The following is a 259835-nucleotide window of genomic DNA, read 5'->3' as shown; positions in this document are numbered from 1 at the left end:
TGAGGCCTAGTTTCATTACTAATTTTGGGAAATGTTTTGGTCCGAATATCCAATGAGGTTCTCACACCCAATTCTGTTTATTTTGTTTTGAAAATTTATTCCGATTAACACAGAAATTGAAAACTGGAGAGTCCAGACTAATTGTAATACCGATTTCCATAACATTTTAAAGTGCTAATTTTCCTTGATATATACTATCAACAATAAATTATGACAATTATTATTCCCAAGAGAGTTGGTGATTCAAGGGAATTGGACCACATATTTTCCACCTGCAAAAGCCTCATTAAAGAAAAATATAAATACGGTTAAGATCCATGAAACTGATAATTTTAGAATAATACTTGAGATCGTGAAACTAGGGATACCCAGGTTTTGCACATTTTAGTCCACTTTCTAAAGGTTTAAAGTACAATAATAAAAAACTTGATAACTTGGGATCAACCAAATTTTTTAATCTCTAAACGCTGTTAAACTAGATAATAAACTATGTTACTCCACAAATAACACACCGTTATGCTTGAAAAATCATTACTAAATTCTGGATAGTCTTGTTAAATTATGATTTGAAATATTAAATTTCATCCTACTATCCTGTGCCAAAATTTGTCCATGGAGCGACGCAAGAAGAATACTGACTTTGCCATTCAGGTTTTGAAAATGATTTAATTCGGGAATACAAACCTAATGTCTTAATAAAGGATCCTGAAAATTTTAGATCTCGAGGGTCGAACGGGATTATAACTTATTAACCAGATATCAAATAGAGAACTTCTTTTCCCTGGTAATAATGTGTCCTGAAATAGTTAAATCGATCAATTCTTCCCAGTTCACATACCTACAATAAGATTTTCTAAACTTCCAGTTAGTTGCCCTTCTTTTTTTTAGGAAATACCGTAAATAAGAAAATCGAATTGATACAGGGTATACCCATCAAATATAAGATACCTGAGAACATTTAGGTAAAACGTTTAATACTGATAGGCATTACCTGGGACATAAAGCTCTGGTGAATCGTCACCGACTACTTCCTGAAACAATTTATATATTTAACATAAAGAAATTTTTATATCTCCGTCTCATGCTATCATCAATGTGTATACATAAATTAGATCCATATACTTTCGCTGCCAATCTATTACTGACGATCGAAATTGTCCTGACCTTCTTTATTGGCATGGCTACCACGCGGTTATAGCTGAGTTTACAACAGACGCCGCCGTTTTTTTGCCTATTTACAGCCAATTGAGATCTCTGGCAGGCCAGACTTTCTTTTCCGTTTCTTCTAATTTTTTAACGGAAGTTCTTCCTTTCCTCTGCCTTCCTCCCGTGGTAATGCGTCGAAGAAAACATGACCAGCTGCATCTTACACGCTGTCTTTGATTCGCTGACCACCAGCAAAGCACCGCACTTCGCAGAACTTTCTCTCGAAAACCGGCACCGGATCATCCGATTGACATCGTACACGTCTCTGTACCATAAAGATGGAAATGGGCACTTCCGAGGAGTTTATCTTGGTTCGAGAGAACTTCATCTTCGAATTGCCTACCACTTTCGAAGTAACCTGTGGGTAAGCGTTATTCTGAGTTGACGAAGAGGTGGGGTTTGAGGCCTTTACGGTCTTTTTCCAAGGATTTTGCGTCGAATAGAACATCTGGTCAATAATTATCTGCGCTCGTATCAGTTTGTTGATCGTGAGTTTTAATCTTCGTCACGGTAACGTTCCATGCTAAAGCCTGCGAAGTTCGGGATGAAACCATGGAATGGCGATGTGCCAACTACATTGAGATATTAGGCGGCCCTTGTCTTCGCACCTGTTACATAAATTCCGTTACAGTTCATAACCGCAAGAGAGTACTGGAAGCTCAATAAAGACAAGCTCCAGCTTAAATTAGATCTGTCTCCTGTCACAGGAACACTTTCAACGAAAAAGTGATTTGAAAGTTGGAAGCAAAGGGTGAGATTTCTTGGTTTGAACTGGCGATTAACACCGGGCCCAGCGATCGATAAAGCGGAGATCGGATACTTCAGCAATCAAACAACAGGAAAACATCAGCAAAACGCCGCCTTCAATCCAAACAATTATGGCCAATATGACAGTGGTGAAACCAATGACTGGCCAGCATAGGTCAGCGCGATGGCGAATAATAGCCACCGCTAACAGGGCACTGGCCATTGGGGAACATGCGTATCCAAATGGTATTTTCGCCCTCAACGACATCTGCCGTGGCTGTGAGAGCAGGAATACAGTTACCTTCCATTTCTTCGCGAAATGTCGTGCCTAGCGCATGGATCCGACATTAAAAACACCGGAATCCACCCGCTATTCAAACCTGAATGATTTCCACCAAAAGCATAGTCGGAGTTGATGTGGTATAGGTTTCATCGGAAACCTTCAAATGGTTTTGAGAGAAGGCAGTTCAAGGAAGATTACAGAGGTTCTACGAATAAGTGTATCAAATGGCACATTCAGAAAGTGCTAATGAGTCGATAGGGTTACCCCATCTACCACCATGCCCATGCATCCGTGTGGATATGCTTTGTTCGACCATATTCATGCGTAAGAGCGGTACCGCTTTTTCGCCTCCGCATGATTTGTTCAGCTCGGCTGGCAATCATTCGCCCCTGCCGCCGCATTGTTGTTCTTCTTTCGATTGATTATTGCTTATTCGAACTCTTCATTGTTGGGCAATGGGACATCTACTTCACTCGTCATTCACAGGTATTTAGTATGCATGGCATCAGTCAAAGCTCAGGATCACCTCTGGAGGTTCCCACGAAAAGTATGTTACAGGCCCTGGAACCTTTTAAGTCGCCGTCATGGCTTCGTAGAATTTCGAGTATTACCTTGCTTTGTCCGCCAGCTTTATCAAGTTTTCGTACGCATTTTAAGCATTCTTTTTATTGTCTGCAAAACGTATGCAACGTTATGACAGTATTTGTATGTTTTCTCTCCATACGACACTGCACTTCGTCGTGCCAGCCAAGTTTTGCCTTTTTCCGAAAACCAATGATGTAAAGCGAGCTGGAAATGCAGTGCTCACCTTTACTCTTTATACCGAGTTAAAGATGAGTGCCTCAGAGTACAGAGTGGCAAGTCGGAGTGAAATTCATTCGGCTGTCTCGATGTGATTGCAGTTTTCGACATCAAACCTCTTTCTGCTTTGGTTGACGCCATTGTTTTACATGCACAGAGGCGTAATATGCGTATTCTTGCCCGCAGGACAAGCAGTTAAATAAAATATGGTCTCGAGTCATCATGGGACCTCAGAGAGAACACACGTTTAAACACTGGAAACTTTCTTCCGTCTATCACAACATGAGCGATCTGGTTGGTGGTTTTTCGATCCGGAGACAGCCAGGTAGATTGATGAGTTTTTCATGCGCTGGAATTTAAGTACTGCAGTTGTGTCGATGGCTTTCTGGCCCCGGCGAAGATCGATTTAAATTTCAACCCATTTGGGGATGTTTCTGTGGAGATGCTGAATTTTACCGGATTGTTACGCCAAAGATAGGCCTCGTGCGCCCAAGCTCCTATATAGAAGACATCTTGGTCACATCGTCTCTTCTGTTCTGTCAGGGCGTGAAAAGCAAATCCAGCGATATGTAGAAGAATTTCTGCTTGATGTGGATTGTAGCTAGACGTTAATCTCACCGGGTGAATGTTAGGACACTCTCCCCACCACTTAACTAAATATCTAATTTGGTCTTCATTTAGTATAGCCACTGTAGGCACCTATCTTGATAGGTCCGGTTGTTTTGTGTAAAAGGAGTAGAAGATTGGGTGCATGTAATTGCAGAATGCCCATGAGTGTACTTCAGACATTAAGGATTTGGGAGGTAATGGGATTAGCTGGACGAATGGGCACTTAGATGTTAGTAAGTGTGTGTGATTCCACTGGAAATGGAATACCGGAATTGTTAGGGCTAGAAGCACGTGAGTTGTTTGCATACATAGCGGCGTTTAACTGTGAATTGGGTTAGCTTTTTAGTATGAGTGTTGTGTGTTGTGTTTGTGTGTCAGTGGGGTCCAACCGCATCCTTCTATATTGGCCACCAGGTCCAGAACATGTAAGCTCAACTGGTAGTAAATTTCTGGCTACGAGGTCTGACCGAAGACACTAATTCCAGCTCATTGGCGAGTACAGATGCCCTTTGGAGGTAACTCCAAATCCCTGTCTCATGCAGACTGGAATTTCTGGGAGTATTGTGGTGGTTGGTGGTTTTGTACTCAATGTGCGGGGTAGAATTGACTTTTGTCAGTTCGGATGTGGAGTTGCATCTCAGGACGCCAGAGGTTTTAGATGGGCCCTCGAACCCTACCAAGGTGGTTAGTGTGCGTTCATTCCACATTGTTACTAGGTACTGAAAATGCTTTCTGGTATTTTCAGGCGCTGATCAACGCATTGATTTGATCCGTTGGGGCCGGGTTGAGTACTGCAGGATAAGGCTGTCGTCGCAGCAGGTACCTACGTTAAACATTCTCGGTTGGTTGTTGTAGTAAATGCCACAAGGGCCTCATTCGTATCAGTCCTTTTTCCGTCCATTGCACGGGCAAAGGTGCACCGGTCCCACCATGTGATTCAGTTTAGTTCGAGATGTTTTGTTCTAACGCGTTTTGCTGGGGTGTCATTAGTATGCAGACTATCACAAATGCAGTGGGACGAATGATTCGCTCATTTCATTTTGGCTATTCGCCTTCTCAACCATGGATGTTTTTCGGCTACCCAGGAGGTTTCTTCTAATCTTAGATGGAAGTCGTGGGCCAGTTTGAGCCATATGTAAAAAGAATCGTTCTAATTACTGACAATTCCAAATTAACTTCCATCTGATTTTTATATATAACGGAATAAACATTGTGCTATGGTCATGATTGCTTCCAGTCCAACAAAAACGTTTTCTAAACCCCTAGTTACGAAATATTTAAACCTCAGTACGTATAGTTCGAATTTTTACCGAAATATATACCCATCATTGTTCGATGAATATCATAATTCAGAGAAAAATTTCCTGTGTAATTAGTAAGTCTTGGGATGTAAAAAATGGGTTGAATCGAGAATTTGACAGTTCTTTTTAGCCCCATATACCGCATTATCGTCATCAATATTTTAGTTATTAGTGTTTTACTCTTTTGGGTATATCTAATTCTAAAATAGATAAAATTAAGGAACACTTTGGCCTCATCCCACATATCACTATTATCGATTACTACGACACTCAACCATTTACTTCCATATAGAATGGTAAATGTATGTGAGAGCCTTGATGAAACATTATTGGATCAGCTTTATTAGTCTGGAGGCCTTTTAATTGCATGTAGTTTTAGCTAAAAAAAAGATATCAATACTATTCTATAGTAATTATTATAAGATCTTCAAACTTTCGTCAAAATGCGCCTTTTCTTTCTAATTAATACATATAATGCTTTTAAGGCAACACCTAGAAAGTATTTTTCCTTTTGATTTTTTCAAATTGGTGAGAGTATGTAAAGCCTCGGTTACAAATTCGAATTTGATTATAATGGTTATACAGGCGTTAGTGTTTATAAAATAAAATTACTACTTTTGGTAAATATAATTTTGTTTATTTGAAAAGAATTTTAATATTGTCTAGTTCAACGCTCATGGTAAACAACATATTTTAGTTTTTTTTATTTGTTCTGGTATAAATAATAAACGCTGCTGGCTTCTTTCCAAACTGGAAGCGAGCAAGCAAAGATAAAGTTAGGCTGCCAGAATTCCAGAAATTCGATAGGATAATCTCACCTACATATTTCTTCATTCGTCATTGGTAAACCAAAGATTTATATTTTGAAAGCATATCACCTTAGCATATATTATGTTGTATGGCTGTATTGACAACAATGTGGAGAATATGCGAACCAGATCCAACGATTGTCTACTTCCAATAGCTTGATTCCTTACTTAATCAGTGTTGATCTACCATTATCTTCAGTTGATTTATGACGATGTACGGATAACCGTCATTCCTGCAAGTAACAGTATCCGGAAACCAAAGCTGTTGGATATTGCTTCCTGTTACTTCCCATCAACCATGCATGGCGAATGGAATAAATATTAAACTTCCACTAATAAACCATGGGATCATGTGTTTAACAACGATATTAAGCATTTCTGGTTCTGGCTTCAAGCTCGTATCTGCTTGTAATTCATCTATCAATTCAATCCCTTTATTTTATTCGCCACCAACCAAATCACCAAAACATGAATTTAGATGTAAACGTAATAATGTCGTCCGTAAAGTCATTGCTTCCTGTGCATATTTTGTGCATATACATTGACTGCCACAGTGTATGAAGATAAGCAAAGTAATCATTCTTTCAAGATCGTTAAAATTTCCATCGTTGTTAAATGGCATCACGCAACCTATGTCATATTTCCTCGGTACGTAATTTGCAGATTAAACTCAATAAACCCCTTAATCGTTTTTTTTTACCCCTTTGCATACATATCTACAACATACATCGATGGGAAAAGTCATCGAGAAACGTAAAGTATACACGAAGGAAACTGTTAGTCTTCGGCTGCACTTAAGCTACATATACCCTTCACAGGTGTATTTCTTTTGAGTAACTATGTGTTCTGTTTATATGCAAGCCATAAGCCATAGCAATCTGATCTGAACAATTTTTCGGAGACGATGCATTATTACTCTTAAGCAGTAATCCGCCGCAAATCTCGTGAAGATACCACGACAAATGCGAAAGTTTTCAATACAAGCCCTTGATTCCTGAGTAGTTCGGTTTGAAGCGACAGCCATATGCTTAAGAAGAACCGATCTGTTCAAATCTATCTGGAGGATTACATTGTTGCTGCAGAAAATACCCTATACCAAATTTCAGTAGAATTATATCTTGTCAATGTAAAAGTTCTTTTTCCATACAAGCCCTCTGATTCCGACTCGTTCAGTTTGTATGGCAGCCATATGCCAGAAGAACTTTGATCTGATTTTTTTGAGGATGGCATTGCTGCCTGAAAATTAGCCTTAAGTACCAAATTTTAAATTATATTCCTGTCAATGAAAAGTTTTCTCAGTACAAGGAACTGATTCTGACTGTTCAGGTTTGTGGCGCGGCAGCCTATCTATAGTGTCCGACATTGGCAGTCTTGACAAATGTGCAGCTCTTGAGGAGAAATGACGTTTCTATAAAGTTCAGAAAACATATTCTAAAACTGAGGGATTTAGTCTGGCACATAAGATTTGACATAGACAGATTTCCATGGCTTAAAACCGGATTCCAGCTCAAGATGCTGATCACCATTATATATCTTTTATAGGTTCTCGATGCTTCCTTCAGGTGTTGGCTAAACTTCTGTAATCTAACCCAACATAATCTCTGTTCAGTGCATAATGATATCGATCCTCCTTGCCACAAAATAGAATCTTAACTATTTTTGGCACATTTCATTATTTCAACATTCTGTTCATCTTTTGAGTGGTCCTTACTTCTTGGTGTGTTTATTAAGACTAACAACAATAAACAATCTCCAGTAATTTACATAGAGTTCATTCTTATTATTCATTATCAGAGCAACTAAAATCAGTCAGCATCATTATTAGACGATTCAAGTAGAATGACGGCAATTCTCTAGTCGGTTTCTATTAAAAAGTACATTTGTGCGGCGATAGTGTACCAAACTATTAAATAATTGTAAATTCTATATATGCTATAAAAGGTCTATAGCTTAATAAATTCCGTGTAAAACAAGAATGCCCGTAAGCGTCCTAGTTTTTCCCCACCTGTCATCATGGGATATAATATTGATTATAATTTCTACTCCCATGTGACCCGTTTCCTCGTGTAAGTTTATCTTGATTGAAATTGAGTGATCTCTACAATGAGTAATTGCAATGACTTTTATGATTAGGATAAGAAAGAATTTGGACAAATATGGATTGCGACTTCAACTTGAAGTAGGTTTGTTTGACAAACAGATGACGCCATGAAGGTAGTAGGGCTTGACTTCCCAATTACTTCTTATTTCACAAACCTGAAATTTGGAACTCTTATTGTAATTCAATTGTAGTCTCTAACCAAATTTTAGTGTTAACTTAGCTCTTAGAGCAGCAAGCTGAGGATGCCATTTATACATTGTGCGTAAGGCCTTTATTTTGAAACTGATCAAATCTTTCATTTGTAATGATACCATTGTTACAGTGCACTTTAAGTGTACCTACAGGCAGATCATGACGAGATCGGCCCTGTTCTAGGCCTCACATGAGAATTAATCTCCAACTATGTATGATCCTTTTGGTTATGCCATGAAATGGAGCTTCTGGTATCCTACCTTATGAATCGGACAAAAGCGACTCTGAGGCCAAAATAAATCTGCTTTAAGACTATAATTTATTCCTAACAGCTCTGAAAGTAATATCTAAATTGTGGGTATTTCAGTCTTTATCTGGCAAAAGTGGATAAAGTCCTAAGTATAATCTCATTGAGATGTTACTCTCGTGTTCCAAATTAGGTACATGATCGTAAGATTTCCACCTTAAAGCGTAGATACCAAATGAGGGCAAAGAAGATCTTATAGGAACTGACAGAAGGTTAATTCTGGTCAAGTTCACCCGCGAAGTTCAATCTATTCGCTTAGCAGAAAGCCATGAAGAAGAAACGGGCAGTCACTCCTGCCGCTATTAAGCCACAGAAAACACCGCCACAGTTGGGCTTTATGACCTCATTGAATCTCAAATATCCTGGTATTGTCAAAGCGAAACACGCCATTGACGCAATTTACTCTAGGGCTGAGCACCTTGCAACAACTTATTCCTGGATATTGTAGTTTTACCACATTCAATGATCTGGATACATTTGCAGACCACGTGTGGCCATGCATGTATGTGGCATATTGTAATAATAGTATTAACTTGTCACGAAGCAAATATCCATGACGAATACACTGCAGCATGGGTGGATGATCTCCTACTTAAAAAGTACCTGGAGAACTTCGTGGTGGTAATTGCTCTGCGGGTGATTTGGCACGGAAACATCGGCTGAATAGTCGGCACCTCTCGACTCTGAGCCACATTTGATGCAGGATCTTTAGAGTAAATCAGAATTCTGAACTGGAATTCACTGCATATCATTTGTTAATTAATTGAAGAGCGGATACACAACCTGACCACTGGAATTATATAATGAGCCAAGGTGAATGAAAACCTGTTTAAAACTACCACGTGACAACTTGACAGTTGTTTACCATAACATACAATATATACAAAAATGCGTACATATGAACATATGAATATGTTTTGTTGTAGAAATATTAGCGATCTCAAATTCATCACGAATACTCTTTGAGATCCCAAAGCTCTTTAGAAGCCTAATGCAATAAAATGCTATCTTTGGTTTCTGTGACAGGCTTTAAAAAGGCTTTTAAAGTATGATTACCAATGTAAGAAGTTAAGTGGCAAGAGTTAAGTAGGCTTATCACTTTGGTATACTAGAAATTATAGAAATCAAAACCAACGTTGAAGAAATACGAGTTATATAGGCATGTATTTTGGTGATCCCATCCAAACATTGTTTAAATACATATACAAATGAGCTAAACAAGTGAAACAAGTGGTGAAGGGCCAAGTCTGGGCACGAAACATTTTGATGACTTCAAAGTGATGAATCGGAGATTTCATGATCCGTCACTATTATATTTTCAAATAACGTATTTGTGTAAAGTTTGGTCTCACAATTTGAATACTTGGTTCCACGTTTATAATTTGCATGATAGTTGAGGAAGGCATCAGATGGAATTCAAAATAGCTTGACATTGGAAGAAGGCGGTTGCGAAACTGATTTCATCTGGCATTTAAAATACATGTCACTCAGGTGTTAAGACATTATTAGATACCGAATTCTCACGAAACTTGGGTTCCAGGCTCCTGAGGATGCTTCTGGTCCATATGTATGGCGCCACGCCCATTTAATTTCTCTTAAAAGCCTGGGGCAGCCTTCTGCCACTTCTTCCTCGTAAAATTTAGGTGCTTTTGACGTTTTATGTTAGTCGTTATCGCCACTTTTAGTGATTTTCAACATGTTCCTTTGTATGGGAGGTGGGCGTGGTTATTATCCGATTTCCTTTCCATTTTCAACCTGTATAAGGAAACGCCTGAAGGAAACGACCTTGTAGAGTCAGTTTGGTGATGACATGGCTAGTAGCCTCTGAGATATGTATGAAAAAACTTAGTAGGGGCGGGGCCACGCCTCCACTTTTTCCGAAAAACAATTGGTGTCCAAATTATGCCCCTCTCCCCATCGCGATCCTTTAGCCAATTCTCACTTTTGAATATCTGCATGGCGAATTGCATATGACACTTTATAGGTTTTCGGTTTCCGGCCATTTTGTGGCGTGGTGAAGTTGGCCTGATTCTTGCCCATCTTCGAACTTGAACCTCTTGGTGGAGCCAAGGAATACGTGTACCAAAGTCATGACTTATATCTCTAATTTACCGTTGCAGCCAAAATTTACTACTATTGGGACGGACGGAATATGATTTAATGGACAGGATTAGACATCCGATTTCTGACTCTATCGCTCACCCTGATCACTTTGGTATATGGAGAACTTTACATCTGACTCCTTTTAGTTTTAGACCAAACAACCGTTATAGAATAAACGATATTATTTCCTTACAACATTGTTGGAGGAGGTATAATAAAGTTACAAAACAGTGCTACCCAGTAATGGTGGAGTTTAATGGAGAAGTCAGAAGTGAGGTATGGAAAGTTTCACAATTTGGAAACAATAAATTCAAATTGAGGTGAAGGCCTCAAGATTGTTAAATAAAAACCTTCGCAAAGATTTTAATTTTTTACATGAACACGCAAAAGTATATTTTTGATTTTATTTTGAATATTTTGGAATGAAATTATTTTATGATTGGTACCATGAAGGTTTACATTAAAAATGAGTTGATATTGTGATTAATGTGAATTTGGTTTGAAATAAAATTTGGGTGATATGCCTAATTAAATATACATTAGAATAATAAATGAAATTTAGTATTTTAATGATTTATAGGAAAGTTACACATATTGTATTATTTGTCGGTCCCTTTCTTCCTACATGTCCAAAACATCATTGGTCATTGTAGTATTGAAGTAGGTATTTTCCGATTCAATTTGAAAGTGTTTAAGCAAAACATTGCAGCATGCGCACAAGCAAATTCACAATTGTGTTTTCAGAGGAATAAACTCTGCAAGATAAAAGACATCGAAATTCATCGGCCTTTCTCTCTTGATGTACTACTTAGAAAGGTGCTTGGTGAAGAAGCTTCCTGCCAAGCGATAAGGCGTCATTAAAAATTTGCAGAGGATACTTGGCTGCCGCCCAAGAAATTACATTATCTCGGAAATGATAATAATACAAGTCTTTACCCAAGATCCAAGCGTTATTCTATGTTGTTCTGTAAATGCACTTCAAATCAAGCATTGAAAACAAAGAGTCATAGAGGCCTGCATGCCTAGCATCAACATACCTGAACAGACATTTTATGAATTCAAAGAAAAATTTTAAGAAATTATACCATTTTGTTTCTAATATAATCCAGATTTTATACATTAATCATCGTTTAAACTGTAGGAGCCCTTTCTACAGGATAAAGATGTTTGCACTCTTTTCGGAAGAAATTATGGGGCACTATGAGTCCTGCCTGACAAACCCAACCACCCGGAAAAGCACTTTTGAATGAAATGAAACTTTTTAAAGGCTTGCCCTCCCTCAGCCACGAATTTTGATCTGAAGTTGTATTGTCTTTAACTTCAATTCGACCAAGCCGGGTTGAAAACCGCAAATAGGCACACAAAGTTATGTATTTTTACATTTATTTCAACTTGAAATTTCGGTATGGTGAATCATTATAATGCAACGGAAAAGCCTTTACGGTGCTCATTTACTCATGAACACAACGAGTGGTAATGAAGCCTTCAAAGGTGGAAAGACGTTTATAGATATAATTCTCGTTCTGAATGACCCTGATCTTCTAAATGGTGCTGGTAAAATCGTCACAGTAAGTATGAGATGGTAAGAGCCGACATCTCTCATGAGTCCGTTCTGAATGATTTTATGGATATTTAGGTATGTATAAATTGCATTATTGCCTAATACATTCTGATAAAGCTTTAATTTTTTAAAAAATAGTAAACAGGTCTTTTGGATATGCGTGATCGTACTGAAATTCTGATCCCACATTCATGGAGAGATGAGAATTGCCGATGAGACATGGTTATGGAATGGAACCATTTTTGCCCTAGAGCTAACATCTCTGTAAGTGGCTTGAGGGCTGAAAATTGTTGCCATAAATGTACTTGGCATTTTAGAGTATTATGAAGGTGACAAACAAGTATTGTTGAATAATTAAATATACAAAGGATTGGTACTTTTCATCGCCAATACCTTCCCACCAATGAGATTCCTTTCAATAATCTGATTCCTGTTCCTGACGAAGAGATGGCATTTTATGACAGCCAACGACCTAGTTCACTGCCAAATATATACACATATATACTTAGGTTGACGTTTCCTTTATGCATTACATAAAATACAAACAAGTGAGAGATTATGTCTAAAACTATTAGATTGGCAATAAAAATATATCATATAGTCCTAGCACCAATTAACTTTTTATGGTTTGACAAAATATGAAAATGATGAACTACCTCCCTTCTGAATTTTCTGAATAACTGATTTCTAAGATGGGAACATTAGATTGAAAGAAACATCAACATATACTAATTTTTACATAAAATGATGCCTAAAGCCTACCAGATAATTCTGAATGATCTCAAAGCAAAAGAGGCACTCATGTATTTTATTGTGTAGTATCCAGAATTGGCCTCATTCTTACGAGTTTGTAATTTTGTCTTAAAATAAACCCTCATTTACCTAGGTATCTCTGGCGATCTTATTAGAGGTTCTTCTAGGTGGTTTATTTCAGAGGCCTTCGGCCTCTGAAATCTTCTATCTGTAAACTCTGGTGATGGCTTTCTATTTTTAAAGCGTAAAATGTCTTTAATTCAGTTGTGAGTGGTGAATCGAACAAACTGGTGCTTGCAAGCACACAAGAACCTAATTGAGTCAAAGAGAGGTATAACAGCATGCTTATACCTTTTAATATCCACGTACCTGCTTTGCAGAGCACTTAAATGGAAATGGAAAACGTGGCACATTTTGCTTCTGTGATCCATCCTTAAGACTATAAGCTATCTTTTTATCCTAAACCTGAATTGGCCCTTCCAAACCTGATGAAAACTCAATGCATTAAAACTATTTTAGAGTCTTGCGCAAGATAAAGAATGAAGTTATTCATTTACATGGAGCAAATTTATCACAAGTCCACATCTTCAAATTTACATTTATGAAATTAATCGTGGTAAATTATTATTTTAGTTATATTACAAGTGTATATACATATAATAATAGCATATGCACACATGTTAATTAAATCCGAAAGCACTGATAATTTAAAAAATATTTGTATTATCTTTTGTACGCAATTTACTCCAAGTAATACACATTCCCTCCTCCTATTTACATGTATGAGTGGGTGAGGGTACATTTGTTGTGGTCCCATATTCTTTAAATGATTCACTAACTGATTGACTATTTAATCTGAACATCACCTGCCTGAATTTGAAACTTTAATCTGGCATGGTACTCATATGAAAGTCGCCTTAAATACCGAGTAAGGACCTTAATTCTATGACTAAATATTAAATGACGACCTTATGTTGAATACAACCTGATATATTTTCATATATGCGTTAGGTGGGGTCAAAACCTGAATTTCTTTTCGTTACAATGAAAATTGTCTTTACCCGAAAATTCCAGTGAGAATCATTCTCTGTGTGGAGTTAGTTTAATTTCTACTATTATTTTTCATAGTTGAAAGGAGTTATGAATTTTTCTCGATCTTGATAAAAAGAAGGAAGAAAACCTGTTGAAGTGATTTTCCATGTTACAATTTGGGATCCATACTTGGAGAACGTTTCAGAGGTGTTTATCAACTCATTATTTCAGGATCATTTAAGAAAAAAAAGAAAAATTTTTTCACACAACTTATATTACTAAATTACAATGTACATTATATAAAAATATAATTGTTTTCAAGTGATTTCTCAGGGTGAATTTGATGGTAATTTCCTCTTTTTAGATTCAAATAAATAAACGGTCTAAATGATACAAACAAAAGGTCTGATAATATTAATGATAATAAATTTGATAATTTAAAGATTCCTTATATATGCGAGGCTACTTGCTAAGGCTGTCTCAGCTTTATTTATCAGTCCAGGCTAAATGTGATGAATAAACCTGCATGAACAGAGCTGTATGTAAAGATGCCAGATAAATGACTGTTAAAATTACGAGTCACAAATTGTTAGCGAATTTAGAACAACCTGGCCAACATCACTGGAAGCGACTCCAGCTAATTTTTCCCGTAATGAATGTGCATAGGGTCCCTATTAAATATTGCTAGACTTGTTCAGAAAACAGAATTAAGTGCTGAACACAATGCTCGCGACAGAATTGACAAACGACATCTCGTCAAAATATTGGTGGCTACATACGTTCTTATGGCGACAGAAGAGTTTTTACAGTTGTTTCGCACGACCATTGCTGTCGTTCTCGCCAACTTCAATATATCCTTATATTTCGCCAACGACAGTAGGGACGACAGTAGAGCTGGATAGTAGAATGGAAGATAGAGAGATTATGTAGAGTGGTGATGCTAATTAATATGTAAAATGTAAAATTTATTCACAGCTCTAATAACCTTTGCGTGTTTATTCTACAAAATGGAAAGCATAAAATAGCTCTATTTATATTATTTCGTAATAACAATTTATACTTTTAAAACACAATAAATTTACCTATTTACCCCATTTTTGCAATGAAAAAAATTTTACTTTAAAGAAAATATTTAAGATTTCATTGAAGTGAAAGGTATTTAGGTGTGGCCAATAAACTGAAATTGTATACATGGCAAAATGGACGGCTGTAATGAGTTCGTGTATAATGTCAGCCATTATTGTCAAGGTTTCTTACAAATTGTTTGTTCATGTGAGAAGGAATTCACGACGCCATTTCTTGACAGTTCTTGTCGTGATTACGTCATGTCGCGCTCTATGTTCTAGCACTCTAAATCAGTATCTAGAACCTGAAGCTGAGTGAACCAGCATCATCTTGCGTGTTCTTCTTTCGCTTTTTATACGTAATTCCCCAAAACAGGAAGCGAATTTCTTCTATTATTTTCTATTCATTTCTTTACTTAAGTTATTTTACTTCGTCGAAAAGCACCTTTTTTTCGTGAAATCTTTTTCAGAAAAATTATTGCTGTAGGCTTTATTTTACTTATTATTATATGAAAGTACAATGATTTGGAAGGATAATTTTAAAAAAAAGTTTTATCGAAAATATAGTGAGGAATAACGGATTTTATCGTCGATCTCTGCAGGCACCTCGAAAAAGTTATTGTGCGGTGATCCAGCCTTACAGCATCACTGGACTCATGGAAACCAAAAACTTAAAATGCTTTCTTTAGGTTTATGAGTTTATTCTTTCAATTGACGTCGAGTTTTTTAATTTTTCAATTTTTTTTACCATTTAATCAGCCAGTTTCCAAAATGACGATTTTGGACGAAAAAAAATCGACCTATTTTGTCAGTTGTAAATTCTAAGAAATTTAAAATTTTTGGAAAACTCCCACTCTCACCTCGAGAGTTCATATATATAGTAGTAATATTTGGCACAAAATTTCCAAAACACCGATGCAGAAGTTCTGTAGGTTGGCTCACCGACTTTAAAATTGATATATTTGGGAAAATCGATTCAAAAGTTTTGGTACACTCAGCGCAGGTACATAGTTGTGGAGGTAAAACGTTTATTCGAACCTGCTGTAACTTCGTTAGTTTTCTCCGAATGACCTCAAAATCCCACTAATACAATATTCCTGAGATGTTGATGGTTCAGAAAAAAAGTAAAAATGGAAATAAAAAAGTTATTTCGGTCACTGCTTTTTATTTTCGGCTATTCTAAAGAAAGATTATTGAAAATTATTCAGTGAAAACTTTATGTGTGTGCCACGAAGAGGTCGCGCTAATATCGGTCGGCGTTCTTTTTGCCATCAACGTATTTCAGTTCAAGAAACATGAACGAGTACTCCCAGGATGAGATGACATGGGCGTGGAATTATGGATCGCGGTCAATCAGCAAAGCGATCGTCACGATGTCACAGCATGACTTTTCAAACAACAGTTACGATGTTTGATGGACTTTATCTTGAAGCAACGTATATTTGGTGCCAAGCCAGATGATGAGATGTACTCTGTTGAGTGGCAAAAGCCAAGGCTTTGCCGCTCGCACATGTTATTCTTTGTAGATGGGTGGATGGTGGTTACACCAGATCAAATTCTGATGAAATCATTTCGCGGAAATTCTTTGATGGTGCATAAAGATCCAGTATTATTCGAAGTGGTAAAAACCAGTATGGTCTTGCGGATCGCCAGGAACACTCATAACTTCCCTTTCGGTTCTTCGTATGTCTGATTAATAAATGCACCTGAATTTTAAATCTCGAATCTTTCTAGTTTAAGCCACAATATCAAAAATTGCGCGTGAAAAACTCAAGCAATGTGGTTTTATTGATAATTTTTGGGCCAATGTTCGGATAAACATTCGTGATGAAAGTCCCATCTTCGTTGAAGTGAACTTGACAAAAAGCAGCTGAGATTGATATCAAACCTAGAAGTAAAGCATCAACCGAACGGTGTCCTTTTCCAATTCTTAGCTAATAATAATGTGAAATGTCATCCACGTGAATTGGGAAACTTATGGATATTCACTTCATCGGTGTCGCTCACATGACGACAATGGCAGCAAGAACATTTAGCTTCAATTTATGAGGACATCGAAGTTTCGACATGGATTCAAAATGGCACCGCGACGCCACCTGGTTGGTCTCCAACCACATCTCAAAACTTATGTTTAATCGTTGGAGGATTGTAGTTTGTTTAAATTGATCAAATACGTTTGCAGATACGTCTCCAAAGAAAGTAACATGGCTGATTATTGGCCTTAAACTGAGATGAGATCAGCATGTATCAAACACCGGTCGATACGTGAACTGCAATAAAAGCGCTTTTAGGGGATATCTCACTTTGCAATTCATGAAGGAAGTTTTCCGACTGTTGCGCGTCTCGCAGTTCAAATTCATTTAAGTCATTGCGTATTGTGAATGGTAAAGGTGTGCAACTTTTTGAGATGCATGCCAGCAATTGCAATTGCTGGAACATGGATAACTCAATGGAAGCAACGATGGACAATGCGTTAGCTACTTCGCATGCCACGGAAGACTCAGTTTCGATTATATCAGCCTTCCAAATTGAAGCGCCAATTGATGGACATACGGAAAAATTAAGTGATATCAGCCGGATGACATTTCAGATTAGTATTAGCTAAGAATTGAAAAAGGACAATTTGCGGTTGATACTTCCAGTGGTTTGATATCAATTGTCAGCCACTTTTGTCAATTTAAATTTCAACGAAAGATGAACTCGCCATCACGAATGCTTTATCCGAATATTGGCCAAATTGATTTCGTAACCCGCAATCTGCTTTTGAGTGCACGCGCGGGCTCTTAGCTGAAGTACCTGGATGTTAATGACTTTAAACTGAAAGGATTCCAAAGTTAAATTCCGGAGGTTTCGGTGTCATACAAATCACGACTCGATCGTATTAATAACGGGAAAACGAAAGCAGTGAATTATCCGGTGAAATTCTAAATTCTTGGAGGAGCTTTGGTATGCCGCAGCATTATTTGTAGTTTCAAAGTTGGATCTGTCAATTATTGAGGTTTCGCACAATCTTCATGCACCGAAACTGTGTAATGGAACTTTGACTGATTGTGATACAGTTATCGATGCAAGTGTACAAAACTTATTTGAAGTTTAGGGAAAAATTGTAATTTGCGATTACAATCAACAGGACATGTTGATGGTCATAGATGAGATCCAAATCGCATGTTAGTGGTAAGCAGACGTGTTTTTAGTGGTCCAAAAACATCAGAAACAATTGGTGATTTTTGAAGTGGTAGCAGACTTGTTTTGTGTAAGCTTTTTGCTTTGAGACTTACCGGGAGACTGAAACTGGACCCTCTGATTTAGTGGGATGTTAGTACCAAAAATTAGATAAGTAATCTGATTTGGTTTCAATAGAATAGAATTTGCACTTTACCTGCCTCCTTTTTGATAATTTTATATACATAAAACAAAAAAAATAAATAGGAATTTCCCTCAACATCAGTGCATCAAAAACGTAAAATTCAATTCCTTTTTGCCGTTTTGACTTAGTCTATCAGCTGTTTTTTTGTTTTGTTTCTCCTTTTCTCCTTTCTCTTTTGTTTTGCTTTGGGTTACGGGCATTGCTAACCATCAAAATATAAGTAAGGTTTATTAGGGCAAAGACTCAGAAATTGCACTCCACTGACAGGTGTCTCTAACTCATTCTCTGGCAGAATTATGTGCTCTTGAGAACAGTTTGGGGATGCACACTCAGAGAATCCTTTTCTGGAGGAACTCAAAATTTTGAGAACGCCTCCAAAAGGCAAAACCTGAAGGGGCCACCGCTGCTGGATCAGCAAAATATGCGAAAATCCTGGACCAAGCAGGCAAAGTGGCAAAATGTGAGCAGTTCCAAAAATAATGGAAGGACCGAAAACTGCAGTAATTTCTGGTATACTGAAAAAAAAATCAAAAGAGCTCTGAAAGCTAATGATGTCTGGTCAGAGACATATTAACCAAGCTTATGCGGTGATCTGGATTAAGTCTGTATCACAAGCTTGTATGACAAAGCAGAAAAGCAAGAGCGCCTGTCGAAAGAGTGCTTATGGTAGGAAAAGCATCGCAGGTATCTCCTATCAAAGTGGATAAAATGCCCCAAAGATATTCTCGCGAGGTATTAGAATATTTTGCCACCAACAAAGAAGCCGAAAACATGAGTCATAAAGTGCAAGCAACATATAAAGAGGTCAATGAACGGCATGCACAAAGACAGTGTGGGAGACAAAGCGCGCTGGCGAGAAATGGGTAGACGTCGTCGTAAGAAAGAAGAAACCCGATCGTGAAAAAATCAGGACTCGAAACCAGACGTACTATAATCTTTAACAAAAAGGGAGGGAGCGTCAGCGTGGATATTTTGAAAAAATAAAATGCGACAGAGGCCTTGAAGAACTGGTCTCAAACGTGAGGTACATTAGGAAAAACCCTCAAAGGAGACCTACTAATTGAACTAAAAAATCAAGCAGAAAAAAGAGAGCCGATACGCCTCGAAAGTGCCCCTAGAAGGAGCATGATAGATGGCCGTAATACAGCCGTGTACTCCATAATATTACTATTATGCGTAAAGATCTTACGATGATAACCACCCCTGAAGAAATCTGGTGAGGCATTGGCACAAGGAGGTGGGATCCAGGAACCTGGGGAAGCAAAATATAAAAATTTGAGTGAAAACTTGAAGTGGCACCAAATAGCTCTTATATGCTTCACAGAGCTGAGGATGCCAAAACTTTACTTTAAGTGTGGTAAAGTAAAAAGATCTGGGTGGTCTATTTGTCGTCTCCGGAATTTTCTACCTATTACTCGTTGTTTGAGGGTGTCTAACTAGTACATAGTAGCACCCAAATGAAGAAGCCCCATTGATAGGTCATCCCTTTGTACTCTGTTGTGGAACCCCAGGTCTACATGGCAAAGACATGCACGAATTCTCCGAGTTGCATGCTCTTGCAAAGGGGAACACTCTGGTTCTGAGTAATACCTGTCCTAAATACGCAGGATATGTTAAAGTCAACGAAAAAATGAAGATACTGCAACTTAATCTCAACTCATTGCGCTGCAGCACAAGACCTTCTGAAAACAGATTTGGTGCTAGGAAGGAAAGCATAGATGTCGCCATATTAAGCGAAATTCAATATTCTCAAATGTTCGGAAAGCACTTGGTGTAAAGATGTAAGTGGCAAAGCAGTAATATGGGCCTGCAAAGGACAAGTTTTCACATCTCGCCCAATGGAAACCCATAATGGCTTTTACATGGGCTAATATATAAGGAATATTTTTTGTAAGCTGCTATGCCTCGTCCTAGTGCGCAACAATTAGCGAATTTGAAGATTTTCTCCTGGAGTTAGTTCTAGTAAATCAGAAGCAAAACCCCAATAATAATAGTGGGAGATTTCAACGCATGGTCTACTGCTTTGGGGTAGCAGAATTGCCAAACCATATCGTGGTCGCCTCTATTCTAGAATTTTGAGTCAAACAAACCTTTATGATTTTAAACAGTGGCACATACAAAATAATTTTCAAAAGGGAAATAAAGGATCAGGGCAGGACTTAATGTTTGCCAACGACGCGCTTAGCAGGCATAATTGGAAATGGAAGGTGTCAGGACTTGTATACAAATAGCGACCATATGGCTATAATTGGGCGAAGCTTCGTCTCTCACAGGAAACGGAACTCTGTCGTAGAAATACTTCGAAAACGAAGTTGGCGGCAAAAGACTTTGATACTAACGTTTTTGAAAGCGTCTTAGTGCGGCAAAGCGCATCAGGCGAAGATGCTGCCCACTTAGTGATCCAAGGTAAAAGGAGCTAGTTGCAGCATGCGATGCAACTCATGCGCAGGATGATGACACAATAGCAAAATAGGGAAGCGGTGTACTGGTGGAACGACGAAATCGCTAGGCTGGAGGAAGCTCTATTACAATTAAGCCAGACGCTGCCTACAGCGTAACCATATTAGGAGGTGATAACGAACTCAGATCAGAGGAATCATTTAAATATCAAAAAGCTCCTGAAGTCAGCCATTATCCGTAGTAAGCAGATCCGTTTCTGAAAAGCTCTGTGTATTAGAAGCGAAACATAGACCCCTGGGGAACGGCATACAAAATTTGTATGTCTAAGTTTAAAAAATAAGTCTCAGCAACCTAAGAACGCATCCTTTATGAAAAAATGTTGTTGAAGCTGTTATTCCCAACACATGCCCAATTTCCCTATAAGGAAACGAAACGAAGCTATGGAGCCACCCCCTCATTAGTCAAGCAGAAGACGAATTATTAATATTGCGAAAAAAATCAAAACTCTGGAAGTGCCCAGCGAATAGATGGGTATACCAAACAGAGCTCTTAAAGGAAGCCATAACTCTAAGGCCCAGCCTATTTGTTAATATGTACAATGCGTGTATATTAGAAGAGGTGTTCCCCTGATCCGTGGAAAATACAAAGCGTCTGGTTCTACTCCAAAAGCCAAAAAGCCACCAGAAGAACCTTCATCTTATCGACTCCTTTTGTGCATGCTCGACAGTTAATTGGGAAAGTGTACGAAAAGCATTTGTAAGCGAAACCGCTTGAGTTAGTAATCCAAAAAGTCGGCGGATTATCAGGAGAGATAATACGGCTTTTGCTAGTAAAAAGAAGTCCACTATTGACGGCATTAAGAGAAGAAGCTGATATACTGCCACAAACGTGTGCAATAGCGTGTGGAAAAAGATGGAAAGGTGGCAGGAAAAAATGAACTGCGCGCTAATAACCCTGGATGTGGAAGAAATGCGTTCAACCTCGCAAAATAAACAAATATAATAGTGCTCTACTGACGATATGGATGCTCCTCATTATCTGATAAATAATATACCGTATTATTTCCAAAATAGGATATTGCTATACTGAGACGGACGAGGGCACTCAGAGCTACTCTATCTCCAGTGGAGTACTGGCAAGGCTCGGTTTTAAAGGCCCGTTGTTATGGAACCTAATGTAACGATCGGGTGCGGCGAACACCGCAACCAAAAAAAATGTGGAAAACAATCGCTTATGCGGTGTGGATGACCCTCGTAGCGGTAGCTGTGAAATAAACATCTGGATGACCTCCGGATCAAAATGCAATGACAGTATAAATATTCATCTGCGCCGATGGTTTACTACTAAGAGTTCAGAGCTGGCTGAGCAGAAACAGAAGTCCTACTCAGCAAGCCTCAAGGAAAAATTCGAGGAGAAAATATCGCTGACGCCATAGGAGAATGTGATTTCCACAGCCGCAGTTGAAGTATCTTGGGGTAAATAGTGAACTGGGAGACTAAGTTCCAAAGAACACTTAGAAAATGCGGACAAGTAAAGTTTACTGCGTTATTTTAACGCGTTATTCGGTAGAATGATGGCAAATAAAGGCTGTGTGCGTTCCAGCCGACGATGTTTAATAGCTAAGGCAATAAGTTCAGTGATCCTATATGCGGCTCCAATATGGATACAGGCGCTAGAAACAAAATCATATGCTTGACCAATTAACACAGTGCATAGGCTTTCAGCAATACGAGTGATAAAAACTTTCCGAACCATTTGTATTGACACTGCTGAGGTACTAGCCAGTATGGCACCGATTGACATCCAGGGAGACGAATTCGGGAGAATATATAACTTATCAGAGACGTCTACCACAGCAAAAAGAGAAGAGAGAAGTAAAAGCATTGCAATGTAGCAGCAACGCTTGCAAACTTCATGCAAAGCACGGTGGACCTACTGATTTTGGACATACATTCGTGGATAGGTAGAACACATGGGGACCTGAATTTCCACCTTATCCAAATACTCAGTTGGTTGCTTCAGAAGCTACGTTTTCAAATATCGTCATGACTTTGCCTCAATACTGTCCGACGTGGGTACAGAGTGTATAGAAGAAGACCTGAACACGTGTTCTTTCATTGCCCCTCGGTTTCTATAGTGGGTATAAGGGAAAAAGCTGAAAAACCACCACTGGAGTAGTATCACGGTGGAAAAATTTGACAGCCACTCTATGTGCGAGTCCTCTGGTAAAGTGGAATGCTGTCAGCGAAGCGGCAACCTAAATAATGACAAAATTGAGACATTTAGAACAGATTTCAGGGCGTTTAGGCGTCAGTCAGTCCAATGTACAATAGAGGAGACTTAAAAAGTCTTCTTCTCCCATGAAGTAATACTTTGTCTAGTGGTCCCGTGCGAGAGACGAGGTGGGAGTAGGTTAGGTTTAGCGGATTAAAGTCCCGCACTCCGCTGGTTTCGATGCTTGCTCTACTATAAAAAAAAAAAAAAAGGGATGGTCGCTAGAAGAGTGTGGCATAAATCTGGAAATGCTTTGTTTTTCACACGGCCAGATATACGTGGCGTGTTCACGAGGTGGAAAACTATCTTCTCTGTACATTTACGCACCAGAACAGAAACCAAAAAATGTTGTTTATCATTGAAAAAAATGTAGAAAAATCGCAAATAAATGATTTTCAACACAATATAAATTCAACTTTCTTTTCATTTCAAAACACATAATTTCACGCAGGACAACGGCTGCGGGGTCAGCTAGTTTATATGTAGAATCGTTTCAGAAATTGTTCTCTAGTATGTCAAAACCGTCCCTTTCTCTACCCCAATATACCCCATAAAATCTCCCTTTTGAGAATAAAGAAGCAAAACTCACGTGAAATTTCCACTTAATTCCGATAGCTTACAATTTTTTTTTCGATTTGCCAACCGTTAAAGAAAAGCGAGTCGAACAAACTATACTTGGTGTTCAAACAAGCGGGCAGCTCTTTGGAAGCCACGTGTCTTTTGACGCATGTACAATCCTGTCTTTTGGTGAAGCCATACTTTTTCCTTGTCAAGAATCATTTTTATCATTTCTTAGTTTCGTCCGAAGACAGTTACAATTTAGTCGTACTCGTTTTGCTTTTGAATATTTGAATAGCAAAACACTACTGATCAAACTAATTGTTCATAAAGATGTCGCTATTTGTTTTCCAACGAACCCGAACAATTTCAATAGGATGTCATTGGCAGTATAGAAGCTGATTTTTAACTCCCTGAATTATGGTAAGTCCTCATGAAGCTTTTAAGAAGTGCTGCTCCATCTTATCACCATTCCTCAGAATCCTTTTCATTTCACAATTGAAAAAATTATCTACAAGTTAACACTGTAACCCACAAGTATTGAGACGTTATTCATCTATTATTCAAAATGCTTTAGGAATATTTGAAGATTAACAGGTAAGGAAGGGCTAAGTTCGAGTGCAACCGAACATCAGATACTCTTGCAACTTGCAAGAATCAAAGTCAGGGAAATAATTTAAGGTGTAAAACCAATCATATAGAGTAAAGTCAGCCGGATGTTCGAAAATCCTGATATTAATTATATAGGGTCTAGACCAAGTTTTCGCTCAAATTTATCTTAATGGCAAAAAGATACACTGTTTTCAGTAAAGCACGCTCTCTAATTTTCGTTCGTAGATAACTCACATATTGACCGATATATGCGGTACAAAGTCATCCAAAAGTTCAAAAATCTTTATATTAGATATATGGAGCTAAGGGAAGTATTGGCTCGATTCAAACCATTTTTGACATACAGACATAACATTATAAGAGAAGGATTATCCTTTCATTTCAATTATATATGTCACACATTGACTGACATTTTCGTTCAAAAGTGAAATAAAGGAACCGGGGTTCAAATATTCGCAACCCAGGGTCTTGAACAGTTTTTGTTGGATTTGAACAAGTTTTCATTCGTATGAAGAAGTGGAATTCAAAATTGTGCTATGTGGGAAGTAGGCGTGGTTGAAGTCCGATTTCACCCATTTTCCCACGGTGACATAAAAATGTAAGAACACCCCAGCTCTCATAAAGCCTACTCATACCATCTCGGTGGTAAATTTATTATCTCTTATTTAGTAATTGATTTAATGCGCTTTTAGTAGTACCGTTATATGAGGAGTGAGCGGGGTAGAGTTCTTATAATTATTGTACTCAGTATTGGTTGTTGTAGCTTAAGTGGTTTAGGTGATATGTATATTAAACTTGTTAGAGGGCGGGACCACGCTTACTTTTTCAAAAATGTTTGCCCGCTGGTCCCCTTTGTTATTGTGATCGCTTGTTTGAATTACAGTTTTATATCTTAATTCAGAGCTTAGTTGTGACACTTTATAGGTTTTCGGTTAACGGCGTTTTGTGACCGTGAAAGTGGTCCAATTACGCCCATATACGAGCTCGCATTTTTTTTTGTATTAAGAAAGCTGCATACCAAGCTTCACGAACGAACAGACAGACAGTCAACCGGAATTCAACTTTTCTCGTCATCCTGATCATTTATATATACATACATATGTATATAACCCTATATGGATGGAGTCATGTGTAGAAGTTCACGCAAGTGAGGAAAGTTCTCCGATCGCCATTAACTTGGGAGTGGCTAGAAGCGATTCTTTTACAAATGGCTCAAGCAGCTCACGACTTCCGGTCTTTGACCAAGTATCCTCTGGGTAGCCTAAGAACATCCGTTTGAATGCGAGCTAAAGTGAGAAGACGAAATATCCCCTGCATAGGGTTATGCGCTGGGTTTGGGACCCGCCACGTAAAAAACGCACCCAAAGAAAAAAAAAACAACAAGCCTCGGATGAGAGACCCCCTTTTGATGACGACCACGGCAAACGAAGAAGGCCTACGAATTGAGGGCATGCACCTGGACGGCATTTCAAACTCCTTACGTACAGCTGCTACCGAAACCATTGGTCTTCGGAAAATGCAAAAGAACAGCTGGTACGGCGAGGAGTGCGGTGTCGCAGCGGAGAGGTAACAGGTTGCCTACCTCTCAACGTTACGATAGACCACAACACGTGCGGGATGGGATAGATACCGAGAGTTGAAGAGGGAAGCGAGACGCATTTGCAGACAGAAAAAGAAAGAGGCCGAAATGCGTGAGAACGAAGAGCTTGATAAGCTGGCCGACAGGGGTAATGCTCGAAAATTCTACGAAAAAATGCGGCGGCTTACACAAGGTTTCAAGACCGGAGCATACTCTTGTAGAACCCCAATGGTGATCTAGTCACCGATGCCCAGAGTATACTTAAATTATGGAGGGAACACTTCTCCAGCCTGCTGAATGGCAGTGGACGCACAACGCCAGAAGAAGGCGAACCCGATTCCCCAATCGATTACGAAAGAATACCCAACGATTGGAATTTAAGTGTGCTCTGCCCAATCCACAAAAAGGGAGACCCCACAATCTGTGCCAACTACCGTGGGATAAGCCTCCTCAACATCGCGTATAAAGTACTATCGAGCGTATTGTGCGAAGGATTTAAGCCCACCGTCAACAAACTGATTGGACCTTATCAGTGTGACCTTAGACCTGGCAAATCACCAACCGACCAGATATTCACCATGCGCCAAATCTTGGAAAAGACCCGTGAAAGGAGAATCGACACACACCACCTCTTCGTCGAATTCAAAGCTGCTTTCGACAGCACGAAAAGGAGCTGCTTTTTTGCCGCGATGTCTGAATTTGGTATCCCCGCAACACTAATACGGCTGTGTAAACTGACGTTGAGCAACACCAAAAGCTCCGTCAGGACCGGGAAGAACCTCTCTGAGCAGTTCGATACCAAACGAGGTTTCAGGCAAGGCGACTCCCTATCGTGCAACTTCTTCAATGTGCTGCTGAAGAAATTGATTCGAGCTGCAGAACTTAATCGAACAGGTACAATCTTTTATAAGAGGGCCTCAACACCCGCGCCGTTAGTTCTGCTTTCTCCAGACTGGACAAGGAAGCAAAGCAAATGGGTCTGGCAGTGAACGAGAGCTCTCACGTCACTGCTGACAGTCATAACTTTGAAGTTGTAGATAGTTTCGTATATTTGGGAACCAGCATAAACACCACCAATAATGTCAGCCTGAAAATCCAACGCAGGATAACTCTTGCCAGTGAACGAGGGCTCTCACGCCACTGTTGACAGATTTATGGATTTATTCGATGGAACGACGAGCTGTATGAGATATATGACGACATTGACATAGTTCAGCGAATTAAAAGACAGCGGCTACGCTGGCTAGGTCATGTTGTCCGAATGGATGGAAAAACTCCAGCTCTGAAAGTATTCGACGCTGTAACCGCCGGGTGAAGCAGAGGAAGAGAAGGACCTCCACTCCATTGGAAGGACCAAGTGGAGAAAGACCTGGCTTCCCTTGGAATATCCAATTGGCGCCACGTAGCGAAAAGAAGAAACGACTGGCGCGCTATTATTAACTCGGCTATAATCACGTAAGCGGTGTCTACGCTAGTAAAGAAGCAGAAGATATAACCCTATATCTATCTCGCTTCGTTTTAGGTGATACGTAAAACCGTTAGGTGAACAAAACTATAATGCTCTGTAGCAACTGGTCGCAAGAGTACTCGTATAAAAATAGTGCCTAAAGTTTTAGAAACCAAAACAGAAAGCTGAAATTTCATGCTCAGCAAAACTATCAACAGCATTGTATAATAAGAAGACATTCGACACTCACTGTTCGATCACTTGTGACTATCGACAATGGAGAAAAGCTCTATATTAGATCCGTTTATTTTCGGTATTTTCCGGTATTTGGCTCATAAGGATTCATCAGCTTTTTGATGGGGTTCGTCCATATGTAAATCGAAACGTTCAAGAGAACCCCATATTTTATTGTTTCGCATATGTAAGTGGAACCAAAGTGCCATGCACCAATTCTAGAGATTTTTCAAAGTTTCAATAGCATCTTTACAGTAGGATTGGTCTTTGCGATTACGAATATGTACGTCACACAAAATCTGTCGAACAAACTTCCGAATGCTGAAAATTCATACAAGTATCTTTCGAAAAAAGTTGGCCTAACCACAAAGCATATGGATTACATTCTATTGACACCCTTATAGAAGCGATACGAACTTCTAAGTAGTCCTGGCATGATTACCACGAGATATCCGTGATATTTTTCAAGAGCAAATGCAAATCGCACTTCTTTAATCAACATCTCTAAGCCTGATACTCCCATTATTAGCTTATCAAAGAAGCAGACTGTCACTTTTGTATCCCCTTAATTCGCTTAGACAGCTATTCACTACGTCTCTGCCTTTCGTTCAAGAATATGTTATTTAAAAGTTATTTTTAGAACATTTTAAAAATATAAATGTGGAGAGAATTAAATTCATTCCAACACACACACACAATCACAGGCCTAAATATGAAATTTGCATATCAATATAAACTATATACCAATGGAAATGTGTGTGTATATAAATGAATAAATATTTTTAGTAATGATAACTACATACATATCCATATGTAGATAGTACATACAAATACACATATACCATATATACATACATACATACATATGTATAGATTGATATGAAAAACAGTGTTATACATTACACACTATGTACATAAATGTCAGTATGTCTCTTCATTGCCAGGGAATTGAACCTTCAAGCTATCTGACTTAATGGCCTGCAATCACTGCTCTTGAGTGTGTCATCAAAACAGCGACGCAAAGTGCAAATGCCACAGTGATAAAGAGGAACAGAAACAACTTAAATGTTCTAGGCACAAAATATAAAAAAAAGCAAATAGCGCGTGCTCGCACTAATGTCTCCGTCCCCACCGATCGACATTGATTGGCACTCCATAGATTTGATCTGTTTTCGTTTTTTTACTTATTTATTTGCGATTTCTTAATGCTTGGCAGTGTCGCCACCCAAGAACTGCCGCATACTACCAACGCCATCGAATGTTTGACTATTTCCCCGCGCGCATGCATCGCGACAATCCGCGTCTTCATCGTTTATCTCACCACTTGAGTTCACTTGAGCAATTCTCGTTCCAGTACTTCCCTGCCTCTGATTGCGGGTCGTTTCTTCGCCTTCGGCACGTCTGTTGTTCGTCTTTGTTTGTTTTGATTGGAATTCTTTTTGATTTTGTTGCTCTCATTTATATATGTCGCCACACACACACGCACACACACACTAATGTCAACATGTATGTATGTACGCGTACCTCTCAGCCGACGTAGCTGCCCGCCGTTCATCTGAATAAAATAAAATTAATACTTAAGTTGGCTGGTTGAATTCGCTAGCGACACAGTTAATTGTTGCAAACATTATAGGCAAACGAGTGAGCGAGCGCACTTCTCTTTCACGTTAGCCGCACGATTTATTTTCCTTTCCATCTATTCTTTGCATATTCAACGCGCTGGTCGCCGCAATTTCATCGAACATCCTCCCAATCGGTAGGTGAACAGTGTTCCGCGCTAGATCGGATGCGTTTGATTCGCGATCTCCATGGAACCACGGGCCAAAAAATTAACCGTCTGCCGTCGTCGCCATCTCAGTTCATACTAACAAAAATTGTAATTGTGATTGCCGCTGTTAGTCCGTTTCCTTGCTTTGCGCTGCTGACAGTTGTTTGTTGTGTTAAAGTTTCGCGCGCGCTAAACAAGTTTGGAAGCATTCAGATGTCTTGTCGTCGAGCGGAGCACGTGACGTGGACCTTAACGCGGGCGTAAGACGCCGGAAGGGGGTCGATCCCTGCGGTGCGCGTATTTTGTTTTGATTTCTCCGCGTTTGTAGCTTTGTATTCGTTTTATGTTGTGTTGTTTCGCTTGTGTTGTGAATTTGTGAGAAGCCTCTGGGTTGTTTACGAAAATCAACTATAAAAATAAACGCAAAAGTTGACACTTTTTGCTTTTCAAATAACAGCCAACAAATCGTGTGTTGTAACCAGGCAAAGTGCTTATTGCTTGACAACTAAGACCCACAAAGGCTAAAAAGTGTTACACGAAAGACCTCATAATTGATCCGCATTAAATTTATCAAATAAATTTCAGACTAAAGCCCTAAAAAATTATATAAAAAATGTCTGAGAGCAAGAGTGAGTCACCGGAAATCCCCGAAATTATGAATTAGTACAAGTGTTAAAAATTAAGTTATTTACGTTTATATGTATATATATGTACATATACATATGTATATATACATAACATAATATAATATAGTCGTATATACAGCGGTTGACAGCTGATTAGAAACGCTCCTTTTATTGTAGATGGCTGATGAGTATAATGATAAAAATTTTTGATGTACCGTTATTTATATTTCTAAAAGTCTTTCATTGTTCGTGTTACTCTATTTACTAGTAAATTCACTCTGTTTTGTAGTTGTGAAGTTAAAGTTCTTTTAATTTTTTGCCAAATAGTAAATGCGTCACGATATACAGTGTGCGACAAAACAAAAGCACATAATCTACCTTGTCGGTATTTAACTGTATAAAATCATAAATTAGGCATTACATGATGTTTTATGGATTTGTATTATTAGTTCATGTATTCTTCTTTTAAAATTAGTAAAAATTAAACAAATTAACTCATTAAAATAATAAATAAAATTCCATATATGAAGAAGCACATAACTAAAATTCACATTAATTGTTTGTCTAACGGTTTATAATGATCAAAAATGTGGGATTTTCATGCTACAGGAGTGCAAAAAAGCCGTATATTTCTTTAAAGAACAGACTGGCGCGACTGGAATTTGTGAGGATGCAAATAAATAGGAAGATTACCAAATGGCAAACTGTACTTTTTTCTGGCGAACAAAGCTTAATATCAAAGATTCAGATGGTAGGCAGACCGAAGGAGACAATGTACTAGTGTGGGGTTGTTTTTCAGGGATTGCAATAGGGCCATCATATAAACAGTATAATGGACAAATATAAGCATAAAAATATTTTTCAGAATATTATGCTGCCACATGCTGCAGATGAAATAGCTTTAAAATGGTGTTATCAACATGACAACGACCAGAAACACACTGCTATTTGTGTAAAACAGTGGATTGTCGATAACAGAATTGAGGTTTTGAATTGACTCGCACAATCACCAGATCTCAATCCCATAAAGAACCAATGAGAAATTGTAGATCGAAAAATCAGACTTGAGAATTGTAAAAATAAGGACGTTTTATTCATATTGAAAAACATAAATTTTTCAAACATAAAACCATTTCGTGCTTAATTTTTTGTCGCACCAAATTTTTGGAGTTTTTCATATATGGTATTTTACATATTTTTTTAATAAGTTAATTTGTTTAATTTTTACTAATTTTAAAAGAAGAATACATGAACTAATAATACAAATCAATAAAACATCATGTAATGCCTAATTTATGATTTTATTCAGTTAAATACCGACATGGTAGATTCCGTGCTTTAGTTTTTCGCACTCTGTATGTAGAAAGTGAATTAAGTGCGACAGCTAATTAGAAACAGTTCTTTGAAGAATTATAATTCCTCAAGGTGTTAATTTTTATTAATAATATTACTGATTTATAGTAAGCCTGTGTTTCAAAGTTGTTGTGAGGTTTAAAATATACATTATTATTCAAATTTTTTAATGAGAAAAAGCTGCAGATGTACATCTGCCCTACTTAGTTACATTTTTGACCTTCGTCAGTCTGGAAAGATGTGCAAATAAATTGTGAATTTTAAAACTATTTCCAATGTTGCGCGCAAAGAAAAAACCCGAAAAATTGTAGAAATAGACCACAGAATTACCCAAAAAAGAGTTCCATTGACATTCTACATGAAATTCAAGGCGAATACAATGTCCAAATATCCAAGAGAACAATTTCCCGGCATTTGGTCGAATGTGGACTGCACGGCAGGGCAGCACGCAGGAACCCACTTCTGACCAAAATTTGTAGAAACGACGAGTAGACTTTGTCAACTCTTATTGGTCTAAGACAACAAATCAACGGAGGTATGTCATTTGCAACGATGTAACAAAAATTACTCGCTTAGGTCCTGATGGTCGATGGTATGTTCGCCGTCCATTAATTCAAGAATTTGATCCACGCTATGTTCCACGCGTAGTTGAGTATGGTGGAGGATTAATGGTGTTGGTCCACTCCATAGGATAAGTGGAATTTTAAACAAGGAGAAATACGTCGACATCCTAAAAAATGTCATGTTGCCATGGGCTGAGAAAATTTTGTCCGTTATAAGGAAGATAACAATTCAAGGCATACGTCTAAGTTGACCCAAAAGTTTTTTAATGAAAATTCTATCAACGTTTTGGAGTGGGAATCGTTCAGCCCAGACTTAAACCCTATAGAATATCTCTGGGTGATGTTAAAAGAGCCATATGCACCAAACATATTCCAAATATGGATGTTCTTTGTGATGGAATTTGAACGGCATGGCAAGCTACACCATTGGTGCGCTGTCGGAGTCTTATAACGTAAATTCGGAATCGATGTGAAGCAATATTAAAGTAAAAGAGATAACCAACAAAAAACTACTGAAAGTTAGCAAGTTTTTGTAATATCATTATTTTTGTTGATAAAATATTTTCGTTTCTAATTAGTTGTCGCACTCAAATCGTTGATTCCACATGTTTTTGTTAAAATCTTCAAAACAAAAACAAATGTTTAACTAAATTTTTACTATTAGAGTTTAAGTTTCACATAGGTTTCAATAAAATAAGTGAAAATACAATAAATATACGTGATTTATTGGAAAATAACATCATTTGCTTCAAAATAGGTGTCGTTTCTAATTAGCTGTCTACAGCTGTATGTGTGTACATACATACATACATATATGGATATTTGCCTTTCGCATATGTTGGGGACGTGTATCCAGTTGGACAATAGCGCCGAACAGTGTTGAGAAGCTTATGAAATTTACAAGTAATTATACTACTTGTATATCCACATTTAACTCGAAATTCCTTCGATTCTCATCAATGAAATGCGTTAACATTAATTTATCTTGACAACTGTCGCATGAGAGATCTTTGATACAACCGTAGTCAAGAGCTTCAGCTTTGTGAGCTTTGTTTAACAAAAACCCGTTAATAGTGTTAATTTACAAGGGTGCTTAACCACAAACGCTTTTATTCTTCAACTAATTAATGAAATTTTGTTTTGCAAATACGGCGGTCGCTAAGAAAAAATATTTCGACCTATACGAGTCAGTTTTTAGAGATTAAGATTTGTCTCAGTGCGTACGATTGAAATTTAGTAGGAAGCTTGACTATTTTGGTAATCAAGAATAGACAAATATACTCACAGTTCTTAAACAACGCTTTTTAAAGCTTCGAATACAGTGTTCAAACGTGGACTCTTTTGCCGAGACGAAGGCAAAGAAAAGAAGGTATGATGGTGCCATTGCCTTTTCATATCAAAAAGTCTTTTCCATCGTAGCAATTGCGCTCGAAAATGCAATGAATATTCACAAAAGATTTGAATTTTAATATATTTTTTTGGTTTGTAATATGCAAATAAGCATATATGTATAATAGAAATAATTTAAAAAAGGATGTATACAGATGAAAATTAACTAATACTACGACTGGAGTTGTCGGACGCATATCGCTCGTGTAAACGCAATGAGCGATAAAGAAAGAGAATTTTATACATGATATTCGAAAACTTGTTAAAGCAAAAATTTCGAATCATGCGTGACCACTCTGTGTTACTAGGTGCGGAAATTGATTGACAACCGTGAAGGAAACACTAATAATTTAATTATTACCACACTTGTTTGTTTATTTAAATCTTTTATTAAAGCTTTAAACTATTCCTTAACGGATGGCTGATATATTTATGCATATAAATTAAGAAAGTTTGTAATTTCTTTAAGGCAATCTTTAGTTGAAGAACAGATTTTTATAGATAAATTCACGTTGCGAAGTAAATACGAGTACTGACGTATTATATTATGCTAGATGAATGTAAGCATTCCGAAATACTCAAATAATAATGGTTACAGTAATTCAGAAAATTTATAACTCAGTTCTCCTCACAAATTCTTTTTTTATTTTGTTTTTTGAACTCTCAAACATTCATAGCAATATTATAGAAAGCCTTCTCGTTAAGATATTGTGATCTTATGTATTTTTCTATCAAAAGTATAAACAACGAGACGAGAGTTTCAAAATTGCATTTGTAAAATTCACTGCGACACTTCAGAGATATTACGCCTGACCGTGTGGAAGGTAATCTTCATTTTAAGTTTCATACAAATCAGCTCATCTAAATGAGCGCAAGTGATATCCCTCAAGAGTAATTATATAATATTTCTTTTATTACTTCTTTTTCATAGTTTAACTGTGTATTGTTGCTGTTTTGAAGGCATAAAATAATTAGTGCCATGACAGTCTTAGGACGAATACATTTGAATGTCGCCTACGTAATCTAAAAAAATCTATCGAGCTGATTTTCGCTTTCGTGAAATGTACGCGACGATGCACTCGATAATGGCTCCATATTCAGGCACCCTTTTATCCAGTATTTCTCATTTCCATTTTCAATTAGCACGGTAAACCAAAATATACTAAATAAAGAATGCACAAAAAGAAAATTGCAACGAAGAAATAATCTGAAATAATCAAAATTTGGATTAATGGTAAACACATTAAGTCATGAGAAATTAAGAAATGTAAACAAATAGCTAATATATTAGATAAGCCACATTCAGTTGTGTGTGTGAGTGTGTAAACAACCGCTGTGTAAATTTCTTTTGGATTTCGACTGCGTACAACGAGCTCTGTTTCACGCATACATACTTGTACACAAATATATTTCCATAAATTTGCAAATTTTAGCACATTTCTTAACCAAAATCTGGTTTAATAACAACACAAAAGTTTGCCAAACGACCTTGGAATTTTGGTGAATGTAGTAGAGGGCATAATTTTTTCTTGTATCAGTTAACAATTAGTTTAACATGAAAGAAAGCTGGGAAGTGAAGCCATCATTAACCCGAACCAAACGATATATGTATGTACATACATATGTAATCGCTGTTAATATCCACTATCTGCTTGATGAGTGTTTCTCATGTTCAGCGTCAGGCAAAACCACCATCCGTTTAATCCCGCCTACGTAATTTGAAGAAACCCCGAACAGGGCACCAAAGCGAACAAACCCAGAAGATGCCCCAAAGGGCAAGTTATGTACGAAAATATAAACCAATAAAATGATTTTGCATGACCGTAAAATGAAGTTCATCCAAATACCTGACATTCTATAGTTTTCAAAAGAACATATTGGTCAGGTCGTTCATATAAATTTGTATGTACTGAAGCTCGGTGGTTCCGACCAAAGCAATATCGAATCGATGATCATGAGCAGTGTTTGGAATCCAATTTATTATATCGATTCAAGAGAATGTTATATTCTCTCACACAGGAGAGAATCACCCAAGCGGACTGTATGCGATGGACCGAGTTTAAAAATCAACTATGTGAAAAAGTATTTCCATCAAAAGAGACTTTCATAGAGCATTATTAGAACCTTTTACGGACACAATCGAAAAATCTATTCCATTTTAATATGATGCAAAACTGCGGTTTCATCCAAATAATGATCAGCGCCCCAAATCTGTAAAAGAATTTTTCTATTTTCAGACCCCACAAAAATGCTCGCTGAAAAGAAGTTTAGCAACAATGAAAAGGTAATTAAGACGTAAAGGCGTTGTGAAGTAAAAGACAAATATTAACACAAAAGTGGTATGCACATGAACGATCCAAAACCAGTCCCAGTGGTGCCCTCTCATAAAACCGATGCGAACTTACCAAGATGATGCTACGAATATCTTCGGTTGTGTAATCTCTCTTTGAGGTCGGAAAAGCCGAACTTTGTTTTCAAGTGCAGTTAAATAGCTGAATCCAGTCTAACCACCAACCCAAAGTTCACCTTAAAAAGGAACTGTTTTACCACGCCCAATATCCTGCATATTATTATATTTAGTAGAGTAGAAGAAAATTTCCAAACCTAAAAACTCATGAGCACCCTCAATACTTGTATATTTATTGCTCTAATATTCATTAATAGCGAAATGGTAAAAGATAAAAGTATGAATCCAAATGGCTTTGTAAACATTAGGCGTGTTATATCTGACCAGCAAATTAAGCTATTAGCTCCTTTTGTATGGAAGACTTACCTAAAATAATTATGCTGGCTTGTCATAAGCTATCATAGCTTGTACATTGAACTAGAGGCATTGCCAGTTCATCTCTTTTATTTCATTCGAAATAGCTGGGTTTTTTTCAAAAAGAACGTAGTTGGCAATAGCGAGAAACCTCATATTGACAGATGAAAATGTAAACAAATCAAAATTTCAGATTTTTTGGATAAGTATTGAGTTAAAATTAAGACAAATATGAAAACTTGTTTTCGGTTTTTTGTGTTCTAGACCTAAAATGAATAATATGTACATATATGTACATATATTGTATTGTATATTAATATTCCGTTCACAAATTTGAAACTTTAAACTAAATTGAATATCAGCTGATTGTTTTTGTCCGCTTTGCCAACACAATTAATTTTTAAGCGAAAATATGAATTAAGCTAACCGTGCGATTCTATTCTGTGATACAGTCTCAAGTCTCTAAATTTGAGATTATAAGTTAGAGACAATTTTGGTGACTTGAGACGATTTTGCTATTCAGTAAGTGACAGTCACAAAATCTATTACATTTCATTATTCAGAGATGTTTTTACACTTGAATGAAAATAAATATGTCGATAACAAATATTAAATTTTCTATAACATAGTCAAATAACATAATTTCCAATAAAAATAAAAATATATTTTTACTTTGTTTCATAATAATGTATTTACGAAATTTATGTAAAGTTGATTTATTTTTAACCTTTTTGTGTTTGAGTATAATATCTATGATGATCTCTATTCTCTCTATTCAGTATATTCAAAATGACAAACAAAAGTTCTTTTTAGTATTGTGACCTGCTAACTATCAGGTATCAAATTTGAAACAATATTTTGAGACTAACGCTAAAGACTGTTTAGTGAATAGTAACTAGTCACAAATTGAGACTTTACCTCAAAGTTAGTGACTAAAGACTGCTTACAGAATTCCACTTTAAGAGCGTTTTATTTGTCAACGATTTAGCTATTAGCTTGTGTTGGTCAAATAAAACACGGTATTATTGCATTGTTCCGAATTTTCGTTCCATTTTCTTTACGACTTAGCAATCCATCTGTTGAGTAAATCGCGATAAACATCGAAAGTAAACAGCATAAATATATTTGGATTGTTATCAATATTCCGTGTGAATTAAAGATTATGGTAATCAAAACAAACAAACTCGTATAGCAAGGTATTCCACACAAATTTTGCTGAAAAATGGAACTAGTCGAACAACTTGAAAACTATAAATTGTAAATATACATATGTATATATATATATATATATGTAAACAATAGCTATTTTTAAACATTTTAAAAACTTTATCCAAAAACCGCTCGAAAAATCTCAAATGTTCTTAGATGTGTTAAAAGGACAGTAAGAAGTGAAGGCGGATCCGGTTGACTGTGTCGCATATGATATAGCCAATCTCATCCGTTTTTTCTCTCATAATCTCTATCAAAACTTTAATGATCCGAATGACGGGACGAGCTGAAATCCGAATGACTGTCTGTTCGTCCATCCGCCTCTCCGTACACGCTGTAACTTTAGTAAAAATTAACATGTCTGAATGAAACTTGGTACACATGTTCCTTGCCAAAAAAGTATGAACGTGCTCGCAGTTGAGCGTAATCGGACCGAAAACCTATAAAATGCCATAACCAAGCACTAAATTAAGATATAAATCTGTAATTTAACACAGGGGATCAATAGCAAAAAAATTTTGAAAAAGTGTACGTGGCCCCGCCCCAATAAGTTGAGTGTACATATCTCCTAAATTACTAAAGCTATAAAAAACATATTTACCTGCCGCAATATTATAAAAACTCCTGCCAACAATGTGAAAATGAATGAAATCTCCCCGAATAAGGGGACTGTTGAAAACTAGTAAAACCTCAATAAATCAATAACCAACTACGCCAGAAACGTTAAATTTTAACTTCGAGATGGAATGAGAGGACTTTATGAGAGCTGATGTAAAAAGTGGATTATGGGCGTGGCACCGCCCACTTTTTGGCACAATTTTAAATTCCATGTGATTCTTTCACTTTCCAGTACACAAATCAAGAAGTAATGAACACAACGAGATACAATTTTGCACTAATAATTCCTTTAAAGTACTAAATGCCACCTTATGATAACCATCAATATTTGAGTTATCTCAATGATAATTACAGAACTGGTTTACTCATAACAGTAAAACGTTGTGCCTAAAATAGACACAATTATATCTGCATCCGGCTGATTGCTAACTACCGAATACTACATACATATGTATGTATGTATGTATAACGATTTTCGTTTTTCTAACAAAACTTGTGTCGAATATGTCGGTCAGTGGATAAGTTGTAATAAGATATAATAGTAACTATATGTATGTAGAAAATTGCTTAAATTTCGATCCTCTGCTTGACGTTTTACACCTTTATATAGCCTTGGCTTTGATTCTTACAAGTTACAAGAGAATAAGATGTTTGGTTACACCCGAACTTAACCCTTCTTTACTTGCTTATTCTATTCCTGTGTAAAACATGGACCATTTATATAATGTTGCCATAAGGGATTATGTACAGTTAAAAGGCCGAAAAAAGGGAATTTTCCAGATTTTTTTTGAGATAAATTTATATTTTTGGTTCCAAAAATGTTTACGCATATTATGGTATCTTTTTACTATATTTTAAGACTTAGTATTAGTAAAAATATTGATTTGAAGAGGAACTACAGCTGATCTCCGGGAGCTACCTCAAAACAGACGTATTGCCTTGACCACTATATCTCTGAACTGGATCCTCTGCAAAAGCCAAACAGAATTCGTTAATGTAATGTGAAATCTAGTAATTCATCGAAGGAATAAGCAAAATAAAATTTTTCGACAAAATGACGGTTTCTCAAAAAAGTAATTGATTTTTGAACAAAATTGTTTATAACAAAAAGATTAACCGGTAAGAAAAAATCTTCATTCAATTAATAAAACATATATTTAAGAATCTCGTTTTAAAATTTGAGACTAATCGGCTTTGAAAACATCATTTTAAGAAAAAACGCCTTTAAAGTTTGACCTTGTACTTCCAAGCACTCTAAAACGCCTTTTCAAATTTGCGTAGAACTTTTAAAATATTCACCCGAACGATATGAAATTTTCTGCATGTATCCCTAAATATATGTACATTACGAAAATAAAATAAAAAATATCGATGTTTTAAAAATTTTAACTGTATATACCCCATAAATGACGCAACATTTTCATCGAAAAAAGGAAACGCTATCGAACTCTGAATACTGCCTACTCAAAAAAGAGTAACAAAGAACTTGAACATAGACCACTCCCTGACAAAATTTAACAAACTAAAATAACTAATACTTTGTGACTGCTCTCTAAAATTAGATGAAATTGAAATATAAGGAATCTACGAGTACTAACTCCCGTCTGTTCGATTGACTTTATAATGGATTTATTAGTTAAGTGAATCTCGCTCAAGGATGAGAGAAATAGATTAAGATAGTTTCATTCCGTTTCTTTTTCGGAGAAAGGTTAGCAGAAAATACTTTAATTCGATAGATCGAAACGGGAGACTTTGTTTACAATTATACCCAAAATTTGACAGTTCGTTGCATTTACATATGTATGTCATAGCGTTTTGCATTGTGGTCTTTATCATTCTTGCATATCCTAGAATTATTGTCATGTCTTGATATTCTTTGACCTGCTAACACGAAAAAGTGAACTAAAACTTTTCGAGTAACTTTTCCCATTATTGGTTAGTAAATCTAGAAATGTATGTGAGCTGTAGACATTATCATTTAACACTCCATTTTTATAAAATGCCTAAGTAATGCTATTTAGTACAATAAATATGTACTTTCGGAAGCTTACAAAGATAAATTGGTCTAAAATTAAGCACTAAATGCAAAATACATATCGAGTTGCCGAAAACGTCATTAATCAAACAGCGCGCTCCTCCAACCTTCTACTGAGATGAGAATGCCATCGACAATGTGTAAAGAAGGCTGTAAAAAGGTATTTCTAGCATATGTGTTGCGCTAACCACTGTTCATATTTCCATTATAAACAAATATAAAATAGTTTTATTTGTTTTTATGCTCGCATCGGCCTCTTAGTAACACCCTTTTATCGATTGAGAGACTTACTATAACAAAGCCGTACTTTGTTGGAATTTTGCTGGGTACAAATACTATGGGCAAAAATGCGAACAAATATTTTTAGAGCAAATAAACTTGAATATATTCATACATACAAATATGCATTGAAATATTCATATGTACATATGTACATAACGACACAAACACACAGAGATTTACACAAATCAACGCTTTGAAGAGCATATTATTTGTAAGCGTCTTCGCAGGGCAGCTAGCAAAAGAGCATACATATGTCATTCACTTATACATTTATAATTATACAAATATATATACGGATGTATGTATGCCTGTGCTCTAGAGTATATCGCAGCACATACACGCCGCTAGGGAAGCTCTTAGAATTGTTTTGATTTAAAATTATTAACCGAAATTATTAACATAAAAGTGTTAATAAAAATTTGAACGGAACACTTGCAAATTCGCGAGTGCGCACGCGTTCCCGCGCTTTCTCAGCGAATCGTCGAACGCGCCACACAGCGACGCATGCTGTGACGGAAACAGCGCTAATCACAAGGCAGATCAATGGCGGAGGCAAAAACTTTCAAAACTCTGTTAAAATTTTGCCATTTTTTCAGTTGCGACATGAAGCTGCGCGTATAAAGTCGATAAACCGTTAAGAGCACTTTGCAAAATAATCCTATCCAAAAACAATTAATGGAACTTAGTGATAATATTTACAATACAACAACTTAAATAAAGCGTATTCAAAAATCAAAAACCAACAGCTTCTCTGAGCTACTGTGAACATCTGAACTACATAAATATATACATACATACCCACCTTATGTACACACGTATGTAAATAAGTAAATAAGAAAGCAACACAGAAGACAAAAGCATGTCCGAGCTGCAAGTTATCTCCACAAATTACACAACCACCTCCAAAGACACACTGGAGCTGTTCGAACTGCCACAGAATTATTCCGTACTCATTAATAAGTTAGAACGTCTGGCGCTAGGTCTGGACTCAGCCTTAGGCAATTTCTCGTTGGATCGGAAAGAAATTGAAGTGGCTGTGGGCGGTTCAAACGAATTTCTGGACCCGTTTAGTGGTCCAGCGGCGGGCGGTCATATACAGCCGCCCCGCAGCGCATACAGCCATCATGAGACCGAAATACCGTTGGTCGTGAGTGACATTTGGATCGGAGTCATACTGACGCTGCTCATTGTATCGGTTATTTTCTTCATTTGTTCCTGCTTTCTTTACCACAAATTCCAAGAGTGGAAGAATTCATGTAAGTATGAATGCAAATCGTTTTTGAATGTTATTTAATCGGTTCAAAGCTGGTTTCACTCCTTGGCTATTAGAGACCTAAGCTAGTAACTTCTAGTTTATTATATGTATTTCTCGCAAAATGTCGCAATAGAGTATAATAAGTTTAATGATCCGGTGATAGTGATATATGAATTGGCTTCAACTCGTAATTTGACATTTGAGACAATCTCAATAGCAAACCGTGTCCAAAATCTATACCACATTTGGTAGCATTATGGTAAAACTTACTGAGATATCCACAAAATCTTTTCTATTTGAGATGATTGGTTCAATTTCTGTTTCGGATACTGATACATAGAAATATACACATACATATTCATATGTAGGTATTGCTCTTTATATCTCAATGTTTATAGTCTTGAAACATGTTGCTACAGAGTAAAATAGTTTTGTTCACGAAGCGTGATAGAGAGAAACAAGTTGAAATCCGGGTGACTGTCTTTTCGTCCGTTTGTTCAATCCAGCTGTAACTTGAGTAAAAATTAAGATATCTTGATGAAACTTGGTACAATGTTGCCTGGCAACAAATTTAGGAGTTTGTAGATGGGCGTTATCGGACCACTGCAACGCCCACAAAATGCCATTAAACGAAACCCTGTAAAGTTCCATAAGTAAGCACTAAATTAAGATACAGAACTGCAACTTGGAGCAAAGTATCGCAGTAGCAAAAGGCACTTGTGGGCTAAAAGATTTTAAAAAGTGGGTGTAGCCCCACCACTAAAGCTACAACAACCAAATTCGCCTAACGCAAAATTATAAGAACTTCTTCCGACAGTGTGAAAATTAAAATGATAATCCCGCCCACTCCCCGTATAACGATACTCTTAGAAACTACTCAACTATAACTAAAGAGACATTTAATTTAACCGCCGAGGTGGTACGATAGGGCTTTATGCGAGCCGGTTACAAAATCAGACAATGGCACCGCCCACTTACAGGTAAAGTCATATAAGTATCTCAGGAACTGCTGATAACTTAGTTTTATATATCATTTGATCTCTTCACTTTATAGTATATATGTACATAAATAAAGGGGCAGTTAATATAGCGAGATAAACCCCTGAATAGTGCCTTTAAAGTATATCTTCTTATGACCAAATCTGACAAAAATTGTTCAAGCCACTAGGGCCCCAATATCTATAGTAGACTTTTAACCGAAAATACATATATAATTGAAATTCGTAAAGAATCCTTTCCTGATAATAGTATATCAGTGTATCAAAAATGTGTGGAATCGGGTTAACACTTCCCTTGAGCTCCATATACCTAATATAAAGATTTTCGAACTTCCGGGTGACTTCACATCGCATATATCGGTATTTTATTCCCAATAGTGTAACTTTGTGTCTATAATCGATAAAATTGGGCGAAAACTTGACCTAGCCCTCTTAAGGGGATATTCTGTTCTAGAAGCATGAATTTCAGGTAATTTTTAAAGTGTTGTAAAAAAAGGCACTTACTATTTTTACTATCCATTTTTTTATTAGTTATTTGTTAATTTTAGAAGAGTACAGAAAAAGATTAAAAACTAAAAAAAGTAAAAAATTTCAAAAATTATGAGCTGGCAAGTGGGGGATCTCTAAACAATTCCACCTAGTTACCTGAAACCAAAAAAAAAAAAGATTATTAATCTAGAATAATGTCGCAATGGCCGGAACTACGGAAAAGTGGGAAAAATTTTTTTCACAAAATGGCGACTGCCTAAAAAAAAAGTTTTTTTGGATCACTTTTTCTGACTATTTCGAATTATTTAAAAATAATAAAAATAAAAATTTGGGGATGGGGCTAGTTCCAACCATAGACAAGCCTATAAAGAAGACTCTATGAAAATTTCAAGTAAATCGGTCCAGTAAAACCTGAGAAATCGTGGGTATCGTTCCGAAAAAAACAGTTTTGAGAAAAACGCATTTAAAGTTTCGTGTAAAGTCTTTTGTTCGATTAGTTCCGGCCGAACCAGTCCGAAAATAATTTGAATTTTGCAAAATCCTCTTTAGTCTTTGCAAGTTGCAAGAGTATAATATGGTCGGATACACCCGAAATTACCCCTTCTTTTTACTTAATTTAACTCCGGTAAAAAATTTAGTTTTTCGTCACAAATATGAAAACTCTGAAATATGGAAGAGCAACACATGGAGACTTCCGCTAACCATGAAAAGATTTTAAATTCCGCTTCTTTTGACGGAGTTCAGAGACGTTATTGAAATACCTTCGAATAAATTTAAGCCAGATAAACTTGGCTGTCACCTATAAATATATGTATAACATTATATAGCTGCAACAATTATCATTGGTGTTGAAGACCTTTGACAAATAGCGTTCAAATTTGACATCTCGCCAATTCTAAAGGAGTCTTATGGTCTCACGGACAGAATATCTGAAAACTATACTTTTATAGTTTGAATTCATGTAAGCACGATTCGGTTTTTATATCTGCCTATATAAGTACTTAGCTAAAGATTTATTGCTTTATTATAATATGAGGCTAGTAATGTATGTAAATCTTAACAAATATATGTACACCTCTATACAAAACGAGGCTATAATCTGAAATTATCAGATATGTTATAACAATATTTAAATATACTTACATATATACATATGTATATGGTTATATGGATATAGCTTTAAAAATGCAAATAAATCTCGATATTGTCATATCATTACTCCTACTACTTGAACATTCACTCTTAATTTGACACACCCACGGAGCTTAAGCATTATTTAGTAGTGCAAATATATTAAATTTACTTACAGTGTCGCACACATAAAATGTCTAATGGGGTTAAATTTTGCAGTCACCAAGGTTTGAATTCACATGGAGTTTTCAAATGTTATATGTATGTAGTTCCCACTATCTCTAGGAGAAAATAAAACGAATTTGACAAAAAGCTGATTCATAAATACATATATATACATATAAGTATAATATTCGTTTAAAAAATGTATGAATAGGAACTAAAAAATAATGTATCAAAGGCATTATATTTTTGATCTTTCCTGAGAAACTACATACTATGTAAATAAATTTTTGGCTGGAGAGAGGAACAAATTTTCAAAATTTCAATTATTTGATCGACGCATAAATTTTGACTTGTTTCTAAGATATTTTTAAAGAAACACAGGTTAATGTTTTTACTGAATTATCCACTTTATGGAGGGGGGGTAGGGTTTTCAAGGTAAAAAAAGACTTTTTTTGTGAATTTATTTCTCAAATATGGATTGATTAATTTTATTCGGACCTTTTGTACATTATAGAGCACACTTCTGACAATGTAAGGTAATTTTTTTATGTAGAAATATTGAGGCATAAGCCGGTAACAGATATTCTCCCAGAAACACTTGAGAAAAAAGGCCTTTGCGGTGTTCACCATAACTCGGCTGGAAATTATGCGAAAATAAAAAATAAACGACAATTAGTTTAACTATAATCAAATCTTCCCCCCAACGTTCTCTGAAAACTTTTTTTTGCATTCAAAATTTTTGGCGGCCATCTAAAGTGTAAAACTGTTATTTTCCACTAAAAATTCCGCCATTTTGTGGGTGGAAAACACCCTTAATGGAAAAAAAAAATTATTTAATAAACGTTGGGGGCAGTATTTTATAGAAAATGTGTTCAAAGTTTGAAATGAATCGATCAAGTAGTTTTGAAATGACAGTGAACACGGACTTTGGAGAAGTAGTTTTGAGAAAAACACGCCTAAAGCTGCACTTCTATCCCGACCGCCCTCAGCTGTTAGAGTTAGAGCGTTAAAGGCCAGGAGACTAATAAGACGATAACTTTAAGAATATTACTTCCATCGACTTAAAATTTTAAGGACATATTCTTGAAATGTTAAACACTAAGATAAGACAAAAAAAAACGATTTTACGAAAGTGAAAACCCCTACCCTTATAAAAGTTTAGGCTGTGATTGCTGTTCGATTTGGATTATTTGTGACGTTAGTCAATTTGTTATCGATTTTCCAATTCCATATATTTTGTAATATAAATTCTTTATCTACCTAGTGTGCAGTAATACATTGAGCTCTGAGGGGTTCGGAGTGAACGCACATAATTTAACTTTGAAGGAACACAGTCTCTAGGTCGTCGGTAGCGTTCTTGAAATTTTGTAAAAATTTCCATATCGCGGCTTGAGCCCCCAAAGTCTAGTCGTAAAATGTTATTTACCGAATATACAATTTACATGTCTCTGTGCATATATTTGTCTACAGATACTTAAGTATGTGTATACGTTGTAAATTAGTAACGCATATTGTCACGTTGTTGTTTATCGTTCATTAGACTCAGCTCGTAGTGGCTGGCGACCCATCATAATTGCCGTTTTAATAACTCGATAAATAAACAGGCGTCGAACACAGATCGTGATAGTAATAATACGCTTAACTTACAAGCGGAACGTTGTAGTATTTCACTCTGTTTGCTAATGTGTATAGTTGTTGTACAAATGTGCATATGTATGCGCTTGCTATTATCATCATGGCATCGTAAAAGCTGTAAATTCAAATTGGAGCAGCGATCCGCGAGTGCTTTACGAAATGGGTGGAGAGATACCGCAAGTAACAGTACACTTGTCTAAAAATCAATGTTACACTGACAAACAGAGACGTAAGAGTGTCTATAATTTTCTAGGCGAAAGATGATTGTAAACAGACAATGCACTGCAAACAGCCGCAAGTAGAACCTCAAGCCTGGCAATGCTCAGTGTGTCGATGCAATCATACTTGCATGAGTGCACACACATCCCTGTGCTCGGAAGGCTATTGGGAGCGCTCGGATTTGTTTTGATTGCTGCAGTGGCACTTGAAAGTTTCTACAAATCTAAGTAAAGGGTGAGAGTGAGGTAATTTCACTTGAGCACCCATAAACATAAACAACTGTATGGGTGTATATGAATGCGTAGGTATTTGTAGTTTTATCAGAGCAATCACTTTTGCGTCAATATTGCAATAAAAATACTTTACCTAACTAAGCTGAAGTGAATTGTCTGTCTGTCAGTGCGTCTGCCGGTCTGCCGGTCTCCAGCACTTGGCACTTGACGAATTGTCATGCATGTGCGCCTTTATCAATGTGCGAATTAAGCCAGTCAGCGCGGCAACGAAGCATACATTCATTCTCGTATACGTGCATATGTATGTATGTATGTATGTATGTGAGTGCGAATCTCAGCGTACTCTTGGTGTACGAAATTAAACAAACGCAAATGGAATTTCTTTTCGTACTCGTACATTAAATCAAAGTGTACACTTTTAATAAAAGTGTTGATTACCAACAATACCGCTGCACACACACATCTACGTTCGCCTATACATTTGCCTAGATTGAAGTACTTTTCCATGATAAACACAATTAGCTGCTTATTTCTATTTTAGTCGCAATTCGAAAACATTCCTTTATCAAATTTTCTCCATACTTACAAAACTACCGGAAGACTTTGAAATATATATAAAATATCATTTTAGTACGTGCCAATTTTTTCACATTCCTTGTGACAGTGCGAAAATGGGCGAAATCGGACTGCAGCCACGCACAATTTTAAATTCCATTTGATTCTATCACTTTCCAGTACACAAATCAAGAAGCAATTAATATAACGGAATAAAACCTGCCACGTACAATGCCTTTAGAGTATGCCACTTTGTGACCAAAAATTGTCCAAGTCTCACAGAAACTGTTCAAGCCCCTAGGAATATATGGACCCCAGTATTTATAGTTGAATTTTGACCGAAACTGTCGATCAAAGTATGGCATATACAATTGAAATTCAGATAGAATCCTTTCCTGATAATACAATGTGCGTTCCAAAGTGAACATAAATTTTTGAATCTAGCGCTCCCTGGTGGCGCCATCTACATATATTTCGATTGGTGCGTTAGAATCTGCTATTTTTATCGATTGTCCAGTGAGAATTTCATGAAATTTCATTGATTGGAAATGAAGTTATTGCGTTTTAAGTGTCAGTATGTTTGTGTTATCGGTGCGAAAATGAGCTTCGAACAAAGAGCCAACATTCCGAAGTCATAAAAATCAGCCGAAATCATCATTGAAATTCATGGAAATCGAATTGAGCATCTCCAAAACATCGATTTATCGCATTTTGACCGAACATTTGGGCTTACGAAAGGTGTGTGCACGGTTTGTTCCGCACAAATTGACTGACGACCAAAAATTAATCAGAACCCAACATTCGAAGGACGATTTGACCAAAAATCACATTTTAACCATTAATCAATCCCCGTATTCACCTGATATGGCACCGCGACTTCTTCCTTTCCGGAAAAATGCATTTGCTCATGAAAGGAAAGCGTTATACAGACGTAGAGGCCATTCAAAAGGCTTGCACCGGCATACTGGCGACCATACCGGCCCACAAGCTAAAACGCTCGTTCGATATGCTGTTGGACCGTGCAAAAAACTGTATTGAAGCAGAAAGTGACTATTTTGTATCAAATAAATAGATTTGGCGAAAAAACCATTTATTCTGTTTTTTTAAAGTCCTGTTTATTTTGGAAAGATCCTTGCAGTATCTCTGTGTGGGTTGAATCGTGTCAATACTTTCCTGAGCCCCCTTATACCTCATATACAAATTTTTGAACTTCAGGATGACCATATGCCGCATATAGCGACCAAGTTTTACTCATAACAGTTTATCTTTGTGCCTGAAATAGATACAATTGGGTGAGAACTTGACATAGCCCCCATAGAACTATTAACAGGATTTTCGAACAGCCAGCTGAATTTGCTCCATATGATTGTATGTAACGTTACTTAGTGAAACCTAGGGAACATTTTTTGGTAGGCTTCCCAATTACAGTTAATAGCTAAAATCGATTCGATACTACCCCAACTCCCACATACTACATACGAGGTGTGTTCAAAAAGTATCGCGAATTTTGTGTTTTTTCAAAAATTATTTATTTATTCATGAATATCTATTTTGTCCCCTTCAAAGTAATTCCCATGAGATATTCTGCATTTGTGCCAACGGTTTTCCAATCTTCGAAGCACTTCAAAAAATCTTTTTTTTTTATCTTCTTCAACTCCTCCCTTGATGCCGTCTTTATCTCGTCAAGAGCAGCGTAACGTCGTCCTTTCATGGGCCTCTTCAGTTTAGGGAACAAGAAAAAGTCACAGGGGGCCAGATCTGGGGAATACGGCGGCTGCGGCATCATTAGTGTGTTGTTTTTGGCCAAAAAGTCGCGCACAAGCAACGAAGTGTGAGCAGGGGCGTTATCGTGGTGCAAAAGCCAATTTTTGTTCTTCCACAAATCCGGGCGTTTCTGGCGGATTGCTTCGCGCAAATTGCGAATAACTTGCAGGTAATGTTTCTTATTGACCGTTCTTCCCTGTGGCAAGAACTCATGATGCACCACGCCCCTGCAATCGAAGAAAACTGTCAGCAAACTGTCGCGATACTTTTTGAACACACCTCGTAAATATAATGATTTTCGTTTTTCAACAAACCTTATGCCTAATATGTCAGTCAATGAGTAATATATACATATGTACATTATATATTACATATACTATGTATATACAATTGCTTGGATTCTGATCGTCTGATTGACGTTTCACACCTTAAAGTATTGCCCTGGCTTTGATTCCTTGAAGATGTAAGAGTATAAAAGGTTCGGTTGCACCCGAGCTTACTTATCTTATTTCACTTCATAATCGGTGCACTTCCTTTTTAATTTCTTTCTCGCTGTGAGTTGAAAAACATACTGATATTCATTTAACTTATATATAAGTGAGCAATTAATTTCAAATTAGTTAATTTTAGCACGATACTCGTATCGAATTCTAACACTTTATTGTACTATCATCTCAATTAATCTTGTTAAGAACACTTTAATTTACTTCACGTCTTGCCCCCTTAATGAATTATTTTGTTTACAAGCATGTGAGTTTAATTCAAAATTTATTAGCATGTGATTTATTATTAGCGATTTTAGCACGTACGAAATTCTGAGAGGCGCTCGAAGCGTGGCAATCGCATTTCCTTTTCAGTTGTATATTCATATGAATGCGGGTTCCCAAGTTCTTATTTACGAAAGTTTCCGATTTACCATGCCATAATTGGAGCAGTTCAAGCAATTCATGCAATTCAAGCAATTTAGCATTGGTAGTAGAGAAAATACAATCAAAGAGTCAAACTTTTAAGCGTACTCTAGAATTTTCGTCGTATTTATCAACATCGTATATTTTTTGGCTCATAAATCTTTGCACATTAAAGTTTCTTTTAATGTTGATTTGATTGTTGGAGAAAATTGTGGCCTTTAAACCCATGGTAAATCAAATACTCTCCAGCTCTATATAATAGACGCCAACGCCATAAATCACTGATATCGCTTGAATTCTGATTTCCTTCGATAATCTATTTGAAGATGATTGACATACATATTATGGAACAGCTTGATAAAAATGAGCATGTTTGATACGAAAGTTGTTTTTTTTTCATTTTGACTTATTACGAAAGAGCTAATTTATAACGATTAATTAAATTAATTAAAAAGTAAACAATTACAAAAGCAAGAACAAGAATAATAGAAACTCCACAGATAAAAGCTCCTTCCATAGAAATTAAAAATTGTAAAAGATAATTTGAATTAAATATCCTCTGTGTTTTATAAGGTAGGAATATTGTTATGTAAAATAGAAATGATATGATATCTAACAAAAATTTGGTTAATAGCTTGAGGGTCTCAAATTTTATACACATATGAGCCAGAAGCGAATATGAATACCATTATATTCTTAGATAATTTACTAAGATGCGTATGATATATACGGTAAAAATACTAAAAAACAGAGGCCGAACCTTTCTTTTTTCACATGATTAAATGAAATTTATTTGCCGAACTGGCAACAATTAACATATTAGTATATACCCTTGTAGTGAGGTAGTATCGAAATCTCTAACGTGTTATTCGTTTTTTTGTTTTATTTTCAATCTTAGATTCGATTTTCACATTTTATTAGTAATCATATTAGGATGGAATACCTGTGATAATAGGTGTCTTTGCATAATTCACTTAATATTTATATAATATTAATGTTTATAAGTAAGAGCAACAAGAACACTTTTTTACTTGGAATAATGTTGAACTCAAAATCGCAAAGAATGCTTCGTTATTTTCGGAATCTTTATCAACTGCAGACTTAAATCTTCAAAGGTTCTATTTGAAGATTTAAATGGTTATCGATGTATAAATTAAAACTACTTTAGGAAAACTACTGAATGATTCGTCATTTTGTACATTCTGTACCGATGCAAATTGTTACGTATACGCCATGTATACAAACAGAAATACTAACACGAATAACATCTAACGGCTTGAATTACGAATATTTTAAATGCAATATCATTGTACCAGGAGTGTTCAGAAAATAATGAATTCTAAAATTTAAAATTTCGCGGGTTTGTCAGTTTTTTTATTATGTTGATGTATGGTATATATGTATGTAGTAGTGTCGGATTCGGAAGAGGAAATTTATTCAGACACGAAAAAAATAGTGGCAGAACTGAAAGTTGACCAAGAAAAACCAAGAATCTGCGGCCAGAAAAAAGCGCGAAAATTTTTGCGTGAGAACTTGCGAAGAATACTACAGGGTCTCAGTGTACATTCCTCTGTTGGATACAAGCGGCTAAGATTTGAAAACGCACTTTTCAAAAGAAATATTGGATGGATTTCAATTAAGTTTGCTGCTGCGACCAGAAAAAGAAATGGAAAATCTTGTTGACTGCTTGATAGATAAATTCAAAGGACAAGACAAAGGACTCAAGGATAATGACAATGTCGTGCATCGTTTGAAGCCCAAAGGTAAACTTGATCACTGACACAGCCATTGAGGGTAGAAGGCAACAAGTTACCGACTACTGCATTGGAAACGTTGAAGGAATGCGATATAGAACTAAGTACATCCCAGGGCTTCAAAACAGATTGATCGGCCTGGCATTGCTGCACACGCATCATGACATTGACGTCATTGCAGAAGAAGTTCTCGGAAGATTCTCAAAACCAGGCACACTTCGTTTTGTTTTGTGAAATTTTTCTATTCAATACACGAACTGACTATAGTACGAGTATTATACATTGCATTAAAATATGTCACTGTCAATTTGGTAGAATTTGATATTAAAAGGTTGATTTGAAATTTTTCCAGCCTCTAAGCTTAGACGTGAATTTATGAGCCAATAAATAAAATAATCGTTATAAATAAGCCCCAGCCTCCATATTCGCCAGACATGGCTCCATGTTACCTTTTCCTACTTTCAAAAATAAAGCGAAGTAAATGAAATCATAATAATCGAGTTTGAGAAGTGTAGCAATGATTGAAGGAAGCACTAACACAAAAGCATAGGTGCTCTCTTTGCTCTTCAATACAATTCTTAGTTTCGCATACTATCCAATTTCATGGAAAAGTCGCAGATTATCTTGATAGATAAACCTGGAAAAGACTTAACACAGCCGTCTTCATACAGACCAATCAGTCTTCTACCCTGTCTTTCAAAAGTATTTGAAAAAGTATTACTATCAAAGATGTCTCCTTTCCTCCACGAAAATAATACAATACCAATGCATCAATTCGGATTTCGTGCGAAACATGGCACAATAGAGCAAGTAAATAGAATTACTAACGAGATAAGGAAAGCATTTGAGCACAGAGAGTACTATTCAGCAATATTTGTAGATGTAGCTCAGGCGTTTGATAAGGTGTGGCACGAAGGATAAAAGATAAGATTAAAAAATTTCTACCTTTAGAATTGTATAAAACATTGGAGTCTTATTTAAAAAATAGAAAATTTATGATAAAAGTGGGAGATTTTATATCTGATGAACGACAGATAAGGGCTGGTGTACCCCAGGGCAGTGTTTTAGGCCCAACACTATACATCATATATACAGCAAATCTCCCAACAGCTAATAATGTATTAACTTCCACTTTTGCGAACGACACAGCTATAGTGAGCCATAACAAATGCCACATTTTAGCATCAAGAATATTAGTGGAGCATTTAAGTTCTGTCGAAGAATGGCCAGCGAACTGGCGTATAAATGTAAATGAACAGAAGTGTAAGCATATTACATTTTCGCTAAGACCAAAGATGTGCCCGGCAGTAAAAATAAACAATATTTTAGTACCCCAAGCGAATGAAGTAACATATCTTGGTATTCACCTAGATAGAAGGCTGACGTGGAGAAAACACATCTCTAGTAAAATAACATGCATGAAGATTAGAGCTGCAAATTTAAATTGGCTTTTAAATAAAAACTCCAAACTTAGCCTAGACAATAAAGTGCTTTTATATAATGCGGTCATAAAGCCGATTTGGATGTATGGCATTCAACTGTGGGGTACGACCTGTGCAACTAATATTAATATAATACAAAGGTTCCAATCAAAAATTCTTAGAACAATCACGTGTTCACCATGGTACATGCGTAACGAAAATATCCATAAAGACCTTGCGATTCCTATGGTACAGAAAGAAGGAGAAGATAGCAGAATTAAATATATATCTAAACTCCGAGATCACCCAAACCCTTTGGCTAATGCTTTGGTACATTCCTGCGATCAAACACGACTTAAAAGAAGAGATATGCCTGCGTATTAAAGAGCAGAGCCTGTTTAGTTTTTTAATAGATTTAAGATTTTATAACTTATTGTTAGGTTTTAAGAAAAATCAGACCCAATAAATAAAATAATTTTGAAAAAAAAAATAAATGCATTATATCGAATGGGGACTATTTGAAGCCCAAAGCATTAATGTTCACAAATGAATCGAAAATACCCATTATTTTTTAACACACCTCGTATGAATTGTTACTTCTTTAATTTTATAATTCTTATTAAGCTTTCATTTATTATTTTCTTTTTCTCCCTCCAAAATAAGCATTGCAACACAACTATGGAATATTTACCGTAATACTTAGTCTCTCCAAATGTTTTAAGATTGAAAAAAACAGTCTTCCTTGAAGTAACCGATATATAAAATATAATTAATTTTATTTGTACACTCAGTCCTTTTTTTACGCGATTATTGGTTCTTCCACTAATCGCGTAAAAAAAAATCGCGTATAAATGGTTAATTTTCCAATATTAACTGACGAATTGGTTCCGAATATAAAAAATATCGCGTATAACAAAATATTCGCGCAAAAAAAATATTCAAAAACAATACAATAAGTTTCAAATTTCAGACATATGAAGAGAGAAGAAAAGAGAAAATAGGTAGATTTAATGAAAAAACCGTTGAATGCTGTTTAATCACTGTCATTATCCGTAGTGGAAATTATTCTTAGCCGCTTATTTTGATGGCCGGCACTGATATCACTAGAATTTGTATCAGAATCAATAGTAAGAACTATGGATTGATGTTCTGATTGACTTAGCATCTCCGACTGAGTTTGCACCATAAATTCAGTTAATTTTGTTTGAAAGCTTCTTTTTGGACCCAATAAATTCCGATCTAGTTCTTTATATCTTAACATGCAGACACTCAATTTTTTTTGAAAAATTCGTGCACGTTCGTACCATCAGCATCATTTGCTACAAAATAATTTTCTAATTCTGCTGCAAGTTTAAGACCAAGCAAAAAACGAAAAAAGCAATCGCGTTAAAGTGAGAAATTCGCGTAAAAAAGGAATTTGCGCTGCAAAAATAACCGCGTTAAAGTGAAATAGCGTAAAAAGAGATCGCGTAAAAAAAGGACTGAGTGTATTATCAAGTACGATTTGTATATTTTCATAAGTTCCTTTAAGTCCTTAAAATACTCTCGTAGTATTTTAAATCAGTGAAAGAAGTCTTTACACAGATTTGTGCTGTCACTTCAGTGATTTTAAATTATTTTGTTTTTGGTTATGTGGAAAATAATTATAAAACCTCAAAGTCCTTAGCGACCTATACCAAACAATAGTAAGAGCTTTGTTAACTTTTTATAGGTCTCCAGCATTAATTCTGATTCCCGTTAATGCCTGAGAAATTGTAGAGCAAAATATAATATTTAAAGAATCCATAAGAATATATTTTACCACAAAAATTTCACTGAGAATTGTCGTACGGAAAATTTGTAGATAATTCAAAAATTCCGAAAATCCTTAGACTGAAGTCTGTTACGAAGCGAAATATGTCTATGAAATAAAAAGACGTAGATGAGAAGTATCCATAATAGGAGAATATTCCCTCCCGTTTGAAATCAGAAGAGTGTATCTTGAAAAAGATAGAGAACTTCTTTTGTTAAGAAAATGATTTCAATAGTTAGGCCGACGAAACTCAAACTCGTTTAGTGTTCCACAATCTTGCGAAAATATACTTATTTACATATTATATATACTACTATTACTCTGAAGCTATGACAATGCAATTTTTACACTTATAATTTTGTGTTTCATGTAGTATAATAAAGTTATGAGTTATAACGAATCGAAAACATTTCGGTGAGAATTGTAATTTCGTAAACTCATTTTTGTATGTAAGCCAACAAAAAATGTTTCAAACAATCATTTTACGATGGGTTATGACAAGTTGTGAGTCCTGTAAATATATTATACACAGCTATATGTATGTACACATTTGTAACGAAACAGCACGTCCAATCTCACTCCGCAGTAGTTGTAATTAATTTAATTAGCTGCGTCATTAAAATAGCCGCTCAGCCAAGCGTTGGTTTGACTGATTAAATCACTGAGCATTCATGTTCCTATGAATTCGGCGCAATCGGTGCATTCGAGTGCACAGTTTATCATTGGCAGGAATAAATCCGACGCATTACACTGACGATTCCGTGGAGGATTGACTGGTTCAATAAAGTGAGCAATATTCGCTGGCCATCATCTCCACTATCGCCAGCCAATTTTTTTATTCAACTTAAATTCCCAATGCATCCAGTGTGTGCACCATGTGTTGCATGCGTCAAAAAGTATCTGTAATTTTCAATTCTTTACAATTGAGTGCACTGCTGTTTACCCCGTACCGCGTTGGACCAGAAGGCGCCATGATCATTATGGATTTCAATTAATTCATGCTTTCCGCAGTTCTCGCCTTTGTCTCGTTCATTACATTTATGGATGCATTTTATATACATACAGACACACCGTTGTGTATGCATAGTATTGTACGGCAAATTAATCTTAATATATTTATGTTCGAATACAAATTGGTAGCTGTTAGCAATTATGAATGTCTAGTCCATTTATTGATGATTCTACAAGGTCTCGAATCGATTATGAAATCAGGTTGAAGCTCAAAACGGAAGGTATTTAACTGATTGCAATGAGCTTGACTTGCTTGCATGAACAAAAAAAAATAATTAATTATGGATTTGAATTCCACTCTTTCCCTAGAGGAATGCCCTAAATAAAGCCTAACTAAGAGCAACTAATAACTGATAAGATAACAAGGCCTTAACTTTTGATCATTTTAAGAGGGGCCGACCTGTCAAAAAAAACTAAGAAAGTAACTATGCAGCAAACGTTTAATAGTTGGATCAATTAATTAAGACATTGTTGTAAAGCTACCACCCCGTTCTTATAAAATAGTATCCCCCACAGCTGTTCTTCCCAAGCTTTAACAATTTTTTGGACGCCTCTAAATTAACTGGATCTGCTTCCAAACGAGAAAATTGACCATAACCTCTATAAGATGAGAATGTGGGCGGCTTATGGCCGACTTATATAAGAAAACCTTATTGTCGAGGTGACGTTTTGCATTTTAATTTCGAAGCTGGTTTACATTTGTTGCTCTCTTCACTTATGGAGAGTTTAACATTTTACACTTTTTTTGTTCAATCAGTTTTATACATCTTTTGGCTAAACATTCTTTAACGAAAAATGCCTTGATGTGGCATTTGTCACGATTAATAAAGGCTAGCGTCCGCATGTATGGATATACAAAATACGAAAAGACTTTTTCGACTAATGTTACTTTATATAGAATTTTTTAGACCAATACTAGCAGACCTGGCCACGCGTTCCTGTGCAGCAAATAGATTCGACGGTTTTCCTACACGTGAAGAAGCAACATACAGTTGTCCATGAGAAAGACATGGATTTTCGAAATCCAAACCACAAATGGGCATTGTTTGGCCTTGTGATTTATTTATCGTCATTGCAAATGCTAAACAAACTGGAAACTGTAGCCTCCTGGAGGGTATCGTAGGATCCGATAGTATCATTGGAATAAGTGGCAACACGATCACTTCTCTTTTCAACTTTTCGGTTAAAATTGTTCCATTAAGAATATTTCCAGTGATCTTTTTGGTAACCAAACGCGCACCATTGCTTAATCGAGGTTAATTCAAATTACGCGGGAGAATAATAGGTAAACCAATATTTAATCAAAGGTTTTGTGGTGGCATTCCAGGTACATATATCTATTGAATTTAAAAGTTCAATTTACCCTTTTATTTTCATTAAGAACAGTATCGATTGAATTAAAAGTCATCAAACGCCTGGTAACGATTGTTGTACCTGGAAGATAATTTCGTCAACATATTTTTGGCTGCCAAAATAGCCCGCTCACTGAGCGAGTTATGATTCATTTAATTACTCTGTATATTCGGAAAAATATTCTGAATCAGTTCATTTTTCCCTTGAAGAACCTTGCATAAGTTGTCTGGCAATTTACAGCATTGCGTATTTGGTTGCATTTCTTTTTTACCGTTTCCAATATCTGGTAATTTTCGGAAAATATTTTGTGGATGGATCAGTCGAAGTGTTTCAACACTTCGCCATAAGAATGATTGTTTCAAACCTGCATTAATCTCATCCGCGAAAACAGAGCGAGGCATAGGCTGTAACCGAAAAGTTTATCATTGTCGTTTTGCATAGTTCTATGCAATCCTTTGAGTGAATATTCATGTGCCATTGTGCACTCATCCCAAATTATAATTGAACTCTTCCACAAAACTGCAGCTATTCCAATTTTTTTTTTTAATTTCGTAGTTTGAATGTTGAATGTGCCGTTCGGCCACCATCTAACCAAGTAGCCGTAATGTCTGACGATGCAACTGCCAATGTGATTTTCTGTTGCGGACATATTATAGCAAGAATCAACGATATTAAAAATGTCTTACCGGTCCCACCTGGTGCGACCATGAAAAAAAAAACGCCTTGTTCAGCAGCAAATAATTTTCAATAAAATAATATTGTGATTATAAATTATGATGTAAGCTTTTTCAATTTGGATCAAATTGCAAACGATGTGCAAATCAAATTTGAAATTGACTCAGTAGTTTAGGGATTTTTAAATATAAAAATTGTGATATTAAATTTTTTGCTGTCTTTAATTCTTCATTTTACTATAATGTATATTTGGGCGCTACTCTCTTTTAAAAAAAGGTTTGATGTGAGCAACAATAAACTCGATTAAAGAGAATAGTTTTATTTCACTAATTTATTTTAACAGTATAATAGCCAATTCGTAGCGATCTGTTTTGTACCATTTTTCGTTTTTAATTGGGCGATTAGGGCAGCCATATTTTCCAGTGAGCTCACGGCTTAGTTTGTACACTTCACTTAAGTTGGTCTTACGAGCGGCATGTTTTGCTATTGGAAAAGTTTCGCTTATCAGCGCAGCAGACTGCTTATGAAGTAATCTGTATTGCTGTATCTGAGGTGGCTCGTGAACTTTGACTTTTACTCTGCGATCTATGATATTGATAATAGTTTCACTTTTCCAGGAATGCTTCTTTTTTTTGGTCCAGTTTCAGCCTTGATTCGCACGTATCGAAGAAAGGTGACTTGACGTTGCGCCATCTTGAGTCGTGCTATTATTTAGTTGCATATGATTTTTGAGAAACTTAACATGTCTAGAATGGGTAGCCAAATATTTTAACTCGTCGGTATTAAAGCGCTGCCTATTTATTATATTTCATTTTTGGCAAATACTATAACTTGTATTCTTATTTTTAATATAGTCCAGAAATGATCAAATCCAACGAAGGGACTTCTAAAAGTGCGGACATCGAAGCTTCGGCGCCAAGTTTCACTGGTACATAGATCTGTCAATTCGATTTTCTGTGCTTAAACACCTTTACAATGGCATAAGCTAAGTTGTACCTAGTCTAAATGAAGTTTAAAACCCCAATTACGGTTTTTAACCCAACTGCATTTTGGTTGAAGTTCGAAGTTTTTTAGTTGGTCAAGTCGGTTTTAGTCAATATCAACTGAACCAATCAAAAAGAATTTTGATTTATGTGCTGTCAAGTTAAGATATTAAGTTAGGTTCCTCTGACTAACTGTCACGCCGTACATACAACTTGTCCTTAGTAATGTCAGATGGACGTGTATTGATGCGAGCTGAAGATTACATGGTGCAGGTCGTCAACAATTGTTACGAAGTTTAAATAGTTTTAATATCTAATTCTGATTCTTTATTCAGTCACTTGAACTGTGAAGCTCCTTAGATATCTTAGCCTAGTTCTAGATAAGGACATAAGCAGAGGAGATGCTCGAGTGTCTATCTCATACCTACTTCTCTGCACTTTCTACATGTCATCGTTAGTCATTCCCATACTGCTCGATTGTGCTGCCAGTAGGTTGTGACCTGTGACTAGACCAAGACCGTCTAACAGTTTTTTCGAGATGGCACATGATTTTGGCGATTCTATATTCTCTCCTAAAGCATTCCATCTTACCTTGATCCATCCTTCCAGAAGCTTCCGTCGGCACATCAAGATTTTGCCTTTGAAAAAGCCGCAGTGCGAGGTATAAGCACCTTTACTTTCGGAATGGTCTGGATACAGCTCCGGTCCACTAACGCGAGGACGGCCCCCTCCTTACCTTGAAGCTTTATCACAGAGAGGGGTTGTCCTTACACTTGAGGATTTTGACTCCGTTCAGCCAGCCCTCACCATCAAGGAACACATATAACAACTTCTCCTGTGTGATTTGCCCAGGGTGTTGAGCATCTTGATCAAGTGTATCTTACCTTAATGACCGATGCTGCCGCCCTGAAGGTTGACAGTGCCTCCCAGCGTTTTATACGTACCGCCAAATACTTCATTAGCAATGGCAGAAATAGCTAAACATATTTTCGTGGCGTTTCCTCCTGTTCAGTCATTTGTGTTTTGTTGACTGCCCAGAAATATGGTGTTCATAATATTCTAAAGCAGATTTTCTGACAGTTATTAACATTGTGGATTGCTTCAGTCCAAATTTAAAACTTCTTGATAACTAGCGTAAGCAAGGAACGAGAGTGTTCGCGGTAATGTTTTTTCAACTCATTTAGTATAAAATAAAAACAAAATTTAAACGAAAATAACTTATGAATAAGCAATAAACATTTTAATTGCCAATTAAACTGGAAGTTCCAATGGATTTGAGTAATCACGAAGACTTAATATAAATCAAAACTAAAGTCCATTTTAATTATTATTCACCTTTTCATCAGCAAAAACTGAATTGAATTCTTTTGGTTTTTCGTTTACAAGTTTTCAGCAGTTTGATTATCTGTCAAATCTTAATTATTTAAGTTGGCAACACCAAAGAAACCTCAACTAAAAGTTGTTTATGTTCGTGATACCAAAAAGGAGTTGGTTTGGTCTGAAGATGAATTGTTTCAGGGGTATAATTAAGGTACACAACTAATTAATAATATTGCTATTATTTAGTTAGTAAATTGATTGCAAAATCTAAAGTTAGAAAATCAACTTCATTCCCATTTAAAATGCTAAATTGATGACCACGTTTAAGTTGCTGGACTCCAGCTCTTTTAAATGCTATTTTGAATTCCGCATAGTTCCCGCCAAACGAGCAGCAAACAAAGCGAGGCTAGCCAATATGGCAAGAAACAAGGCAAAACAAAGACCACTGGAATTTGGCTGGGAGATGAATGTGTGAAAAAGAGCGCAAACCTGTCTGAGGGCCATTTGAATTTTCAAAAGAATGAATGAGCGCGCAAATACGTTCCACAAACGAATAAGGCTAGGGAGTAATGCGAATAACACAAGCGACGACGCAAGCAATCGACGCAAGAAGAAGCACAAAAGCAGATTAAACAAAACCAATGGTCAAAGTTAACGACCGCAAAGAATGTACAATAATAAAAAAACACGGTAAATGAAAGAAGCAGTTGAGGCACAAATTCGCGCATACACACATACATATGTACATACAAACATATATACTCTATATGCAAACACGTATGTCTAGAATAAATGTATGTATGTTTGTTTGCATGTGTGCTTGTTAAGAACGCGACTTATGGCTCAAGCTGGTTTTTGAGAATTCTACGAGAAAAGTCAGCGAAGTGAGCTAATTTTGAGGCCACTGATGAAATGGCAGCGGAGATTGCGTTGCTTTCACAAATACATACAGACACAAAGGCATGTTGTATTTGCAAAAAAAAACATGTTGACTTGTCTTCAAAGCGCACCTGATCAGAAGCACATCTCTATCTTTTATGTCCACATTCAAACACACATGTATGTATATAAAGTGGATAAGGCAACAACGCAAGCCGCGACTCGTCGCCAACGCGCTGACGAACGGCACTGTCGTCAGGGCGTATACGCGATGTTTTTCTTCAAACACACTCACGCGCGTATACCTATACATTTGCCGTTATTTGCGCGTTCCACTTCATTTCACAGTTGTTTGTGACTTTCGCCGTTGCCTCTCCACCTCATTCGCTTTCAATTAGCCTACTGCTTTTCGTTTTTCTCACTCTCATAAGCTCGTTTGCATTAATTGCGTTTTAGTTTCGCAACACAACAAGCAAATACAACAATGAACATGTATGTATGTATACATTTCAAGCGCGAGTCCATTACCAAACACACACACGCAAACGACAAGTGAAAACAAACAGCGACACCTTGGAGTAGCCTCTAGCCAATTGGCAGCCGCACAACACGACGTATGCGCAACTTGAACTATACAAGTAAGATGTACTGTGCTTTGGGTACCCCTGAGGTCTGGTGAAGAAGAAGCGCTGCTTGAGTGGCATTTGAGTTCTAAGTGTCACTATCTTGCACTGTGCGCTTTGTTTACTCATTTCGTTGCTTTCTTTCGTTTTTGGAGTATTTTTCATACTTTGTTGTTTTTGTTCAAAATCAAAAATTTAATGTGCAATGATTTGTATACATATGTACATAGATGTGTGAGTTTATGAGTGCGTGGAAATGATGTCATTTAATGCCTACGCAATTATAAGCACCCAAACTGCCAAATGTCGCATAGCCTGGCAGAAAGCTGTACATATGTACATACAAGTATATAAATACATACATTTATAATTATGTAATAGATTCACATATGTACATCTCATACGAGTATATAAGCCGTCTGCTGTTGTTTTTATATATTTGTATATGTAACTCGGTGATACCAAAGAATAATTTTGTTTGCTTATAAATTGCTCAGCACAGCAGTTTTCGTATGAGCAACGCTTGCATAATTTTCGCGAAATATAGAAAATATGCTTTAAGAATTGTTATTTTGCAACTGCTTAGCGAAAAGGTAGGGAAATGAAAGCGAAATTAATGCATGCATACACATACATACATACATACATACATACATATGTATATTCTTGGTTAATTTGGATATTCATTTATGGCAACTCAAATGTTTTAATGTAAAATATTTATTAATTTACAAATTCATTTAAATGCTTAAATTTAATTATTGAATCATTTAATAAATTTAACTAATTTATTATTACAAAAAATGCCAATTTTGTATGTACATACATACATACGAACATAAAATTCCCCATTACTGACAGTACTTATTAACGGACACGTCCCATAACCGGACATCAGTACGTTCCAATGATCGAACATGAACACTATTTAGGTTCGATTAAATTGTCTCTGATAACCGAACAAGATTTCATAAAATATGTAAAGAAAATTGTGTACAATTTGTGCAAATTTGTTGTAATTCGCGTTTTTTTTAATTGTTATTAATTTTGTGCAGGCTTATTAATTGTTATTGATGTTGTTGTCGTGTGGCTGGGGTCTAAAATTTTTCGTCACCTCTCTTGAAAAAATTGGGAAGAGTTCAGTTATTTTTGAATTTGGGAAATCTTTTCGAGGATATTTATTTAAAATACATTTGTATGTTTGTTCATAAGTTAAAAAAAAAAATTTGTCTTAGTAAACTGACTTTTTTCTATTTTTTAAATACATAGTTTCGATGCTTAAAACAAATCTTTATCATTTTGTTTTTCCAAATAAGGCCCTTTAGGAAAATAGAATCATACCAAAGATTAATCCAACGACTTCATTTCATCCACTTCGGCTTCAAAAGGCTTTCCAGGACGTGGTGCATTCACAAGATCGAAATTGCCGGAACTTCTCCGCATACATCACACAATTTTCGTCTTGCTTGAACGGAATGTTTACCCTTTTTATAGAAAAACAGTAAAATATACCGAAAATTTTTATGAAATTTGACTTCTATTGTCAAATCAAGAGTTCGAGTTATGGAAGTCCAACTGTAGTTCGCTGTTAACTGCGACCTCTTGAGTTCTCTACATAATGCTAATTTACATAAAGATGAGATGCTTTTCTATATTTTTGGCGTCGACTTGCTTCAGACCCAGACACACAACCCAAATTTGTTGAGTCAATTCACAAGTTATTTGAAACTATGTCAACTGCTGACATGACTAATTTCGTGACCCACATCGTCCACTTCTTCGTTGCATTAACGAAATTATCCTCATATACTCGTAATAAACTGAGGGGTGCCCACTCCTATGAGGCATGTTGTCGACAAACTCACGACAAATTAATTAATCTCTAATAGAAAGCCCATCACAGCAATCTCAAAGCTTTAAATACAGTAAAAGAGCAAAAACATTATTTTGTACAAAAAAACATTGTAGAAAAAATGTAATAATCTATTGAATTAGGACAATTGCTTAAACTTAACTAAATATCAACATACTATAACAATATAATCACTATTTAATTTCACACTTCTCCCCATATTTATTATATTTATTTATTTATTATTACTTTTGCGCCCACTGGGGTCCAACAGTATAAAGTTATGTATATTTTAGAACATTTGCTTATTGTCTTGAATACAGACAGATTGTAAATAAAGAATTTGAGAAAAAAAAAAATTATTTATTATTGTATATCATAAAAGTTATTTCATTTTGTTTTTCTTTTCAATCCGGTACCGAAGACTTATGATTTGAATTTAGCTGTCAGATAAATAATACTCAAAAATACTCACTTGTCTTATACGTCAGATATAGTCGTTGTAGCGAGGGAAACTCCTTCTCAAATAATTTTTTAAAGGGTGAAAATGAAAATTTATAGATTTGAGTCTTTAGTAGTATAAAAAACCGGTCGTTTCGTGATATCAGCGTGCCAAACCTATTAAGCGAATCCTTCTAATTTCATTTAGACGAAGCTGAGGATATTTTTAGTATAAGTACATATGTATGTATGTAATTTTTAATAAAATAAATTAAATTATTAATTTAGGAAGTTAATGACCATAAATTATACATGCATGTCGAAACTCGCAAGATAAATTATAACATCAGATATTGGTTTGTTGTTGTCGCTGTAATGATCCAATTGGTTTTTTATTTATTTTTTGACAGTACCGGCGAGATCTTCCAGTTATTTTGAAGTAAAACCCACAATTCAAGGTACCTACCCCTTTTAAGAGCGAAAGCATACATAAATGAAAAACACGGCTCATTACAAATCATGAGTTTATTAAATTTTAAATTACTGATAGCTACAAACTAAACATGTATGTATGTATGTATTAAGCATTGAAAAAATTGTATATCATATGTAATATACATACAACTGGCATACATACAAGTATATAAGTGTGTGTGTGTGTAGGTATATGCTGGGGGTTGAAGAGAGCACTTCCTTTCAAACAGCTGTGTCGTGGATTGGGCGAATTTTATCCCTTCCTCCACTACAACTGTGACCTTTGCATCTGCCAACAAGGAATCGGACATTTGCAAAGTACCACACACACTCAAACACATTGTCATATTTCGCAGCAAGCCGATATTCTCAACTAACCGCGGATGTAGTGCATTCATTTTGTCTTTTAAGTATTCTCTTTTCGTTTTAACTACGATGAACTTAATTTAAGTCTACCAAGAATGCATTGAAATGGTTTAATTATAGTTTTTAAGAAAAAAAAATGTATAAATTGAGCGTTTAATTATACTCTCTATTTAAAAAATTAAAACTATTTTTGCATTATAGTTAAGCTGCGCCAGTCTACAGCGCTTGAGTGTATAAAGTAACTTAAAATTAAGACGAACTTAGGAATATCATTTTAGTTTAATGAGTATAATATACATAAATGGTATGTATCGTGTGTGTGATAGTATTCATGCGCAGTGTAGCGCTCATCATTGACTTTTTTGCTTTGAAATAACTCAAAAGAAGTGAGTTGCAACATAAAATGAAGTAATTTTAATAAATTGTTGTATGCATTTATGAATTTGTTCATGGAATATCGTGGGCACTGTGACAAATTTAAATTTTGTGTAAACTCAATTAATATCAAAAGGTGGTTTGTGATTGAAATAAATTATGAAGTAATCAGTAGTATCAGTCACCCTAAGTATTGGATTAAATTTAAATGTGTATATGCTCAACAACAGTTTCAACAGCTTAGAAATGTACTAAATAATTTGTTTTTCCGTTAACAACTCAGGCGAGGTCCTTTAGTTGAAATATTTTTGTGTTTTGGACGAAACTACACACATATATTCGTACTTTATATTTGAAGACAGTGCCTTGCTTACGATATGATATTTGTCACTATTTTATATATAAATATATTATTTGAGAAATCTACATATCTAACGATGTCTTAGCTAATTACGTGTATGGTTATCTCCTGCTCCCAGATAACCGTTATAAAATTGTAAAATAATATTCTGCGTTTTTAGCTCCATTTGAAATGTGAAATGTGCAAGTCTTAAATTTCTGTTTTTTGTCCCAACACAGAGAAATAGCTCGATATTTTACGCTCACTCTTTGTGTTTTTGCCTAGTGGTGCTGAGACCGCACCAACTAACGTCGTCGCATTTTCCTTTTCAGGCATTGGCTCATCTGCCATACCCACATCGTCCTGCATTTGCATTGACACAGTGACGGATACCTGTTGCACACCCCTCGCTTGTGCGTGCTGCTGGACCTGATGGGGTAAATCGATGTCAACACCGTTCTTCAAAGCAGGCGATGTCCTGGGTGTTGATTTTCCACGTCGCTGTTTTTTTATTTCAGCAGGTTTCACAATAGTTGTAGTAGTTGCTGTAGGTGTGGGTGACAAATCTTCTTCATCTAAATCGTCGGTTTTTAAGCATTGCAATATTTGTTCTTGTATTTCATCAATTAACTGTTGTTCCTTTACAATTTCGTCCACTGCAGCTGGTTTGGACTTTCGTTCGTTCTTCTTACGCTCAGGTTTTGTGTCGCTTCCATTTTCGACATGTTCACGTTGTATGTGAGTGCGCACATGGGCGCGGGAAGAGTAGCAACGTCCACAAATTTCGCATTTAAATGGTCTTTCACCTGAAAGAGCAAGCAAGAGAAATCAATACGATATTAAATTAACTTTGTTTGGTAAATATGAGAATTAGCGAGAATTACCTGTATGTGTACGATGGTGAACCTTGCGGTCAATATTACGCATGAAGCGTTTGTCACAATAATCACATTTATAATTCTTTTCGCCCATGTGTGAACGACGATGTACAAGGAGATTCTGATTTGCTCGAAATGTTTTCTGACAGATTTCACATACGAACGGCTTCTCTCCCGTGTGGACACGCTTATGTATTTTTAAATCGGTGCTGCGCACAAAGGCTTTCGAACACTCGGTGCAAGGATAGCGTCGATCATTAGTGTGATGGCGTTGATGTAGCCTGAGGTCTTGTTTGGTAGCCACTGGTAACCCACATGTTTCACATTTGTATGTTTTCACTTTGAGATGTCGCATTTTATGCTCAATTAGACGTCTTTTAATGCGGAATGTTTTCCCACATTCTTCACAACTGAACGGCTTCTCTCCTGTATGCAAACGCTTATGTTCAGCCAACCGTGTTGACTTACTAAACGATTTTGGGCACTGATTGCAAGCAAAGCGCAACTTTTGTGTCTCGGAGTAGCAAGTAGTACGCATGACATGTGCAATGGGTTTACTGGTTCCCACCCTTGCATCTATTGTCGATTCGAGGTCAAGAGTAGATTTAATTGAGCATTCAGGAGACGAAGATTTAGATTTGGTACCAGTTTTACACACTAAGACTGATTCTTCCTCTACAACAGCAGGAGCTTTCTTTTTACGAGTTCTCTTGGCAGTCGGCTTTGGAGGGATTTTTATTTTTTCTGCTGTTTTTCCTTTTTGTTTTTTAATTTCAGGAGCACTTAGAGAGGTATTCGCCTCTGACACTACCTCTTCTATGCTAGCGGTGAAATTCGTGATTGCAGCATCCTCTCCTATACCAGTCAAAGTTTTGACATCTGATTCGGTTATATCTGTTTCCATCGATGATACTTTGCTAACGGGAACCAAATTGACTTCACTTGGCGTTGTATCAACTCGCTCTGCTGCAGGGTCATCTGCGGAATGCAATTTAATTGCGTCATCGGCGTTACCTTCATCTTTATTATCATTTTGATGTGAACTGACATCTTTTGTTGCAGCAGAACGTTTCTTTGGCGGCGATCGTTTCGAAAATACCTGCAATTACAAATTATTTAATTTATCTAAGAATGCCTAGTAAATTATTTTATTTTCCATTTTTAAATGACATTTTTGTATTACGAGTTCAAATTTCATAATACATATGTACAAATTTATATAAGAAAAGAAATCCTGATTATGTTTACTTACCGACCGGCGTTTTCTTTTACGCTTTACAACAGGTTTCTGTTCTTGACTGTTCCCATCTTCAACCGTTTCTGCACAAGTTTTATGTGCATTTTCGTTATTACCACTCTCGGTAGCTTGCACCTGTTGCCCCGCTTCCGACTGCGCATGCTCCTCAACCCTTAGTTGCTTTTCATTATCATCCACTACTTCCTTTGCATTATCTGCTTCGCAAATTGTTTCATTCAAAAATGTTTTTTCAATAACCACTTTTTGCTTGTTGGCCGTATTTAATGTTGACTCTTCCACTGTCTTGTCTTCCTCTGGGGGTGGCGTTTCTGGTACTTGCACTGAAACTGTCGCCGGCAATATGTCATTATTGTCTACGTTTTGTGACACAGGTAGTACTACCATTACAGGCGAAGCTATCATTGCTTCTATGCTCGCTTTTCGCTGTCTCTCAATGGCTATAGCGGCTGCACTGATTTTTGGAAGCTGCTCTCCTTCACCGCGCAGCTCAACCTTTATTTCGGTCTTCGGCAACACATCTATTTCTTTTACCGGGCCAGAAAATAGTTGATGTTGTTGTCGCAAATGTTTATGGAATAAATCCAGTGTGGCATATTTGCACTCACAGTGGCCACAAATCAAGAAAAGCTTTTTGCCATTTAGAATAAAAACATTCCCACATGATTCTAGTGTTGCATCAACAGGAATTGGTGACATTATGTGTGCACTTGAATTATCATCACAACACTCTTCATGGTTTGGCTTCATTTCCGTCTTAACTACCACCTTTAGCTTGTTGTCCTGCGCTTGCGCTTTGCTTTCAGCCTGTTGCTTCGTCTGTGTGCGTGGACTTTTACGCGCCGTTATTGTTGAGGTCACATCTTCTTCCTCCTGAAACAGTTTATGTGCATTATGCAAATGTTTTGCGAACGACGCCATATCGCCATAACGTAAGTCGCAAAAACTGCAATTAAATATAAGTTTTTGCTGCTCCTCGTACACATAAATATTACCGCAAGATTCGGTTTGACAGGAAGGCGTTACCAGCGATGATGCTACGGAGCAAGTAGAGGGAACCCGATTTCGTAGGGGTCGTTTATATGTTGCAATAATATCATCATGTTCGGCTTCGGATTCCGTACTCGCACCACCTTTTTCTATATTTCTACAAGCAATTGTCTTTTTAATCGTTGAATCTGACTTTTGTTTTTGCTTTGGTACATCACTCTGATTCGAATATTTGCTATCTGCAATTGATGAGGCAGATGAACAAGATGCTATTGAAGCTTTACTGCTTACACTAGCACAACTTGAAACACTGCGTTCACGCAATTTTTTCGTGGATTTAGTATTTTTCCCATCTTTCGGAAGAGCTGTTAAATGTAAGTTTTTCCCTATTAATTCAGGGAAACGTATACGTTGCGCTTCCAACTCCGCTTCTTCATCGCTACTAATCGGTACTAATGTCGCATCATCATCATCTTCCTCCAGAAGATCCGTTTCAGAATCATCCTCATCAGTGTCTTCATCGTCCTCCTCATCATCATCACCGCTACCATCTTCCTCAACGACTACATTCTTACCATTCATTTTCACAATTTTGTTTTTCTGTTTGCTATTGTTTTCTGCGTCTTCCTCGTCGCCATTATCCGGTGCTTCCAGTTTTATGGGTACATGCTCTAGCAGTGTGTTGATCATCATGTTAGCGCTTATTTAACACCTTCACCTACGGTTGCTCCACTCTACTTTACTCCGTATCTTTTATATTATCATTAAACACAAATTTTATATATTTTTATAAATCTTATATATGTTTTATTAACGATTTTATTAACAACTTTAGCGCTACACACTAATTTCTCGCACACAGCAATATATTCTACTGACGCCGCTTCTTTTCCACAAAGCTGTCAACTTTTTGCCTCAATTGCTCGTTTGTTGTTGCTTCTCTTATCCACTTTGCTTTGCCCAATATTCGCTGGCGCGCAGCTCATTTGTACAAACAGTACAACTCTCTGTTATTAAAATTTTTTTGCAAACCTTTGTTAGGCTCGTTTGCGCAATGCAAGGGTGAGTGAGATGGCTGCTGAATATACAAACAACCGTTGAGTAATAAAAATGACTTTGTGGAACGTAAATTGTCGAAAGATTTTGACAAATGGAATGAATGATCTCAATGGAATGAACGGACATAGAGGGCGCATTTGGTGAATATTTGGAAAAGATAACTGAAAATTAACTGAAAGTGAACAAGCAAGTAAATAAGAATTTATGAAGAAATTAAATAAATTGTCTCAAGCAGTTCATACTTGAAACACTATAAAATGTTTCATACAGAAATATCTAAAATTATGCATGTACATATGTGTAATGATGTAGACTATCCCTTTATTTCACCACTTCATTCTACCTGTCAGTTTGCAAAAAATGAGAATGGATTGCAAACTAAACCGGTACATAGCAAATACAAAGTACATTTGAATATGCAAGTGTACATATGCATGTGGATCACACGAGCTTTTGCTGAAATTCTGTACACCATACGCATAGTAGAACTGAGGAATGTGTGTTTTGTAGGATTTTGGTTAGCATGGTAATGCAAATCATATGGACTAAGTAAATTTATTGTCTACGCTGTTAGCATGCGTAACCTGTGGCTCAGGTATTTTAGTATGGACTCGTGTAGTTTGATAATGCAATACTCGTATCTATAGCGTTTAATACGTAAGTCGTTAACTAGCACAAATGCACATAATAACATAGTATTGACTCATAAAATTCAGGCGAACCTACATTACGCATACGCCCGGTACTACTATATTAAAAATATACTGTGTAGTAAATTATCAATAAATAAACAAATTTCAAGCTAAACAATATCCAACAATTTTCTTGTTTAGAAACATTATTATTTCTCCAAAAATTCTCATGATAAAGAGTAACTATTTCTCAATTGCGCTTTCGATTATTTTGAATTGCATTAATTATTTAAAGCACCATGTCCTATAACCAGTCGCTCTAAACTATCTATCAATAACAGACAAGAACTCATAAAGCGTGTAAAGAAAGTTGTGTACAATTAATAGTCCGATTCTTTTTTAAATTCCTATTATTTTGCGGAGTTTTACAACAGTTTTTTTTAAGAAAAATAAGGAAATTTATTGACTGGCTCTGGCGCCCTCTGGATCAACGAAAACTATTGGGATATTCATTCATTCATATAAATAATTTTGTTATATATGAAATATTTAATAAATTACAACTTCCTAGTATTTATAATTGCATAACCCCAATATAAGTACATATGTACATACATACATACAAATAAATATGTACATTTAGATCATACTTACCGACCTTAGATATATTATATGTTATTTGCATCACTACTTTTTAACAATTTTGTCAATTGTTGAAAAATGATTGATGAATAATTAATAATAATTATTTCAGTTTGCATTTGATTATATCTAATCTTATGGTCATTAAACGAGATCTTAAAAATTGCTCTATCGGAAATCATTACAATTTACTGTATCTGTTGTTGTGCTTTTACAGTTTTCTGAACAAGTAATTAAATAACTTTAGTTGCTTTAGACCTTTTTATGATTTTTGTTAATTAAATGAAATCTTAAGAAAATGCTTCTGTAATTATTAGAATTAAGAGGCATTATTTAGCAATACTCGTACTGCATATGACAGTTTTAAATTATAATTTTACGAAAAACATAGTCAGACTCAATACATAACCATAATTGAAGAAAAGAACGATTGTTAAACATCAAATGGAAAAGAGTGAATTCTAAACACATCGCTTCACAAAAACCCGTTGTAATTCTGACAAAATATCTCTATGTACATATGTACTTCACAACATTATAAAAGTGACAACAGGAATATGAAAAAATGAAAAGGAACAGGAAAGTGACACAAGGAAATTAAAATATCGCAACAAATTCAAAATTTTATGTACATTTAAACATATGTATGTATGTATATACTGAATATACATATGTATACGGAATTTATGTAGGAAGAAAAAGCTATTCTTCATAAAAATATGAAACATAGTCATATGATAAATTAACTTTCAGGAAATTAGAATGGAATATTTTATACCACCACCCATACCCCATTGAGGTACATATATAATATCTTCGCCGACGGACCAAATGCAATGTATACAAGTTCACAAAATTGAGAACGAACGTTTGAATTAATTATGAGGACGAGAAAAAACATAGTGAAGAAAATAGAGTCTCCTCGAGCCTTTTTTAAGTAATAGGGCTTTATAGATCATTAGTCGTTTCACCTATATGATGTCTCAGAAATGCATCGATAATAATAATACCTAGATACAGGAAATTCTTATACAAATCATACCAAAGTAAAATAGAGAAATCACTAAAAGCCATGAATTAGCTTCCATTTACTATGCGCCTTCCCAGGAAGTAGGTGTGAAAGTACAAAAAAAAAACCCCGCTGGTATTATACATAAGTACATATGTATATAAGAATAGCTATTGACAGCCAATTTACTGTCACTTTTCTCATCGACAATATACCAATTAAAGCAAGAAAACTGTTGGTGTGCACATACGTATGTATGTATATGTTAGTTAACCTTCACTTAAAGAGACTTCGTGCCCTTCAAAATGCCCAAGACATTTTCCAAAGCTGTACGTAGTTACGTATGTAATGTTACATAAACACGCTTGCTAACACTTGTCGGCGTGGGGAGTTCTACTCTGTCGAGCTTCAAAAGTACGTTTGGGGCCAATTTTCACCGCATTCGCTAACAGCGAATATGTTTATTTACAGTTGATTGTATATATTTACATATACATATATGTATGTGCATATGTGCGTTTTCTTCCAAGGTCGTTCGAGAGTTTTAGCTTTGTCAATGCTTGCTGCATATCTTATATTGGGGAGCATGACCAAACCTCCACAAATTCTCTGTGTGTATGTGTGTTGTTATTGCTGTAAAAGTATAAATACATACAAATGTATCCTTAGTCTCCTTCAGAGTTAATCCGCAAAACTTCAATGGTTTCGGAGAAATTTCCCTAAAAACTCGTAACCTTGGTATTGTGTTTTTTTCTTTTCATTTTTTTTTCTTTTTGCAAAGTTATTGTGTGTGTTGGGGACGGTTTCAGTCTTCCATAAATAAATTTTCCTTTGCGAATAGAACATTGAGTATTGACTTGTAGCCAAGCTTAACAGCTTATCGCAAGTAACACGTGCTTACAATCACATACACCTGTATTACTTAAATAATCAAATATTCGAACTGTTTACTTTATTGGCAATAAGGGGTGTACCAAAATTAACGCAAAGATATAGTTTTTAGGCTTTCGATTGTAATTTTTTTATTGAATCACAAAATACACATCGGACAAATGACCTCCACGTGTTTACACTTGTGTGTGGGCTTGTTGCAATAGACCTGTGATTTTATATAACCTCAGCTTATTTTCAACAAAATATTGTCCAATTATCCCTCCAGCCTAAGTTCCGCATCAAACAGTAACCCGCTGAGGATGCTTTTAAAACCGCGGCTGCCAAACTTTCATTATTTTTGAAATATTGTTCAATAAGGAAGACACATTGTCCTATCGTACAGCGCTCCATTCTTACCAAGCTTAAAGTGTCAGCTGTCGCCTTTTTTGTTTTTTGGATTATCAAAATATTACTACACAAATCTTAGAAGCGAACTTTAATGTGGATGCAGTGGATTTTGGTTTATGAAATCATTTCCAACGTCTCAATATTTTACGTATCGCTTTATTTCTCCTTCTTATCACATTTGCCGCTCTCCATTACATTTCTTACATACAAACATACTTATGTGTACCCCTACACATAACATTTATTGGTAAATACCGCTGCTTTAAAGACCTTTGTATTTGACCTCAGCTCCAAATCAGTACGGTTATCAGTAAATCCATTGTAGCTAATTTTTCGATTTGCTACGAATTTCCCAGTCAGGTCCCACATATTCATTTAAAAGAATGAATTGTAATCGGCACTTCATAGCATCTCTATTAAGCTTTTACTAACACATCGACATATTTACAGAAATTCAAAAATAAAAGTAATAAAGTTTTTGAATAGAATATTCATCGACAGTTTACTTCAGAGATAAAGAGATGTTTAACTCCTCTCTCACTGAAAGTGAGAGAACAATTACTAAACGTCAAAACCACCTAAACTTTTGACAGTTGATCGAGTTCAGGAGGTTTTGACGTTTAGCAATTGGAAACGAGCGATAATGGCCAGATTGAAATCTTACCAAAAACATATGTAAACTGGAGGATTTGTGTTGCATCGTTCAAGACCACTTATAAAAAATGTAAAACAATGAAAATTAAATAAAATTTGTGAAATTTATAGATATTTGATAAAACGTTTTGTAATTTAAAGCATCATATTATTATTTTCAATGCAAAATGATTAAAAACATATAATGATTGAGAGCTAACAAGCTTAAATCCTAGTATTGGGTATTGAAAGGACAAAAGTCAGTTGTTAGAATATTCTTTAAAAAGATTTAAATAGTTTCTCCATACAATAAATAACCACTATTTAGTAATTTTCATTCGTACTAAATGTTGGGCATTGGGTTGATAAATGCTCAAGAATTGTAATTTTGTTCAATCTGGCCATAATGGAAAATGTTATAAAAAACGCTAATTTTGAGGCGCTCTCACACTGGAATAAGTTTAACATCCCTTTATTCCTGGTTTAATCTTTTTAAAGATACATTGTTATGCGTTTTTATCAATATCGAAAATTTTACGTAGATTGAATTCTTCCTACATAACTTCTGTCATGAAAAATATAACCTTTGTCACATACAGATATTTTTAAGCAACGTTCGAATAAACGCGGCCAGTTTTATATCGTTCCTATGAGAGAGCGTCATTTTATCTATGAGAAGAAGGTGGCTTCATAATTATTGTAAGGGTTTCCGAACTTGGCGAAGTGATTTGTTAAATTCCGTATAGGGTATATGAGCACCGAAATCGATGAAGTGGATATCCGATAGAGACTAAAGCAAATAAAAATCAAAGGAAGCTCTTAGAAATTACATTGAAATTCAATGAAAACAATATCACTGTATTCTCCGCACTTGGTTCCAGAAGAAATAAATTTTGCGACAATAAGGACACAATTGCCAAGTTTGAGGTTTATTTTGAAGCAAAAGCCGAATCTGGTAATTAAAATTTTTTATTTTTTTCTAAAAAATACTCTATAGTTCCTAGGTATAATAGCACAAACAGCCAAAAACGTAGACCAGTGGCCCGTGTCAGCTGATACGACCTATCTTATGGGCGCGCAATGTAAGTGAACAGCGAAAAACGCTACTCACTTCTCTCTTTGCCGTAGGAATCCACGGCATTTGGATTTTTGCCGTGGAAACGTGTCAGCTGATTGCTCTCTCACAACGCAGGGTTGCCAATCTCGATATACTGTAGTCATTATAAAAGTTGTCTTCAATATGTTTGAAATTTTCTTAAACTAACTCAAAATCAGAGTCGAATGCTATTATTTATAAATATATAAACTATTTTTAATAGTTTGTTATCAGATTTGATATTTTATATTATGAAAAATTGTAATTTAAAAGTTAGATGTGTACAAAACTATATATGGCAACATACATTGTTCAAATGAAAACAAACAAAGATGGCTGATTCTGCGTTTTTACCACTGGCTCAACTCTTCACACATTTTGCTCGCTAAGCAAGGCAAAGGAAGGAAGGGAGTAGCGTTTTTGGCTGTTTCTGCTATAATTTTCAAAATATTTTGACAATATTTTTCATGACAAACTTCAAAAAATTTAATTATAATTATATATATACCGAAAATACATACATATGTATGATTATATTGACTATTGTAGTAAATAAAATTGAAATTCTTTGCACACTCTTACTCCTACTTAAAAGAGTGTTTTACTTGTAAAAGTCAGCGCCCTCTCCAAAGCATGCTCACAACCGTTATATTTTACACGCATTTTTTCGATTAAACTTCACTGGCATTTTAGTGTGGGATGAAAGTCAACCCTGTAATTGCAGACATTTTGTAACACTCAAATACTCCAAAGTCACACTTTTTGGTTACAATAAAGTTTTTTTTTTTTTATAATTCAACAACAGGACTGCGCTAAATGCGGGATGTGATTGTTGGGAAGCTCCATTAGTGGGGAATCCCTCAGCGCCGGTAAAGATGACTCATTCTTAATTCGCAGTGAACAATAAATTAAAAAACAGTGAAGTAGAAACGAAAAAGATGCTACTACTTCTATGCTACACAGACCTTGTGCCAACGTTAACGGTGTTTTGGTTCGTTTTCGGAGATTAGTTTCATGCTGACTTTGCCATTCAGCATACTTTGCGGCGTATAAGCGAGCGGATTTCACAGTATTGCAATGTTTTTCGAAGTGTGCATTGGTAGGGGAGCTGTCGGAAGGATGACGCACGGGGAGACGTGATTGTGAATGGTAAAAATGAGCAACTCCAAAACTCATTGTACCTGCTTCGTTTCACACCCTTTTGCTTGTTTTACGCATTCAACTGAGTGGAGACGACATGACTGTCTCGTGTCGGAACGCACCCCGTTTTTTAAGAATGCTGCAGGGAGTGGAAAGCAACAATGGTCATACGCCCAAGAGCATACGGCATAAGTCGCAATTGTACCTGCATATTTGTATTTGTGAAATATATAATGTAGTATACAGTGAAGCACTTAAGTTACACCAAATAATATTTATTTTATTGTTAAATAAGTTGAGTGTTTTGCTGAAAGTAAAAGAAATTTTGCTCTCGTAAACCCACGTCCAGAGCGTGTATTCTTAAATTTATCAATAAATGAATGAATGAAGTACTTTTTTTTAATAATTTGAAAGTTATTTTATCCTCTGAGCCATTACTGAAATACATATTTATGTAAATATTATATGAGATAAATCTTTATAAAATGAAATTACTGACGTCGAAAATAGAAGTAGCTTTTATATTTGTTGTGTGAATTAAGCAAGTTCAGCGCTCACCACACAAACGTTCGCTGTTATGTGATATGATTTCTGTACATATTCCTGAAAATATTAGCTAGGAATAACGGGACACAGAACATGACAACACATGGTTGAAATTAAAGATTAAAAATTAAAAAAACAAAAACATTCGTGCTATTTTTTAAATTGGGCGCAATTTTCATATAATTTGAAACTAAAAGTGAGGTGTACTAATAACTTAAGTGATCTACTGTATGCATGTATGGTATGTAAGTATGTTTGGATGCTACGTTCTGTCGTATGGCACTTGTTTACCTCATCCCACTGGTATCGTCCTGAGCGTGAGGGTCGTTGGAAATTGATGATATTCTAAAATGTACATTTATTACTACTTTTATTGTGACGTGCGCGCCATGCTGCTTCTACTTGAGGGGTAAATTGTTATGAAACTGTGACATTACTTGTTACAATTGCAACAAAACTTGGTCCAACGAAAACTTCCAGCCAAGCAAGACACCACTAAATATGTGAATGCGTGTATAAGGTGGATGATGGGGAATCGAAGTCTATAAAACATGAAATTTAGCAATTGACAGCGGTCATCTGGTCAGTTTTAAAGTAAAAAAAAACTTATTTTTATTTATTGTTTAACGTTTTTTTATTTAGTTCGAGTAATATACAAAATTAAATCAACAGGTCATATTCTTTTACCAGTTTCTCCTAGTTCTTCCTCTACAAATTTACTTCTATAGTAAATGCTGTGTTTATCTCTCTTCCATTTCAATTGAACTTCGGTTGATTTTTTAAAATTAAATGGTGGATTTATAGAAAATATAATTTTGAGGCATTAAAAAAGCAATTGGTGTCCCACCCTTTCACTTTCTAGCGATGCATTGTTAAAATGATTAATTAGAGGTATGAAGCCCAAAAAGGCGATATTTAAATAATGACAAAAGCACGATATGACGATAAAAATATTATTTTAACAAACATTATATCGAAAATTTTCATTTTTAACACCTCAAAATTAGGTGCAATTCTGTAAAAGAATGAAATTCTAAACTACGAATCATTCTTGCAAATTTTTTTTTTGAATCAAATTCAAAGTATTTTCCTGAATTTTGCATGGATACCTTTCTATTTTATTACAACATTGAATTCATTACTATAGTTTTATTGAATTTTAATTATATTGCGACATTCCTGATTTCCTTAAAAATGAGATATTTTTCTAAGGATCAATGGTTAATCAGTGCGTGCAACGATAAATTGAGTAAATATTCAGACTTCTTAATAAAACTTGGTGTACATGTTTCTCAACACCACGAGAATGTTGGTATTGTAAATGGGCGGAATCGGACCATAAATTAGCACCACATTAAAATACGGTTACGACCAGAAGAGTCTTTAAAAGCACATTAAAGATGTGTCAAAGCAATTTCTAAGCAAAATCAGGAAATAATACTCTTGCTTTCAAATTACGTTCTTTGGATGGATTAAGTTTTAAACTGCCCGGATTTTCACCAACTTTCACCACTGTGCAAGTGCAGATCTATCATTACATTGAGCCATTTTTGCCAGGGGTCTGAAACCTCGTTTGGTATCGAACGGCTCGGAGAGGTCCTTCCCAATCCTGACGGAGCTTTTGATGTTGCTCAACGTCAGTTTACACAGCCGCATTAGGTTTGCGAGAATACCAAATTCAGACATAGCGGCATAAAAGCAGCTCCTTTTCGTGCTGTCAAAAGCAGCTTTGGAATCGACGAAGAGGTGGTGCATGTCGATTCTCCTTTCCCTGGTATATTCCAAGATTTGGCGCATGGTGAATTTCTGTTCAGTTGTTGATACGCCAGACCTAAAGCCACACTGATAAGGTCCAATCAGTTTGTTGACGGTGGGCTTTAATCTTTCACACAATACGCTCGATAGAACCTTATACGCGATGTTGAGGAGGCTTATCCCACGGTAGTTGGCGCAAATTGTGTGGACTTTTGCAGAGCATACTTAAATTCCAATCATTGGGCATGGTTTTGTCCGACCATATTCTACAAAGAAGCTGATGCATGCTCCTTATCACTCCTTCGCCGTCGTGTTTGAATAGCTCGGCCGGCAATCCATCGGGCCCGCCGCTTTGTTGTTCTTCAGGCGGGTAATAGCTACCTTCGTAGCAGCGTGGTACCAACGTACCAGCTATTCTTTTGCATTTTCCGAAAACCAATGGATTCCGTTGCAGCTGTACGTAAGAAGCTTCAAATGCCGTCCCACAGTTTCCTTATATCGAGTTGTTGACGAGTGCAGCTTCTCGACGTCGAACCTTCCTTGTGTTTGTTGGCGTGCATTTTTTGCTGCACAGAGGCGAGTGCGTATATTGGCTGCAACAAGATGGGGGCCCGAGCCCATGTTAGGACCTCGGAGCGTACGCACATCTAAAACACTGGATACGTATCTTCTGTCTATCACAACATAATCGATCTGGTTGGTGACTTTTCGATCCGGAGACAGCCAGGTAGCTTGATGTATTTTCTTATGCTGGAATCATATTTCGGGCCCCGGCGATCCCATTTGGGGATGTTTCATCGTGGAGACGGAACTTACAGATCGTAATGCCAAAGATACCTTCTTTGCCCACCCTGACGTTAAAGTCGCCAAACACGATTTTGATATCGTGGCGGAGGCCGCTCTCATAGGTGCATTCCAAGCGCTCATAGAAGGCATCTTTGATCACCTCGTCCTTCTCTTCCGTCGGGGCGTGGGCGCAGATCATCGATATGTTGAAGAACTTCACTTTAATGCGAATTGTGGCTAGACGTTCATCCACGGGGGGGAGTGACACCAAATTTGCGCTTCTTTCTATGGCCACTGTTGTAAATGCCACAGGAACCTACTCGCCTCAGTCCATGTCCCGTCCATCGCATTTCTTGGACGGCGGTGATGTCAGCCTTCACTCTAACAAGGACATCAACCAGCTGGCCAACGGCTTCTTCCCAATTAAGGGACCGAATATTCCAGGTGCATGCCCTCAAACCGTAGACCATAATTCGTTTGCCGTGGTCGTCATCTAAAAGGAGGTTTCTCATCCGAGGCTTCTTGTTGTTTTTTCATTGGGTGCGTTTTTTATGCGGCGGGTCCCAAACCTAGCGCACAGCCCAGAGGAGAGGATGTTTCGGCTTCAAATGGATGTTCTTAGGCCACCCAGAGGATACTTGGTCAAAGGCCAAAAGTCGTGAGCTGCTTGAGCCATATGTAAAAGAATTGTTTCAGCGTACAGCGTGGCGGCTCCTTGCCTTTCCATTACATGAAATATATATGACTGTCATACGAAGGTTGCTCTTTATATTTCGGGACGTGACCACACTATTGCTGCAATCTGATATCTCACAACTTTATCAAAAAATTTGACATTTTTGATGCAATACATAGCCAGAACGTTTTGACAGAATAGCGCTACATATGTTGTTACGTGAATTAAATCGGAAACTGTGCATCGATGAACTTAATTAAATTTTTGGCGACGAAGCTCCATCAAGGACTAGTATTTATCAGTGTTATGGTGAATTCAATCGAGGTCGTAGATCCCTCCAGGTCGAACTTCGTGAAGGTCGTCCAAAATCAGACTTCCTTACTTGCTTAACATAGAATTTTGCAATACCTTAAAATATTCGGTAAGAGCCGAACTAAGACTAAGTTTATCGTTTTGAAAGGCATATAAAGTATCTTTCTATGGAGAAACATTTTCAAAAGTCCTTTTTTCTGATATGGAAAAGTTTAATATAATTCAGGAGTCGGTCGGACACTGTTATATACCTGAATAACCCTTAAGTATTATTTCATGTAATTATTTTAGACCGATATCTATTGATTGTGACCAAAACTTTCAAAAGTTTGCTTATATAATATAATGACAATTTATCTATTATCATTGCAGATCGGACAAATCCTGAACCCTTGGAGATATGTCGACACTACCCACCAAATTACGAGGTGGAATCCCTTCCGTCTTATACCATTGTCTCAGGGTTGCCAACCTACGATGACGCTTTAGAAGAGTTTCGAAAAGCGGGCATTATTCTAACTCCACCCATGCCAGTAGTGAAGATATTCGAAAAAGATCCAGCGGCCGCTGACAACACGGGCAAAGAGAATCAAATTTTCAATATGGAAAACGGCGTGGGTACCGACAACGACAACGTCTCAGTAACTTCGACCTGCACCTGTGGAGCGGCAAACAATGCAAACTCTAACAATCCAAACCCGATATACACGGTGCCATCGCCACTTGCACCACAAGTCATCGAACTATCACCCGAACAATTGGCGGCACTGTCACAAAAACGCCTTTCGTTACAAATAACCTTTAACAATTCCGTGCGTCGCAATTCCCGCCCCCGTGGTATCGATCTCTATCGCCAGGTGAATCGTAATAACTTGCTGCGCTCACAAGCTGTTGCTGCCGCCGCTGCTGCCCGCGACGGGTTCCCACAAATTCACCGCTCATCTTCGACGCTGACTTTGTCCAATGAACCGAATATGTTGGATCGACATCTTATGCAACACCTGCAGCACCGAGGCTCTCTCTATTGAGTCCCTGAGAAGAACTGCATTCGTTGCAAATTCGTCGCCAAGACGATACCATTTTAACTATACTTTTACGAATATAAATCATTATTGAACTGTTGAATATACTTACTTGTGTACACACACGTTAATACGTGAAATGTAAAAAATTCTCTTACAATTAGTATTTTAAATGTAGATATGAATATTTAGTTTAAAGCAACTGTAAAAACATATGCACATAATTATGTAGATGTAATACTGTAAAAAATCAGTTAATAAACATTATACAAATATGTATATTACTATAAGAACATCCATAGGAAAACTATATCTTTAAAAACACTTCCTGAGAACCCGCTGGAGTTTCATTCTGCTTGGACAAAATTTTTCCTTTACTTATACATAAGTTCTATAGAACAGACCATTTCAGAAAATTGTTTCATAATTTTGTTAAAAATATAGATCCATCAATCCCATCCCAGATGAATTTGTATCAAACAAAACAAAGGAACTGCCTGCAACATTTGAGTTTTGGAATTTCCTAATATAGCTTTTGATGATTGTTGCTCTTAAGCTGGAACACTTCAAATCCAGTATTCGAGGAATGTTTTGTCCCGATACATTCATTGATTCTTAACTTGTATACTAGAAACTGAAAGAACAGGAGCAGCAACAAATGTTAAATATGGTAAATGCCATCTACCAAATTTGATTGAACTCGGTAGAGCGGGTCTCCTTGATATTGATTTTACCTGAAAGTGGGCGGGGCAACGCCCATTGTAAAATTTTGACCCTGATTCCCTTAAATCCCTCTTTTTATAAGGTATACGGAAGCTAAGAGAAGTATTGGCCCGATTCAAACCATTTTTGACACACAGTCATACTATTATCAGGACAGAATTTTCCTGAATTTCAATACTTATCTCTTACATTGACCGGGTGTTGGTAGGATTTGAGCAATTTAAGTAAATATTAATTTCTTTTTGATTTGTGCATTGTAAACTGAAAGAACCAAATGAAATTTCGAATTGCGTTATATGGGAAGTAGGCCTGGTTGGAGTACGATTTGGCCCATTTTTGCACTGTAATATAGAAATATCACAAATTACATAAGTTAAGGGGCTATACCAGTGTAACGCATGAAAAATTAGGCGATTTTCGTGATTTTTTTTTAAAGATAGTACTCGATTAAATGTTTCGAACTTCTTTGAGTGTAATAAGGTATATTTTCAGCTACTTATATTTTAAGATTTTTTTTTTACAAAAGTGTTGAAAAATAAAGGAGTTATGGGCTGTCTTCGGATTCCGGCCGAATGAGTAGCTGACAGAAGAAAATTCAAAAAGTTAATTAAACTTAAATATATTTCCTATACAATGACCTACGATCTTTGAAAAGTATCAAAAATTAATTTTGAAATAAAAAAATCGGTTTTTTAGGTAAAAAAATTGTCGTTTTTTTATGCCAAATTGACAATTTTCAACAAATCAAAACGATCGTAGATCATTGCATGGTAAATCTAATAAAAAATAGTCAGTTTTAATTTTTAGTCGATCGGTTAATTTCTCGTTGAGTTATGAAGCCAGCAACTTTGCAAAATGTAGTTTCGAGAAAAACGCGTTTAAAGTTCCACTTATATAGGCGTGTACCTCCGAGCCGTCGCTCTTTAGAACGCTGCTATCCAAAAACTATTCAAGATACGACCTTGCCGATTTCATAGGATATTTTTGGAAATATAAACTATCGAAAACGCAAACAAAACTAAAATTTTTTTTAAATGTGTCCCACTGGTATAGCCCCTTAAAATCGGTCGGTCGGGTGATGAAAGTAGGCGGCGCCACGCCCATCGTCCAATATTTATTCCGGCTCTATAGTACCAAGTTTCCGGATTTCAACTCGTATCTTCTTCCTGATCTTTTATATGTACATATATAACCTATTTATCTCGATTAGTTTTAGGTGATACCAAAAACCGTTAGGGGAACAAAACTATTATATTCTGTATAAAAAGAAAGTGGAGTTTCAAAACAATAAAGTCCTGTTGGTAATAAGTTAAAAGCTCTGCACAAAGTGAAGAACAAATGCAACAGTTATACATAGACGTTATATATAGACGTGTTAGTTAGTTATATAGACGTGTACATACATAACATAACGTGTACATGAAATGTGCATGCTCCTATAAGAAATATTGCGAATAAACGGAAGGGTTTGTGTCTTAGGTGCACATCCTTTCTAAGGCAGCCACCAATGTGTATGGTATGTTCTAAATGTGAATTTCGTAGCCTTGGACGCACTGAAAATGGCTTCAGGATTTTTTAGAACTTAAATATAGAAAACACGTTCTCTGCTACAGTACCTCAAGGTATAGCATATTCAACGAAGCGAAATAAGTATTTAACTTACGCTTATTTGAGAAAAAAGTAAACGATTCATGTATTTGTTTAAATTGACCCGTCTACTATACAAGTATGTTGTTTTTAGTAGTGCGCACAATGTAGAAAATAAATAAAGATAATGCCGTTTTTTTGCCAAAAGTTTACTTTGCTTTTTATTTTACTAAATTACTCTACTTACATGTTATTCATAAAACAAAACTTAAGAAATTAGTTCATTTTAATATTACTAAAACTCAATTTCGAAAGGATATACATACATGCTACTATGAGCAAAAAATTGAAAGACTTTGTTCATAATTTTAAAATTCTTAATTTATTCTCCAAAGACTATAGTGTGTCGTCTCCTTCAAAGTAATCCACCTTGGTCCCAATACAATTTTGCCAAGGTTTTTCCAATCCTCGAAACAGTTGTTAAAGTCTAGTTCCAGAATAGCCTTCAATGCGCGTAGCGATTCACGTTTAATGTCTTTAATTGTCTCAAAACGGTTTTTCCGGGGCGGTCGTATGAGTTTGCTGAATAGCCAGAAGTCACACGGAACTAAATCAGGCGAATATTGGTAGAAAATATGACGAAAAACTCACAAAAAATCAATCCAATATGCGACGGTTCATTATCATTGCGCAAAAATCAACGACGCAAACCACTCAAATAGTATTCCTTGTTGACAGTTTGGTCGGTCGGAAGGAATTCGGAGTGCTCCACATCTCGATAATCGAATAAAACTGTCAACATAACATTGATTTTTGACTGCTTTGACGTGGTTTTTCCGGCTTCGGCTTTCCTTTGCTACGATATCGGCCGATTGATCGTCTGTTTCCGGGTCGTAAGCATAGATCCAAGCTCAGATGTGTTTGTAGTAATAATTTCAACTTTAAAGATTTTCATAGCGAAATTAACTTATGTATGTGAGAAATTATTAAAACTTGGTAGAGGGCCCTTTGTGGGGTTTTCACATCGTTCATTGGATATTAATTTCCATGCACGCTCAACAGTTTCCCAAGGTTGATTATTACTAGTTGGACTAGCATCGGCATTTGCATGCCACTCCATGATTCCTATTTTTCTGAAAACACTGCTGAGCTTACTTGCTTGTGTGCTTTAGGTCATTGTCTTGTTGAAAGACCCAAAATAACGGCATTTCTTCGCTGGCATAAGGCAAACGTCTTTCCGTAGAAGAGCTTTAGAGATTGCTTCGTTGCCTTTGACAATAATCCTTGCCAGATTTCGTGAAGATATATCGTTAAAAAAGAAAACTTTTCATGAAGGAAATTGGTCTTGTCGTTCAGTTTGTAAGGCTATAAACCCTTTTCCAAAAAATTAGTAACTTCTTGAGGACAAAAGAAGGATCGAATGTTTTCCAACCCTGGAGCACACAACATATAATTGGACTTGAGAAAAACATGGATTTTACACATTTTCATTATTTGATCTTGTTTTTTATTAATCCACGAGAATTGGAAATTGCAAACATTTGGACGGTATGGCGAATCTGAAGGATCAATTACATGTACAACAGAATTTAGAAGTATTCAAATTTCGTAGCCAAATAATAGGTGAGCCAATGAAACATATTCATAACTCACACTCTGTCTTTTTTACCCTCCATATTGCTTAATTATTTTCAATTGAAGTTCGAAGTGGGCAACCACCGTGTAAACACGTCCCGTGGCCTTTTCACGCGTTCTTTTCCTCTTTGCGATCGACTACGATAGTCTAGCTGATTCAGTTACCGCAGCTCCTTAAAGTTGTAGTTGTTAGTTTATTAGTGTTAACATAAAAAAAAACTCAGTGCCGTAGTTATCATTCGACACCATGAACGGGGCTGACCCCCCCGAAAACAATAGGTTTCGGTTACTCGATCCCGATTTGCAACGTCCAAACAAACGATCAAAATTCAGTGACTTTGTACCACTTCCTGCGCCAAAACAAAATGACGACCATATCCCTCGGTTCTTAGTGGTAAGTGCCATCGGTCCAATTGCAGATGACAAAATCCGTCCATTATCATCATATAATGTCTTTCAAATCGAAAGGGGTTTAAAACAAATTTGCGGCGATAACACCGTTGTAACGGAATTAAGATCCGGTGACCTCCTCCTAAAAGTCGAAAATGCGAAATCGGCCGAAAAGTATATTAAAGCAACTCACATAGGCATTATACCTGTAAAAATTAACTCTCACAAAGATCTTAACACCACGCAAGGCAGAATATTTTCCAGAAACCGAATCAATCTCTCCGAAGAAGAATTAGTAGAAGGGCTAAGAAACCAAAAAGTGATCGAAGTCAAAAAAATCATGCGTAAAGATGGTGACGCACTAATCTCTACCGGTGCTGTAATTGTGACATTCGACCTAATCCGTAGACCAGAAATCCTTAAATTAGGATGGGAAAGGGTTCATGTGCAAGAATTTATCCCAAATCCGATGCGGTGCAAAACCTGTCAAAGACTCGGTCATACCAAAAATAGAAAATCAACCTCTCCGCCACATAATCCATGCCCAAGAACATTCTGCATAAACTGCCAAATTGAAACCCATCCATCCAATGATCCTGGCTGTCCCACTTTCCTTAAACACAAGTCGGTAAATAAAATAAAAATAGAGCGCCGATGCACAATTAGAGATGCATGGAAAATCTTCAACAGCGACCCCAACACACATCAAATGCAACCCCCTCAAAAAAAAAACAAGGGCGCCGTCCTTCCCACAAATTGTAAAAAACACCAGCAGTATAATGACCGAACCAACAACTGTAAACACAGCACACGACTTGCAAACAACTTCAGCAAACAAACCCCAGGTAGAAACTACAAAGAATAACCCACAAGCAAATAACGGAGCATCCAAGAAAACATGTCATACTAAATCAATCACACCAACAACTTCAACCATATCCAAACCTCAGCAGAAAAACAGCACAACAACATCCCCAGTAAGACGACAAACAGCAACTAACGTCAGCACACCAGAAATAGCGACTACAAGTAGAAATGCAGAAAAAAATTCCAGCCCACCCACCCCTACATACCCCAGCCCAATTATCAGTGATACCGACATGTCACCTTTCAGCCAATTACACGCAAAATTCCCCGATCTTAACGTCCTCATAACACCAAATACATATAAAACAACATTACCGTCACACAAGTCAACCAACATAGATAAGTCATAAATATAAATATCCTTATGCTAACCCTTTAATTCATATACAAACACACATATTATATAACAAATGTTACCATTATTACAGTGGAACATAAACGGGTATCACAATAACTACATTGAACTTGAAATCCTAATAAAGATGTGTAAACCCTCCATTATACTTCTAAACGAAACTCACCTTGCCCACAATTCCTCTGCCCCCACCCCCAATTCCTACGTAGGGCACTTCCACAACCTACCTCACATAATCTCAAAGAAACAAGGAATCGCCATTCTGGTGAAGCGAAACCTCCCTACCCAATCCAATATATCCTCACTATCCATAGAACTTCAAACCCCCATCAGGATCACAATAACTTGCGCTTACAAAATATTCAGGCTCTATTCAAAGCTCACCCTAAGCCCCAATCCTCTTATTCACAAAGACTTCCAATCTGCCCCTTCACGGTATCCACTCCTAAAAAAAACCCTCTTCAATACACACCTGCTCCTTATTCGCGAATCAGGTTGAACTGCCGATCAAGCAGCACATTCCGCGGTACACTCATCACCCCCCCTGGGCGGGCAGCAAAACATCCTTCATTAATGACCTAGCCTCCTTGCGGAAAGATAGCACACCAAACACCGTTTATAAAGCCAAGTTATCCGAAACAATCGCACATTATGAATCCAACGGCTGGCAATTGATTTTCACGGATGGATCGAAGGCCTCACACACCTCCTATGCTGTGGTAAAGGAAAATCAAGAAGTTGTCGCGTACGACCTCCTTTTTTCATTCTGCTCTATTTTCACCCCCGAAGCAACAGCTATATTCCACGCTGTTCAATACTCTGCCAAAAACAAGGGTCAAAATCATGTGGATACCTGGACACTCCGGCATAAAGGGCAACACACTTGCAGATACCATCGCCAAAGATATTTCCATCACATCCGAAGTCATCCTACCTAGCGACATATACCGACTAATTCATAGTCAGAGGCAAACAAAGTTATTACGTGAATGGGTGGATTATAATCACCATTATTCGGACATTAACCCCAACCGCACAAAACCTGTATACACAACATCGATACCTACCAACCACATCACCCCCTACACACGTCTCCGAATTGGGCACACCATAATTACCAACGCGCACTTATTACAGGGCATTAGATCCAACACCTGCCCCTTCTGTCAAGCAACAGTCAGCGTGCAACACCTACTGATATCCTGCCCAGAACTTGCTTCTCAAAGACTTCATCATTTCGACAACAAGGACCCTCTCCTATTGTTAATGGACGCCACAGAAGAAAATATTAGCAAAATTTACAAATTTCTAAAGGACACAGACCTACTCCGTCGTATCTGACCCAACCAGTTTATATAATAATTAATTATTATGTAAGCTTTGTATAAATAAATAAATAAATATTTTCAATTGATAGCACCTGTTGGCAAGAGTTATTCTGCGTTGGATTTCGAAGCTGACATTGTTGTTGGTGTTGATATTGGTTCCAAGATAGACGAAGTTATAACTGTCAACAGTGACGTCGGAGCCAAGTTGCGAGTGCGGCGACTGTTTATTTGATGACAAGAGATTTCGTTTCGTACCCGTTCACTACCAGGCCCATTTGCTTCGCTCCCTTATCCAGTCTGGAGAAAGCCGAACTAACGTCATGGATGTGGAGATCAGTAATATCAATATCATCGGCGTACGTCACCAACTGTACACTCTTATAGAAGATTGTACCTTCTCTATTCAGTTTTTAAGCTCAAATTATTTTCTGCAGGAGTAAATTGAAGAAGTCGCACGATAGAGTCGCCTTGTCTGCAGCCTCGTTTGGTATTGAACGGTAGTCTTTTCCGATCCTGTCGGATCTTTTCGTATTGCTGAGCGTCAATTTATACAGCCGTATTAGTTTTGCGAAGAAACCACACTTTCTTAATTTTAATTTAAAATTTCGATAACTTTTCTTTGGCGTTACTATATACTTCAAGAATACGAATTTAGGAACGAAACGACGATAACGACTAAAACTTGGGAACGATAACTAAAACGACGACAACAACAACGGGAATGGGGCCGAATAACTAAAAACAACATTTAACTCTACAATTGGTCTAAGTTGAAATAGTTCTTGCTTATGTATGTATATTACTAAGGCTTTTAAGGAACGCATTCAAATAAAAAATATCAATGAAATTCCAATCAGTTTTTTAAGGGTTTAATGTATTTCTTTTACCACTAGTTTTGGTGCAATTATTGTTTATCCTTATCCTGACTTACTTAAGTAAATAATGTCGCATATCTTTAGGCGCGACATAGTTAAAAAACATTTAATCGGTAGTATTCCAATCATTCTCAGAACAATCAAAGCCATTTCAATTCAAATCGCCCTTAACTGATAACTTTCTCATTATGTACATATGTACATATATCCATAAACAATGTGAAATTTATTTACATAAGTTACAAGAGACTTGGTGAACAAATATATCAGCAATATATTTTTAATTTCTTTTAGGGAAACTATATGAATAATTTCGCTATTAAACAAACAAAATTACAAATAGAAACACATGGCTGGTAGAATGCTTTTGGTGTACTTGGTGGTAAAATGGCCAAACATTTAAGTCCAGCAAAATAATTAGAATGAAATGTTTGTTTCCTTCGTTGACCTTCATTTTATTTCAGACTCTTTTGTAGACACAGTACTAAAATATATTTTTATACAAAAATTTGTAAGTACAAAATCAATTAGTCTTCAAATTGGGCGCCAATTATTTCCCGACTGCGCGAATAATTCCATCAAAGTAAAAACTAATTTATTTTGCAACTGTACTTACTCTAACGATTATTTTAACTTATATTATTAATAACCTAGTGTCATAGGTTTAATTATAATTTCGAATTACAATTCAATGTGGATTTCTTACAAAAAGTAACGAGATTTTTATAAATGAGCCAATCTTATAGCAAATTCAATTCAGTTTCTAGTTACTTGCCTTATTTAGGCACAGGGGAAGCATACTAATGTTTTTTTAGTAAAAAAAACTGTAAAAACTGGCACACTTTTAACATATATGATCTTATAATCTAACAATATGATCTATTTCAAGATTTATAGATAATGAAAGCATATATAATTTAATTAGATATTACACTTTAAAAAATCTTAAGTAAAAAATGATATATTTCATTGGTCGCGACCTTACAGTCTAACTACGGTTGTAGTTTGAAAGCAGAAGCAGGAAAGCAAGAAAATACAAGTATTTTGTTTCTGAACTCAACTATAACTTTCGAATAGTGCCTAGAATGCAACAATTTTTGTATTGAAGTATAAAAACTTAAGGACTGAATTTTTGCAGCGTTTATGATTTCACTTTTCACTTAAAAAAGAACTGAGGAAATAATCTATCTTGAATATTAACCCAAAGTTAGACCGTAAGGACTTTGCCAAATTGAATTCACTTTTGTATAATAACATTAACGGTGCTAGAGCAATAAAATATTTAAATTTGAAAACTAAAAAATAATTATACATAGTTAAGTTAGCGATAACATTGTTTTGGAATTGTTACACGCCTCACTCACAGTATTCAAAATTTATTAGCAGTATTCAAAAAGAAATGTGCTTACATATCTACATATGTAAGTGTTATTCTGTTTTTTATTTTGTTTGCTGGTGTGAGTGCTTCAGGTGGCGGTGAATAAATGGTGCATCTGTTGAAGGCTAGCTCAGCCTCTTCCAAGCGGATCGGAGCAAGCGAGCGAGTGAGTGGGTAGGTAGGCAAAAGTGTTTTTAAAGATTGAACCGCCACCATGCACACCCACCAGTACCACAGAATAAATGTACACTCGCAAATGTTTTTGCGGAGCTAAATATTTAATTGAAAACTGCTAATACCAAAAAAAGAAAATGTGAGAATTTTTTAAAAAGTGTAACACATACATATGTATAAGCAACTGAAGATAAACTAATAAAATTAACATTTTTGAAATATTTTACCAATTGAATTATCTCTATCTAACCATTTCTTATATATTATGGAAAACCGCTTCTACATATGTTTAACGCAAGTTGTCATTACTGCTAAAACCATTGGTAGCTCCAGTTGGCGTATTAGCTTTAGGATCTCCATTCAGCTGTTTTTCCTCCGATACTATCCCTTTGCCATTTGGTTTTGCATCCTTAGCGCGTCCATTTGGCAGACGTACAGGAGTTGACGGCGATAAATATCCATTTAATTGCAATGGCTTCACAGCATTAACGAGTTTTTCGCACTCCTCGGCCGATAGCTCTTCATCAGATGATGCATCGGAGAGCTGACGTGGAGACAAACGGCAACCACGTGCCAAATAGTTACCCAGCCGCTTCTTCGAAGCTAATATTAGCCCCAGAAATGGTGGTGATGGCTTAAGCGGCCGTGACAAGTATTCGGGATGATATTGTGTGGCAACAAAATAAGGATGGTCACGCAACTCAATAACCTCCATACGACGTTTTTCATCATCATAGCCTACAAAACGCATGCCATGTTCCTCCAACGTAGGAACATATTTTGGATTTACTTCGTAGCGATGTCGATGGCGCTCATCAATAGTTTTTGGATTGCCATAGAGCATTTTTATAATGCTTTTCTCATCCGAAAAAGTGGTTCTACGTTTACCTAAACGCATCGTGCCACCCATTTGACCAGTGTGATGTTCGGGCATGTCAATAACAAGTGGATTGCCGACCTTGGGATCGATTTCTGTAGTGTTTGCGTCCTTTAGGCCCAGCACATTTCGTGCAAACTCAATAACAGCCGCTTGCAGACCTAAACAAATGCCCAGCATGGGCTTCTGTTTCTCGCGACACCAATTGCATGCAACTATTTTGCCTTCCATGCCACGTGAACCAAATCCACCTGGCACAACTACGCCTTCGCTATCGCAAAGCTGCATCCAAGCCTCATGATATTTAGTAGGGTCTTTGTCCCGTGTACCGGTCTCCAGGTGGCAGGCTTCAATGAATCTCAAGTTTAACTTAAAACCTGCAGCAAGTGAGGCATGTTGGAGTGCCTTCACCACGGATGCGTACGAATCTTCTAAACGCGTATATTTACCCACAATGGCAATATTCACTTCCTCGCGGAGAGTCTCAGAGCGGCGTGCAAGGTCCTTCCATTGCTGCAGGCATCTGTAATTCCAAAAAATATTCGACTTAATATCTGTTGTTTAAATAAGTGAAACATCTTAAATAACTATGAGGCACGATTGTAAAGAATTATTATATATGTACCAACTAAATGGTTAGCACCTCAACATTGGAAATTTATTGTCACTGCAGGCTGGACATTAATCTACTCGTACATTTAATATCTTACATAGTACTCATTTACTTACTTCTCACGCTTTACTGACTCAATTTTCAGCTGCAGACGGTCATTGAGGAACTCTATAACTCCGTTCTGTTCCATTAATAATGGTACATGGTATATAGAGCTAAGATCATGAATGCATATAACCTGATCTGGCGCTACATGACAAAAGTTACTAATTTTTTCCTTCACTTCGAGACCGATTGGTTTCTCCGACCGACAAACTATTAAATCAGGGCTCAAACCAAAACCACGCAACTCACGTACAGAACTTTGTGTTGGTTTTGTTTTCGGTTCACCAGTGGAACGTGGTGAGGGTACAAGTGAGACGTGCGCTACACAGAAATTTTCACGTTTTACGCGAAATTGAAATTGGCGGAAAGCTTCCACGAAAGGCATACCCTCAATGTCACCGATTGTGCCACCCAATTCTATAATACACACTTGCGGCTGTGAGTTGCCTTGCACTGGACGTTGAGACACGCGTTCTACCCACTCTTGGATGGCGTCGGTAATATGTGGAACAACTAGAAATGCAATTTAACAATTATTAAATTATTAATTATTGCCTTATATAAGAACTATAAATAATTACCTTGCACAGTTTTGCCCAAATATTCACCAGTACGTTCTTTCTCAATAACTTTCTGATAAATCTTACCAGTTGTTATATTGTTGTCGCGATGCAAAGTTATATCCAAAAATCGCTCATAATTGCCCAAATCTAAGTCGACCTCACCGCCATCATCCAGGACATATACTTCACCTGAGAGGAATAAAACAAATATCAATTAGAACACAAATTATTATAGTAAATTTAAGGTTTAGATAAATATTAGTTATATGTATGTACTTATATATGAATACATATCGCCTCTTCGGCAGCATCGTAAAATACTTATTCCTACACTAAAACTCTCTTTCATTTTAATACAAAAAAAGTAAGGTATGTAGGTGCACTAAACCAGATGCATCTGATTGCTGAAAATAGTATATGTATGTATTTTAGTCAGCACTTACCTGACCAAAAGACCTTGATATTCAACGTGTGAAAATATTTAACAACCCACATTTCTTAGCACAAATTCACGTTTTATTTCTGGCTTAAGCAAATAACGTTCGGAAACGTTAAAACTAGATTTTTAGATTGAGTTCCCCATTTGTATGTATGTAGGTACACTTACAACTAAGTAATACATCCAAGTATTCATATACATATGTATATATACAGTCTTATATAGTGAGCTTTAAAGTTACAAAACTAAAAAGAAAGAAGTCGTCTTCACAATTTTCAATTAAATGAGCAACTAATTCTGTTATGACTATAAACAACAACGCTACGATTTATTTGGTTTCTTCCAAATCCTCTTTGTAGAGTTCCTTGAATATTAACTTTTGAATTTTGGTGCGAATGCGCAGCTTTTGCGCCGCTGTCAGCTGCTTCATATATGGATGCAAACTCAGCAGGTAATGATAATCGTCATCCTCCGGCACAATCGGCGCAGTATTGTCCATCGTTGATGAACCATTAAAATTGCTGTCCTCCGACAAACGCGGACGTTTCAACTTTAGCGCCGGTATTAAACCATTCGCATATGAGTGCTTGGTGAAATTCAAGTGTTCGTGGCTGCCGTGTAAACAACTGCTGCTGCCATTTAAAGAGAACTCATCGCGCTCATTATTTAGTGCTGCGGCCACAGCTGTGGTAAGTGCGGATGCGGCGGCTGTAGTTGTAGGGGGTGGATGGTGTGCTTTATTGTACAGTGGTGGCGGTGAAACAGAGCGTTTTTTGTGTTGTTGTGTCGCGGCTGCCATCGAATTGGTCGCCACACTTGCTGCGCTGACGATACTGGAGTTGGGTGTTGAAGGTGGTGTAATGGAGGTGGTTGTTTGTGCAATGGTGGTAATTATGTTGCCCATGCAAGCGCTCAGCAAAGTGGGCGAGCTGCCGTTGCCAGTCAACAAGGTGTTGTTGCAATTTTTATTCACACTATTGTTATTATTGTTAGCTTCCATGGATTTCTTTGACAAATCTTGTGCTTCCTTCTCGTCATCATCATCTAAAAGGTGTGCAGCTCGTAGTAGTACGCCAGCGTTTTTTAGAATTGAGCGGGCATCCTCGGTTTTTATGGAAGTCACAGTTTGTGTATGAGCAGCTGGTGGCGTTGGTATTGCCACGTCATCATCATCCTCATCAACATCGTCCTCATCGAACTCTTCATCGCTGTCCTGCATGCGACGTATGAGCCCATTGGTGAGGTCAGGTTCAACCACAGTCTTCTCACAGTCTTGACTTTGTTGGGTAAAGTAGTAAGACTGATCCGGCTCACTTTTGGGCATGCGATGACGCATATGATCAGCTGTAAAAGCGAATTATTTTTGAGTGTGCACTAAAAATGAGTTAAATGCGAAAACAGAGAGGCAGCAATAAACAGTAGGCTTGTGTGGATACAGGTGTTGTTTAAAACCAAAAGTTTCATATTAAAAGAAATTTTAAAATAAATGAGAAAATTCCACATTTTACTGTTCAACTGCTTAACACTATCCTCTGTTGTTATCACAAAACAAGTCAATTCAATCAATTTGAAATTATTTTAAAAACTCACTCAAAAACAGCAAAGCATAATAGTGTAGCCATTTCGATTCAAATGTGGCGGGTTCCACTAGGAAATCACCTTGTTCCGAGCGTGGAATGCGTTTATATTCTACACGAAAATTATCACGCAGACCCTTCCATTTAGCCTTGAGCACCACTTCTATAGCAGCGAGCCGGTGATTGCAGAAGCCACACAAGATGTGAAAGAACGCACAACGTGAAACAAACAAAATACAAGCAAATCAGCGAGGAAAGAAACTAAGTCAAAAGTCAAAAACCAAAACAAGCATAGAAAAATGTGCTTATTCGGCAAATAGTAACCAAGTACTCACTGGGCAATTTATGTGCGCTAGACAGCTCATCCCACATTTGTTCTAGAAATGCTTTGTTGCAATGGAAATTACGATTCCAAATGGCAGGCCGTTCTTGAACGTCGCGTATAAATTGTTCAACGTTCAGGACAATTGTAGACTTCTTTGGTGCCATGAGTAAAGGGCCGTTTTGTGACGCCAGTTTTAAACGTTGATTGGTTTTGCACTTCGTTACCCTACAATCCAAGTAAATCGAAAGTTAAGCTTTTTACTAACAAGTAAGCTGAGACGCGCGCGTCGATTCGTTTATTACTGCTGACTGATTGAAACGTTCATTTCCGACTGATTGCTGAGCTGCCTAACTGCCTCTCTGAACGGCCAGTTAGCTAGCAGGCTAGATGGTACAACGGCATATAGGATCGATGGAGTGGGGTAGAACAATGTGCATGAGTGAGCAGTGAACAGTGAGCGTGTGAGCGCAGCGACGTCAATGATGAACAACAACCACGAAGACTACAACTGCTGCCTGCTAACTACATCCCGGCCGCAAGCACTGCGTTCAAATTGAAAGCAAAATGTCGGCAGCGATTTTTCAAAAACAAAATCAAGTGGGAAAATAATAAAATAAAACAAAACCTTACCAACCTGCGAATAGCGCAACGCATGAAAGAAGGACCGTATACAAGCAAGACAAAGTAGCAGTAAACGCTGCCGACGAGCAGACAGGCACACACAAGCCGACAATAAAAAGGCGAATTGCTGATGAAAGCGGCAGGGGAGCCAAAGCCGCTTAGGTCGCTGAATCGCTAACTGTCTGCCGGTCGGACAGACGTGCACCGCCAAACGGAGGTTTTGCCAAGCAAAGCGAATTATATCGGCTGGCCACACAGTCCTACAGCCAGACGGTTAGCGAGCGAAGGCAACACTTAGCTGTAGATTGGTGTATGGCAAATAGCACGATAGTGCGAACGACAAGCGTACACACATAATAACACCCTTCTTGAACGTTTCCCTACATAAATACGTACATACATACGTAAGCGCTGTATGTGTGCATGTTGACACATAACGAAAAATTGGAGTACCAGCCGCCGGGTCGCGAAGAGCAAAAAAGAAACGGTGAATCGGACGTCGGAACCGAGGACGGCGATAATGATGATGGCGTTTGCTGCGCGCAGAGCGCTAAGTAAGCAAAGTGACTGCGACGACGATAACGACGCCTAGTTGCGCGCCAAAGAACAGATGCAGCTGGCGAATAATTTGACACGTTCATCGCGATGTAGGCGACGACAGTGAATGTATTGAATAAGGAGGCGAAGGCGAGATGAAGGAAGCCACAACAAAAGCGCACGACACGCTTCAATGCAGAGAATCGACAAGGCCTAAAACGAACATGTGAATGGCGTCACGGGGGGTAAGTAAGAGGAATTTGAACAGGACAACGATTGACTGTTGGGTGGACCACTTTTGCAAAAGTAATTTCATACTACAACACGGCACACAAAATTCAGCAAAGATTTATGTATACATACATACATATGCATGCATATATGTACATACTTATATGCTCTTATTCATCCATACTAACATAAACCATCTGAAAAGCGCCAAATAACTTAAAAAACTTAGGTAAATTGGCAGAAGATACTCGCCGAATTCAACACGAATTTATTTAGAAAAAAAAACAACAACACCTTGAAGGTGTCGCTTGCAGATCAGCGGTTGTAGGTGACAAAGTGGACCGATTGGAAGCATTTTTGGTCAGGTCCTATCTTATTACAAAATAAGACGTGCGTTGTAAATCATTGATATTTGGATACACCCAAAATATTTGTTACATTGCATCATGTCCCAGTAATCGATGCGCAGTCGCTGAGAAAATCGCGCATCACAAATAAAGTCATACTTTTTGTCAAGAATATGCAGCGATGGCGTTAGTCAGATTTTAGAACTTGTTATTAGTTGTTTTATTAATTTATACTAAACTTTCATTAAATTCAGTGATTATTATAAATAAAGTAGCTGTTATATCAACAAGAAAAAACGTTAACCTCGGCTGTAGCGAAGCTAATATACCCACAGGTGCATTTCTTTTAGCAACTATGTGTTCAGTTTGTATGGAAGCTACATATATGCTATAGTAATCCGATCTGAACATTTTTTTCGGAGATTATATTATTACCTTAAGCAGCAATCCATGTCAAATTTCGTGAAGATACCACGTCAAATGCAAAAGTTTTCCATACAAGCCCTTGAATCCAATCGTTCGGTTTGTATGACAGCTATATACTATAGTGACCCGATCTAAACAATTTCTTCGGAGATTACATAGTTGCCTTAGAAAACAATCTATACCAAATTTCGTGAAGATACCACGTCAAATGCAAAAGTTTTCCATAAAAGAACTTGATTCCGATCGTTCAGTTTGTATGGCTGCTATATGTTATAGTGGTCCGATATCGGCAGTTCCGACAAATGAGCAGCTTCTTGAAGAGAAAATGACGTTTGCAAAATTTCAAAACGATATCTTAAAAACTGAGGGACTAGTTCGTATATGCAGACGGACAGACAGACAAACGGGCATGGCTAAAACGCATAATTTTGCATTGTTGTTTGGCGTTGCGTACCGTCTTTATATACATATGTACATACATAGTATGTCAATACTGCAGTCATATTGCATAGATAAGTACCTTGAAGTAGCATGTTTCGGAAGTCAACCGTACTTTGAGCTTGAATATAAAACATAAGCTTGGTAGTATCTAAATTTGTACGAAAATTAGTAGTATTATTTTTACTTTCGATTTCTAGACAATGTGCCAGCGGACGCCAAGAATAGCGTCTGGACGAACGCGGTAGTCAACCTTAGCGAGTGCGTAATAACTTCTGAGCGTAGAACTGTACTAGGTACATAAATACATATGTAAGTTTCTACAGTGCACATATGCACATGAAAGCACTTAAGATGTGTAGGAAAGGTACCGACCATATCACCTTCCATTATCTTAACATACAAGTGCGCATATACATACTTATGTATGTACATATGTAAGTATGCCGTTAGAAGACCATATCCAATGGGACTGGAGAAGTCAGGAGGGTGCAGAATAAAAAAGCAATACCAATCCCCATTCTTCAAAGATATGTATACATACATATGTACATATATGTATGTACATGTACATATGTCCGCAAGCATCCCATGTATGTATGTACATATATAAAGACTGCATATGCCGACACCCGCAGCTGTACAATTTACTCGCTCGCTGGAGACAAGCAATGCCGCCAACAACGAACACATCATCGTTGCCAAACATACTGCTGCCGGTGATACTAAAAGCAATATCAGCACCGTAACTACCACAAACGCACCAGCCTCCACTGCCCCTCGAAAACACAGAAAACAACATCAAGGCTAGCGAAGCGTCAAAGCCAATGCAGCATAGTGAATGTGAATGGTCTCCCGTTATTGGCGACGAAGGCTTCAAACAGCAGTAATTGCAGCTGTCGCGTTCCTGCGCCCCAACAACACAGATATATTCAAGTTAGCTAGTCGATCGAAGCGCCGCATGTGTCTGCGCTCAGGCCTCCATCCACTGCTTCATCCATCTACAGACACAAGTATGTGTATATGTATGAATATACACAGTCCTATCCGAAGCTAGCGTTATGCGTTGCACGCGCTTTTTGACCGTTGTTGCTTTTGTTATGCTGTCGTTATTGTTTTTGTTGGGATTCGTGTATACCGTTGATGGGTTTTGCTGTCGTTAGTCGTTGCTGAGTTTATGTGCCGTTTCTGACTGTTTGCTGCTGACTCAGTTACCACTATTTCGCGCTCCTTTGCTACTGTCACTTTTGTTGCTTACATGATGTTGTACGTAACATTGCTGCTGTTGTTGCTCTTCGCCGTGGTGGTGAAGTATCTTTGTCGTATTCCACACTCCATACGCGATTCGCAAATTTTACATGCCCTTTTGCAATATTTTCTACCCCACCTCACGTCGCGACCCTGAAAACGACCGGCACCACAACCGCCGACACCACCATCAACACACTTCCGTCTACCGCGCTACACTTTGCTTTCCTTCAATTTCCTTTGCTTTTTTGGTCTGTCCACGCAAAGTCGCGGCGTCAGTTTGGCACTTTGTTTGGTAGCTTTGCGGATGATGAAGGCGGCGTTGATGGCGTGTGTTGTCGCTGGCGCTGGCGGCTGTACGTGCCGTGAACAAAAGTTCACTTCGACTGCCAGATTGCCGTTGTCGTTAATATTATGTTATTATTGTTGTTGTCGTTGTTGTTCTCGTCGTCGCCATCACCTTCGTCTTTGTCGCTGCCGATGTCGTTTTTATTGTTATTGTTTATTTTTTGTGACTTTTATTTCTCGCGCTATAGCGACAGCAGGAAATACTCGGCGCTTTCACACTCGTTCGCATCCAAACACATAACAACAGCAACAACGGCGCACACGCTGTCGCTTCGCCTTTATGGCGGCTCAACAAGCAAATGGATATGTGCAAAAACACTAGCGCGCAAAACTCAAAAGCGAAAATAAGCTGAAAACGCAGAGCATAGAAAAAGTTAAAAAAATTAAAGCAGAAATGCCGCAGTCTGGCACCGGAGGCGCATACTGAAATCAAACCAAAGTAAATTACTCCCGGCATGACGCAGCCACACAGTGAAGTATCAAAGGTACATGCATACACAACACACGCACTTCTCGAAGGCTTGCTGTGTACCGTATGTATAGCTGTGAAGTTGTGTAGAAAAGTGTGGGAGCTTGCGATAAGACTGAGCAAACTGAAAGGAAACCAGAAGGTAGCGACACAGGTAATTCGCGGCCAAGCAAGTACACGTTGGCAAGCGTTCATTTGGGCATTCACAGCGGAATGTGCTAACGAAAACAACCAGAGCGACGTCGTCATCGGCTGCGACCAAATGCCCAGCAAGTAATAGGTATTGCGTCGCAATGTCGACAAAAAGCTAAGCAAGTTCTTTCCACCCAACATTTCATCAACTGAAGAGCATAAACGAATTAAAATAAAAGAAATAACAACACTAACACCGCCGCGCATATCGACGCAGACAACAACGTCAAAGGGAGCACAATAAAATTGTACAAACTTGCAACAGTTGCAAATTAGAGCTCTGTGCCATCTTCAGTAAAAATAAAAGAAGAAACATGTGCGAAAAAATATCTAGAAAGATGATCGAACGGATATTAAAAGATGATGCACCTACAAACATTCGCTCCAAAACTGTGGCATATAGTTATGTACATATGTATGTATATAATTTTCATTTATTTAGCATAAATCCACAGTACCGCGAGGGTCATTCAAAATTTGCTCAATCCGCAATAAAGTATAACGTATTTTATCGAGACCTTAATTGAAATTGAAATTAAAATTCTTTACTTTTTGTTAGATACTTGTTTTGTACAACTTTCAAAAACTTAAGGCTTTCAATTTGATATTCAACCTCATTCTTTATTCAAATTACATAGAATTTGTAAGGAGAAAATCCGTATTTTGATAACTTTATTACGCGAGGGTTCAGCTACTGGTTGGAGATTTCGAAGGACCGGAATCACTCAACTTAGCATACATTCAGTTTTATAGACGTTCTTAGTACTTGAGAAAAAGTAATCCACCAATAAAAAATAGGAGAAATTAAGAAAGTGACAAGGATTTTTGAAGGGATCTAATATGACGGCTTAACGGAGAGTATAATTGGGCTACAAGTGCTGAACAATGTTACCGACCCCATATATTTTATTTACACATGCATTCATATGTACATATGTACATATGTATGTATGTATATATAAGATTCTACTGCTTTCTCTAAGCCTCTTGTAGCACTTACTGTGAATATTAACTACCTCCGTTCAATCGAAAATTATGAGGTCAGTAAACTTATTTTAGAGAATTGTTTGTGTTCCGACGATTGTAGGTTCTATATATCAGAAGGGACCCAGATTTTCACTCGGTAGCTTTCTATAAACGTATTTGTGAAATGCTTTTCTTTTCTTCTTTTTTCATAACCACTAGGCCTCTACTTGGCTGTTAAAGGTCCATCTAATTATGATGGATCGTAATGGATTTCATTTGATCTAGGTTCTTTCTTCGCTACAGGAGGCTTTGTTATTCTTAAAATTTTGAAATACCAAATCAACCGAACCAATGTAGATCCATATGTATGTGTGTACGAATAATAAGCGCGAAAATTAAAACAAACTGTAAAGTAATCATAGAAACAATATTGTGGCAAGTGCATACGAACTGAAGAGCCCAGGGGGAGATGCAGTTGAACAAACGTAGTAATCAACGGCGCCGCCATGTACTGTGCAAAAGGGGGACAACGAACAATAGGCAGGAAGATACAAACATATATTTAAATATATACATATACATGCAGTTCCAGCATATAGTGTGTACATACATATGTACATATATACTGTAGTGGTATGATATATGGTGAAATGAAGTCAGGCTACCAAGCAGACAGGGAGGTGGCCGCTGCGCGTGCACGCGTTGGTGGCGGTTATGCAGGCGTCGCATGAAATATAAAATCAATAAAACACACGCGCGCAGCACACAAAAGCAAAAGGACCTGTCAGTACCACGAGCTACTGGCAAAAAGTAGTAGCCCTTGCTACAACACCACTACGTGCTGATTACGATGATAAAAGTGTCGGCGACGGGTGACAGCACGACTTTGGAACAGGTGATGGTGCGCGAACCGTGGGTGTGTATGGTGGGGACGCGCAACGCCTCAATCAAGTCAGCTAACTAACGAATCAGTACGCAAGCAAATAACTGGCTAACAACCAATGAATATATTCCTATGAATTCCAGTTGGACTCGGAACGATGTAGCAACGTTAACGATGGTGACACGCTCACACGCGCAAACACACACAGAACACAAAATAGACTTGAATTGCGCGTCCACGTTCGCGTTATCACGTGTTAAAATATACACACTTCCACTGCTGATTGCAGTCGGCTCACAACTGAATTGAAAATTCAGCTGAGCAGAGTCACACACCAACCAGCCAGCCAGCCAGCAAGGCAGCCAACACATTCGACCATGCGGCTGCAGGCAGAAAGTCAGCGAGGCAGTTGGGCAGGCGTTGAATTAGCAGCAAACAGCAAGCAGTAGCGTGTGGAAGCACATTTGTGAAACGCAAACGCTTTTGCCTCCTCCTTGCACGCCAGCAACAGCACCAACGCTACCAACGTCAGCTCCAGCCAGACAGTCAACAGCCGCCATAAGGCTACGTCGCCACCAGAACCAAACCTTGCGCCCGCCTGACGATGACGACAATGATGATGATGACGATGCAGACGAGAGAGGTGAAGCCCGCGGCGCGACATGTTGAGAAGGGTAGACGCGAATGGCGTGTATTTGCGCGCTTTGAACGCTAGGCTTGTGCGGCTAGTGAGCATACAATTTGGGCTTTTCAAGTGGAGCGCATACCACTCACATTATATACATATACATATATACATACATATGTACATCGACAACGGTGCCAACAACAATGACGAGCATAACAAAACAACAAAACCGCAGCACACGGCTCACCGCGGATTGCACACAGCAACACAGTACCAGCCGCAACGGTGCGGCGTTTGTTGTTATTTTTGTTTTAGTTACTGCCATTACACTGCTGCTGCTGCTGCTGCTACTGCTCACAACGCCACGATAATGATGACGCTAACGCAATGAGGATGGATGGCTGTTGACTGGCTGTTTGGCTCCACGGAACAGAGTGCGGGGTGATTGCCGAGACAAAAGTTGACGCAGCACAACAACAGCAACTAGTCAAAGAGGGGACGCTGCTGACTGACTGGCACAGCGCGCGGCTGTTCGCCAAACCAAACAAGGCCGAGCCGTGAGGGGTAGAACTCGGCCACCGTGTGCGCGCACACTGAAATTCGCCAAGCGCAAATTTCAAAAGCGAATGAAATGGAAGCAAAACAAAGTGAAAACAAGCAACCGCCAGCAATGTAGGCTCAGCATAAAAAATCGAAAAAAACAAGCAGTTGGCGCGACGACACAGCACGCTCCGGCTCGATGGCTGGCTAGCTGGTTGCATGGCTCGTCGGTTGCTTGGCTGACAAAATCATTCCAAATGACGGTTGGCAGGCTGGCACTGGCGAGCGAAAAATAAACTCAACAAAGGAAAAAAAGAAATGAGTACCGCAGCAGCGCACTACCGCAACGCAATAGCAGACAAAAACAAAAACAAAAAAACTAAAAGCTCCCAATGGAAACGGAAAAAATCAGCAAACAAAGTGAGCGAACAGGCAAGTAAAAAATGCTAGAGCAAGTGTGTGCGTCTTTGAGTGGCGCTGTGGCAGGGTAGGTGCGCACCAATGTGGCGAAAAAGTGAAGCAAAAAGAATAAAAGGTAAAACACAAATGCAATGAAGTGACAAAAAAGTCAAAGACAAAGAAAAACGCGGGAGACAGCAAAATTAAAACGCTTTGGCGACTGTTGGGTAGCTAACTGCCGGTGTTGGCAATCACCAACAAGCGCAGTAGTGGCGTTTTTCGTGACGTTATCGACATACACACCCATTCAAACAGCAGAGAATTTATGTGCGATCCAACGAAACGAACAAGAAGAAGCACGCAAAAGGAAATTACTACGACGTCGCCGCCAATAGCGAGAGGTGATGGCGACGAATCAACGCGAAAATTGCCCAGCAAGCCGACTGTCCATTAGGCAAATAAGAAATAAAAGTAAAAAGAGCAACGCAACGACCCAACTGAATGGATGACTGCCTGGCTGGCTCGCTGGCTTGGTGGCCTGCCGACTGGTTCATTGGCAGCGCAAGCAAACGACGACTTCAATGGCACATTATTCTTATTTGCCAATAAGCGACTGAATGTAAATAGGAATGGCGATGTATGCACATCTATGTGCGAATGTCTGTATGCATGTGTGTACAAATGCCATATATTTAATGACTGGCTGGCTAGCACGCAAGCAGGAGAGCAGTGGCGGCTGCTTGAGCGGCGTTCGCTATGGTGGCGGCGTTGATGATGACAATGACGATGGTAAATAACGCTTGGCAACGCGCAACAGCAGAAACACCAACAACAAGAAGCGAATGAACAATAACCAGCATTAAAACTGCTGTGGCAGCGACGGCTGGCCAAGCTTGTTGGCAAAGCCATCTCAAAGCAACAGAGCGGCAACACGGCACGTATTTTCGCCAGCGCAAGCAGTCAGGCGAAGGAAGTTCGAGTGTGCAATGTGCATGCGCGAGGGGGTTTGGATGAGGTATGAAAGAGCGGCAAGCAAAAGCGTAGTGAAAAAGGAAAACAGAAACGCGAAAAGCTTTTCGCAGACAAAAATGGAGGAGGGGAACAACACATGACCGCATGGGCACATGACGAACAGGCAGACGGATAAGCAGAATGTGGGGAACGGCTGCCGCAGTCACGGCGTGCAAATTACGGTTGACGACGGCACACCAATAATCACAGCAACACAAATGGCCTCGTTGTCCCGAGCAGGGTGATCTAAGCTAAGGCTGCGTAGGCCGAGGGAAGCAATGGAAGCAAGGGTTGAGACGCAATCACTGAAGCCTAACCGCACAGAAATGTTGCTCCTGACTATGGCTGCTATAGCTGAGACTGGTGGTGGCTAGTATCGTTCTGGCCGCAACGTTGCCAAATGGATGGCAGTAAAAATGCGTTGAGTTTTGCTGTTGAGCAGAAAACGGGGCGCATAAAATCGCAAAACGCAATTCAGTTTGTTTCTATTTTTATATTTTTTATGGTTATTATGTATTTTTTTCGACTCAAACATTCCCTTTTTGCACACATATGTTACAGCTGGCATTCTCGACAGCAGCCAGGCGCGCTACTGATAAACCTGTGGGGGGGTTTATAGCGAAAGCGTATTACACACGACCATGGCATATGAATGTATGTATGCATTGAAATGCACACACGCAATATTAAAATAGCGCTCGCAGCAGAAGCCAACCAGCCATTAAGAGCGAAACGAAGCAAAAATGCTATAGTTGTGGGGCATGATGAAGTAGAATGGAGTGACCGGTCAGCCTGTCACTGGATGAAAGTAGGATCCGATGGGTGTTGTTTTTATTGTAATCGCACATTGTATATTACTGACTAGCAACGTGATGATGGTGATGGTGATAACGATGATGAAGTAGCAGCACACAACCGCCTGACGAACGGCGAAATGAATCGTGAAGCCAGACACTGTTTCAACGCGGCATATGACGAACTGATACACATACATACATATGTATGTACATTCATATAAACACATAACACATGCCAATATATTGCAGCTTATATGCCCATAAAATTAATAGCTCTCCGAGGAGAGTGCACATGGGTCAGTGCAAGGTAGAGGGCGATTTGACTAGTGTCGGCTTTTCGGCAAACCGACTGCAGATACGAGCCGTTATATTCGGTCAACGCGTAACACTCGCGCAAAACGCCAACGGTTGCGGTTGGGCAGATAGGAAACTCAAATACGTGTATTGGGACGTTGTTGCGAATGCAGATGATATTGCGAACGGAAGTGGGCGAGTTGAAGAGTGTGTTGTTTTCCACCATAATGAAGTATGACAGATTTGCATAGCTTGAGTAAATACAATCTGAGTCAAAAGAAAGTGTACAACACTTGTTTATTCCATTACTTGTTTTATTTAAGTTTTTACTTAGTGATATAATGTTACAATTTGTATTTGTATAATGGTATTTTCTTCAACAACAGGACAATGATCCTAAACACACTCCGAAAATTGTTAAAGAATGGATGCTTTATCACATATCCATGCAATTGGATCACCTCATATTCACTGGACCTCAATCCCATCGCGCATATATTGGATCACGACCAAACTAGAAAAAGAACGATCAGCAGGAAGGACATGCTCAAAGAAGTTATTGTAGAAGAAAGGCGAAAAATTTTACCGGAAGTAACAGGAAATCTCAATTCAATGCCGCGTCGTTTACAAGCTCTAATTAGCACACAAGTAATAAAATATGTTTCCATCACTTATTGTTCTTTTCTTTTAAGTCTTCTGTTCTTAACTTTTGTTGTTGTAAGAATTCTGTTTTTCTTTTCCATAAACTTGAAGACTATTAAATACCATTTAAAAGGAATATAAATTGCTGCAATATATCACTTATCAAATACTGAAATAAAACTTCACTTTCTTTTGACGCTGATTGTAAAGGATTACTCGATGTATTATCTACTTTGAAACTTTACCTTGAGTTCGATCACTGCATTGCTAAATAAAATTCCAAATTTACTGGATTCTTTATCTCTAATTCAAACAACTGAACGCTTTATTACTCGTTATTCGAGTTTACAACTTCTTACTCCTGCTCTACTAAGCAACACTCTAACTCGAGTTGTTTTTGGGTCACTCTAATAGCGCAAACAGCCAAAAACGTAGACCCGTGGCCCGTGTCAGCTGATACGACCTATCTTATGGGCGCGCAATGTAAGTGAAGCGAAAAACGCTACTCCCTTCTCTCTTTGCCGTAGGAATCCACGGCATTTTGATTTTTGCCGTAGAAACGTGCCAGCTGATTGCTCTCTCACAACGCAGGGTTACCAATCTCGATATACTGTAGTAATTATAAAAGTTGTCTTCAATATGTTTGAAATTTTCTTAAAATAACTCAAAATCAGAGTCGAATGCTATTATTTATAAATATATAAACTATTTTTTAATAGTTTGTTTTCAGTTTTGATATTTTATATTATAAAAAATTGTAATTGAAAATATAGATGTGTACAAAACTATATACATATGCGTATTGAGCAATGGCAACATTGTTCAAATGAAAACAAACAAAGATGGCTGATTTCTGCATTTTTACCACAGGCTCAACTTTTAACACATTTTGCTCGCTAAGGAAGGCAAAGGAAGGAAGGGAATAGCGTTTTTGGATGTTTCTGCTATACCACTCTGGCAACTACGACTTCCACTGTCTGGTTGATTCTAACTCTTTATCGTCTTTTCTGTTTTGTTCTGGCATTCGTGTTCGTCACACTGCCCTCAAACTAATAGCAGACACAGCGCAAAACCGCAGCCCGAATCAGCTGATACGACCGATATCGAAGATATCTAATGAGAGCGCAATGTACAGACATAGATAACTTGATACGAGACTCTTTGGTTCGAGAGAGAGCTGTCAAAACTCGCATTTTTTATAACATTTGCCAATGATGCCACTGCTGAAAAATATTAGCTTGGGTAATTAATAAATTATACAAAACACTAAATAAAACACTTTGAAAATGCGTACATACATAAATGCTAAAATGCAAAATCATTAATTAATTTGCGTAAACATTTATTTTGCCAAAATATGTTCGCAAAGTTCAATGAAATTTCATTTCACACTAATTTTGTTAAGTAATTACAGTAGACTCGCGGTAACAAAAACATCGCCTTGTGTGAACACCGGCTAACATGAACATAATTTTTTTTACACTGACTACTCGGTAGCGTGAACACGATGAGAAAGCCCTATAACGTGAACAAATTTAAAATGCATTTAAAACGTTATTTTCTTTTCTACATGCATACATACATAATATTACATATTACATATTATGTATGTTAATTATGGGAATTATGTATGTTAATTATGGGAATCGTTTTTATAAAACGGGGAATACCCGTAAATTATTGCTTATGAGTATACTGGGATGGATCGATGTGGATTGGCATTAAAATTGGTGCGCGTTGCTGACTTTGCATGATCTAATCTAAAGTTATCCGTGATAAATGTCGCAAAAACGACCAAAATACTTGTCTTTAAAGGAAAAAGTTGATGTAATAGAAAAATTAAAAGGAGGATCAAGCGTAACCAGCTTAGCAAACCAGTACAGTGTTGCAAAATCAACAATTTGCGCTATCAACAAAAAAAGAGAACATTTTAAAATGTGTTAACAGTACATTTTCTTGGCCTGGAAAGCGGAAGACTTTGAAGTGTTCTGAACTTCCTAAAATGAAAAAGCGCTTTACCGTTGGTTCCTTAAATAGCGACAAAAAAATTACCCTGTCAATGGATTGATAGTTAAAGAAAAAGCTAAATTTTTTCATTCAAAAATTAAAGAAACTCAAAGCGATTTTAATGCGAGTGATGGATGTTTGCAACGCTTTAAGAAGCGTTATGGTGTGCGTTTTATTAAAATAAGTGGAGAAAAGTTATCTTCTAGACCTGAACTTTTGGACTCTTTCAAAAACAAGCTGCAAGCCAAAATTAAAGAGCTAGGTCTGTCGCACGATCAAATATATAATGCAAACGAATCGGGACTATTTTGGAAGCTGCTACCTGACAGAACATACGTATCCTCACAAGAAAAAAATGCTTCTGGAAGAAAAACGAAAAGACAGCGTGTCACTTTTCTGGCTTGTACAAACGCAACAGGGGTGCATAAAGTTAAACTTCTTGTTATTGGAAAGGCAAAAAATCCTCGCTCTTTTAAAAATTTTGATTCTCCTGTTGACTACAATTGCTCCAAGTCGTCATGGATGACGGCTGCCATTTTTAAACATTGGTTTCACCATTCGTTTGTACCACAGGTTAAAAAATCAGTTTTAGTGTTTTCAGACTTTTACATGTGTATTTCTTACTATTGTAGGTCAGGAAATTTTTAAAAGATCAAGGATTGCCCAATAAAGCTCTGCTGTTGATAGACAATGCTCCATCTCATCCTCCCGAAAATGAATTGAGATCAGATGACGAGTTAATAACTGCAATGTTTATGCCACCTAATGTCACTCCACTCATACAGCCAATGGATCAAAATGCCATACGACTTACAAAGCTTTTCTACAGAAACAGTCTTTTGGCATCAATTGTAGCCACAGGAACTGATATTATTGAAGCCCTAAAGAAATTGACGTTAAGCTATTGGCTATTTAGATTTAGCTTGGCAGCGTCTTGAAAAGGAAACAATAGCAAAATGCTGGACGAACATTTTAAGCTCTATAGAAGATGAAAAAGACTGTGATGAGGATATTCCATTAGCTACTTTGAGAGAAAGGATTTGTTTACCAATTAACTGCCAACAAGAACGCGCAATAGAACTGCTTCATTCAATTAATCCAGAGGTTTGAACCTTTTCTTCCATCCAATAACTCATTTGATTTAAATTGTGTATTTGCAGGTTAATTTTTCAATTGCTGATATCCATGAATGGACTGAAGATTTTCCTAACTCAACCGAAACGAACGAGGTTTTAACTAGTGATGAAAGTGAAAGCGAGGATAGTAATCTGGAAAGACCACATACAAGAATAGAGCCTAGTGAAGCAATCAACATTTTTAATAAAGCCTTGGAATGGGCGGAAGATGAAAATATAAGCCCAACAGATAACAGCGTACTTAAACGTCTCCGCGAAAAAGCCGTGCTCAGCAATTTGCAAAAAACGAAAATCCAAAAAAAATAACCCATTTTTTCCAATAATTTCAATGGGTATTTTTTTCTTAACAAAACCTAAACATATAAATTACATGTTTTTTCAATCTGAAATAAAATAAAAATAAATGAATTTGAGTTAAAACACATGTTTAATTTATTTGAAAAATTTTAAAAATTATACCTTCGAAAACGTGAACAACCTCGCAAACGTAAACACGCTCGGTTTTTAATAGTTCACGTTACCGCGAGTCTACTGTATAGCGCTGCTCTTCTGGCATCCCGGCTTTTTCACTAACTGCTGGTTGACGGCACCCTGATTGTGTTTTGTTGCCAGCTCTGAAAACAGATCAGGGTGCCCTGCCAGCTGACAAGCGAGAGAGCAAGAAAAGAGATTCAGATCAAGTTATCTATGGTACAGATGCGTGCAACTAATTAACAATGCTAGAAGGAAAAATCCAAATCGGTTGATATTTGCATTTCCGAAAAAAAATTGTAACTATATGTCTTAAAGATAAATTGTGCATATTTAGTTATTGTAAATTAGCCTTTTTTTTGTTATAAAACTTATGACTTCAAAGTCAAAACTAGGTCGTGCAACTAATTAACAACGCTTTCTTTTTTTTTGGAAACATTATTTTATTTCGGGTTTAAAGTTAATATTTGGTTGCAAACTGTCAATCACGGCTTGAAATCTAAGAGCCATTGACTCCACTAAACTTTGGCAAGACGTCCTTTGGAATTACATTATGGTTTAATCTTTTCGTATAATTCCTGGAAATTTCCACCTTTATGGGAACGAACTCTTTTTTTTCAAATGTGTCTAAAGATTTTGATAGATTTAAAGATTTTAGATTAGAATTAAGTCCGGGGTGCATGAATGTCAGTCTAATAGAGGCACCATGTTTTCCTGAAACCATTGCTCGCGCAGTATGTTTCAAGTCGTTATCTTGCTGGTAAATTCATGTCCCGGACATATTGTCATCAGGATATGATAACATTACGTTGTCCATAAGTGAAACATATTTGAACTGGTCCATGAACTCATTTATTTTACAAATAAGCTCAACACCTCACCACGAAATGGCCCCCCAAGTCATTATACAGCCGCCATCATGTTTTACAGCTAGCCTAGTGTATTTGGGGTCCAACTCCTTGCATCGAGGCCTGCGGACACAAGTTTTTCCAACTGAAGAAATACTATTTATCTTGCTTTCATCGAAAAATAATACTCTTTTCCACTCTTTTGCTGTCCAGTGGCGGTATCTCTTTGCAAACTCTAAGCGGCTTCTTCGATTGCCTTCAGAGTAATGGCCTCTTCCTTAAAAAAAAGAGTCCTGCCTCGCGGAATCGTCTTTTTGCGGTATCCACAGGTAGTTCATTTGGGTTTTCTCCAAAAACGGCAACTCGAATTTGATTTGCCTTCTTGTGGGGTTCCTTTTTCGACTCGCGGATAATTAACTCGCCTTCCCAAAGAGTAGATTTCCAACCTCTTTTCTTTCTTGAAACTTGTTTTGTCATTTTATTCTTGTTGAAATATCTGCCTGCATTAATTTAAAGCCGACCACTTAAAGAAATTTAGGGTCTTTGCAATGCCTCCGTAAGATTTCCCATCCTTGTACAACTTGACGGTAACAGTGCTAGTTTCATTATCACAAGACTTGTGCTTACTCAATTTTATTCGTAAAATTATTTAATTTCTTAATAGTAAGATATTTCAATAAAAATATAATGATTTAGTTAGCTGAACACAACTAACTTCTAAGAAATCTTAAGAATTTAACACACGTTGCTAATTACATATATGTAAGTATGCAAGACCATTTTACTCACTATTTCATAAAAGACCTCAACTATTTCAGAATATCAGTATTTTTTCAAAAAAATTTGACAGCTAAATCTGACCATAATGCTTCCGTTAGTTATCGAGGTGCGGCCCTTCCGTATTGACAAAGTTGTAGTTGTTCTGTCTTGATCACATTTGAGCAATGTTGCCAAGTTTAAGAATATTTCAAATATCCACGTTACGGACGGTAGTAGCGGTGGGGAGTTTTAATTTACATTGAAACATCGGTCACTAACTGAAGCATAAGTCTAAGCGTCCTGATTAGACATATTGGCGGTATGAAATGCTACCAGTAACTAGATGAAGTACCTTCAATTTATCTTGGTATCGATCTTCCCAACTTCATTGTGAGTTTATTTAAGTCAGGGTAATATACATACATATGTATGTATATAATTATACTCTATATCCTTCTTCAAATCCTTAAGAACTCATTGCATTGTCGTATTTTGTTTCCTTTTCTCGCTCATAATTTTGTTGCCTCACCGCAGCATGTACAGTGCGTTCGAAAAACGTAGACCGAATCAACTGATGCGTGCTATTTTATGAGAGCGCAATGTAAATGAATAGTAGAACCAGCGAACAACGTAAAACCGCAGCCCGAATCAGCTGATACGACCTACCTTATAATAACGCAACGTAAATGACGGTAGGGTATACCTACCATATGTAGGTTTTGAGAGAACTTTAGGGTGTCAATATACAAGTATTTACAGACATATAAATGGGTATATCGAATTCCGAGATTCTTACCTAATTTAATCTTAAATGACTGGACTATAGGGCGAGCTATTAAAAATGAATTAAGGTATTATAGACCAGCGAAAAAACCAAAGCTTACAAAAAAAAAACATGTAAAAAGGGGCAACAGGATAAATAGTCATACAGTGACTAAGGTTTTAACAAAAGTTTGCGATATTTGTTTTCTAGATTAAATTTTGCCACTACACATTGCGACAGTTTTTTTAGCAATGAATCTAAATTTAATTTAATTATGTAGTTCTGATGAAATGTGTACAGTCCGACGTCATAGAGGTAAACGTCTCGACGGTAAAAGATTATATTTTGGAACGGTCAATTCAGGTTTTTTTAATCGTGTTATTTTGACGCGAATATTACAAATCCGTGAGCGGCAAGTGAACTTTTTCAAAAATTATATGTTTTAATATTTTTTGACAAAAAATATCAATAATACATTCTTTGGCTGAAATTTAGAATAGCATCCCCCGATTTCTGGGTTAATATGATTTTTAAGATATTATGGGCTTACGGTTTTTAAGATATTTGTATTTAAAGTTCAAAAATCCGAATATTTATGTAAAGTGCGTGTTAACTTTTATATCCACTAACACTTCACTTATTCTGTTCTACACATTTGTTTTGTATTAAATAGTGCAAAAATAACTTTAATTCCATATTTAATAATCGTTGAAACCCATTTATTCACTTATGTCCTTTATTTTGATAAATCTCGTTGTGGGATCGGTCAACGGCAAAAACAAGTTCTACGCAAAAGAACTGAAGAAACCTTGGTGTAGGTCCGACCAGGATAATTTATTTGACGCGCGACGTTCGCCAATGCAGAAAGAAGTTCTAAGCGTAAAACTAATGATATTATACATATGTAATTTATATCCTGCCATTGGGGTATTTCTTTTGTAAAATATTTAAGGTAACACTAATTATTTGCTAGAATCAACCCTTTTCTTATTGTATGAACAAAAAATATTGAACAAAAGTTAAATGTTGAATAAAAGTTATTTTAGCTCAATTTAATATAAAATAAATGGGTAGAAACAAATTACTGAATTGCTATTGTCTATAAAAGTTTAAAATATAAGTGAAAAATTCATTAAAAATCGGAGCAACACGCGTTTTAAATTGTTGAAATTTTGAACTTTAAATGCATATACTTACATACATATCTCAAATACCATAAGTCAGCGGCAACAATAACTCTTATTCTGGAGAACCTCCTCTATCCGTACATACCCTAAATGCTATTCTAAAATTTAAGAAAATCTTTTAATAAACGAGGCTCTTTGCGCAGTCGGCCTTCGGCCTGCCTTCAAAAACTACACCGGGTGACCATAATTCATTCGCGTCGAACTCCTTTCAACACGCAGAAAATTTAAGTGCATACATCAAAATATTCTTGTAGGATTGTCCAATTATTTAAAAAGAAAGTTATAGTATTTTGTATTAAGTGCATAATAACCACATTGAAATGTTTTTGCTTTTTTCTTTAGCAGTGATATTTACCACGTGTGCAGTAGTGAACATTTAACTCAACAAATGGTGCCAAATTGGGAATTTATAAATGGCAACAGAAAAAAGCTAAAATGTACGCAAAAATATTTTGTACGCTTGCCAATTCACATGCATATGTACTACTTATGTACATATAATATGATGACATCTTCAAAACCTCATATATAATTAAAATTAAATGTAATATAAATAAAATTAAAGTTAATTAAGTATGGAATTCTATTACTTACCGTGCTCATAAGGTGAAAATGTTCCTGCATCTATATTGATGTATGGATCTATTTTAATTGACGTTACATTAAGACCACATGATTTTAACAAGGTTCCAAAGGATGATGCGATAACACCTTTACCGACACCACTGATAACACCACCAGTTACTAAAATGTATTTCATCTTTTTAAAAGTAGCAAGTTTCCACTTTCCGAACGAAAAAGTAAAAAAGGCGCACTAGAATTGTTTTTCTATAATTTTTCGATGAATACACTTGACAACTGCGATGATGTTTTCTAGCCAAGCAAGCATGTGGTTATAAAATTTGCAGTGATTTTTTTGTCAGCCGGTTAATGATATCCACTTCGTTATTTTTACCACTTTCGTAGTTTTTGTCAAATTCACAGCACCAAAATCAATTTAAAACAATAAACAATTAATTGCGTATTTCAAAAACTTTTATTAGAAATATACCACATGCTTTAATAGAAATTCTTGCACACAACATGAATAAGAACATGCTAAAATCGTGTTACCAGGAGCGTGAAGAGAATACATATAGAGAAGGTCCAACTACGGATGAGTGTGTGAACTGTCAAAAGCTAACATAATGCGATGAGCGAATTGACATCTTGAAACGTGTTTCAAAAAGTAAAATATTGTTTCACCACAGTTAGCCCGGAAGGTGAAATTTTAACGTGGCGCCTAAACACAGCTGAATGAAAAAGCAGAATTTTAATAAATAGAAAAGGCACAAATGTTAAACAAAATCTTTTTGAGTACTAATTTGTTGTTTTCAATGAGGGAACATCGAAAAATATAACTTCGGAAACAAAAATACACCATGTAATGAGCAAAAGGGGGAAAAGGCTATAAATAGACACAACGAATGATCTGAAATGAATTATCCATTGGAGTGACTATTTAGATTTGCTTACAATTTCTATGACATGACAAAAAAAATCATAATATATATACAAATAATCTCTCGAATTAAAAAGGAGAGTTATTGGTAAAAAACGCGTAATAAAACAAACATTTAATATACATATGTACAGTGAATCAATTAAGTTTTGGCTCACCTTGGATTTTCCACTTTAATTCAATATAACTTTTGAGTTAACTATTAATTAACTAATATTTCATTAAAAAAAAAAACAAAATATCTGTTTAAATAAATAACAAATTCATATGTATAAGTATGTAGGTAGGAACAGGATAGAAAAATTGTAATAAAAAGGTGAAAAGACAATTTTAAGAAGCTTAATAATTTGTTGGATCTCCCTTGGCTTTTGCGACTGCTTGCAAGCGGATTGGAATTGGATACAAGTATCAAATATGTTCTATCGGATTAAGATCCGGCGATTGTGGTAGTGTTTTTATTTTTCTTGCACCAAATACGCAGTTTGCCCTGCTTATACGGCCATTGCTCTTCTTTTAATCCTAATTTAATAACGCTGGGAAGTAAATTATCTTTTAAAAGGTTCAAAAAACAAACTTATTCAGCCCTATTCTGTATTTCGATTACGTTCCCGCTCTACGCTCCGTCTGAATCGAAAATAGGTATTCTGAGTTACGATTGGATTGAAAGAAGAAGAGGAGGAGCTGTAGCTCTTTCGAAGTCAGCTGTTTGCCTTGAAACGTGTAAAAATGAAACACAATAAAGCAAAAATACACAAATTATTGTTGGTTTATTAAAATAAAGAAATTATATCGCGTTTTTTTTTTAAACACTAACATGGAATCAGTAGCGGCAGCGATATTACTTGAGGAGGAGAGCAATGCATTATTCAAAATATGCCCTACATTACTCTATTAAATAAAAACAATTGCATCAGTGCATTTTACAGCTCCTATATTAAAAAAGTAAATGCTTTTATTTCATTTCACAGCTCGTTATATAAATGAATAATAGTAAAATAAATTAAAAGCTAACAATTGAAAAATGACTACTTTGAATCCGGCTTATAATTTGGACCTAATCTTAGCATTTGCATTTTTATTTCTACTTTTTCCTTCACCAGCTCTTCCTTAATTCTATTGTGTCGCTTCTGTTCTTCAGGTTGCTTCACTGCAGTCTCCGCCAAAGTTTCTAGAGAACGATTCATGTGTCGTAAATATGAAGTAACTTCTTCCATTTTACCAAAGGCAGCTTCATTGAATTTTTTCGTCTCTGCATAAAATTCTTTTTGATTTGTATCTGTTGCTTAAGTAATGAAGAAGTGCTCTGCTTGTCTGCTCTCGCCTCTCTATTTTGGCTGCTAGCTCTACTGGTTGAAGGGATATCATCCGTTTCCAAACCCGTCAAAGCTATCACCTTTTCATCAAGTGGGCTTATGCGTTGTAAACGGCAAGGACCTCCACCGGTGCTCATCCTTTCTTTTTTGTTATGCGATAATTTTCGCTTCATGTAGCATTTCCAGTCAATCCAGACCTGCACGAAAACGTTAGATTTAACTTAATTTTTTAAAATTAATTGTAGGTAATACCTTACCTTTCTCCATGTATTGGAATCTTTTGTTGGTGGGCCAAGTGCATTTAAATTCCTTGCAACCTCCTCCCAAAACTCCTGTACTTCTTCCTTCGGTCGCTTTTGGAAGCCCTGCGCAATATCTCTTTTCGTGGCCATCATATCACACAATTTTTCGTATTGCTCTGCCGTTGTTACTTTTGACCTGCAAACATATCAAAATATATCATTTAAGCACAAACAACCAAGGACACCACCATTATGTCTTTTACAACTATAATCTTAAAGTTTTACTTACATATGTATTTGAGGAAATTATTTTATCCAAATGCACAAAAATGAATATATAACGGCTTTCCGCCAACAAAACTTCAACGTACAAAAACGTAATTACGATCGCAATGCAGAATACATAGAATTGGAATTTTCGAAGTTGAATCGAAACGCAGAATACCAAAGTTGCCAATCGGAGAAAATTTCGATTCGAGTAGAAATGCAGAATAGGGCTGATTAATTTTCTCATCTATAAAAACTAAATTGCCTACTCCACTTGCCGCTATACACCCCCATACCAGAACATTTCCCCCGCCATGCTTAATTGTTTTATAATATTGTATTATTCTCTTGGTTGGGCTTTCGCCATATTTTAGTTGAACCATTCGATCCAAATAAATTGAATTTCGATTCATCGCTGAATATGACATTTTTCCAAAAGGTTTCAGATTGGTTAGGTGTGTTTTAGCGAAATTCAACTTCTTCTTCTAGTGAGAAAGCGAGGCTTGCGTTAAGATACACGACCATGGTAACCGGCTTTATATAGGGTATTTCGGACTGTTTGTGAACTAAATGTTTTTCCAAGTTGTTCCTGAATTTTTCATTTAATTTTACTGCTGAAATTTATGGATCTTGAGCCAATGCCCCAACAATACATCGCTCCTACCGTCCTAAAAATGTTTTTGGCCTTCCAGATCTGTTATCCCTTTCTAGTTTGCCACTGTTTATGTAGTGGTTTATTTGTCCAATCTCGCGTCCGTTTTTTGTTTGTTTGTAAATGTAGATTTAGGATTAGATTCTCCAATTCAATAGTTATTTCTTTTCCATGATCCATTTTTTTCAGTCTACGCCGAAGCTAACAACATTACTAAAAGTCAAGTGCTCTAATTATTCATAACTTAGCATTATCTACTAAAAGTCTCCAAAAAACGGGACCAATGCAACATAGCTTAAAGAAGAATATATACATATTTCTACAAATTATACTATGCACAAAAAATAATTTCATAAACATATTTATTATTGCTTTTATACAAAATTTTCTGTAGAAAATCATTCTATGCTAAAACTTAATTGGTTCACTGTATGTATAAATATTATAAATATATTTATTCACATTCTCTCAGCTCTGTTTAGGCGCCACTGTTAAAATTTATTCTTGCATACTAGTGTGGTGAACTATGCTCAACGCATTTTGTTAACTTTTGACAATTTACACGCTTAGCAAATACACCTACATTCTCAAATCCAATCCGCAAAGGAATCCATATGGAAGAAGTGTCAGATTTCTATATGCTATCATATTGAGCTTTGTGGGTAAACTAAAATTCTGTGTGTAATAATAAATTAACATAATAATAATAAACTACAAGCTATATTTATAACAGTAAAAGGAGAAACTAAATCGTAAGAAATGAGTTGGATTCTAATAAATTTTCGAATGGCATCGCCGATGTGTACCACATGTTTTTGTATATATTTTCGTCATCAGCTGTCAAACACCCATATGTTTGCAAAGGTGCATTTTTTACTTCTATCCGATAAGTAGTCATTTTTACACCCTGTGATTGATTTACGATACAAGTCACGGTTACCGTAATTAAATGCCGTTTATTCAAGTGCTAAACACATAGAGCGCGACACGACATGGCAGCACGACAGTGAAATGTAAATGTCGTCGTGAATTCTTTAACACGAACATTTGTAAGAAGGCAGAGACATATCAATGGCCGGCATATACACAAGACAACACAGCTGTCCATTTTGTATGTACACAATTTCGTTGTTGCCATATAATACCTTTCACTTCAATGAAATTTTAATATTTTGTTCAAAGTGAATTTTTATGCAGAAAATAAGTAAATAGGTAAATATTTTTATTTTAAATTATCAATTGTTATTGCAAATGATAAAACAGAGCTTTTATTTGTAAAATAACGTCAGGTTTGTTGAAGCTTTGAATAATTTTACATATTCGTTGCATCACTCCTCTCTACTGTCGCCCCGCTGTCGTTGGCAAATATAAAAATATTTTGAAGTTAGCGAGAACGACAACTGTCGGCCTACAGTCGTGTAGTCGTGCAGCTGTCTAAGTAACTGTGTCCTTTAGGACGTGTGTATTTTAATATTTAACAGAGGTCGGTTGCAGTCTGTCGCGCTCTATGTGTTGCACTTCAGTCGAGCACTTGTTAATTTAACCAAGACTCCATCTTTCGGTAAAGAACCTTTTTTTGACCAGAGTTAAAACCCATTCACAAAATACCTTCCCCGCTTTGCGTGACAGTCCAAACAAAAATAACGGAATTCAGTAAAAAAGGGTATGCTACAATGAGTGCTTTGCTTTCATTGTCTTCCCCTAATAACACTGACTGTTGCTTGGCAAAGCGCAAAAAGATGAGGTATTTAAAATTTGGCTTGGCACAAACTTTTTATGTGAACGCACTTTCAAAAGCGTACGCCAAACTTTTCCGTCAAAACAAATGTCTGACGCAAAGCGAAGCTAAAATTTTATGTGAATTACCCATAACTAACAAGATAGCTGCGAGCTAGACATTAAGAGAACGGCCCTTAGAGGAAGAGGTCAATATACATATAGTATATTATACTGTGTATAAGATACTTAGGAAACAATTTTTTTTTAAATATTATTAATTAATTAAAATCACCCAATTATATAGATGTATTAAAAAGGCTTTTAAATTTTTGTTTATGTTTTAGCTTGATTTAAATACCGTTATAACGAAAGATTCTAAAATTACAAAAATCGAAAATTTTATAAATGTTTACATAATTATATTTGAAATGCACTTTTTCACTTAGTAGCTTCCTGCTGTTCAAATATGGGGTATTTTTCCATAACTTGAGACCAATGCACTTTTCCAGTACACAGGTCCTTAACCACTTCTGTAACTTCATTGATGCCAATTCGCACCTGTTTAAGAGAATCGCGATCTCTTAAAGTTACACTATGTGGTTCCTTTAGTGTATCAAAGTCAATGGTAATGCCAAATGGTATGGCAATTTCATCAGTTCGCGCGTAGCGACGACCAATAGATCCGCTTGAGTCATCGACTTTATGTGAAAGCTCTGCCTTGGTTAGCGCAAAGGACAACTGACGGATGAATGGATTAAATTCGGTGTTATTTGACAATGGCAATATTGAGCATTTTAATGGTGCAACCACAGATGGTAGTGTGAAGTAACAACGCTGTTCATCACCTTCACGACATTGGAAATTCTGTTCAAGCAATGCGTACATAATACGACCTATTCCGAAAGATGGCTCAATGACACTTGGTGTAATTTCCTCTACGTGAACCGTTTTAGTGCTGTGCTTGACGGATATAGTATCAGGAGTCAATTTGAATTCACTACCATTATGTAGAGAGAGGACGTATTCTTCTTTATCTTTCAAATTTTGTTCTACTTCATTCACATCACTCAAGGAAAGCTTCGATAATGCATCTGTAATTGATTTTGCATCTTTTTTAAAAGTTTTTCCCAAAGTTTGTTTGTTTGGTACGATTTCGGCGATTTCAATGGTTTTCGGTTCAGGTAAACGCTTTTCAGCCACCAGTTTTACCCCAGTAGCTTGAGTGTGCTGACCTAAGTCATAAGCGGACCTATCAGCACAGCCAACGCATTCTACCCAGCCATAGCTGGTAAGGCATTCTGCATCCCAACAGTCACAAGCATAATGGGCCATTTCATTGTTCATATGCTGACGGAAACGAAGACATTCTGGTTTTATACCTATTGCCATAAGGAATTGGTGAATTCTTGTCATGTAGTAACCTAGTGTTTCATTTGCGACCAAATTGTTTCTTACAGCTTCCCCAATTGATATTTGTTGAGCTGATTTGCCATCCATTTGATTGCATGCCGAATAAAGTGTCAAACGAGTATCGGCAATACTTTCAAATTTTGGATGATTTTTATGAGATGGATCACAAAAATGTTCAATCTCCGCCATTGTAAATTCTCGAACACGAATAAGTCCAGAGCGGGGAGAGATTTCGTTGCGGAATGAATTACCAATTTGAGCCACGGCGAAAGGCAATTTTCCTTGGTTAAATTCAAGTAATCGCTTGAAATTTACGAAAATACCTTGCGCTGTTTCTGGTCGTAAGAAGCCTTTTACTAAACCAGTAGGCCCAATTTGAGTAGCGAACATTAAGTTAAATTCAATCGGTTCAGTCAAATCATTACCAGTTAAAGGTGACTTTATGCTATACTTTGCAAGTACATCAGACATCTCTTGCTTATTCATGCCATCAAGTTTAATAACAATGTCTTCACATTCGACTTTTACTTCTTGTGTTGCAGTTTTCTCCTTTGATAATTTTTCCAAAGCATTCTTTATCAAATGATCAAGCCGAAAACACTCACCAGTTTTGACATCTTTCACCATCAAATCCGCAAATCGATCGACATGTCCAGAAGCTTTTAGTACTGGTTCTGGTGTTAATATTGAGCAATCTACTTCAAGCATTTGCTCTTCCAATACGAAAAATTGACGCCACAGAGAGAGGATGTTTGACTTCAATGCACAACCCATTGGACCAAAGTCATATTGGCCTGTTATACCACCGTAAATTGCAAAACTTTGATCATAAAAGAAACGACGTTTTAGCAAATCTTCCATTTTCGATCGATCGAATGTTACGACACTTGGAGTTAGTTCTAGCTCACGGTCCTCCAATATCTTTTTACGGGCTTTTAATTCAGCCACTGCCCGTTTTACGTCTATCTCAGACGCGCCTTTCACTTTTAGTTCCCGAACCAAATTTCCTTGCTCCAGCACAGCAGCACGCAATGGTGCTAATTTTGCTTCTATCTCTGGATTACTCATGTCTGTAAAGCGTAACCTTACTTTTCGTTTGCTTTTCTTCGTGCCCCAATTAGAATTTGCAGCCGAGTCTTTTGAATTAAGTGTAGTTGTGTCAGGTTTTATACTAATATTGTTAATCGAATTTACAATGTTGTTTTGGATACTAAATGGAGCTTTGTTGGCAAAATTTAATATGCTGCCGCTAATACAATATTTGGCTTTCGATTTCAAATAATGGGATTGACTTTTCCACAATTTCACTGAAGCGGAGCGTAGCAGTGGGAATGCTCCAATTATCTGTAACGACATTTATATATTCTTCTTTTAACAAACTATTTTTACTTAATTTTATATTACATATTTTTTTTCCAAAGACCCACCGTTTAAGTGAAGGGATTTAACACGCGTGCAAATAATTCCATCGATATGTCCACAACAAAGTTTTCGGATGACATTACATCAGGGTTGCCGGTACTCTTATTATACAGCGTTTGTACTCTTCTCAAGGAGTTAAATAGCTATAAAACATACATTTTACTTTAACTTACTAATCACTGTCTAACCTTGGAATAATTAGATTCAAATTAAATGTTAAGAAAAATAAACAATATTAAATAACGCTACTATGAATTATAAGTACATTTATATAATAAGAATGAGTTGAGAAATGGGTCACCCGATTTGTTACAGTTAAGTTTTGAAATGGATTTTACAGTTTTTTTAAATGTATTTTCACAATAGCCAGTAGATACAATAAATTGACCGAATCAGCCGTTCATATATCACTAGATTCTGCAATGGGTGCTCTCGTGCCCTTGTATATTTCGGTATAGTATTCTCTTGCTCTTGCAAAACCCTTGCACGGTGCATGAATTGCAGATTTTTCCACCTAATGCAACAGCTGTAAAATATGTCAGACCAAAACCCATGTTTATTTTCGTGCAATGACACGTAAAAAAATAATTGCAACCCTGTGCTAGCTGCCATTTTACTTAAATACATATTTGACGTTAAATTGTTGAGGAATGTAAATTTTAAATAGATTTAATAATTTCTATTTAAATTATAAAGATTTGTTACAGTTTTAAGAATGAATGCAGAAGGTGCACACACACAATAGCCATGCACAATAGGTATTTACAATAAATTGACCGAATCAGCCGTTCATATATCACTAGATTCTGCAATGGGTGCTCTCGTGCCCTTGTATATTTCGGTATAGGATTTTTGCAATCTGCAATCTTGCAAGAGCAAGAGAATCTCGCTAATGTCTGTCAGAATTTCGTATTTAAGAAATAAAATAAAGTTAAATTGAAAAGAAATTAATTAAAATTAATTAAACTAAATTAAATTCTGGCAATTAAGAATACCACTGTCTAGTTAATTCTGGATATTTATCGTCAATTCAATTTTGTTCTCATATACGTTTTCGTCACAGTTTTATTCAAATCAAAATTTTGCCTTTCTCTGCTTTTCGTTGATGTTGTTGTTGTAGAGGCAGAAAACGTTCCTGAAGTAATTTCGAGTATGGTGCCGAGTTGACAGTCCTTGGTCGGATAAAAATCCAAGTCCGTTCCGGTTACTTAGACCCGACTTTAGTGGGAACGGCTGTATTACTTAGTTTTGATGATTGATTGATCTCGATATATAGTTTGAACATGTAGCTGTCCCCCAAGTGTTTAAATATCATATGCTTTTCAAAAAGATAAAAGAATAGAGCAGTCATTATGTGTGAGATTTTTTCTAATATACATCTATCCCTAACTTTAATAGCGAACGAATATTGATGTTCATATAAAATCATGTGGCAACATCGTTAGCTTCTCCATCATTTTCTCATTTCTTATGAAGGAATTTCCAGTTTTTCCGTTTCTTCAATTTCTCTTATACTTTTATTGACTTCAAATAAGTTTTATTTAATAAGATTGCCCGCAAATAATTTAAAATGTTTTAAATTGGGTTACTGTGACACTTTAAATCAAATTTAACAAAATACTATATTTTAATTGACTTAAATACCAAGAAACTCGAATTGATAAAGTGAAGTGCAAACAAAGTTTGGTAGCCAGCGTTGTCAATGCAAAGGCAACAAATGAAAAAACTCGTATAGAAGCAGCTGCTAAAGGTGCTTGATGCTAAATGGAATAACAATTTGTCAAAGATAAATTATTAATAAATGCCGTTTTAATAATAAAATAGATAGTTTACATTTGTGTGTACATTGTTTTTGTAAAAATTCTTTTTTCTTTTTAGATTTCAAATGATGTTACTGCACTCATTTATATGTGTGTTTGTTGTTATGCGAGAAATACTTTGTTAGCAATCATTAGTTTACCTTATTTGGGTTTTCTTTGTACATTGAACACAAGTACCAAATTCGAGCTTAGTCACATTTCATTTCGCCAATTCGTCTATAGCAAATGAAGATGCAATTTAAACTAAGAATTCTCCTTTATTGTGTAAAGAGTTTATTCAACGTTCAACAAGATTTCTAACATAAGGTAAGTATGGTTTTTACGCAATTCGAAGTAGTTGCAATTGCAAAACATATAAATATTATATACTGCTAAGTCAAGGCCCTTATTTTGAACAAATAAAGGTAAATGTATAGTCTAAGTCCCTCCACGAAGGAAGCCTCAAAAATGATGTTTTTTTATACCGCCTTATTTTCGCTCAAACATTACATATTCGTGACCGGAAAGTGATCTATCCAACACTATCATAGTTCATTTGCATGCAGAAGTTGGACGCGAGTGAATTATGAACACTCTGTTTTTGTATCGATCAGGACACGCGGGCGAAGGCCTCCGTCCGGAAAGGAGTCGTTCATTAAAAAAATGTATTTATTAGTTCTTTTTTTGAAATATGGAAGTATGGAAATTAGAAAAAATATGTATTCACTCATGGATTTGTAACATTCGCGTCAAAATAAGACAAAAAAATATAATTTTTGAGGCTTTCTTCCTTGGGGCACCTATGTAAATTACACGTTTATCCAAATAAAATTAGGTAAAGTGAGTTTAGAAATTAAGTTTCAAAGACTATTAACAATTCCAAATAACTAAATACATAGTATGTACCGCGATGATCATCTTAGTGGTAGTGGTGTTGACCCAAATTTAATCAAATTAACCCTTTTGATACATTGTTCGACAGAATTGAATTGAAATTTCTTGAATTGAAATTTATTTCATGGAGAGTAATTTTAAAATCAACTGTAATTAAAAAAAAATCCTCCTGCAAGAATAAAAGATTAACTGCAAATTTTCACGCCTTTCAATCCTGACTTAACCTTATTGCTTGCTTACAACTGTATAACTCGCTGCAAACTGCCAGCGTTTTCTATTAGTTATAGCTTATCTTAAGCCGTTGTAAGGTGGTAATTAAATATTGAGTATATATTATTTCCGCACATATGTCCATACATACATACATATGTACATGTAAATAAATCCGATACGTCTGGACAAACTTCGTAAAAACTCAAGTTTCTGCATATGGTTGGGAAATAGTTTAATATCACATATTGGAATAAAAAATACACTGTAAAGATTTACTATGGTACACCGTTTATAATTGCATATGTTTGTACGTAAATACGTATGTATGGTGTATAGGTATACAGCCATGGACCCATGAATAACATAACATTTTATATCGTATACATTTTTGATTGAAAGTTAATTTAAATAAAATAATTTGTATTTAATTTTGAGTTATTGTACCAGAGTTGATTTTGAGTGGACACCACTCTGATTTTAACGAACTGATTTTAATGAAAAAACATCATATATGGTGTTGTTAAACAGTAAGTTAAAAAAAAAAGAAAAAAATCAAAACGATTAAACCCATCAATAAAAATGATAATATTTTTTGAAAATTTTGAATTGGTCGGCCCAAAGCACTGACTTGAATCCGATTGAAAACCCATGGAATGAAGTCAAGATTGTAACTGCAAAGCTTAATTATTGATTGATGTTCTGGGATCAATTTATTCTCTTCTAGTATTGGCAGTACTCTACTCAAAAATATTTTTTCAAACGGCAATTGGCATGGGCTATATCAGCATCATTGTTGTTATCACTCCTATTAAAAGCAGTGAACGTTCTTTCCAATTTAATTTGTACATTTCTTTTTGAGGTCGTTTCAGATATCTTGTAGCATTCCATCCCTTATGGTCTTCATTGTTTCTATAATTTAAGCTGTCAACATATTTAGAAATCGATTTATTTTTGAAATCTATAAATTTTTCTTGTAGCTCTTTAGTGGCGTTATTTAGATAAGTTTTGTCAATTGGGTTTCTATTGATTTGGCACTTTTTTCTAATCTCTGTAGACACATGAATTAAGTTATGAGGCGACAATTCTTTCCTTTATGGAGAAGCTCCTAAAAATGTTTCATAAATTAAGTTCGTAAAACCTTCAACTGCATCACCCATCATCTAGTTCGGCTGAAGTTTTAATAGAACATATTTTGCGATATTCAATATTGAAAAATACCAATGTCACTTGTGTTGTTTAAAACAGAATATTTTCGTTGCTTAAAATTAATTATTGTGTGTAATGAGTTTGTATTTAAATATTTGAAATTATGAACATGATATTGAAAAGTGAATTACGTTTAACCGGTTGTGGTAAAATATTTAAAGAAAAACATTGTATATAAACTAACAACAAACCAAACATCTAAAGTGTCAAGAGATTTTGCTGAACCACTCCCCTTGTGTTCTCTTTTAGGGAAGCGGAATGCGGAGCTTATGGAATTTAAGAGCTTTAAAACCAAAAGTTGCCCAACCTTTAATGCTTTCTATTTCTGAAAGATATTAAGGAGTATACAAAGTAAGAAACGGAACTCTCAACAACGATATCACAAATGCACCTAAAGACCGCGACTGTTGTAGGGACGTTAAAATCTATCAGTAGAGATAATTTTGATGAGAGGACAATCCGCCAAGAAGAAAAAAGACCGAATATGGCTGCCACTACAAGAAACAATGCAAATGATGAAAATCCACAGGGCGGGGGGAGTGGTACAAGGGCCAACAATAGCAATAGCAATAATAATAACAACAATAACAATGACGATAATTCGAGTAATAATCAACAGGTTACGGATGATGCAGAATTAAAGTTGAAACGGCAAACACTAGAACAACGTAAACAGGAATTGGAAAGGGTATTGAGCGAAAAAAATTGGTTGTTACAACAAATACAAAAGCAAGAAACTCAAATACTTAATGGAAACTATGAGTATTTGAATGTAAATGAAATATTTGCAATGTTGGCGCGGCAGTATAAAAAGGAACATGGCGGAAATGGAAGTAGTGACATTGGAAGTACAGCCGTCTTGCGGAGAAAGACAATTGGGGATAGTAGCTGCAAGGAAAATCAGTTGAATCACAATAATAATAACACTGCTAATCGACAGTCTGAAATTTCGAATCGTTCATCGGAGTATGACAACTATCCAGGCGGTAGTTCTAACAATGGTGAATCTAATCCACCAGCTTTTAATGCCAACGCAACACAAATGCCGCTAACTAAGTCTCAATCATTGAGGAAGAGAGGCAATACCACACCTACAGTACAAACGTTAAGTGGCAATTACAATTATCTGCAAGTACAGCAAAGGCAACAACAACAGAAAATGATGCAACATCAAATGTTGCAGAATCAGATGCAATATGCTGCTATGATGCAACATCAGCATTATCACCATCAGCAACAACAGTTGCATCAGCATCAGACGCACGACGAACAGCAGCAACTGCAACAATACAATCAACAAATATCGCCATCACAATCGCATCTTCGCCAGTATCCAGTCGATGGCATTTCCTTATATTCGGTCAACTCAGCTAATGTTGCCACTTTACGACAGCAACATATTTCCCCTCAACAGCAACCGATTGTGGTGCAGTGTGATCGTTACTATTTATCACCCACGCACCAGAACTATAGCGATGGTGGTTTCATTAAGTCCAGTCAAAATATTAAGAAGTACGTATCGCCACAAGCATCACCAACACATCATGGTGTCGCAACAACACAAATGCTCCCGTATTTGCAACAGAGTCATTCTTATCAGCAAGATTTGTTAATGGTAACTGCAGCAGGGGCCGAACAGAAATATATGCATCAGCAGCAGCAACAACCACAACAGCAGCAGTTTTTGACACTACACCAATTGCAACCGCACAATTTATTGCACTCGCATCCTCAAACACAGATATCTAGCAGGCAATTAGACGCCATTTCGTTGGCTCCTTCATACATTTCTGTTGATGTGGACAGTGCAGCGGTGCATAATCTACGCTGGCGTTCGCAAAGTAATTTGCCACCTGTGTCCCCACACACACCACCACACAAGGGGATTGCTTACAATTCAACCCAAATAAGCGCTGACGTCAAATCGCAATCGAGTGATATGCTATCAAGTAATGCGTATTATAATACGTCTGCCGCGCTGCCAGCAGCGTCTATTAAAACTTTGACTAAACCTCTAGATGAAATTTCTATTTCATCGTATAATAGTGAAATGCAAAAATCGAAACCGCCCAAGCCAAAACAGTGGTTGGAATCCTCTTTGGACGGCCCGGTAGTACGTCAGTCTCCAGCTAGTAGTAATGTACATGGACAGGACACATTTCATAACACAACTAGCTCACGCCTACCAGCAAATAAAATGCATCCGGGTTCGTCTGGCGCTGGTGTTAGCACTGGTGTTTTAAGCGGCTCTCGAGAACGCACAAAACTATCTTCTCAATCGATGTCGGGTGCGCCTCGTCATTACTCTATGTCGGCTGCTTCCCATAAGCACCCCTATTCGCAAACTAAAATGCTACAAGATGATGATGGTCGCTACGCAAAACTTAGCCAGTCTACGTCTTATCTGAATAGTAGGGAGTCACCTTCAATATCAGCTGCATATCCACTGGACGGTAGTAACAACAGCACCACTATTGAATTGCCAACCCCTACAACGGCATTCAAGTATATACCGCCGAAACCTGTCACTCCATCTAATACTACGCCGACACAGCTGACACCACCACCACCGCCACGACCACCACCGAGAGATAGCGAAAAGATTATGGGTATAAGTACAACGATCACTGGTATTGCGTCTGTTCCCAGTACTCTAGCACCAACCGATATACGAATTGAGTCACCCAAAAATATAACTGTTGTAAAGCCGGCCACCTTCCGGCCCTATCAGGAGGAAACCAAACCATTTGAAATGTCCGACTTCTATAAATATTCCACGAAATTTCGACAGAAAGAGCCATCTGTAGCGAATGCAGAACACTGAAATAGTTTAGTGGATGTAAATTATTTCATAAATATAAACAAACATCACATTTTCAATGACTTCACATTTTTCTAGCAACCAATTTCAATTAATTACGCCTTTTGTGGTACTCATAAAACATAAAAATAGAAATTAGGTTTATTATAGAAATTGCGTTATTAACAATTTCATAGTTTCTTTAATCAGCTAAATATTCGAATGACTGATGCACGCCAACTTGCGGTAGGCGCGTTATATAATACACTGTCTTAACGATACAACGGAATATGCCTTAATAAATAAGTATCCTTAACACTAAGTGCGAATATACCCAACGAAACGTTTTTGTTAAAGACTTGTTCAAATTTGATATTTATACAATTGAAAAAACAAATGCACAGAAATTGTTCAATTAAAAAGAGTTACAACATTTGTTGTATATTGACGATATTTCCAATATTTGTAGTAATTAATTCACACATTTTAGTTGCAAAAATAATTATGTTTTTGATATTTCAATTATTAGGATTTTATACTACTTGTCTTTACTTCACAACGACTCTGTGCTCATCATTGCCAAATTGATATACATACATACATATGTACATGTTATAACGACAATAAATATACATACATATTTTTATACGAATTAAAATTGTTACATTTTCCATAGGTAGCTTATATGTAATATATGTACATATGTAGAAGTACATATGTAAGTACTTTATATGAAATGTAGTTATTAATTAAATTGTATTTTGTTTATATACAAGCTAAAGAATTTAAATAAATAAATTATATGAGAAACAAAATGAGTGTTAATGCATTGATCAATTGCAATGTATTTTATTAAATTTCATGGAAAGTTTTAAAAGTATTATATATTTAGAAGTCGGACATTTTTTAATTAAATCAAAAATTTTTAATAGGATTTTTAATTATTATAATTTTAATAGTAATTATTTTTCTTTTAATATATTTTTTTTAATTATTTCGTTTTAAATTTTATTTTGATTGTTTTAATTTAATTACTTGTTATTTAATAACATTTTTAATTATAGTTTTTTTAACTACACTGACGGCAGAAAAACTACTGACGAACCCATTGGCTTATTACAAAGCCCAAAAAAACCTTATATGAACATAGGTTTGAATCACTAGTCACCATGCAACGATATTTAATAGATAAGATTAAATTGTATTTATTGCGTTCTCCAGAATGATGGACATCGTTTTAAGCTGGCGAAAATAATAGGGGTGCTCTACCTTAATCTGTTAAAAAAGTGCAAAATCGAATAAAAACATTTCAATAATATATTGGGTACATTAATGATGAATAAATAAATAATACTCCAGAGTATATTCGAAAATAAAAGGTTGAGAAGTAAAATATGGACCGCGCATTCTTCGCAACTCCTTTGAACGGAAAATGGTTGTGAAACTATACAAGGAAAGGAAAAGTATGAAGAAGATACCTAAGAATGAGAGAGTAATGCCCTTCCCCATAATAAAATAAAATACCGAAACTAGATAAGAGAAAAGCAAATTCTTAACCCGTTTCAACTAAATGTTGATACTTTACGCCAAGGAAAATCCATTTAAAATTTCCAACGATTTGAAAATAGAATTAAATGCTCCAATTACAAGTCGTACTCTTCCAGTTCTTTAGCAACGTTTCCCCGAAATTCAGTTACAGGTGCATTTATTATAGCAACTATATGTGTTACCAAAACTGAACGTAACTAGAACGGAAAACGTTTTCACGTAGTTTGATATAAACAACTTTCTCGTCTAATTAAGGCTACTTAATAATATATACAATATATGTTACAGTGATCCGAAGAATACATTCAAATATTTTTGTGTTACTTTGGACAATAATCTATGCCAAATTTATTTCATGTGAAGTAAAAGCGTTTTTAAAGTTGTGCGTACAAGGATCGATCAGTTTGTATGGTATGCATATTCGGAAGTTGTTCAATATAGCTGGTTCCGACAAATGAGCAGCTTCTTGCAAAGTTTCAGATTTATTTCTCGAAAACTAAAGAACTAGTTTACTGTATGTACGGATTGGCATATATGTAGATGGGCAAATTCATACAATTATGCCTACGTCAACCAGCCTCAACACGCTACTCATTTGTTTATATATGTACATTATAGGGTCACCGACGGTTCCTTCTGCATGTTCAACACTTCATGGTAAATTTAATATAAACCGCGTTCAAGCAAACTATTCCTGTTGTTGATGAGACACAAATCCTTGTTCATGCGTTTAGAGAATCTTTTTTTAAAAACAAACTTTATATAATTATAAACAACATTAATAACTCCCAACTTCTTAAGAACTTGAGTGTAAATTGATGCTTCCTTAATCAAATCCAGCAGCAGTATACACATGTGTATGTCGCCCTCAATACAATAAACTATTTTTAGTCACCGAATCGCTCATAAAATGAAGACATGCATTCTCTGTATGCGGAAGTGGGAGCGTTCTACAATATTCCAATGAACCCGCTCCGCTCCCGCTACGATTGCCATGCAGCGACCACAATTTTATGGGTGTCAAAAAAATACTCCATATTCCCCACAATAACAATGTCTTTCACTCGAATGTACCACTAAGTATGTTGGCAACTAAATTATTTCGAGTTTTCTGTTTTCTGTTTGCCGTTTCACTTTCATTAAGCATTGTGTTTTCGAAAACCATTTTCGGGAGTTCACAAATTAGAACTTTTGTTCAAGTTCGCTGCATTGCGTTTCGCCTCAATAATTCGTTTGGTGCTTGGTCTCTGCCGCTGGCGACAGTGAATCTGTGGCCGATATCGAAATCAATAGCCCTTGTGTGTGGCAGTTGGCGCCTGCTTTCGTATGCGTTCGTATCGGCGAGCGTAGCGCGATTGTTTTGATTTGATCGGCACGAAAATATTTAAGACACAGGGTCACTGTGTGCAATAAGGAGAAAATCAAAATAATGCTGCAATAATTGATAATCCAGTGGCCAGCAGTTGTGGTGTTTGCGTAGTTGGTTATGTGTTCCCAATGGATATTCAGTGTTTTATAATTTCGTCGATTTCATAATTTTACGGTTCGTTCTTCATAAGTTTTGGAACTTTCAGTTCGCGGTTCTCTTATTCTTTTTGTGCGTGCAATTTTACGTAAAGTGTTGAACTTAACCTGTAAAAAGTGTGCTCGTTGCAAATCTGGTTGTTTTTGCTATTCGCTACAGTCAGCTGTGTAAAATTTCAAGTTGAATGGGAGAAGTTTAAATATTTTGGCATTCGACAGTAATTATAAAATTGTAAATTTATATAACTACAGCTCTACATCTTGTACAAAGAAAATCTCTATGAAATAGGTGCGATTTGCTTCCAAGAGTTGTGGACATGTAGACACGTACATATGTAGATCTCTTTCAACAATTCTCAAAGTTTATCATTATTAAATAGCTTCGATAACTTCAAATAGTATAGAGCAGAGACAGTGAAGCTGTAATACTCTTAGAAGTAATTATTACTTTGAAATAATTAGTTTTGCATTTTAATTACCTATTTATATATTAGAGCAGCATAAACCGTGTCGGACTTCCTGCCTAGACCTCTAAGCTATGAAAGTGAACTTATGAAAATGTTAAGTTAAGCTAAAGCCATATTTTTACCTTATGCTCTTTAATCTGCTAAAGAGAATTCATACTTTAAAAAGTTAAGTAATAAAGATCCATGGAGAAAAAAGTTATAGCATTGAACTCTATTTTCTCACTATAATATGCGATCTCAGAAGCTCGCTGGAAATACTTTAAATTTTTGAGTTGAAGTATGGTTAGAGATTGCAGTTTAAGTTATCTCTGTATTCTAATCTATATTTTCACATTTCTTCTAAATATTTTAAAGGATACTCATACACTACTGTTCGGCTAAAAAGAATGGAGTCGATGTTAGCGGAATCCTAGTCTCTCAAAGATTTTGACAATATGAAACCAGAGTTTTCAGACTTTAACCTATCTTAACTCCAGCTATATTTAGTAGTCGTTCTCATTTTTGTTTAAAAATATGTTTAAAAAGTTGCAGTATACTTCTAGTATAAATTATTAGCCAAGCCTTATGTATTTTTGTTTATTCTTTATGAATTCCGCATCATCTTTGCTTCGTACAGCAATGGCATGAGCCACTTGCACCAAAAAACTCCACCAAGAAGCCTACCCTTGGAACGCTTTCTTCAGGGTGGCATTCCACATTTCTCTCAGCTCCCGTTTTTTTATCCGTAGAACATTTTCTATGTAATTCTTCACGTTCTTCCAGTTTTCCTCGTTATGGCGGACATGATTTCTCATGTTTGGATCATCTGAAACACAAAAACCCAATTTATTCTTAAAAAGTACGTGAATGGTTATCGTCCCTACTAGAATCATGAAAAATTTTGATAAATAATAAAGTAGTTAACGTTTTTTTTTTCTAATTTTCCCCATGTTTTTTTTACATAAATTTTGTCATAACAGTGTCAATAAATTATAAAAAAAATTATGAATCTAGTAAGGACGATAGCCAGGCGTTTTGTGAACATAAAAAAATTAAGCAAATCGGTTGAGTAGTTCGACCGGAATCATGTCCGCCAGTTAAAAAAGTGTGTTTTGAGAAAAACGCGTTTAAAGCTTGAGGTGTGCACTCCGAACGTCGAGCGGTATTATTATTTATGAGGGAACAGAAAATGCCAAAAAAAATTTTTTTTTTTTTTTTTAAGATTATCCTACAGACCCCTTAATTTGTTCTGTTTGCCAGAGTCTGCATTTAAAAAACGTGTGTTCAGCGTCCTTTCGATTGCGTCGTGTTATATATTTGGTAGTCGAAAAAGTCTTTTCGTATTTTGTCAATAGATGTCGTTGCAGTCGTATATCTCCAGTACTATCAATCACATTGTCACATGTCGTCACTCACAACAATATAGTGTTGGAAAGGTGAAATTTTAAGCTTCATTTACCCAAAAAAAAATATATGTATATATATTCGGGGAATTTGAAAAAAAGCTGTTACAGCTCTTCAAAAATGAGTGGAAAAAATGAAGAAATTCGCTTTATTTTGAAGTTTTTGTATAAAAAAGGAAAGAATGCCACGCAAGCCAGAAATGAAATTTGTGAAGTTTACGGAGACGATGCTGTGTCAACTCGTGTAGCACAACAGTGGTTTGCTCGCTTTTATATATGCAGATTGAATACTCAGTACGAAATAATTGATAACTCCATTCTCCAATTTCGGGCTTATACCCTTTGAAAATATATACGTATATATATTGTGAGCCAACGCGATTTACTATTGGGTTTTAAAGCAACTGATATGCATACGTTTTTGTTGCATATTTCCTTTCGCTAGGTGATCGCTTGCAAATAGTTTTTGTAAAATAGAAAAATCCCAACAGATTTCTTTAGTTTTAATGTTTTTATACTCTGGCAACCTGTTACTACAAAGTATTATAGTTTTGTTAACCAAACCTCAAACTAAGCGAGATAGATATAGGGTTATATACTCGCTCCTTTGTATGCCCACTGTAGTAAATGCCACAATAACCTACTCGTATCAGTCCTAGTCACGTCCATCGATCTTCTTAGACGGCGGTTCCTCACTTGAACTTCTACAAATGACTCCATCCTTCAAATATATATATATATGTATATGTATATATAAATGATCAAGAAGATGAGAAAAGTTGAACTGTCTGTCTGTCCGTCCGTTACGAGTTCGGGTCATAACTAATTACTAAATTTAGATATCTAAACTACTAAAGCTATAACAACGAAATTGGCTCAGCGCAAATATTATGAGAACTCCTAACGACGGTGTGAAAATGGAGAAAATCGGAAGATGACCCCGCTCACTCCCCATATAACGGTACTATTCAAAACTACTAAATGAGCAATAAAAAAAAAGAATTGCGCCAAAAACATTAAATTCTACCCCCGAGATGGGAGCCAGTGTGAAAATTGGACGACGGGCATGAGACCGCCCACTCTTTGGTCATATCACATATCTACCGATACCGATTTCTATATCACATTGTGAAAATGGGCGAAATCGGACTACAACCACGGCTACTTCTCATTTAACACAATTTTAAATTCCATATGACTCTTTCACTTTCTAATACACAAATCAAGAAGTAATTAATATAACGGGGTAAAAATTTGCGCTAATAATTCCTTTAAGTATGACCAAAAATTGTTCAAATCCAAGCATAACTGTTCCAGCCCGTAGGTACCGAATATGCGGACCCCAGTATCTATAGTTGACTTTTAACCGGAAATATCGGTCAATGTGTGAGACATACATTTGAAATTCAGACAGAATCCTTTCCTGCCAATGGTAATTCTGTGTATCAAAAATGAGTTGAATCGGAACAATGCTTCCCTGAGCCCCCATATATAAAGGTTTCTGAACTTCCAGGTGACTTTATGCTGCATACATCGGTCAATATTTGAGTTACATCCATACAACTATTATCATTATTTTCAAACATCCGCTGAATTTGCTAGATATGATTGGTGATTGTATGTATGTGAGGTACCTCAGTGAAACCCAGGGAAATATTTGTAGTATGTGGCATGATAACAGTTAATAGATAAAATCGGGTCAATACCGAGTAGTATATGAGAGTTGGGACCCTATACTACATACATATGTATAATGATTTACGTTTTTCTAACAAATGTTATGACAAATACCTGTATGTCGGTCAGTGTATGAGTTATACAGAGTATATTTATATATTAAATTGCTTAGATTCAGATCCTCTGTTTCACGTTTTACATCTTAAGGTAAATCTTCCCTTTCTTACTTGTTTTTTGATATTTTTGCGCGCATCCACGCATTTTTTGGCTGTTCACTGAAATAGCAGTATTTAATTTTCTTCCGCGAAAAGTACAAATGTAAATGTTGTGAACTAGTGAACAGTACTTTTCATTGAGTAGATTACTATTATTTAAATTACAATGCACTATAACAATGGAAAGTTTTTAATTTTAGTGCGTAAAGGAAAATAAAATATATACAGAAATACAAATTCGTTTAAAATGATCTGGCCAGATGATATGCAAAGCCACACATTATGAACTGAAGTCTAAAAAATGTGTTCCCACACGCAAAACTATACATTTAGAGGACCGACGCATAGTGCGCTTTAGCCAACGCAATCCTTTTGCTTCATCTAGGGTAATAAAAGCGTCTCTGAATTTGAGATTCAGCGATATAAGTATTTGGCGACGATTGTTTAATAAAAATTTGAATCCGTGAAGTCCACGAAAGGTGCATTTACTTAGCCAAAGGCATTTCAAAGCCTAGTAGTGCCAAAAAGTGCAAAAGCCTTTTGACCTGGCCAATTTCAAAATGTCGTAATATCTTTTGGACAGATGGATGCCAACTGGTCTTGTTTGGTGGAGTAGCTTCCAGATGATGGGGCATCTTCCAAATTATGCGGCCAGACAGTAAAGAACGGTGGCCTTAAAAGTATGGTATGGACCTGTTTCTTTTATAGCTGTACAGGCCCAATACATATGATGGATGGGATTATGGATCAAAATGTGTATGCGGGGAATTAAAGAACGTTATACTGCCATATGCCATGTTATTATTTTAATACCATGGCCAGCTCAGTCCACGGATCTTAAATCTATAGAAACTTTATGAAGGCATATCAAATGCTATAAAAAACGCCGTCTTCTAAACCGCATCTTTAGCAGGCTGTTCCAGAACGGGCGCAGATGTAAGCTCACCGGTGAAAAACCTATCTTCGTTGGAGCGGTGAGGTCTGCTACGCATTAAAATTATAAAAAGACTCCAATATTATAATACATTGTAGCTTAAATAATAATAATCTATTCATTGAAATGTACTATTCACAAGTTTACATATCGCCGAAGAAAATTAAACTAAGCAAATTTGATTTGTGTTTGTGCTTTTTCGATCAACTAACGAAAGGAAATATCAAACCGTTATAAAGTATATTTCCGCTTCTGTTGTGCTGCTTTCTCAATGAACACAACTGTACATATGTACATGCATTAATGTCTACAATAATGTATCAATATAAAGTCAAGAGTTTGACCGACTAACGAATGCTGATCGGTTGTCGGGCACTCGGAGCAATGGCCCTTAGGCGTTCGCGCACTTGAATCAATTCTGTCAATGCCTAAAATTTTAAACTTAAAAGTGACTTGATCGCTCTTCTTCCCAATCACCTGTCGCGTGGAACGAGGCAGACTGACGAAACTATTCCAAATTATATATAGCACCTGTGTTTGTATTCACCCACTCCGCGTTTGCTTGCTGAGAGCTGTGCATTCCGCACACTTTTCATTTAGTCCCCTATAAGCTTGTAGTTGTCTATATATATTTATACAAAAGTGTGTGATGTGAAACAATAGTTTTGAAAATAGTTTTGAAAAACACTGAACACTGTGATGTGTTTCTGTGGAACGCCGCTCCACATGTGCACCCATGGAGGACGGGGCACAGCGATGAGCTGTGATATTGCACTTTGTGGATGCTGTTTAACAGAGTTGTCGAAATGAAAGAAGAGCGGGAAAGCGGTGAGAGAAACTGAGAAGTGCGTGTTCGTTTATAAACTTTAACAGCGATGGATCTTTTTACACTCTACGATTGGGTATGTATGACTTTAGTGAAGAGCAAATATATCATAATTATTTTTTTAATTAAAAAAAATAGAACAAATATGTTCTTATGAAATATTTCTTCCAAAGCAATTAAGTATAATACTAAATATACCATATCGGTTTGAATAAAATATTTATAACTCGACTACGTCAAATCTATCTTAAGAGTTGTAAAAAGACAATTATTTACAAGCAATACATAACATCGCCGATGAAACACAAAACAAAAAATTCCAAACTCCTAAGAAACTTCAAGAATTTTTTTCCTCTGCAGTCGATTTCAGATTACCTTCTTATTCTCATTAATTTAGGCACAAAATTGTAAAACTTAAAATTTCCCTGCAGCAGTCTGACCCCCGATGATTTTTATTGCTATATATAAAGAGGCGGATCTTGATTCACTGAAGATAATAAAATACGAAATTTTATAAGAGCTATTTATACATATTTCTCCAAAATCAAAAATTCTGAATAAAGTACGAAAAATTAGGGTCAAAGAGGGGAATCATGCCGCTGATTTCCCAAGTTGATCTTTCCTCTAACAATGTTCAACGCAAATTTTCACAAATATTCATAGTATGTACACATATACTCCACTGCTAGGCTCATAAACTCCATTTCTGATTTTCTTATAATCGCGTTATCAAGCACATGGTTACACGCTTCTTCCCCTCAAGACCGATAAAAGCAAATACTCTAAGCACAAGAACACACACACGCGAAACGTACTCTAGTACTCACATAAGTTCCACAAGTACAATAAATACACATATAAGTAAACGGTGCACGGAACCGCTTGGAACCGCTGAGGCTGCCTCAGTTATTGCAGCGACGACTGCCACTCACAGCGCAACGCTTACAGCTTACAACCTGCGGCTACAAAGTCAAGGAGTCATTTTGATAGACAAACCAAATGGAACATAAATATAAATTTACCACAGCGCTGAGCAACGGCCGCGCCGCTATCAACAATCCATTGGCTGTCGTGCCGCTCACAGCGATATCGGCGGCCGCGCTCGCTCAGCTTTTCCGACAGTCTGCGCCGCATTGGGTGCCACAACGCCTCGCTTCTTCACTACGGTCTTCAGCTACTTGCAAAATTTCAATGTGCGCCTTAGAAACGTTTGGGGCCTGAGCAACACGACAGTATAGTTTATGATGTTGCTGCTGCCGCTGCTGTTATTGTTGATGTCGGTGGTGCTGAATAGGTGCAACTCGTGTGTTTATTTATAATAAAACATTCGCTTTCGACGGTCGCGCTTTGGCTGGTGGTGGTCGTTGGTGCGTTCGCTTATCGTGTAGTACCTTCTGGTGACTTGACGAGCAGCGGCGACGACGGGAGCAATTGCAGTAGATTACAAAAAGAGAAGACCGCTTCGCAAAAAACAAAAAAAAAACGCAATTCACAAAGAAAGCGATTAAACTGAAATTAATTAAGAGGAAGTTTTTATAAGTTGTTTTAATTTGGTTGGTTTAGCTTCATCAATTAATTAATTGCGGAAATTACAGCGCATGCAAGTGAATAGAAGACCAGAAGAGCTTAATTAATATAAAAATAATTATTATAATATGAGATATAAATTCATCACATGCGTGTACCGTTAAAATGCCAAAAATACATGTGAGTTCCCAATGTGTAGATATATGCATATACATATGTATAATTTGCTAAAGAGTTTATACAATTTCGTAGTTTTGTATAACTTTCCTATGGAGGCTTATTACCTAATATCAATAATAAATGTACAGTGAAATGTATAGTGATTTATATTCATTGAGCATATCGTTTAATATGTGTCAATGTATTTCTGTTTTTTTTTTAATTTGTATATATTTTTATGATAGTTGATAGATTAGAATTTAAAGCTTTTATATTTTAAAATTCAGGTTAACACTTCCTTAGACTAAACTTGCTTCGAATGACGCTGTTTGGATTTCTCGCAGCTAAATTCTCGTGTCGAGTCGGAATTTAAAAACGTGGTGAAAGGTTTTCACAGAAAGTATATCTCGAACGTGAACCAAATTGACGCATAAATAGCGGTTTGAAATTCTGGCGCTATTTTTCGGGATTTAGTTGTGCTTACAATTGTCATCGTCGCCGTGATTTTGTTCGAATAGTCAATTTAAGTAGACCTTGTTTAAATCCTAACTACTTACCAATATCGTAAAAATTTTTTCTAAATATTCAAACACTATCATTACAAAGAGAAAACAAAAACACCAAATACTGTATTATCAGTCCCACCTCGTACTTTCACTGTATTACTGTATCTATGCATATTTGTTTAAACAGATTTAAATTTTAATCTGGGCTAAGTTCGGATATAACCATACTCTTGCAACTTGCATGGATTAAAGTCACGGTAATATCTTCAGGTACATAAGGTTTGTTAGTTATATGTGATTTATGGCAAGATTTCAAGCGATTTTAAACATAAATATGAACCGGTATTAGAAAAACACGCTCTCTCAATTTTGTTATATGTATATTGACCGATATATGCGATATAAAGTCATCCCGAACTTCGAAAATTTTTATATTACGTACATATATGGGGGCTAAGGGAAGTATTGACTCAACTCACCATATTTTGACACACATTCATAGTATTATCGGAAAAGGATACCCCTGAATTTCAATTAGCTTATACTATATGTATGTACATTAAGGTGTGGCATTTTGAGGCAACCTTTTCTTTCAACTGAAAAACAGGCTCAAAACTTTCGAAATGTGTAAAAAAAAGTCACTCAAAGATGAGCTCTTAATAGTATTAATATTAAGAGGTGCCTCTTTCAAATTTTCTGTTTTCCATATAAATTACATGGAAAAAAAATCCATTTTTTTGTGGTGGTTATTGTACGGAGGTTATTATATGTGCACGCTATGGCTGCCAGTAGGGATGGTAAACTCGATTCCGATTCTACTCGAAAATCGAGTTTTCTCGTAAAATAATCGATATAATAATAATAATCTTACAATTTTACCAATATTTTCGGTCAATGGTCAACTGTAGGTATGGGAGTTCACATATTCGGTATTTGGGTGCTTGAAGACCAATAGTCCGTTTTTGCCAATTATTGGTCATAAGGTGGCCTACTTAAAGCGCACTATTCGGGCAAAGTTTTATCCTGATACATTAATTGGCGGTTGATTTGCATACTGGAAAGTAAAAAAATGAGATGGAGTTTAAAATTGTGTTATATGAGAAGTAGGCTTGGGTGAAGCCCGATTTCACACATTAACACAGAAGAATGATATATACAATTTGGTTTAAATCGATCGAGGAAGGCCCGAGATATGTCTTCATTTTTTGCCAAGGAACACGTGTACCAAGTTCCATTTCGATATAACGGGCTGTCAAAAAAGTCTTGCGGTATTTTTTTTTTTTTTTTTGAAATTGAAATGAATTTTTGATGACTCATGCCCAGCTCTTGACCGATGCTACGGCTGCTACTATGCCGGTCTCTTTCGACCAATTCAGCGATTTTATCGCAATTTTCGACGACAGGCCTTTCGGAGCATGGCTCATCTTCGACCACCTCTACACCAGAACGAAAACGTTGAAACCATCGTTGTGTGGTGGAAATGGAAAATGTATCGGGTCCATAAGCTGCACAAATTTTATTGGCGGCCTCAGATGCATTCTTGCCTTTATCGTAGTAAAATATTGTAAAATATGCCGTATTTTCTCTTTATTTTGCTCCATGTTTGCGACGCTATAACTCTTTCCAAGAAGGTATAGCATGACCCGATGCGACGAATAAAACTAGAACTACGCGCTTTCAGCGCCAACTAGGGAAAATACCGCAAGACTTTTTTGACAACCTATAATCAATTTTTATTAAATTTACACCGTGCACAGGCAGACGGGCAGACAGACATACATCCCGATTTCAACTCGCCTCGTCATTCTGATCGCTTTTATGTGTATATATATATCTATATCTCTTTCGATTGGTTTTAGGTGATACAAAACCCCGTTATGTGTAACTGCTCTGTAGCATCATGTTGCAAGAATAAAATGTTAGTAAATTTTTGAACGAGAGTTATTATAATAATGCCTCCTAGACCACCCCTTTGTCATTTTATAAATTCATCCTATAGTGGTTGTTGTTGTTCATCCGGCTCTTCATCGATCACTTCTGCTCGACCCTTTGAGAACATTTTGTAGCAACCATAAACGTTGCTTTTGTCCAGGGTATGCCTCCTGGCGAACCAAGATGTCCGAACCAAGATGTCCCCAAGCGAAACCGCTGTCAAAAATTTACTAAACATTCAAAATGGCCGATCAGCGTAAGCAAGGGATATGAGTCCCAAGATAGCGCAAAAAACAACCAAAAAAGAAAACACATACATAGCTCTCGATTCGATTCAAAATTCGCGATACTTTTTGTACAAACCTCGTATGCATATGTATGTATGTATATACACTTTAAATCGACTTTTGTATGCTTATCGTTTGAAATTCGCTCAACTTTAATTCATTTCGCATGCTTGCCTCATATTATCACTCAAACTGTACCACACATATGGAGGAAAAAGTCGCATTCCCAGTCCCGTTATCTTTTATATTGTTTTTGAGAGCATTCACCGACATTTCGAAGTTAAACGAAAGAAATGAAAGTGAAATCTGCGCCTTAAGACAAATACCGGTGGCATGTCCTTAGCGTACGACAGATCTTCGGTTTGCAAATATGTATATAACATACTTTTTTGCAATTAATTGTAACTAGCTCACGAAATTTGTGTCGAAGCTTTTTCATAGATTTTATATGTATATTTCCGATATCTTCCTTTTTGTTTGTTTGTTGCCATGGCTGCTTACATACATACATATGTATCTACATAGTGTCGTTTACGGCGGCCTCCCTATTTAAAGGAAGGAAGTTGTTTATGGTGGCTGGCAAGTTCAAGGACGTTCGTTATGCGTTGCTTTCATTTCAACCGTTATCCCCTTACACTCATGTTTGCTTTTGCTTATTCATAAATTGCATAAATGCGAGTATTTTCGAAATTTCACTGTGACGCCTGTAGCTTTCATCTGTTCTTTTTGCGCGAATTGCATGTGACAAATTTCGAATTCTAAAATTTTTCTATTTTTGTTGGTGTGAAATTTCGTGCGTAACGCAATTTGCTTCAGGAACTAGGAGAAAAATTACACCAGCTAAAAACTAAAATTTTACTATTTGGCTGGCAAATCTCGGGCTGAGACAATTCTATTTGTCTTATTGTTGCTTTACTAAGTCCGCCAAATTTTAGAATTCCACAGTTGTGATTGTTTGTTCTCAAATTTTAATTTTACGTAAAGCCGTTTTTTGTGGCACAAGTGCGCGTAGTACTTTTTACTTTCGGCGTGTGTTTACGCTCATAATCGTCGCTTTTTATTGAGCAATGCACTTGCCTGCACATTTTTAATTCTGACAATGCGATGCTCTTGTTTGGTGACATCATTTCGAACGCGTCCAAATAAGTTGTACGAGATTTGAATGTTGTCATTTTCAGGTCATGTGTGAATGCTGATAATTATACCACTTATACAGAAAGTATTACGAAACGCATTTAGACCAGAATGACAGTTCTGAATCTTCGAGTTTTTTCTTCAATTTTCACATGTCGAAGTGCGTTCCTCGTTGCGTTTGTGTAGTGACTCCTCAGGAATGATGTAAAAGGTAATACGTCTAGTGGTGTATATATATGTTATGCAACGAAAGAGTTTCTAAACTCAATCCGATCCGGGTGATGCATCCGTTGGATTCAGTTTGTTGCCATAACCATACATAATTCAGCAAGACAGTCAACAATGTTCGACAAGTTCTATAATTCGTAGGATACACTTTTTCAGTCTTAAGTAATCTTCTAAAGTGTAAAGAATATCAGGCATTTAGACGATTATAAACCGAAAATAGGTTTGCAATATATTCGACTATAATTGTTCTTTAACATGGAGTAATTAAATATCTGTAATCTTTATATATAAAAATTACGTGTCACGTTGTTCGTCCGCGATGGACTCTTAAACTACTGAACCGATTTTAACAAAATTTAGTGCACTGTGTCCAGTTTGAATCAACTTAGAAGATAAGATAATAAAAACAATCTATAAATAAAAAATACAAGGAAAGCTCTATTAACCATGCACATTGTTGATGTTTATTAAGTACAATCGATTAAGCGGACAAGTCTGTTAACTGGACAGAAAGGCTGGTAACCAGACATTGAGAAAGCAGCCTTAAGTCCGTTATTTTTTCCAACGAAATTTATTTGTATGAACATATTCAAAATTAAGTATGAACATATTCAAAATTAAATCTCATTCCTTTGGATTCTTATGCTGTCATAAACGTTTTCGCCTTTATTCGTAAATAAAATTTTCACTGTATTTAATAGTTTATTATGTGAATAATGGTGTAAAGTGTATATGTATATGAATGGTTTTCAATTGTTGTCAATAGTGTTTTGATTTCGCAAAACGATTTTGTCGTAATAAGTTAAAAGTTATAGGAACATTTCCTGCAAATGTCTTCATTTGAACAAAAATAGTATAAAACAAGCACATGCCTTACACATACATATGTAACTTATAAATTATTGTAGACCAATTGTAAGTAAGGATGTCCTTTCAATACTTGGAATACATAAGATTTAAATTAGCCAATTTTTTCTCAACATTTTAAATATTAAGCGATTAGGAGAAATTGTTGTTGAATTTATAATACGATGGTTGCCTTTTATATTTCGGAATTAGAGAAAAACAAATGTTAATCATCGAAAATGGCTTAATTTTTTTTTTTAAATGGTCTCCATTAAGAACTATACAGTTTGCATGCGTTTGAACCACTTGTCACCAATCTGATTGAGTTATCTCCAGCGTATGCGTTCTGACACGTCCAGTTTTTCCAAAAAAAAGGCAATAATTTGGTGGGAAACCATTTACGAATTGTGTGGGATCCAACGTGAACAAATTTGTTTACTTTCAAATGTTCATGCAATATTGAAACTGTGCTAGTCCCACTAAGGCCTATAGTTGTCTTAATGCCACGATAGATGACATGACATGACGATCTTGCAATAACAGTTTGCATCAATACTTTTCGGAGCAAAAACTGATTTTGGACGACCTTCACGAAATTCGTCTTGAAGTGATCTATCATCGATAAACACTGGTCCTCGATGGAGCTTAATCGTCCAACATTTAATTAAGTTTATCTATGCACTCTGCATGAGTTAATCCACGGCGAAAGTTTAAAATATTATCGCGCAAAAATGTTCGTGATTTAATTACATTTTTTGGCCGAGATGAATATTTTAAGTAACTATAAACAAACTGTACAAATAGCGCTGTCAAAACGTTCTGAGTATTTCAAACTACGACAAAATTATGAGTTGCCAGATTGCAACTCCAGGGTTGCCTAATCCCGAAATATAAAAGCCAATCTACGTATCTTTGTTAACAACTTGCAACTAAATTTTTGGCACATTCCACTGGAAGAGACATCCTGGTATGTTGAAGTAGCCGAATGAACACTTTTGTTGGTATCAAATGTTTTCCTGATATTGTGGCTTTCATTAAAGCCCAAACATTTTTCATTTGGTTGGCGTCTGATGAGTCCATTTGCAAAGAGTCTGTTTCTATGTATGTTTTGGACTCTTGTATTTTTCTAGTATCCAATCATTATTATTTTTGACGTAAAGCATTTTAGCTGACTTCAGTATTTTAACATTCTACCGGCATTTAGATTTTCTGTTAAACACCTCGAAACCCAAAATACATGAGTACAGCAGCATTCATGTATCTTTCTGCCTAAAATTTAAAATTTAAAAATTCGGGTTATCTAATACAATTTTCTAACATCTAGCTAACTTTACTCCATATAAGTACATATGTATTTTGAAAACTCCGTAAACATTTTATGGGTACGTGGCATGTTAATAGTCAATGGTCATCTTAGCAAAATAAACTGAACGTTTAAGCGGCTATACCAGTGTGACATTTTCAAAAAAATTTGTTTTTTTTTCGATAGCTTATATTTCCAAAACTATCCTATGAAATCAACAAGGTCGCATCTTGAATAGTTTTTGAATGTCAGCGTTCTCGCAGGTTTATAAAACTTTAAACGCGTTTTTCTCGAAACAACATTTTTCAAATTTGCTGACATCATAAATCAACTAGACATTGACCGCTCAACTCAATCAAATTAAAACTGAATAATGTTGAATAAATTTACTATACAATGACGTACGATCTTTTTGATTGGTTGAAAATTGTCAATTTGGCTTTAAAAAACGAACATTTTTTTACCAAAAAAATCAATTTTTTTTTTCAGAACTACGCCATTTTTTAATTTTTGATATCTTTCAAAAATCGTAGGTCATTGTATAGGAAATATTTTTAGGCTTATAACGCTTTTTGAATTTATTTTGTTTCAGCTACTCATTCGACCGGAATTTTTGTAAAAAAAAAATCTTAAAATACACCTGAAAATATGCCTTATTATGTCCAAAGAACTTGAAAACATTCTATTGAGGACTTTCTTTTAAAAAAATTTACGAAAATCGACTAATTTTTCATGGAAATTAATCTACGAACTACCCCCCCTCCTACATACTACATGTAATAACCTTCTCTGTTATAACATGCCTTATTCCGAATATGTCGTTTAGTGTTTAAGTCACATATTTATAAAATTGCTCAAAAATATAGCCTTAAGGGATCGTCTCAGTGTGACCCTACGAAAAATCTCATATTTCCACGATTTTTTTTAATGTTGAGATTAACTAATCGGTCGGGTCTTTTATAAATAAATACATTCATGACGAATACAGATATAGGGTTATATGTATATACCAAAGTGATCAGGGCGACGAGTAGAGTTGAAATCCGGATGTCTGTCTGTCCGTCCGTCTGTGCAAGCTGTAATTTGAGTAAAAAATGAGATATCATGATGAAACTTGGTACACGTATCTTTTGGCTTCATAAGAAGGTTAAGTTCGAAGATGGGCAAAATCGGCCCACTGCCACGCCCACAAAATGGCGAAAACCGAAAACCTATAAAGTGTCATAACTAAGCCATAAAAAAAGATATTAAAGTGAAATTTGGCACAAAGGATCGCATTAGGGAGGGGCATATGTGGACGTAATTTTTTTGGAAAAGTGGGCGTGGCCCCGCCCCCTACTAAGTTTTTTGTACATATCTCGGAAACTACTATAGCTATGTCAACCAAACTCTATAGAGTCGTTTCCTTCAGGCATTTCCATATACAGTTCAAAAATGGAAGACATCGCATAATAACCACGCCCACCTCCCATACAAAGGTTATGTTGAAAATCACTAAAAGTGCGTTAACCGACTAACAAAAAACGTCAGAAACACTAAATTTTGCGGAAGAAATGGCAGAAGGAAGCTGCATCTAGGTTTTTTTTAAATTGAAAATGGGCGCGGCGTCGCCCACTTATGGACCAAAAACCATATCTCAGGAACTACTAGACCGATTTCAATGAAATTTGGTATATAATATTTTCTTAACACCCTGATGACATGTACGAAATATGGGTGAAATCGGTTCACAACCACGCCTTCTTCCAATATAACGCTATTTTGAATTCCATTTGATGCCTTCTCTGTATAATACTATATACATTAGGAACCAATGATGATAGCGGAATAAAACTTTACACAAATACGGTATTTGAAAAATATGTAAATGACTGATAATGAAATCTCGATTATCACTTTATCATGCGAGAGTATAAAATGTTCGGTGACACCCGAACTTAGCCCTTCCTTACTTGTTTTTTTCTAATTTCACGCCACGTCGTGACACCTCAAGAAAATCGAATTGAACTTGTTAATTTGTAAAAAAAGAAAAATAATTCTCGCGAATTGATTGCGGAAAGAAAAAAATTTATATTCATTTAAGTTTCTTCTTATTCGACTTGAAGATTGTTTATACAAAACAAAAAAAGGAATGAAAAAACTAGGAAAACCTTTTCCGTTAGATGCAAACCGCTGGCCGGTTTTTTCGGTTTACAGATACTTGAAACGGTAATGAATTTTAATGAAAAATCAGTTTTGTTCTTATTGTGAAAATACTCATTTTTTTGGTGAAACTTAGTTTTTTTTTACAGTGATTCGTGACTGCAAGAAGGCAACGCAACATACTGAATTTTCACCGAAGGCTTACCGTATTGCCGTATTGCCACACTTGGAACTAATGACTACTAAATACTTTGTTATTGTTATCAAATTCTAAAAATTAAAAAAAAATTATGTCTGGTGCGGTTAGGTTGGTTTTAATAAAGTGCATTAATTTCATTGTATTTGTTAAAAAAGAAACAGACGGATTTCGATTGCCAAATTTATACAGATCTGCTATCCATAAATCATATAGTATGTAGAAGCGCATGCAAATGTGTGTGCCGATTATCCCTCAGTCTAGCAGTAATTAAAATTTATCTAGAGATTGTTTCGTCGATTTTGTGGAAGGCAGGTATTCTTCTTACGAGTCGGTTTATTAATCATACCACAAATCGAATATATTTTACTGTAAGTATTTATGTGTACACAATTGACATGCATACATACATATACATTATATATATATGTATATACAATTGAAGCACAAATCTGGCAGTAAGATTCTTCAAGTATTTCAATTTCTGCCATTTGCTCTTTTTGTGGTTGCACAGCTGTTATTCATCTATTTTTCGGCTATTTGGGTTGTATATTGTTTATTGGAATTCGCATCCTTTACTATGCCAACGTAAACAGTATATGCTTCTGATCATGAGCAAAAGATTATTAAGAAACTCTATTTCTTCGGTTTAATCAGGTCACATTAATAAAAGTGTGTCTGCAAGTAACTACATTTTTGATATTTTCATTACGTTTTGGACCCTTTTCCATTACGATAGACTTCCTTTCTAATTTTCACACACAACAAACATACATATGTATCTGTGCATTTTCTATGGAAGTGTGGATTTTTAAATATTGTTGCTGAATTTAATTTGTTTTATAAAAGTTATGAATGGCTTTTGTCATGCTGTCTGCACAAGCCAGAGGTCAAAGAGTCAATTTTACTGGCGAGTACACCGTGCCTAGGTTTTGAGTAATACGCTTTACATACATTCATACATATTTAAAAATTTATTTATCTATGGTTTGTAATAGAATGGTGCATTACATCAATTATAATGATAAACATGTCGGAATTGCAATATTGCCACCAGAAAAAGCTGAATTTACTTAGTTTCCAAACCAGGTAAAGAAAATATTTTTCATCAATAGCGGAATATGTATATTATCATACCCTGAACAAAGTATGTTAAGCTTTTCCCGAAATTTTTAACACTCGGTTACGTCCTTTTCTCCACAAGAAGCTGCCGATTTGTTGGAACCGCGGATGTCGGACCACTGTAAGACATACTGCCATACAAACAGACCGACCAAAGTCAAGTCCTTGCATTGGAAATCTTTTTTTTTTGATAAGTTGTCTTCTCGAAATTTGGCATGGAGTCATGTGTAGAAGTTCACGCCAGTAGGGAAAGTTTTCTGATCGTCATTCACTGGGATTGGCCAGAAAAGATTCTTTTACATATGGCTCAAGCAGCTCACGACTTCCGGTCTATGACCAAGTATCCCCTGAGTAGCCTAAGAACATCCGTTTGAAAGCGAGCTAAAGTGAGAAGGTGAAACATCCCCAACTCAGGGTTAGACGCTGGGTTTGGGACCCGCCACGAATGTACAGCTGTTGGTGTATGCTGATGAAGGAAATGGGTCTGGTGGTCGTCGCTCTCGGAGATGAAATGGGTCTGATGGTGAACGAGGGCAAGACGAAACATCTCTTGTCATGGGTCCACATCACTGTCGCTCTCTTCGAAGTATTTCGAATTTCGTCTTGGAACACCATCGTCACCAACAACAGACAGTCAAATCCAACTTTGAAGTTGTAGATAATTTCGTCTATCTTGGAACCAGCATTAACACCAACAATAACGTCAGCTCTGAAAGTATTCGACGTTGCGAGTTTTTGCTGAAAAGCAGAGGAAGAGGACGACCGTTGGGCCACTCGCATTTTTGAGAAGGACCAGTTCAGTGGAAAGAAGGACCTGGCTTTGCTTAGAATCTCCGACTGGCACGCTGTTATTAACTCGGCTATAACCGCGTCAGCGGTTTCTACACCCGTAAAGAAGAAGAAGAATTCAACGCTACAATCTCTTTTTATAACCGTTTATGCTATAAAAATTGCACAAGTGAAAAGCATTATATTTAGGTTCGGTGCAGCCAAAGTTAACATTTTTTCTTTCTTTTAATAAATAATGTCAATTGACTTCGAAAAACTCGACTTCGTTGAAATGTAACGAACAAATTATAATGTTCTGTAAATCATTCGAAATATTTGTGACACTAAATAATGTTTTGAGGCTCATTTACCCGGGATTCGATGCGCAGTGACAGATAAAATCGCGCATCACATCCTTCTTGACATTTGACAACGATGAGGCAATCGTTTCGATATTTTTCTAATTAATTGTTTTATTAATTTATATTAAATTTACATTGAATTCAGATATTATGACAAAAAATGTAGTTAAGTTGGCAAGAATATAATATATGTTCCTATATACATATGTATTTAAAAGATGTTGTGCTTGTATTTTCGATGAAACGGAACAAATTACGTATAATTAAACTTTTTTGGTTTTAATTTTAACGTGTTTTATCTTTATACGCTCGAAAAAAGCAGCTGTGAAAGTAAACTTTGCAGTAGGTGGTCTGTAACATCAGTGGCGTAGCTATGGCGGGCGAAGGGGGCCGTCGCTCCGGGCGCAACGTCTTGGGGCAGCAAAACGATCTTCGCTGTTTTTTAATATTCTGAAAAAAACTTCAACAATTTTTTTACAAAATTTATTATAAAAGATAAAGAGTTGTGCACTCACAATGTAATAATCTGAATAACAATGAAAAATATTAATTTTTACTCGAATACTCTTCAGTCTTTGAATTTGTCTTATATATTTTAGCTTATATCTTTCTTAAAAATAGTGATAGAAGAAGATGCACTTCTCTACCTTTGTCTAGCGACGTGTCACTCTCACAGTTACCCTATGCTTTGAATGTAACAAATACTTTTATTTCTCCAAATTTTCAAAAATGGTATTTAAAAACTGCAATTCGGGCAAAAATTCCTGCAAATTGTGTCAAAAGTGTTCAAGATATAGGGCGAAAATGGATTTTTTCAATGGCTTTTAACAAGATTTCTTGTAAATTTACTATCAATTTCCTCAAAAACCGTATTGTTAGAATTTGGAACTTCAGAATTTGCGTGGCTTCTAGTTCCTAAATTTTATAAACTTAATATCGAAGATACTTTGTAAAAATTCACTTTTCTTCGAACTACCTGATGAAACTTGTAGGTAGGTAGATAAAGGGGGGGCGGCAGAACATCCTTGGCCCCAGGCGTCCGAAGTTGTAGCTACGCCACTGTGTAACATCAAATTATACAACGTAACATTTTGCATTATTGTATGGCTTTGCATGGCGATGATGCATAAATACTGGAGTCAAACTGTATTCATACTTTGCAGTAATATGCTTTCGAAGTCAGCCAATGCTTTCGTTTTATTAGAACAGATTTCATTGGTCACTAAGAAAGACCTAGGCCCTTCCCAGATTTATAAATTTTATAAATTAATGCTCTGCCTTCTTCTGAAGATGCAGTAATACATTTTTCCCAGTATGCTTATATCGCTCACAAGTTTTTTTTATAAGAAAATACAATATCAATTTAGAGAAAAAAATTGTCTTTTGTCTTTTCCTATTGTTTATTTTATCGCAAAATGTTCACAAGACTCTCATAATCAACTAACGGTAATTGATAGCACCTTTAAATAATCAAGATGGATGTCTGAGCAGAGTTGTAGCAATATTATGCCCATATTTACATATTAATTAAATAATAAGTGTGAGCCATAAGCATGACGCTGCCTCATTTTAGGTGGAATATTAGTCCTAAACTCCTTGGCGCATTCTTATTCCTTCTTTGCTAGTGTAAAATTGTACAAACTTGACCGACAATCAGTTTTTATCAATTCTCGAAACAGTTGTTAAAGTCATTTTCCAGAATAGCCAGAAGTTACACGGAGCTAAATCTGGCGAATATGGTGGTTGCGGCGCGATATTGGTGGAAAATTTGGCGATAAACTCACGGTGTATTCGTGGTGCAAAACTCAAGAGTTTTCGGCCCATAAGTCCGGCCTCTTTTTACAAATAGCTTCACGCAAACAGTGCATAACACTCAAATAGTGTTCCTTGTTCACAGTATGGTCGGTCAGAAAGAATTTGGAGTGCACCACACCACTATAATCGAAGAAAACTGCCAACATAACCTTGGCTTCGGCTCACGATATTCGGCCGATTAATCGTCTGTTTCCGGGACATAAGCATAGATTCAAGACTCATCGCCAGTAACATAACATACGTTTCATAGAATACCGCTAGTTGGAGAGCTTTGTTTCACTGACGTTAACGCGACACTGTTTCACGAAAAGTTTTAGTGATATTGGATCCAATCATGTTTTCATTTTTCTTAGGCCCAAATGATCTTTCAAAATGGTTTTCACTCATCCTTCCGATATTTCAACCATGCCAGTAAGAATTCTGACTGAAAATCGTCTATTTTCAAGCACCAAATCCTTTATTTTATTGACGTGTTTATCATCAGTTGAAGGCGATGATCGTCCTGGACATCATTCGTCATCAATGCGTTCTCGACCCTCTTTGAATAAATTGTACCAATCAAAAACTCATGCTCGCGACAAAAAAATTATCAGTGAAGGCCCTTTCGAACATTTTATGGAACTTTTTTGTTGAATAATTTCATTCATCGTAAAAATCGCCGAATGTATTTTATGTGCTTCAGGAAATCAAGCGTATACGAGGGCTGCTATATATATTTCTGGTCTAATAAGGAAAATAGGAATCATCAAGATTTATACATTTTGCATGCGCTCAAACCAATTTTCGAAGCACTTTTTCCACTCCGATTGAGACACCTCCAAAACATTGTTTTTGAATGCTTCAACAGCGTACTAAACACTAATAATTATTTTAATGTGACATTGGGCACAGATGTCATTGACAGTTATACCAACCTAGAAAAAAATATTTCGACTTTTGGGTAATCGAGCGAAATTTAAAATAAAAAGTCTTACTATTTTTTGTTCACAGAAGTATGTATAACAAAATAATAAAAGATAGAATTTTTGTCCTGTTACTGCCTGCTACAACGACCGATGTAAGGGAGAATTTGATAACGTTTATTAATATCTAAAAGCGTATTGAACCGGATATTAACCTCCTCTAGTCCTCATACCGAATATAATATTTTCCATTCCACTTAATACTGTCAACATATACATCAATTTCAAGCACCTTGCATATATATTTGTATATAACTTTCGAGAGCATTATAAAAAATCGAAGATATTCTAAGGTCCTTGCATTTCATTGCATTGGTTTCCACATACATTTTTTTTGTTTAAGTAGTAATAAATAATTATATAAAATTAGTAAAAAACAAAAACTCAAATGTATTTTCTTCGTTTTTCTACAAGTGATATATAAGAATAACAGTCTATATGTATGTATGATTGTATATATGATTGAAACTAAACAATCCCTTTGTTAATTTTTTTTATAGATAACTTCTTTGCTGCGTCCTCGCGGCCATTTGAAACCCATTGACGGTAAGCGATCGGACCCGTCAGAAACTACCGCTGAGGAAACAGCAGAGTCAACAGATTGCAGTGCCATATCTGTCGGATTAGCGCAACAATTCGAAACACGAGTGCCACCGACAAGAAGCGAAGAATTCATACCAACACTAGATTTCGTGATACATGAGCCTGTTGCTACAGAGCTCGACGTTCAACATGTGGCCGATATACTCTCACAGCTCGAACTCGATACATTCAACATCAACACTACAAATAACTCGACAAACGACGATGATGAAAACAGTGATAATAATTCAGCACACACATATGTAATCAACCGCGTTGGTAGTGCAGAGGTCTATAGCAGCAGTACTAATACTGAGGAATTACTGCGACAGGAGATAATCCCTTCTACTCGCACAGACACTACGACGGAATCCTCACTTGTTTACGAGCCAACTAGCTCAATATCCATTGAAATGGACAATTTAGGAAAAAGTGCAACAACGGCAACAACAGCAACAACAACACCGACAACGACCGATGAAGTGCCTGAGACGACAAGCACGACGTCTCGTAAGAATAGTAACCCAAGTGCCATCACCACAGCCACAACGTCCAGCAGTGGTGAGCAAAGTATAGAGGAGGAAATTGAAGAGGCCATTGAAATTAGTGAAGAGGATGTACCAGAGTTGTCTGTAGCACATTCATTGGAGTCATCGAAATCAGCAGGCTATATAAAGCCAATTTCAATAAATAAACAAAAAATGCAATCTGATCAACATTCAGAAGAGGAAGACAGTTTCCTCCATTCAATGAGGAATGTGAATAAAATAAATGCCAGTGAAGAAGAAGACGAACAATTCAAGATTGACGATGCTCAATTGTCTGGTGGAAATATAGCACAGCACTTTGTTCTGGCTGAGTATGATGAGGAAGACGACAATGATGATGATATTGATAAAAGTATACCAGCAGACAAGGTACAAGCGCACTCGAGACATGAAACGTCTACTGAAGCCAGTATTCCGCACAGTAAAGCTTCTGCAAGTGATTCGGGGGAAATTGAATTTGATGATTTGGATGTGAGCCTACCACTAGAGAAAATAATGGTGCATTCTCATCACGATGAGCCGGTGTTAAGTAACCCGGAAGCTGATCCACGTGAGCTGAGCTTAACCAACGAGAGCACAGCGAATGATGTATCAGATCTTCTAGAAGAACCACGGCAAGGTGAAGACTCGCTCAAGAGTGATGAATTAATAGTGGCAGAGCCGGATGAGACACAAAGATCTAGTAATAATGAAGAAAATGAGGTAAACGCATCGTTAAGTAAATCATTGACGTCCAAAAATTTAAAAGTGATTACAACTTCTCAGCAACTTCAAGCTGATGGTCAATCTCCAGCGTTGGAGAAACGAGTGGAGAGAATTTCGCCCGTACATAGTGAACAAGACCACTCATACGAAGAAATTGTAGAGAAAAATAGTTTGGAATACACGTTAGATGACCGGGACTTAAGCTCGCTCAATCCAAGTTTTATTATGCATAACGAATCCCTTGTGAACCGCCTACTGGCAGACACAGTTGAAGAACAACTGGAAAATGTTAAAAAAGTGAATAATGCGTGTGCCAATTTGACAAACCCTGAAAATAAAATACTTCCTATCGGATTGGAACACAAAAATGTTGAATCAAAACGTATAGTTACCGATTTGGATGCGGGTCAGACTGATACAAAAACAAATGTAGAAAAACCAGAAGAAACACACCTTTTAGAAGGAACGGCCCAAAATGCCAACTTAACAGAGACTGAATTCACACATAATATTTTAGCCGAAACTACTCATCGCACTGAAAACTTACAAAATGTGCCATTACTTCAGACCGAATTTGTAGAAAGGAAACTAGCGGTTATCTCCGAAACACTGCAGCTGCAGGGAATGGCCAACATTGAAGTGGAGACCTTAGAGACCGTTGTAGAGCAAGTAGAAGACGATGAATCATCAACATGTGATATAAATTCAGCAACAAATGCTTTGCGCGACATTCTAAACGAGATGTTGGGTGCCAAAAACCAGGTGACCAGTGTTTCCCCAGAGCTTGACATTGGTGCTAATGAAGACGACGATGATGATGACACATCTTTGGAATTAATGAAATTACGTATTCTCGCCATGAAACATCAGAGCAAAGAACAACAGATCAATATTTCGCAGAGTGAAGTAGAAATGATGAATGCCAATGCCAGTGGGGATGTGCAGATCGTTAAACCAATGGAGCGTGTACCCTTAAGTGAGTACACTAAAGATGTGCTCGAAGACATCACTGAAGAGAGTGAGCGAAATTCACTTTCTACCGCAGAAGAGCATCGTTCATTGTCGATGGAACGTTCTGCCACCTCAACAGAGGGTAAGGAGCATAGCAAAACTATACGTGCCGAAGGGGAAGCGCATACGGCAGACTTAACGAACACCTCGGCTAGTACAGTTAGTTTGAATATGCTGCAAATGTTGGAAAGCAAAGTGATGGAGCTGCAGGATATGGTGGCCGGTAAGGACGCCTGTTTGGCTGCGCTTAACTTGCAGTTGGAAACTGCACAGCGGCGCGAATCGAGTGGCGCATTTTCTGCAGAACAACTTGGCTCGGGAAGAGATACGAACAGCTCGCTGGTGACAAGCTCAACTGAGTATCGCACATTTCAAGAAGAATTCGGTGGGCCGGTAAGTAAAGACTAATAATCTAATCGTTTGACTTTTACAATTTTTTTAATTACTAATCAATGAAACACTTGCAGACAATGGATATTTACATGGAAGTGTCGAAGCGTGACGAACTGATCGCCAAATTAACGGATTCCCTACAACAATCAATGAACGTTCGTGAAAACCTGCAAATGGAAAGCGACAAACTTGCCAGTGAAGTTCAATTGCTCAGAAAGCAGCTAACCGATGCACTGGACACTTTGCGTAAACCGAATTGGCCACGCACGGACTTGGACAGCAATTATGGCCAACGCATATCGGAGATATCAATGGATCTAATAAGCGAAAGTGATGATGATTTAGAACGGCATTTCTTCACAGACAATGAGGACAAATATTCACGTAATTCTCGCGAGCGTCAGTTCTCGGTGCCACGTCAAACGACGGAAATGTACGGCAGTGGTGGAGGAGATATGACAGTATCCGAATGGTCGCAACCACCTTTCAGCAAGCAAATCGAACATTTTCAGAAATATCTCAACCCGAATGAAGTACGTCTCTTTTTCATGGTACAGAAAAAGTTCGATGATTATTTGAGCCAAGAGTTAGAAAAGTGCAAAATAAAATGTGAACATGATCAAAAGGATATTATTGAGCAACTTGAGGCGCAGAAACAAAATCAAGACATTGAAATGAAGAAATTAATAAGTTTACGCGAGGAACAAGACAAGAAACATGCAAAAGAAGTGGAAGAATTACGCAAATATTTTGAAACTAAATGTGCCGAACTCGAGAAACAGTAAGTTTGTTTCTTTAAATTAATAAATTATAATTATATTTGTAGATTTTTTGGAATCATTAACGCAATGTCTTCTTTTCAGGTTTTCTGACGATGTCTTTTCGCAAAAATCGCAACACCACCCAGGTGACACATCTTCCTCTGAAGGCTCAGATCAGGAACAATTGCCCGAGGACCGAGCCGCAGCAGCCACCCAATCACGTTCCAAAGAGATTTCTCCGCGTAAACGCGCACGTGCAGCGCTTTTACTTAGCCCAAGTCATCGTCAAATTACACCCATATCTGACGCATTCAACGGAGATGTCAACGTAAGTTTTTCAAAACAAAAAAGTTTCGAATAAGTCGTTATTCTGCATTTATTTATATTAGAGCACAAAAGAAATTTTGGAGTTGAAAGATTTCTATCAGCAAAAGTTACAAGAAATACAACTCAAGAATGAAGAACAAGTGCGCATCCTTACCGAGAAACTAAAGTATTATGAGGGCCGCTATCCAGACGATGAATTTTTGGTAAGTTTTTACATATACAAATTTTTAAATATACTACATATGTACATATATTTAAAATGCCTCAAAGTGAAAAATTGTAGAATAGTTTCTTATTTCATAAAATAGTTTATTTTGTTGTATCGACGTAAAATACTGTTGTGGTGACAGTTGTCGGATATAAATGCGAATCTGTTCGGATTAAAAAGTTAATGCTTGCTCTCATTTATCAGCCTGGTGAGCCACTTTTGAGTATGGGAAAGAGGTAATAGTCGGTGGGGAACAAATCTGATTAATACAGTGGTGGGGGAACTTGTTTTTACGTTTTTCGTAAATGATAAAAACTGCATATTCATTTGAGATCCTAATGAGGTTTAATAGCGCATTTAAATTCATTTTACAATTACCGAGCGTAACTACGCGAATTTTTGCGCGTTTAGCTGAAATTACTGCTTCTTGTGGCATTTCTGAAGAGAATGCTTCATTTGTGCTGATAAGGCACTAAGACTTTCAGTTAAGCACTGCCTGACAGTTAAATGCGCGGCGAAAAATTGCCGAAACACTTATCAAGCAATTGCTTTGCATCGAAAGTGTTTTTCCTATCAGAAAACAGATTAGTTGCATAAGACATAAAAAAATATTTTTGGTTTGTGGAGATTATTAAAAACGAAAATATATAAATCCGGAACAGCTCTCTTGATTGTGGAATTAGAGTTCGAAACATAATGACACTTAAAGCTTAAAAAAGACGAGAATATAAATTATCCAATAACCTATGTATATATGTATGTTTATATTATTATTGTATTGTGGTTTGCTCATAAGTATCTTAAATACAGTACTTACTAATTTTATATATTGTTACTTATAAACGCTAACCGCATGTCTTTTTTGCATCCTCTTTTTGTGCCTTAACGCCATCATCCGAAATATCCATGCATACATACATGTACATATACATCCATACATAAAAATGAAACAACATGCATACATATATAGTCGGTTAATAAAACAACAGCTACTTCGCCCACTAATGTTTGCGCCAGAAATATGTTTAATAAAACAATAACAAATATGACAACAAATAATATGAAATCCACAAATGACGGCGAAATAAAACCACAGAACACCAACAATATTGCCAATCAAGAATCGGTATCATTACAAGTACGCGATTCCAATACATCCTTGATTATCATTGACCAGGATGAGCTGAATCTACACAACGAATCACAAGTCATACAAAAAATAATTGAAGAGTATGAAAAACGCTTGCAGGAGCAATTGACTTTGGCTCGCGAAGATATTGTGCATGAGTTGGAAAACCAGATACAGGTAGGTTTTTCCATATAATTAACTACATTTCTTACATATTTAATGTTTTGAAGCATTTAATAAAATTTAAAAACGTAACGCATTGCATATTATATTCATAATAACATTTTTTTTATATTTAATATAATCAGTTTATTGGACAAACATCATTAAATAATATTCCTAACTCAATTACGTCGTTTATTTTTTTATTTATCAATTTGAAATAGTTGCTTTAGCAAAATTTTTGTTTAAGAAGACTTGGACAATCTCTATTGTTTACAAAATTACAAATAATTACATATAAGCTAAAAATAAATCCCAATCTCGAGTAACAAGTTCCAATACTATTAAGATGATATTTTTTAAGATTTTTTTTAAATGGCTTTAATGGAAGCTGCTTTACAATTTTTACTTGCAACTGAATTTTGTGTTATAGCTACTTAATTATTTTGTTTATTTTCTATGTTTATACTTTTTTATTTTATTTTAATTATTTTTCCTTTTTTATTACATTTTGTGAGTCATCAATTTAGTTCTCGCATGCAGCGGCATCTTGCTTGTGATATATTCATTCTACATTGCATCCACTACTTCCATGTTCCTTCTTTGCTTTCGCACACATTTGAATATTCATTTCAGATTTATTCATTGGAGTGTGTGAAAAATGTGCGTCGCGGTGGGATTTTACACGCTTCTTTGATGTGTTGCCAAAATGGTGCACCGCTACTGGCGGTAATACGGACTTTATTTATCGCTTTAACGTTTCGACATTTCTACTCGAATCGTTTGGAACAAGAAATTGCCAAGGATGAGAAATAAAAGTAGAAAATAGAAATTTTTAACAGTTTTTCTTAAACTATCGCTTTTTTTAAATTCTTTTTTCAATTTGGTGCGTGGCAGGTTCAAATCCTGCCTTAAGTATCTTGCCTTAATTATTATATAAATTAACAAAAACTTAAACTTATATAGTGAATATATTTTTGGCTTGAAAAGGCTTCTCACAGAACAATTCGCTACAAACAATATAAGCGTTAAATCAATTCGTGTGAATTTATGGGATTCTTCAGTATGATATAAGAATATGAGGCATGGCTAAAACATTTCCTGAGCTGATCGGCCAAATATCAAACTTTCTAAAAGATTTCGAAATCATAAATCTGCCCCTTAGAATCTCAACTGACATTCACTGTTAATGAAAAATTAATTCATACTAAACAAATGTATGCGGAAGCTCTTCCATTTCCATAACTCATGATTCCTCTTTCCACCAGTCACGAATTTTGTTGTAACACATTTCCATGAAAACATCAGTAAATAGATTCACTTAAACTAGAGATGAAAGCACAGAAAGCGGAAATGATATTTGGTAGTTTTACCGTCATTAAAGTTTATAACCATAAATATTACCATTCCTTAGTACTTGCGCTTTTGTTAAAGTAACACAAACAAGTTTTTTATTTACAATTAACTAAAATAATAAGTAAGGAAGGGATAAGTTCGTGTGTAAGCGAACACTTTATACTCTTGCAACTTACCGGAGTTAAAGCAGGCGAAATTCCTTCAAGTGCTAGCTAAGCTTTATATTAAGAAAATGTAGCGAAGAGTTAGTCCATGGGAGTTTGGTAATATTAACTAAATTAAACTAAATTTTTTCCATTTTTGCTAATACTACATATGATTAACATGCCATAGACTTTTAAAATGCTACCAGGGTTTCATTAAGGTACCTCACATACTTACAATAACCAACCTATATGGAGTAGAGTCAGCCGGATGTTCGAAAATTTTGATATTAGTTATATGAGGCTAAGTCAAGTTTTCGCCCAATTTTAGACAGAAAGATACACTGCTATGAGTAAAACACGTTCTATCTATATATATTGGCCGATATATACGGTATAAAGTCACCCGGAAGTGGTACTATTATCTGGAAAAGATATCTTCCTGATAGTTTGTTCGATTCGTTGAGTAACGCTTGCGATTCGAAGACAGCTTATATGTGTTTCATAATTCATACAATGCAACAGGATATTAATACTCAAAACCACATATTTTATGGGTTTGAGCTGAGTATCAGATCTGAATATTTGTTTAATCGTGCTCAAAAAGTTATAATAATACTGTTATACCTCTGCATTGCTATTAAATTGAAATAAATATTTTACAGATCAGTTTAATAATATAGTAAGATGTCTGATTTGCAGTTCCTGCAGTTAATGTTTTGGGTAATTAATTCAACGAACACATACTCGTTGGACTCTTTCAGTGAGTACCTTGTGAAACTTTAAAGAACCGACAAGTAATAAATTGAATTATAGTTAGAAGTTTATACTCGATTTTAGTAATCATAAAGACAATAATATTGCAACCAAATAACATTAACTTTTATTTATAAATTGTTGAGCACTTTTGTACCTTTCGCCTTTGTTTCCAAAATAAGATGCATATCGGTGCCTATCTGGATACAAAACATATGATTTTACGGGAATGTATTTATTTATTTTTTCACCCGGCTTTCAAAGCGAATATCCACGATGAGTATACATATATTTCGACGCGTACACTAGCATCATCTTTGGTTTTATTTTCATTTAAAGAAGTGGCACTTACTTCCTCTTTTCTTTTGTGTGCCTTTGATTTCTTATTCCTAAATTTAGAGTCTATTTTGGTACTCGAGTGCTCACGTGTTTGGACGTCATTTACTTCATATTGTAAATACTTACATATGTTACCACAGTCGATGGGGCTGCTGTTACATAATATAATATAAAAAGTAAAGTTCACTACAACTTCGAGAAGAATATTTTCATCAGATGTCAACAATTTAGAATGTGTCATTATAGCATGATCATGGGCATATTAAGTTTGCAATGAAGTTTGTAAAACCCGGAAAGAAACGTCGGAGACGTGATCATGGTATCGAGTTGAGTCATGAATTAGCCATGTACATATATCTGTTTGTCTGTATTTACGCGAATTAAGCGTCTATAATTGATTTCCTTATAACGGGACCATACCAAACCAGGTTTAAAATTTTTATCAATTGATTTTTATTTGTTGACTTCTGATTAGCATCTTCAAACTTCATTATGTGCCATAAGTGCTCAATAGGGTTTAAATCGGTCGAGTTTCCCGATCCTTAAATTTGTTGGCCAATTAAAAATAAAAATGCGAGCTAAATAGCATCATAGCGGTGCCCCATGAACTAGGAGCAGAGGTCCCAATACATGGTATGAAAAGCAACCCCAAATCGTTTCTCTTTGAGGAAACTTAATTTTATAATCCGTTCCCAATCATTTTGATCCCAATTATGGTACCTTTTGAAAAAACCAAGAACCTTAATTTTTTGTGTTAATAATGACGTTTTGGCAGAGCTTCTTCCATATAAACCCACACTACTAAGCATTAAGGGTTTGATCGATCAAAATCGATTTTTTTAATGATTTTTTTTTCGCAAAGACGGGATTTTTTTTTAAATAGTTGAACACTGTTGGTACATTTATATAAGTTCAAAGTTGTTAAATTTATTTTTCATTGAAAAATCATCGAAAAATGTTGACGTACTATATGTATGATATCGGAGACACATTTTACGTCACAAACTTATTTTAAAATTAAAAACTATAAAACTTACCATACAATTCATCCTAATAATTGTGCTCGTGGCGGAAGCGCAATATTGTTAAAAAATACGACTTAATATTTTGAGGAAGAAAAACTTTCAAGCTACAACAGTGACTATTTACGGAGTTATAAGTCGACTCTCACTTACCTCTGTGTACAGTCCTCCAAGGCATCAAATCCAATTTGAAGAGAACCAACACTTAATAAATAGACACAGGTATAGATTCATAATGGGTGAGGATTTCAACGCAAAGAACACGCACTGGGGTTCAAGGCTTACGACTACAAAGGGGAGAGAACTCTATAAAACATTGCAGTCAACCGGAAGTTACGCATTCTCGACGAACTTATCATCATATTGGCCATCAGATAATTAAAAGATTCCAGACCTGGTTTTTTCATTGTCGGCAAAATATCCCGGAACTATTTGTCGATCAATCAGGGTTATGACCTTAACTCGGATCATACAATCTATTTTCCGTCATCTTAAAGGACAAAACAGCGGCCTTGTATAATAAACGTTTAGATTGGAAATACTTTAGAACGATCATGGAATGTTACGAAAGTAAATATGACTCTATATTAAGTACAGACCAGTTGGAATCTGAAATTTTACACTGTACAACAGGTATGCAACACGCAGCTTGGAAAAGTACACCGGAATTAAGGAAAATTGCTGTAAACTCTCAATTATATTAGAGAAATATTTAAATTAAAGAGAAAGCTACGACGTAAGAGGCACCAAACTCGTTGCCCAGCTGTAAAGTCTATTGTAAATAGAGTTTCTAAAGATCTTAATCGGAAAATTAAGAGGTTTAAAAATGAAATGAAAAAATTAAAATATCGTCGCTCCCTAAACAATTTAAGAAATTCCGACTACTCTCTTTGGAAAAGCTGTAAAAGACTACAAACAGCAGAAACTCTAGTATGTCCCATTAAAATAAGTGCTGATAGCTGGGCCAGAGACGTCTCAAAAAAAGCAGAAGTATTTTCGGATTATTTAGCCAAAATATTCTCCCCATATGAAACACACGTAAATTATCCTACTGTCAAATAAGCGAAGAAATCTCAAGTTGCATAAGCAGTGAGCTAAGTTGGGAAATCAAAAATTTGAAAATCAAAAAATGCTCGTTACGACCTGATTACTGCCGAGGTCCTAAAACAGCTTCCTCAAATAAGTATAGTAAAAATTAGCAACATTATTAATGCGGCTTTTCGTCTTAAATACGTGCCAACTTATTGGAAAATTGCTCCAATGCCAGGAAAACCAGGATATGATGTATCTTCTTACAGGCAAATACCACTTCTACCGATAATATTGCTTTTTGAGAAAATTCTCATAAAACTTATCAATAAAATTACTGAACGAAAAACCATAATTTCAGCGCATCAGTTTGGGTTTCGAGCCAACCATTCTACGATTGATCAAATCCACAGGATTACACACATTATATAAAAAGCCTTTGAGGAAAAAAAAATCTCTAACCGATATGGAGCTATGGTGCACAACTCTGGGGATATACTAACGCTCCTTGGTATTGTAGACGTTCTGATATAGAGCGTGATCTTGGCGAAAACTCGGTTAACGCAGAAATATTAAAAATTGCAACAGCACATAGTGCAAGATTGCTACAGCACTGTAACGAAGAAGTAGCTATGTCAACTTCTAGAGATGGACCACCAAGACGACTCAAACGCCTCAAACCCAGCGATCTTTCAAATTAGCCAATACTCTCATAGTAGTTTTGTCATTTTGTAATTGTATATATCGTCACCTGAAATGCAAAATAACGTATCATCAAAAAATTCAAAATTGGGTTTTTTACTGATTACGATTCACCACATCATATTACATATGTGTCGCAAATTTTAAGCTTCTGCGATCAAAAATACCCAAGCTATATTAAAAATTCAAAAACGTGCTTGATTTCGTTAAACCAAATAACGTATCATCACTCAAGTATGTAAATATAACAGTGTTTTTTTTTTTTATATCGAAGTTAGCCTTCATTTATTGTTTATGTTTATTTTTAGTGCTTAAGTTCAATGTGCTTTGGTTAGTTTAGGCTACATCGTTGATCGAACGTGGAAGGTGAACATACATATATGTAGTCCTTTGTGAGGCCATAGAAAAGAAAAACTCCTGTGTTCGAACTAATAAATTAACAAAACACTTTCCGCCAGTTCGGTGGGATGTCTGAAGGTATGCGCCCCCAAGTGATTAAGTCCTGACCTCCCTAACGCAAGACAGCCAAGAAGGAAGTGTTGAGTTGCTTCCACCTAATCTTCTTCCATACAGCTTGTGTAGATGGCATCTGGTAGGATTCCCAGCCTTACTGCGTGGAAGCCAATAGTGCGATGGCGTGTTACAAGCCCCAAAACTAGGGAAAGGCTGCCTTACTGAGGGCAAAGAGATCACTAGATCTCATGCGAACGTTCTTGGGACAAGAGACTTTTTCAACAGCGTGTGTAAAAATTGTGGCCCAGCAGTAAAAGATTAGGATACGGGAGCACAGATCCGATCCCATTCTACCGATAGCGGTTCTAGGGTGCCTCTTCTTGCTAGCTCATGTTTCTTGCGATTCCGCTGTGGTCTGGCACTCATATCATTCTTATCACAAAGGCACTCGATGCTATTGATAGCGAGGTTAGGTCTTCGATCAGCTCTGAATTTTCTCATTGTTAATGAGTTCAAGGCTGAAATCGCTGCTCTGCTATCTGAGTCGATGGTCACTCCTCTGAAGGAGGCTGCACTCCGGAGTAGTAAATCTACTGCTACCTTAATGGCTCCAGTCTAGGCCTGGAAGACACTGCAATACTTAAGAAGTTGGAGAAACTGGAGTTGATAGAGAGCTCCTGGCAGTGGACCCCTCCACCTTTGACCCATCCGTGAAGAAGCTCTCTGTCCCTTTTCTCCAACGGCTTCTTCCCACCCACAACTCCCTCGGTATATGGGTAGAGAAGGAGCCGCTAGAGCTCGGTTTAGCGACTCCATATTCTAAGTAATCAGACCCGTGCTTTTTTAGAAATTCAGCAGCCTATTCTTTTGCAAAGTTTAACAATAACTAAGAAGAAATGGCAACATCTGCAGGACCTAGAAGCTTTAATTCCAGCAGACTGTTATTACTTTTATGATAATATACCTTTTGAAAAATTAGTTATTTAATAAATAATAATTAAAAATTATCCTCTATTTTTAGCTTGAAATATTTAAATTTTTTCTAGTACTTATGTACATACATATTAATAATAAAAATAACATGAAATATGAAAAACTTGCAACTGTTTTTATTTAAAATTAAAAAAAAAAGTATTAATACTCAAATTTTTAGTTTTTTTACAAATTTAGATTGATCATACGTTATTTTGTTTCAGAAATGAAAATTCAAAATAACGTAAGACACCTACTATAAAATTTGCTTAATTTTTTCATTATTTTTTTTTCTAAAATATACTTATAGGTTCATGTTAATTCAGATTTGAAAATTTTGTTTCAATATCTCTAGTGGTTTTCTTTTTATACGATTTTTTGCTTCTCCTGTAAACCTACGAAAAGTGATGTTACGTTATTTTGCATTTCAGGTGACGATATGTATGTTTAAATCATATTCAAGTTTCTTGATAGTCCTTTCTTTTATTTGAACTAGTTGCAATGTATAAACAAAATATAAAACAAGTAAGGAAGGGCTAAGTTCGGGTGTCACCGAACATTTTATACTCTCGCATGATAAAGTGATAATCGAGATTTCATTATCCGTCATTTACATATTTTTCGATTACCGTATTTGTGTAAAGTTTTATTCCGCTATCATCATTGGTTCCTAATGTAGTATATATTATACAGAGAAGGCATCAAATGGAATTCAAAATAGCGTTATATTGGAAGAAGGCATGGTTGTGAACCGATTTCACCCATATTTCGGACATGTCATCAGGGTTCTAAGAAAATATTATATACCAAATTTCATTGAAATCGGTCTAGTAGTTCCTGAGATATGGTTTTTGGTCCATAAGTGGGCGACGCCACGCCCATTTTCAATTTTTAAAAAAGCCTGGGTGCAGCTTTCTTCTGCCATTTCTTCCGTAAAATTTAGTGTTTCTGACGTTTTTTGTTAGTCGGTTAACGCACTTTTAGTGATTTTCAACATAACCTTTGTATGGGAGGTGGACGTGGTTATTATCCGACATCTTCCATTTTTGAACTGTATATGGAAATGCCTGAAGGAAACGACTCTATAGAGTTTGGTTGACATAGCTATAGTAGTTTCCGAGATATGTACAAAAAACTTAGTAGGGGGCGGGGCCACGCCCACTTTTCCAAAAAAATTACGTCCAAATATGTCTCTCCCTAATGCGATCCTTTGTGCCAAATTTCAGTTTAATATCTTTATTTATGGCTTAGTTATGACACTTTATAGGTTTTCGGTTTTCGCCATTTTGTGGGCGTGGCAGTGGGCCGATTTTGCCCATCTTCCAACTTAACCTTCTTATGAAGCCGAGAAATACGTGTACCAAGTTTCATCATGATATCTCAATTTTTACTTAAGTTACAGCTTGCACGGACGGACGGACAGACGGACAGACAGACATCTGGATTTCGACTCTACTCGACACCCTGATCACTTTGGTATATATAACCCTATATCCGACTCTTTTAGTTTTAGGACTTACAAACAACCGTTATGTGAACAAAACTACAATACTCTCCTTAGCAACTTTGTTGCGAGAGTATAAAAATTGAAAAATGTGCGCATTTGTTGGCACTAAAGCTGTTTTGCCGATACTCTTTTTTTCTTACACGCTTTGCGGTGAGCGTGATAAGTAAGGTGATGGTTCATCTGTAATCAAATAAAAGAACAGTTTTCTTTAGTTTATAGCATAACGTCATACTTGAACGAATGATTTGGGGAAATAAATATTTCTATGCAAGTGGTGATGATTTCACTGAAAAAATCGATTTTTGTGGTCCTAAAAATTCAGTTTTTTATTCCAAAAAAAAAAAAAAAACTCCTGTTTCAAATAAAAAAATCCTACTTTCATGTATGAAATATTGTAGTAAAAAATGAGATCGATGGGTCACATGGCTCTTGAGAAACCTTGCTTACCGCAACGGTACTTTTTAAAAAACATCATTTTGAGACAATCGCGTTTAAAGTTTTGGCACATACCCGGGGGCACAAGGGAGAAGCGCGCTGTTGACAGCTGTAACTTTAGTATAGTGCTCATATCTCTATGAAATTTGGAAGAAATAATCTTAAAAGGATATACTTTAAAAAATGCAATAAAAAATATCGATTTTTCCAACACAAGTGTATATAACCCCTTAAACTTATCCACCATAGTAAGTTGTTACTTCTCTCAGTTGACTTTCGACATGATCCCTTTTTACGCTACAAAACATCACTATTATCTGTTTTTGTAAAAGACGAACAATATTTGAATGGGTACAACCAATTCCAGCTGATATTTGCGAGAAGATCACTTTTCCTCATCTATGGTAAATGGTCTTCTAATTATTTGGCATTTTACACAACTTTTCCAACACACAATCAAAACACAACATGTTTTACAATAAACCTTGATCTTTGATGATATATACCGAAATTATACAGAACATGAAAATATTTATGTTCCAGTTGACTTTATATCGTAAGAATCGGTGAATATGTAAAATATGCCAATGACAGTGACATTCAATGTCACACAGATACTTGAGTTTACTACCAAAACTAGATGAAATCTGGTTCATCTCAAACCGTATATATGGGACAGTGAATTGGTTGTGTAGCTACAGATCTTTCCCTAGTACCTGTATGTACGAATTTCAGTCTGTTCGACATTTACATCGTTCATATCGGTTAGTACACTAAATTGTAAAACAAATAGTTTTTGAGAAATCTCACAATATACAAAGACCCCAATAACTGTAATAAAAATTAGTGTGGCGTTGTATCCTAATTATTCTGTGAGAAAAATTCAATACTGTGAAGAAAAGATGCAACTCACTAAAGAATATTGCCTTAAAATGCATTTAAAATATCGGGATTCCAGCTTTAAATCTTATAACCCCTTACATTAACCATAGTTTAAAACTTATAAATCTTTTCGACACTCGCCTTTCGTAGGAGATGCTTGGTATCTATTTTTGTAAAACTCATGAATGGGTCAGTCTGTAGCCTCATCTCTCTTATCTGATATAATTTTAACGTTGCCGCTCGACCAAATTTTGAGTTAAACGAACCATTCCGCCGTATATGTCATGATTTCAATTTTCATTCCAGCACATTTGATCTAACAGACTCACTCTTTACCATTAAAAAATTATTTTCCATCTACTCTATAACAAGTAACATTTAATATGTATAAACTTTTAATCTAATTCATTAATTTCGGCTGTTGAAATTTTGTTTCTGTAGCTGAGCAGTTAAGATCGCAACGCTTAAAACTCTCTTGCCTTTATGACTCGGCTAATTCCGTTGTGTTCGCGGATGGATTCTGTGCCTCGCGTCGGTACTGGGCGGAAGGAGGGTAATCGTTGGGTATTATTATTATCATGAGGTTTCCTCAATTTTTCAAAATACATTTAGACGCAAAGGGCTAAATAGCTTTCTAGAATATTATGGTGAGTTTTTAAGGCATATTTTAGCGTTGAGTTTAATTGAAGTTTATCTCTTATACTACATATATCACAATTTGTTTCAACAGTAATAATGCATGATATATTGGTTGAAAATTTGGCGAAAAACTCACGAAGAATCATTGCAGTATGCGACTGTGCATTATCGGGGTGCAAAAAAAAGAGTTGTCGGCCACGACGCATAACACTCAAACAGTATTCGTTCTTGACAATTTGGCCGGTCAGAAAGAATTCTTAGTGCATCACACCCCGACAATCGAAGAAAACTGTCAACATAACCTTGATTTTTGACCTGTTTTGACGGCTGACGGCTCACTCTCTCCTTGACTGTTAATCGTCAATTCTCAAGCAGCAATTCTTTTATTTTATTGACGTGTTGATCATCACTTCATGTTAATGGCCGTTCTGGAAATTTAAATTAAGAAGTCCTATTAATTTTTGCCCACAATACAATAAATTTATAATTATAAATATGCGGAAAGGATTTAATGGAAAAAATTGGTAATTTATTTTTTACATAAGTAAGTGTGTATAAGCAAGATAATTCTACAATTAATCTCATATCCGCTAATATTTAAGGTATCTCAATGCAATTGAACACTACCCTGTTAAGTTAGTGCCTATAGGGTGCAATCCATCAAAACTTCAACTTTCAGTAATACAAGAGCAAAAAAGTGCATAGAACGATTTTATTATATTCAGTGCTTAACCTTGAAAGAGTTTATTACGTAAAAGATCCACTTATTTAATGCCATTGAACTTGTTGTGTCATTACGCATAGTACATAATTACAAATAAATAGATTAAAGTTCTTGTTGCAAGTTCTCTAGTTCGACATTGTCCCCCAGCAATTGATTTTCTATTTGATATTTTTCTCATACTAATGATCATTCCAAAGTTAATTTCATTTCGTTGGTCCAGATTTTCTCCATTCACTCTCTAACTCTCCACTTTTGCGCTCTGTTATCATCCAGTGAAGATGAAGATGCTTTCAACGTTCCTCTCTCTCATGCTGCGCATTGTTTTTCAATATTAAAAGTTTTCGATTTGTTAGTGAACAGCATCAGTACATCGTGAGATTTGTTTGCGTGCGTTCATTGAGCAAACAGTCTACTTTCATGCTCGAATTCTATGTTGATCGAAATAGACGACAAATCGTGTCTATGTCATTTAAAGTGCTTAAATTCGTACTATTTTGAATTAGAACGCGTGTGGTGAAAAGTGAAATGATTTTTAGAAAAAAGTAAACACGTTTTCTAAAATAATTAATGCAATGTATGCAAATGCAAAAGTAAAATAAATATCAGATTTTGACCTGTGTGTAAATTCTGTTTAACAGTGGCAACGAAATTCTTAAAAATAAATACTCAAATAATTTTTAACTTGTGTGTGGAAAATTGTTGGTGACAGCTCTATAAATATAACCAAGTACCGGCAGAATTAAAATCGACGTTGTGTGTCGATGTATTGTGATTAACGGTGATATTTTGGCAGTTCTTTGGTAATATAATTTTTTTATTATAGATTTTATCAACATTTGCGTATTACATATAAATGTGTGCCAATCTCTTGATGATGAAGGCGTTAAATATATTTTGCTTGTACTTTTAGAGTTGACATTTCTTGCAGTTAATTCAACTAGTTATAAGCCGAATTTCTAGGTTTCTTTCAGAAAAAATTAGTGGTTCAGTCAGTATGTATTCAATTTGAAGCAAAACTATGAGCTTATTTCTAGAAATTATGTTAAAAATTCGCAGTAAAAGTTCCTTAAATATATTTAAAAATAATTTTCGGGGATCCTTTCTCGGCAGCCGAATGTGTGATAGCTCTTAAGCTTATAAGTATAAACTGTTAGACAGACAGTCATGGAGAGTAGATGGAATTTTTAGTCGATCTTGAAAATTTCATAATTATTATCATCAAAAGTTATATGTATTAACAATAATTTCTTACTTGAGTAAAAGCGGCTTAGCGCCATTCGGCAAATGTAGGGTGTTGAAATATTTCCTTTTTTTTGCTAAGTGTATCGGCATCGACATAAATTTTTTGATTTCGACATTTAAAATATTTTAAATTCGGATTAAATAATGGGTTGTCAAAAAAGTCTTGCGGTATTTTTATTGAATTTGTTTTTTTTATTGAAATTGAAATGAATTTTTGATGACTCATGCCCAGCTCTTGACCGATGCTACGGCTGCTGATATGCCGGTCTCTTTCGACCAATTCAGCGATTTTATCGCATGGCGCATCTTCGACCACCTCTACACCAGAACGAAAACGTTGAAACCATCGTTGTGCGGTGGAACTGGAAACTGTATCGGTTCCATAAACTGCACAAATTTTATTGGCGGCTTGAGATGAGGAAGTAAACGTCGGAGACTCTATAAATTGCATATACATATGTATACATATAAATGTTATATCTTTAGTATTTGAGATATCGATCTGACATTTTGCACACGTCCTTTTCTCCCCAAGAAATTGCTCGTTTGTCGAAAGTGCCGACATCGGACCACTAAAGCATATGGCTGCTATACAAACTGAATAAACAAAATCAAGTCCGTGTAAGGAAACATTTTTATTTGCAAGATATCTTCATCAAATTTGGTATATATTATTGTCCAAGGCAACGTTACAATCAACAAATTGTTTAGATCGAACCACTATAGCATATAATTGACGTTCAAATTGACCGATGAAAATCAAGATAAAGATCTTCATAAAATATGTGAAGGGTATTCTAGCTCCGGTGGACTGTGGACATTTGTTCTTTAAATAAAAACCGTTGCCAAAAACACTCAAAATTATCTCCACAGCAAGTGTTGTCCGCGTGTCCAGCTATAAATAAAACTACAACAACACTGTAATGCAACGGTTGCACGTATTTTCTTCTTTACATATTTATGTTGCCTGCATATTGAAGTATGTATGTATAAGCATATGTGCTTAAAACACTCGGCATACCGCAAATTTGTATGCTGCTCGTAAGAATAAATGTTGGACTCTCCAAAGTTCATGCAATTTTCCGAGTCCAAAGGAACGCTGTGCGAGTGCGAATGCGCCAAATTAATTTAGTCAGTGACTAAAGCAAGCGTTTATGCGTTTTAGTCGCTTAATCGCAATCGATTGATGATTATATTGAACAAAGAATATAAGCTTACACAAAAATAGGAACAGCCGATAAGCGGAATTAAAAACAGAAACAAAAACTTTGTGCGCATAACTAGCACGTTGCACATGTGTGTACATATGTATGTACGTGTGTACGACTTAACTTGCAAACGAAAACAAAAAGTTCCATTCCTGATTGATGAACATTTCATTAGTGCTGTAATCTCACCAAGATTTGGCCTTTAATCTTTTATTGATTTGCCTTGAAAGTGCACTTGGCGAAATGAGAGTTCTCAAAACTAAAAGCAAATGATTATTTGCGGATATGCTGCATGCAGTTGGAGAATAATTGTTGCTATTTTTTCCATAAAGTATATTTTAATTGTGAGAGGAAATAAATACTGCAGCAAAAGTGATAAGTCAATTAAGGGAGAGATAGAGGGATATCATGGCCAAATGGTTCATTGCCTTTTAGGTTGAGTAGAAGTTTTAGATTAGAATTACAATTAAATTATCAATTAAGATGCAAAAAGTTGGAAGATATTGAGGGTAACCTGGATTTTTATATTTAAGCGTACACTAATTAGTACGCGACCATTAAAGCTGAGAGCTTTTAGGTTATGGGTTTGCGTCACATCAAAAATCTTATATTTTGTTGCTTCGGACGATCGCTACTCATCTAAAATATTTTACGCTAACATTAATTGCCGAAAAACCCATAATGTCCAATTCCTAAAAATGGTTAAAATGAGTAAATATGTTTATGTAAAAATTTTGCGTCCAATAAAATTGTCCGTTACAATTTCTTCCATACAGTGCAATTAAAAATTTCAATTAAAAAATTGTTTATTTTAATAGCTTTGAAGTAAATGTCAGAAAATATTATGCGTCCGTAAGACTCAATAAAAATTTATTTTACGCGAAAAGGGCTAGCGAAGTGGAAGGGCGCGAAAACATTAAAAATTTCCAAAAAGAAAGGCGAAGAACGTTGTGGTTATTCTCAAGAAAGACTCAAGCATTTCGGGGATGAAATTGGCGATGAAGATTGGCTGCTTAGTACGCGCAAAAAGTTGACAAAAATTCCCCAGAAATTTCTTGAGTGGCAGACAATTGCAGTTGTGGCGAAAGGAGCAGCTCATTTGTTACATCGGGTACAATCAACAGCGAAATATTTATGAAGAAATGTTTATAAAAGATTGACCCATCGCGCCATGTGACTATAGCAAAATAGCATTAGAGTGGTTCCAACATAATGAATTAATATTAGTGCCTAGAAAACCAAATCCACCTGACTGTTCGAATTAAGGCAGATCGAGAGATACTCGGCTTTAGTAAAAGAGGGTGATAGAGGCAACAAAGCAGTAACCAAAAACCTACCAGACTTTAAAAGAAAGACGTCTTCAGCAGCTAATGGAGGGGTTTCGGAAAAATTAAAATTTTGTAATTAAAAAACACATAATTCTTGGTACCTTCTTTTATTTTTCAACTCTAAAATAAAAATTTCAAATAAAATATATCGTCACCTGAAATGCAAAATAACGTATCATCAATAAATTCGGAATTGAGTATCTTATTGATTACGAATCACTGCTTCAAATTGCATACATAATATTACATATGTCCAACATTTTCAGATTCTGCGCTCATATATGAACCAGTTTTAACTAATATTAAATTATTTTTCCCCTCTTTTTCCATTTTATTTCGTGTTACATTCACGCCACTGTAAATTTTCGAAAATGTTGTTACGTTATTTTGCATTTTAGGTGACGATATATAAGTAAGTTTATAAAAATTGAACAATTTTATTCGACGCAGTCCTATGAGTGATCATATATAAAATTTAATAATAAGAAAAAAAAAACAATTTAAAATTTAATTTCCTTGAATTCGAAAATTAATTTCTGAAATTTAAATTCTTTCTATTCTAACTTGTTATTGGTTCGACTCATCACTCTTCAAATATAGACGAATCGAAGTTAGCTCAAACTAGTACAAATAGGCCCAAAAGCCGAAGTTTAAGATTACTATTTTTGTATTGTTTTTACCATTATTAAAGTAATTAGAGAACAATAACCCTTTCCGTTGCATTACGTCACTATTTAAATGGCTCTTTCTTCAAATCACTTCGATGCTTTGTTTACAAAACTTGCACTCTATAGATTTACACGAGCCTTCATGCATTCATGAAGAAAAACAATAACATGTCTAATCCGTTGTTTTGTTTATTATGTCACGAGAGGTGTGAAGAGAAGTTAGCATTTACCTGTGTACGAATCCCTTCAAAACTTACAATAATAAACAAATATTGACGAAAGTGAAGAATAACACAAACAACAAACATGTGTGGCTCCTCTAGGGTTTGGTCGGTGTTGAAACATGCGCTGACATGCGCATTTATGAATGAGTTTGTGAAGTGGCGCGTGGGCAGAACTCGGTTAAAAGGACCAGGTTTGTTATTTTTGTGGTGTTGAAGGGCATGTACATAATTACTACGTGAGAGTGATATTTACAAATGTCAATGATGTTGTCACTTCTCTTTGTAAACAGCCACTGCAGGATCTATATCTTTTCGGACATAACAACATAAACGGCCTCAAAAAAATGATGGCTTACTAAATTTTAAGATATACCGATGAATCTCAATAATATCTTAATTGCAAAAAAGAAAAAAACAACAAACAAATGCGAGAGCTGTAGCACATGCACAATTTTTATTAGCCCTGCACCCAATTTTTTGCTTCGGCTACGCCCGAGCAGAGCATAGCACTTCATTTTTGACTATTGCTACAGCTATAGTTTTTTACCTAACAAAACTCCGAGCAGAGCAGAGCATATACTCTTACATTGTTCTGCTATGGCTCTGCTATGTTTCCCGTCAAAGTGAGAGCGGTAGCAATAACAAAACAAGAAAAAACGTTAACTTCGGCTGCACCGAAGCTAATATACCCTTCACAGGTGCATTTCTTTTAGTAACTATATGTTCAGTTTGTATGGAAGCTATATGCTATAGTAATCCGATCTGAACAATTTTTTCGGAGATTACATTGTTGCCTTAGGAAATAATATATACCAAATGTGGTGAAGATTCATTGTCAAATGTGAAAGTTTTCCATACAAGAACTTGATTCCGATCGTTCAGTTTATATGGCAGTTATATGTTATAATGGTCCGATATCGGCCGTTCCGACAAATGAGCAGCTTCTTGAAGAGAAAATGACGTTTGCAAAATTTCAAAACGATATCTTAAAAACTGAGGCTAGTCCCTTCGTATATATACAGACGGACGGACGGACGGACGGACAGACAGACAGACAGACGGACATGGTTAAATCGACTCAGCTCAACATACTGATTATTTATATATATACTTTATAGGGTCTGCAACGCTTCTTTCTGGGTGTTACAAACATCGTGACAAACTTAATATACCCTGTTCAGGGTATAATGAAATTCTACCGGAGTAGCGTAGCTTTTCAAACTCTGCTTCTGCAATATATCAAAGCATCATATTCGACGTAAAAATATTGCAACATTTGAAAATGTCAAGTATCAGAGCAGTTCATATTTTGACATTTCATGAGCACAAAACTGAACCAATCGTCGTCAGCAAAATTTATGATGGCAGAAGAAAGTAAAGTGAAATCGCTGTTTATTTAAATTTATAATATACTGGAAATGCTTTTTCCAGGCAAAATTAATTTTAAGATTTTCACTTCTCAAATGTCGCGAAAATATTTGCCTTGATTAAGTTAAGTGTCAGCTGAGTATCTGCAGAGAAACAGCGGGGTTGCTATATTGGTGCAGTTGTTTGCTTGCTCGAACGTGCCCTACGTTCTGGCTGATTTTTTGGAAATATAGTCTATCAAAGTTTCATTACATTTCAAATAATAGTTACGATATGTATCATGTTCTTCCGATACATTTTGATCAATGGTAGTAACAGTTTTTGCGATTACTGAAATGAAATTATTAATCAAGGCAACGCGACATTTGAAAGTAAACATTTAATGACGCTAGTTGGAATAGTTTAAAGCCAGAAGCGGCCGAAATTCTTCACTTATTTTTGTTTTAATGAACGGCCAAATATTAATATTTCATTAAAATATAAAGAAAATATCTATTATCTAGAAATTAAGGGAGCAAAAACCATTGAAGAATCCTAAAAATGGTTGAAAAATGCCGGGTTTCGAACTCTATACCTAAAATAAATAGTGCTTTGAAAGAGCTGCGTGGAAATTCAGAGCAAAATTTTAAAAAATGAGATTACTTTGATTTACTGCAAAGGAAATTTTACTTTTACACAAGTTTCCATAGGCCGATCTGTATATAAATACCCTTGGCCATTGGGCCATAAATTCATCAAAACCCCTTAATACTTGCGTGCTTATACATTTTTGTAGGTCACTGCTGTTTCTTTGTCTCATCTGTTGTTGCTTGTCTTCTATTCATTCTAAATTTAATTTAAACGTACAAATATTTAAATTATTTTCCACTGCTAACACCCTGTGCCTTTGGAGCCAAATCGAAATTTAACGGACACTTCTATCGTTGTTGTCACTTAGCTTTTATTAATGTTATGCGCCTAATAGAATATTAAATGTACATATGTACGTGTGGATACTTTAATTTGATTTATATCTGACCGTTAGAAGCCAATTATTGGCGGACAACTGCTGGTTTACTCGTTGAAAATCATACTCAAGTTTGTATAAATGTATAAAGGGGCTTAGCCTAGCATAGATGAATGCGTATGTGTATGTACATATATGTAGATATGTCAAAAATGTCCATAATATCTCAGCATTTGTGTACACATACTTATCTATTCATGGCTTCATTGCGTCAATTTTCAGCTAATTTAGATTGCTGAATTGAAGTTCGCAGTATTTTGAAAAAAGTCACGGACGCAGTAAATCGGTTTGAACACGCTTAAAAGATAACACCAGCAAAAAATAGGTCATATTTTGGCTGAAAATGTGAATAGTGTTTATGGGGCTGATACTTTAACGGCCAGACATGACGGACTCCGATTTGGTAGATTGCGTTTTTATGACAATGATGCCGAACGTACTCGAAAGCCAATTGTCAAAAATATGGATAAAATAATGAAAATCGTCGAGTCCAAGTCCAGCGGTCAATACGAGAAATCAGTGTTGAAGCGTTTTTCGGTGCCGTCTCGCTTGCTGTTCATTTATATGTTGGAATGATGATCTCATATTTTACTTACTAGAAATTACCATGAATGTGGTAGAAAAATATTTAGAATACCTGCTAATAATATTATCAAGGCCAAATTTATGACGGAAGTTTCCTAATCTATTGGGAAGTTAAACACTCAGCAAATAATTACATTTCTTGTTTTAAATAGAATGTTATTCGAACTAAATCTTTTGCGGTTAAAAGAAACTGTTACGAACAAGAACACAAAGTGCCTTTCCTGTCGTCTTCTCGCCTACAAAAAACCGGGTTTGGTGAAGAAAAATACTATTTGCATAAGCAATACCAAATTAAAATTAAAAAGCAAATACATACATATGTACCAGTATAATAGAAAAGTGTACTTAACATCGATCAGCGCGGATCAAAATTAGCTTTGCGCTCGACTCGGCTTTGAGCGTCTCCTCTGTAGACACCTTTAGGCGTGCTATTGTACCGTTTCGTTCTGTTCTGTTTTTTATTAGTTCGAATATAATTTTATTTGGAACATGTAATCTAACTAATTCATAGATGCTTTGTGCGTAAAAAAATAGGGCGTAAAGAAAATACAAGTATTTAATACTTTCCGATAGATGGATGCGCTGCCTGAGCGATTTCGATGAAAATTTACTCGTACAATTTTAAAGCTGATTTCTCGCATTTGTTAGCTTTGCGCTCGGATCGAGTTTCAGCATCCCAGCAGGTAAAACGGTAGATAGCAATCGCTCAGAAGCTTTCATCAGGATGATACCAAACAAATGGATTGTGACTTGCCAGATATTTCGGGCTTGGCTGTCTAGACCTAAGTATATACCGTTCATCTGCTAAGTTTTGAGGGCTCTTATACTATGTACGGACCGAAATTGAAAACATTTTGAAAACACATTTGTGGGTTGTGGAATCTAAGTCGTTCGGACCGACAATGTGTGCTTTCGATGAGTTTTTACTGTGAACTATCAATAGGGGGATTCTCTTGCTCTTGCAAGACTGCACGATGACACCAAATGCAAAAATCCTATACCGAAATATGCAAGGCCAAGAGAGCACCCATTGCAGAATCTAGTGATATATGACGGCACGAAAATAAACATGGGTTTTGGTCTGACATATTTTACAGTGCAAATAATTTTCTGCGTGTCTTTGTTGTTGTGCCGTTGCACCAAGAAGAAAATTCTGCAATTCGTGCACCGTGCAAGGGTTTTGCAAGAGCAAGAGAATCCCCCTAATATGACAATATCAAGTGACAGCTGTATTTGTATATGGAATGTAAACAAATATCAAGTGACAATTTAGGGCCGGCAAAATATGTCTTCCAATAAAATCGAAAACATGTTTCGTTGTCGGTCCGAACATAGTATTAAATATTTTTGAGTTCTGCTCTATAAACTGTAAGAATTTCTACCAAAAGCTGCAATACCCACAAACCCATACATAATGTTTTCACTCGATGTCGGTGAAGTGATGTCAAATTATCAGCTGCTTGCAATAATAAAAGCTCGGAGCGTCAGAAGCCTTTTCACTTTTTATAAATTTATTTGATTCATTGACTTTATATATGTACATATGTATCTGCATATATGTATTTTTCCTTGAGAGAACACTTTTTGAATATTTCGTTTTCGTGTAGAAGAGATTTATCAAAATTTTCGCTTCGCTGTCGACCAGTTGGTAGAACTAAGATAATTTTGTAATGATAACATATTCCTTTATTTTCGAAAATATTTGCAATCATTTTAAAAGTACATCGCATTAACGTTTTTGTGAATGTTTCATATATACTTACGAGTATAAGTATACTACAGAGAATATAAAAATTTAAATGTTTCGGAAACTCATAGCAGTAGCTAAATGCGCAATTTCCTTTACTTTACATACATCAGTATGTACATAAGTATATACAATATTATGTATCTGAACGCGTAGAGGTTTACGTACTACTTACATATATCTATAAACTCAAATGTTTTCAATTGCCGTTGTTTGCTTGTTTTCATTAAAAGGGATATAAATTGATTCTACAGACGCATAAAAAAAATCGTGATTTTCCTGAATAATATCAATGAATCGTTCATTTGCGAACGTCATCGGAATATAATACACACACTTGCTTTATACATTTATTTTTTTTATAGTAGCACTTGCCAGATTATTTGCATATAATTGCTTATCTGCCTGGAAATTATATACCATACACATTATAAGAGCTGCCATCGGTTCACGAAACTATGGGGAGTATAATTAAATATCAACTGTATTCGCTTCGCCAAGCGTTATAGCCCTGACAGACGAGCAAAATTAATGCGCCTTAAGCAACGCTAGTGCGCATTGAAATTTTATGGTGACAGACGGCAGACTTGTGCATTTAGACAGCTGATAGTGAAATTTGCTTATTTATTTAAAAAAAAGTGAAATAAAAATGAATATGATAAATTATTAATAGGAATTTTGGTATTTTTGAAAAATCAATATAAATTTAACGAAAAAATTCGTTTATTATTAACTACGTTAAAAGATAATTGAGTGAAATTAAAAGCAATAATTGATTGTAATGCGAAAAATGTGTGCGAAAAAGTTAAGAATATTGGAAAAATGGATGGCACACTGTCCGTTGTTTATTTTCTGCCATCTAAAAATATTAAAATTTGTTTTTGTTAATATACTTGCACTTAATTTAATTAGCAATATAAAACTGCTTATCTCTGATGCTGTAAACGCAAAGGAGACGGCATTTTTGAGCAGTGTTGCCTACTCCAATTTGGTAAATTCAGCTAAATACGAAATTCTTGTGCATTACAAATTTGCATTAACATGGGTCAAATGCGCAAGTAAATGTAAATTAAGCCCGCTAATGCAAATTAGCGCTGCCGTCTGTCAGGGCTATAAGGGAGTAGCGAATCGAAAAATACCAGGAAGCATTGAGCTATTTTCATTTCACGAACATTTACACATAGTGTTTTATGACAAAAAAATGTTATTGTCACAGATCAGTTGTATTAATTTGCATTTGTCGATTCGAAAGTAATTTTTGTTTGGGCCATTCGTAATTGTAAAACTTTTTTAAAATCTGGAAAACAAATCTTAAAAAAACGGTTCTGAGATTCTATATTTTTCCGACATGAATTTATAAAATTTGCTTTTACAAATGAAGTTTTTCACAAGTTGGCAGAGAAATGACGAATCGATGACAGCTAGAATAGATGCTTGCCACTTGTATCCACACCCTCTCTTGGATTAAGTGTTTTCCTGTCACTCTATATTTTTTAAGAAGAGCTGAGCTCGAACTTAGCGAATAACAAGGTAAAGATCTTAAAAATGCGGTTATTAAAGGAAAAGTCCCACTTCAAGTAGTCTTTCAGATCGATTTACATGATGAAAGATAATTCAAACTTTTCTAGCCAACGACTTAGGTTACTCGGGGGCAGTCAGCCTTTGATGAATGGCCCATATTTGAGGTTTTGTTTTTATCATAATTCAATGCAGTGTCTTTGTTTGAGAGTAATGTTTACTTCGCTGACACCCGTTGAAAACGAAATGCTCCATGTAAATTTTGCTTCAAGACGCAAGTAAACAATGTGCTATTGCATCTGTCAGTATGCCAGCCCTCTGTCAACAAAGCGAACTTTTGGTAAATCTATGACTTGAAAGGGGAACTGAACGTCCAGCTATTTCCAAAGGGAAATTTGCGGCACCCTAATTACGAAATTGATACAACACCAGACACAAACAAGAGCAAGGTTAAAAATGGAACTTTCATTGTTCTGCATTCAAGCCACAATTTCACTATCGAATCCCACCACTCCTGAAAACTCTTGATGAATGAAGGCATTAGAGAACGAATAGAATTTGTACACATAAATTTGTTGTGGGTGCCGTGGTCATCAATTCGTTCTCTTGCAATGTAAACAGAGTGCCACATGTACGGCGTGCCACATGTTATTTATAAATATATCAATATGTATGGAGTCATGTTGGCAGTTGAAGATTTCTCCAAACTGTTTGAGATCATGGTTTGTAAAGTTTCAAAAATATTTCCTTTTTGAAAATGCATTATCTTTTCCTCTGTCTTTTCTTCGAGTATTACCACTTTAAGGGAACGATCGCTAAAATATTCCCAAAGCTCATGTTACTCTTTAAAATCATCCATTAAATGTATTTCCGTTCATATTTAAATCGAACAACAACTTGAAGGCCAAATATTAATCTTAAATTTTGTGTTTTTCTTGCAGACTTTGTTGTCGGAAACAACAACGGATGATCAACATTGGCCGCCGGAACTGATTTTATTGCGCGAGAAATTCACCGCTAAGAGTCAATTAAAAATCGCACAGCTGCAAATCAAACATGAAGAGGAGGTATGAGTTTTAAATACGTGTGTATTTATATTTTTTCCGTATAATTTACTTAAAAGTATTTAGTTTATCACGTTTTTTTTGTATTTATGTATAAAATTACATATCCGCAAAGTTTGTTTGAAGAATAGAAAAAATGTTAACATCGGTTGTACCCTTTAGCCTATAATAAAGGGCTCCTTCACAAATAAAAACGTTATCTATACAAGACTTGATTTTTATCAATTTGTTTGTATGGCTGCTATGTGCTATATGGTCTGATCAGAACTATATATTTAGAGATTGCCCAATAATTTCTGCCAAATTTTGTGAAGATATCTTGTCAAATAAGAACGTTGTTCATACATTGTATGGTAGTTATATGCTAACAGATGGATATAGATGATTTCTATACACTTACAGTTTATAGGGTCCCCGACGCTTCCTCGTGAATGTTACCAACTTCCTGGCAAATTGTTATGCCCTATTTAGAGAATAAAAAAGGTTGAACATTTTGTGCAATTTTTGGGAAAAGTTATCCTAAGTAATCGATATCTGTAGAGTGTCTCCTATCACTGCCAACTATATTCTAATATTATACAAAACCATTTTGTTGATTTTTTATGTTTTCAGAATCTAGAAAATCTCCTTCGAATACCTGGTTTTTCTTTTTTTCAATCAGATGCATTTTTGTGATTAACAAATTCTGTTTCCAAGTTTCAACACAAGAAATTCCTCTTTCTAGTTTTTTTAATACTAAAATTTGGTCACTTGAAAATAACGTTACAATTGTCCAACAGCTGTGAAATACATATTATAATACACATAAATTTTAAGTCTATTTACAAAACATATGAGTTTATTTCTAATGGTGCTGCCCCTCATAGAAACGATATAAATTGTTCAACCTGCCTGGTATTTATTGAAAATAGTGTCAGGATCTTCTGAGCTTGGTCAGTTCACGACTTACAATTATTAAAGACATAGGGTTCTATGTTATGGAAATTTAGTCGACAACACCAGTCTGAGTTAGGATAGTAGGTTGAGCCAAATTAAGACCTTATGACAGATTATAAGTGTGTTCTTCTATCATACGGTTGGAAGAAGCTCAACCACGCATTACGACCCCCAATGTGCACCATTCATCCTCTCAGTCACCTTTTTAAGCCCTTTAACCCACCGTTAGAGCCTGGAAAGAGTAATCGGAACAAATGTTTAGAAATAAATATGCATAATTTCAAGTTTTGTGTCCACTGGTCTTCTCAGTTAGTAAGCCGAAAGAGGGAATTCCCTTTCCGTAAAAAATAAAATTTCGCAACTTCATAGGGAAGAAATTCTTATAGAAGGTTATATTCTTTGAATCAGATGACCGTGAAAATGTGAAATGGTAGTAGCACCAAATATAGTAAAAATTTTGAATTTGCTTAAAATTGACTTTTTACTAGTTTCATAGAGTATGTTAAGCTTGAAATATATTTGTTTGCTATTTCACAGATGTCGCGCCTAAAAATGGATTATGAAAAGCAGCTGAATCGTAAGAATAAACGCAATTCTACGTTCGATTCAGCTCGAAACTTGGAACAGATAATTAGTGATCGTGATAATTTGCGAGATCTGTGCAAAACTTTCCGCAGCGTCCTAGCCGAGCTCGCCAAATGCGTTGTGAATTGCGAGGAAGACATAAATAGCACACTCTTGCAAGAGGTGCAGCGTCTAATGGGCGCACACAATCGCACCTTAGGCGAGCAAACGCCAGAAGTGGATATGAATATTTCAATATTGAATGCATCACTTTCCTCTAATAAGCAGTCCCGTTGCATACCTGACGTACACAATTTATTGGAATTGGTAGAGGATCCTAGTCTGGTAGAATTCGTTAGCAACCAAAGTGGAGATGAGGATTTTGATTTGCGCGAATGCTTGGAACGGTTAAATACCGAAGCACTATATCTGCTGCATCTCTCTGAAGAACTAAGCAAGCGCCACAGGCGTCGCTTGTCTAGCTTATCAAGTGGCTTGGAGAAAATTGATAGTTGCTGTGAAGGCGATAGCGATGGTGAAAAATCACCTTCCATTGGCGAACAGGTACATCGTTTTATACGCACCTCTTCGCTGAATGAGCAAAACTTACCAACCTACAAAGAGCACATAAAACACCAGCAAGGACAGTTGCTCAATTCGCTGCCGCCCGATTTGAATCGACTACGCACTGAACACCCTATGAATAATAATGATGAGCTCTTCTCCACGCCAGGTGGCAATGCATCCGAGCTAAATTTCCAAGTGCACGAATTGAAAAATCGTCTAGTCAAATCGGAAACCGACCGCGTCAAGTTGCAGGAAGAACTGGAGCACACAATCCAACGGAATGCAGAATTGGGACAGGAACTGCAGGCGCTACGTGATCAATTGTCACAGCTGAACTCACTCAACAACACCGATTATGCAGAGGGTTATGGCCATGGATCGCTTAGGAGCCCGCCACGTGCTGCCGGTTCGGACCGTTCATCAACCAGTTTCACACAATTGCAGGAGAAGGCGCGCACAATACTCTCATCGCCTATGCAACAACAACCCAACAATGATGCCACCGTTGTGTTGCTGCAAATGATCGAAGACTTTTGCCGCGAAGGCGAGAAGGTGATGGAATGCGGAAAGAAGGATCGCGACGATCTGCAGTCGCAGGTGAGTGAAGTAGCTTCCTAGAATCATCGTTTAGTTGCATACGATGGGGTAGAATATATGAGTTGTATGTAAGTGTATGTATATGTCGCATGTAATAAATTACTAAATTCCATTACAGTTATAGCTAATTTTCATATTTAGGCATGCGAGTAAATAATTCTACTACGACTCTTTAGAAAATATTACTCAACATTACATCGCAATTATTTTTTAAATATATAAGTACACATTTTAGTTTAGTGTAATAAGAACAATTTGTCCTATAATAAATATAAAAAATAATTGTTTGGCAACTCATGGACAATATGCAGATTGACGCGGCAGATAAACAGCTGAAAGCAACTCGTCATTTCCTCGAAGAGCAGGCTGCCGAGCGGGAACAAGAACGTGATGAGTTTCAACGCGAAATTGAGCGTCTAAAGGCGCAGCTACGCGATAAAGAGAAGGAGCGCCATGTTTTCGAAAATGCGTCCAAGGAGGTGAGTGGCATATGCACACATTCTACTCTCTGACTTTCAGCGTTATATCCATTGGATTTATTGATTCGGTGCTTGGTGCTTCATTTATTCATTGCAATCTCTCTCTGTTGCTGTTGTTGATGCAATTCTGTATTTTAAGTTGTTGTTTATGTATTTTGTGCAAGGAAATGTTTTTCAAATATTCTCATTTAATATTTTCACACTTTTTTGAAATTTAAGCTAACACTTGATTATGGTTTTCTATTTCTAGTACTATGAATGGGATTATGAATTTATTTTATGAACGGAAATGTTACGAATAATACAATTAATTACTCATATTGCCATAACTCGAATTAACAAATTTTATGTTTTTTCATTATTTTCTAACCATTACTTTTTTACTAACAAATTGTAATTTTATTTAAAATGTTTATAAACAAGTTGATTTCATTAATAAAAATAAAACGTGCATGTTTATTTTATATGTTTACGTACTTATATACTAAATAATGATAAGGTTCAATCAAACTGATACAAATGGGTGTCATTGGGTGGCCAACACTATTCTGATTGAAATTTAAGTAGTCGTATGTGCACCGACACCGTTACGGCATATAAAATTTGAAGATAACAGCTGTCGTCAATTCAACATAAGTCATTAGTATATTTGTGGTGAATCAAACAAGTAACTGACATAAATCTGTTTTCTTGTTTTTTATTATGTACAGTTTTTGTCATAGTGAGCAAAGAAGCGTATTATGTAAGCCATATATTGATGAAACTTTTCACATTTTAGGACTAACGGCAGTTATTCACATAAATGTCTATAAGACTCTTAACTATAACGGAGTTGAATGCGAAATTTCAAAAAATAAAAATTACAAACAATTTTATACTGTTTCCATAAGGCAAAAATGTAGAAATATTATGTCTTTTATGTAAAAAAATATACTTCAGCCAATTAGAAAACACTTGGTGTAGTTTCAGTATACATAAAACAAAAAAAGTAATTTATTTACATTATATCTCTATGTTATATACTGTATGCATGTAAACAAACTGTTGAACACACCGAACACCTAATCGAATTTTATGGCACCCTGCCTCTGACGCGTACTGTGGTCGTGGAACGGCTTCTGAAACTAAGGAATGTTAGGCAACTTTCCGCACGACTGCCCGATAGTCCAAGGGCAAATATGCATACACATACCTTTTTATGTATGTATAAGGGCACATGTATTTTTATAATATTTGATATACATTATGACAAAATAGTGCCCGGATATTGTAAATAAAAGCAAAATATTTAATTTTTCAGCAACACTTTTCTTAAGCACATGGGATGGCCTTCAGGTCCTTTAGCGAGTTTTGTTTTATCTCTTCGATCGACTGAAAACGGGTTCCGCGGAGCGACAATTTCAGTTTGGGGAACAAGAAAAAATCACACGAAGCCAAATCTGGTGAATGCGGTGGTTGATCGATGATATTCATGGCCTTTTGGAACAAGAAGACCTTTTTTCGATACTTTTTTTGAAAAAATTCAGCTTTATCGGACGAGTCGAGCAGGAACGCGTTTCATACGCAAAATATCCACCAAAATCATTCGAACGAACTCGCGAGAGATGTTCAGCTCTCTTGCCATCTATCTGGCACTTACTTGTTGAAGAGGTCAAAGGTCGTCCATAAGGACTCGTGTTTTCAACGATCTCTCGACCGTCTTTGAAGGCTTTGTACCACTCCTAGGGTTCTGTTTTTGAAGCCGTAAGCCTTTTCCAACATTCCCAACGATTTCGCACACGAAATTTTGTTAGAAATACAAAATTTTAGACAAATTCTTTGTTAGATATTTTTATACATTATAAAGAACGGCACGCACTACTAAGGCTGCTGCAAACAACTGGTTGTAGTCCCGCCAACTTAGCAAAATACAATTTTTTAACATATCATTCAATCGGTTAATTTAGCTACAATTTCCGGGTGCTTTTTCGTCACAATGTACATATATTTTTACGTGAGTAGAAAATAGAATATTTCATCACTTTCATCATTTACTAAATTAACTAACAGCAGCCATAAATTTAAGAATTAAAGAGCTCTTCGGAAATTGTTATACATATGTATACAAAAGATAGAGTTATTGTAAAATAAGCACTGACCTTTCTTCTATTATTTTTTTCTATTTTTATATTTATACAAATTTGTTATTAATATATTATATATTTTTTACTTATAAATATAATTTTTTTAAACCAACCTGGGTGACTTTTTTCTTAAATAACCCTTTTTTAAGATATTTGGTTTCATGGAATACTTAAATTATGTATTATTGTTCTAGAAACTAAATTTTTATTTTTTATTGTAATACCTGTATTAAATTGTTTACAGTTGTTCTGAATGGTTTTAATTTTTTATAATTTTTACAATACAGACGGAGCAATTGGAGGCTCAAATTCGTGAACTCACACAAAGGCTCAACGAGTCGATTGCGAAACGTGACAAATTTGAAGTTGAATTGAAGGCTTCTATTGATAAAATCTTCGTTTTGCGTGAAATTATCACCGAATTGGAAACCCAAGTGGAGACCAAGGCGCTCAATGAGCATGTCTTGAGTGAAAAGAACAAGGTGAGATAGCGGGATAATTTCACATTTCCCTTCCCTTCCCTTATGCATATAAATATATAGTATATATATGTATATATTAATAATACCACGTGGATTAAAAATTCTATTTAAAAAGTTTTCTTTAATAAATTTATAATTTTCGTGAACAATTATAGCAACTGGAGGAGTACATAAACACCCAGACGCGTTCAAACGAAACACTTCAGCACGAGGTTCAGAGTTTAAAAGTGGAAATTGGTGCGGGCTACCAGGAGCGTATACGTTTTTTGGAAGAGAAAATGCAAAACATGCGTCCGTCCGCAGAGCAAAGCATGGTGTTGGATCAAGTTGTAGAGCAGGTGAATTTTTACTATTTATTAGTTTTTAATTTCATATGCTTTTTTTTTACCTATCATAAAGTTTGAATTTTATTTCCAAATAAGGCCTAACTCGAGACAATTTATTCTGGGACTACGAAACAAAAATCGAATTTTCCTCTATAAAGTTTTATTAAATATATTATTAAGCGTACAAAAATAGTAAAAAAAATGTCAATCTGCGAAATCAGTCGTTGATTCTGTTAACTTTTGCTAAATGCTTGAAATTTAATACCACAGAATTACCAGTAAAGTATATACATATATGAATGTACAAGGTGCTTTCCAAAGTAAACAGAACTTAAAAAAAAAAAACAGAACAAATTGTTTTTTCGGCAAAATTAATTTATTTTATTAAAAATAGTCTCCTTCTGCTTCAGTCAGTTTTTTGCACGGTCCAAAAGGATGTCGAACGAAGGTTTTAGCTCGTTGGCCGGTATGGCTGCCAAAATGACGGTGCAAGCCTTTTAAATGGCCTCTACGTCTGTATAACGCTTTCCTTTCATGAGCAAATGCATTTTTCCGAAAAGGAAGAAGTCGCACGGTGCCATATCAGGTGAATACGGGGAGGGGTTAATGTTTAAAATGTGATTTTTGGTCAAATAATCGGTCACAGGCGTCGATTGAATGTTGGATACTGAGCAATTTTTGGTCGTCAGTCAATTTGTGCGGAACAAACCGTGCACCCACCTTTCGTAAGCCCAAATGTTCGGTCAAAATGCAATAAATCGATGTTTTGGAGATGTTCAATTCCATTTCCATGAATTTCAATGATGATTTCGGCTGATTTTTGACGAAATCACGCACAGTTTCGATAGAATTTCCCGTGATCACGGATTTTGATTGGCCCACATGTTGATCGTCATTTATGTCCTCACGACCACTTTGAAAACGTTGAAACCGCTTGTGCATTCTGCTACGCAATAAGCAATCATCGCCATAAACTTGTTTCATCAATTGAAACGTTTCGGTAAAAGTTTTACCAATTTTAAAACAAAATTTAGTGTTGGCTCTTTGTTCGAAGCTTGTTTTCGCACCGAAAACACAAACATACTGACGCTTAAAACGCAATAACTTCATTTCCAATCAATGAAATATCATGAAATTCTCACTGGATAATCGATTCAAATAGCAGATTCTAACGCACAAGTCGACATATAGATGGCGCCATTAAGGGGCGCTTGATTCAAAAAGTCCTGTTTACTGTGGAACTTACCTTGTATGTATATGTTGTAGCCTTGCATAAGATATTCAAATAAAAGGTTGCATTACTCTACTAAATAACTGTGAAGCTGTAGTAAAAAAGTACCGAGTACCATCGTCGACCGATTTAAAATGCAATTTCGAGAAAAAGCGTTTAAAATTTGACGTACTGAAGCTAACTAATCCAAAGCTTTTGGCGCTATAACGGATTGGACAGGGAACATTTTGTTGACTATTTTACCCGATTGAATTAAATAAATTTTTCGTTTAACAATTTAGGTTTATTTTCACTTGATTCAATTTTAATTTTGATTGTCTCAACACTTTATTAATAAGTAATTACTTGTAATATTGGTACAATTGCAGCTCCGCGACATTGAGAACACTCTTGACCAGAAAACGAAAACGCTCGAATCTGTGCATCACTCGATTTCTTCAAATACAAATAGTGTCACCGAGGATGTGTCTGTAAGTGGCGCAGGCCCTGCCAACTCAGCGCCCTTAACAGGTGGTGCAGACAATGGAGCAACAATAACGCAAACTCCAGGCTCTCCGTTGCATCCGTCGCCACGACAGCATTCGCTCACCATGGAGGGAGTTCAACGCATTGCCGACAAAGTAGCTAAACACACGCGTGTCGAAGAGGCGGCCGTCAAGCGTATACGTGATCTGGAGATGCAAGTGACGCAGATGCGTGATGCCTGTGTGGTGAGTAACGGAACTTTCATACTATATACCAATTTTGGAGTGGGGAAAGCTCTTTTAAGTCTGAATATCGTTGGGTTTGAAATTTGAAAAGTTCGCAGCGCTTTTGTTATGCCTACGTTGGATGTGTATGTATGTATGTGTGTGTCGGCGCTGCGGGTAGCATTTTATTTCACTGAACGAAAGTGAAAGCAACATTCTGTTCATTTGTGCGCTTTTGTGAGGAGCGCTGCACAGTGGTTTCGCTTGTATGGCTCTGTATTTGAATCGACACGTGAAATTTTCCGCGTGTGCTGTAATTGGAATGATTTATAACTTCAAAAGCATGAAGTAAAAGTGTATGCACCGATGGTAGGAGATAAAACCAGGGTTTGGTTTCAAGATCATAGTTCCCAAATTTTTTATAATTAATCTTGTAACCCACAGATAGCGCTTTTACCAAGTTGATGCTCTTGAACACACCTAAAACCTTATGAACAAATTTAAAGTCGCACATAAATTGCATAAAATACAGGGTAAACTAAAGTATCGATTTAAGAATAACTGCAAAACAAACTAGTTAGTTTTTGTCAATTTTGTAACATAAAATAAATACCTTTATCTATTAAAAATAATTTTAATTCGTAAACGTTCACTTTACAAGGAATCCCTCTTAAAAAATGAAGAACTAATCACAACTTCAATGCTATTTTTAGAAAGCCCCGTTAGATTTCCAGATAAAACTGATTTGCCATTAAGAAGTTTGGGCATTTTGAGGACAATTGGTTTATTTTTTCGCTTTTTACTTTTTCGTATATTTCGAATGGACGAAACCACTGTGCGCTGGTGGTGTTTATTCTCTCAACTGCTTCAGCTGCGATCTCTGTGGTCTCTGTTTCCATTTATTCGACAGCGCTAAGAACACTTGCCTCGCACTTGTAGGAGGGTGCATAGTGCGTTCTCTTTTGGGGTGTCTGCCGCGGCATGGACCATTAGCGTCGGCGATTTGTGTGCGCGCAATTTAGTTTCCTTGCTATTGTGATGCTGAATACGTGTCTGTTTTGCACAAATTTCTTGTTGTGCTTTGAAAATTCTCATTGAAATAAAAATATTCTTTATTTAGTTCGCGAAAAGAAGTGCGATTGCCGTTATTATTACTTTTTAGCAATTAACTTCGCGCGCTAGAAAATGAATTTCTAAAATCTTACACACCGGTATTATAACATCTAATAAACGGACGAGTTATGTTCAATAAGCACAACAAAGGCGTCGTTGCCTTCAAGTTGAGTCCGATGAGGGTAAGATAGCAAAACAAAAATATAGTAATTCAGTAAGAGAAAGAAACTAAAGAAGAAACTTAATTTCAATACTTGTGCAATATGTTTGCCTAGATATACATATTTACAAACCATGTCTGTATATTTCTTTAATTCCATTAATATTTGACAAATTTCTGTCCTTTTCCCTTCGAAGTCAATTTCATACCATTTATGATATTCTATTTTACGTGTTTTTGACATATTTTTTATAGTAAAAAGCAAATGTGTGTTCGGATATTTTATATTCTTTTTGTTGTTTCGCATTTAAAACTACTACTAAAATACACTATGTAACATGAGTTTTCACACCTTTTCTAAGCTCTAAACATAAGTACATATGTCCTATTTACATATGTACGTACTTTATGGTTACTCTTACTTATATTTGAATTTATGCAGAATTTTGTGCGACGCATTTCCGCGTTTTTCGAAATTTAATTTTAGAAAAACGGAGCAAATGCATAAAATCTATATTATGCGAAGTGCATATGTGTGTGAAAGATGCATTTATGATATGGTAGACTCCTAGATTTGGTCCCAAAATAGAAAATGTTACCCGCTCGAAATATCCCTCTCAAAAAAGTATGTTCCTTTTTAAGTACAGATCTTTTATTTCGAAAAATACATTTAAAGATAAGAAAATAATTTAGAAACCGAAAAGCTCCTTAAATTAATACACTGCTTATGGTATAATTTCCAAGAACTAACAAATGAAACTCACTGCTTGTGAGGGGTACGAAATTACCGGAAGTGAAACAGTGGCCGAATAGAGACGAAAATGTTATTAATTTGCTCACTCGGCCGAAACTAACATATAATATGTTTGTATTAGAGCTTTAGCTCATATGAGATCCTAGCAAAAACGAAAAAATTTATATTTAAGAAAGTGTTCCTATATTAAGTAAATAATATAGCTAACATTATTTTTGGAAAAGCTTTCGATTTGCCCGTTTTTGGGTGTATATAAATCTGAGTCTGTTCTGGCTACGAAATCCCGAAAGTCGTTGAAACGGTTTCCAAAAAAGTCGCACACAGCGTTTTATTGCTTTTATTAAATTAAGGATACTTTTAGACCAACACGAACAGGTACGAACAAGACGAAATGGTGTGTGTTTATTCCACAAGTAGTCTATACTTATATAACCAATTTCTATAGCCTATATTTCGGCGCACAGACCACGATGTGCATCGACCAACGAGTTTATTTTAACGACATCGGCTGCCAGGACCTGATGCATCCTCAAGCGAAATTTCCAGAGCGAAATTGCCAGAGCGAAATTTTGCATTTTAACCTTTTGATAGTAAAACAGTAAATTTTACGAAAATGCTGTTTCTTCTTCAATCTTCGATAGGAACCAAACACAAACTACTCTAAAAATTTTAAGAAAACTTTTTACAAATATATCAGCTGTTCTAATACAGCTGTGTTTATTGAGGATATTTTTGCACACATCCATGCATTTTTAGCTGTTTAATTTGTTTGTTTGATTATTATTATTTAAGTTACAATGCACGATGCCAATGGAGTGAGTGGAATAGTGCGTAGAAGACCTCACTGTTTCAAGAAAGATACAAAACATTAAAGCCCGCCGTCCTTTGCTGCCTAGCCACATATTTTGGAAGGTAACCCATGTTTGGTGTCCACGGACTTGCCGTATATAACCTAGTTCACCAGAAATGATCAGTTGGGACTTATATTACGAAATTTTGAAATTGGCCAGTTCTTAAGGCTTTTGCCAAACTCCTAATAGGCTTTTATATTTCTTTGGCTAAGGAAATGTACCATCGTGGGCGTCACGGTTACAAATGTTCATTTAACAGTCGTCGTCGAATATTTATATCGCTGATCCCCGAATTCAGCTACACTTTTGTTACCCTCGGTTCAAAGGGATTCAAAGGGATTGTCTTTGCTGAAATACACTATGCGTCGGACATCTAAATTTGCAGTTTTGTGTACGGTACCATGGTTTTGGGGGTTCAAGGCATAATTTATGGCATTGCATGTCATCTGGCTAGAACAATTTAAAAGAATTTGTATTTTTGTATATATTTTCACCTCCTTTTTTAGCCCAACAGTAAAAGGCATATCTTTCTTGGAGCAGCGAAGTGTTCTAAACATTAAAATTAAAAATTTCATTGTTACAGTGCATTGTAATTTGAATAATTGTAATTGCCCAAAAATTGTGGATGAGCGCAAAAAAGCATAAAAACTAAGAAAAGTTTGATGAGGTTTTTCCTCTTTCCTCAATTCTTTTTTTCTATTTTACAAAATTGTGTGTAACTAACGAAAAGGAATACGCAAAAAACCTGTTTATAGATATTTTTGCCTTGGCTGCGCTGCTATTTCAATGGATACAGCTCTATATAACGGTAAAACAGTTAAATGTGAAGTTTGGTGTCAAAAAACTTATGTCGAAAGTATACTTTTAAGTGCGTACATACATTAAAGTCAAGTCGTTTTATTTGTAATTATAAAGTTTTAAAACATTTACAAATAATACAAAAATATCCAGTATTTTCAAAAATACCTTTGAATAATGGCACACTTCAGAAACATTTATATTGCGTGGGTTTATTAGGTGCAGAGGGAATGCTGCGAGAGCATTATATTTACAAACAATAGTTCAGTGAACTGCCGTTAATTCCAGCAAATAAACGCAACACATGAGTATCTGTTTGCATTTGTTTTAATATTCATGCATCAGAACCATTTTTACAGCGACAACTTCTTGGTGTAGGTAGTGAGAAAATAAGGTCAGTCTCTAATGTTTTTGTTTACATTTGCAACTCGCATTTCCAGCCAAATGATGCAACCACGCAGCAGAAGAAGGAAGTGCGTATCTGACTCGACGTGCGTCAAACGTCAAACACAGGGCAAAGCAGTGTACTGCTTGTTTACATTCTCGGATGCGCTCACTTCATTTTCTGCGGTTGGTGATATATTGCCACCGCGTGCTTTTGGTGCGAGTTTTTCTTCTGCATTTCATTAGACATTTGTTTGCCATCACCTATCACTGTAGAAGCCAAGGAACCAAAGCGTTTGGTACTAGCTATGTTTGGTGTTTGCATTGTTTGTTCCCTATAGCTTGGTAATTTTCAATTTCATCCACAGATTTGTTGCATTATATGTGAATGAATGCAGGTCATTGATGTTGATGAAATAGTTGTTGCGGTTACTCTCTTAATCACAATTGAGATTGTCTCCGATATCTCGGTGATTCCACCCCTCTTCACACGTACCAATTCGAATGTTTATACACAGGCACAGACATGTATAATAAAGTATTGTTATACACATTTACATATACTATAGTTCAGCTTCCTATGCTTGCACTGCTGGGGCATCACTTGGATAAATTGATATACATGCAAATGTTGCTGCCTTGTCCATATGTATTGTATGTACAAGTACATAAGCAAGCACATAATTAGTGTTCAGTTAGTGTCACAGCGAACACTTCATAAACTCACATACCCACACTCAGCCACCGCATCTTTTTAATGGCCTCAACGACCTGAACGCAGGTTCTGGCACCGTGCTTGGTTTCACTCCGGGCTACGCATGCGATGCGCCAATTGCCTTATTTATGCTTTATCTACACTTGTATATTTGGAGATGTGTCACTTCGTTGCAACATTGTTTTTACTATCCAGGTCTTCAAACATTAAAACAATGTTTAAACCAGCATACTGTGTAAATAATATCTGCTTTTGTACACATTGTAAGGAACAATAAAAATATCAAAAAAAAAAGAATTAATTGCATACTTTTTATGATATTTAAAATTATTATTATAATTTTCAGTAAAATGCAGATAAAAAACTCACAACTTAACGTTCACTCAAAGCATTGCACAGAACAGAGCTAGATTTTAACGGAACGATAAACTTTTCAGTGATTCTGCCTTATTGCATCTGGTAATTTCCAACAGACCTACATTTTTCCAACAATTACAAGATATTGGGACCAGTAGATTAGAACTGTAACCGATTATGCAGTGCATTAATCTGCCAGACAATTTCTACACTGTTCCACACGCCAGTATTTTCTCGGGCATACAAAACAATTTCTGGGATCATAACTGAGCAGTATTTTCGCTAATTTACCAAAAATGTAGGTATTGACGAAAACAATTTCAAGACTAAATTATTGTCACGCAATCTGAAGCACATATTTATTGAAAACAACTGAAATTGCTGATGAAAATGAAAGCATACATTTTCAAATTTTCTTAGTTGCAACCGGAATGCCACATAATAATGTTCTGTTGAATATTTGTTCAAATATTATTCTTTTGATAGAAGGTAGCTAGAGATGCATTAGCCAAAAATATTGTGCACCGAATAATACTGAAATGAATTAAACTGAAAAAAGAAAATTATGAATGATCTAACCTGTCTACCTTACTTATAATATTTAATGTTATAATATATGTCATCAACTAAAGACTTTGTAAAGTACAAATCTGTTACAATTAATATAAAATAAATAAAATAAATTTTGATCGGTGTCTTCTAGTTTTTGTATAATATATTACCCATGTCATTTATTTTCTGTTTTTCTTCACCTTCCAAGTGATAGCCTAGGCGCTTTAACAATTTCATTGTGATATCCAATCACAAAATTATAAAATTCTGTCATTATAATTCGTATTATTTATACATCTTAGCGTAGTGTCAAAGTTGGTGATTAGAAATATCGTTCTAATCTTTGTTTACTTTATCAAGTGATTTATATTTTTATATTTTATATTTACGAAGTGGCATTTTTGTCAGCAGGGGTACTGATCTGAGCTTGTCTTTCTATTTCTAATTTAAAAGATTGTCCAATGTCGTCGCTTCCTCCTCTGAAACTTTTCAATCCAAATTTTCGCCATTCGCTACATTATGATTTAGGATCTTCGATAAAATGTCTTGATAGATAAAAACCCCTTTCCATTATTATTATGGCTATGTTTTTCGTTTTGATATGTCACATCTATTATAACATATTTCAATAGTATTATTCCTTTTAGATGTTCAATTTTCAAATGCGTTGAGAATAGAGCACTAGGCCGGAATTGATAATTATGTATAATAAAAAAAATGTTTGGAAGGTCGAGCTGTCAACAATAAATATTCTTGCTCACATTTTCAATGATTATGTTTGTTTTTTTAATTTTTGCACAGCCTCAGTTCTTAGTATGCGTACGCAATTCCGTGTCTACTAATCTTGTTCATTGAACTTGTATATTATGATGACGATATGCAGTATTTTATTTAAAATTCTTCCATTAACCACTTGAGTTGCTGGCAAATTCAATCCTATCAATTGAGTGTAAAAGTTTTTTTTCTGCGCCCTTGTGTTCTGAATCAGATGAGAAGATGCAAATTTCAATGGTTGCAATGAAATTGTATTGTATTATTTGATTCTGGAGTGCATTTCAGCCACTCCGCATATCAACAGGCAATGAACTGCGTGGAGTGATACAGTTGCAATAACATTTTCGCTCTTTGTCATAATTGGTATTATTATTAAATAAAGGTAATATAATTTGTTCAACGGGTTCAACTATCAATTCGTAACAAAACATATCTAATAACAACTATAACATAACATAGTGTGCAATAATTTCTCTTTCTGTTTCCGCTTTTGTTTAGGAACTCCAGCATGATCGGGAAGCCCTACAAGATCGCATGTCTGAACAAAATCAACGCATCTCCACATTGCAATCGCGACTGGAAGAGCAACGAAAACGAGCGATGGAGCTACAGCGTGCGGGCTCGACCGACTTCAATGTACGGATTCATGACCTCCAAACTGAGGTCCAAAACTTGCGCGAAACCGTCTCCGTGCGTGACAAGCAAATAGTAACAATGAAGCAGCAATTGGAAAAGAGTAAGGTTGCTATTGATCGGCTTGAAGCAGAGTTGGCTGTGGAACACCAACCGGATCGTAGTGTTGTGGAACGTTTAGAGGCGGAATTGAAGCAGAAAAATTCCGCCATACAAATGCTGAAGGAGAAAATCAAGAATGAGATGATAAACAAGCTGGCTTTGCCCGACTTAATGGAGACAATGCTGGCTGATAAGAATGAAGAGATCGATCATCTGCGCGAACAATTGGAATCGAAAGATAAAGAAATACAGGAGCTTAACTCGAGCCAGGCTTCCAGTTTAGGTGGTGGTGTTGTTGCTGGGAAGGGTATCGCTGCTGGCAAAGATGAAATAAGCACAAAGTTGAGTGCTCACACATTGAGTGACATAGTGTCCATCAGCGAGTTTGATGAACCCGATGTGATGCGTCGTGCAGCTGTGTTGCATGAGGCGACACCAATTCAGCTGGCCAACTGTAATCGCGTTATTGGACTGAAATCATTGGTAAGAGAGCTGTGAAGCAAAAAAAATTATATGAAATTATTATTTTATTTTTATTTTATTTGCTTTTAGGACACTTCAAAGCAAGCTGTGGCGAATTTGACTCATAAGCGTAGCGAGGACTTGTCTGGATTCGCCACTTTACGTCCTGTGAATACTTTCGATAATCCACATTACTTCCAAGATCCCAATGTGCTAACAATGACGGATCAGTCCGGGGCAACGGCCACGCCACCGATTGTACCACGTCAAATTAACTTCTCCGCATTGACAGAGGACTCAAAACTGAGGACACCCGGTTTGGAAATGTCCGCAATGGACAAAAGGCTAGCAGAGGAAAAAGAGATGTACCAGAAGCTGAAACAAGAAGTGCAATATTTAAAGGAGAAACTGACAAGCGCTTCAAATGAGAAAGAGAAAGCTATACGCGAAAAGGATCGAGAAATGCAAGTCATTGAAGAAGAGTTGGTAGGCACACAAGTGCGTTTGGGGGGTCTGCAGCATGAATTGGAACAACAACAGGTGGAAATCAGCGAGTTGAAAAAAGAAGCGCAGAAATGCGTACTTCTCCAAACGGAAATCGCTGAAAAGACGGCCGAAATTGAATTGCTTTTAAGCTCCCAAGAGCGTCTAACCAAGGAGAACAAGGAACAGCAAGAACGCTTGACTAAAGGCGAGAAAGAGCTGCTTAACTACAAGGAGAATGAGCAGCGTCTCCAAAACCGCATTACCGATTTGCAACAGAAAGTTCTGCAGGCGACCGAACAGGAAGTTAATGAACGCGAGAGCTTGCGTAAAGAGTTGCGAGCTGTGAGTGAAATACACGAACAGTGCAAGAAGACTGTGCGCGAGTTGGAGGCTCGCAAACTGGATATCGTACAGCTAAACGAACAACTAAAAGCAAAAGAACAGAGATTGCAGATGCTTACCAATAAATTGGGGCAAGCTGATGAGAATGCCACAGAGCTGCAGCAAAAGATTTCAAGACTGGAAGAGGAGGTGGAACGTTTGCGGCAACAACCAAACAGCGACAACAGTTCAAAGCAATACTCAGTCGATGAAATAGCACAACAAGTGGAAAAGGAACTGAACTATTCCGTGCAATTAGACTCGAATATACTTCAAGCCATCGAGAGCGAAGAAGAAAACAACTTGGACCGCAAGAGCCGCGATAAGGCTTCGCAAGAACCGAATAAGACTGAAGCACAAGGCACAGACGACGAAAATTTCACCGGCGAGCGTGACTTGTTAAACCAATTGGAGGCGCTCAAGGCTCAAATATCCGTTGAACGAGAACACAATGAAGATATACGTCAGGAGTTGCTCATTGAGAAGCAACACTCGCAGGAAATACAAGAGCAAGATGTACTCATCATTGAGGCAATGCGGAAGCGACTCGAGACTGCGCTGGAAAAAGAGGATGAGCTGCACAAATTGCTGGATATTGAGCGCGAGCGTTGTGAGCGCTTGCAAACGCAGTTGACCGCCATGCAGCGCGCCGAGTCACGTCGTAATTCACTGTTGCTGAAATCACCAACCGATTCTCCGCGAAAATCGCCGCGCGCACTAAGCAACGATTTCGAGTCAGAATTGGCTGAGCGCCTTCGCAGTGAAATCAAGTTGCTGACGGCACAGAATGACCGCGAACGCGAGCGCTGCGCCGATGCCCAACGTTCTAGCGAACGAGAGCGGCAGCGCTATGAAAACGAGTTGCAGGAACGCGTGGATTATTGTGAGAAATTAAAGCGTGAAATGGAGAAATTAGGGCGTGATAAAGATTTAGCCGAACAAGAGTGCGAGCACTTGCAAGAACGACTAACTATACAAACGCAGGAGATAGAGAGTTTGGAGGCTAGACTTGCAACACTACAGGAGGCTGAAACCCGACGTACGACGCGACGTGACCGACAGCAAAAAGAAAGCGTACAGCTGCTAGGCGAAATGCAGGAAGTTAAGTCGCTACTTTTAGCTACCGAAGCAGAGCGCGACAATTTACTCAAGACCATTACACAGCTACGCTTCGACGTCGAGCGTGCGACACAGCGCGAAGCCAAACTCGCTGAAGCACTCGCCAACGCAAATATGAGCGCCGCCGAGTCGTCTGTGCCACAACAGTTTTTGCAAAAAATGAAGGAAATAAACGCACTGCTAGCGGAGAATACGCAAGAGAACCGTCAAATGGCCGAAACGGTACAATTCCTCGTGGAGGAGCGCCGTCAATTGCAGAAAAAGTGCGAAGAGCTCGAGTCGCAGCTCGGCGGCGCGGCTAACGTGTCAGAGCTGGAAGAGCGCTGTAATCAGCTGTTAGGACGCTATTTACGCTTAGAATCTCATCGCAAAGCGCTTGTCTATCAAAAGCGTTATTTGAAAATTTCGCTCCAAAGTTATCAAGAGAGCGAACAGCGCGCGCTGGCCGCCCTCAATGGTGGTCACATGATACACACGCAACCCAATAAGAAGAAATTATTCAAGTAAGTAGCGCCTGCAGTTTTTAAACTTGCAACATGTTGCTACAGAATATTATAATTTTGTTCACATAACGGTAGTTTGTAAGTCCTAAAACTAAAAGAGTCAGATATAGGGTTATATATACCAAAGAGATCAGAGTGACGAGTAGACTTGAAATCCGGATGTCTGTCTGTCCGTCCGTCCGTCTGTCCGTCCGTCCGTGCAAGCTGTAACTTGAGTAAAAATTGAGATATCATGATGGAACTTGGTACACGTATTTCTTGGCTCCATAAGAAGGTTAAGTTCGAAGATGGGCAAAATCGGCCCACTGCCACGCCCACAAAATGGCGAAAACCGAAAACCTATAAAGTGTCATAACTAAGCCATAAATAAAGCTATTAAAGTGAAATTTGGCACAAAGGATCGCACTAGGGAGGGGCATATGTGGACGTAATTGTTTTGGAAAAGTGGGCGTGGCCCCGTCTCTACTAAGTTTTTTGTACATATCTCGGAAACTACTATAGCTATGTCAACCAACCTCTATAGGGTCGTTCCTTCAGGCATTTCCATATACAATTCAAAAATGAAAGAAATCGGATAATAACCACGCCCACTTCCCATACAAAGGTTATGTTGAAAATCACTAAAAGTGCGTTAATCGACTAACAAAAAACGTCAGAAACACTACATTTTACGGAAGAAATGGCAAAAGGATGCTGCACCCAGGTCTTTTTTAAAAATTAAAAATGGGCGTGGCCTCGCCCACTTATGGACCAAAAATCATATCTCAGGAACTACTAGACCGATTTCAATGAAATTCGGTATATAATATTTTCTTAGAACCCTGATGACATGTCCGAAATATGGGTGAAATCGGTTCACAACCATGCCTTCTTCCAATATAACGCTATTTTGAATTCCATCTGATGCCTTCTCTGTATAATATATGTATACATTAGGAAATGAAAATACAATTCAATACTCAAAGTACACAAATTGATCTAATCTAATTAATTTTACAGCAAAATAAGAAAATATGTAAATTATTATCACTTTATCATGCGAGAGTATAAAATGTTCGGTTACAACCGAACTTAGCCCTTCCTTGCTTGTTTGTTTTAATTTTATTTTTGTTTAAGAGTAAACTGATTGTCTACTTTTCTGTTGCAGGACTGTTGCTTTGGCTGTTGTTGCTATCCAGCGTATGAAGTTTATTGGCCGCACTTGGCGCACAGGCAAACGGATCGTGTCCAAATCAGTTTTCACAATAACACAACAGAAGTAAGTTGAGAGTAATCGTAGCGTCGTATACTTAGTTTTTAATCGGGTTTAGTGTTGTAAAGCCTGTCCTGTTTACTTATATTTTTTAATACCATTCTAAAGGGCTGTTTCCTTCTATCTAATGTATTTTTATCTCCCTAAGTGCTAATAATCATAAAATACCCTCTGTGACTGTTAATCTACAAGTTAAACTCAGCAAAAAATCAAAAGATAACTCTCAAGCGTAGTTTTAAGTGAGTAAATCCTCAAGTCTACGCTTTTCAATTGAATCTGAGTAGATAGACAATCTGCATCCGTAGTTGGTCTTCATCGCTTATTTGAAGTAACTGGCGCACATCATTCTCATCTGTTAGAAAACTCACAGTTGAAACGCACTTTCTTCTCTTTTGTAGATAAACACTCACATACATACTATTTACCATCATTATTCTAATTTTCAATTGATTTACTTCAAATTGCATAACTTATTAAACAATATTTTTCCTCCTTATTTAGACCATCGCAACCGCCAATGCTTACATGTGCCCCCGTTAATTCAACGTCCCCAAAATCGCCACCAACAATGTTGTATCCGCGACAAAGAGAGCGTCAATTCCAAGCTTTGAAGTCACCAGCGCTGGTGCATGAGTATTTAAATGGCGGAAGTGTGGACGATGGCGTTACATCTACAACAAACATGAACCCGGTGCCAATATTCGATTGGCCACGTCTACAGTCTTTTCAACAGTAGTTTTTACTGCGACCAGAGCCCTGACGCTACCCAATGAGTACATGACTGTAAATGCTCAAATAAAACCCTTAACATAACGGTTACTATTGCTAATAGCCGTGAAGTCAAGCGCATTTCTACCTTTCTTGTGTATCATAGGAATAAGAAAATGTTTACATACATATAAGCATAAAATAAGCAATGCATGATGAATAAACCAACAGTAACATGTGTTGGCCATGCAGCCTCTGTATCAAATCAAACCTAATTTTAAAATGTGTAAATTTATTCGTAATCGTAAGTTTAAGTCTAGCCGTTAAGGAGTTTATATTCTTATTGTCCTCGTCATATCCGTGCGTTGTTATGCGTCCACAAATTGTAATGTTTTATGTATAATTATCCAGTATTTTACTTGAACTACCTTTAAACTAAAGGACTCTAATGTATGTTTCAGTGATTTAACAAATTATTTTTATGTTTTTATTTTTTACTAACTCAATTTGTACTTTACTCGTATTATTATTATTATTATTATTATTATTATGTTATATACTTTCATGTCAATTGATACATACGTCTTTTATTTAAATTAAAGTGAATTGTTTATTACATATATATTTTGGCTGTTTGGTTTCTTTTTTCGTTCATTAGGATGATCTTGTGTTTTCAGATTCGGAGTTTACTTTTTGTCGAGACCACAACCACTTCCACAAAGTGCCTTAATTTATTTTATTACAGATGGAAGAAAATATTGAAAAAAATATTTTTGTATACATTAAGCATGTTTAACCAGACAAATATTTAAAATGTTGTTAAAATTGAAGTGTTTTGAATAAATGCAAATGAACAAATAATAAAGTGACACCTGGTTTGTATAGAGATGTAGCGAAAGTTTATTGTTTTTGTTGCTTTATACAAGGTGTGTGCAAAATAATGGAAATTTAAAATTTCGCGGGCTTGGATAATACTGTATCTTGCGTCTATTTCCAAAAAATCGAGTTTGTGAAGTGTTTCGACGAGTGAAAGAACCGTTCGCTTAAGTGTATAATATCCAGAAATGACTTCAAGGCGACAGCATTAATGTAGACGAATAAAAAAGTTTTATTCAACAATTTTTGAACACACCTCGTATACATTTGTATATAACCTTAAGGGGGTATTCTGGTCTAGAAGCATGAATTTCAGGTAATTTTTAAAGTGCCGTAAAAAAAAAGACGTTTAATATTTTTACTATCCATTTTTTTATTAGTTATTTGTTAATTTTAGAGTACAGAAAAAAATTAAAAACTAAAAAAAGTAAAAAATTTCAAAAATTTTGAGCTGACGAAGTGGGTGGTCTCTAAAAATTTCCACATGACCATACCCATGATTTCAACCCTCCTAGTTATCTGAAACCAAAAAAAAAAGATTATTAATCTAGGATAATGTCGCAATGGCCGGAACTACGGAAAAGTGGAAAAAATTCAAAATCACAAAATGGCGACTGCCTGAAAAAAAAGTTTTTTTGGATTACTTTTTCTGACTATTTCGAATTTATTAAGACAAGCCTATAAAGAAGACTCTATAAAAATTTCAAGTAAATCGGTCCAGTAGAACCTGAGAAATCGTGGGACGCGTTTAAAGTTTCTCGTAATGCCTTTTGTTCGATTAGTTCCGGCCGAACTAGTTTGAATGCCGAGTCAGAAAAATGCCTATATCTCCGAAAATAATTTGAATTTTGAAAAATCCTCTTGTGCACATATTCTTGAATAGTTAAACTTTGAAAATATAAAAAAATCGATTTTTTTTAAATTTCTAGACCAGAATACCCCCTTAAGAAAGGGATTAGGGTTTCAATGTAAAAAGTGCTTTTTTTGCGAATTTATTTCTTAACAGTAACAGAGTTTCCCCCAGAATGTCTTCAGAAAAAAACAATTTGTTCTTCATAACTCGGCTGGAAATTATTTGAAAATAAAATATCAAGAAAAATTACTCAAATTATAATCAAATCTTCCCCCAACGTTCTTTGATAATTTTGTTTTATTTAAAGTGTAAACTATTATTTTCCACTAAAAATTCCGCCATTTTGTGGGTGGAAACACCCACAATGCGTACAAAGTTTGAAATGAATCGGCCAAGTAATTTTGAAATGACAGTGAACACGGACTTTGAAGAAATAGTTTTGAGAAAATCGCGCCTAAAGTTTAGGAACTAAAAAGTGACGAAAAAAATTACCCTATATTGTCAAAAGTGTGCTCAATAATGTACAAAAGATTCGAAAAAAATTACTCAATCCACATTTAAGAAGTAAATTCGCAAAAAAAGCATTTTTTTACCTTGAAACCTTAACTTCACTCTTAACGTTTGGTTAGTCAGAGGAAGATGGGTTCATTATTTTCGGAATTTTTTGTACATAATCCGGTGCAATGGGGGGAGCTGCTTCAAATCTGCTTCTGCTACAAATTCCGCTATTGTCCTGATCATCCTTAACTCAACGCGGCTTATATACTACAGTTAAAAGCGTATTTAGTTACATACGGATATCTGCTAAAACTCTTTCCAGGAAATCAACCTTGTAACGCTTCATCTGCCAAACAGTATAAACAGTTATTTGCTGTGGGTCAGTCAACATCTTCTCTTACCTCGTACATAATATATTAGGAGTCAAAACTGTAAATCGTCACCTGAAATGCAAAATAACGTATCATCAAAAAATCGAAATTAAGACACTCAATTGATTATGATTCACTACTTCAAATTACATACATAATATTATACATATATGTCCAACATTTTCAGGTTCTGCGATCAGATATAAACCAATTTTAACCAATATTAAATTTTTTTTTCACTCATGTTCCATTTTATTTCGTGTTTCATTCATGCCACTGTAAATTTCCGAAAATGTTGTTACGTTATTTTGCAGTTCAGGTGACGATATACTTACATATTTCGCGTGAGAAGCTCTATTTACGATGTGAATCCACAGTAACTTTTTCACAATCTCGTTGTGTACATATAAGTGCTATGTTGTAGTAGATTGAATTGTTATTATTTTGATTCGATCCCTATATAGATTTGAAAAATGTCTTGCATTCAAAAATATGACAAATGGCTATTGTTGTGCAAGCCTCTCAAACAGAATAGACCATTTTTAAATGAGAGTTGAGATGCATTAACTCAATTCTCATCTAAAAATGGTCGAAAATGAACTCTACATTTTCAAGTTCCCAGATATCGAATATGAATTTCGGTCAATTTTATGTATATCTCCTAAAGAAATGATGCCCATGACCTAATACTAAAAATACAGAACATCGATTGGGGAGGTCATCTACATGATATGGTTCAGTACTTCGCCTACCAACATATCTTATTGCCAATATATAACGGTCAATAAATTATTTATAAAAAATAATAATACGTGAACATATATTTTTGCTCCTAAGTCGGCTGAAATCGGTCCAGACCTTTTTCTTTCCTTCAAGTTCATATATTTTAGCTTATAAGTATATTATTCTCCTGGCTGTACTAGCGAAAAGTAGGCATTTTTTTAGAAATACTTTTCCACGTCCATATATAATATCATATGGTGAATATGTTGGTGATTTCAATGTACATAATTCCAAGTCCGCAGTCGCCATTACAGAAAGTAGAATTCTAATGTGAATGACTTGAGAATGAGCAACTCTATCACTGCAGCTCTCAGCTTAATATAAGGAAAAGGAAATGTGTTGAGATGAGGCGGATGTCGCAAGAAAGTAAATGAACTTGAAATCAATTTATCTCCACTCATAGATGAGTCCTTGCGGACGTATTTCTACTCCTACATTTTAGCAAATGTGCATGTGTAAAGAAATGTGTTTACAACAGGTGGAGAAGACAGATAAATAGAAAAAGCATTGAGGTACATAAGACTAATGTTGCCTGCGTGCCATATGCTAAAGTAAACAACTAACAGCTGCCGCTGATGGTCAGTGGGCCTTCAACTTGACGCACGGCACGAGTTAACAGTTAGTTGCATGCCCTCATTGCCGAGGACGGCGAAGCAAAAAGTAAAAAGTGACGACCGCAGACAGACATCGCGCAAAAAGAGGAAGAGGATGCGAAAGTGTCCAATGGAAATGAATCACAAAAAATGAACGCCTTTAAATTAAATTTGCATGCAATTTGCGATTAAGAAGTATGGAGACATGAATGTTGAAAGACTTTTTATGCGAAAAGGCCAACAAATTTCTAAATAACGGGGTTTAATTAAACAAATTCATGCTAAATTTACGAATTCGAATTACACCAATTTTTATATTCAAGACTTCTGCAATATAACTGAATCAAAACTGCCTAAGGCCAGCAAAAAATCTCTTTCTATTTATCACATTGGCTAACCCAGAATATCCACGTTATATGATTATATCTGTTTGCCTACTACGATAAACTAAATCTAGCCTTATCCTTAGCAATTATAGAATGTTCAGTCTTTCGTTGACAATTTGTAACTACTTAACTCTCAATTTATTATCAAGGCATACACTGGAAGATCGTCAATAAATCCTCTTCCAAGCGTTAAACCTCAAATGGCTGATAGTTTTGAGCATCTGTGTCTAATAGGACGCTGTCTAGGCACTGAGGGGCTTTTACCGAATCTAGTTTTCTATGAAAGCTTATCGTGGTCACTGACAGAATGAGGAAAAAATTATATTCGGCTTTCTTTCAACAATTTTTTTTGTTGCCGAAATCTTTACTTCTGAGTTTTTTACTCAGTCGTGGGAAAGATAAAGCTGTTTTTAACAAAGAAGCTATCGCTTACCGGATTAACGAGGTGACAAGTTATTAGGACTGTGAGTTTTATGACACCCCTTGTTGCTATTCATCACCAGGCTACAAACAAGTCTTTCCTAACTCGCACGTACCTTGTTGTACCTTTGTTGCTTTGCTTAAACAGGAACTATTAGTTACCGTTCAAAACACTAAATCATATAACAATTTCTACAAAGCCTTCCTCTCTTATATGGTTTTCCATTTTACCAAGGAACTATGTATGTATATCACTTCAATAAGCCTACTTACCGTAGGCTGCGGCGAAACTTATTTCAAATTACGCCATTAGGTGCGAAAATGGCGCGCTTTGTGTAGCGGTTGTTTAGGAAAAGTTTTCAACACAACTAAAACATGAAACATTGCGCACATCGGGAATGGTCGGTTCGCGTCCACTGATAACACACTCGGAGCGATTCGCCCACTGGCTGATAAGGAATACCCGAATGGCAAGCAGAGCTTTTCATTTGCGGCTGCAAAGTGCGCGGAGCTTTTTCAAGTGAAATATAAAAATAAATACTGTGCAACCATATGTTTGGTGTCGCTAACTGTTTATTTGGTTGGCTGCAGACATAAGGGACTTTGCCGACACATTTGTTGTCCTGCTGTCAACCTCGCTGGTGTAATCCCGCTAATACTGTCGGACCAAATGTGCGCATTTGCTACAAACAAAGTACTTACTTCTTAATTGTTAAGATAACGGTGACATTATAAATAAAAAAATTAAATAAGCCAGTGAAAGACAAATGAAAAAATATTATTGAAAAAATTATAGCCGAACTGTTCTGTTCAAAAATTGCGTGAATTTGCATATTTGGTTAAGGGTACGAATTATTAGTTCAGTCCAAACGGCTGGTGTTCTAATTTATGATAAAAATAAAATAAAATTTACTAAAAATATTAGCAGATGAGAAAACCAACATTTTTGAAGTGTTTTATGAAAATACATATGTTTTCACTTTCCCAATTGGCCAAAGTGGATCAATATTTAAATTAATGGATAGAATGAATTAAATCAACTGACCAACAAAGCCTTGCGCCTAAAATTACAACAATATTCTTGCAAAACTACACTGCTGTTAGAAAATAGTAAAATTTGGTAAGTTTTTGCGCACTCAGCGGTGTATTTATCTATTTATCGCACTTACTTTGAAATAACTGTTGCAATATGGTAAGAATATCGAAGCAATTCGGTAAGCTAATATTCGAAATTCAAAAGAACCGTTGGCTACTGAAATAATTTGTAGCAAGAGCTAATAACTTTGTGCTAATTGCCTACTGATAAACGCTAAAAGGTTGCCCACCAACCCTTCCAACCTACCATACATTTTATTACACACAGCCATAGGAAATAAGTAAGCACATATTTGATTGCAAGCATATTTGTATGTATATATGTATACACTTGCGTGTATATAACTAGGTATCTACTTAGATTTGAATATTGTTTGAAATAGAAAACGATAATAAATGGGCGCGAGTTTACGTTATCTCTTCACGCCTGAAAGTAGGCAGTAAAAATCAGACTGTGAAAAGACTAAGCGAACACCCAATAGGGAAAACGGAGTCTGTTGAAGCATGTGACTGCAGTTAATAACTACTTCCTGAATAATTGTATAATTATGTATATAAAAATTTAAACATAAATAAAATTGAATGAAAATCTGACAAAATCTAATCATTTGTACAGAGTAAAATCAAATTTTTTAGGTTAAATAGAACACCTTTAAGCGAAATTTCTTCAAGTACTCATTATCTGTGCAAGTGTGCTTAAGTTAGTATACAAATGATAAGGATGGCGAGTGACCGTCCGTCCCTCCGCGCAAGTGATAATTTGAGTAAAAATTGAGATATCTTAATGGAACTTGGAATACGTGTTCCAGTTGCGTAGCTACAACTTCAGGACGAGATCTTAGTTGAAGGATATACTCGCTGGCCCCCCTTTATCTACCTCTTATAAGTTTCATGAGGTGGTTCGAACAAAAGTGAATTTTTACAAAATACCTTCGATGTTAAGTATATAAAATTTAGGAACTAGAAGCCACGCTAATTCTGAAGTTCCACAATTCTCACAATGCACGGTTTTTTTTTACAAGACATCTTATTAAAGCCATAGAAAAAACCCATTTTCTCCCTATATCTTGCACACTTTTGACACAATTTGCAGGAATTTTTGTCCGAATTGGAGTTTTTAAATATCATTTTTCCGCCCCCAAGACGTTGCCCCTCTAGCTACGCCACTGCGTGTTCCTTGCCAAAACTCAGGACGAATTCTTAGTTGACGAATTATACTCGTGGCCACGCAAACCTTACCACTCAAAATTTGCAAGCACTGTGCATATTTGATTACATTTTATAGCGGTACTTTTTGCGGTAAAGAAATTTTTTATTTAGAAAGAAGTTAATGGAATGCTATTAATTTAAAATATTTAAAATATTAAAATAAAAAACAAAACACATTCAGCTATAGATAAATCAATTGAAAGATACTGAGCTTTACAAAATGAGCTCGAAATGTAAGAGACTGACATGCGATGAAAAAATGATATTTTTTATTTATTAATTTAATTTAATGTACACTATATTTGAAATTATTATTTTATTTTATTTTTTTTTTAAGGAAACACGAAGTTTAGTAGTTGTATCACTTTAAAAACCACAAAATCGGCCACTTTGTATAAGCACTGAAAAGTGTATTTGTGTTTTACTCATTAAACGTAATAAATTAAAAACTATAGTTATAATTAGATAATACTTGTATAATTTAGTTTACTTCTGCTTCCTAAAAACATAAAACAAAGTTGAAGAATATCCCCAAAGAAAAAAATTTAAGAAAGTAAAGTGGTAAGGTTTGCGTGGCCATGAGTGTAAAAGGACGGTTCACCGCCACGCCCACAAAATACCACTATTCGAAAAAGGAATGTATAAACCTATAACCTTTTATAATAATAGTATGCCTGCATGTCAAAAATGGATAAATAATTTCCTTTGGCCCTTTTATACCGTATGTATGTACGCCAAATTCTTGAATAATAAAAGAGAAAATTCAGGATTTTCTTATTTTTATCCATTCATGATTTCTTCGAAAGATGATGAATTTTAAGCATTTTTAAGACAAAACGTCAACCAGAGCACCGGCATCCAAGCTAGTATACTGTATGATATACAACCATTTATGTATAACTCATACACTGACCGACATACTCGACACAAAGTCACCCGTATGTGATATGTTTACATTATATAATATAATATATAATTTTATCCATTTTAGGAACAAAGATACACCATTTTCAGTATATTGACTGATGTATGCGGTAAAAAGTCATCCGGAAGTTTGAAAACCTTTATATTAGGTATATAGGGGCTAAAGGAAGTTGAATCCCATCGGAAATCGGATCGATTTAACCCATTTGTAACACACAGCCATACTAATATCTGGAAAGGACTCTCTCCAAATTTCAATTATATATCTCACACATTGACCAATATTCTTGGTAAAATGGCTCGGTTTTGGTTGTGATAAGTGACATACTCTAATGATATTATTTGTGCCAAGTTTTATCCCGTTATATTAATTACTTCTTGATTTGTGCACTGCAAAGTGAAAGAATCAAATGGAATTTAAAACTGTAACTTATATGGGAAGTTTTTAGTCGAATTCGCCCAGTTTCGGACTGTGGCAAAGGAATGTGAGAATAATGCCAAGGACTAACTTACCTACTTTTGTGAAGCAGTCAGATTCTTTACGGACGGGTCAAAGCTTGGGGGGAAGGTTGGTGGAGGGGTTTACTGTCAGGAGCTCTCTAGTCCAGCTTCAGACTTTCTGCTATTGCAGTACTTTCCAAGCCGAGGTGGCAGCCATTAAGGTAGCAATAGATCTACTGCTCCGGAGTGCAGCTTCCTTCAGAGAAGTGACCATTCACTCAGATAACAGAGCGGCGATACTAGCCTTGAACTCATTACCGAAAAATATGTTTAAAAATACATCCCTATACCAGGACTAATGTTCGAGAAGTTTATGCGTCATACGTCTGCAGCAGAGTTCAATATTGAAGTCATAATCCAAAAGTAATAAAAAAGTATAAGAAAATATGTACGTTCACCTATATTACACATGCTTTTTTTTTGTTTTCAAGCAAAATACATATTCAACTATCAGTTGGTCTATGATATCGATCAAAGGGTAGTAATACATATGGACAACCAATTAATATTGTATGTTTTCATTGCTGGGCATTTACTCTGCTATTTTCGCACATTCATACATATGTTTGGACGTAAAAATAATATACTAACATATGTATATGTACTTAACTACAAATGTACACACACGTGTTCAACGCGTATTTGCTTATGGGGCTATCTAGTTGGGCTTTACACTTCTTGGCAATAAGGACTTTGGAAACACACGGAGATTAACACATTTTTATGCATTTACACTAGTTATACGAACACACGCAATACATACGCATTTTCCAATACTAATGCAAAACGAGTATGTAGTCACTGCTGATGGCTGATGAAGTTGTTGACGTGCTCAACGGGGTTTAAAATTGCTCGCTTGTCAGTCACGTTGAACGTTGTTTATTTTCGGGTGACAGCACAGTGGGCTAGAGAGCGGAGCCCATATGTACACATTACATGAGTCTTATTTTCCTTTTGCTTTTTATCGCTCTCAAATGAGTTGTCTGTGATGCGTATGAATAGGTATACTACATATGAAGTTTATAACATAAATTTGAGATAATATATGTATATACATACATATTAATATATGTGACCTGGTCTACGGAAAAGGGGCTTAGGTGTCAAAAAATCAATTTTCACTTTTTAGTTGATTCGGATGGAAGATGAGATGCTTTGTCACGTGATAGAATCCAAAAAGTCATAACTTGTTTGAAAGTTCCCTAAAAATGTAGAGAAAGTAGAGTAAAAATACGAAAAAATATAATTTTTTTGTAATGAACAAAATACACTGAATTATAAGCTATAAAGACATGATTATACACTAGAAAAACGTATTATGGGCCAAAAATAATAATGCTGAGTAGTTTATGTATTTTTCTTTGTTGTCGTTTTCCTTGAGATCTTTTTACGTGTTGATCCTGAGGAAGATGGACCTGGTTCCTCGTCTGGTTTGAGAACATCTTCACTAGTTTTTGCCTTCCGTTTCTTCGATGGCAAATCTTTCGGCAATGGAGCCACAATATCTACTTTAGATATATCCGAAACTAAGCTGCGAAGATTGTGATAGATGTACCACTGACGTTCCAAAGATAAACCGGCTGGTTGTATAACTTTCGGCATTTCAGGATCGATAGGTTTTAACAGAAGCTTAAAGGACTGCACTTCTTTACTGTCTGCGAATTTCTTTGTTTCACACAATCTGTAGATTATGTAGCGTTATTCCAACAAGTGACTTGTACAGTGGTTTAAAATAGCTGTCCCATTCATACCAGACGACTTTTTCAGGCGATACAGCTTTATTATAACCCCCAGGTGATGATGCCTCGACACACTGCAGTAAATCTGCATACGTGTCGATGTTACTGACAGCATACTTACTTTTGAAAATACCCAAGTAACGATCAGGCGCGAACTTAGTGTGCCCTGTAAGTAGAAAATTGAATAAAATAGTTTTGTTAAGACGCCGAGCCAAACGCCATTGCAGATATGATAGCACATTGTTATTCTTATTCTGCACAAAACAATTGTCACTGAAAAGAACGAGTGTTTCAATGTCTTTATAGTAGGTTTCGAGGTGATAATGCAGGATGCTCACAACACAGTTCGGTCCTTTACCAACGTCATCTTTTTCGTTTAGCATGTAATTGTACTGTAAACAAAATTATAAGTAAGATCTTGTAAAAGCGAGCAATTTGAGTTCCTATGATTCAGTTTGAAATTCTAACCTGAACTTTTTGTTTTTCGTCTGTAATTCCGTAGACTCCGCACCTCTTGGTTGCTTTGAAGTATGCTGTACCAGGTTGTTGTGGACTGACAGGGTAGCGAACGGTTTGGGCAAAATCAAATGACAGAGCGACTGCTCTAGGGTCAGTATTTCTACACCAACTTTGATAATATTCTCGTTGATTCCGGGCTCGGCGGAGGTGATCAAGAAATTGATTAAGCTTCTGTTCGCGTTCAATGTCAGTCACACCTTTGGCTTGAGCAATCGATATTGCGTTTCCTTTAAAAGAAAAAATACTGAATTTAATCTCAACGTTTGATACAACTATAAAATGAGCAAATAATAAGCTACTTACCACGGCAGACATCGCAGAGATCATTCGCTGGTTTCATAACTGTAACGTAGGGTATGTATTTGGACCATATCCGTTGAAACTGCGATTGCTCAGCTTCAATTCGTCATCACTGAGTGAAGAAATGTATTTTCGATAAATTGAGGACTTCGTCTCGCTGGATGGCAGTTTCATTATCCGAAAATCCTTAAATTTTGGTAGTCGTCCGGGCAGGGGAAGAGCCATTAAATCGGCTATAGACTCGATGAATTTAACAGCTTTTTCGATGTCAGCCGGTTTAAATGACTTTGGATGTGTACCCGGTTTATTTGCCAGTCCGTGTTAGCGCACTGTTACACCCTGTGCGGCAAAACGACGTACTAAATGTTCGTAACGCTTCTTCCCACACGCATGTACAAAAACGAAACATGAACGACAAACAGGTACTCTGTACATAGAAGGTAAATGTAATTTTATGCCTCATAACTTCTGTATCCTGACTCTGTCCATATTTCTTCCGCCCAGCAAGCTTTGCGTACACACTTTCCAGCTTTTCGTTACTCATAATTCCAGCTTCGATGTGACTTAGTATCACTAAATCAAGTTCATTTTTCGACATCTCTAAACAATTGTTCCGCGTACTCTCGATCATTTCCCGTGGTATCAGTGTATGACATTTATTATTACAACAATCTTTTGACAGAAATTTTGTTACCAGCTCCTCCTCCTTTCTCATAATCGCTCTCTTCATTGTTTTCCTCATCCTTTTCATGGAAATATTGTCCGTATACGGAACTGAACTCCTCATCAACACTCGTGTTTCATTTCATGCGAAATGCGAAGACGATAATCAACAGAAACACTTACACAAATGTGATAACAGAACATCCGGAAAGAGAGACGAATGAAAACAAGACAACAGCAGCTGCGCGGTATTAGAGTAAATGTCACTTCTTCAGTTTTACTTTTTTAAATGTTCCACACTAGCAACTTACACGATGAACTATAATAATATTCCGACCAAAAACAACACTTACTGGACGTCCTTGAAGCCTCTGGAAAGGAGAACAATTAATGAGATAACGAGAAACTGACGAAACGAGTTGTTTATTTTTAACAGCTGTTTCCCAGAAAACTAGTTTTCGCAAGTTAGCTTCCTTTTCGTAGACCAGGACACATATATACATATATAAAGGGTGGCGCAAAAGTCAGAAGATGATCAGAAGATGCTATACATTTTGCGATTGACCTCTAATGTCAGTTCTGTTTTGACATTTGTGTAGTAAACACATGGGAAATACACGTAAATAAACAATGGCACGCTACACTGCGTGCAATATAGGATATGCCGCCCGGGCGCCTAATCTCCCGTTTTGGCGTTTTGCACTGCCCAGCAAGATCGCCTGATTTGATCGCTCCAGACTTCTTTTTGTGGGGCTTTTTGAAGTTGCGGGTTTATGTCAACAAGCCTCAGACTCTTACAGCTCTTAAAGACAATATCCGTCAAGAATGTGAGGACCTATCGCCGGAAGTTCTGGCCAAGGTGATGGAAAATGCCATGAAAAGGGCTCAAATGACAATCAACTGTGGCGGCGGCCATTTACATGATATCGTATTCTCGACTTGATGTAAAAAAATTTGAAAGACCGAATAAAAATTATCCACAAGCAGAATCAAAGTTTTTAATTTTTTAAAAAAGTTTTTCATTTTCCGAAAAACATCGGAAGGTAATTTTTGCGCCACCTGTTATATATGTATGTATATAGTTAAATATTCATACGTAACTATTTGATAGCGTTTTTATACTATTGAAACATGTTGTTACAGAGTATAATGTAAGTATCTCCTAAAACAAACCGAGATAGGTATAGGGTTATGTAAATAAATGATCAGGATAACAAAACGAATTGGAATTCTGGTGATTGTCTGTGTATTCGTTTGTCCGTCCGTGCAAGTCGTAACTTGAATAAAAATTAAGATATCTTGATGAAACTTGGTGCATGCGTTCCTTGGTACCATAAGATAGGCGTTTGGTATTGAAGATAGGCTTAATCCCGCCTACAAAATGCAATTAATAATTAAAAAGGTGCACTTGTGGTTTGAACATTTTTAAAAAGTAGGGGTCAAGCCACTCCTAATAAGTTCAATGTACTTGTATATCTATCCCAAAGCAATTCGATTTGGGTCATATACCAAATTTGCACAGGACAAATCTTTTCAACCCTTCTTACGACAGTGCGAAAATAAATGAAATCGGATTATAATCGTCCCTTTTGCACGAATACTGCCATTTAAGTGCACGAGTCTAAAATGGATAATATCGGGTGAAATTTTATCCTTGCCCATATAACTAATATCAAGATTTTTGAACATCCGATTGACTTTACTTCACATATGTTGGGGATGGTATATGAGGTACCTTAAGAAATTCAGAGAGCATATTTTTTTGTTAATAATATATAGTAATGCCAAAAACAGATAGAGTCGGCTCACTACAACCTCTATCTATCATATACCGCATATATTGGCCAATAAGAAAGACTACTTTACAAAATTAACTGAAATATTGTTTATGCTAAGTTTAATGCCGAAAGTATGTATGTGAAATTAGTCTTTGAATTAATCCAATTCTCATATACTATACATAATTTGTTTAGATAATATAGGAAACTTTATGCCGGATATGCCATCTGTGAGTGAGTTAATTATTTATAAATTAATTCTAAAGGTTGGTTAAACTAAGCGTTATATAATGAAATTAGTGAACACGTAAGGAGTCGGAATAGACCTTTATCCAAGCTTCATATAGTAACATTGCAACTATTCGAATAGTGGTTCTACTGCTACTATCTGAATAAATTAAAATTTTGTGAAGTCCGAGCAGGCTCTGATTTTTGTTGTTTTAAATTGGAAAGTTTCTATAAACTTATATAGGTAGGAAATACTTACTTATTACTATTCGAATAATCGTCAACGAACGGTTAACCGGATAGAGTCCGTTGTGGTTTTACGTGGGATCCTGCTGTCGACAGCCTAACTCCACAGTGCTTTCTATTGCTAGAAGCACATAGATCAATACAATGCGTTGATCAGCGCCCAAAGCATAAGTGCATGCACCTGCACTTACACCTTGGTTCCAATTGGTTCGGGTGGAAGGAAACACTCTAGCCGCCTTGGTCGGGTTCGAGGCCCTTCCTGCATTTAGGTTTAAACCACAGCCACCACGAATCTCCACAAAGGGCCAAACGCAATGAGCAGATTGGAGTTACCTCCAAGGGCTAACTGCTCCTCGTGGTACCAGGTTTAAGTCTTTGGTGTGACTTTACTTTGTAGCTTTCGCTACTGCCAGCTGAGTCCCCAAAGATTCAATGACTGGCTGCATTTGTCGCTGTCGCAAACGCCTTATATTATATTGTGAAGTAATATGAAGCTTAGAATGTGACTTCAAGTTGAATGTTATAGCACTTTTCTGACTTTAGACCATGATGACATTCAAACCAAGACCTGATATATGTCATACACAGTGCATGTGGCTTTTAGTCGCCACATTATAGACGACAGGTATGCCTTGCCGCGGGCATATTCGGTTTCCCCCCCGAACCCAAAGGGGGGTCCCCCCTACCCGCAGGGGGACGGTTAACCGGATAGTCGAAAGTGAGCGGTTAATTGAATAGTCGACGAGTTACGAACGTCCTATACTACATACTATAAATGTCACAATCTTGAACACTGCCTATGATTTGATATATAGTTTTTTATATATAAATTAGTTTGATATTTAACATAAAACGTTAAAAAGCCTAGCCTGTGCGCATCTCGAGGTTCCAAACGACAAGTTTCAGCCAAATCCGATCAGCCGTTCTTATACATACATATGTCTTATAAATATAGACATGTATTACAAAATCGAGGGTGATCATGCGAAAAAGGCCTCCGTTAGGATCTTCTGCGTGACTAAAGGCATTCCAGTAGAAATTTTCACGTCTTTCTGTGCTGCGGTTCGAACGTTGTGCCGGCACATAAAGGAATGGGGTTTCATTTTATATACTATATAAGACGATATCTTAGTTAAGGCTTATACCCGAACTTAGTCCTTCCTTACTTGTTATATAATATTATACTTCCCTTTTCAACTATTTCAATTTAAAGCAATACTTTTCTTATCCCTGAAATCTCTTGGTTCGGCTGAGAATGTTTCATACATATATGGTAAAGTGAAGAGAGACGACGAGAGTTTATAACATTTTTTCAGTATAAAGGGGAAGTAGAAAGAGAATTCGTTAACATAATGGTGAAATAAAAGTACCTAGTATTTAGTAATCCGAAACTAGCATGGAAAATTTGGAGTGAAGCATTAAAAAACCGTCGCATATACATATGTAGATTAATTTATGAATTGATAGAAAGGAATATATAAAAAAGTTATTTACTTTGGAACTTTGTAACAATGTATGAAAAAATATAAGGCTTCAAGAGCTCTTTAAAATAACTACTAAGCTTAATCTTAATGAGTGAGAAAAGTGCTTATAATTAACACTTACAAATAAATTCGATCCAAATTATTTCGGGATGGTAGACAACACTTAATTTAAAAATTAAGGAACCTAAATAAGATTCAGAATTAGTTCAGTGGAAATTCCATTAACAGCTTTTATAACTTAAACGGCAAATCAATATTTAATCTGTCCATAGAGCCACCGAATTTTTTACTAGATGACTTAACACTATAATAGTAAGAAAGTTTTTAAGTAAGAGAATCCTTTATAGAACATCAAGAAAACAAACAACATTGCGTAGAATATTTCTCAAAAGACCCCAAGACATCGTTTTTCTTCGCTTAATGTATATTCATATAAAAAAATTAAGCAAAATCAAGACTTCTCTGAAAATCCCGAAATATCTCATTTCAGTTACTCAAAACGGGAAAGGGAATTATTTTTACCTTAATGTTTGTGATTTTATCTTTCGTTTCCTACGAATTTCGTTCTTTTTTGATAAAGGCTTTTGCACTAGTCTACCATATGCACAGTTAATTAAAGAATTCATTCACTGATGTTTACTTCCACCAAAGTTTCAACACCAAACACAAAATTCAAATTGCCTGGATAAAAGAGTTTCCATGTATTAAATATGGTCTTTTAAACGAATGTGGAAGATTATGTTCAGATCTAGCTTTACTGAAAAAGGTGCCACCACGAGATTTAATTTACCAAAAGAGCCATATCCAATCTTTTACTAGTTGAGTGACTCATTTGTCCTTCAGATGTAACTTTCAAAATATAATACTTAGACGCCTATAAATACCTATATATTATAATCTTATGCCTCCTTATAGTCCTTTATGATTTCTTGTTTAGTTTGATAAAAGTTGATTATCTTGATTTATATAATTTATACTATTTGCTTCGTATATTAATTTTGTTTACTCAATGTTGGTTAACTTTTTGTGTTATTACAATTATCTAAATTTAAGGTTTCCTGCTATTCATATTTTGTAATTACGAATGAATATATACATATATATTTGACTTCTAAGTTATTCTATTTAAGTCCTATCTGCTATTTGTATTCGAGCTATTGACATAAATGCAAATAAGAATTCAATTACGTGTGAATCCATAACAGTTGGAGCAACGATTAAAGATGATGACGTTGGAAAAAGTATATATGTATTTGTTGTGAACATTTTCCTTTTGCGATCAAACTATTTATTTACTTGGGCAAGGTTGTTGTAAAGAATATAAATACCAAATTAAATATTTATAAACACGTGTAATATTTAATAATAGGTGAAGTAAAAAAAAAAAACAAGGTGATTCTAACAGGTTGTCAAGTTGATGGTCCATGTTAGTACGATTCTACCTTCTAAGTAAACGATAAACTACCGATATACCGCGTTGATTGTCGGCACTTACGCTAAATAATATAGAAATTCCATAATTAATAATATAAATTCGACAATTCGAAGTCATACTTTTGACTGACTCAGACTATTACTTTAGACAGAAATTGTACATTAAATAACTGTAGATTATTATTATCAATTTTGTTGCTGAGTTCCCAGGAAATTAAATAGTCGACAGCTTCGAAGTTTGCTTCAAAAGCGAGTCCCCAAAGTCACTATATTTAATCTCATTCTAGCTACTAACCACACTTTTGTTTCTCTTCTTGATACAATCTTTAAATAGTAGACTTTAGTAAAAACACCGTTTTAAAAGAGTATATGTTTCCATATCTCTGATTTCTACACTATCTATAATTTGTACTTCAGTAAGTTGGAATCAGTCTTCAGAGAGACTCTTCCTGATTTGAAAGCATTAGCTTTATGTTTCGCCAGAAAAATCTGAATTCTTGTTGAAAAGTCCTTTACTAATTTTACAACAAAGACTTGTTAGTGAATTTTACAAACCCTGTTGCAACTTTCTCAACAGACTGTTACTGATATGTTACCCACCTTAAGAAGCACGCCACCATTTATAACAGTTGCTGGGAGGTGACTCACAGATGCACTAAATTATCCTGTTATTGGTGAGATAATACTTGTATTTTTCCGGTTGGTAAACACTTTTCCTTCGGAGAATAATACTGCTCTGGAAAGTTATTAGCGTGCTTTACCAAAAACACGTCTGCATTTTCTCAGCAGAAACTGCAGTGAACAAAACAATATAAACAATATAAAGCCCTTTTAATGCAGCTTTTATGCAGTGTATAAATAAATAAGGGTTCTTAATGTTCATCTTCAAGTATGGGTTTGGTTAAATAAATAATAACTAAAATTGAAAAATTTGAATGGAAACATGTATTCCTTTTCTACATTCACAGATATTCATGCTTTAAGCTTAGTCATTCATATCTGATTTCTGATTCGTTAAGCCTTTTTAAGCTTTCATAAATTTTTACATTTTTATGGTATCTCCAATTCAGATTTCATCGCAGTGATTTCAATTTTATTTCGTTGCCTTTTTCATTCTTCGCTCGGTGCATTGCGCCAGGCTGTAATTCTGCTAGACTGCGTTTCATTCACTTATTTTCCAGCTTTTTATTGCATTACGGTTTCACTCTCAAAAAACAAATAAATATGGCATTTATATGGCATACATACATACATAAATATTTTAAAATATTTTAACAGGACTATTCATGAACTCATCCTTTCAATCAGACTTAAATTTACTGCGACATAAATACAAGTATATTTTTTTGTATATTTTTTTGTGGACTGATTTACATAAGAGAACACGAGCGGGGTGGGATTGGTTTCCAGAGGTGAAGAGGGAAGCGAGGCGCATATACAGAGCTTGAGCTTGAGAAGCTGTCCGACAGGGGTAATGCTCGAAAATTCTACGAAAAGACACGGTGGCTAACCGTTCAAGGTTTCAAGACCGGAGCGTACTCTTGAAGGACCTAAAGTGGTGATCTAGTGGCTGATGTTCAGAGCATACTGAAGTTATGGGGGGAACACTTCTCCACGGCAACTCAAATATGTCAATGTGCGTGCATCGGCTTCTTTGCAAGATATGGTCGGATGAAAGCGTGCCCGACGATTGGAATCCAAGTGTGCTCTGCCCAATCCACAAAAAGAGGGCTTCCACAATATATGCCAATTACCGTGGTATAATCTTTATATATAAAAATTACGTGTCGCATTGTTTGCCCGCTATGGACTCCGAAACTACTGAATCGATTTTAACAAAATTTTGAACACTGTGTCCAGTTCGAACCAACTTAGAAGATAGGATAATAAAAACAGTTCATAAATAAAAAATACAAGGAAAGCTCTATTAAATGAACGCTCTGTTAAGCGGACATCTCCTTTAACCATGCACATTGTTGATGTTTGTTAAGTGCAATCTATTAAGCGGACGACTCTATTAACTGGACTGAAAGACTGGTAACCAGACATTGAGAAAGCAGCCTTAAATCCGTTACTTTTTCCAACGACATTTATTTGTATGAACATATTCAAAATTAAATCTCAAGTACAATCCCTTGGATTCTTATGCTGTCATAAACGTTTTCGCCTTTATTCGCAAATAAAATTTTCACCATATTGAATAGTTTATTATATGAATAATAGTATAAAATGCATACCACAGCAACGCGTTGCCGGATCCCCTAGTAGTAATATAAAATGCATACCACAGCAACGCGTGGTAATTATAAGATTTCAACGACCGCAGTATGTGAAAGACTGAAGCACACCATCAACGAACTGATTCAATCGTATCAGTGTGACTACTATCGACCAGATTTTCACCATGCGCCAAACCTTGAAAAATATAGTTCAACCAAACAAGCGACGTGTTGTCCGGATAGAAGATAACACTTCAGTTTTGAAGGTTTTCGATTCAGTACTCGCCGGTGGAAGCAGAGAAAGAGGAAGACCTCTACTCATCGATTATTATAAGAATAATTAGGTGCCTTATATCTAACTGTTAAGAACGTTATTAGAAGGGGGTATTCTAGTCTAATTTTTCAAGTTTCGATGCTTTGGTGTCTCTTCAACATATTTAGTTTTAATCTACAACTTTTTGCGATGCTGTCGCCACGATCTTGAGATGATCAATCGAAGTTCTTGAAACTTATAAGGAATAATCTTTAAATATATCCCTAGAGTATAAAGTAAATAAGACAACAAATATTATAATATATAATATTTCTAAAAAATTCGTGAAAGTTAAAAAATTTGTGCAAAAACCTACTAACCTTCTGAGTAGCCGCCATTTTACATATAAGTTTGTTCTATGTTTATAAGATAATGACAATTGTAATAATTAAGAATTCGTCAGTGTTCAAAATACGTTTGAAATTCGGACATCTAGTACAGAATTTGCCCATAAAAAAATTATTCTCTCTTTTATTTGGTATTTTAAATGTTCCAGGCTCTTGACTCACTCGCAGCGTTGTATTAAATATTACCAAATTTAATGGCAATAAAATTTAACGCGGAAAGCGAAAAGCCATTAGCATGTAAATGAAGCAGATTAGAGTTAGCTCAGGTTTGTAGAGGCCAAAAATGCCATAAAAAATAAAATAGGAACATGCAGAATACAGCAGCATGTTAAGAGAGTTCTTACTTCCGTTTTTTGAAAGGCAAACTAGGCTTACGTGCGCGTTATTTGTTGGTTGGATTGGTCGTGCTTTGAAATATTTAAAAGCTGCCAAATTTCCATACTTTCGTGTAATATACGTAAGTTAAATATAATTGCTTTACCAGAGATCCAAAGGTTACCTGCGATGAATTGCTGATTGTTTGCTCCTCTTTTGTGTATTTTATTCTATTCCTGACACTTACTTAAAAAGCTGAATATCTCGAGAAGTATTAATGATAGCGAAATTGACCTTGAACCTTTATTATAGCAAATAAAATTTCCTACAAATTTGTCATTTAAATTTTTTCATAGCTCTTGTCATTTACGAGATAAATACAAAAAAATGCGAATTTCATGGAAAAATCAGGTTTAGAGCCCCGTACTACCTCGCCGGTGTGAGTTACGACTTTGTTGCACAGGGCACTTTTGTAGAGTGAATAATTCTGAGAAATAGGCGTCTAATGTCAAAGCGATGGCATAAAATACCTCTGATCTGTAGGAATTTAAAGTTAAAAAGTCACGATTGTAGTGTATTTTCTATGGAAAATTTTTACAGGCCTTGGTCCAATTCTTAATGTTAATATTAAGGGCTAAAATTTTTAGGTAATTTTTTTAGGGTGGAAATTTCGTGACGGGACTGAAAAAAATTAATAGTTAAAAAAAAAAACACCCTAATGTACATATAATATTATATCTAAAAACCCGGAAATAAAGTATGTGCACGAAAAAAATTGGTCGAACGTATAACGTTATACAACTTATGTTTATTATTGAATTTCATAAATATTTATACAAGTTATAGTTTATATATAGATTTATACGAATTCAAGATATAATATTCAGGGTATTTTGTAAGTGAATCGTCCTTCATAAGCGCTTGCACAGAATCCTTAGTGAAGTCTTTAGTGACGTTTCGCCACTTATTCCTAAATTGCCCCTCATTTTTCATTGTATGTTGTGTCTTTAACAGTTTCGCTTTAATAATGGCCCAATAAGGCTCAATCGGCCTGAGCTCTGGGCAATGCAGTGGGTTCACCTCTTTGGGAACAACAACCACTATGTTGTCTTGGTAACACTTCAAAGCGGTTTTTCCGTAATGACATGTCGCAAGATCAGGCCAAAAGAGTACTGGATCCTTATGAAGCTTAAGTGAAGGCAAAAGACGTTTCTGTAAACACTTATTAACATAAATTTCTTGATTTATTGTTCCATAGCCTATAAAAGGTTCACTTTTAAAGCCACACTGGCAAATGGCCTTCCACACTAGAAATTTTTTTGGGAATTTGCCAAGCTTTTTATTTTTAAATTTATCAGAAACATTTCCCCTTTTGTTTGCTGTGTAAAATTGTCGTCCTCGAATTTGTTTAAAGTCCATTCGTCCATTACAAAGCAGTTAAAATTAAGTTTGAACTTTTCATATAATTGCCGAGCCCCTCGATTTGCCAAAACATGTTGGTTATCATTGCGATTTGGTGCTGCATTTACTTTGAAGGAACGTTATCCATTTCGTTTGGGTATTTTCTGTACATATGAAGGTGACATTTGCCCTTCTTTGGGGACATCTCGTACTGAAAGTCCTGGATTTCGTTTCAAATAAGTCAACACTTTTTTTGCTATAAATGGAGATTCAAATCCTTGTTTTCTACCACTACCGGCCTTTCTATTCAATGATAAGGAGTCCCTGTATCTCTTAACTACGAAAGATACCGAACATTTTGCAACTTTTAATTTTTTGGCGATGTCGCTGTGAGACATGCCTGGATTTTCCAGCTTTTTGTGCAAAACTGATTCGCGAACGTGTATATTCATTGCTAACAAATTTTGAACTAACCATATTTTTGTAAAAAATATAATGCAATTATGTAGATATTGTAGTAAACTTTAAGTGTATATTTTAACTTTGATTTTACCGTTAGAAATTTCTAAACTGTGCGGATTTCTATATGACCAGTTTTTTCGTACACATACCTACTTTATTCGGCTGATATCCGTAGTTGCGCCAAACATGCATTTAGGGGGTATTCTAGTCTAGAAATGCTATTTAACGGCATTTTTTAAAGTCCAATAAAAAAAAACTAAGAACATTTTTACGATCCAATTTTTTATCAGATATTTATTGATATTTTAAGATAACAAAAAAGAATAAAAAAAAAATTGTGTAATAATTTGATTAACTGCGGCGTGGTAGCATGGTGAAAATAAGGGTGCGCCCTTCCTGACACGATTCCAACACTTTGGGTGATCTGAAAAAAAAAATTTTAATCAGTACAAATGCCGCTATCTAAATACCAACTAGGATAAAAAAAAAAAAATTCAGTAAATGGCGACTGTTTGAATTTTTTGCCCGTTTTTTGGCAAAGATCAAAATTTTTTAAAAATAGTAAAAATCAAAATTTTTTAATAATCCTAGTTCCAACCATAGAGAGATATACAAAGAAGGTCCACACCAAATTTTAAGTTAATCGGTTCATTAGAACTTGAGAAATCATGTCAGAAGTGTTGAAAATAGTAGTTTCGATAAAAACGTGATTAAAGATTTGAGTCTAACGGGAGCCGGTTTGCACGCTGCCTCAATAAAATAGCTATAAGTCAGTAAATAATAGGAATTTTAAAAAATCCTTTGGGGAATATATTTTTAAAGGTCCAGTCTTTAAGAATATGTAAAAAAATCGATCTTTTCAAAATTCTAGACTAGAATACCCCTTAATTTCGTTTATCGGTAATGAAGACCAAACCACTGACATAATTTGGCAACTGTAACTCTTTTCAGGACACTAATGTTTTTTCTTAATTATTAGGTTGTCAAACTACTCCCTTCGGCCTTTTTGTCTTTTGAATTTTGAGCTCGTATCTGGCTATACTATACATCTTTAAAAGGTCTTGACATAACTTACAAAACGACGCTATGCATGATTAGTTTGGATATTGCGTTCAATAGTTATAGACGTGTAAACATAGAGTTCACTAACGCCGAAATTCGCCCTATTTTAAAGAGAAACGTTTCGAGAGATTAATGGTGTTTTGGGGTATGGTACTCTTTCACTTCGAACTGCGGAGGAATTCAGAGCAGGTGAAAACGACACCATGGATAAGCCAGCCGGCGGAAGACCTGTGACGCCGAATACCGATCAAATCATGGAAAACATCGAGTTAGACCGGCGTGTGTCATCTCGTGACATCGCCCAGAAGATGGGAGTTAGTCACCAAACCATTTTAAACCATCTGCAGAAGGCTGGATACATAAAAAAGTTTGATGCTTGGGTACCGCATGATTTGACGCAAAAAAACCTTCTGGACCGAATCAACGCCTGCGATATGCTGTTGAAACGGAACGAACTCGACCCATTTTTGAAGCGGATGTTGACTGGCGACGAAAATGGATCACATACGACAATATGTGGCCAAACAGTGGCCAAGCCGGGATTGACGGCCAGGAAGGTTTTGCTGTGTGTTGGATGGGATTGGAAGGGAATCATCCACTATGAGCTGTTCCCATATGGCCAGACGCTTAACTCTACCATCTATTGCGAACAACTGGACCGCTTAAAGCAGGCGATCTACCAGGAGCGTCCAGAATTGGTCAACAGAGAGGGTGTGATGTTCCACCAGGACAACGCCAGACCACACACTTCGTTGATGACTCCTCAGAAGCTACGCAAGCATATAGCCCGGACATAGCGCCAAGTGATTACCACCTGTTCCTGTCCATGGCGAACGCCCTTGTTGGTGTAAAATTGAACTCAAAAGAGTCTTGTGAAAAGTGGCTGTCCGAGTTCTTCGCGAATAAGAAAGGGGGCTTCTACGAGGGGGGTATTATAAAGCTGCCGTCTAGATGGAAGCAGATTATTGAACGAAACGGCGCATATTTTAACTAAATCCGATCACTGTAACACTTTTTATAAGGCAATGAATAAAGAGCAAACGAGCGGAAGGGAGATATTTTATATTAATGGAGCTATAATAGCATATTTCGGCTTAAAATTTATTTTGCAAGGAATCTCTATAAAGCCTCAATATATATAAATAAAATCTGGCAAAAAAGCTGGTTAGTGGAAAAGATTAGCGGCATTTGCGGCAATAAAAGCTTTGGCTTCTTACTAAAATAGATGGTGGCATTTTTACGTGAAAAGTCTGGATGTTTTTATATCCTTTGTTAGGGAAACTTTTTGCATATTTCTTTGAAATCTATCTTATCCTATTTACATACGTATGTCTGGGACTTATACCTAATAACGACATAGTAAAGAGCCGAAAAGTATTCCTGATATTGTAGGTATATATTGTGTAGATACACATATTTGTTAAGTATGCATACAAATGTGACCAAATTTTATTACTAGCACCCGTTTAGGATTTTAATTCAATATGCCTCAAATACTATAGGATGCCTACCCTATAGCCAATTGTATATACAAACATCTATGTAGAACTGAATTACAAAACCAAAATGAACTGAGTGAAGTGCGATTACGTCGTTCGACACATAAGTTCCATCATGATAATTATGTTACAGCGCCTAAAAATAGGCAGCGATTGCTGCTGATGTTTGCGTTTCATATAACACTTCCCCATTACTATAATTCCAAATACGTACAAAATGCATTTATATGAATGCGACAGTGACAACATAATCTAATCGCTCGATTCGCCTAAAACAAATGTTAAGCATAGGCACATTCACACACACGAGTGTATAGAAGCGGTAGCTATTTCGTTGAATACAAGTATATGAAACTAAATATCTTATCTAGAAGTCCGGGAAGTGATGTATAGCCAAATGGACATTTTCCGCCACCACATGGTGTTTTTGGGCCTATAAGTCGAGACGGCGCGTATTGTGAATGCTAAAAGCGAAATGTAATCAACGTTTCATTCACCAATACATTAACGTGCGGCCAAATAATGAGGTGAGTGAGTTTAGCGTACGCAAACGTGTTTTTTGCATAGCCACATCATCAATTTGGCTGCAAGGCAACCAGCAGCTTTTAAGCAACACCACGAAAAGGCCACGTAACTGATTTTGAATGGAAGGTGAGCAGTTTCTTATTTAATTTTTTTAAAGCGTGTGTGCGCTTAATATCCTCGTATTTGTGGTCGTTTTTTAAAACAGCTTGAATTGAGCATATTCAAATTATATTTTTACAATTTCTATTTTTTTTTGTTCTATATAAAGCGGTTAAATAAGAAATATATATGTAGTTATAATATTTTTTTTATACACGTTACAACTGGGTCAAACCACGCCAACTGATCCAGGGAAATTTCGCAAAATCACCGATTCTGAAAATTAGTAGTCATTAGTACCAGAAGCATATCACGTGATATAAATATTTCGCCAAAATTCTTTTTTTCTTAAAATTATTTAAGGTTGAAATTTAGAGCACGATAAAATTGTAAACTTAATTTCTCATAAACTACTGGAGGTAAATCGATGAAATTTTGTGGAGTCAAAGAAAAATGTTCGTCCTACATTATGCAAATTTTTTCATGGTCCTTTGGATAATAATATTTTACATAATTTTTTGTCAAACAAATTCAATTTTTCACGTGTTTTTCACGCAAAAAAAAACTGAAAAGTATGTGACACAACTCGGAAAATATTCACCTTTAATAATCTGCAAAACATTTTTGTTCATTCATAGATACCATTTATCGATTATTTATAATATTGAGTTTGAGTTCATATTTCGGGGGAAAAATAAATCAAAATTGTTTAACAAACAGAAATGCCGCGTTGGTTTATCCGTTTCTTTCGGTGCTAATAAAGATGATACTGATATTTCAGTTAGTGAACGATGCAAAACCGTAAACCGTAACAGCTGATACGACCGATGTAACTGATGAGAGCGCAATGTTAGTGAACACTCACCACAGCTTCAACCGTCTGCAACATAGGATATCCGCGAAAATTGAATTTTTCCCGTAAATACGAGTCAGCTGATTGCTCTTTTACAACGCAGCCTTGCCATTCTTGGTATTCTGTGGTAATTAAAAAATAAACTTCAGTGGTGAATATCATCAATTCCAATCTTTTGGTTGGCGCTTTTCACATTAAATCAATATTTTAAATTGAGCCTCTTCGGTCAAGTTAATATCACACGTATCTAATTTGGCAATGTTTTTACTATAGTTCTAGCTGCCGTGAACTAAAATATAGCAATATACCTAAGTCTATGTTTATGATCTTCAATATAAGTCAAGAAGATACCAAAATTGATTGTGATTTATCAATGATTTCATCGAATAATGGATGTTTATTTATTTCGCAATATTTTTTATTATAAAGTTAAAGTATTTTAACGAATTTCGGCGGCTTTGATTCCTGCAAGTTGTAAGAGTATAAATATAAAATGTTAACAAGCCATATTCATTCCCCCAATTTTGAGAAGAACGAAAACTCCAAATAAGTCTAAATCCACATGGTCATGATCGCTACACTCTTAGATCGTATCCACGATCCAATTTGGACTCCTCGAGTTCCTGAATTTAAGATAACGGTTGTTTGATACCCAAGCATCCGAAGATCTCGATATATTCAAATGAATCAAAGTATAAACCTAATGTGGTCTGGTCCTTATCTAATCATAATCACTATACTTATGTGCATCCACCCATACAAGGACACTCATATAAACTTTTAATAAACCATTTACCAAGTATTTTGAGTTTCCTCCCATTGTGCGAAGCCGTAGTGTGCGCGAGTTCGCATCACTTGTGGCAGCTGCCACGTGAAAGGTGCTCTGTCACGACAGTTACTAGTCGTCAGTGACGCTCTCTTGTCACTTGTTGATTCACGGAATTAGCGCATAGGGACGCGGTACGTATGGCTGTAGCAGATTTCTGGCGCCTGGGTTATGGACCTTTGCGCATCGTTTGCATTGGAAATTATAAAAAATGAGCGAACCGCTACATAAGGACAACAGTGAGTGGGCAGAAACACAGCGCACAGCAGAGCGATAACTAAGCCTTTCAGCCGACACAAACACGCAAACACACACAAGCACAGCATTGCTTTGGACCCATATTGAACACTATTTCCTCTGAGAAGTTCCAACGGTGCGGCGCATACATTCACGCATAGTTGAGCGAGATCAAATAAAAAGTAGCAAATACGAACAAATACTAGCAACCGAATGTCGCACTTATTAAATATGTATATAGGCATGCACACACATCCTTTCGTACGCGTGTATGTGTAAGTTCTTCAGCAGTAAAAGGCGAAATTATAACAAATTGAAGGAATAAGTAGAACCGCAAGTAACGATCAACAAAATGTAAATTACCACAGCACGCTAATGCAAATTACAGCACACACATACAAATACAACACAACACAAGGCAAATCCGTAGGGAATAGAAATTTGTTGCGCCTAGCTGGAACTCTGGCCCTCATATGATAGTATTTGTGCTGAGGCACAGCAAACTTAGTAGCAACAAAAGGCATTCGTGGGCGGAAATATGACAAGCAAACTAAATAAGATTTGCATAGCATAATTTAAGGCGCGTGCAGAAAATTCAGTTCTCGCCATTGATAAATACTCAACGTTTTTATGTACTTCAGACATCGCTCAACAAATTTTGTTTGTGAAAAAATTTGAGGAATTACAGAGCCCGCGAAGAGTGCTCAATTTGGTCACGTCCGTTAGCCAAAATCGTTAAATTTATCGGCGCTTGGCTAATACCTTCGTTTGATATTGTTGGGGTCTTTTGTCTTCACTGCAAACTCGCAAGCAGCTGTCAGTATTTGAGAGCTGTTTGCGATAAGTTTGAGTACGTATTCGGCGAACAAACTTTGTACCCTCTCATGCGCTCAATATAAACTTCAAAATTTTTGGTTTTTTCACGTTCATTTTTTATATTTTGATCATGTCATGCTTTAGGCTTATATACCTCATTCTAAAATATAACTCGTATTGGGCAAGCGGACATCTACATATCAGATCAATCGCCGAATATTGAATGTGAATTAGTAATAAGCTTGTTTTCCTCGCCATTCGATTTAAAAATGGTTGGCCTAGGATTTAGCCCCATTAATAAGCTGAGCGAAACTAAATTTATCCACATATTGTAATAAAATAACCCTTTTACTCACGGTTGCTGTGGTCACGGTAAGTCGTTCCAGTTGAGGAGTAATCAAGTTCGGAGACTAAGGCAGCCTACAAGAGTAAAATCAAATTATTTAAAGATACTCAACTCCTCGATAAAGGCTATGTGATTGGAGTTTTTCGAACCGCTTTCAAGAATTTGTCTGTCAGATATATTCATTGCAAAGTTTTTAGGACCGACTGAAATTTTTATTTTCTTTGTCACAGCGTTTCTGCTTTCTCCAGAATGGATAAGGAAGTGAAGCAAATGGATCTGGTGGGGAAAGAGGGCAAGACGAAATATCTCCTGTCATCAAACAAAAAGTCGTCGCACTCGCGACTTGGCTCCCACGTCACTGTTGGCAGTCATAACTTCGAAGTCGTAAATAATTTCGTCTATCCTTGAACCAGCATTAACACCAACAACCTCGTCAGCCTCGAAATCCAATGCAGAATATTTCTTGCCACTGTGTGCTACTTCGGACTAAGTAATTTGATGGAACAATGAGCTGCATGAGATATACGACGAGATTGAATTTAATTAAAAAATCGCTTATATGAATTTCATAGACAATTTCAGTTCTGAGGACGATAAATTTAGCGGACACCTCCTTAACGAAAAATATAAAAACAAATCGTTTTCATGAAATTTAAAATAAAGTTAAAAGATGTCTAAGGAATGTGTAGGACATATAGTTCCTGAATAATCACCGAATCATAGGCTTCTTTTAAAACAAAAAGGTATATTGAAATCAGGTTACCGCCCTTCATGGCAACTACACATGTGAATTCATTTAATAAACAAAAAAAATTTTAAATAAAATATGTCTAAGAAATGTTTAGAAAATAAAAAAATGCAGAAATGAAATATGTATATAGATTTAAGTAGTTTTATCAAAAATATATTATTCATCTTTTGCTGCCTACCCCAAGGCGCGTTAAATTGTCTGCTTGTGTAACTCGCATGTCATGCTTCATCACTCGCTGCTTCTACTGCGAATTGTCTGCATGCATTCTTATCCACTCTCGGTAGTGTCTCCTGCCTTTCAAAATGTCATTTCATACACTGACAGCGACGCGGACGTTCTTCACGGCTTACTCGGTAGTCTCCGGTGTTTGGTGCCAGTTTTGTCGTTATGACAAATCTATACTGCATGGCGACGGTTTTAATTTGATTTGATTCAGGCACGGAACGGCATATGCGTAGTAAATATATTTATGTGCACAGTATTTCTACATGCATTCGTTATACGCGCCATTCTCATAGCCTTGCGGCAGTTTGTTGGGGCGCATACACATTTGGCTCTTCGCCCTCTCTGGGCAAGTGCAAATGGTTTACCACTCTTTATCGTAACCACGTATTCCTGTAGATCTATTTTGCACATATGTACGTTAAAAATGTGTATTAAACGCTAAACTGCACTTTAAAATGGCTTGATTAGCATGAACATTGATTGTTTTGGTTATTACTCATTTATTATAATTATTTTCTAATTTTGTTCATTGATTTTAACTGACCCCGAACTGACGGATATTCCATTGCAGGTTATAAATCCTCGCAATGCATAAACAATGATTATGACCGGCCACTGATCGGTAATTTCTCAACGATTTCAACGATTAATGAATGTTTAATTCTTTCGCAACAGTTCTTAATACGAAGCTTTTCCAGAACCTGAAGGAAATTTCCAAGTTTCGAATCATGCAAAGATTTATTTTTATTTGATTTTGTAAGACGGTTATGAGCGGAAATTTCTGCTTGGGAAATGCAAACTCAATGACTTACAGGGTTTGTCCGGAAACTAATAAGCGCGCACGCACCGACTGGATTCGGTAGAGGGCGTTCCTGGCTAACGGACGAGCGGCAGGTCAGTTGTCTCCAAGCACGTGGAGAGTCAGGACAAACATTTTCGTGCGACGTGTTGCTGTGGCTGCTGCAAACCGGAAATGCAGCGTTCGTTAGTGCAGAGGTAAGCGTTTATATTCTGTTTGGAACTCGGTAAATCCGCGACAGAGACGTTTGATATGATCAAGCAGGCTTGCCCAGATGTTGCTTTAGCAAGAAGTGGTGTGTTTCGGTGGCACCAGGCCTTTTTGGATGGCCGGGAAGTGGTCGCTGATGAAGACCGTGCCGGGAAACCTGCGACTACGACAAACTCCGACAATGTGACTCGTGTACGCAAAGTTTTGAACTCAGATCGTCTACTAAGCATTCGATTAATTGCCCAGAAGTTAAATTTATGAACATCTGTGGTCCATGACATTGTGACGGAGCACTTAAACATGCGCGAGGTGTGCGCGAAGATGGTCCCAAAAGTGCTCACTGACGACCAGAAATTGCGGCGAGTGGAAGTGTGCCAAGAAAATTTGAACTTGTGTGAAAGTGACCCCCAATTTTTAAATAACGTTATCACAGGTGACGAGTCGGGGATCTTTTGACCTCTGCTCTCAAGGCTATTCCGGAGAATGCCTTCCGTGACGCCTTCGATGCTTGCAAATTGCGCTGGCAGCGCTGCATCGACGTAGAATGAGGCTATTTTAAAAGTTTTTAAAGAATTGTAGGGATTGATTCAATAATTTTTTTAAATCGACTGAGCCCTATTACTTTCCGGACAAACCCTGTGGTTTTAACTTTGTTGATTTTCCAATACCATATTTTAAACTGAATCTACTTTTTTTGCTTTAAGTAAGCTGGTAAACTGAAAGTATCCATTCAGTTGGACTACTTTTTGTAGCAAAAAATGGCGTACGTTTAATCACTAAATTGTCATTAATTTGCCATAGAAATCGATTTATAAACTTAAATCAGCTTATCCAGTGAAGTAAATTTGATGGTTCGTGTAGTTGGCGTTTGAACGAACTTAACCTCTCGTTGATAATTTTATTTACATACATTCCTGAATATATGCCGTTGTCGATGGGAAGACAAACAATGAAAAGTACAGCAACAATGTCATGAAAATTTGCCACAACAAAAAGATGCACACGAAAATTCTTTATTGGCGAAGACACCGCTTACACGGTTATAGCCGTATATAGAGATTGTAAATAAAGCCTTTGAACGACGCACAGTAAACGAAATGACGAATCCGCCGACGACGATTCACTTAATAACTTCAGATCGAATAGAACAAGAAAGAAAAATAAGAGCAAATTTTGGTAAAAAACATTTTAATACAATTTTTTTTTTAATATAAATGAAATTTATTTTTGGATTTTCTTTATAAAAGTGATCAGGAAGACGAGAAGACGAGTTGATATCCGGATGACTGTTTGTCTGTCCGTCCGTTCGTTCATCAGTCGGTGCAAGCTGTAACCTGAGCAAAAATTAAGGTACACATTTTCTTTGCCACCATTAAAAGTGTTGTATTGTAGATGGGCGTAATCGGACCACTGCCTCAAATAATCGAAACCCTATTAAATGACATAACTAGATAGTAAATTTAAATACAAAACTGTAATTTGGTACAACGAATTACATTAATGGGAGACACTTGTGGTTTGGTTTCTATAAATAATGACCGTGGTCACGCGCCCTAATAGGTTTATTGTATACATCTTCCATACCATTCAAGGTATATGACTCAAATTTGCATGGGACAAATCTTTTCGACCTTTCTGAACTAAAGGCGGCCAATATATTTTGAAATCCCAGAACATTTGAAGCGAATTCCTTCAGAAAATAACAGTTAATTGTGGAACTCGAGGCAAATAATCTTAACTCTATTGTTAGCCCAAAATACTTATACTTGTTCCAAAACCCTATATAATTAATTATTAACATGTAATTTGATACATCAAATTAAATACGATTAATCATAAGTATTTTGGTATAATCATCATCAATATTGAAAATATATTCGACTGAGGTGCAATAAAGACCATAAATCTTCCCCAAAACCTTCCTCACAAACACTCCTAAGGTCGACTAATTTGATGACGTCATTGTTAATGCCTCTGCACCAGTTAGCAGGAAGGGAACGGATCCTGACTCAGCTTTTGGTGTTGCTGAACGTTAGCTTATACAGTCGTATTAGCTTTGGTATCCTAATATCAGACATAGCGGGATTAGGTAGTTTCTTTTCATGCTGTCACAGGCAGCTTTAAAATCAACGAAAAGGGGGTATGTGTCGATCTTCCTTTCGCGGGTCTTTTTCAAGGTTTGGCGCACGGGGAAATTTTTTGGATAGTAGATTTTCCAGTTTTCCGGTAATTGGCGCAGATTGTGGGGTCTCTCTCTTTGTGGATTGGGAAGAAAATACTTGAGTCCGACCATATCTTGCAAATAATCTGATGCATGCACTTTATCATTTGTCGCCGACGTATTTGAATAGGACGGCCGGTAATCTTTCGGCCCCTGGAGAAGTGTTCCCTCCATAACTTCAGTACGCTCTGACCATCAGCCACTAGATCACCACTTTGGGTTATACTAGAATATGATCCAGTCTTTAAACCTTCCGTTAGTCGCCACATCTTTTCGTAGAAATTACCCCTGTCGACCAGCTTCTCACGCTTTTCACACTCCCGTATTTCGGGCACTTTTTTGTCTGTAAATGCGCCTCGCTTCCCTCTTCTACTCTCGGTATATATTCCAACCCGTTAGTGTTGTGGTCGACCGCAACAGTCTTCATCGCATCAGCTGTTCTTTTGACCTTTCCGAAAACCAATTTTTTTGCTAGCAGCGGCCGTCCCACAGTTCCTTTAAGAATGCAAGCCGAGTAGAAAACTGTTCCTGTGTTGTGTTGGTTGTGAATGAAGCTTCTTACCGTCGTTAATGTTAAAGGGCGTGCTTTGCTGTGCAGAGGCGGTCGCGTATATTCGCATCCGAGTCGGTGTTAGGACCTCGGAGCGTACGCACGCCAAAGGCACTGTAGTCCATCTATCACAACACGATCGAACTTGTTTTGATTATTTCGATACGGATATAGCCAAAAAGTTTGATGAATTTTCTTGAAATTGCTGAAATGCTGGAATTTAGCACTCCAGACAACCATATTTCGGTGGTTTCTAGGTGGCGGGTCAAAAACCAAGCGCACAGTCTCGATAGGTGAATAGTATAAAGTTTGCTACACATTTATATACCGAGTCGGTTGTTTCAGGACTCGCAGCCGCCCCTCTGGTAAACAGACGCTGCAATTAGACTTTAGCGAACTCTTAACCCGAATATGTCGGAGTGCCTCCGCTGAAGCTTCCTCTCCCTTAGCCGTGACCCCAGGCTCCACATGAGCTGGCTACCGCATCTTACATAAGGGTTACTCACGTTTCCAGGGTGCGCGGCGAGGACCCAAGAGTAGGATCCGGGTATAGCCCTAAGACAGTAACTGCTTACCCAGAAGCTTGACTATTCCCCATTACACCCCTATGCTAAACATCTGCTACGCCAAAAACTTTAGTGGTGCTGTTGAATATACAAATTTGTATGTTTCATGATGAAACGACTCCTCATCCAATTGAAAATAATGCCTTGTTTATTTGTATGCCTATTTTTCGACTTGTTAAATGCTATGGCAGACCCCCATCAATAACAATAATAATAGTCATCATAGTCATAGTCAGTACTATTAATACATAAGTCTTTATTTACACAATTGTTATACTTTCACGGTTAAACATTTCTGTATTTATTTTTACTCACAACACGTGGTTAAACAATTTTTTGCTATTGGCTGTGAATTGGGTTAAGGTGAAAGGAAATAAGTTCTTAAATTGTTTACTCTTGCAACATGTAGCTACAGAGTATAATAGTTTTGTTCGCCTATGTTGATGTATATCCTAAAACTAATCGAGATGAATATAGGTTATGTACTTAAAAATTATCACGAATATATATAATATAAATGATCTGGATGACGAGACGAGTTAAAATCCGGGTGACTGTCTGTCTGTCCGTCCGCCCGTGCAAGCTGTAAATTGTGTAAACATTTAAATGTATTCAATAAAAAGGCGAGTTCGCGGATAGGCGAAATCGGGCCACTGACACAGAACTCTAATTTGGCACAGGGAGTAAAAATTGGACGATGGGCGTAGCACCGTCCGCTCTTAGGTAAAATCACATATCACGGGACCCGATTTCGACTAAATTTAGTAGGGGACGATCTCCTCCCGCTCTTATGCTAGAGTACGAAAATGAGCAAAATCGGACTACAACCACGCCTACTTCTAATAATGCACAATTTTAAATTCCATTTAATTCTTTCACTTTCCAGTATACAAATATCAAATCATTGATATAACGGTGGCATATGATCACCTTATCTTATATATAAAAATGAAACGCTTTTTTGTATGTCCGCCATTTTTGCAAAATCACCCTCGATTTCCCAATTTATGTCTATACTCGTATTTATAACTCAAGAACGGCTGCACCGATTTGGCTGAAAATTGGTGATGAGATAGCTTGGAACCTTCGAACGGGCATAGGCTACTTTCTAGCTTAAAAGCCAAAACAATTTATAAACAAAAAAAATACATATTTCAAAATATAAGCATGTGTCGAATGCGACTAAACTGTCCTTGATTATGTTGAAATTAGTACCACCACCACCAGTACTATGTTGAATGTGATAGGCCATTAAATTTCGCTCCGTTTAAAATCTTATATTACTGCAGATTTGGTCACCCGTTATCATATTCAGATTGAGGGTATTTGTAAACCAGTGTTGTGGTGCAAGAATACTGGCCCTTAGGATGTTAGATAATGTCATCGCACAGCATTGTACACCTGCAAATCCTGATTTGAATATGACCTGGTTTGCTTAGTGCCATAAGGGGTACTCTCATGTTAACGCATACATTTTACCACTTTTTAGGAAAATTTTTTTTATGCGACAAAAAAATTCAATCATTTTAATTTTTTAATATATTTTTATTTGTATTTTGAAATGTACAAAAAAAAATTTTTTTTTCGTTTTTTACATTTTTAATATATATTTTTTTTAATCAAAGTAGTTCCCAACAAAAAAAGTAGTTCACTGGTCATGGTCATAGCGGCTGTTCATGTTGTCTGAAATAAAAAAATCTAATGGATTATTATTCAGTAGTTCTGCAGCTATCGTTCCTACCAAATATAATCAATTTCATTAAAAACAAAATGTCGAACTTCAAAAAAAGTCACGAAAATCTTGTTTTTTTCGTTAAAAATCGTTTAAAAAAATATGAAAATATTTTCGAAAATAAACAATTCTGGTAGGGACGATAACTTTAAATGAGTAGAAGAACATCTGTAAATTTTAAAGCAATCGGTTAAGTATTTTTTTTCTAGAACCATGACAGTTTCAGAAAATGATGATTCGAGAAAAATGCGTTTAGAAACGTAGCAGCTGCAGACTTGTCATGGCGCCTGGTAGACAGTCGCTTACGACACGTCGGCGACTATGAGCTATAACTTATCAAATACCATGAATTTCGGTCTGCATGTTTTCAATAGGTTTTACTGTCAAAATATAAAAAAAATCGATTTTTCGAAGTAATTGCATGGGAATACCCACATAAAGCACGATATGATAAGTGATGTTATGTGAGGCACCTTAATGAAACCCCGGGAAAATGTTTCTAGTATGTGTTTTTTTAATTGTATTTGTTACTGGCAAAAATATGTAAAATCGGGTCAACACTACCCCCAGTACCATATTTCTCGGAGTTTGATTGCAAGTTGCAAGAGTATATAAATTACACCCGAAATTAGACATTCCTTACTGGCTTTAATTTTTATGTAGAATAATATTGTGAATTAAGAAAGTGATATTGAAATCTGAAAGTACTGGCTGCTAATGACCTTTCGCAGTCATAAGTTTGAAGCCTAAAAAATAGTGGAAGAAAATTTAAAAATTATAGTTTTCAATCATTTTCTATCGCTTTTACTGTCGTGATGCCGAATTAATATTTAGTGATTAATTAAGTGTTTTTTATAATATAGTTGTTATAAATTTTATTTAATGTTTTGGTATAGAATAGAGGTGGTTATGACAACTGTGTTGGCTATTAAACTCTGGTCAAAACTACAAATGTGTAAACAGCTGTACACGCTGACAACAAAGTAAACAGAAAAAATTCTTGTATTTCATCATTCATATCTTGCACATCTATGTCACAATACTCACGTTATTGTTTAAATAACTTTGGGGTTTTACTGGTTTTATTGTGAAACGGAGCGCTAAGCGCAAACAAATATTTTTCTATATAAATAGCTTCGACCTATTCAATGACGTTACCAAGTCACAATGATGTGGCTATAATTTTTATCTTCTGAAACTCTGTAATAACAACTTAATGAACCTTTTATTGTTCCCGACCTGGGTCTCATTTATTAAACCAGTTGATGTATCCTGAGCGCGTTGCAACGCCACCAACTAAAAATAATAAGAAGGAAAGACATACACCAAAAATTCAATTAATTTTGACTCATTTTAAAGTTTTTGTTCGTCTATCGAAAAATGGTCGTATCAACTCAGAAACCTTTTTTTTTGCTATGCACAACTTTGCAAAAGATCAAACGCATAGTTTACGATTCTAGAAAGTCCATACAGACAAACATTCAGGTTAATATGTACCATATAGATTAAACTTCAATGTATACAACAATATGACATTATGCATTTAATTTAAAAATACTCCAATGATCAGAGTGTTTATTTCAAAGCTGCTGGGATAGTTAATGCAGTTTTGAAGGTGCTTAGTTGAGTTGTAAGTTGTCATTTGGTATTATTCAATTCCACTCAAAATAAATTTGGCTTGCGATATTTTTATTCAGATATTATATGTGAAGCGCTTTGAACCTATCATAATTTTGTTGAGCAAATCCAAACAATTTCAAGCTAAACCTTGCAAAAATTGGAGAGCCTACAGGAAGTTGTCAAGATGATTCTAATTCCCCTGCTTCCACACAATTTCGATAAATGGCCTCCGGGAAAATACTGGCCTCATTGCGTAACCGGTTCGAACACCAACAAGTGGGCGAGATGAAAAGTTCTGGCCGTAGACCAGGGCTTCCATCTCGCATTAGACTCACTTGCCCAGTACTAAATCGCATGAAGACAACAGATCCTATTCTTCCATGCATTCGGCATTCGAGTATCCTATACTTCCATTATTAACAACGAACGTTCTTCAAATATGATAATGAGGCTACACATTCCTTAGATAACCTTTAAAGAACTGATAGCAAGTTCAAGACCAGTTGCTTAGAGAGTAAATGGATCTATATATTACAGACACACGAATATTGGTTTTGTTTAATTTTCGTTATTATTAAATATATGTACATATGTATGTATATGCGTACTTCCTCATACTTTGGTAATATAGTTAGTATATCACCAACGGTCTCTGTTTCTTCAAAAGCATGTAAGTTTTTTCCTCGAGTACAAATAACAGTTAGCAGTTGTTGAAGTTTTACAAATATTTAGAAATTTGCTGTTTTTTGTCGAGCCGCCATATTTATTCGCATTCGCAAATACAGAAGTTTTATTCTAGAAAATCACTTAAGTCAACAAATACCAAATTTTATGGAAATGTATAAAAGGCGACCAACTGAATTTTAGTTCTTCATTAATAAGTTTACTTCACAAATCGTTAGAAAAAGTCATAAAAAACTCCAAAAAAAAAAATGCGCGCTTTCGTTATTTTCGCACTTCTCGGTTTAATCTTGGCTGTGACTGCCGCACCAACTCCAGGTGCAGAGGCAGTAGCAGCACCTGTGGTCGACGAGCAAAGTGTTAAGAGCGCTGAGAGCGGTGAGAGTGGTGAGGATGCAGCGGACGATGATAGTGCAGAAGATGAATACTACGATGACGAAACACCTTCTGAAAGTGACGAAGAAGACAGTGATGAAGACAGCGAAGAAGGTGACGTAGAAAACGTAGACGAGCCGGAAGACGAAGAAAGCAGTGAAGAGGATGAGGGATCCGATGAATCTTCTGAAGAAACTGGTGCCAATGCTGCTCTAAAATAAATCCAATCTAAGTTTTAAGATAATGTGTGATTATTATAGTTGTCACGACTAGCAGCGAATTGTAAGATATGTTTTGCTTTGACGTCACGTCAAATAAAGGAACAGTTTTCACTTAGAAGCTTAACTGTATCACTCTTGAAAAAAACGGGAGCAGTATAAGAGTGTACTGTAAAAACGGCATTCATGAAGAATTTGAGGACTAGAAATGTTTTTAATTAGAATTAGATGTTAACCGCCTGTCTCTTTAAAATTGAAATAACACGGAGTAATCGCTGATATTAGAATGAGTCTAGCCAGCACAAAATTGCTGCCTATTAAAATTTTTGTTGCCTCATCCCTCTTTCACCATCTTGAATTCGTTGACGTTTCTGAGTGCTGGAAATCACCGGTCTTCATTTTAAAAGTGGTGTTTAGCAACACATCAACCCTATAATGCCCAATAACGATGTCATATTCGAATTTAGTGAATCTTCTCTCATTGCATCTGTTTCGCAGACAAAATTTTTCTCTCGCACACTTCAAATCTTCTACTTAAATTTTCGAGTAATCTTACTTTTACTTCTAATAGAAGTATACAAACATATGTATGTACATCCAAGCATAATAACATATGTATGTGTATAAGAAACTACTTTACTCTTTTCAAAACATCAGTACACTATACTATTTTGACATCTGTGTGAGACAACAACCAAAATACTCACGTAATATACTTTTGTGTGTAACAATTAAAGTCCACGGCCACATATGTATCACTTAACCAGAGAATGTTAATGAATTTATTCTTTACAGGGAATTTTAAGTTTACCACGAATTTTGTAACATCGAGCAGACGTCGGAGGCCCTATAAATATATGTATATGAACAATGCTCGAGCAAATATACTTAGCTTGAGCTCGACAAGTCCGTCTGTCCGATTATTTGTCCCCAAGAAGGCGCTCTGGCGGAACCGTCGGCCTTTTACAGCATACAAAAATCTGCCATACAAACGGAACGATTAAAATCTAGTTCCTACATATTTATGTGATGTAACCTTAGGCAAACACTTGTTCCAATAATATTTAGCTGTTATATATTAAAAAGAAAACATTCATGTTTAAAATACAAAGTTTCTAGATGAGCTAAAGCAATTGGGAATGATGTCTATGCAATTCTAAACTTCATCTACTCAAATCTAGAATGGGACAAGTAAAATATGGTTAAGTTTAGATGCAGTCAAACATTATTAATGCGCAACTTCAAATCAAGAATCAAAGGGATGTGATTTAGGGGGCCGTCGCCCCGGGCGGAACGTCTTGGGGGGTAGCAAAACGATCTTCGCTGTTTTTTAATATTCAGATAAAAACTTCAACAAATTTTTTTACAAAATTTATTATAAAAGATAAAGAGTTGTACACTCACAATGTAATAATCTGAATAACAATGAAAAATATTAATTTTTACTCGAATACTCTTCAGTCTTTGAATTTGTCTTATATCTTTTGGCTTATATCATTTTTATAAATAGTGATAAAATTCCTGCAAATTGTGTCAAAAGTGTACAAGATATAGGGCGAAAATGGGTTTTTTCTATGTCTTTTAATAAGATGTCTTGAAAAAAAAACCGTATTGTGAGAATTGTGGAACTTCAGAATTAGCGTGGCTTCTAGTTCCTAAATTTTATATACTTAATATCGAAGATATTTTGTTAAAATTCACTTTTGTTCGAACCACCTCATGAAACTTGTAGGTAGGTAGATAAAGGGGGGCGGCAAAGCATCCTTGGCGCCGGGCGCCCGAAGTTGTAGCTACGCCACTGCCCATGAACAAGTTATAAGTAATTTAAGCTAGGCAAAGCCTTCTTTCAGTTTGTTTTCCATTGTAAAGGAAAAGGATCGCAAAACACACATGCATACATGGATCCACATATGTAGGTATGTATTTTTGAAATTAAGAAATTGAAGCACCATTTTATTCTGGGATACCGTCTAAGGACGGCCAGTCTTCATTTGGTGGGTGTTTGATTACCACCATATTTATATATGAGTATATATGTATTTTAGGGTGGGCCCGAAAAGCTCTCAATTTTTCTTAGATGTCTTGAAAATATCGTCCGAAATAAATAAATTAATTTCTGGTAAAGCTTGAGCTCTTAATATTGATATGACATTTTACAATTTTTTGTATTATTTCACAAAAAATTTCGAAACCAGTTTTTATGGGTTTTATTGTTTTCGTTTGGAAAATTCATAGACATTTTATAATAACAAGTTTTTTCACTTCACCGAAATAATATAATAAAATTTCAATTCGGTATCGCAAATAGTTTTTGAGTTACAGCTATTTAAAACTAGCTCAGTTGAATCAGTTTCATCAGTTGAATTTTAAACGCGTTTTTCTTGGAGTAGTACTTTTATACTCTTGCAACCTGTCGCTACAGAGTATTATAGTTTTGTTCACTTACCGGTTGTGCTATACGTATCACCTAAAAGTAAACGGGATAAATATACGGTTATACATATATAAATGATCAGGATGACGAGAAAAGTTGAAGTCCGTGTGACTGTCTGCCTGTCCGTCCGCCCGTGCAAGCTGTAAGTTGACTAAACATTGAGATATTTTAATGAAACTTGGTTCCCAGGTTTCTTAATACAAAAAAATTACGAGTTCGTAGATGGGCGTCATCGGACCACCGCCACACCCACAAAACGCCATTAACCGAAAACACACAAAACGCCATAGCTAAGCAATAAATTAAGATATAAAACTGTCAGTTGGCACAACATTCGCATTAGAAAGTGGCACCTTTGGATAAAAGAAAAATTTTGAAAAAGTGGGCGTGGCCCCGCCTTCTAATATGTTTAATATACATTTCTCCTTAACCACTACAGCTACAAAAACCAAATTTACTAAGCTTAAAAACTATAAAAACTCCTATCGACATTGTGAAAATGGATGAAATCGGAAGATTTCCCTCCGCATATAACGGTACTGTTCAAAACTACTAAAAGCGCAATACGTCAATAACTAATTACGCCAGAGACATTAAATTTTACCTCCGCGATGGTATTAGAGGGCTTTATGACAGTCGGTTTGTGGTTTTAAAGTGGTCGAAATCGAACCACACTTACTTCCCGTATAACATAATTTAAAATTCCATTTGATTCTTTTACTTCCCAGTACACAAATTAATACAACGGAATAAAATTTTGCAGTAATAATTCCCTTAAAGTATGCCACCTTTTGACCGAAAATTATCCAAATTCAACCAAAATTATTCAAGCCCCGGGGCATCGAATATGTGGACCCCAGTATATATAGTTGACTTTTGACCGAAAATATCGGTAAATGTGTGAGATATGTAATTGAAATTCAGACAGAATCCTTTCCAATAGTAATTCTGTATATCAAAAATGGAATCGGGCCAATATTTGAGTTAAATCAATGAAAATTACAAAACATATTTAACTCATATCACTGTATCATTGTGCCTAAAATAGATAATTGACCCAGCCCGAATATAACCATAAGATTATGAGTTATATGGTATATATGTATGTATGTATATAAAATTGCTTAGATTCCGATACTCTGGTTGACGCTTTACATCGTAAGGTATTTCCCTGCCTTTGTTTCCTGCAAATTGCAAGAGTATAAAATGTTCGATCCCACCCGAATTTAGCCCTTTATTGCTTGTTATAATTTGCTGCAGTGATTACTCGAAGACAAATGATCCGATCATCAAAGAATTTATTTCCAAGTTTCATCCACGGAGAAACCCGGACTCACTGCAGAGGATTGCCTTTGTTAGCGCCGTCGAAGATCTCATATAACTCAAAAAATATTTAAGGTGTCTCCCGTAAAATACAAGGTGCATTCCAAAGTAAACTGGACTTAAAAAAAAAAACAGATCAAATGTTTTTTTTCGGCAAAATCAATTTACTTTATTCAAAATAGTCTCCATCTACTTCAATACAGCTTTTTGCACGGTCCAAAAGCATGTCGAACGAGTGTTTTAGCTCGTTGGCCGGTATGGCCGCCAGTATGCCGGTGTAATATCCGTATAAGTCTTTTGAATGACCTCTACGTCTGCATAACGCCTTCCTTTTATGGGAAAATGCATTTTTCCGAAAGGAAGAAGTCGCACGGTGCCATATCAGGTGAATATGGGGAGTGGTTAATGGATGATAAAATGTGGTTTTTGGTCAAATAATCGGTCACAAGCGTCGATCGATGAGACGGCGCATTATCGTGCAACAAACGCCTACTTTCATCTTCGCGATATTCGGGCCGAACACGTCGAATACGGCGCACCAAACGCTACAAAACTCCCAGGTAGAATACCGCATTAACGTTTTGGCCAGGTCGAACAAATTCTTTGTGGACAATACCCTTGGAATCATAAAAAGAAATCAGCATTATCTTCACTTTTGACTTCTCCATGCGCGATTTTTTGGGTTTCGGCTCGTCCGATGCCTTCCATTCAGCACCCTGGTGTTTCGGTTCGGGATCATATTGGAGACACCACGTTTTGTCACCGGTCACAATATTGTAAAGGAAGTTTTTGTTCTTTTTGACCTTTTTAATGATGTTCTTCGAATGTTGGATTCTGAGCAATTTTTGGTCATTAGTCAATTTGTGCGGAAAAAACCGTGCACACACCTTTTGTAAGCCCAAATGTTCGATCAAAATGCGATAAATCGATGTTTTGGAGATGTTCAATTCCACTTCTATGAATTTCAATGTTGATTTCGGCTGAGTTTTGATGAATTCACGTAGTTCCGATGGAATTTCCGGTAATCACGGACTTTGATTGGCCCACACGATGATCGTCATTTATGTCGTCACAACCACTTTGAAAACGTTGAAACCGCTTGTGCATTTTGCTACGGGATAAGCAATCATCGCGTTAAACTTGTTTCATCAATTGAAACGTTTCGGTAAAAGTTTAACTAATTTTAAAACACAATTTAAACATACTGACACTTAAAACGCAATAACTTCACTTCCAGTAGATCAAAGGTCATGAATGTCACTGGACAATCGATAAAGATAGCAGATTCTAATGCACCAATCGACATATAAATGGCCACCAGGGCGCGCTAAATTCAAAAAGTCCTGTTTACTATGGAACGCACCTTGTAAAAAATTATTAGTTGTTTGGTCCACCCTAATCATAGGTAAACTTATATACATATATGTATATATAGTACATAGGTATGTATGTGTGCAAGCAGTATCAATTCCGCTATTAAAAGAGGGTAAGGAAGAAAGCGTGCGTTGCGTGGGTGGTTTTACTCCCAAAGGCATATGTTGTGGCTTTGTTTCGAGGAAAAAGTTGAAGTTCATTTAAACGATTTTATGTCTGTGACCATTCCTTTATTTTACTGTTAAATTTTATGCAAATATGTATTTACATGACATACTTGTATGCTAATGAAAACCGAAATTATAACTTTAAATAGGTTGGGCAGTGATTAAGGTCACTACAATTCTAAAAATTAAAAATTTCTTCATTACCAATCGGGATATCAATGGTTTTTTTAAAACAGTTTCAGTGGATTGTTTCTTTTTTCAAAGATTCGAGCCATGGCATATTTTTAAGTGTAGTCTAAACTTTATACTCCATACATAGGAGCTGGTAAAAAACGCAGATCGATTTGACACATTTTAAACACTAAATATGAAATCGGGCATAATAGATATATAATAATAATGGTCAGGTTTTCTTTTGACAAACATATATTTTCTAAAAAAGTACAAACATTAAATAGATGATTGCTTAATATAGAATACATATATTATTATGATTTTCTGAATACTTAGCTTCTGGAAGTTGTTTTTTGGAACTTTCCAACAATAATATGAAATAAAATAGATGATGGGCGTGGCACCGCCCACATTTCGGTAAAAAACCATAATTCAGGACCTACTCGACCGATTTCAACAAAATTCGGTACTTAACGTCACTTTGACTTTCCTATATTCCAGTGCGAAAACAAACGAAATATGTAAATAAATTTTAAATTTCATCTGATTCTTCCCCTTTGCTGTAGTCAAATGAAGCACCGTGTATAAAACTAGTTTTTATTATTGATGACTTGTGAGGTATCTTTAGAAACTCAAAGAGCATCTGTAAACTCATAATGCCATAAGGAGATGAAATCGAGTCAAAACGACATCTGTCTTCCATCGGCCAATATATTAGATGTCTTAGCAAAATTACTTGAGCGTTTAATATTGAATGTACTTTAGATTAATGGCGAAAATGTGTAAAATTTTATAATATTATTGGTCTATTCATCAATTAAGATCTTTTGTTTGTCGTTTTGCACTTCAACTCTATAAATTAAATTTGGAACGAGGTCTAGACCAATTTCATTCATACTAAGCAAAAATACCTTTTCCACTAAATTTCATTAAAATATCATACGTTTTGACCAGCATAAATAGCTTAACGTTAAATCAAAAGTCGGAATTCATTATAAAGGATATATTGAGGGAGGAGAATGGGATGGGCTGATTGCCTTTATTTTTAAAAGTGTTTGAAAACATATTTACGTGGTTAACACATATACGATCAACAAAATTAATATCAGAGATAAAGAGATGCCCTACTCACCTCTCATTGGAAGTGAGAGAGAAATTGCTAAACGTCAAAACCTCCTGAACTCGATGAACTGCCAAAGTTCACGAGGTTTTAACATTTAGCTATTGGAAGCGAGGAGTTGCCAAACTGAAATTTAAAAAAAAAAAATATGTAAACGGAGGGATTTGTTACATCGTTCAAGACTACTTATAAAAATTTACAACAATGAAAATTAAAATCAAGAAAAAACGTTAACTTCGGTTGCACCGAAGCTAAATACTCTTCACAAGTGCATTTCTTTTAGTAACTATGTGTCCAGTTTTTATGGAAGCTATATGCTATAGTAATCCGATCTGAACAATTTTTTCGGAGATTATATTGTTGCCTTAGAAAATAACCTGTGCCAAATTTGTAAAGATACATTGTCAGAAATGTGAAAGTTTTCCTTACAAGATATTATTCCGATCAAATGTAAATTGCCAAATTTCGTGAAGATACATTGTCAAATGTGAAAGTTGTCCTTACAAGAACTTGATTCCGATCGTTCAGCTTATATGGCGGCTATATGTTATAATAGCCCGATATCGGCAGTTCCTAGAAATTAGCAGCTTCTTGAAGAGAAAATGACATTTGCATAATTTCAAAACGATATCTTAAATACTGAGGGACTAATTCGTATATATACAGACGGACAGACGAACATGCTTAAATCGACTCAGCTCAACATACTGATCATTTATATATATTTTATAGGGTCTCCGACGCTTCTTTCTTGGTGATACAAACATGTTACCTGTTCAGGGTATAAATTTTGAGGCGCTCTCACACTGGAATGAGTTGGGCATCCCTGTTAATATTTTTCACAAATGCCGAATGAAACTGTTTGCAAAACAAGCAACGCCGATCTCTGTATTCGGCGAGGCTGATAATCTTCAAGTAATTATTGTTGCTGACTTTCTAGCAAGTATGTATGTACATATATGGCTACTTAACCGCAAATCCGAATTCAAGACTGCTTGGGAAATTGACGAAACGTGCAAATTCAACACACAATTTTTTAACGCGAATTGTACTTTTTCAAATATAAATAACAAAATCGTGAGTAGAACATCAAATTTTTACCACCGGTCAAGCCGCTAAAACAACAGCAAAACTAAAAGATTTAAGCCTGAAGCTTATTATGACCTATGCTAACATTATCTGTAACTTAATGAAACTTTTGATTACGAAATATTTCAAAACACCGCTTTCTCTGATTGCAAATATTGATTTGTATATTGTACTTCTTTTAATTTAAACTCAATAAAATTATTAATTTGTAAATATTTATGTCGTAAATTCAATTTTATAATCCTAAAGGCTGCAGATTAAATTTTATTTCCCGACGAGTGGGGTGAACTGTTTTCACTGAAATTTCTCTTTTTTATTTCTTTACAGTTAACGACAACAATACTTTTTGGCAGCGACAAATGAACAGCCCGCATAGCCAAAAAATTAAATAAAAAAGTGACTTTCGTCGAATCTCCCTTGTTGGTGTGTTGTCGCGTGTGTGTAATAAAATTTTGCGCCAAAGGACTAAAACCCCAAAAAGCCACCCACCAGACACCTTTATCGTCCAACCTGAGGGACCTTTTTCAGTTACCATTGCTCTTTCGACACTAGGCTATGGTTATGGTGAGTTCGGCGGTTTTAGGCGCCGCCACGGGCACCGGCCTGGCTCTGTTGCTTGCGGTCACAATTGTTATGTACCGTTACTACTTGTTGCGTAAACGCGGCAAGGAATGGGACGAACTGGATCGTTGGGAAGAGACGCGGATTATGCGAAAACTCCAATTGAAGGTAAGAACAAGGGGGTGGGTGGGAGCAGAAAAAATGTGCAAAATGTACGAAATGTGATACGAGTATATTTGGCGAATGCAACAACTATTGCTGAATGAAGGGAAAAAATATTAGCAACAAGTGTGCTCGACACGTGTTCCTTTGGCGCTCTGCTGGGAGTTGAATTCATTAATTCACATGTTTAGATTTGTTTGTAATATTGTAAAAGTAAAAACAAAAAAAAAAAACGTTAACTTTGGTTACACTTAATAAATACAAAAAATTCCTTCCAAGAACTTGATTTGGATCGTTCAGTTTGTATGTTACCTACATACATATATGCTGTAGTTACTTGACCCGAATATTTACTTTTCTTTCAGAGAGGCAATAATCCATGCCGAATTTCGTGAAGATTTCTCGTTCAAATGAAAAGACTCTCAAAATCTGAGGGTTTATGTTGATCATTTATTTACATATATACATATGTATATATTTTATAGGGTTTCCGACGTTTCTTTCTACAACATCGAGGCAACTTAATATAACCTATCCAGGGTATAATAGCCTACAATAAAAACTTTAACCAATACATTTAGTTCTACTAATGTGAAAAAATTACTTAAATCCCTTAATTCATCAAAACTACTAATTTGGTTTAATTTTGGCCCCCAAGAAAACTAGTCAGCAAGCAAAATATACATATAACACAGCCGTCAACAGTTTCAGCAAATTCCGTCAATATACTCATTATATACGTATGCATACCTATATAATCATACATACCTTTGTAAGTATGCACGTGATTACATTTGTCATATGCACAGAAAATAAAAATAACATAAACTCATTTATGTCAGTTGCAGAAGCGTTCTTAGCTCCGCCCAATTACAAAAATGCTTAATCAGAATGGCTCAATAATTCCGTTTGATTGATATTTACGCAAAATAAATTTAGGGATATCACGTGCAGTCAATTGCAGATACATACATATGTACGTCTGTGAATTTGATTTTTCAAATAAACTAAAAAAATAAAGAACTCAAAATTCTAACGGAATGAGTAATAAAGAGCTTTTAAACTGGTTATTCGAGAAGTTATTTGTAAAGACTAAAGATCAAGACTTATTACATTTACCATGTTGATGTACATGCTAATTTTTATACATACGAATGACAGCTGTCAAATATAAATTTAGTAATCGTTATTTCGGTTTCATGAAATATGTACTGCAAAATCAATAAGATAATGTAATTCTTAATCGGTAGAAAATTTAAAATTTGTAAAACTTTTAGATACTCCTTCAAGTGGCATATGATACAACAGTAGTAACTCACTGTTCAGATCTACCATCCAGAATCGTTTATATAAATATTAAAACAACAAGTAATAAAGCATTATTTGAGCTGAATAAATTTGGTTGTTGTAGATCTAGCGGTATCTTAATTTAGTCCTTAGTCCACACAAATCGAGGGTTGGGTAATCCCGATTTAATTTCTTATTCTTATCAATTTGTTTATGTGACGTATAAGGGGATAGGAATTTTGTATCATATAGAACCTAATTTTATGAAAAATATGGTAAGAGGAAATACCTTGAGAGCACTATTTGATCCAGTGTAATAATTAAAACCAAATAATTTAAAATTTTTTTATATGGGAAGTTAGTTTGGTTGTCACCCGTTTTCACCTATTTTCACGGTGTACATACAGTGTTGCCTCACACACCAAATATTTTTATTTTGATTGAAATTGGTTTAGTAGTTCCTGAGATATAGGATTTTTGCTAAAGATGGGCACTACCACGCCTATGGTCCAGTTGTTATAAAGCCTTTTTCTGATCATCTTGGTTGTGTAATTCAATGCTGATTGGAGCATTTATTCAGTGAGTTGCCTCACTTTCGGTGGTTTTCAACATAACCGTTATATGGGGAATGGTCGTGTTTATTATCTGATTTTACCCATTTTCACAGTGTAGAAATACTAAAAGTAAGTATTTTCAGAATGCTTTGTGAAAGCTCACAGGTGTCCATCCTTACAGTGATCGCCTGCATTAAATTAGAGCTTTGTTCCTTTATTTAGTGCTTAGTTATGGCACTTAATTTATTTTGGAGTGCATAAAAATTGTGAAGACTCCCATTTATTCAAGATATTTAGTATGCTCATATTAAAAAACACATAAAAACAAAAATGCCATCAATGATATGTAATGTATTTGAAATGATGTTTAGGATTTTCTGTCCTATTTGTGATGTTTTAAATTTTCATATTCAAAAATATTTTCATTAATTCATTAACATTCTCTGATTATATTTTCGTAACAGTTTTAATTTCACTGTACACATTAGTGGTTGCTATCTTCGCTAAATAGGGGTATTTTGGCAAAATGTGTTATACGCTGCATACAAATCTTTCCGAAATTTTGCTTGTTGCATACATAAGTTAATTTTGCTAGCCTTTTGCGCATATATATGGGTATATGTACATATATATAGATCCATATATATTTTTTAATGATATTTGATAAATTACTATGTCCTATGTAGACTCATATACATAAAACAATTTCTGGGTATACAGAAAATCTGCCAAACATTATGCGCACCAACATATACATACATATGTATATGTTCATATGATGACACCATTCCAGGCGGTAAAAAAATCAAATAATTAAAATTTCTTTCGGCGAACCACGAAAAATGGTATAAAATTGTATCTTAAACTTGTCTGAGAATTAAAAGGTAATGGCGGCCTCGTACATTTAGGCGATGACTTTAGACCTGCAATCTGATTCGGAAAAGGCTCTCCTATAGTTTGAACTTTGCAATAACATAATATTTTAGTTTTTGCAGTTTTATAAACAACAAACTCAAGAAAGATGCAGAAATTATTATTATACTACTTTTGCAAAAAGTGTGCAAGTATGCAACTATGGCCACTAAAAATTCTTTAATATGTATTTTATAAATATTCATTTTCGTTTAAGCTCTATCTACTTTTTTAAATACAGCTACTTTTAAAACCTTTTCACCATAAAAATAATGTTGAATGTTATTTTTCATCAAATAAAATTTTCAAACAAATTAGCTAAAATTATAAAAAAATGGAATAATATTGTAACCCAGCTTAAATAAATGTGCTGCTGTGAGTATTTGCGCGATCATTTTACGCTGTTCATCCTACGGAAGTCATTCTCTTCACCTTCAGGGGGGAGCCTGCTTTAGAAGCTTAAAAAAATCGTTTTTTTGGTTAAATCTCTTTAAAAATAATCTAAAAATTGGGCCCCAAAGTTATAAATGGGAATTCGAAATATTTTCGAAGCTAGAAGGGAAAAAGTGACCGAGCGTCTAGCAGATATATGAGCAATTGGGGAGAAAACTTTGACGCGCGATTTCTCGGTTTTTAATTTTTACGATTTTTCTTAATTGGCGGGCAGGATAGAAGAAAAACTAAACGTCGTATGAAATTGGGGCAAGGTTTACTATCTTTGGCATTCAATTATCTTCTATTTAAACTAAAAAAAAAGAAAAGTCAAGTTTGAACATATTTTTAAACAACATAAAGCGAAATTTTTTTGGTCAAAAACTACTTTTTTTCAATTTACAAAGAAATTGTAAAATTTTACAATTTTTTTGGAATGTTTTTAGTTTCACTAGAAGATAAATTATTAATAAATTTGAATATTTTTGAATTTTTTGCTTCCGACAGAAATTGCGACCCGCATCCTTCCCGCCGTCCGACAAATGCACATGCGAGATACTTCGGGCAATTGCTTCCTATAGGCAGAATATCAAAGATTTCGTATCCAACTAATTTATGAATGATGTTCAAACATATAACTTTAAACCCTAGAAATTTCGCTTTAATCAATTATTTCTTTCCCTCCCAAAAATCTCCTCAGCAAAATCGAATTTTTTAAGCCTCTAAAGCAGGCTCCCCCCTTAATACGATTTACAATTTAAATGCGATCCTGTGCCTTCACTCTTTCACTGTTGTCTTTAGAAGTGATGTACATTTCTTTCATCAAATAACACGTCATTGCCATTTCATCTCTATAACTTTACTGGTAAAGTAAAAAAAAAATAAATATTATTTTAATATTGCAAAAAACTACTCTCCATTCATTCAAAGAAAAAATGATAAATACAGAACCAGCAAGTTGCGAGTATCCTGCAGTGAGCTGATTTTCGTAATTGCCACCACACTTTGCAGGTTTACATATTTTTAGTAATTAATCTCCGACAAATAAAAGCCGCTTTCCGAACATTTACGGGCACTCACAAAGAAAGAAAAATAATTTGAAATATTTTTGTAAATTGTGCTATAAAAATTCTTAGCGCTAAGTTAGAAAATTAAAGAGAAGTCAACTTTATTGAAAAAGACTTTACATACAAAATCATATTTTATCTGATTATAACATTATACATATATGAATGAAATTGTGTAGAAATAATTCCATACTAATATTATAAATGTGAATGTAAGTTTGTTTGTTACGTTTTCACACCGAAACAACTTGTCCGATCATTATGAAATTTGTATACATATTCCTAATGGTATAACAAAGGACAAAAGATACTTATTATTAAAAATATTTAGTTTTGTGAAAAAAATGTTTTTGTAATTATAGGTATGTAAATACACCCAACTCTTTTTTTACACGGTTTTGAAGTTACACGGTTGACAAATTTTTTTTTTGTAAAAAATGTTTAATCTAGTACGGTTTCAAAATCACTGTCTTGTAATTATGTTTGTTTTTACCACACTTAGAACCACTGCTGAAATGAATATAAATAGTAATAACCTTATTCGATAAATCTTACCTACACATTTTGTTGCGCTTGTTCTCAAGTAGCGACGAATAATTATGTAACTATGTAAATATTTTTTCCTTATTTCCATTCTAATTTTTCTGTTCTTAATTCTGGTCTACCAGTTTTTCACCTGTATGAATTATGTATTTTAAGTTTTAATAATCAATAAAATGCCATATGAATATACAATTTGTATGCATATGTATCTGAAATTTTATAGTTTTCAACATTTTTTACACGGTTTTTCCGAAGTAAATATAGTTCTTTATTTCATACTACACGGTTTTCAGATGTCATGGAACATATCTCCCATTTTACTATAGGAAACGCTTCTTTTTTACACGGATTTCTGAGGAACGTATCTACCGTGTAAAAAAAGAGTTGGGTGTATTTGGTTATTTGCTTTTGTTATTGACCTTTGACATTTATTTAAGGAATTCATTGCGAGCAAAGGCGCGTATAAAACTTATTCTTCTTCTTACCCAGTTATAGCCCAGTTAACAAAAGAGCACCAGTCGTTTCCTCTTTTCACTATTTAGCGCCAATTCGAAATACTAAGTATAGGCAGGCCCTTCTCCACCTGATCTCTCCAACGGAGTGGAGACTTCCACAGGCGGGTACTGAATCGAAAACCTTCAAAGCTGGAGTGTTCTCTCCCATCCGGACAACATGATCTAGCCAGTCCCTGATTCACTGAACTATGTCAATATCTCCATATATGTCGTACAGCTCATCGTTCCATTGACTGCGGTACTCGCCGTTGCCAATACGCAGAGAACCATAAATCTTCCGCAAAACCTTTCTCTCGGACACTCCCAAGGCCGACTTATTTTCCCTAGCATTAGATTGAAGTAGTCGCATAATAGGGAGTTCCTTGTATGAAACCTCGCTTGGTATCGCAGAGCTCGAAGAGGTCCTTCCCGATCTTGAAGGAGAGTTTTGTGTGTGTCGATCTTTCTTTCACGGAGCTTTTCCGAGATTTCTACAACTTCAAACGTCCCAAGCTTTTGAGAGACTCCGTCTATTCTTTTCCTACTCTTCTCTAAGGGGAAGTCAAATTTGTTGTTAATATCTGATTTTATTATTAATTAAATTTATAATCGAAGACAATTCATCGTTTAAACCAATTTTTCATCTTTTTGATACCTTTTCTGTGGCGTTATTGATCTTTAACTTCCTAGTAGGTCTCCGTCTTGGCGATTAGTTTGCATTGTTGCTGTTTGTTCAAGAAAAGATTTTCCTGGTGTATGACAATAGAAAATAGACGCGAGGAACTAGATGCGGACAATATGTTGGACCGGAAGGAATTCGAATTAAAAATAGTGCAATTTTGACAAACTTCTCATTAATCTTGGATTTCTCAAACCAAAATATTCTTGAACAATATTTATATGATGATTACGTTGTCATCCATTAAGATTAACTTCACTTTCACAAAGACATTTGTTGAACTTTATAGATGTTTTCCTCCGTGACAGCTTCTTTTAGATATCCACTGGATTCACAGCTCGTAGCTCATATGATCGAAAATAACTTAACAAAGCTCTTACGAACGGTTGGTTCGCCTAGCGTGGTGCCCTGCCAATAATCATCAAAGTGTTTTCTGGTATCAGCAACATTTACCAGTCTTCCAGTGGTCTTTCACAGAAGCGATAGAAACTTTTCAGCCTACCAGCAAATTACATGTCCAAGAGTTGGTTTTTGTCACATGCGAAATTCAACTGAAAGCACTTCTCTTCTTACATACTAATGGACTTAAACACTTAAATACGAAATGTACAAATTCATGACTATAGCACATTCAAACATTTATTAAAAGTCGAAAGCCAACCAATAATCATCAACAAACAATCGCTGTCAGCGCACGAGTTTAATAGACTTAATGAATGTCAACATTTGTCCACCTATTAAATGCTATAAATTAAGTACCGAGATATATGTATGTATACACGCTATACATATGAACAATGTTATATAAGTTTGTATGTACTTACATTTGTAACCATGAGTGCCCTCAACATAATAACGAAGATGAAAATTTGTCAACAAACCAAAAGCAAAGGACCAATGGAAGGGATTCGACAATAATACGGATTGTTGGTGCTTGGAAGAATAACAATAACGAGGGGAGAAAAATTGAAATATTGTGTAATTGTTTAAAGGTTGTTTTATTGTAGATTCATTGATTTCAATTCAAAAGATTCCAGATATGTGTGTACTTATGAATTTATAGTTGGTGACGTTACAATGTTTCCTTCAAAAGCAGCTGATACCGCTGGTGGCACTGTAGCACCACGCGCCATTTACTGTGCACCAACAGCGGATGTAGTAAATACGAATATGCCTGTATGTACATACATACATATGTACATGTATGCTAAATTTCCCGTTTTACAAGTACACGCCACTAATAAAATTACCCGCGCTAATACGTATTTTAATACAAATATTTAATATCGCCTTCAAAACAGGCTCCTGGGTCAATACAAGCATTTCGATACACTTGTTATAAGCCTCAGCTAAGATGTGAATTTGGTAGCGACATTTGCTGGATTGTTGGACAGTTTCGACATCACATTCATTAATCCACATCTCGTCATTAGTGAATGTAAGGATACCACGTTATCAAGTATCTCTTTGCGACCTCTACTCGTCATCGTTTTTTGCAAACGATTCAAGACTTTTGTCTTTTTGTTTGACAAGTTTAGCATTAAAGTACACGCTTAATATCCAAAACATTAGCAAAAATGTTTTGAGACTATCCATTATGGATACTAATATCCTCTGCTATTTCTCTGAAGACAGCACGACGACTTTATGCGGTTTACCGCTGGATTTGAATGAAATTGGTATAGGCTTCGGTCTGATCCTGATATGTCTAATATAATGAATTGCCATCCTGTGGTTGACGTTTTCAAGCTAAATTTATGAACTAATTAAATTTAGCTTTTTTAGCTAAGCTCATTAAGGATGATTTTAATATAAGTTTCGTTGTATCGAAAAAATATAGTAACAAGACTAAGTGAGTCTATGACCTTTAACATTTGTTAAGATACCAAAATTGATTGTAATCCATTCCCGATTTCGCTGAACAATGAATGTTACATTCGTTTGCTAAATTTTTTATTTAATATCAAGTTTTACCAACACCTGAACGTATTTTTCCGGCTTTGATCCTTGCAAGTTGCTAGAGTAATAATATGTGCCATTACACCCGAACTTAGCCCTTCCTGACTTGTTATTTAGTGTGACGAACACGGATGCGAAAACAAGATAGAATCGGCGATAAATTGCCAGAACCAACCATACAACGCAATTCGTTGTTGGCAGAATTTTCAAGAGGCGAAGTTTTTTTTTTAATTAACTAAACTCTACTATATAAGGGCTGCCGATTCTGCAGGTACTGTTCTAGTCAGAGCACTGCCGTGTAAAGAGCAAATAAGGTGTAAGTAATAAATTGTAAACTCAGATAATGAGCGATACAGCGTTAAGTTGTTGGATAAATTTTCTATAACCATTAAATAAGGCCTTTTACTTTACAATCCCGTGATCGAACTCTAGAGCGAGTTCCAAGGTAGGCAATTTATCGAGAAATCCGTTCTGTGCTGCTACTGTGGTTGAAATTGAAAGGTAAATTTTGTCCATTTCATCTCCTTCAAAGTAATCCCCTTCGGCTGCAGTACGCTTATGCCAACGAGTTTTCCAGTCATCATAGCACTTGGAAAAATCCTCGGCCGCGATGGCCATCAGAGCCTTCTTCGATTCAGCTTTTATATCCTCAATTGAGTCAAAACGGTGTTCTCGGAATGGTCATGTGAATTTGCTGAATAGCCAGAAGTTACACGAAGGTAAATCAGGGGAATGCGGTGGTTGTGGCACGATATTAGTTGAAAATGTGGCGAAATGATCACGAATAACCAATGCAGTATGAGTTGGTGCATTATCGCACTTCTATGTTCAATAAACTCAGACATATGTACATAGTAAAAACCGAAGAATTCACTTTAAGAGCCTCACAAAACGACACGATCTCAAATACTAATGAATATTTTGGCGTGAAAATTTACCGATTCGAAAAAAACCGCAAAGTATAACCTTTCAATTTGATCACAGTAGTATATATCAGAGATAAAGAGATGCCCAACTCTCCTGTCACTGGAAATATGAGAACCGCTCACCCACCGAACTTTGACAATTGACTGGATTGGTTAGGTTTTGGCGTTTTTTATACCAAAAATATATGTGAACGCAGGGATTCGTTGCCGCCGTTCAAGATCGCTACTAAAAAATGTAAAACAATGAAAATCAAAGAAAATGCGAAATTTAAATATATTTCATGAAACGTTTTACAATTTGATGTTCTACTATGCATTTCCATATTCCATTACAAATGATTAAAAACATTTATTAATTAAGAACTAACAGGCTTAATTCACCTTAGTAAGTATTGGAAGATCAAAAGTCATTTGTTTTAATATACAATGAAATCATAAAAAAGAATTTAAATAGTTTCGCTATATATTAAAAGTCCAATATTATACTACTTATAATTTACAATCGTAACAAATGTTTTAATTTAAATGCCCAAAAATTCGTATTTTATTCGTTCTGGCCACAATGGAAAATGTTATAAAAAGCCCTTATTTTGAGGCGCTCTCATACTGGAATAAGTTGGGCATCCCATTATCCCAGGTATATATGAACCACATTTTGTTTACAGCCCTATTCTCTCCCTATATTTTGCAAGATACTCTATGGTTGGAGTCTAGAGACATACTGTCTTGACCTGTACCTGTTCCAGCAAAAAAGGCCAATTTAGACTAATTTGTTCAAAGGATATTACGCCATTTGAATATTGGTCAGTTGAAACTGCTTTTATTGTGCTTTGATATGCCGTTTGCTTAGTAAACGCACCTTTCGTGGGCTTTGCGCATTAAAATTTTCTTTCAACTGTCGTCGTCAAATGTTTACGGCGCGGATCCCAAACTTCAGTTCCGGTTTCATTTCCTTAGAGGATGCAAAAGAATTGTTTTTGTTGAAGCACACTATGCGTCACGGTTCAAAAATTTATGATTTTTTTTTAACTTTTCGTGAAAGGAAATCAAAAATTTTTATTTCAGCGAACAGCTAAAAAAGTATGCAAAAATATCAAAAACTAGAAAAATTTAAAAAATCTAACAGTTTTTTTTATTTTTTGACTAAAAAAACTACTTCTATTGCGCTACTATTTTAATGAACACTGGTATACATAGCTACTCTAATGGATGATGTAGTTTCAAAATAAGTCAAAATCGTTTTTAAACATTTCAAAAAGTTTTGTACAAAAATCGCGTTCAAAAATATGAAACGACGATGAAGTGTGCGATGGGCAATTGTGATATGAATAAGTATGACAAAAATTGATATTTAAAAATTTCGCAGACTTCAATATATTTTAAGTCAACAATGTTAAATTTTTTTTAACGCTATAATTAAATAATTATAATTAAAACAGTATAACGTCGATTGACACTAAAACCAGCAACGTGTCCCACAATAAGTGTAATGTTAGGTACGGAAGAAATTTTGTTTGAACAAAAAACGCAAAAATGAAATAATAATTAATATTTTTTTGATTTTTTTTAATTCGCCTCACTGTAAGTCCGCAACATTGTACATTATAAGTAGCTAGTCTAAACCCGCGCTCCGCTCGCTCCTTATTATCAAGGATATCACTAATCATGTTAACAATATAATGGAATAGTTAAATATTAACAAATGCCTTTCCTGTCTCTGCATCTGCAGCGTATATCGTTACACAACAGAAATCTCAAATTATGATTCAAATTTTTCTTGTTAAATAAGTGTAATGTTAGGTACGAACAAAAACCAAACTCTATAAGTCACTAATAATTCCCGTCCTTGTATATGGTGCAGAAGCTTGGACGATGACAACAACTGATGAGTCGACGTTGCGAGTTTTCGAGAGAAAAGTTCTGCGAAAGATTTATGGCCACGGCGAATATCGCATTCGATGGAAAGATGAGCTATATGAGATATATGACGACATTGACATAGTTCAACGAAGTATACTGATAGTTGGCGCAGATTGTGGGGTCTTCCTTTTTGTGGATTGGGCAGCGCACACTTAAATTCCAATCATTGGGCATGCTTTGTTGTTCTTCAGACGGGTAATTGCTATTCAAACTTCTTCATGGTCGGGCAATGGAACGTCTGCTCCATCTTCATCGATTGGGGAATCGGGTGCGCCTTCTCCTGGCGTTGTGCGTCCACTGCCATTGAGCAGGCTGGAGAAGTGTTCCCTCCATAATTTAAGTATGCTCTGGGCATCGGTCACCAGATCACCTTCTACAAGAGTATGCTCCGGTCTTGAAACCTTCTGTTAACCGCCGCATTTTTTCATAGAATTTTCTAGCATAACTCCTGTCGGCCAACTTATCAAGCTCTTCATACTCACGCATTTCGGTCTCTTTCTGTTTCCTTACTACGTAAGGAGTTTGAAATGCCGTCCCACAATTCCCTTATACCGAGTTGTTGACGAGTGCTCTCAGAGAGCAGGAGTGCAAATCGAGTAGAAAATCGTTCGGCTATCTGTTGTGATTGCAGCTTCTCGACGTCGAACCTTCCTTGTGTTTGTGGGCGGGTGCGAATCTTGGCTGCAACAAGATAGTGGCCCGAGTCGATGTCAGGACCTCGGAGCGCACGCACATCTAAAACACTGGAGACGTGTCTTCCGTCTATCACAACATGATCGATCTGGTTGGTGGTTTTTCGATCCGGAAACAGTCAGATGGCTTGGGGCCCCGCCGAAGTCGATCAGCCTCAACCCATTTGGGGATGTTTCGTAATGGAGGCTGAATTTACCGACCGTAGTGCCAAAGATACCTTTTTTGTCCACCTTGACGTTAAGGTCGCCAAGCACAATTTTGATATCGTGGCGGGTGCAGTAGTGTGAAAATGTGCGAAATCAGACTAAAGCCACGCCTACTTTCCATATAACCCAATTTCAAATTCCACTTAATTCTTTCACATTCCAGTACACAAATCAAGAAGTAATTATTGTAACGGAATACAATTGGTTTTAGGTATGCCACCTTATGACTAAAAATTATCCAAATCCAACCAAACCAAATCATTCAATTCCCTGGGTACCGAATAAGTGGACTCCAGTATCTATAGTATACTTTTGACCGAAAATGTCGGTCAATGTGTGAGATATGCATTTGAATTTCAGACATAATCCTCTCCTAATAATAGTAATTATGTATGTATATCATAAATTGGTTGAATCGAGTCAACACTTCCCTGAGCATATACCTAATATAAAGTTTTCCAACTCCAGGTGACTTTATGCTGAATATATCGGTTCATTAAATGAGTTGTCTCAGTAGAAATGGGAGAGAAAATCTAGGCAATGTTATATATACGCGTACATTTGCTATATATAGTATAATCAGTATGTGTAGTATCTGCGAGTCGGGGTAATTCGTAAAATAATTTCTCATATTTTCGGCAGAAATCTTTACTATATCCAACATTTTGCTGAGATATCGTACATGTTGACCAGCTAGGGCAAGTTTTCACCCGATTTTATCCATTTTAGGAGCATGATACACTATTTTTAGAAAAAATTCTCATATATTTGCCGGTACATGCGG

At 36.1% G+C, this 259835-nt stretch overlaps 9 protein-coding genes across 30 annotated transcripts; 5 read left to right on the top strand and 4 right to left on the bottom strand.

The window, feature by feature from the left end:
• The first annotated feature begins 28967 nt into the window (after positions 1–28967).
• Positions 28968–80960, top strand: LOC120776787. Of its 2 annotated transcripts, none has more exons than XM_040107774.1 (3): positions 28968–29096; positions 40541–41200; positions 80018–80960. In XM_040107774.1, the coding sequence occupies exons 2-3, from the start codon at positions 40804–40806 to the stop codon at positions 80671–80673; spliced, it is 1053 nt and encodes a 350-aa protein (XP_039963708.1). In that variant the 5' UTR covers positions 28968–29096; positions 40541–40803; the 3' UTR covers positions 80674–80960. The 2 variants fall into 2 exon arrangements, with proteins under 2 accessions (XP_039963708.1, XP_039963707.1); XM_040107773.1 differs by lacking the exon at positions 28968–29096 and adding an exon at positions 29120–29737.
• LOC120776786 lies at positions 64561–68905 on the bottom strand. Its single transcript, XM_040107772.1, has 3 exons — positions 67086–68905; positions 65840–66932; positions 64561–65761 (listed from the first exon to the last, which is right to left on the bottom strand). Exons 1-3 carry the CDS (start codon positions 68769–68771, stop codon positions 65166–65168), a joined length of 3375 nt encoding a protein of 1124 aa, XP_039963706.1. The 5' UTR covers positions 68772–68905; the 3' UTR covers positions 64561–65165.
• Positions 80961–88857: 7897 nt separating the features above from the next.
• LOC120778631 (CTP synthase) lies at positions 88858–113810 on the bottom strand. Of its 9 annotated transcripts, XM_040110526.1 has the most exons (6): positions 95113–96432; positions 94781–95020; positions 94489–94703; positions 92156–92326; positions 91586–92087; positions 88858–91379 (listed from the first exon to the last, which is right to left on the bottom strand). In XM_040110526.1, exons 2-6 carry the CDS (start codon positions 94801–94803, stop codon positions 90269–90271), a joined length of 2022 nt encoding a protein of 673 aa, XP_039966460.1. In that variant the 5' UTR covers positions 94804–95020; positions 95113–96432; the 3' UTR covers positions 88858–90268. The 9 variants fall into 9 exon arrangements, with proteins under 9 accessions (XP_039966460.1, XP_039966451.1, XP_039966454.1 ...); XM_040110520.1 differs by lacking the exons at positions 88858–91379; positions 91586–92087; positions 92156–92326 and adding exons at positions 92632–93920; positions 94167–94316 and having other exon boundaries at positions 95109–96441; XM_040110518.1 differs by lacking the exons at positions 88858–91379; positions 91586–92087; positions 92156–92326 and adding exons at positions 92632–93920; positions 94167–94316 and having other exon boundaries at positions 95113–96441.
• LOC120778633 lies at positions 102422–105669 on the top strand. Its single transcript, XM_040110528.1, has 2 exons — positions 102422–105085; positions 105240–105669. The coding sequence occupies exons 1-2, from the start codon at positions 104792–104794 to the stop codon at positions 105369–105371; spliced, it is 426 nt and encodes a 141-aa protein (XP_039966462.1). The 5' UTR covers positions 102422–104791; the 3' UTR covers positions 105372–105669.
• A 1420-nt stretch (positions 113811–115230) lies between the features above and the next one.
• On the bottom strand, positions 115231–115976 carry LOC120778632. The gene is made up of 2 exons (XM_040110527.1): positions 115738–115976; positions 115231–115677 (listed from the first exon to the last, which is right to left on the bottom strand). Exons 1-2 carry the CDS (start codon positions 115873–115875, stop codon positions 115348–115350), a joined length of 468 nt encoding a protein of 155 aa, XP_039966461.1. The 5' UTR covers positions 115876–115976; the 3' UTR covers positions 115231–115347.
• Positions 115977–118686: 2710 nt separating this feature from the next.
• On the bottom strand, positions 118687–121355 carry LOC120777667 (glycine--tRNA ligase). Of its 3 annotated transcripts, none has more exons than XM_040109123.1 (2): positions 121198–121256; positions 118687–121149 (listed from the first exon to the last, which is right to left on the bottom strand). In XM_040109123.1, the coding sequence occupies exon 2, from the start codon at positions 121124–121126 to the stop codon at positions 118799–118801; it is 2328 nt and encodes a 775-aa protein (XP_039965057.1). In that variant the 5' UTR covers positions 121127–121149; positions 121198–121256; the 3' UTR covers positions 118687–118798. The 3 variants fall into 3 exon arrangements, 2 of the variants coding, with proteins under 2 accessions (XP_039965057.1, XP_039965058.1); XM_040109124.1 differs by having other exon boundaries at positions 118687–121114; positions 121175–121233; XR_005705525.1 differs by having other exon boundaries at positions 121022–121114; positions 121198–121355.
• Positions 121356–122770: 1415 nt separating this feature from the next.
• LOC120777946 (basic-leucine zipper transcription factor A) lies at positions 122771–128814 on the top strand. Its single transcript, XM_040109558.1, has 3 exons — positions 122771–122942; positions 123071–123318; positions 125554–128814. The coding sequence occupies exon 3, from the start codon at positions 125690–125692 to the stop codon at positions 128126–128128; it is 2439 nt and encodes an 812-aa protein (XP_039965492.1). The 5' UTR covers positions 122771–122942; positions 123071–123318; positions 125554–125689; the 3' UTR covers positions 128129–128814.
• A 7815-nt stretch (positions 128815–136629) lies between these two features.
• LOC120777944 (pericentrin) lies at positions 136630–201429 on the top strand. 11 transcript variants are annotated; one of them, XM_040109549.1, is made up of 17 exons: positions 136632–136753; positions 152467–153798; positions 153862–155205; positions 155280–155986; positions 156069–156294; positions 156356–156496; positions 157472–157807; positions 180587–180712; positions 182183–183373; positions 183685–183852; positions 186263–186457; positions 186613–186795; positions 188383–188724; positions 195660–196379; positions 196449–198847; positions 199995–200105; positions 200601–201429. In XM_040109549.1, the coding sequence occupies exons 1-17, from the start codon at positions 136727–136729 to the stop codon at positions 200833–200835; spliced, it is 9783 nt and encodes a 3260-aa protein (XP_039965483.1). In that variant the 5' UTR covers positions 136632–136726; the 3' UTR covers positions 200836–201429. The 11 variants fall into 11 exon arrangements, with proteins under 11 accessions (XP_039965485.1, XP_039965489.1, XP_039965488.1 ...); XM_040109547.1 differs by having other exon boundaries at positions 152467–155205; positions 195669–196379; XM_040109546.1 differs by having other exon boundaries at positions 152467–155205.
• A 37204-nt stretch (positions 201430–238633) lies between these two features.
• Positions 238634–238978, top strand: LOC120778372 (nucleoplasmin-like protein ANO39). The gene has a single exon (XM_040110158.1). It carries the CDS (start codon positions 238634–238636, stop codon positions 238976–238978), a length of 345 nt encoding a protein of 114 aa, XP_039966092.1.
• The last annotated feature ends 20857 nt before the right edge of the window (positions 238979–259835 follow it).

The sequence above is a fragment of the Bactrocera tryoni genome, chromosome 5 (genome assembly GCF_016617805.1).
Source record: "Bactrocera tryoni isolate S06 chromosome 5, CSIRO_BtryS06_freeze2, whole genome shotgun sequence".
Classification (NCBI taxonomy): Eukaryota; Metazoa; Arthropoda; class Insecta; order Diptera; family Tephritidae; genus Bactrocera; species Bactrocera tryoni.
The sequence above is the reverse complement of the archived record's forward strand: the minus strand, read 5'-3'. Positions and strand labels throughout refer to the sequence as shown.

What these genes read in the sequence shown, in the direction of transcription:
- LOC120777667 (XM_040109123.1), bottom strand. Translation starts at nt 121,126, where the DNA reads ATGTCGTTACAGATAATTGGAGCATTCCCACTGCTACGCTCCGCTTCA.
- LOC120778372 (XM_040110158.1), top strand. Translation starts at nt 238,634, where the DNA reads ATGCGCGCTTTCGTTATTTTCGCACTTCTCGGTTTAATCTTGGCTGTG.
- LOC120776787 (XM_040107774.1), top strand. Translation starts at nt 40,804, where the DNA reads ATGTCCGAGCTGCAAGTTATCTCCACAAATTACACAACCACCTCCAAA. An exon ending in CCAAGAGTGGAAGAATTCAT is followed by an intron (nt 41,201 to 80,017) that starts GTAAGTATGAAT and finishes TTATCATTGCAG; the next exon opens with ATCGGACAAATCCTGAACCC.
- LOC120777944 (XM_040109546.1), top strand. Translation starts at nt 136,727, where the DNA reads ATGGATCTTTTTACACTCTACGATTGG. An exon ending in TGGATCAAGTTGTAGAGCAG is followed by an intron (nt 186,796 to 188,382) that starts GTGAATTTTTAC and finishes GTACAATTGCAG; the next exon opens with CTCCGCGACATTGAGAACAC. An exon ending in AATAAGAAGAAATTATTCAA is followed by an intron (nt 198,848 to 199,994) that starts GTAAGTAGCGCC and finishes TTTCTGTTGCAG; the next exon opens with GACTGTTGCTTTGGCTGTTG.
- LOC120778632 (XM_040110527.1), bottom strand. Translation starts at nt 115,875, where the DNA reads ATGATGGCCACGAAAAGAGATATTGCGCAGGGCTTCCAAAAGCGACCG. An exon ending in ATTCCAATACATGGAGAAAG is followed by an intron (nt 115,678 to 115,737) that starts GTAAGGTATTAC and finishes GTTTTCGTGCAG; the next exon opens with GTCTGGATTGACTGGAAATG.
- LOC120776786 (XM_040107772.1), bottom strand. Translation starts at nt 68,771, where the DNA reads ATGATGATCAACACACTGCTAGAGCATGTACCCATAAAACTGGAAGCA. An exon ending in GTAAAAGAAAACGCCGGTCG is followed by an intron (nt 66,933 to 67,085) that starts GTAAGTAAACAT and finishes TTGTAATTGCAG; the next exon opens with GTATTTTCGAAACGATCGCC. An exon ending in TCACCATCGTACACATACAG is followed by an intron (nt 65,762 to 65,839) that starts GTAATTCTCGCT and finishes TTGCTCTTTCAG; the next exon opens with GTGAAAGACCATTTAAATGC.
- LOC120777946 (XM_040109558.1), top strand. Translation starts at nt 125,690, where the DNA reads ATGCACCTAAAGACCGCGACTGTTGTAGGGACGTTAAAATCTATCAGT.
- LOC120778633 (XM_040110528.1), top strand. Translation starts at nt 104,792, where the DNA reads ATGCCAATATATTGCAGCTTATATGCCCATAAAATTAATAGCTCTCCG. An exon ending in TTGTTTTCCACCATAATGAA is followed by an intron (nt 105,086 to 105,239) that starts GTATGACAGATT and finishes CTTCAACAACAG; the next exon opens with GACAATGATCCTAAACACAC.
- LOC120778631 (XM_040110526.1), bottom strand. Translation starts at nt 94,803, where the DNA reads ATGAACGTTTCAATCAGTCAGCA. An exon ending in AACGTTTCAATCAGTCAGCA is followed by an intron (nt 94,704 to 94,780) that starts GTAATAAACGAA and finishes CTTGGATTGTAG; the next exon opens with GGTAACGAAGTGCAAAACCA. An exon ending in GAGTCAGTAAAGCGTGAGAA is followed by an intron (nt 91,380 to 91,585) that starts GTAAGTAAATGA and finishes TTGGAATTACAG; the next exon opens with ATGCCTGCAGCAATGGAAGG.